At 52.2% G+C, this 283665-nt stretch overlaps 4 protein-coding genes and 1 pseudogene across 7 annotated transcripts in view; 4 read left to right on the forward strand and 1 right to left on the reverse strand.

Moving 5' to 3' along the window:
* The first annotated feature begins 37612 nt into the window (after positions 1-37612).
* AGPAT4 (1-acylglycerol-3-phosphate O-acyltransferase 4) lies at positions 37613-54615 on the forward strand. Its single transcript, XM_056126438.1, has 8 exons — positions 37613-37905; positions 48460-48629; positions 49110-49271; positions 49640-49793; positions 50961-51063; positions 51993-52068; positions 53608-53806; positions 54505-54615. Exons 1-8 carry the CDS (start codon positions 37728-37730, stop codon positions 54594-54596), a joined length of 1134 nt encoding a protein of 377 aa, XP_055982413.1. The 5' UTR covers positions 37613-37727; the 3' UTR covers positions 54597-54615.
* Positions 54616-58192: 3577 nt separating this feature from the next.
* On the reverse strand, positions 58193-126452 carry MAP3K4 (mitogen-activated protein kinase kinase kinase 4). Of its 2 annotated transcripts, XM_056126435.1 has the most exons (27): positions 126289-126452; positions 103941-104131; positions 92976-94291; positions 86414-86656; positions 84139-84285; positions 83306-83463; positions 81454-81570; positions 79284-79383; positions 79116-79199; positions 77534-77779; positions 76508-76657; positions 75749-75910; positions 74981-75114; positions 74140-74218; positions 73561-73627; positions 70179-70275; positions 69508-69636; positions 67125-67225; positions 65971-66051; positions 64663-64854; positions 64085-64155; positions 63471-63587; positions 62278-62437; positions 60884-61006; positions 60320-60426; positions 58832-59011; positions 58193-58609 (listed from the first exon to the last, which is right to left on the reverse strand). In XM_056126435.1, the coding sequence occupies exons 1-27, from the start codon at positions 126432-126434 to the stop codon at positions 58589-58591; spliced, it is 4719 nt and encodes a 1572-aa protein (XP_055982410.1). In that variant the 5' UTR covers positions 126435-126452; the 3' UTR covers positions 58193-58588. The 2 variants fall into 2 exon arrangements, with proteins under 2 accessions (XP_055982410.1, XP_055982411.1); XM_056126436.1 differs by lacking the exon at positions 69508-69636.
* On the forward strand, positions 115490-115586 carry LOC130034831 (uncharacterized; annotated as a pseudogene).
* A 56052-nt stretch (positions 126453-182504) lies between the features above and the next one.
* On the forward strand, positions 182505-226122 carry LOC130034557 (plasminogen-like). 2 transcript variants are annotated; one of them, XM_056126169.1, is made up of 14 exons: positions 182515-182648; positions 188812-188947; positions 194477-194583; positions 201138-201252; positions 202130-202269; positions 204467-204553; positions 205915-206017; positions 207752-207891; positions 208226-208282; positions 211681-211795; positions 212048-212187; positions 220087-220172; positions 223611-223715; positions 226004-226122. In XM_056126169.1, exons 1-14 carry the CDS (start codon positions 182600-182602, stop codon positions 226013-226015), a joined length of 1392 nt encoding a protein of 463 aa, XP_055982144.1. In that variant the 5' UTR covers positions 182515-182599; the 3' UTR covers positions 226016-226122. The 2 variants fall into 2 exon arrangements, with proteins under 2 accessions (XP_055982145.1, XP_055982144.1); XM_056126170.1 differs by lacking the exons at positions 202130-202269; positions 204467-204553; positions 205915-206017; ... (5 more) ...; positions 223611-223715; positions 226004-226122 and having other exon boundaries at positions 182505-182648; positions 201138-201256.
* Positions 226123-230966: 4844 nt separating this feature from the next.
* LOC130034556 (plasminogen-like) overlaps positions 230967-283665 on the forward strand; it is a 53243-nt gene continuing 544 nt past the window's right edge. Inside the window, exons 1-19 of one of the 2 annotated variants that reach the window (XM_056126167.1) lie at positions 230968-231096; positions 235525-235660; positions 237038-237144; positions 242193-242307; positions 247408-247547; positions 249300-249420; positions 251078-251196; positions 252335-252497; positions 253484-253629; positions 258281-258440; positions 270375-270556; positions 272147-272295; positions 273092-273185; positions 275536-275659; positions 276783-276857; positions 277354-277494; positions 279104-279210; positions 282967-283112; positions 283655-283665. The exon at positions 283655-283665 is cut by the window's right edge and continues 544 nt beyond it. In XM_056126167.1, coding sequence (XP_055982142.1) covers positions 231048-231096; positions 235525-235660; positions 237038-237144; positions 242193-242307; positions 247408-247547; positions 249300-249420; positions 251078-251196; positions 252335-252497; positions 253484-253629; positions 258281-258440; positions 270375-270556; positions 272147-272295; positions 273092-273185; positions 275536-275659; positions 276783-276857; positions 277354-277494; positions 279104-279210; positions 282967-283112; positions 283655-283665 — 2285 coding nt within the window. In that variant the 5' untranslated portion in view covers positions 230968-231047. Of the gene's footprint in view, positions 231097-235524; positions 235661-237037; positions 237145-242192; positions 242308-247407; positions 247548-249299; positions 249421-251077; positions 251197-252334; positions 252498-253483; positions 253630-258280; positions 258441-270374; positions 270557-272146; positions 272296-273091; positions 273186-275535; positions 275660-276782; positions 276858-277353; positions 277495-279103; positions 279211-282966; positions 283113-283654 lie in introns of both variants that reach the window. The other variant, XM_056126168.1, reaches the window with a different exon arrangement.

Below are 283665 nucleotides of genomic sequence, written 5' to 3' on the forward strand. Positions count from 1 at the left end.
TTCCCCTCCTCCTCCTTCCCCTCCTCCTCCTCCTCCTCCTCCTCCTCCTCCTCCTCCTCCTCCTCCTCCTCCTTCCCTGGGAGCCACCCGGGGGGCCTAGAGCTCTGCAGACAGAACCCGATCGTGGGGCACAGGGCTCTGAGCTGACACCCAGCTTGGGGACATGAGGAACAGGCTGAGTCCTTGCTGCTGAGAGGCTGATGGGCAGCGAGTCACCCTGAGCCCCAACCCACCAGATTAGGAACTGCTTGGGCGCCAGCTGCTGAGCTGTGCGTCACAGCCGTGGGGCCCAGGCAGTGTCTCCTCCCACTTTGATGCAGTTAAATGGTTTCGCGTCCACGGTTTTCTCGTTTATTTTGTTTGAGTCACACCAGCCGTGCTCAGGGCTGCCTCCTGCTCAGGGACCAAGATCGAAGGGAGTGAACGTAGGTGTCCAGCCTGGGGCGCTCACAGCTCCATCTTTCTGCACCCTCCCCCCCACACCCACACACACCCACACACCCACCACCACAGACACACACACACACACACAGAGTTTTGTTTTTTTGGTTCCTGGGCCACACTCGGTGCTCGGGGGCTCTTCCCAGCTCAGCATCACTCCTGGACGGGGTGGAGCCAGGCCTCCTGCATGCAGTCTGGCTCCGGCCTGACACTCCGGCCGGCGCCCTTTGGATGACGCCCTGGGCCAGCAGCATAGCTCCTGTGACCTTGGCTGATTCGATGCACGGCACCAAAACTCAGGGCCAGAGAAGCACGCTGCCCAGGAACTCCTGGCGGAGATCGACGCCACTGGTTTGGAAAGCCCCGTGGTGGATGTTTGTGAAAAGAAGAGGCGTCGAGAGTTTTAGGCCAAGAGATGACAGGATTATCATTGTGGTTTTTGCTTGTTGATTGATTGATTGGTTGATGGCTTTTTTTGGGTCCTAGCCCGTGACACTCAGGGGTTACTTCTGGTTCTGCACTCAGGAATCACTCCTGGAGCTCGGGGGCCATAGGGGATGCCGGGAACAAACTAGGGTCGGGCGTGTGCAAGGCAAACGCCCTCCCTGCTGGACTATTCCTCCGGCCCTATCACTGTGTTCTGGAAGTAAATACTGGGGGCCAGAGAGGTGGGACAGGGGTCATGGCACTTGCTTTGCACATGGCTGGCCCCTTGCCTGGCACAGAGTGCTCCGAGAGGCACCTGAGTGAGCCCTGAGCTCTGTCGCCTGCGGCCCCAGGACAAACCAAAGCAGAAGATGTAAATGCTGGCCCTGGCAAGACACAGCACTGGCGGGGGCTGATCTGACCCCACTCGAAGGGGGGAGGGGCCGCCCTGACAGCATGTGGACAGGGGACAGCACTCCTCCACGGCAGGCAGGCAGGCGGTCTTCTGCCCTGGAGCGCGTCCAGATGACAGCCTCTGCCTCCCCCGTCTGAGCTGTCCTAGCTGTTGGCGCTCCCCCTCCCCCACCCCACCCACCCCTGCCCTCATGCTATGAGATGCTCCCCTCCCTCCCTCCCCTCTGACACACACACACACACACACACACACACACACACACACACACACACACACTCTCTCTCCTGCCTTCTCTGTTTCCAGCCAAGAAACGGGCCAGCTGGGCTGGGACGGGCTGGCTGCTTTTTAATACTGGAAGCCCTGCCGGCCCTCCCCACGTCAGATGGATGGAGCGCTGCTCGCACAGATGAAGCAACACCCTGCCAGCACCACTTGGCGTAGACAGTCAGATTGGGCTTTGTTTTTGTGACGTGAGGAGCTGTCCCTAACAGTGCGCAGGGCTCATCCCCGTCATGTTGGGGGGGGGGAACACGTGGTGCCAGGACCCCCGGGGTCCTACATGCAATGTCCACGTCTCTTTCCCTGCTCCCTCAGTCACATTGTAAAAAACATTAAAGGACTCAGGGCTGGGGAGAACAGTGGGCAGCGCGCTTGCCTCGCACACGGCCAAGCTGGATTGGATCCACGGCACCCCATAAGGCCCCCAAGCACTGCTGCGTGTGGCCCCCAGACAAAACATAGGTAGACAGATGAATATGGATTCTGGAGGTCCCACAGTTGGTCAGTTGGTCACTTTCTACTTCCAGGGGAAAAACGTCTTTGAGGACTGGAGCAATAGCACAGTGGGTAGGGCGTCTGCCTTACATGCGGCCGACCCGGGTTCGATTCCCAGCAACCCATATGGTCCCCTGAGCACCGCCAGGAGTAATTCCTGAGTGCAGAGCCAGGAGTTAACTCCTGTGCATCGCCAGGTGTGACCCAAAAAGAAAAAAAAATAGTCTTTAAAATCTGAGCTTTGGAGAGCAGCAGCTGGACTCTTGCTGCCCCATGTCCAGCTGTTCTAGGATGTTCTCTTTCCCTGCGTGCTGGGGCGCCCGTGTGAGTGACCCCCCGTTGCCTGCCATGTCCTGGTGGCCAGTTCCCCATGGCCCTGTGCTGCCCTCCAGCTCCTTGTGGCCTTGGATGGGTGGCATTCCCAGCGACGGGCTCAGACCCCAGCAGGTCTCTCTTGGGGTATCTGCCCGGCGTAGGGTCCCGCCGAGGTTTCCATCTGCACCATCTGAGAAAGGACAACCGGATCCAGGTCCAGTGGGACAGCAGGACCTGGGGGTGCGCCCGCCAGCTGGACACGGCCAAACCCCAGCAGCCCTGGTCCTGCCAGACGGGACCCAGGACGCTCAGGTCACCGGACGGCAGAGGACCGAGCAGTGGCCAGCCCCTCCCTCGTGGGGGCTCAAGGTCACACAGCAGGCGGACAAGGACACACGGCAGATCCGTGCCAGCCTCGCAGCGGAGAGCGCCAATGGGTCTCAGCACACGCGGCCCCTCTCGGCTCAGGCTGTCTCTCGGGGGGGTGGGGATGCCGTCCATGCTGTCCGAGGGGCCAGGCCGGTTACCCGCCCGCCCAGCCTCCAGCCCACACTGCCCGCTTCCCTGCCATGTCGCCAGCTAGTCTTCACCCCAAAGACTCCTCGCTCCGTCGGGACTGCGCCCGCGGTTCTCCCAGCAGAGACCTCCACCATCCCCTGGGAAGGAAGCTCTGTCCTGGGGGTGGCCCCCGTGACCGCTCCCGGCCCTCCTCCTCCCTGCAGCCCACTCTGATTTTTCTCCGTGCACTAGCCAGAATGACTCTCAACTGGGTTCCCCCATGACCCTCCCAGCTCCCCAACCTCACCCGTAGCCTGAGGTCCTTCCCCAGCCTGCAAAGCCCCCAGACTGCAGGGTCCCCTGGGACACTGCCCGTCACTCTCCCAGCAAACCCGCACGCTCCCACTCACATCCCCACACGGTCCTCTCCTTTCCTTCCCGATGTCTGTCCCCGATGTGTGTCCTCGGGGCTCACTCCTGCCGCTCCCCTCTTGGCCCAAACCTTGTCTCAGCTTATCCCCAGCCCGACCAATCGCCCACCCTGGCACTCTGGAACTTTCCTCAGGGCTCCTCACATTTCCGTCCAGACCCAGCGCTTCTGCAGTCACAGGCAGCATCGTTACAGCCGAAACAGCGCACGTCACCAAATGTTGACTCTACTTGGTTACCAGGTAAACGTTGCAGGTGCATAGCTCAGCGACCGGCACGCCTGGTTGGTCTGGGTGCAGACGGCACCGGCATTCCGTGGCTCGTCTGGAGATTCCTGAGCGTTTCTGGCCCCGGGAATCCCACTCGTGTCTGAAGAATGACAAGCACCGGGCGCAGGAGCTGCCTTGGGCGAGGTGTAAATATTTGCGGGGTGAGTGAGAGAGAAGGATTCACAGGATTTGGGCCTCGGAGGTGGCAGGATACTGAGGCCAGGACAGCTGGGCCTTCACTGGCCGCTTGCAGGGCAACAAGAGGAAACTGTTGCAGAAGGGAGCTCTCTGGACCCCTGTCTCTGGGCCTGTCTCTGGGCCCGTCTCTGGGCCCCTGTCTCTAGGCTCTGTCTCTGGCCCTGTCTCTGGGCCTATCTCTGGGTCTCTGTCTCTGGGCCTGTCTCTGGGCCCGTCTCTGGGCCCCTGTCTCTAGGCTCTGTCTCTGGCCCTGTCTTTGGGCCTACCTCTGGCTCTCTGTCTCTGGGCCTGTCTCTGGGCCCCCATCTCTGGGGCGGCCGGGCCCGTCTGGGAACTGAGTGAGAGAACGAGGTGACAGGCCTCTCCGACGCCCTGGTCCCACTGACTGTGTGAGCACATCAGGCGTTTTATTTTAGGGGCTTAGGGGCAACCCCCTGTGGTGCTCGGGGCTTACTCCTGGCCTTGTGCTCAGGTATCACTCTTGTTGGGACTCGGGGCTGGGGCCCTATGGGGGCCGGGAAGCAAACCCAGTCAGTTTGCCAGGGAAGGTGAGCAGCTCCTTCCTTGCACAGCCGCTCTGGCCCGGTGTCAACTGGTTCAGACACGGGAGTTAAGCCAGGCGGCTCTTCAGGGGATTACGCTAGGCCACTTCAGGAAGTTGTAGCTATTTTCATTCTTTGGGACTGAGTGACTGATTCCTGTAGCCAGGACCTAAGAAAGCAACAGAACCAGCAAGATTTCCTGAGGAAGGCAGGAAACTCCCTCAATGCGTGCGTGCGTGTGTGTGTGTGTGTGTGTGTGTGTGTGTGTGTGTGTGTGTGCGCGTGCGCAGTGCCAGGGATGGACCCCAGGCCTCGTACATTCAAGGCATGCTCTCCACCCCTGAGTTCCCCAGCCTGATCGGGGTGGTTTTGCTTCAATGGCTGTCGGAGTTGGGCAGGAGTTTTGTGCTGAGAAGGTTCTGCCCTGCCAGTCCTCGGCTGTGTCTACCATCAGAACACGGAACAGCCTGGGAACAAGAGCGGAGCCCTTCAACCAGTGAGCCAGACGGCTGAAGACCCGGCCTGCATTGGAGCTCAGGTGTTCCGGGCAAGATGGGCCAGCCTGTCTTCAGTGGGCTGCTAATACGTAGAAGAGACTGCAAAGATACTTGTCTGCTGTTGCTCTACAGAATCCAAGTCATTGGCGCGTCTGAAGATGAAGGAAGGCGTCACTCCAGGTTCATATGAATAAAACGAAGACTGACGACAGCCAGCGGAAGATGCTCTATGCTGCGTAGATGCGTGTCTGCTGCTACGGCTACTCTGCACGGCAGAGGCCCGGGCCGTTCCGTTCCCAAGTGCCCAGAACAAAGCGACATTTACTCAAAAGTTTCCCACTGGTCCGGGAGAGCCTGAAATCTGTTGTTTTGGAGAGAGCTGGAGAGTCTTCTTTTGGATGGCAGATGGCGATTTTTTTTTTCTGTTGAGCTTTCTTATCAAAACAACTGTGCCACTGAAGAGAGATCACACATTATAAGTGAGAATATCAGCAACCCCCCCCCCCCCCCACACACACACACACACTGGGCCCACCCAGTGGTGAATACCCAAACCAAAGGCCAGTATTCCCAAAGGCCATTTTAGGTGTCTCCCCCTGCCCCTCCCCCCAACACACACACACACACACACACACACACACACACACACACACACACACACAGTCTCCCTGGATCTCGGCGCTAACCCCTGGGGAGCTGGACCTTGGCCTCGTGCACACGGTTTCCCCGGGTTTGGATATTAACAGCAGTCATGAGTCGGTTATCTCTAGCGTGAGCTTCTTTGGGTCAGAATGATGCGCGCTAGAGACAGCTCAAGGCGTGGCGAGCATGCCTGCACAGTGGAGCCCTGGGCTTGATCCTTCCACTGTAGTCCCCCAAGCACCATAGAGGAGGGTGTGAGTGACCCCCAGCATCTCCCAAGCACTGCTGGGGTAAAACTTCCCCACCAACTAAAGACCTCTAAGGGGGGCATTGGTGGACGGAACTGACACTGGTGAAGAAACTGCTTTGAAACATCCTATGCCTGAAACCCAATCATGAATAATTTTGCTATTCATCTTGACTTTGAAAAGAATAATAAAAGACCTTCAAATTATATATATATTTTGCTTTTTGGATCACACCCAGCAACGCTCAGGGGTTACTGCTGGCTCTGCACTCAGGAATTACTCCTGACAGTGCTTGGGGGACCATATGGGATGCTGGGAATCGAACCCGGGTTGGATGCGTGCAAGGCAAACACCCTCCCCGCTGTGCTATTGCTCCAGCCCCTCAAATTATATTTTTGATGCTTTGTTGGTATATATGCTGCGGTGGGGGATGGGGGTGGGCTGGTCAACCCAACTGTGCTCAGGACTTAGTCCTGGTTCTGTGTTTAGGAATCACTCCTGGCGGTACATAGGGGACCACATGCGGTGCCGAGGGTCAAACCCGGGTCAGCTGCGTGCAAGGCCAGCACCTTACCCACTGAACTCTCCCCCTCCAGCCCTGTATTTTGTTCGTTGGTCTGGTTTGAGGCCATTCCGAGCTGTGTTCAGGGGTGACTCCTGGCTCTGTGCTGGCAATGCGTGAGGGACCATAAACGGTGCTGGGACTCGAACCCAGGTCAGCCGTGAGTAAGGCAAGAGCCCCTCCTTCTCCAGCCCTGTTTTTGATACTTTCTCATGCTGTTGCGTTCAGTCGAGCTCCCATTTCTCTGACTGATCAGGGAGGGCGGGGAGGGGCCCAGGCCTGCCACACTGTCTCTGCTGAAGCATGGATAAAGCAGGCCACTCACAAGTGTCTGCAAAGCCTCCCGACCCTGCCCGGGCACCTGTGCTGGGCGTGTGCCCACGCTGGGCGGCTGGTGCAGTGGCCTTTCTATCTGCAGCTTCACCGGCTCCCTCCCTCTCTCCGTCGACAGACAGATTTTCTGGTCGCCCCACATTCTTGCCGGAAGCTGGTATGTAGCATCCGTCTGTATCAGCCCATGGGATCAGAGTGAACGCATGATGTTGATCTGCTTTTTCTGTTTTATTGGGCCACACCCGGCGGTGCTCAGGGCTTACTCCTGATTCTATGCTCAGGGGTCACTCCTGGAGGAGTTGAGGACCACATGGGGTACCGGGGGTTGAACCCAGGGCAACTGCGTGCTAGGAAAGCGCCCTAGCCACTGTGCTATCCGTCCTGCTCCACGGCCGTCTTTGTAAACGCACACGGGTGGTTCGGACACCACCTGTTCCCACCGTCCTCGGAGGAGAGATGAGCCCACCCTGGACAAGGAGCTCCCCATCAGTCCCGGCTGTCACGGGTTTCCCCAGCTGGCCTCTGGCACGCGCAGTGCGCATGGCCTCGAGTTGGTGCTTGATCCGTTTGTTGATGGAAACTCTCCCGAGCACAGCCACGAAGACACTTCCCCACTGTCTCCGGGAGGCCTGGGACGGTCTTTTATTTCTATTTGTTTGGCGGTTGCAGGGCGCCTTGCCTGAGAGTGTCCTGGCGGCCAGCTCATGCCAGCCAGCGCTCACCGCTGCGTCTCACACACGGACATGTACAGGCCGTTGGGAGACGAGTCCAAGTGCTCCTGTACCCCCGCCATTGTCATAAATCAAGAGCCTAGAAGCACATGGGTTCGCTTCTGGACCCTTCCGTCTTGCCTCTGGCTCAGTCAGTGTCCCCCACTCTCCATTCCCAAGGACCTGATCTGGGATTCTCTGTGTTGTCGGCTGTGTGCGACGTGTTCGAGCATGCTGCTGAGTTGGTGTCGCCGGGTCAGAAGTGCAGCTCCACTGTGTGTGGTTACCTCGCTCTTTCCCTCCATTTATTGCACAAAGTGCTTTGTTGTTACAGGGTCAAGGCTTTTTGTTTGTTTTGGAAATATTTTTATTTCTTACATTTTATTTTTCAGGGGCTGGAGCAATAGCACAGCGGTAGGGAATTTGCCTTGCATGCAGCCAGCCCGGCCGACCCGGGTTCGATTCCTCCGCCCCTCTCGAAGAGCCTGGCAAGCTACCGAGAGTATCTCGCCCGCTCGGCAAAGCCTGGCAAGGTCCCCGTGACGTATTCGATATGCCAAACACAGTAACAAGAATTCTCACAATGGAGACGTTACTGGGCCCACTCGAGAAAATCGATGAACAACGGGAGGACAGTGCTACAGTGCTACATTTTCTTTTTCAGGGGCTGGAGCAATAGCACAGCAAGTAGGGCGTTTGCCTTGCACGCAGCTGACCTGAGTTCGATTCCCAGCCTCCCATAAGGTCCCTGAGCACCATCAGGAGTGATTCCAGAGCAGGAATGAACCATGCGCATCACCAGGTGTGGCCCCCAAACTAAACACAGACACAAACAAGATACGCTAATGGTGGTTTGTGCACACACCCCAACCCACGCTTCTACCAGTGCCGGCGGCCCCTCCCAGCCGCCACACCCCCCCGGATTCCTACTGCTTTTGCTTTGGGGGCCACATCTCGTGGTGCTGGAGGGAAGGTGGGTCTCCCCCACGCAAGCTCAACTCTTGCTCTCTCTGCCCCTCTTCTGGAATTTTCCTGATGCAACTCTCACAAACAGCGAGAGTTTCACTTCTTCCCTCCCAATTCTTACACCTTCGGCTTCTTTTCGATAAACAGCTCCTCCCAGCCCCGTGTTGGGTGCTTCTGTTCGGTTGAGTTTGCTTCCCCTCCAACTCCCATGGCTTCGGACATTTACGGGTAAAAAGCGCGCAGACCTTGTCAGCCCCTGGGAAGGGATGGACGGAGTGAGTGGTGGAGCCAGGAAGGGAAGAATCCAGACATTTCTTCCCATCTCAGCTTTATTTCCGCGCCCTGTGCTTCCGCCATCCCCTGCCCTCTGCTCTGGGACGGGACAGTGGCGGGGCCGGCTCACCCCAGGAACAGGGTCACCCCAGGCTTGGAGGGCATCAACCGTCCAGGCCAGGGACCCCAGCCCGGGTGTGTTTCTCCTGAGACCCACGCTGTGGGTTGCCACACACAAAGCAGGAAGAGGGTTAATTTTTCCAACGAAACAAGGACCAGGAGATCACTTGTCAGGGACTTTTGCTTGGCCCGGGGAAGAACTCAAAACACAGTGTTAAATCCAGCGGGAAAACCCAGGGAAAGAGAAAGCAGGGTGGAGGCAGCCGAGGTCGCGGAAGGACGAGCCAGGCTCTCTCAAGGGGCTGCGGCAGGGCCCACGGAGAGCCTCACACATAGCCCGCAGCGAGGTGAGGGGAGCACAGACAGCGCTTTGGGGGCAGAGGGAGAGCACGAGGAAGGTGCTCGCCTGGGGCTGGCCCTGGCTCAATCCCCAGCACCCCTGAGGATCCCTGGAGCCCCGCCAGGAGTGATGCCTGAGCACAGAGCCAGGAGCAAGCCCTGAGCACCACCAGGAGTGACCCCGCCCCCCCCCAGCTCCGCCCCAAAGCCAAAAGACTTGAGCGCTTGGGCAGCGCACAGGGACTCTTAAGGCTGCAGCCGGCCAACCCCCCTGGGAGGGCTGACACAGGCCGCCAGTCAGCGCTGAGAAGCAAATGGGGGTGCAGAACCACAGGACCACGGGAATCCCCCCGGGAGGCCTGGGCCGTGCAGACGGAGGCAAAGACTGACTCTAGGCCTGGCCCAGGTCCTACCTCTGTTGCTTTCCTGACCTCGGGGGCGGGACTTACCCTCCCTGAGCTCTGATATCCCTTTAATCCCTCCGGGGGAGGGGGAGGGGGAACAGTCTGTCTGAGGGACCAGGGGCACCAACCAGCAGGACACGAGCCTTGATGCTCCGTGCAGCACCCCCGGGGCCACTGGGTGCAGGCAACATTTCCTGCTGGGGCCCCTCAGCCCCCAACCCCGGAAAGGAGGGTCTGTCTGACGCAGGAGCCGCAGCCGGGTGAGAGGAAACAGCTGAGATGAGTGGCCAGCCGGGGGACAGAGGGGACGTGGGCGCCAGCAGAGGGCCTGGAAGCGGGAAGAGACAGTCCTGCCCCGCCATCTGCCTCGGGGCGACGCTCCATCTGCCACGGCTGACACAGCTACGAAAACGCCAGTGTAGACGCCAGGCCTGGGCGCGTCGTTGCTGGGTTTACTATGACTTCTGAGGTGGATTCGTAACACAGGGGAGCCCTGAGGGTAGGACTGGAGAGAGAAAATGGCCAAGTTCTCCGTAAGAGGGCAGGGTTCACCCACGCACGGTGAGAGGGGGTCCCCTCAGCCCGGCCAGAGGAGGGTCCGACTCCACAATTAAGATCCCATCTGGGGAAAACATCCCATTAGATGACTGTGCCAGATATGGAGTGCTCAGGGCTTGCTCCTGGCGGTGCTCAGGGCTGCTTCCAGCAGTGCTCAGGGCTTGCTCCTGGCAGTGCTCCCGGCTGCTCCTGGCAGTGCTTGGGGCTTGCTCCCGGCCGTGCTGGGCTGTCTGGGCCTCATCCAGGAGAAGCATCTTCTCCAGTTCTCTGAGCTGACTCAGCTCTACTTTTGCTTTCAAAGGAGTTAGGTCGGGCGGGGTGCTGGTGGGCAGGGGGCTGAGCCCAAGGGCCGGAGCACAGGAAGGCCTGGGCCCATCTCTGGCATGGCACACTGGCCAAACACTGGCAGGGGTGACCCTGAGCACCATCAGGAGAGACCCCAAGTACCACCAGGACTGACCCTGAGCATCAAGCCAGGCGTAACCCTAGAGCACTGCCAGGAGAGCCACTGTGATGCCACTGGCGGGGAGGGGCTGTTCATATCTGTATTTGGAGACAGAAGGAACAGGATGTTTTGAGGGAAGACATGGAAGAGGGGCAGGGCAGAATCCAAGCTATGTCAGGCCCAGCAAAACAGGAAAGCAAACAGTCCAAGACCGGTCCAGGATCCGGGGCCTTGGCAGAGCTGGGCCGTGGCCAGAGGCGATGCCCAAAGATGTCTGCAGAGAACCCGCGGGGAACAGGGCCGGGGTTTGGGGAGAGAGCTAATGGGAGACGTAGGTCTGGAGTCACCCATATTTCAACCAAAGGGGTGCAGAGAAGGGAGTGATCATTCCTGGGGAGTTGCAGTTCACACATTCTATCTATAAACATCACCACAGTTTACATGCGAGGGGCTGAGAAGGCCGAGCTCCCAGATTGCATTAAGTCAGAGCTAAATTAATGGGAAAGCATCTCCCTTCCTCCCTCCCACCCTCCTCCCTCCTTCCCTATCCCCTCTTCCTCCCTTCCTCCCTCCCTTCCTCCCTTCCTTCCTCCCTCCCTCCCTCCCTTCCTTCCTTCCTTCCTTCCTTCCCTCCTTCCCTCCTTCCCTCCCTCCCTGCCTCCCTCCCTCCTTTTTTCCTTCCTTCCTTCCTTCCTTCCTTCCTCCCTCCCTCCCTCCCTTCCTCCCTTCCTTTGCTCCCTCTCTCCCTCTTCCCTCTCTCCCTCCTCCCTCTCTCCCTCCCTCCCTTCCTCCCTCCCTCTCTCCCTCCTCCCTCCCTTCCTCCCTCCCCCCTCCTTCCCTCCCTCTCTCCCTCCTCCCTTTCTCCCTCCCTCCCTCCCTCTCTCCCTCCTCCCTCCCTCCCTTCCTCTCTTCCTTCCTCCCTTCCTTCCTTTTTCCTCTCTCCCTCCCTTCCTTCCTGTCTTCCTTTTCCTTTCTTCCTCTCTCTCCCTTCTTCCCTCCCTTCCTCCCTCCCTTCCTCCCTTCCTCCCTCCCTCTCACCCTCCCTCCCTCGCTCCCTCCTCCCTCCCTCCCTTCCTCTCTTCCTTCCTCCCTTCCTTCCTTTTTCCTCCCTCCCTCCCTTCCTTCCTGTCTTCCTTTTCCTTTCTTCCTTGCTCTCTCTCTCTCTCCCTTCTTCCCTCCCTTCCTTCTTTCCTTCCTTCCCTTTTCTTTCTTTTTAGGTTTTTGGCCCCATCTGGCAGTGCTCAGGGCTGACTCCTGGCAGTGCTCGGGGGGGCCTGGGGGAACCTTGCACGGTGCCGTGGTGCCAGGGATCAAACCTGGGCCAGCCGCGTCCTTTCTCGGGGCCCAGAGTTTCTTACAAGGAGCGCGTGTCAGGGTGGGGTGGAGGGGGAGTTCATGGCGCCCAGCAGAGGGGAGAACCTTGCTCTCTTTGCTTGGCGAAGCTCAACAGCTCCTTCCGCAAAGGCTGCCGGGTAGACGCAGAGACGAGTAAGGCAGGCCCCGCGCCCCGGGATCCTTTTATTTGTCTTTATTTATTTATTTTTAATAGCACCGTGATTTTCTGAGTTGTTCATAATGCAGTTTCAGGCATTCAGTGTTCCAGCATGAGTCCCACCCCAGGTCCCCAGTTTCCCGCCCCCACTGCAGCTGCCCCCGTGGGGGCACAAAGTCACTTCCTATTGTTTGTTCCATCCCAAAGGCAAATGGAATTATGGAAACTTAGATGAATGAGCTGGGCTGGAGCGACAGGGTAGGGCGTGTGCCTTGCACGCAGCCAAAGGGGCCGACCCTAGTTCGATTCCTCCGCCCCTCTCGGAGAGCCTGGCAAGCTACCGAGAGTATCTCGCCCACATGGCAGAGCCTGGCAAGCTCCCTGTGGCGTATTCGAGATGCCAAACACAGTAACAACAAAGTCTCCAATGGAGACGTTACTGGGCCCGCTCGAGCAAATCGATGAACAACGGGGGGACAGTGCTACAGTGGACAGTGCTACAGATGAATGAGAGTCCATGTGTGATGGTTGTTATGTCTCAGGGTGATGCCACTGGTTATGGGGCTGTTGGTGCTAGCATGGTCGTCACGAGGCTCCTTTAGCCTCTCTTCTGTGTGACTCTCCAGCAGGTATGCTGTGACCCTCCTAGGCTGGCAGGACTAACACTTGGGAGGTGTCGTGAGGCCGCGCTACCCGGGAGCTATAGAGGTGGGGGCTTGGGGGCTAGGCAGTTTGAGGAGGTTCTGTTGTACTGGGGCTTCTGGTTGGAGGGCGGTGGGTGTTGTGCCCCTGGGCTTGAGCCCTTGGGCTGGAGGGGTGGAGAGGGAGTCCGGTGTGCCCCTGGGCTGTGCCTTCAGGCCAGAGGGGCCAGGTGTGTCCCTGGGCTGGTGCCTTTGTCCAGGAGGGCCTGGGTGCGTCCTTGGGCTGAGCTCCTGGGCCGGAGGGCCCACGGTGCCTTTTGTCTTTGCAAATCAGTCCTGTTGCTTGGTATTTTGATTTTTTCTTTTTTCTTTATTTTTAAACTGGTGAGGAAAGGAAAAGAGGCCCACGCTTTGGGCCACTTGCTGCTGTTCCAGGTTGTATAACTGAGAACAAGAGAATGGGCCTTCCTTCCCCAAGAGCAGAGCACGGACTAACACAGGTTCTCGGCGGCACACACCAGCCTCTCACGTGCTGGGCCTGGGCTCCGTGGGCCAGAGGAGCTCCAGGTGCGGCCACTAGCAAACCTGCCTCCTCCTCCCTGAGGTGCTGTTGGCTAGTAGCTTAAATGGTCGCTAATTACAGCATGTCAACAACCATTCACAAGAAGCCTTTCTTTCCTCACTGAGAAAGCTGTTTTTCTGGCTTCAAAAGTAATTCATGCTAAAAAAATAGGTTAAATAAATAAAAAAATCATAAAATAAAAAACTCAAAGAAAAGAGTAACTAATGCTTCTTTTGGTACTGAACAATCTCACAATACACTAAATACAGCTCTCGGGGGCCACCTGGGTAAAAGCAGCACTGGTTGGTAAGAACGCCAGTGTGAAGTCTTCCTAGTTGTTTCCTTGTCTTTCTAAATCAGATCATGCCGCGGGGAACTCTCAGTTTGCTGCCCGCTAGGTGGGTGATTTTGGCCCGCGTCTGCCCTCTGCTGCAGTGGCCTGCACCTCTGTCCTGTGGTCAGTCTGGCTGCAGGAGTGGGAATCTGGGTTTTTCCGGGGCCTGTCTGCCCGCTGTGGCCAGACACACTGGCAGAAGATTACACAACGCTGGGTATTGTGAACACCTTTGAAAGGCCTAAAACAAAATGTCAAGCCCGCACGCCTAGCAGGAGAAAAGAGACTCCGCCGCTACGTGTGGTGGGGACTGAGGTCTGGTCCAGGCTGGTGAAGGCGGAAGCAGACCGCTAAGCGGGTCACACTAAGTGGGCCCTTCCTCTGGGCTCCCTGCAGCGGCTATGTTCACGTCACTGCTGGAAACAGCAGCAAACAACGGCATCCAGTACCGACATACACGACACACCTTAAGGCTCAGTTAGAGTTGGAACTCTCAAACACGTAATTACCCGTTCCACCTATCGAACTGGGTCCGCTGTTCATACTCCCCCCTTTATTTCCACTAAGCCACCAGGATTATTTGTCGGGAGGGTGGAAAGGGACTCAGGAGTGCTCAAGGGAGCGTGTCTCGCGCTCGGGTGCCAAGGCTTGAACCCGTTGCCCCAGCCCACGAGCCGCCTCCTGGCCCCACACAATTTAGGGGGTTCTTTTTTTGGCGGGGGGTTGGGTCATACCTGGCTTTATGCAGGGCTTACTCTTAGTTCTATACTCAGGGGTCACTCCTGGTGGGGCTCAGGGGATCTTATGTGGTCCTGGAGGTCCAACTGGGGTCTGCCACAGGCAAGAGAAGCACCTTACTAACTCTCTCTCTCTCTCTCTCTCTCTCTCTCTCTCTCTCTCTCTCTCTCTCCCTGCTACACATTTCTTACTTCAGTAGAATGTGAGGCCATGAAATCACCAATCTCTTTGTTTAAGGACTTAAGGGAAATTGCTAATAGTGTTTTTAAAAAAATTATTAATTTGGGGCCACTCCTGTCGATGCTCAGGACTTACTCCTAGCTCTGTGCTCAGGGATCACTTCTGGCAGGGCTCAGGGAACCGTATTTGCTGCCAAGATCGAACTCAGGTCAGCCATAGGCAAGGGAAGCAACCTCTCCAGTGTACTATGGCTCCAGCCCCAGTTAATTGTATTTATAGATCTACAGATGCCCATATTCAAGTTAATAATACGAGGCAAATTATGCCAGCACCATTTGTCGAAGAGCCTTTCCTTGTTCCACTTCACATTCCTTGCTCCCTTATCAAAGATAAGTTGTTCATACATTTGGGGTTGTGTGTAGGGATATTCCACCCTGTTCCATTAGTCCATGACCCTGCTTTTGTTCCAGTACCATGCTATTTTAATTATTACCGCTTTGTAGTAGAGTTTGAGGTTGGGGAGGGTAATGCCATTCATCTGGGGGATATAAAGTAACAATATAGGAGACTAACACCCAAGAACAGCCAAGATAAGTACCAGGAGGTTGACTCCATGGCTTGGAGGCCAGCCACACATGCTAGGGAGAAAGGCAGCTCAGATAGAGAAGGGAGCACCAAGTAAAGGGTGCTGGAGGATCCTCCCAGAATGAAGATGCATGCTGAAAGTAGACTATAGACCGAACATGATTGCCACTCAATGCCTCTTTTGCAAACCACAGCACCCAAAAGGAGAGAGAAAACAAAAGGGAATGCCCTGCCACAGGGGCGGGGTGGGATGAGGGGGATGGGAGGTTGGGAGGGATACTGAGTGTTGGAGTACACGGAGCTTAGGTTTATCAGATTGTACCCATCACAGTGCTCCCGAGTCACTCCCATTACTTTGTCTGTCTGTAACCTCTTCTATGGGCTGGAGCGATAGCACAGCGGGTAGGGCGTCTGCCTTGCACGCAGACAACACGGCCGACCCGAGTTCGATTCCTCCGCCCCTCTCGGAGAGCCCGGCAAGCTACCAAGAGTATTCGATATGCCAAACACAGTAACAACCTCTTCTATGCTCTCTTCCCCAACCAATTTGTAAGGTCTCATCCTTCTTAGACACTGAAGCTGTACTGTAAGTTAATATTGTCTTTCTCCTCTCCTTATGTCTTTTGAGCAGTTTACTTTAATGTGGGCTGGAGCGATAGCACAGCGGGTAGGGTGTTCGCCTTACAAGCAGCCAACATGGCTGACCCGAGTTCGATTCCTCCGCCCCTCTCGGAGAGCCCGGCAAGCTACCGAGAGTATTCGATATGCCAGACACAGTAACAACAAAGTCTCCAATGGAGACGTTACTGGGCCCGCTCGAGCAAATCGACGATCAATGGGAGGGCCTTTACCTTTACCTTTACTTTAATGCAATGTCCTTTTGTATAGATACAGGAAGACAATTAATTAATATACTCCGTAACTTAGGAATTGATTGGCTTTGAATGTTATTCACTCCTGGGCATCTGCCTTCTCAACTTAAGCCTCAGTTGCCCTCACTTCCTAGCACCCCAAGGGCAGGGTCCCGACGTGGGACTGGATGGAACCAGGGCAAGCCGGTAAGTTATGTGCTACCCTGGCATCGCGATGGGCCAGGCCAAGGTGCCACGATTCTTAACTATAAGTTAAGAGTTTGATCATAGGCAAATGATGTCATGATCCAAAAGTAACGACGAGACTAGGGCCCTGCTGCTAGGAATAGGAAAGATATCTGGCCTGAGCACTGCAGTCTGAGATCGAGATGGCCCTAGGAGAGCAATTCTATAAGCTCAAAGTATTTCTTACTGTGTCCATACGAAATGATTAATATTATGTATACTTATATGTTGTTTGGACAAGGAGAGGAGAAACACGTCCTAGAAGCAGTTTTCTGTGTGTCCTGACTAGCTTGGATGAGACTGCTTTTTGGAGATGTAGATTCCAAGCTCTAGCAGACTGGTCTTTGTTGTGCTAATCTAAGTGCTTGTAGCTTGTGAAAAGGTGAGGCCAGGATTACTGGCCTGCGGATGTAAGGAAACAATATATGTTTGCCGCCTCAGTGTTCTTTCTGTAACTCCTTTTGATGACATCATTGTATTGCGCCCTTTAGAGGTACTATGATCTATATAAGGGAGATTTCAGGGCTCTCTGGGGGGACACGTGCATCAGAGAACCTGGGAAGATGGGGCTGAGAACAGAAGCTGAGAGAACAAAGGCGCACGTGCTCGAGGATTCCTGAGGCCTCCATGACATATATCTCTTCCATGTAATAAACGGCTACTAAGACCAACTAGCTTGGCCTCGTTTCCTTCCTTCACCTGACCATCGCCATTGACCTCCCTGGAGTGGGGAAACGGCCAGACCGCCGGCCTTTTTATTTTTTGTGTGTTTACACAACTGAGAGCATTGGAGGTGGAGAATGGGCACTGGTGGAGGGATGGGTACTCAATCATTGTATAACTGAAACCCAAGCACAAAAACTTGTAAGTCTACAACTGTACCTCGTGGTGTTTCACTAAATAAAAATTAAAAAAAAAACAATGGACAAATAAAAAAAAAATGACTAAACCCCCCCAAAAAATAATACAAGGCAAAGGGAAATAAAGGAAACATTTTGTCACTAACAATACATTAGGAGATCGGATTATTTGAAATATTGTGAATCACTCAACTACCTATCATGGCAACTAACAGCAGAAATCGCTAAATCAGAATGCCTAAAATCAGGAGTCTCTGAAGGGCTTAGGATTTAATCCAGTGTTGTATTTCTCTTTGAAATTGTCTGCAATTGTCTTTTCCCCAGCTATGTGTCTGAGGTAACTGAGCGCAGGAGAAATATCACCCAAGCAGACAGAGTTACTGCAATTACCATTATCACCTAGTAAAGACGCCCAAGCACTGAGACTGGGGTGATACTTGCAGTGTTAACAATTCAGTTTTGGGTAGGAGAGAGTGGGGGGGGGGGGGGGTAGAAGCACTTGCCTTGCACGCGGTTAGCGCCTGGGAGCTATCAGGTGTGATCAGAAGGGTTTGTTTTGAATTTTTTTTTTTTTTGCTTTTTGGGTCACACCCAGCAATGCACAGGGGTTACTCCTGGCTCATGCACTCAGGAATTACTCCTGGCGGCGCTTGGGGGACCATATGGGATGCTGGGAATCGAACTCAGGTCGGCCGCGTGAAAGGCAAACGCCCTCCCCGCTGTGCTATTGCTCCAGCCCCTTGGATTTGTTTTTTTAAATTTCAATCACTGTCACTAAAATCTTTGTTTTTGCAACAAATGTAGCACAAATGTGCACATCCGAAATAAACCCTCATCCAAAATTTAAATAACAAGCCTGGATTCGCTCCCCAGCACACACAGCTCAGCTCAGGAGCACCCTCAGAAGCGGCCCCTTCCCCAAGCACGGAGCCTGGGATGCCCCTGGGTGCAGCCAGGGTAACCTCCAAACCAAAAAGCAACTCGCCCTCAAGGCCCCTAAATCAAATAGGAGAAGCAGTTGGCCTCTACTTGAGAAGTGCTTTTAAACACCTACACAAAACAAAACAAAACAAACCAACAGCAAAGAATTCAAGAAACAAATGGGTTTCAAGCAATTTGAGAGCAATTGAGAGCATACGAGTGAACACTTAACATTATATTGGGGGCGGAGGATAGTACAGTCGGCAGGCGCTTGCCCTTCCTGCGGCCTTCCCAAGGTCAATCCTGGCACCCCATTTGCTCCCCAGAGCCCTGCCAGGATTGATCCTTGAGCTTAGAGCCAAGAGTAAGCCCTGAGCACCGTTGGGTGTGGCCGAAACAATAACAAATGAAATTTAAAAATTTGTATTGCCTCCGCCCCTCTCGGAGTGCCCGGCAAGCTACCGAGAGTATCTCGCCCCCACGGCAAGGCCTGGCAAGCCACCTGTGACATATTCGAGATGCCAAACACAGTAACAAGCCACGCGATGTTGCTGGGCCCGTCACCGGAGCAAATCGATGAACAATGGGAGGACAGTGACAGTATTGGCAGCAAGGAACTCGGCATGAATTTTTTTTTTTCAGAAGTGTTTCTGGGGGCTGGAGCGATAGCACAGCAGGTAGGGTGTTTGCCTTGCGCACAGCCCACTGGGGTCTGATTCCTCCATCCCTCTCGTCCCTCTTGGAGAGTCCGGCAAGCTACCGAAAGTATCCCGCCCACATGGCAGAGCCTGGCAAGCTCCCCGTGGCTATTCAACATGCCAAAAACAGTAACAAGTCTCATAATGGAGACGTTACTGCTGCCTGCTCGAGCAAATGGATCAACAGGGAAGACCATACTACAGTGCTACAAAGTATTTCTCCCTGGCCAGATTTACTTTCTCTGGAATATCAAGTATCAAGATGAGTCACGTGGTGGAAGGGGGTGGAGGCACCTTCGGTTCTGTATGTTTTAGGACCTTTGTCATCATTCCATCCTGCTTTCTCCTCCTCTCTCTCATCAGAGACCACCAAAAGATGACCCACGCTGCAGCCACCCAGAACAGACCCATCTGGACGAAGAACCCAGCCCCACTAACAAACCCATCCAGACGGGACCCTCCAGGCCTCAGGTTTTAGGGCAGTTCCCCATGATTGTTTTCTGTGCTTTCGTAGTTCCTAATTGAGTCTGTTGTTGTTCGTTTGCTTTTGGGTCACACCTGGCGATGCTCAGGGGTTACTACTGGCTGTGCTCAGGGATCACTCCTGACCAGCTCAGGGGACCATGTGGGATGCCAGAGATAAAACCCGGGTCAGCCGAGTACAGGTAAGTGCCCTTCCCGCGGTGCTATCGCTCAGGCTTCCCTGATAGTCTTCAGCGTGTTCTAGACATTTGTGAACTTTTTCCTTTTCCTGACTGACACGGGCTAGAGCAATAGCACAGCGGCAGGGCGTTTGCCTTGCCCGCAGCCGGCCTGGCCGAGCCGGGTTCGATTCCCCCGCCCTTCTCAGAGAGCCCGGTAAACTACCGAGAGTATCTTGACCTCACGGCAGAGCCTGGCAAGTTACCCGTGTTGTATTCGATACTTTTGGCATAGTAACAACAAAAGTCTCCAATGGAGACGTTACTGGGCCTGTTCCAGCAAATGGATGAACAATGGGAGGACAGTGACTGGAATGGGGGCACACTGGGGAAACGCTCCCCAAGGTTCTGATACCGGCTCTAGATGGATCCTTTGATTTTTCTTTTGTTGTCAAAGTTTGTTTTGGCGATTTGAGGGGCTCAGGAGATCATATGCGGTGCCGGGGATCGAATCTGGGTCGCTTGTGTGCAAGGCTGCATGCGCCCTACCTGCTGTACCACTTTTTTTGTTGTTGTTGTTGCGGGGGGGCACACCCGGAGGTGCTCAGGGGTTACTCCTGGCTCTGGGCTCAAAAGTTATTCCTGGTGATGCTCAGAGGATAAGGTGTCAAGGATCGAACCCTGGTGGGCCACGTGCAAGGCAAATACCATATCCGCGGTCCTATCTCCCCCTCCCTTAGCATCTTTTTTGGGGGGGTGGGCAGGTAGAGACTACGCACTCCGGGACTGTCAGCTGAACCCCTCCTGGAGGGCGGGCCCGCGCTGGGGAACGCGCCCTGGTCGCGCGCGCGCGGGGGTCGGGCCGGGAGGGCGGGGCAGCCGCCCCGGAGCTGCCTGGGCGGTCACCCGGGTCCCTCGCCCTCGGCTGCCGGGCGTCCCCAGCACGGTCCGCGCGGAAACGTGTCGCGGTGGCCCGGCAGGGCGTGCGCGCGGCGATTCTGCAAGCGCGAACGGCAGGGACGGGCCGGCGACGCGCGCGCAGGGGTGGCGGGGCGCGGGGCGCAACAGGGCTGCGGGAGCGGGGAGCGGGACTCGGAGCTTTAAAGGAAGTGACATGGGGTGGGGAGAGACGTCAGCTGAGGACCACTTTTTTTTTCCCCCACAGGGTCCACCCCATGGGTGGAGCCTGCCGTTTCCTGGCCCCGTTGGCTGCCCGGCCGGCGCCTATAAACTCGTGGCGCCCAGCGCCCGCGCGGCCTGACCCGGAGCGTGCGGCCCCAGCGTTGGTGAGAGCGGGCTCGGCCCCGCGCCCCGGGTCGGGTGGGGGTCGCGGCAGCCCTGGGCCGGGTGGGCTAGGGTGGGGGTCGCAGGCAGCCCCGGGGCCAGGTGGGCTGGGATGGGGGTCGCGGCAGCCCTGGGCCGGGTGGGCTGGGATGGGAGCGCGGGCAGCCCTGGGCCGGGTCGTTTGGGGTGGGGATCGCGGGCAGCCCTGGGGCCGGGTGGGCTGGGATTGGGGTCGCGGCAGCCCTGGGCCCGGGTGGGCTGTGGTGGGGGGTCGCGGGCAGCCTACGGGCCGGGTGGGCTGGGGTGGGGGTCGCGGGCAGCCCTGGGACCGGGTGCGCTGGGTGGGGGGGTCGCGGCAGCCCTGGGCCCGGGTGGGCTGGCGTGGGGGGCGCGGGCAGCCCCGGGGCCCGGGTGGGCTGGCAATGGGGGCGCGGGCACCCCAGCCTGAGCCCGGGTGGGCCGGGGTCGAGGGGCGCCCCCCTGCCCGCGCGCGCACACGCGCCTTTGTGTCCCCGGGTGGGCTGCCCCGGCCGGGCGGTGCCCGCGAGCCCCGCGCCCCTTTCCCGCCGGGGCGTGTTCCGTGCGGTGGCTGCCGGGCCCGCCGCCGTCTTTTGTGTCCCGCCGCCTGTCCTTCGGGCTCTCGCGTTTCTATGGCAACCGCTGTGGACGCCCCCCCCCCTCCACGGCCCCCCGGCGCCGCCCGCGTGTCCGGGGTGCGGGTGCCCCGGGTGGCGGGGCGCGGGGCGGCCGCGCCGGGGGCTCCCCCTCCTCGCGGGCGGTTTGGTTTTTCCCTCTAGCCCGAGGGCTGGGGGAGGGGAGTTGTCAAGGCAACCGGCGGGTCCTCACCCAGGATTTACAGCCCGCCCCTGCCCCGCGCCCCTCCCCCAGCCGGCGCGCCCTGCCCCGCAGCCCCGGGGTGGGGTCTGGCGGTGAGGACCCCTCTGCCGACCTCCCCCATCGCGGGGTGCTAGCGGGGATGCGACGGGGGTGGGCCCGAGGGCCCCGGGGTCAAGTCGGGAGGGGGTGTGGGACCCCGCACCCAGGTCGGGGTGTGTCTGGGTGCCGAAGGTGGGGCGTCCTGGGAGCTGGAAACCGCCTTCAACAAGTAGCAGAGAGGAGGGGCCGGCCTCGCGCTCACCCAGCCCCCAGCCGCCTGCTCACTTTCCAGAACCTTCCAGAGCAGCCCTCCTGCCGCGGGAGCCTGGGCAGCCGGGGTGGGGGCGGGGGGACGTGGGCCGGGGCCGCGGTGGGAGATGCGTGTGCGCGGGCGGGCGTGGGTGGCCGCGGGGGCCTGTGACGGTGCTTGGAGCAGTGGAGATGTGCGAGTCTGCCTGTGGGTGTGGCCGCAAGCGTGGGGGGCGACCGTGTGTGCCTGTGTGACTGGGTGCGTGACTGGAAGGGTGTGTGTGAGTGCAGGTGTGTGTGTGAGTGCAGTGTCTGAGTATGGGGGCGCGGGGTATGTGTTGGGGTGCTGTGAGCCGGCAAGTCAGGAGCTCTGTTAGAGCCCCCGGAAGGCTGGAGCGTGTTGCCGGGAGGGAGGGCTGCCTGGGTTTGGGGGAGGGGCGTCTAAACCAGTCTGGGGCCCAGGCGGCCGCCCTGCCCCCCAAGGCCAGGCTGAGATCCCCCGCTGCCCTGGGAGTGAGACTTAGCCTCGCACGCACCCTCTTTGGGTGCAGAAGTGACTCCCAAGCGGCCAGGGGTCTGCTGGGGAAGGGGGTGGGGGGTCCTTCACCAAGTGCTGTGTGTTTCCCTGGGTTTTCCAGAAAGCGCTGCAGAGACTTGGGGAGGCGGAGAGGCACGAAAAGAACAAGCTCCAGTCAGAAGAACAGGAAGGGCATTGGGGCAAGGGCAGAGGTTCAGAAGTGTTCTTCTTGCTTTTGGGGAATCGGGCATCCTGGTGGTGCTAGAACCCGGGCTCCAGCCCTTGGCGCTATCTCGGGGCAGAATGCGGCTTGTTGGAAACCACACAATCGTGCACACATACATGCTGGATTTTGATTGGGGGTGGTGGCGGTGGTTGGGAGTTTGGCCCTTCCCTGGTGATGTTCAGGGGTCGTTTCTGGCAGTCTCCGAAGACCGGCCATGTGGGGTGCTGGGATCAAACACCACTGCTTGCCTTGCCGCTGGCTGACCCAGGTTTCATCCCTGGCACCACTAGGGTCCCCCGAGCACCACCAGGGGTGATCCTGAGTGCAGAGCCAGTAAGCTCAGAGCACTGGGTGTGGCCCCAAAACAAATATGCAAACAACACGAAACAGTCAGCTTCCGACCTGCTGGGACTCTGGCCCCAGGGCCTGGATTGGGGGGGGGGGGGGGGCTGGAAGCTCACAAAAAAGACACTCATTAGTGCTCAGCGACTCTTTCCAACCTGAAAGTGACCGCTTGAGTCTGCCGAGCAGATGGACAGTGTAAGCCCAAGTTTGTGACATTGGACACGGAAGGGCTCAAGGGATGGACACGTAGCAAACTCCTTTGTAAATGCAGACACCCCCACCCCCCGGCCCCCAACCAAACAACCACCACACACACAGCCTCACCTATATTCAGACCCTGAGCAGAGATTCAAAATGTCATTAGCCCCTTCCCCAGGGAGGGCTGAGCTGACGGGGTCAGCCAACGGGCGGCGACTCTCGCGCGTCCAGAGTGATTTCAGTCTGACTGGGCGCTGTGGGGTTTGCAGAGAAAGGAGAAGTGGCAGGGTGCACCGTCAAACCCAGAGCCCAGCAGGTGGGGGTGTGGGGGACAGCCTGTAGAGAGGGGGGTTCCCCCCCGCCAGTCAGGGAGCGTGGGAGCCAGGCTGGGCGTGAGGAGGCCATGGAGCTGTGGGGAGTTTGGGGGTGTGGGGGATGGGCAGGACGTGGTGGCTCCTGGCCACTGGCCAGGCTGGTGGCATGCTGCCCCCCAGCGGGAAGCAGGGCAGCCTCCAGGCCTCACCTGGCCACGCCTCGAGGTGCCCAGGCGTTAAGGTGTGGGCTGCCCACGGCCACCTCTGGCTCTTCAGTCTGTTTGCTGCCATCCGCGCTTCTCTGTCAGAGAGTTTGGACGCTCTCAGTGATTCTAGCATGAGCAGTTCGTGACGCCCCAAGATTCAGAGGAACCAGGGCTGGAGCGATAGTTAGAGCGGAGAGGGCGTTTGCCTGACACACGGCCCTCCCGGGTTCAGTCTCCAACACCCCGATGGTCCCCCGAGCCCACCAGGAGTGGTCCCTGGGTGCAGAGGCAGGAGCAACCCCTGAGCACAAAACAACAACAACAAAGAAAGATGTCGGAGAGCCGGGAGCCCCCTGGGCTGGATGGAGTCCCGCTTAGCTTCCACCCCAGAGTCCGGTGCCTCGGGTTGAGCTGCCTTTGTGCAGCCCAGGATCCTTTGGGGAAGCAAGCGTGGGCTCTCCAGTCAGATGCGGGTGGTTCTCCCACACCGGTGAAGCAGGGAGTTTCTATCCTGAATTCCTGTTTGGCCACACCTGGCAGTGCTCAGGGCTTACTCCGAGATCTCTGCTCAGGGATCCCTTCTGGTGATATTCGGGGAAATGCATGGGGTGCCAGAGATGGAACTGGGGTGGCTGCCTTCAAAGCGAGTACCCTCATCCCAGTGCCCTCATCCCTCGGACCCTCTGACTTCCTTTGGCTGTGTTCATTGTATCTCTCTGTGGTGCCTGGGAACCGTGCCCGATACAATGTAAACAGTTTTCAAATATTCCACTGGCTTGGAGGATGCTCCTGTGTCCGCCTGGCGTCTAATGGCCGCAGGGGAGGAACTGGCTTTATTGTTCCGGCAGTTAAAGCTACAGGGTCACGGGAACTCGTTTTTTCCATCCCTGCGTGTGGGGTACACTGTGACTGCCCACTGCGTTCTCCCGAGAGTGCCCAAGTCTCGCTGTCCTGGCGTCATTTCCAAACAGGAAGAAATGTCGTAAAGGAAGGGCTCAGGCGGCTTCTGGCGCTTGCCTTGCAGGAGGATGACCCGGGTTTGATTCCCAGCACTGCCTGCAGTGACCCCTGACTGAGCAGAGACTCAGGAGTTAAGTCCTGCCAGGTGTGTCCCTGAAACAGAACTTGTTCTGGGTTTGAGGGCTGCGCCAGGGGTGCCCAGAAGCTGTCTGTGCCCCGTGCTCACTCCCAGCAGTGCTCAGTGGTATCCACAGTGCTGGGTCTCAAGTCCATCTCGCAGGCAAGGCCTGTGCCCAGCCCCGAGCCCTCTTGGGCCCCCAGCAGAGACCAGCCCATGCGCCTGACACTCCTCCACCTGGCCCAGGTTTCTCCCAGCACGGCGGGTCTCGCTCGGCTGCAGCTGGCATTAAATGCTGCCAGTCGGGGCTGGGGGGGGTGGTCATAACACAGTGGGGGGGACGTTTGCCTTGCAAGAGGCAGACCTGGGTTTGATCCCCGGCATCCCATAGGGTCCTCTAAGCACCGCCAGGAGTAACTCCTGAGTGCAGAGCCAGGAGGAAACCCTGAGCATTACTGGGTGTGACCCCCCCAAAAAATGCTGCTGGTCATTCGTCCAGGTGACAGCGCCCTGGGAGGCCAGTGGGGCCAGCCTGGGGGCGTTGAGGACTCTGCATCCCAGCTTTCTCCCCCAGAGGTGCTGAGGGGAACTGAGGGCCCGCCCTGCTCTGGAGTCTCCAGGCTGCACCAGTGCTCTTGGGGTGATGCTTGGGGCTGGCAGTGCAGGACAGATGCCTCAATCCTGGTATGTCTCTCTGGCCCCGACAGCCTCTCACAGCAAGCATCCTCCATGCCGGTCTCCCAGAGATTTCGCTTTGAGACCATCCCCCAGCCGTGTTCAGCTTATATCCCTGGCTCTGTGCTGAGTGACCACTCCTGGCTCTTTGGGGGGCCAGGGGTCGAACCTGGGTCTGCCGTGTGCAAGGCAAGGCCTTAACCCCTGTGCTGTTGCTTTGCCTTAACCCTGTCCTGTTTTTCTGGACTCAGACTTTATTCTTACCTGTTTGGCTTTGTCTTCATAGCAGGCAGGTGGAATCTATGGGCACTTCCCATCTTACAGAGAGGGTGGAGGCCGGAGGCATTCACTCCCCTGGGACCACTACATGGTACCCCCCCTATTGCCCCCCAGGCCCGGCCTGAAGCCCTTGTCCTCCCCTGGCCCGCCCCTTACCCGCCAGTGTCCCTGAGCCCACATGTGCCCGGGGACAGCAGGGCAGTGAGTCAGGCTGTGAGTCAGTGTCATTACTCCCAGCTTCCTGCTGGACCCTGGGGAAGCAGCCCGGGTGATGGGGTTACCTGGGATTAGGACCTATCACATCTGGGCAGTGGGCACCCCGGCTCATGCCACCTCTTGGGCCCCCTGTGCAGGCCTTGGGGCAAGACATGCATTTCTGCGAGCAAACGTCGGGCCAGGAAGGGACCCCCCAAGTTCAGAGTGGGCGTGTCCCTGGGACATGGTAGGGGCCCAGTAGGTGCCCAGAGGGCAGGTGCTTCCTGCACACCGGCCTATCAGCTCCCTGCTGGCTTGGTGGGGTCTGACCGGCTGCCCCCCAACTCCACAGGCCCCACCCTTCTTCCTGAGGCACCCCTGGCAGGTGCCCGTACCGCGGGTCCTGTCCCATTTCCTGCCGTCCTCCTGAACCCCCTGCCCGCAGCAAGGTCCATCAGCGTCTGCTCATCCCCTGCTCCTGCTCTCTCTGTCTCCAGGGGGCCAGAGAGGCCCCAGGGATGCTGTCACCCTCTGTCCCTCTGCCTTCTCCCTCCGCCCAGCCAGGGCCTGAGAGATGAGGTGAGTCTGCCATCTGGCTTCTCTCAGATTCTAGACTCCAGGGGCCGGAGAGATGGTACAGTGGGCACTGCGCTTAGTTTGCATGCTGCTCACCTGGGTTTGATTCCCACACCCCCTAGGGTCTCCTGAGCCCGGCCAGGAGGGATCCCTGAGTGCAGAGCCAGGAGTCAGCCCTGAGCACTGCTGGGTGTGGCTAAAAAGCAAAGTCCAGAAGTTTCTGTGGCATCACTTCCAAGCACTACCCCTGCTTCCTCGCCAGCCAGCACCATGTTTGGGGGAGGGCAGAGGAGACCTGAGAGAACCCTCGTTCCATCACTGGGGTGGAGGTCCCACTTGCCCTGGGTCTTCCTTTGGGGTGAAAGGGCTTGACCAGGGGGACCAGAGAACAGGATTTAGGGCGATGTGCAAGGCTGACGTGGCCTTAGTAAGAGACACTGTCCTGTGACTGCTGTTGCTCTCCTGGGGAGTATGTGCATGTCTGTGTGTGCAAGTGTCTGTGCACATGTGTCTGCATGCATGTGTGTCTGCACATGAATGTGTGTATCTGCATGCATTTGTGTGCACGGATATCTGCAGGTGTGTCTATATGTGCACTTGTATGTCTGCTCATGTGTGCGTCTGCATGTCTGTGCATGTGTGCACATATCTGCGTGCATTTGTCTGGGTGTATTGTGTCCGTGTGTGTGTGTGTGTGTGTGTGTGTGTGTGTGTCTGCACATGTACATCATCGCACTTTGATTACTTTTCTGATTCAGGATGTGAAGAAAATTATATTTTACGTTCTCCACCAAGGAACTAGAAATTGTTTTTCTATCAATTTATACTTTTGTAACTTTTGGGCCACCCCCAGCAGCACTCAGATCACTCCTGGTGTGGTCAGGGCCCGTCTATGGTGCTGGGATTGAACACGGGTCAGCTGCGTGCAAGGCAAGTGCCCCCCCCTCTGGGCCAGCTCTCTGACAGTGTGTTCAGAAAATAGAACTTTCTTGTTTGTCTGTTGGCTTGCTTGCTTGTAGCCACACACCTGGCAGTGCTCAGGGGTCACTCCTGGGGGACTTGGGGAGCCAAATGTGGTTCTGGGAACTGACTGGGGTTGGCTCTGAGCAAGGCAGGTGCCTTGACAGCTCTCCTATCTTTTAGGCCCCCAAAGGTAACTTAAAAAAAAGTCCATTTGAATTAGACATTTTCAGATATTTAGAAAAGTGACCAGCCCGGTTTGCAAGAAATTTTGTTTTCAAGTGGGGACGGGTTGAAGGCTGGAAGGCTGGAATTCCTGCCGCTTTGAATCTTCCCAGTTACGCCAGCAAGAGATTTCACCCTTGAAGGAGCGGAATGAGCTTAAAGTTTTCATCCGGGAGTGATTCTCAGCCTTTGCCACCTTACGAGGGGAATCTGGAAAGTATCAGACTGGTGTCAAGAAAGAATCCCTGTAGCCAAGAGATCGTGCGGAGGGTAAGGAACTTGCCTTGCCTGTAACTACAGTGGCCTGACTCCGGGGCAACCCCCCACACCAGGTATGGCCCCCCGAGCAGTGCCAGGCGGTGTCAAGAGCCGCATGTATGAAAAGGGCACGTTGGCATTAAGAGAGATGCTGGTGGTTGCGCTGGAATGTTGTGTGTGAAACTGTCACTGAAAGTATTGGAAATCTTGGTACCTGAACTTAAACTTTTTTTTTTTAATGAGTATAAATTAAAAAAGTAATCTTAAGAATAAAGGTCTTGGGCCAGAGAGATGATAGTACTGCATGTAGGGTGTTTTCCTTGTCTGTGGCTGACCTGGGTTCGATCCCCAGCATCCCAGAGCGTCCCCCAAGCCTGCCCTGAGTAATTCCTGAGTGCAGAGCCAGGAGTAAGCCCTGAGCATCGCTGGGGGTAGCCTCAAAATAAAATGAAATAGGCCCTGTGTCCTAAAGGGGGAGGCGCGTGAGTCCTGGATCCGTGTGTGGCATGCAGGGCTTGGGAGCTATGGAAGTAACCCTGGAGGGATCCACCTGGAGGGACCCAGGCTGGGTTGCGGGAGCAGGTTTTATGCCTGTTTCATGTGACAGCGTCATGGGTAGCCTCCTCGGGCATGTAACGGTCCTGACTGCGGAGCCCAGGGCACACCAAATGGGCTGGCTTTCACTCCCGGGACATGGGCGCCCCTTTCCTTCCTCCAGCCCTTGCCTCTTTCCTGTTCTTTTTATTGGGGTGCGGGGGGTTCACTCCTACGAGGCTCCTGGCTTACTCCTGCCTCTGCACTCGGTGCTCGGGGGACCATACGGCATCCTCATGCACGGCCAGTGCCCACCCGCTGTAGCAGTGCTCCGGTCCCAATTTCTCAATCTATTTGAAGAACTTTGATTTGACTCCTAGCACTCAAAGATAGAATTTCTCCTATTTTTCACAAAATCTCCCTTTTCCATGTGTCCGCCTATTTTCTGAAGTTGCTCTTCTCTCCAAATCATTTAGAGCAGAGCTTTCCGCTGAGTTTTAGCCCATAGAGTTGGTCCAAGATGGCTCAAATCTGCTCTTGGATTTTCTGTGGCCCTAAGTCACACAGGCTTTCTCTCGGTTCATCCTTCCATGCTCCAGACTCATTTTTCCGCCTCCAGAATTTTTCCTTTCCTGGGAATTCTAGCACTGTAGCACTATCCTCCCGTAGTTCATCAGTTTGCTCGAGTGGACTCAGTAACGTCTCCATTGTGAGACTTGTTACTGTGTTTGGTGTATCGAATATGTCACGGGTAGCTTGCCCGGCTTTGTCGTGTGTGAGATACTCTCAGTAGCTTGCTGGGCTTTCTGCCTGCAGAGGATAGAAAGTATTGGAAATCATGGTACCTGAACTAAACTTAAACTGGGAGTTCTCTCAGTGAAATAACTCAGTCTTGGAGCGTTTGGTGTGTGGCTTTGTCATTGCTCCAGTTTTCCCTCCGTTGCTCCATTTCCTGAGGTCTGCACGTGCAAGAGCGGGTTCAACAGGCTCCTCTTAAGTTCAGTTTAAGTCCTGCTGAGCTGTGCCTCGCTGGGGGCTGGCTGGACCCCGTTTGTGGTGATTCACCTGACGGATGGCTTTGGGGGTGCTTTTCAGTATTCACCTGCTTGTACACAGATGGGCTTTGATGCCAGGTCCAAAGACGACTAGAAATAAGTCCCATCTCTCTTGTTCCTCCATCCCTAATTGCAGGATGTCCTTTGGGGTGCAGGAGGAGATGGGGTGCGCCCACCTTTCTCTGGCCAGAAGGTTCCACGAGAAAAGCAAACCATGCTTTTGAATTCAGCGGTAACTATTCCTCTAAGGAACCTTTTTTTTGAGGAAGGTGTTAGATCTGGGCACACTTGACAGTGCTCAGGACTTAACTCCTGTCTCTGCTCAGGGCTCATTCCTGGAAATGCTCAGGAGGCCGTAAATGTGATGCTGAGCCGTCTGCAGCAGGGCCAATTTCTTGAGCCCACGCCCAGCACTTGGCTCTTGTCTCCTGGGCTGGCTCCGCTCCTTGTTTCCCAGTTCTTGACTGTCGTAGCTCGTCTGGGTTTTCTGCAGGGCCTCACTCGCAGGCCTGCGTGTCCCACTGGGCGCTGCCCGGGGCCCTGACTCCACTTCCCCACTGTGCTCTTCCTGGCCCTTCTAAACGCTTTTGCTTCCTCTTGATTATTTATTTAGAACAAGGTTTAACAAAGTTGCTGGGGCTTCCTTGAAATATTTTGGGGCGATTCTCTCTGCTTATTTGGAATTACTCATCACCGTTCCTGATTCATCTTCAGTCTGTCTGCTCTTTGCTGCGGAGGGAGCCGCCACTTCCTCAGGCGAAGAGAAGCTCGGGTTTACACTGGGAAGGAATTCTGCGAGGTTTGCAATTCACCACATGGACCTTTGATTTACTAGCAGTGTTAATCATGTTAACAGTCATCGTGTTAGTAATAGCTTAGAACAGTGAATTGGTCTCGGTTGGAACGAGGATCCTCCGTCTGCTTGGCCAGAACTTGGCTCATGGCTATTTGCGGGTCATTTCTCTGTCCTCCAGGTCCTGCCTCCCCTTACATGACCCCAGAACCTGGCCCATGCACATCCCTTGGTCCAGTCCCCCCTGTGTGTTCCTGCGTTCGGGTGCCCTCCAGCCCCTTGGGTGCAGCCTACCCTGGGCTCTTTGCCTCTGCTTCTGGGCCAGACCAGTTGGAGACCCCAGGCTTGAGTCCTTTTGTGCCTCTGGGCGTTGGGAGTTGTTGCCTCAGGCCTTTTCTCTGTGCCTCCTGCACGGGGCCCACAGGGCTGCCCCTGGCCACTTAGGGGCAGAGATGGAAGGGGCAGGGCAGGCCTGGCCTGGGCACCACTTGTTTAGCTGGGTGTGGCCCCAAATAAAAAAAGCACCAGATGAAGAACAGAAACACACAGATGGGAAGAATTGGTCCCTGGGATTGGGAATGTTCGGGAACATCTGAAGGACTCATGCAGGTCGATATGCAGAAATCAGCGAGTGACGATCAAGTAGGAAAGAGACAAAGGAAAATCAGTTGAAGGAGTGTTACAACGCTTCCCCCTAAGTGCAGACTCAGATGCCGAGAAGCAGTTCTTCTCCCTGGGTGGCTGGTGGGGTTTTGTTCTAAAATGAGAACTGGACTGTTGACAGACACTGGCTCAGGGGTGTTTGTTTTATTATTGGTAAGAACAGAAACAGCCGCGAGCCCTCCGGGAAATGATTCGGCAGGATTCACCAGGTTTCTTAAAATGTTTGTTCCTTGAACTTAAACAGCTTACCTCTCAATTTATTCTATAGAAGTAACCCAGAATTCAAGGAGGAAATAGCATTTTTCCCTGACTTGTTAATTATTGCACTCTTTTTTTTTTCTTTTTTTTGCTTTTTGGGTCACACCCAGCGATGCACAGGGGTTACTCCTGGCTCTGCACTCAGGAATTACCCCTGGCAGTGCTCAGGAGACTATATGGGATGCTGGGAATTGAACCCGGGTGGGCCGCATGCAAGGCATACGCCCTACCTGCTGTGCTGTTGTTCCAGTCCCTAATTATTGCACTCTTAAATTTTTTTTTTTAAATTGAATCACAGTGAGATACACAGTTACAAAGTTGTTCATGATTGGGTTTCAGTCAGGTAATATTCCAACACCCATCCCTTCACCAGTGTACATTTCCCACTGGGGACGGTTGGTGGTAGGAAATGATTGTACTCTTTTCTGTTGAAAAAAAAAATCCACAGGCCAATGAGGCAGTGAGATGTGTTTGGCAGAGCTGCTGGGCTGTCTCGCTGTGACAGGCAGTTCAAATGGTCTCATTAAAAGTTAAGGAAAGGGCACGCACCATTGATTTTCTGCGAGATCTCAACTGTTTACCAACAAAAATACCCTTTCTCATGGCCTTATTTTGCAAAGGGAAAGGGAAAGAGGCTGCATCCGTACAAAGACAGAAGGAAATGAAATGTCAGCTGCTATTGTAGGTGCGAACGTTTCTACAGAATTTCACAGCGTTTTTATAACGACTGGGGTATTACTGTGAAAGTGGAGGAAATTGCTGTTAAACAAAACCCACGACGGGCTAAGCGGCTTGGCCCGTGAGGACTTGGGGAGGCTCAGCTCGGCACTCTGGTCCTGAGTCCCACGAGAGCCGCTTCCCCAACACCTGAGCCCGACGGGGTTGGCGCCTTCCTCTCCTGTGCTACTGGCCTGTGGCTTCTGCATTCTCTGCCTTGGTGGGGGCAGGGAGGGACCTGCCTCAGGGCCGCTGCAAGGGGACAGAGATTGTTGGGGTCCCCAGCCCTGCGCTTACGGTGAAAGGGAGAAGCGAGGGTGTCTCCGTGCCAGTGATCATGTTTGTATCTTGTTTTTGACATGTTAGAGTGATTACAGAGATTCTCTTTGGCCATCTCGAGATGACATTTGGACCAAGGGTTTCTTGAGAATCTCTAGAAGGGCTGAAGCGATAGCACAGCGGTAGGGTGTTTGCCTTGCGCGCAGCCAGCCCAGCCAAGCCGGGTTCGATTCCTCCGGCCCTCTCGGAGAGCCCGGCAAGCTACCAAGAGTATCTCACCCGCATGGCAGAGCCTGGCAAGCTACCCATGACGTATTGGATATGCCAAACACGGTAATAACAAGTCTCACGATGGAGACGGTTACTGGGCCCGCTCGAGCAAATTGATGAACAACGGGAGGACAGTGCAACAGTGCAGTGCTCTAGGAAGGGCGGAGGGCATGCTTTCCTGGAAAGACTGCTGTACTTTGTTGGGTGTGCCCCAGCCAGGGAGAGCTTGGCGTTGCGGGGGGGGGGGGGGGTTCTGACAGGCCCCCATTTCCTCAGTCTAAGGCGTTGGTAGCAGGGAAGCTATCGAAGCGGCCGGAAGGGGAGTGCAGGGGGTCGGCCAGTTGCCCAGTATGTGACCATTTTGTCTGACCCTAATTGATCCCCGATGTTACATATGATCTCCCTGAGCACTGCCAGGGTTCGCTCCAGAGCACAGAGCCAGCAATGGCCCCCAGGCACCTCCAGTTGCGACCCTAATTCCCCCTGCCACTCCGGAAAATAAAGTGATTGCTATAAGCACAGCCCAGTGAGTTTGGAGTTTAACGGAGACCCCCTTGGAGGACAGAGTGCTGATGAATGAGTGATGTGCTCGTGGGTTAGCAGATGCTTGCATGGGCCAGGCCACCCCCTGCCATGCTAGAGAGCGCCCCCCCAAGCCCCGCTTTCCGCCAGCAGCCTCAGTTCCCTCGGGACCCCGGCCATGTTTCACTGCTGCTGTTTTTAGGGAAGCGTTTCTAGGAACTGCCAGCGGCAGCTTGGCGTGTCTGAGCACTCTGCCTCCGCCGCTCAGATCCATCTGGGAGCGCGGGCTTCAGGGGGGTGCTCAGGGGCTGCCTTCGGGCTCCATCAATGATTCATGCCCAGGCCTTTGGGGGCCGCACTCTCTGCCCCCGCCTCTTCCCGTCCATTACGCCGACACAGCCCGGGAAATGGGCCGCGCGCACTCCGGCCCGCTCTATGGAAATCCAAGAAATGCAAGATTTTAAATCGAGCCTTATTGATCTCCCGTCCTGGTGCTATCCTTAGCAGGAGAGCAGGATTGATGGGGGCGGGGTCTCCGGGCAGTCAAGGGCACGCCGGCGGCAGAGGGACGGGGCCGAGGGGCTGGGGTGTCGCTCCCACACTGAGTGCTCTCCAAGATCCTCACAGGGGAGAGGACTAGGGGGCCCCCCAAGGCTTCCCTCAGGGAGGACTCGGGGCTCCCCCAAGCAGTCATGGGTTGTTCCTGGCAGGGCTTGCAGACCACCGTGGTGCCCGGGACACAGCCCTACCTGCTGTCCTGGTTCCAGGCCCTGGCTCATGTCCTGGCTAGCACTTCTGTGGGATGTGGGTGACCCTGATACTCCCCTGTACCTCGATAGTTCGCAGCTCCTGGAGGTTTCCAGGCCTGATCCTGCAGCTGCAGCAGAGCCCAAGGACACCGGTTTGCTCTCGGAGTGAGTGTAGCCGCCCTCTCGGTGGGGTCCTTGACTAACTCGAGCCTGGGCCAGCTCCTGGGCCCTTTGCTCCTGGGGGTTAGAAGCTTCCAGAGACTCGACATGGTTTTCAGATCTGTCTTCTTGGTGTAGCCTGTGGTGCTCACACACTGGGAACCTTGACTCGCAGGAACCTGGTCAGAGCGCATTTGGCTGGCCGCATTGGGGTTTGCCGTGGGGGGCCTTGGGCCCGGAGGAGGGTCCCGGGTAGGAGGGCCGGCCCACCTGTGGGATGGGGCAGACGGCCATTGAGCCTCGGCTGCTTTTCTCTCCACAGTGCAGCAATCAGAGCCCGGGCGTGGGCCAGCTGTGCATTTGCTGCTTCACTGGGTGTCTTACCTGCCTCTGAGCCTCAGTTTCTTCGTCTGTGAAATGGAGCCAACAGTCCCTTCCACAGGGTGCTTTTGGGGTGGCTCTGGAGCTGGTATAGGCTCGCCTTTGTAGTTGAATCTTGCCCCTCCTGGATGTGTTCAGGAGTGGGGTATGTGGGGGGGCGGATCTCCTGGGTAGGAGGGCACCACACTCATTCATTCCAGCACATCTTTGTCTCCGCGACAGCTGGTCACAGGGCAGCCCCCTGGTCGGTTCCCAGGGGTTGCAGGAAAGGTCTCCTTCAATTTGGTGTTTTCAGAATCCCCAGAACGCCCTCAGACATGAAGAAAGCCGTGGCTTCATTTCCTCCAGGTGCAGCTTTTCAACGTGGCGCCCTAAAGTAGGCCTTGGGCGGGGACAGAGAGATGCTAATGAGAGCCGAGGGAAGGCAGTTGGGGATTTGGGTTGCCATAATGGACATCGCGTACCACACAGGGATATTGGACCAAGGACAGCCCCGTCACATTGTGAAATGGGCCCATTTGATGTAGGTCGCTGCCAAACCACTAACCCATGATGATTTTCTAATTGGGCGATATTCTAGTTAGACACGGTCCCAGACGCCTTTTTATCCAGCCCAGAGCACATTCCCTCCATTTCCTTCGGGGCTGGGGCCGGTGTCAAGGCCAGGAACGCAGACGGGAGGCGTGTTTGCTCGGGGACCCTCTTGGAGAACTTGGCACAGTTGAGGGCACCTAGTGTGGGCCCCCAGGAGCGGACATTACGCCGGAAGCCTGGGATGGCGTCTGGAACCTTTCCTTGTTGGAGTGTTCTCAGACCTCAAGGCCAAGAGCATCCATCCCGGAGTCCCGTTCACCAGCTCACCCCTCCAGAGTGTGCTGGGTGCTCCTGCTCCCCTGCAATGCTCCTGGCGTTTTCCTCTCCCGGACTGTTGTTGGTGCGTGATCCTGGAGTGTGCCCCGGGTCAGTTTCTTGCCGAGCGTGAAGACTCTCGGGCTCCAGTGAACTGCGTGCATGTGTCCATGTAGTACATGCATGTGCATATATGTTAGGGCAGCTATATGCATGCACAAAGCCTGCACCTGAGCATGTGAAAGGAACTCTTTCAGCAAGACTGCCAGCCTCTCTCTGTGCGTGGGCGTTTCCGTTTCCTGTGTATGTGTTTACTGGTATATTCTGTCATTTACTTAAACAGTACTAGGGAAATTGCTCCGTTTGGCTGCAGACTAGTGCAGTGAGACCTTGTCCACACATTGGGGTGCGTGTCCCCCCGGGCCCCTGGAGTTTTCCCTCCTGTCAGAAATGAAGGCCCTGGCTCTGCTGTGGGGTCAGGAATATGCAGCGGGGAGGGCGGCGGCCTTGCAGGCGGCAGACCCAGGCTCAGTCCCCGACATCCCATGTGGTCTCCTAAGCATGGCCAGGGGTAGTTCCTGATGTAGAGCCAGGAGTGACCCCTACGCATTTCTGGGTGTGGTCCCCCAAATATGCAGAGAATATTCACAGAATGACCTGTCTTTTGAGTAGTGGCTGATTTTCCAGACTGGATGGATGGAATTGCCTGGTTCTGGCCTCCCATTACATGGCCTTGTTGGGGCTGAGCTCCGAGTGCCCCGACCTCCGCTCTCCTGAGGGGCTGGCACTGGCATCTGTGGGCCCTGAGGGGCCCTCGAGACCCCAAAACACAGCTGGAGGGGCCCAGGAAGCAGCATGTGATGTGTGTGTGAGGGGTTTGTTGGGGTATCTGTGAGTTGGTTTGCCTGTGAGCTGGGGTGTGTGTTGGGGTGTGTGTTGGGTGTCTGTTGGGGTATTTGTGAGTTGGGTGTTTGTGTTTGGGTGTCTGAGTTAGTTTTTTTTGTTGTTAGGGTGTCTGTGTTGGTGTGTTTATTGGTGTGTGTGAGTTGGTGTCTGTCGATGTGTCTTGTTGGGGTGTCTGGGGTATCTATGTTGGGGTGTCTGCTGGGGTAGTGTCTGTTGGGGTGGGTGCCTGTGAGTTGGGGTGTCTTGGTGCCTGTTGGAGTGTGTTGGGGTGCATCTGGCGTGTCCTGGTAGTGTCTGCACTGGGGTGTCTGAGTTGGGGTGTCTCTTGGGGTGTCTGTTGGTAGTTCCCTCGGCTTCCTAGCTGGGTTCTTTGGTTCCCTTTGTCTTGGAATGAAGCTCAAGTCTTCTGCCTCCACTAGATCATTCTGTGTCTTAAAGTTTTCTTTCAAATATATCGATATGCTCGAGCGGGCCCAGTAACGTCTCCATCATGAGACTTTGTTGTTACTGTGTTTGGCATATCGAATACGTCACAGGGAGCTTGCCAGGCTCTGCCGTGCGGGCGAGATACTCTCGGTAGCTTGCCGGGCTCTCCGAGAGGGGCGGAGGAATCGAACTCGGGTTGGCCATGTTGGCCGCTTGCAAGGCAGACGCCCTACCTGCTGTGCTATCGCTCCAGCCTTCAAATATATATATATAAATTTAAATTTCAGGTTCTGTGGGTTACGGCACGGTTAATGGTAGGGGTCCATGCATGATGCTGCATTCTCTGCACCACACCTTCCACCCCCCCTCCACCGGAATGACCAGTGTCACAGTGTCCCCTCCCATTCCCACCCCTCCTCTGTGGGAAGCTGCATAGTACTTCAGATTCAGGCTCAGCTTCTGCTGCATTTGGGGAGTTGTTAGGCCCCCTGTTTTGTTTCTTTGTATCCTACTTTGAGAAATGGGGGTGGGGAGGGGGAGGGAGGGAGGGAGAGAGGGAGATAGAACAGAGAGAGAGAGGGAGAGAGCGGGTCTGCCTCTCCCTCCAAGAACTGTGACCCTGCCAGTCTCGGGCGGGCCCTGGGGAGTGGGGTGCTGCCGTGGAGAAGTGGGGTCCCATGGGGAAAGAGGAACAGTGAACTGAGGGACCCACAGCCACAGCAGCTCCCCGGGGATGCCTCTCATTTCCCAGGAGGAGCAGGCCCCAGAGCCCCCCAGGAATTGAGGAATAGAGGAATAGAGGGGAGTGGGAGCAGAAGGCCCTGGCTTCACTCTGCACCCGTGGGGCGTGAGGCTGGGTGTTCCCCGCGACTGATGTCCCCCCCCAATAATTGCCTCAGAGTCCTGAATCCTGTGAACATTTTCTGTTTCATTTATTTATTTTCTTAATGAGAGTCTGTGGAAGAACCAAAGGTGAGCTGGGGCAGGCTCTTCCAGAAGGCGGTACTGCATTTTCTTGACTTCCTTATTTTTGGCTTTTTGGGGTCACCCCCGGCGGTGCTCAGGGCTCACCGACTCCTGGCGGTGCTGGGGGGACCCCGTGGGTGCCGGGGGTCGAGCCCCGCTCCTTGCTGTGCCTTCCCCTTCGCTCTGGCTCCCAGTCTCGGTTCTTTATTTCTGGGAGTAGAAAGCAGTTCCCGGGGGCGAGTCTCGCGGACGCACAGTGTGTCGGGAGCAGCCCCGCGGCCCCCCAGTGCTCAGTCCGGGTGCTCAGTCCGTGCGCTCAGCCCTGCGCGCCGTGGGCGCCGGTCCCGGGGGGCGTGGCCGCGGCGTGGACACTCTTGGACACTCTGGCCCCGCCGGGCCCATCCAGCCGCGCCTGCTCACGGCCGTGTCGCTCTGTTCCAGGTGTTGCCGGTTCCCCGCTGCACACGCGCCGCGGCCCGCCGGGCTCCGGTCCGGTCCGATCCGCTGGACACGCGCCTCCGCCGGACCCGCCCCGCGGCCGGCGGCTGGACACGCGCCCGGCCGGCTGTTGGGCCGCGCGTGCGCCATGGACCTCGTCGCGCTGCTCAAGTCCCAGTTCCTGTGCCACCTGGTCTTCTGTTACGTCTTCATCGTGTCGGGGCTCATCATCAACGCGCTGCAGTTCCTCACCCTCCCGCTCTGGCCGCTGGACAAGCAGCTCTTCCGCAAGATCAACTGTCGCCTGTCCTACTGCATCTCCAGCCGTAAGCGACCGGCCGCTGGCCCCTGCCCAGGCGAACGGGGCGGGCCCGCAGCTGGCTGGGTGCGAGCACCCTCGGGGGCGGACTGGGCCCAGGTGTCCACGTCTGCCCTAACTAAGGCCCGGTCCCTGCACGTAGAGAGATGCTAGCTAGCATTTGCCTGTAGGTAGTATGCGAACACGGCAGGTACTGGCATTCATCTGCAAATTGTATAGGGACACAGTGTATAGTGTCCATCATACACCGCAAGACCCGGATCCCTGCACGTGTAACAGATGCTAGCATTTATCTGTGATTATATAGGATCAATGTATACATCCGCCTTAAGGCCCGGATCCCTGCACATATAATGGATGCTAGCATTTATCTGTGAATATATAGGAACAAAATGGATGGTGTCTTACATCCGCCGTAAGATCTGGATCCCTGCACGTATAATAGATGCTAGCCTTTATTTGTAAATATATAGGAACAAATTATAGTGTCTTACATCTACCATAAGACCCGATCCCTGCACATATAATAAGTGCTAGCATTTATCTGTAAATATGTAGGAACACAATATATAGTGTCTTACATCCCTCCATAAGACCTCGATCCCTTCTTATATAATAGATCCTAGCATTTATCTGTAAGTACTATATGAACACAATAAGGTAAAAGGTAAAGGCCCTCCCGTTGATCGTCGATTTGCTCGAGCGGGCCCAGTAACGTCTCCATTGGAGACTTTGTTGTTACTGTGTCTGGCATATCCAATACTCTCGGTAGCTTGCCGGGCTCTCCGAGAGGGGCGGAGGAATCGAACTCGGGTCGGCCATGTTGGCCGCTTGTAAGGCGAACGCCCTACCGCTGTGATATCGCTCCGCAGATATATGAGCATTTATCTGTAAATATATAAACAGAATATGTCTTTTTTTTAATTAGTGAAACCATGAGGTACAGTTGTAGACTTACACATTTTTGTGCTTGGATTTCAACTGTACAATGATCAAATACCCATCCCTCCACCGGTGCCCATCCTCCACCACCACGGATCCCAGTATCCCTCCCACCCCCATCCCCCCCATCCCTCCCTGCCTCTGTGGCAGGGCATTCCCTTTTGTTCTCTCTCTCCTTTTGGGTGTTGTGGTCTGCAAAAGAGGCATTGAGTGGCAATCATGTTTGGTCTATAGTCTACTCTCAGCAAGCATCTCCCATCCTGGCAGGATCCTCCAAACACCCTTTATTTGGTGCTCCCTTCTCTATCTGAGCTGCCCTTTCCCTTAGAATGCCCGGCTGGCCTTTAAGCCATAGAGTAATTCTCCTGGTACTGATCTCGGCTATTCTTGGGTAATAATCTCCTATTTTGTTACTTTATGTCCCCCAGATGAATGCAATCCTTCTATGTCTGTCCCTCTCTTTCTGACTCATTTCGCTTAGCATGATACTTTCCATGTAGTACCACTTGTATGTAAATTTCATGACTTCATCTTTTCATACAGCTACATAGTACTCCATTGTGTAGATGTGTCAAAATTTCTTTAACCAGTCATTTGTTCTTGGGCACTCAGGTTTTTTCCAGACAGAATATATGTCTTATATCCGCCATAAGACCCAGATCCCTGCATATATAATAACATTTATCTGTAAATAGCATATGAACACAATATATTGGCATTTATCTGTAAATAGTCTATAAACAATATATACTGTCTTACATATACCTTAAGACCAGGATGCCTGCATATATAATAGCATTTTTCTGTAAATAGCATATGAACACTATATATACTAGCATTTATCTGTAAATGGTATATGAACATTATATACGTTTATGTAAAACACTGTAATCACCCCAGACAGAAGTTCCTGCCCTCTTACCCTATCAGAAATAGCACCAGACTTGCCTGCCAGTTCTGAGTTGATAAAATAAATCATGATCAAGGATTTTCCTTTCCATTTTTTTCTCTCACAAGTCAGTTTTTTAAAGTTTAAAACATAAATGGAATAATCTGTAATAATTTGTAATAATCTACTCAGATAACTAGCATGGTTATCCGAGGTCTTATGGAGGATATAAGAGATTATGTATTGCATTTCTATGTATTTACAGATAAATTCTAGCATCTATTGTACATGCAGGGACCTGGGTCTTATGGTGGATGTAAGACACTATATATGTCTATATATATATATATATCTTTCACATCCACTATAAGATCCAGATCCATGCCTATATAACAGATACTAGCCTTTATCATAAACAGTATATGGAACATGGAATATAGATCCCAGCATAATAAGTCGAGGTTCTTGGTATATATTTAAAAGTAATAGCAGGTAGTATAGATAATATATGTAGTATAGAATATATGTGTTAGATGCCGGCTTATGAGGTCCACATCTATACTAGGGTGAATCTATAAATAGCACAGGAAATGTATCAGACTCAGCCACTTAGCTCAGATCCTTGCATATCTAAGATGTAAGAGCCAGAATTTGAAGATCTAGATAAACAGTCACATACAGCATATGGTTATTAGGAACCAGCATGTCAGGCCTAGATCCTAGCCTGTCCATGTGTGAATAGCATGTACCCGTAGCACAGTATAATCAGCATGGAGATGGGTATATGTAACAGACATGTGCTCTTTCTGTAAGGAAACGTACATTCCTGTGTCCACCCCATGTGTGGTGATGAATGTGTGTGCAGTGAGTCTGTGTAGACACAATATAGACACTTCTATATGTTCTGGGAGCAAAATAACAATGTACCCTTCTGCTGCTGTCCTTCCTTTTTTTTTTTTTGGCTTTTTGGGTCACACCTGGCGATGCACAGGGGTTACTCCTGGTTCTGCACTCAGGAATTATTCCTGGTGGTGCTCGGGGGACCATATGGGATGCTGGAAATTGAACTTGGGTCGGCCACGTGCAAGGCAAACGCCCTCCCCGCTGTGCTATCACTCCAGCCCCTGTCCTTCCTTCTTTAACTTCCTATCTTGGGACATTGAAGGATTAAGTGCAGTTTGAGAATTCATGCAGAGGTTTCTAGCCGGAGGCCTGTGACCTGCAGGTCAGAGAGATCACCTCTCTGGCCCAATGATGGCAGCCAGAATCAGAAAATGGGCTCATTTCAGCCCGTGGTTTTTTTGGGCTCATTTGTCTAGAGGTGTGTGGATGGATCATGCTAGACTATTTCAGACAGCATCCACTGGGCTGGCCCATGTTTTAGAAAGTAAAGGTGAGGAGGTAAGAGCATGTTGGGGCTGCCCGCAGATGCGTTTGCTCGGAGCTCTCCGCAGAGGGAGTACTGTGCAGTTATGGGTGTGAGTGAGGGTGTGTTTCCCGCGAGCTCGCCCAAATGAGGCCATTAAAACCGTGATCCCAGCTACCTTCCGCCCTGCCCAAGCTCTCAAATTGTTCATGCATGGTCTTTCTTAAACCTTTTAGATGGAGTGACCCGATCTGAATTGGAACCAAAATAGTACTCGCTGCATACAGTTATCCGAGTAGATTATTACAGATTCGCCATTTATGTTTTAAACTTCAAAATACTGATTTGTGAGAGAAAAAACATGGAAAGGAAAATCCTTGTTCATGATTTATCAACTCGAAACTGGCAGGCAAGACTGGTGCTATTTCTGATAGGGTATGAGGGCAGGAACTTCTGTCTGGGCTGATTAGAGTGTTTTACATAAATGTGAAGCTAGGATGACTGTTAGAATCCCAAAGAAAGTATGTGGTTGTGTTTATGCAAAGTGGGCCAGGCACCTGTCTGTCCAACCATGGTAATGTGCGCGTTTGATCCAGCAATGGCTTCTAGGTTGGGTTTTTGTTTTTGTTTTTGGCTGATGTTTGGTCACACCTGGCGATGCTCAGGGGTTACTTCTAGCTCTGCACTCAGGTTACTCCTGACAGTGCTCAGGGGACCATATGGGATGCCGGAGATTGATCTGGGGAAGCTGCTTGTGAGGCAAACGCCTTCCCTGCTGTCCTATTGCTCTGGCCCCAGGCTTCTAGTTTTTTTTTTTTTTGTTTTTTGCTTTTTGGGCCACAGCTGGCGATGCACAGGGGTTACTCCTGGCTCATGCACTCAGGAATTACTCCTGGCGGTGCTCAGGAACCATATGGGATGCTGGGAATCAAACCCAGGTAGGCCACGTGCAAGGCAGCACCCTACCCACTGTGCTATCACTCCAGCCCCCCGGCTTCTAGATTTTAACCAAAGAGAGCAGAGTGGGACAGAGGCAGGAGGAACCCCAGCCTGGAGCTGCTCGTGTAGGGTGCGGATGGTCCAGGGAGGAAACTGGTTATCTGAGAGTTTCCCTAGAGCCTTTTACATGCCAGCAGTAGGTCTGATGAAAACGGGAAGGAACCTGACTTTTAGGGCAGCAGCCTCTGTCCTTAGGGGGTGGCCTGTGCTTAGAAGGGTCCCGACCCTGCCAGTTTGCACACCATGCATGTTTGCCCTTTCCTGCCTGGCACCCGGATTCCAGCAAGTGCTGAGGAACCGGCTTCTCGTGCGCTGCCCTGCCAGGGAAGCCTGAGAGCCTGCTTGGGGGTGCAGAGACTAGAAGTGAGGCCAGGCCCCCCGCTTTCCCTGAGGTTGTCTCCCCGCCTCTCTCTCCTGACCCTCCATGTCCGTGGCAGGTAAATTCCGTGTGCGGGCGTGGTACCCTGCTGTTCGAACATCTCTTTGTGACGCCTGGGTGTAACCCCTTCCTCTCTGGGACTCAGCCTCCTGTGCTGTGATGACATTCGCCCATGGCGTGGGGGTCCTTCCTGTGTGGGACGCCTGTCTGCACCTGAGAACGGTCTCTTCTCACTCTGGCGCTTGCTCTCCGGCCTGGAAAGGAGCGATTGGACAGATCGAATACTTTGTGTCCACAGACTGGCCAAGTTGCTGCTCTTCCTTGCTCTAGGGATCGTGAGTAGACGCAGAGGCAGCGGAACGAGAGTCTGGCAATGCCCCCAGAGGCCAGCGTGCAGGCCCGAGTGGAGATTGGCACGGGGCCAGAGTGCAGGGCCGAGCGGAGATTGGCACGGGGGAGGTTCTCCTGATGCAGGAGACGAGGTTGCTTGTATTCCCGCTGCCATTTAGTTTTATCTCTCGCTCTCCAAGTCTTTGCCACGCTTTGGCCACCACTGGAGTGATGCGTCTAAGCCGGGCTGTGCGTCCTGCAGGCGGAGAATCCAGTCAGGGCTTGGGGTCCTCTGCCGGCTTAGGTCCGTGACGCCTGGGGCAGCTGTGTCTGGCTCTAGGCCCGGAGTCCTTCCTGTCCCCAGGATGAGGGGCTGGGCAGCACCCTCAGAGGCCCTTGGGCTCAGGCCAGTGCGCGCCCCGCAGGGCAGGGCCACCTCCCAGCGCCCAGAGGAGCAGTTAGTTTATTTAGAGCAAGCGCTTGCTTCCGAGACCTTTCCGCACGGAGCCTGTTACAGAATTAGCCCTCAGTGCCGACACCTTCCTGTTTATTTAGGGAAAAGAGAAGCCTCGGGACTGTGTGCAGCCCTGCGCGGTGTCACGGCTTGTCGAGGGCGCCTGGCCACTGGACGGGGCGAGGTCTTCAGTGGCCTCGTCACAGAGCACGAGAGAGGCCACTCAGTGAGGCGATGCATGCTGCAGTTGTTTGCTCTGTGTGGGGGCTAGCTGGCCGTCTCGGGGGTTCCTCCCGGCTTCGAGGGCAGTATGGGCCACTGGGGGGCCGAACGCGGGTCCGCTGTCAGCCAGGCGAGTGCCCTCCCGCCGTGCCCTTCTCCGCCCCTGGCTTTGTGTTTTGAGCGTTGACTGCTGCCACCTGCGACGCGTAACTCTTCTTCCTGTTGCAAGGTTGGCAGATGTTGGTTTTGGTCTCGTGGGAGTGTCTTTCCCTCTTCAGAAACGTTCCGTTGGATGGAGTCCCGTTGACTCGTTTTGACCTTCTGGCTTTCCTTTCTCTTGCCCGTGAGTGTCCAGATAGATTCCGAACCCCGAGTTCTTGGAACTTACCCCTGGCCTTTCGGTCTGAGCATGCCAAGCCTCGAGCCCGGGGACCCAGATCCACAGTCAGTGGAGGCTCTTGGGGGTGTGGCACCAGCCAGCCCCCCACCCCGCCTCTTCCCCCTGCACGAGTTTGTTGGGATGCCCTTCCCCCGTTGCCCAGACCTGGATTGAAGTCAGAAGCTGCCCCCTGACTTCCGCTCGGCAGAGTGGCACTTTGGGGTACAGAGGGGACAGCGCAGGGGACGGTGGCTCGGACGCTGCCCCACTGACATACGTGGCTTATAAATAAATGAATGCCCGGCCTGGCACCGTGGGTTTGGCCAGCATTACGTTTCACCTGTGACTTAGGTTACGGCGTCTGAGCCGGGTTAGAAGTTGGACATGGGTGTCTGGTGACTTCTGAACCCATTCTGTGTGGTGTTTGATGGGTGGGCCAGCGTTGCCGTGGGAAAGAACCCCTGGGGGGTGGGTGTTAGTAGCGTGGCGCCCGCCCTACTCCTGCAGAGTCCTCCCTGCGGCTTCCTGCTGTGCTCCCCCAACCCCATTTCTGGTTCCAATGCTCGCCAGTGCACACAGTCATAGTTACTGGTTTTGTTTTGGCACCACACCTGGCAGTACTAGAGCTTACTCCGGGTTTTGTGCTCAGGGGTCGCTCCTGGTGGTGCTTGGGGAATCCAATACAGTTCCAAGGGATCGAATCCGACTTGGCCACGTCTAGGCAAATGCCTGGACTCCTTTGCAGGGTCCCGGCCCTGTAGGCGGGTCAGGCCTTGTGTGAGGGGGCCGTGCCGCGTGCCCGGTGTGAACGGGGTCGTGCCCGCGTGCCCTGTGTGAGGGGCCTTTGCAGGCCAAACAGCCCGGCTGTGGTGCCGTTGGAAGGTGCAGCCTATGCCCGAGGGCGACTCAGATGTGGCTGGTGGCTCTGTGGTGGCCCAGTGGAGCCTCTCTTGATGGGGCGACCACCTTTAGAGTTTGGTTTGGGTCTATGTCCGCCCGGTGGTGCTGCAGGCCTCTCTGGCCATGTGCTGGGAAGAAGGAGGTGAGGAAGGACAGTGCAGTAGCGGGGTGTCACCCCCGGGCCTCCCCACATGCAGGGCTTGGCTTCTTCGTCCTGACCCGCCCGCAGTTAGGGATTTTAGGGTGAAATGCCCAGAAGCCTCCATGAGGCGGGACCCCTCCAACTGGGCTGCACCGGAGCCCGGTGTTGGTGGCACTTGGCTGAGACGAGGGGATGCACACGGCCCCCTGCAGGCAGGTGAGCTGCCCCGAGCGGGACCCTCCCCGGGGGCTGAGGCCCATAGGGCCTAGGACTTCCCCTCCCACCTCCCTCGCCCGCACCCCCAGGGAATCCTCCTTTCTGGAGAATTCTTGGTCTAATTAGTCAGCAGCTAGTCAGCAGTGCAGTTATTTCCTACTTGGCTCTTTTCCTGGTGCAGGAGGGTCCCTTTCCGCCAGGGTTTTACTGCCTTTCCAGCCCTGCAAGCCTTTTTTCTTGGAGTTATTATTGCTTAAGTGAATTTGGATTTGACCTCTGGGGAGGGGAATTGTTACGGGCTTTATGGATCTTGCCTGAAATTCTGTGAGTTGGGGGCGGGGGAACAACCACCCACAGCTTGAATCTACAGATGCCGTTTCGTGTGTGTGTGTGTGTGTGTGTGTGTGTTTGTGTGTGTGTGTGTACAGGCATATGTGTTGCTGCAGTTTGAGAGGGCAGGAGACTGGGCAGGACAGGCGTGTGCACAAGTGTGAGTGCAGGAGTATAGGTGTGTATATGCAGGAGTGTGTGCAGAAGTGTGTTCAGGACTGCGTGTACAGGCATGTGTGTGCAGGACTGCATGTACAGGCATTTGTGTTCTGAACTGCATGTACAGGCATGTGTGTGTCAGGAGTGTGTACAGGCGTGTTTGTGCAGGAGTAAGTGTGTACAGGTGTGTGTGTGTGTGTGTGTGTGTTGGTTAAAGTGTACTGGGCTTCCCAGTGGGGTCAGGGAGATTGTCAAGAACCTCTGGGGGGTGCGTCCCCTCCCCACAGAGCATCTGAACTTGAGGCACTGGCTTTTTTTATTTTTGATTTTTGGTCACACCTGGCGGTGCTCTGGTCAGGGGATGCTGCAGTGTGAGGATGGGACCTGAGGCTTCGTTCCAGCCCTCCTGGAACTGCCCCTTTTCGTACTGCTGTTGTCTTTGTTCCTTTGGAGGGGAGGGCGCTGGGCCCCACCAAAGTCCTCAGGGCTGTGCTCAGGGCTTACTCCTGCCTTTGTGCTCAGGGATCACTTCTGGCATCCCTCGGGGACTATCTGGGATGCCAGGGATGTAACTGGGGTGAGCTGCGTGCAGGACGAGCCTTGCTCCCACCAGAGGAAAGTCGTCTCCCGGTGCCTTCGCATGTCCGTTACGCTGGTGCCGACGCTTCCGTCCCCCTGCCCTGTCTGGTCCCACTCTTGGCTGCCTCTTGAGTCACCTCTGCATCCCACACGCTGCGGCTGACCTTTGCACCTGCAAATATTTGCATGGACAGTCGTTGAAAGATGGCGCCAAAGATTGTGTGCTCCTGGTTGTGTTTGCCCAGCTGTGCTGCTGAGACCAGGTGCCGGGGAGACAGTTGGAACCCAACAAAGGGGGCGCATTAGTGCGCAGTCCAGGGCCCCTTTAAAGCACTTGAGCCCCTGGGGCCTGTGCAGACTCTGATCGATAGCCCGCTGCTCTCTGCAGAAGAGGCAGCAGCTCAGCCCAGGTCCTGCAGCACCTGCAGACCTAGACTCACACGGACACCGATTGGCTACTGCCGAGCGCGGCTCTCTAGGAACCGGCCTCCGGGGCCTTTTTCGGGGACGCCAGAGGCCTCTCTCTCGCCTGGTCCCCTGCTGGGACTCTTGGGCGCTCTCTCATTCTCCCTCCGTTCCTACCTCCCTGCACCCCTGCTGCTTTTGTCATTTTTGGTCACTGCCTCTCTTTCCATTCCCAAATCTGAAACAGGAGAGTGTTTTTTTTGGGGGGGGGTGCAGGGGGGAGTTTGGGTCCCACCTGGCGATGCTCAGGGGTTCCTCCTGGCTCTGCACTCAGGAATTATTCCTGGCGGTACTCAGGTCACCCTATGGGATGCCGGGGATCGAACCCAGGTCAACCGCGTGCGAGGCAAACAAACGCCCTACCCGCTGTGCTACTGCTCCAGACCCAGAAGAGAGTTTTTCATTAAATGAAACTTACCTAGAAGGATGTCAGGAGGGCTGGGTAGGAGGAAAGGAATCATGTTCAAGAGGGACCGAGAGCCAGCCAGGTTAATGGAGCCCCTGAGCCCCCAGACTGTTTGCGGCGTCTGGGCGGTGTTTGATGCCCGCCCATGCCCTCTAGATTTGCAGGACACGTCTCTTCTCTCTCTGTTTTCACGGCCACCTGCGGATTGGCAGGCAGCTTTAATTAGCTTTTGGAGATGGAGGAGCAGTGCCCCTCATCACGAGCTAACGAGCTAAAGGCCTGGGTGCCATTGGGAGAGAAGCCTCCGGGTGTGGGCGAGGGGAGGGAGGGAGGAGGCTTGGCCAAAGGCGGTGGGCGGCTGAGACACGGCTGGGATCCCGGGTGTTCTGGGCCCAGCCGAGGGGGAAGTACTTGGGGCTCGCTGGGTCACCCGCAGGTCCTGCTGTGGTCATAGGCAGGTGAAGACCTTGGAAGGGGGCATGGCGTGACCTTGGCCCACCCTGCGGTGGAGAAGCTGAGAGGCGCGGAGTTCTGGGCCCCCTCTTCCCATGGCTCCTGTCCCTGTCCCCTGGGACCCCAGAGAGCCGAGCCCCCACTCCCGGAGCTGGAGGTTCCTGGTCAACGGAGGGAGGGCAGGCTGGGTGGGCGGCTGGGCAGGCAGCCGGGCGGCATGGCTAGCGGCTCGGGGTCCTGCAGAGCCCTTCACTGGCCCGGCCGCCTTCGTGGGTGCAGAGCCACAGGGCAGGGCGTGGGCCCCGACTGGGTTTGGGTCCCCTTGGGCACAGGCAGGCTTCGGGCAGGGGTGTCCGGCCCTGCAGACCCTCCCACCAGCCGCTGCAGGCCTCAGGGGGCAGTGAGAGTGCTCGCTCCTCAGTGCTCCCGGGCTGGTGGGCTCATGGGCCGCGAGAGGTGACCGGGCACCTGAGGGCCAGGCAGGGCAGAGGGTGCCCTCCCCCGCTCCCGCTCCCCCTCTCTGCCCCTCCTCTCACCTCGCCCCACTTCTCACCCCGCCCTCTCTCGCCCCGTCCCTCTTTTCGCCTCTCCCTCCTCGCCCCGCCCCTCCTCTGACACCTGCCCACCCGTCTCTTCATCCCGTCTGTCCACCTGTCCCTCTGCCCCGTGCCCTGCGGGGCTCCCCGCCAGTGCTCTTACTTGCCTTTGGGAGGGGAAGTTGGGTCTTCAGTGTCCTGTGCTGGCGTGTTCTGAGCGCCCACCTTCGTCACCGCCCAGGCCCCAGGGTGGGCGCGCACGCTGCCTCCCCCTGCCTCCCTGAGCCCGGTGAACTTCCCCTGCACTGCGGCCTGTGGGGGCCCCCCCGTTCCCCTCTCCCTCCCCCTGCTGGTTCCCCACCCCTGGGCCCCTGTGTGGGGCCAGGGCAGTGACCGGCCGACACTGTCCCCACAGAGCTGGTGATGCTGCTTGAGTGGTGGTCGGGCACCCAGTGCGTCATCCACGCCGACCCCCGGGACTTCCCCCACTTCGGCAAGGAGAGCGTCATCGTGGTCCTCAACCACAAGTTCGAGATCGACTTCCTGTGCGGCTGGGCGCTGTCGGAGCACTTCGGGCTGCTGGGGGTGCGTGCGGTCCCCTCCCGCCCCCTCGGAGGGTGGCTCCTGGGGGTCTGGGGTGCAGCAGGCAGAGCCGTGTGGCACCACGGAGCTTGGGGCCCCGAAGCCAGGGTCCAGCTCGACATCCCGGCCGGGAACCCCGCTGGGCCTCACCCACGGCCACGCCACCCCACGGCAGGGCCCAGAGACAGGCCCCGCACCGGACCGGGGTGACGGCCCAGCCAGAGCCTGCGTGGGAAACGGGTGGGTGTCGGCAGGCCCAGCCCAAGTTCCCAGGGCGGCATCGAGTGAGACTGAGACCAGCTCAGTCAGCCTCACACTCGCTAGCTCATCTCCGTCTCATACTCACACTCCATCTCACTCACTCCCTCCCCCTCCCTCTCCTTCCCACGCTCACTCTCTCCCGCTCTGCCTCCAGCACGTCTGCCTGCCGTGAGCGTGGGCGCCTCCTTTCCCCGTGACAGGCGGCCCGTCCCTGTGTTTCAGAGCGCCAAGGTGCTGGCCAAGAAGGAGCTGGCCTACGTGCCCATCATCGGCTGGATGTGGTACTTCACCGAGATGGTCTTCTGCAACCGCAAGTGGGAGCAGGACCGCAGCGCCGTGGCCCAGAGCCTGCTGTGCCTGCGCGACTACCCCGAGACCTTCTTCGTACGTGGCCCCGGACCCCTGTCCCCGGGACCCCCGACTGCCCACATCCCTGCCCACGCCCCTGTCCCCTGGACCCTTGACTGCCCACACCAGTGTCCCCGGGACCCTCGACTGCCCACGTGCCCTGTCCCTGGGAGCCCCCACCTGACCCTGTCCCTGGGACCTCCTGCCCCAGGACCCTTTTCCCTGCTCCCCCCGGACCCCCACTCACGCACTGGCCCCGCCTGCTGTGTCCTTGAGCTGAGCCCTATGGGAAGCCCAGAACCCGGTCACCGGGGGTGGGTGGGGGGCGGTCTCCCCACCTCACACCCGGGGCTCGGGTCCTTGCCGCGGGGTCGGGGTGCGCGGTGACCGGCTTGTCCCCCCAGTTCCTGATCCACTGCGAGGGGACCCGCTTCACGGAGAAGAAGCACCAGGTCAGCATGCAAGTGGCCCGCGCCAAGGGGCTGCCCAGCCTCAAGCACCACCTGCTGCCCCGCACCAAGGGCTTCGCCATGGCCGTGAGGAGCCTGAGAAATGTAGGTGAGGAGACGCGCGGGCCGACCCGGACCCGACCTGGACCCGACCCGACCTGACCCGGACCCTCCCCCCGGGTGGCCTTCTCCACCCTGCCCTCGCATCCGTGCACACGCTTCCTTGTACGGCCCCACGCCTAGCGCTGCCCTCTGCTGCTCAGCGCCGGTACTGCAAGGCCATAGGACGTGTGATCCCGGGCTCAGCTGTCCGGCTTGTGATGTTGTGGTGTTTGGCCTTTAATGCCCACCTGGCAGCACACTCTGCCCCCGACAGAGCCCACCAGGTGCTGCCCCCTACCTAATACTGTGCCGTCACACTGCCCCTCCCCTCAGCTTTCCTCCCCCAGCCCATTCCACAGTGAACAGGCCTGTCCCGGGCCCCTCACCAGGGCTGCCTGAACCTGCTGTCCCCTGGGGCCCCATCCTCGTCCTCTCTCCTTGAGCCTGGAGACACTCGGGGGTGTCCTCCAGCGGCCCCCGCCCCAGGCTCTGTGGGACCCTTCCCCCACCCTGGAGCGGCCGCATTCAGGTGCCTGTTGGGAGGTCGGGAAGGGTCTGGCCGAGTGGTGCTGTGGGCACCCCATTATAACCCCCCCCCCCAGCTGTCTTTGGGTGCGGAAACGCCTGGAAACGCTCCTGGGGGTGCCTAGTAGCAGGGCGGGGAAGTGGCTGGGCAGGGGGAGGGTCTGACCCAGGACAGGGCAGGGGTGAGGTGTGGAGGGGGAGGGCTGGCCCTGGCTGTTCACCCTGTAAGGGTGGGGTGTGGAGGAGGTCTGCTGTGTTCTCAGTGGTGCTGCATGTCCCTCTGCACCTGTGTAGCTGCCCTGGGCAGAGCTGTACCGGGCACTGCTTCTGGCCCCATCTCCTGCCCCCGTGACAGTTCGGGACCAGGCCCCGGGCAGCTGCCCCAAGTGTCCTGTCCATGTCCTGAGCTCTTCTCAGGCAGCGCCGGGGCCGGACAGCAGCTCTCGCCTCCTCAGCCTGCTGTTGCCCGGCTGGCTGGGCGGGGCGGGGGTGGGCGGGTGCAGGGGGGGCGCGTCCCTCAGCTCCCACGGGGAGGAGGCAGCAGCAGGGCTGTGCATGGGGAGAAGCGAGGGTGCCGAGAGCCGGCCAGGGCGGCGCCGGCCGTGGACGCACCCGCTATATGCTGCTCTGTGTCTGTTTATCTTTGTAGTTTCAGCTGTATATGACTGTACACTCAATTTCAGAGATAACGAAAACCCAACGCTCCTGGGAGTTCTCAACGGGAAGAAATACCATGCGGACATGTATGTCAGGTACGGCCTCTGCCCGCGGCCTCCTGCCTGCCTCTGGGTCCGGCCCGGCTTCTGGTCATGTCAGGGCAGGAGAGGCCACTTCCGTCCACCGGGGGTCCCGAACCCCCTTCCAGGCAGCCCCATTCCCATCCCCCTCCCCACATTCCCCTGCACGCCCCCTTCCCGCACCCCCTTCCCAGACCCACTTTCCCTTCCCGTCTTCCGCGGTCCCTTTCCTCATGCCCGAGCTCCCTTTAAGTGTTGAGGTCTTCCCTGCAAGTCTGAGCAAATGCAGGAATTCGGGGGCAGCCCAGGGGTGGTGGGGGTGCCTGTGTGCCCCCTTTCTGGTCTCTGTTGGGCATGGCTATGCCCTGTTCCCACTCTGCCTCAGTGCACGGTGCCAAGGAAGTTTCTAGAAGCCTTTGATCCCAGCACAGAAAGTGAGCTGGCCTCCGGCCATGGGACATAGTGGGGGGGGGGGTGGGGGGGGGGGACATGTACTCAGAGGCACCCGGGGGGACAAGCCACTCAGGGTGCACCACGGCCCCAAGTGATGCTGAAATTGTGCTCCGTGCTGGGCTGGTGGGTGCCCCTGGGAAGGGATGAGTGTGGTTCTCCTCAGGGCACCCGGGGCTGGTGGAAATCAGGGTGCTAGACACAGAAGTGTCCACGGATAGGTGGGCGTAAGTGAGCACCCGGGATCACAGGCCTGAGAAGGGGGCGGGGTCTGGGGCACCCTCCGCACAGGCTGGGCCCTGGGCCCACAGATCCCCAGACACCCCACCTGGGAGCAGGTGTCCTGAGCCTGTGGGAGGGCCCTCTTTCTTGTCCAAGTCCCACTGCTTGCCCCATGGCCTCTGCACATGGACCTGCCTCGGGGAAACTGAGGCAGCTCTGGGTGGGAGGGAGGCAGGGGTCCCGCCCGCCCACTCGTGGCCTCTGCCCCGCAGGCGGATCCCCCTAGAGGAAGTCCCGGAAGCCGAGGACGCGTGTTCGGCCTGGGTGCACAAGCTGTACCAGGAGAAGGTCAGTGCCGGCAGAAGTGGGGGCGGACCATGCGGACACTTTCCTGACCCCCTCAGAATGGGCCCCGCCTGCCCAGGGTCTCTGGCTGCTGTGGGCGGGTGGGCCACGCACGCTCACCCAGAGCCTGTCTGGCGGGGGCTGGAGTCCCACCCGAGGGCCCAGCCCGGGGGCACCCTCGCCTCAGTCCACTTGGATTCCCCTGGATCGAGGGCCCAGCTGTGGAGCAGGATGGCCACGCCTGCCCGCAGGGTCCACGCAGCTGCTCAGCAGAACTGTGCTCTCTCCCTCCCCGGCCTGTGCATGGGTCATGTGCTCTGGCGCCAGCCGCATGGCTTTGTTCGTCCGGCTCCTTCCAGTACTCGGTGATGCGTAAGCTTACACGAGTACATGCACAGGCTCCGGCAGTACTCAGGGCATTCAGTGTAGTACTCGTGCTCAGAAAAACGAGCTAGGGCTCACACTCATGGCTCATGGCACGCTCATGCTTGTGCAGCACTCATGTTGAGTATCTCATTCATGCTCACGGTCATGCTTGTCCTGACGTGCTGTGCTCATACTCTGCAGTACTCATATTAATATATGACACTCGTCCTAACTGCCGTGCTCATACTCTGCATTACTCCTGTTCATACTCTGATGCTACTGTGCTCATACCTGGCTCCCGCTCGCACTTGGCTGATACTTGCACTAATACGCACGCCCACACCCATGCTGTGTCCACACTGTGCTTGCACTCACACTGAGCCCTTGGGTACACTGGTCACGCTGTGATGTCACTGAAGGCCCGGGATGCCCAGCCGAGAGCATGGCTGCCCTGCGCCCACCGCCAGTCCCAGCCGGTCCCCGGGCGGGCAGGTCTCCGCACTTCCATTTCTGGACTGACCAGGGAAAGACTCCGGCGAGCAGGTCTGCACCGTGAGCCCCAGAAAGCTTGCGCCTCTTCCCTGGCTGGGGCGAAGGGATCACGGTGGGCGAGCAGGTCTTTCTGCAGCCGCAGCTGGCCAAGCCTCAGGGCCCGCGCTGAGTGTCCAGGCCCCTAAGCCAAGAAGGCTTCTGAAAACAAGTGCAAACGCGCCTGTCCGGGTGGTGGGGCCTGGCCTGTGTCCTGATGGGGGACCGGATCTCAGCCCTTCCACCGTCACGTGAGGCTTAGGATTTCAGCATGGGAATGGGAGCACCGAGACTGAGCGGTCTGAGACAAAGTGGAGATCATCGGGGGCAGGCACTGTCGGCCGCGCTTGGGGTGTGTGCATGTGTGAATGGTTGTGTGCCTGTGTATGTAGATGGCTGTGCCTGTGTGTGTGCATGCACATGTCGGCTGTGTCTGTGTGTTCATGTGCCTGTGTGTGCACATGTGAACTGTCGTGTGCATGTGTGTATATGGATGGAAGACTCTGTGTGTGTGTGTGTGTGTGTGTGTGTGTGTGTGTGTGTGTGTGCACTCATGAGGAGCCCGAGATGGTGGCGTGCACCTGATGGGGCCTGACTGGGTCGTGGCGGGGATGGATGGCCGGAGGCTCAGGACAGCTGTGTCTCCAGGACGCCTTCCAGGAGGAGTACTCGCGGACGGGCACGTTCCCCGGGACGCCGCTGGTCACCGCCCGCCGGCCCTGGGCGCTCCTCAACTGGCTCTTCTGGGCCTGCCTGCTGCTCTACCCCTTCCTCCGCTTCCTGCTCAGCCTGGCCCGCAGCGGCTCCTCCCTGACGCTGGCCAGCTGCATCCTCGTCCTCTTCGCGGGTACGTGCAGCCCGGGCGCAGCCTGTGGGAGGGCCCTGAGTGCCCCTGGCCGGACGTCAGAGGCGCCCCTGAGGCCCCGACAGCAGCCGGCCTGTGGGTCCCCGGGACGGGAGTTGGGGGCTGGACGGTCACTAACGCCGAGCCCGCTGCCCAGCCGACCTGTTTTGTGCTCAGGGACAGTTGTGTTTCCTGCAGGCAGATGAGGTCTTAAGGGTCTGCGTGCATGAAGGACCCCTCTGGGTCCCTCTGGAGTGTCCCTGGCCCCCAGGCCTGGGCCTGTGCTCTGCATGCTGGACCCAGGCCCCGGCCTGGGGATTCCTGTGGGGTACTGGGGCGGCCCTGCCCAGCACGCCCCGGGATAGGATCCCCATGAGTGTCCCCCCGAGCGGCCTCAGCCCAGGAGCCTGCCCACCTCCAGTGGTCAGTGCCCTGGTCAGTTAAGACAGGACACTGTTCTGGGCAGACCATCTGGGGACTGAACCACTCACACCCTCAGTGGCGAGAACACGTCTGGAAAGCACGTCCCGTGGGGGGTGCCTGGGAGCAGCCCTGGCCAGGGCCCGCAGGAGGGGGTGGGTGGGGGTGGGCCGACAGAGGCTCTGCAGGCCCCCCCAGCACCCAGCTCAGGATAGCAGGAGCCCCAGGGACACCAGCCTCGCTCCGGCCGTGCCGCGCCCTAACCTGCCCTGTCCCCGCAGCGTCCGTGGGCGTGCGATGGATGATCAGCGTGACGGAGATAGACAAGGGCTCGGCCTATGGCAACATGGATAGCAAGAGGCACAGCGACTGAGGCGGATGCAGCCGGTGCCTCTTCCCCGAGCGCGTGGGGCTCCCCTCCTGCTCTGTGGCGTGTGCCAGTGTGGGGGCCCCGCAGGGGAGGCCAGACAGGCCCGGGCGGGGGGGGCCCGAGGGTGCGCCTGGGCCCTGCGCGTCCGCCCCGGGGAGGGAGCAGCGGGGGGGCGGGGGGTACGTGCTCTCCGCCCTCCATGCCGAGTCCTGGTCACCCCGTGCCCAGATGGAACGATGGTGCTTTGGAAAGACTAGATCCCACCTCCAGCCCCTGTGCCTGTGTCTGACTCTGCGTCCTGCCTTCCGCTCGGCTGGGGGGAGCACGCCACGGGGGCAGGGGTCCCTGCACACGCCCACAGAGGCCACATTCCTGCCCGTGTGGGACCCCCCACTGCTTACAACCCCTGGACAGTGGCTGCAGGGACGGGGACAGGGAGAGGCCCGGCGCACGTTTGGGGGGTACTGGGCATGGCAGGGAACCTGACAGGGCAGTCGTGGTCCACTTCCGGCTAGCCTCTGCTTCATTTTCCCCGCAGGAGATGGACTCACAGACCCCCAGGTGGTGCTGGGGTACAGGGGGGCTGGCTAGCGCAGTGGGTTGGTCTTGCCTTGCATGTGGCTGACCTAGGTTTGATCCCCAGCACCACATATGCCCCCTGAGCACTGTATGTGTGTGTGCGCCCCCCTCCCCCGATACAAACAGGCTCTAGAGGCCCTGAGAAACTCAAAGGGCCGAGCACAGACTGTATGGGAACCCCAGGATTGCTCCCCGGTACCTCCGGAGAGACCCGAGCACCACCAGGAGTGGCCTAGAATCCAAGAGAAAAGGGCCACTGGGGCCAGCACCCTCAGGGCGAGCAGGCCTGGGCCATCCTTGGGCCAGGGCCGAGTGTGACAGGCCGAGGTGCTGCTGGTGACCGCCGGCTGGCAGCTCACATGCCCCTGGGGCTGAGGCAGGGGTGTGGGGCACGGGGAGGTGAGGGGACAGGCGGCCCCTACCAGCCTGGGCCCAGCATGTGGCAGCTGGACACCCACACAGTGTCCCAAAGGCAGGATGGCATTGCCTGCTCACCCCTTCCTGTGCCTGCCCCTACCCCCACCCCCCCGGGGGCTCAGGCAGGCAACAGGTGCTGGCATTTGGGACCCGCGGCTGCTCGCTGGAGTTGGTGTCGCTGGACCACAGTGTCCCTTCACACACATCCTGCAAGCTGTCCGGGACAGCGGCCCCCCTGCCCCCAGCTTAGTGGCCAAGAGGGGTGGGCCCTGGCTCTGCTCTGGGATCACTCTTCATCCTGGTGGGGGGGGGGGTTATCTGGGGCCCAAGGATCCAAAGAGCCCAACCTGCTGCACTGTCTTTGACCCCGCTGAAGCTGGAGCGGATTCTTTGAACTGGTCAATAACGTGCAGAGAAGCACAACCACTAAGCCCGCGGGTCCAGGTCCGGCTCGCGAGGGTCTGGGGAGCAGCGCTCAGCGATGTGTCTGGATGGGGCTGGAGGCCCGGGGCTGGCGGAAGGGATACGAGCGCAGAGGCCCTGGCAGTGCCGTTGGTAACGGTTGCCCGGGCACAGGCACTCTGCGTTTCTGGTGGCAGCAGAGCCTCGGGGAACGAACATGTACACATGTACATGGCCCAGCAGTACAGATACACATCCGGGGACCCAGAGCCACCCGTGGGCCGGGGAGGCGCTCCTGCTGGCTGAGGGTCAGGGCAGCCGCCAGAACCCCAGCAGTTTGTTTTGCAATAGAAACTGGCAAATCAATCCATCCATTCGCAGGGAGCTAGACATGACCCATAACAGCCAAAACAATCTAGGAAGAATGGCGCTGGGGCGGAGGGACGGCTGGGGAAGGCCCTGACCCCAGCACTATAGCAGTGATCCCTGAGCGCAGAGGCAGGAATGAGCCCCGAGCACCCTGAGTGCAGCCTGACCCCTGCAGAAGCCTGTGCTCAGCGCGCGGTCCAGGCCGAGGGGGCGGCCAGCGAACAGTCCTTGTGCGGGCGGGCACGTTGGGGCCCCTCTCTGATGACAACAGGAAGGGACATAAGACAGGCCTACACGAAAGCTTGCACACCAGAACTGGAAGGGGCAGGTATGAGCCCTCTTTGCTTAGGTCGGGCGGTCATTCTTAGAAAGAGCACCGAGTGCGTACAACAGAGAATGGCCAACAGGGCCTGGGAGAGCCCGGGAGGGAAGTACTCGGATGCGGTGGCCGGGTTTGATCCCTGACACTCCACAAGGCCCACTTCTGCAGAGCGGGGTGTGGTTCCAGAGACCAAGGAGCCTGACTCCTCACAGTGGAGCCGGACTTCGAGCCCCAAGGATGTCATTAATGCAGGGAAAGTGGGCGGGGAGTGGCAGTGCCCAGGCCGAGCAAGCCTATCTGACCACTGCCCGGGGAGGCCCAGAGACAAACTGGAAAGCAGTGTGGAAGGCCAAGTCCCGGGCGGGGAGGGCCGCGTGTGGCGATCACGCCCAGACACGGGACCACGCCTCAGGCTTGGTCACCAACAGCGACCCCCAGTCAAAAGGGCAAAGGGCGAAGGGGAGCTCTGGAGAGCTGACGGCCGGGGGCATGAGGCTCTGTACCCAACCACAGCACCTCAGAAAAGGAAAAAGGAAAAGCAGAGGAGCACCCACACCAGCGCCCACACAGGGGTCGGCCTCCCTGGGGATGGGCGGGGCGGGAGCCTCAGGATGGAGCTGGAGGAGCCCAGAAGTGGCCCAAACCCGGAAAAGTGAGCCTGGAACCAGATGCTCCCTGCGCATGCAGGGAGGGTGGGGATGTGGGAGTCAGGCAGCACGGGTGGCTCCCTGAGGCAGGCAGGGTGAGTGTGGCGCCCGGAGAAGCGGGCAGGGGTCCCGTGGCTGTACAGCTGCTCCCCTCTCTGGCACCCGCCAGAACGAGCCAGTCGGCAGGTGAGGGATTCTGTTGTGAACGGAAGGGCTGCCAGTATGCACGCCACAGGGGCGAAGCCCTGAGCCAGGCTGTGGGAGGGGCCTGTGAGACAGTCTGGACAGCCCAGAGAGGCCCAGGCAGGGAGTGGTGGAGCAGCTATCTGCGGCGGGGTCTCGCATGGGCCCAGGAGAATGTGCTAGGATGTTCTATGGGAAAGGCTGCTCCCCTGTGAATGACACCTCGATGGCAAGGCAAGGCCCGGCGGGCAGGCGGGCAGGCGGGCGGGCGGGCGGGAGGGAGGGAGAAGGGACCCTGTGACCCGAGACGACTGTTCACTTCAGTTCCTGGGCCAGACACAACTCAAGGAAGCCCTGAGGCCTGGCACTGAGGACACACCCAGGGCGGCCTCCCGGGCCCAGCATGGCCTCCCAAGGACCCTGTGCCCAGCAGCCTCCTGGGAGCCTCGGGCCAAGAACAGGTTTCTCGGAGGAGCAGTGGGAGGCAGCTGCCAGCTCTAGCCATCCCCGGCTGGAGAAGGCCCCACGGCAGGCAGGGTTTGTGGTGATGTGGGATGCGCCGCATGCCCTCGGCAGGATCCCCTGGCAGCAAGCGCCCTGCTGGCCATGCGGGGCCCCTGGAGGCTGCAGGAGCCTGGTTCCTGACCATACGGAGCGCCGAGAACCACGGGGCACGGGGCTTCCTAAAATAAACCATTTATTGAAAAAAGAACTTTCTTTAAATTTCATTCATCGGCCTTTTGCATAACAAACCTGCGGCTCACGCCGCCAACACAGCGGGACGGGCAGGGCCCACAGTCAGTGCAGGACGGACAGACGGACAGATGGACGGACAGACAGGGCTGGTGGCCCACGGCCCCGCCCCCAGCCTGTCTGCCAGGCAGCGCCCGAGCGCTGGTCCCTGTACAGTAGTAATGGCACTTAACACGCAGCTTCCTGATCTCGGGCGCCCGGCCACGGCCATCAGAGAGAGCAGCAGGAGTGAGGGCGTTGCCGCCATGTCCGGGAAGGTCGCCGGCAGACCCTCGGGCCACCTCGAGGGGAAGGGCGCTGCAGGACTTGAGCGCGAGTCACGGTCACTCTTCATCCGTGCAGACCTGTGAGGCAGCGGGAGGGTGCGGAGCTGAGACGGGGGCACAGGGCTGGGCGGGGGTGCTGGAGAGTTATCCCCGAGGGGATGCCATGCCCCGGGGCACTCCCTCGCCTGGCCCCTCCGTGTCCCACCCCCATGCCCCTACTCCCCCTGAGCAGCCCCGCAGACCCTGAGGCTGCCGGGCCCAGCCCACCCGCTCCATCTCCGGGGGACGCGCAGGTCGCACCTTGATGAAGGAGTGGTCGAGCAGCTGGCTGGCCGTCCAGCGCATGCGCGGCTCGCTCTCCAGGCAGTGCGAGAGGAAGTCCTTGCCTTCCGGGCTCAGCCGCTCTGGGATGGGGGGCTTGTGCCCCATGCCCACCTTGTACATGATCTGGAAGTTGTGCTCATACTCGTGCCAAGGCCGCTGAGAAGGGGTGAGAAACGCGTTTCAGCAGTGGCCGGCTATGGTCCTCGGCTCCCATCGGGCTGCTGACTGTCCCTGACAGAGCTAACGGGAACCCTCCCTCCGCTGGTCTGGCCAGCGTAGGACATGGCGCCTAGACTCTACAGAGCCGGGCAGCGGGCCCGTCTGCCCACCTGTCGGTGCTCTGGAGTGGGCACTGTCAAGAGGCCGACATAATGCAAACAGTATATACAAACACCACAAAGCTGCAGAGCCCAACGTCCTGTAGGACACTAGAGGCAGAAGCACCAAAGCTCATGAGTTCCAGGCAGAGGATCCAAACGTCCCCGGGTCACTGCCCCTTTTCAGAAAGGCATCCCCTGGAAATCTGCCTTCTTTACAGGGCAGGCAGAAGGTGCTTGCCCCACCCCGGGGTGGTTTCAGTCTGGCCCAGGCAGGTGAAGACTGGCTCTGACCCCGGGTCAATGACACTGGGGTGGCATCCTAATGTACCTGCAACTGTCTGGCATCTGCCAACCATGGTCGTGTGAGAACTTGTCTGCCCCAGTTGGGTGTCACGGGCTCTCCCTAGCTGCTGCTAAGAGAAAACACTGAGCTAATATTTACCTAACGCTTGAGCTGCGTGATCAACTACAGAGTGATTTCATTTCCTGAAGGTTTTTCTAACTGTCCTGCTTTGGAAACGTGACCCCACGCCTAACGCGTCTGTCCACTGACACATTTTCATTAGCTGCTGCTTCGTGATGGAAACTTCCGGTGTTCTCAGACACTAGCACACAGCAGGACAGTTTGGGCCTTGCGCGCCCTCGTCTCCTCTCCCACACCTTGCCCTGGGCCCCGGCAGCTGGACACGCTTGTTGTTCTCTGTTTACAGCCAACCGCTTCTTTCCTCCCTGTGCCTGGGCTCCGGCCCAGGGCCTCACACATGCAAGGGAAGCTGCCTCCCGGCCCCTCATGTCCCCGGTGGTGCGGGTCACCGATGTGTTGTCCACTCGGCTGCTACAGGACCTTCCACTGTTTCCAAGTACGGGCACCTCTGGGCGCCGCTGACCCCAGCTTCTACGAGGAAGCTCAGTGGGGACTCGCGCCCCCCTGCCACAGGAGCCTGTCCCCACGGGCCGGCCTGAGCCTGCCGCCCTCTCACTGCTAGGACCGCCGCAGTCTGGAACAAAAATTCTGTTTTGTTTTGGGGCCACCTGGCAATGCTCCAGGTCGCTGCCCGGCTGTAACCTGATCTAGGCCTTTGACAGATGTGATTTTGGGGTCTCCCTCTGCATAGAGTGATTGCACCAGGGGGTCTCTGCTTACCTTGCCAGTCACCATCTCGATGACGACACAGCCGAGGCTCCAGATGTCGGCGGCCCGCCCGTGGCCTTCCCCCTTGGCTCGGGTGATGACCTCTGGGGCCATGTACGCTGGAAGAGGCAGAGGCAGAGGAAGGGTTAATGGCCGGAAGCTCATCGCCCAAGGGGAGCACTGTTGCCGAGTCACCCCGAGAGGGACTTCCAACAGAAGCAGGTAAAGCCCGTTCCCTCCCGAGTGAACGTTTCAGGGACTGTATTCTCTCTGGCAAGAGCTGCTGAGTGCGCAGCTCTCTGGTGGGCTCTTCCCGCTGAGCCGACAAGGCTTCGTCAGCGAGGACGTGAGCCTCCATGGCACCGTCTGGGAGTAACCGACTCGTTACTGCTCCACTGAACGGGGCACTTCAGGAGAACACCACATGAAGAGAAAGACAGTCACTGGCGACAGCGGGGACAGGGTCTCCTCCCTCCTCTCACCACACGAGAATCTGAGGCTCCCAGGACCTGTGTGCGTGGTCCTGGCCCCATCCAGGCTAGGCCAGGCCAGGCCAGGCCGGGCCAGTCTGCCCACCTGCGGTCCCCAGCGTGCTGTTCACTTCTCCGGGCATGGTCTGTGCGTTGTTCTTGAGCTTGACAGAGCACCCGAAGTCGCCCAGCTTGATGAGCCCAGCGGAGGTGAGGAAGATGTTGGCGCCTGGAAGGAAGCCGGCTGTGAGCTGCCAAGACCTCACGCGCCCGAGGCCCAGCCACCAGCCCCAGGAGGCCAGGCACGGACGCTTCTCTGACTGAAAGGGGCCAGGCCCGGGCGCTTCACTGACATGGTGTCAGAGCGTTACTCACACACGCCAATACGGAGCCGCGAAATCCTAACAGCAGTGCAGAGAGCACTAACCCCAAACCGAGCTGAGCAACGTGCCTGGTTTCCACACTGGGAACCCTCACTGGGCGGTCAGGCTCCAGTTCTACCCCCGGTACCGCCTAGCGCTGGTCCCTGAGTGCTGCCAGGATGAGCCCCTGAGCACTGCCAGTCAGACCCCAAAGCCCTGTCCCCCGCCAAAGAAGGCCACAGACACTCCATTAAGACATCAAAGAGCTCGTGTCCCAAGTGGGCCCCGAGATGGAGCCAGGGTGGGGAGCACCATGCGGGCCCTGGGAACCGCGGGGGATGGCTCCCACCGAGAGAATGGGGATCACACACAAAGCCTCGACACCCATGGTGACCCTGAGCGAGGGGCAGGTGCGGCACACTCCCAGGTGGACAGTCTCCGCCAGGCCAGCACAGTGCTTCGCTCCGATGGTGATGAAAGGAGCGTGCTGCCCGCTGCCTGACAGGCCCCCACGGCCCTCCCAGGCACCACCTGCCTCACAGCCTGAACGCGACAGAAGCAAAGTCACTATGAAGGCCAGGGGGACAGGACAGTGGTGGCGATGCTGGCCTGGCGTGCGGCTGACCTGAGGCCCCGCGGGTCCCGAGCCCTGCTAGCGGTCCCCGAGCTAGCAGTCAGCCCTGAGCACGGCTGGGTGTGCCTCCAACCAAGAACAGGCAACATGAGAGGACTCCATGTGACCCCAGCAGAGGGCCCAGGGTCAGAGGGCACTGGTGGGCGGGACTCCACAGTGAGTGCTCACGCTGAGTCTGGGACTGAGCTGGGAGAGACCCCGGGAGGTGGCGGGCAGAGCCCTGGGCAGTACGCTCTGGCGATGTCCAGCCGGCCTCATACCATGACAGAACAGAGTTCCCTAAACGGCCGCTCCCCTGGCCCCGAAACACACAGGGTGGGCACAGGGGTGTTGGGCAGTGCCCAGTGGGCAGCGGCCCTGGTGTGCCCAGCAAGTACCCGCAGAGCCACGTGGGAAAGCCGGGCAGGGTGCACGCTGGGGCGGAGCCGGCCGTGAGGCACAGCCAGGGGTCCCGTGCCTCCCGCTGCTCGGGAGGGGCAGAGCCAGCCGTGCGAGGCCACTCGCCTTTGATGTCGCGGTGGACGATGCCGTGCTCGTGGAGGACGTTGATGGCGACGGTGATCTGCTTCGAGTACAGGCGGATGACGTGCTCCTGCAGCCCCAGGCGCGACACTTCCTCCAAGGTACCCTCATCGCAGTACTCCATGAAGATGTACATCTCCTCCTGCGGGACACAGGCACCAGGCTCGTGTGCTGGCTCCGGCCCGCAGCGCCCCTGGGGACAGGAGCACCACCACCACACCACAGGGGACACTTTCCACCACCCGTCAGGTCTGCACTGCGTGACCCGCGAGAGCAGCAGATTTCACGATTGGCATCTTGGTGTGGGCTGGGTCATCCCTTCCGAGAGTGAATTTGTGTGTTGTGTGTGTGTGTGTGTGTGCGCGCGCGCGCGTGTCCAGGATCCAACTTGCCCTGGGAGTTCACACACCATCTCCCCTTCGCCTTGGGGGTTTCTTCCCTAGACAGGAAGATGAAGGTGCAGCTTCAACTTCTCTTCCACAATGTCCCATGGGCATGCGTGGACAGGGGCGATGAGCTCTGCACCCAGGATACCCAGGGTCTATCCCGAGCACAGCCCACCAAGCACCACTGAGTGACCCCGGGGCACAGAGCCCAAGCTCTGCCAGGTGCGCCCCCCAAACTGAGTAAAAGCCATGAAAGGAAAACCTAACCCTTAATAGTGCAGCCAAGCGGAGCAGCAAAAGTCTGGCATTAAAAAAGGCTGGGGACCGTTCAGACGGGTGCGTGGGTGGGTGGGTGACATCTGTGCCACAAACTTAACACTAACAAGCTGAAACAAGTGAACAAATTCAACGTAGGAATGCTAGACAAAGGAAATGGATACAGTTCGGGGCCCCGAGAGTGACTGCAGCAGGGAGGGTGTTTGCCTTGCACCTGGCCAACACAGGTTCAATCCCTGGCATCTCCTACGGACCTCGAGCACTGCTAGGAATTATTCCTGAGTGCAGAGCAAGGAGTCACCTCTGAGCACCGCTGGGTGTGACCCAAAGAGCCAAACTAGCAAGGGCATACAGTTCATTACAAATGAGAGCACGACGTGCAGCCTAGACATGCACTGTGGCCAGCAGGACAGAGCTCCCCTGGGGGGGGGGGGGGTTGGTGCCAGAGATCGCCGAGCCTCGCTCGGGCCACAGTGTGGGCCAACACAGGCGCGCGGTGGGGGAGGGGCTCACCCTGTGAAGCTCCACCCCGAAGTACCGAACCAGGTTGGGATGCTTGATGCCCTCAAAGATCTTCAGCTCGTCAGCCGTCTCCTTGATGGTCTTGTGGTCGTTGGGCTGAAAGCGGATCTGCAGGAGGACGGGGCGGTCAGCTGCCACTGTGCAGAACAGCCCTCCCACCACGCGTGCCCTGGAGCCTTGGGATGCCGGGCGAGGCTCCCACCAGGCGCCTGCAGGAGAGGAGTCGCACCCCATGCCACTGGGCCTCTCCTCAGCCGCCACCATTGGTCAGCCACGAGGGCCTGGGACGCGGCTCGCTGCACATGCGTGTCCAGCCCCCGCCCCCCACCCTGAGAACCACATCGTGGCTAGTTCCCCCAGCTCCCACGAGCGGCTCTACTGACCACAGTCCCTGAGGCCCTCGGGCCAGCCAGTGTCCCTGCCCTCGGGGCTGGAAGCCAAGCTCCTGTTGCTCCTTCCCCCGCTCCCCACCCCTCTCCAACAAGTCATTTCCCTGCAACCACCCAAGCCCCCAAAGCAGCAAAGTTCAGAGTGGGCGGAGACGACGGCAGCTTGCCGGGCCAAGCAGAACCTCGTGAATGCTCGCTACCAAACTGCCCACGCACCTCCTTCATGGCCATCAGCTCGCCGGTGTCCACGCTGATGCAGGTGTAGACCTTCCCGTACTGGCCTTCCCCTGCGACAGGACCACAAGGCTCGCGTCAGCCGGGAGGCTGGTGCAGGCCCGACTCTGGGCCCACCCCGAGGCCTGGAGTTCTTGGAGGGATGGGCGCAGGGCAGCGAGGCCCACGAATGCTGTGGGGTATCTGACTGGACAATCAGGGGGGACCGTGTCCAGCTCTCTGCCCCATCAGCCGCTGAGGAAACCCGAGGCCCCCAGGGGCTCTGAAGTCCTCGCCTGCCACCTGCCCCTGCCAGCCACTGGGGAGGAGTCGAGAGATGGACAGATGGGGCGCAGCCTCCCGCTCCTGCTACAAGCCACCTCACCCAGACAAGAACCCAGGAACGTTCTGGAAGAACACCCTAACCAAGAGGGGAGACGGAGGCAGGAACCCCCACAGCGGGCACCGTCTCAACGTCCCTTCCAACAACCAGGGCCCGAGGAACGAAGGCGGGTCCCCCTGCCGGGACCCCCACACAGGCGGTGTTGGGTTCGAGCTGCGTGCCCGTGCCAGCGCCTCACCAATCTTGTTCCCTCTCTGCCACTTGAAGGCCACCTTCCTCAGGCCCACGTGCATCACGTTGTCGTAGGACTTGGGCGTGTCGCAGACCTGGCCGATGATGTTCTTCCTCCTCATCTCGCGACACCGCTTCTCCTCAAACAGCCGCACCGACTTCTGGATGGCCTCGATGGGGCCCTGCTTTGAGGCGGACTCTGCGGGAAGGACCCGGATGCCACGGAGCCAAGTCAGCTTCCGGCGAATGAGGGTTCACGGGGGACCCGCGGGGCCGCAGCCAGCGGTGCTCAGGGCTTCCTCCTGGCCGTCTCTGAGGTCCCCTGGTGGGGCTTGGGTGACCCTTGGTGGTGCCGGGAATCGAGCCCAGGTTGGCATGTGCACGGCTGGCACCTGTCTGCTACCCTCCCTCCGGGCAACCCGGCCAAGGATAACGGAAACAGGGGAAGGCTGGCTCGCACCCTCTAAGCTGCCATCACCCAACCAACCCTCCTATCACCCCCTCCTGCCACCCCCACACCCCCCTAACCTGCCCATCACCCCCTGCCCCTAACCCGCCCGTCACTCCCTTAACTCTCCCATCACCCCCTAACCCCAGGCCCACCACGGCGCCCTCAGCCACATGCACCCCCTCTCCCTCCTAGACCCGCCTGGGTCTCGTGGTCCCTGGCTAGCCTGTGCCCGCAGCCGTGGTGCTCCCTCAGCCCTGGAGGCTCTGCCTGTCCCTCACACCCTCAGGTCTGCCAGCCCACTGCCCCATCCTGGCCCTGGGCCCCCACTCTGGCTCGCGCCCTCTCTCTCTCTCCAAGCAGCTCACGGCCTGACTTTCCGGACGCCCTTCAACAGCCAACAGCCGCTCGGGCTCAGGCCTCAGCGTGGGGCAGCATGGGGAGACAGGCCCACGGGTACCGGCTCTGTCACCTGGCGAGGCCTCGCGCATGCTGGGGAGGCCCGCGGGGTCTGCTCTGAGAAGTGCTGACCCCACTCTCAGTCCCTCTGGCTTCTCTGCTACACGCCGATAGCCAAGGGCAGTCCCAGGCGACAGCAGCTGCAGCAGACACTGACTGGGGTGTGGAAGGAAGTGCACTGAGGACATCGACGCCCACAGAAGGGCCAGAGTGACAGGATGGCGGAGAGCGCGCCTGCCTTACACGAGGCCAACCCAGGTTCAATCCCCGGCATCCCAAAGGGTCCCAAGTACTGCCAGGAGTCAGCCTCAAGCACCACCAGGCCCCACCGGGTGAAACCCATGGGAACAGGCAGAGGCAGTGCCTGCTCACGTGCGGCCACGCACAGGGACATGCGCCCCCTCTTACCCTTGGTCTGGCTGATGAGGGTCCGGAGCTCCCAGCTTCTCCGAGTCGGCGCTCCGGAGTCACCCTTTGGATACGCGGGCTCTGCGGGGGGCAGTTTGCACATGAGAACTCCGGGAGCAAAGACACTCATGCACCCGAGGGCCATAGCCACACCACCTGCCAGAACTGGACACACCAGAATTGGGCCCAGCTCCCAGATGTTCATCTCCACAAACCTTCTACCAGGATTGGACATCAGACTCAACAGCAGCCGGCCCAGCCAGCAGTGCTGACCACGCTCCACGCCCGCCCCCTGCAGCCTGCGTCCCCTCCAGGGGTCGTGCTCCCAGGGCACAGCCCCCTCGATGCTTCCGGGGCCCACAGGCATGCCATCAGGAGGGGGTTCAATGCTCAGGCCCAGCAATGTGATGCGGTTTGGGGGTCCGCCAACATCACGCACAGCAGGGAGTAAGCAACCACAGAGTCTCGGGGACCCTCTGAGCTTCTTCCAAGTTTGGTTTCCAAAGCGAGCACCATGACTGGGCGTGACAACAGCCCAACGGCGGAGGCCCTGCTGGCCAGTGCCAGGTCCCAGCCCACACCCACAGTGGCCACACGCAGGTCACAAGGAATGACCAGGAGAGGTCGGGTGCTGGTGACTGGCCCCAAGAGGGGCGTCGGCGCCGGCCTGCACAAGCTGAGGCTAGCCCCATGGCCCTGTGTGCGGGATCCCAGGAGGAAGGGTGCCCAGCAGAGAAGGTGGGACCCAGTCCTGGACCGTGGTCTGGGCTCTCTGGCCAGAGGGCAAAAGCTCAGAAAGAAGTTTCAACGTAAAGCCTACCTGGAAACACATGTGAGCACTGGAGAGTACGGGCAGGGACTCTGTATGAGGCCAACCGGGTTCGAGCACTAGGTACAGTCCCCGAGCCCACAGGAGTTACCGAGCACAGAGCTCACCCGCACAACCAAGCGTGGGCCCAAAGCCGACGGAAAACACTGAGACCATGGTCCACGGCTCCTGGCGCCACAAGGGACACCGACCCGGGAAGGCAGGAGAGCCGGGGCAGAGCGAGCACCCACGCGGCTCCAACAGGCCCCAGACTGAGCACTGCTGTGGGGACCCACCCGAGAGCAAAGCACACACAGTGGGACCGGGCCAGGACGGATAAGCTCACCGTCTCGCTCCTCGGTGGGGCTAGAGTGGCGGCTCAGGGACCGGAAGTGCAGCTCGGCGGCGACGGACGCCAGACGGTCATTCTCGGGGACGCTGGAACCCCTGTGGGGAGAGTGGGAAAGGGTGAGCGGTTGGGGGGGCCAGGCCGTGCGGGCCGCCCACCCCACTTTAATGCCTGGGCACTGCAAGGAGCGACCCCGAGCACTGCAGAAATGAAACAAGACAGTCTCAGTGTATGGGGCTGGCAGGACAGACCGAGGCTCCCCAGAGCAGTTTCAGCTCGGGGCAGGGTGGTCTGCGGGACCCACACCCCGGAGACCCCCGGGTGTCGGGGTACAGGCCCACACTGAGGCCGGCCATGCAGCCCCGTACGTCAGCACGGGGCCAGGCTACAGGGCCGTGGAGCTGGTCACTCACCGCCGATTCTGAAGGGGGGGGGCTGAGATTTCAGGGGCACAAACAGTTTCCCAAGCAGAGGCCAAGCGAGGCTGCAGAAGAGCAGAAGTCTCCAGAAAGACGGAGCTCAGGAGCCGCGCTTCCAGAGGAAAGGAAAGTGCCCAGCCCGCAGGAGGAGCCCAGAGGCCACGTCGGGTCACCACTGCCCCTGCAACTCTGCAGCCCACAAGGAGTGCCTCAGGCAGGCAGCTGTGCTGCCCTGAGTCACCACATGTGACAGCCCGTGGGCCACCAGAGGCGGGGACTGATCGCCATAACGCTGGCACAGCACCTGACACATGGGGTGGTTTCCTGCTGCCCCTTGCTGGGGCCACTCCCCTAGACTTAGGGAAGAGCATGGCCCAATGAGGACCCCCAGGCCGGGCCCAGACAGGACTCTGCAGCTCTGCCCTTGCCCCCAGGGCCTTCTGCGTGTGCGCTGTGGGGGGAGGGCCAGGGTCACACTTCTGTGCACGCATCCTGGCTGCATGACTCGGCTATGGCCAGGCCGCGAGACAGGGTGAGTCAACTGCACCCAGTGTGCTGCAGACTTGGGGGCTGCCGGTGGCCCCGAGGCCTACCAGGGGCGGGCACCGAGGCTTGGGAGGGGGGGGTCAGTGGGCAGGGACTGAGCCGCCCGGGCACACGCTCACTCCAGATGCACTGGGCAGATGCCTCCTGGTCCCTCCTTCCATCTGCACAAGCCAAGAGCTCAGGAGGGCGAAACCCTATACGCTCCAGGTATGCTCCAGGCAGACCCCACCTGGGCCTGAATGGCTGGTCCAGCTCGGATGCCTTCAGGCCTCACCCCTGCGTCCCCAGTCCTGCCCCCTCACCTCTGCCCCGTCCCCCACCCGCCATTCCCCACCCGTCTCTCAGCTCTGCCCTCCCACACCCCTACCCCACATTACTGCACCCCTCACCCCTGCGCCCCACACCTCTCACCTCTGCCCCTTCACCCCTGCACCCCACACCTCTGCCCCAACCCCGCACCTCTACTTCATCCCCCCGTGCACTCTCACCATGCCTGGACCTCCACCCCTGCCCCGCGCTCAAAGGGTGTCCCGCCCGAGGGGACACAAAGGCACACAAGCTCCTGTGGGCCATCAGCTACTCTAGCTGGGACAGTGAAGCTGGAAACGGGCGCGGGCGGATGCTGGGACCAACACATCCCACTGGCTGCTCACGCTCTGACCGTCAGGGAGACACAACGGCCAGGAAGGAGACAGGTTCGGGCCGCTCAGGAGCACAGTCTGGGCCGAGTTCTGAGACCACCGTCAGTCACCCCAAGGGGCTATCAGAGACCACTGTTTCCCATAAGGACTGTCAGAGGCCACCGCCCCTCACAGGGACTGTCCGAGGCCACCGTCCCCCACTGGGACTGTCGGGCTCAGACTGTCACCCTCAGCTGTGTGACCGCTGTGCTCCCAGGAGCTGAGCACGAGCAGGGCAGAGTCTGGCCCTGAGAGCTCTGACTGAGGAGCCGAGAAGCGTTGACACAGCGCGGGCACACAGGTGGGCCCCGCTCAGGGCAGGGCTAGGCAGGGAGTGTCCGCGGGACCATCTGCTCGGCCTCCAGGGAGGACGTCTGCGAACACCTGAGGGACCCACGGACCCTGACACCAGATGTACAGACAACAGTTCTCGGACTGAGGCTGGCCATCTAGTCAGTGTCCCCGCCCCCAGAGCAGTGATGACAGCAGCTCCTGGACCTGCAGCTTTGGGGTTGGGCCAGGTGAGGGGATGGGCCCAGTCCGGTACCCGTGCCCCACAGTGCGGCAGACATGTCGGCCATAACTCCCCAGCCATCCCTGGACAGGGCCACCACGCCCGTCCCCAGGGCCCTGCAGCCTGGAAAGGGGCCATCACACCTGTCCTGGGGGACCTGCAGCCTGACAGGGGCCGTCACGCCCGTCCCCGGGGCCCTGCCGCCGGGACAGCGCGACTACCTGGAGTCATGGGCACTGCTGGTGGTTTTGGGCGCTGCAGAGTCGCTGCCGGCGGGGCCAGGGCGCCCGGCGGCGGTGGCGGCAGCGGGGCCGCCGTGGCTCCGCGCGTCCGAAGGCACGCTCCGAGTGCTGCGACAAGAAGAGAAGCTTCAGGGCATGGAGGGCCGGGGCCGGGCTCTCCCGGCCGAGTCATGGGCAGCGGGGAGCCCAGGGTGGGGACGCTCTTGGCACGGAACACAAACTGCCGGAGACTCGGTGTGAGCGGGAGGAACTGCATGCAGACTCGCACATCCCAGCATACCAGGGGCTTTCCTAGCAAATGCCGTTCAGAAGCGGCCCGCGGAGGGCTGAGGCCGGCAGGCCCCGACCTTCCGGCCACGCCAACTCTGAGGTACACACAGAAGCCAACAGCAGCGATCGCTCCAGTCTCCACTCTCCAGTGGCCTGTACCGTTCATGGCACGGCATGGCACCCCCCCCACCCCCCGTGTTGGCCCTGGGTCCCTCCTCAGAGGCAGGAAAAGGAATGACCCCAGAAAGGCAAGCAAGCCCACAGCAGCCAGAGGACACGCACGCCGAGACAGCCCGGGGAGAACAGGAGTCTGTCCCCAGGCCCAGGACGATGCGCGGGGGTGCAGGCATGTGCGGGCGCAGTGCCCGGGCACCGAGTACCTGAATCCCTCTGGAGTCGGGATGACGAGGTGTGGGTTGGGCGGGTCGCTGTGGCAGCGGGGCACCTTCACGGGGCGGGGGCTGTTCCGGTGGATGGCTGCCACGAGAAGTGAGAGAGAGTGTCAGAGGGCGCCGAGGCCGGCGGCCCGAGGACCCGGGGCGCTCAGCGCAGCGCAGCTGTCCCCCGTGAAAAACGTGTGTGACGCGCCAGGGCCAAACACGTGTCCCATCTGTAAGCCCAGAACCAGGCCCGCCCCACAGACGGAAGGGCCACGGCAGTGACCGTTGGAGAAAGAAACGCTCCAGGCCACCTGCCTGCTCGGGGGCTCTGGGCAGCAAGGACACGTGACAGGACGGCTGCCCTGCAGGAAAGAAGCCGTTAATTCCTGTCAACCAGGAATTAACCAGAAAGTGCGGCTTTTGTTCGGTTCAGAAGACATCTTCTTCTAACTATTGCACTTGGAGCTAAGCAGGAATAAAATTTTACTATTTATTCATTTTTGTTTTGTTCTGGGACCACACCTGGCGGTGCTCAGCGATTATGCCTAGCTCTGCACTCTGGAATCGCCCCTGGAGGTGCTATATGGGATGCTGGGGATTGAACCCTGGCTGGCCGCATGGGTGAAATTTTCACTGAGTGGCGATGGCCCTCCTTAGACCCTCCGAATGTCATTTTCTCTTTGTATGTGAACAATCTAGTCAGCTTTACCCTAAACAGGTTTTCCTTAAGTGAAAATACTTCCTTCTGGCACAGGACAGACAGAAAGAACAGACAGGGAGGGAGGGAGAGCGGAAGGGAACATCCAACACAAGAAGCAGCAAGCTTGTATTTGGGGGGAAATGTTGAAGTGTGTCCCTGGCCCATGACCTCAGTTACCACAGTATTAAACTGCAGAGGTCCAAGAGCAACCAAGGGAAACAGAAAAATAAAACCAGAAAAAATGAGTTGGTGAAAATGTCGACTGCCTTAATTTCCACAAAGATTCTGGAAATCAAAGAGGCAAAGTAACTGCAGGGGTCAGAGCAGCTCGAGAGGCCTCAAGGTCGATCCCAGCTGTGTCCCGGGCCCTGCACTGTTGGGACTCGGCAACCACGCCGGGCCACTGGGCAGAGCCAGGCCAAGAAGGGCCCGGCCACCAAGCAGTGCTTGGGAGACCCCACCTCAGAAAGTCTTACTACTACTGGGCCCAGGGGGAAAGGACGCAGGCGGCACGGTTCCCAGCACAGCCAAGAGTTCCCCGCCATGAAGATCAGGGGCACTGTGTTTCGACAGATGCAAGAAACCAACACCAAAGAGCACACGCGCCGAGCTGCCGGGAGCCCAAGACACCTGGAAGAACCGCTGCTGGCCAACACAACAAGACAGGTTGTCACAGCAGAATCAAGCACAGAAAGCGTGTCTGGAGGGCCCCGACAGACGGAGCAAAGCTGTGCCTGGAAGCCTGGAGGGAAGTCCAGGCCCTGTCAGGGCAGAGCAGCACATCTGCGCCCCGTGACCCAGAAAGACACCCTGCCATGCCGAGGGGACCCAGGGAATGCAGGCAAGGGGCTCTGGGGAGGGTCACAAGGGAGGGGGTGCCGTGACTGTGTGAACAGAGTCGGGGCAGCAAGAGCCCAGGGGAGGGGACAGCAGAGGCAGCAGCCGCCCTGGTGGTGAGCAAAGGCCAGCAGGACCTGGAGAGGGGAGGGCACTCGAAGGTGGCACACTGAGCCTGCGTGGGCCCTGCGGCTATGGGGGACACGGATTACCCCAGCCTGCGGGCCTTGTCCCCACGGAAACACTTCCACCGATGTTTCCAACAAAATGGTTCCCAAAGTGACAAAAAGGTTTAAAGAAGTGATTTTCCCTGAGTGACCAATCTATGTCCTTAGAAAACGACTTCAGACAGCCAGAAAGACAAAGTCCCTACGATAATGGCCTTCAGCAAACTTGGATTATAAAGATATCACATTTTATGTGGCATCCTCAAACTGCTTTGCCAGCGTCTGGCAATCATCTCTTTGCCTAACAGCACTGGGAGAAAAGCCAACTACACGTGAACGTGACAGGTGACGGAGGGCAAACCTGGTCTCCGAGCTGCTGTGGGTCACCAAGGACCCTGCAATGAAGAACCAAGTCTGATGCTGTGGTCGTTGACACCTGACTTTCTTTCCTGTAACTAAAACTTCTTCAGATAGTGAAGCTTTCATTTTAGGGGATTTAGTTCATTGGGCTGGAGCGACAGCACAGCAGTAGGGCGTTTGCCTTGTGCGCAGCCGGCCCGGCCGAGCCGGGTTCAGTTCCTCCGCCCCTCTCGGAGAGCCCGGCCAGCTACCGAGAGTATCTCGCCCACATGGCAGAGCCTGGCAAGCTCCCCGTGACGTATTCGATATGCCAAAGACAGTAACAAGTCTCACAATGTACTGGGCCCGCTCAAGCAAATTAATGAACAATGGGAGGACAGTGCCACAGTGCTACAGTGCTAGTCCATTGGGAAAAAGCTTTGCTGTTATTACCCTCAGAAGAATAGGGTAACAGCCAGCCTTTCCCTGATAGACTTTGCCTGAACAGCTTCTCCCTGTGATGCTGAGCCTGGACTCCTGGGAACAGGCTGGCAGCCACAGACCCCGGCCTTGGGGTAGGGGTGAGAACGCAACGGGAGAGACCAAGGATGAAGCTGGCGCTCAGGCCTCACAGGTGGGGCGCCAGGTTCAATCCCAGCTATGCACGGCTCCCAAAGCACCCCTGGAAGCAACCCCAAGGGGCCAGGGGAAGCCCCTGACGGCTCCAGGTCAGACCCACAAACCCCAAACTGAGAAGAGGGGAATGAAGTTGAAGAGCCGTGATTTACAGCTGACCAGAGACCAAATCAACCCCAGCAACAGTGACCAAAGAAACGAGTTTTGGCTTTTGGGCCATACCAGGGATGCTCGAGGTTACTCCTGGCTCTGTGCTTAGGGGTCACTCCTGGCAGTGCCTAGGGGACCAGCTGGGATGCTGGGGATCGAACCCAGCTGGCCATAACCTAGTAAGAACCCTACCCGCTGTACTATTGCTCTGGCCCAATGATAACAAAACTGTAATAATAATGAAAAAAAAAAAAGTGCTGCTTATTTTTCAGTGACAGAGATCAGAAAGGTGTGCAGGGAATGGGGAGGTGGGGGCTTCCGAACCCCGCCACCCTCCCACCCAATGCCACCCTCTCCCGGTTGCTCCTTCCTAGCGAAGGCTCAAGGCCAGGAACGGCACGAGACGCGGCCCAAGCAGCTCGGCTCCTTCCGCACGGGAGACCGCCGCGTGCCCTCTGCACACACCTCACTCTCCAGGGCCCACCAGCCGCTCCCCAGCGGCATTTCAAAGGACAGCGACACGACCAGGCGCTCGCCTTACCAAAGTACAAACCTGTGACAGGGCTGTGTGGCTTTCCTATGACGTGACCGATGCACTCATTCATCAAAGCTTGTAAACTCTAGGGAGGAGCCAGAGAAAACGGAGAAGAGGGGAGATGGAGTTTACACGGTCTCAAATGCAAATGGCTTCCAAGTTTAAAACGAGCGTCACTCAAAGTATGAGACTCCTAAGCAGAAGCCAATAGCACTACTTCTCCTTAGGGGAGCGATGCCACCGTCTCCACTGTCTGGAGGTTAAGGTCACCGCGCTCCCCTTTGGGAGTCTCTCTGGGCTGGTGGAATTTACTGGAGTGACAGTGAGACTTGGCAAACGCGCTGAAGTGGAACAGCCAGGCGTGAAGCAGTCATCCAACAGTTGTCAGCTTCACGGCCACCGTACCCTGCTCGGACGGAAAGAGCAGAGTGCTGCCATCTGCTCTCCGAGGGCTTCCCTGGCGCAGGATTAGAATAACGTGCCACGTAAACTGACACCAAGAAACCAAATCCTGTCTCACCAGCAAGCGGGAGCAATCTGCTTATTACTGAATGAAAAGAAAACGAACAACCACCAAGACCGCCAGCAAGTCCGTACCAAGAAGTCGTCCTCGGGCAGAGCAGAAATGAAGGCGGGCTCGATGGCCTGCAGGAAGTCGAAGCCTTGCGTTGCCCACCTGTGACGGGAGAAAGTGCAATGGTCACGACCCCGAGGCAGAGCAGCTGCGGTTTCTGTCAGCACAGTGCTGGGAAATCTGGCTGGGAAATTACCCCCTGGGAAAAGCACACGTGGAGAGCCTGCTCACAGCATGTGCTGCTGTGGGGGAGCCTGTAAACCCGACCCAGGGGTAAAGGTGTCCATTTACTGAGGACAGAAAGACCATCAGGAAGATCTGCCAGGGAGAAAAAAATTTAAAGTCTTCCAAGAGTTACAGTCTTTTCCTTTCTTTTCTTTTTTTTGCTTTTTGGGTCACACCCGGCGATGCACAGGGGTTACTCCTGGCTCCGCACTCAGGAATCACTCCTGGCAGTGTTCAGGGGACCATATGGGATGCTGGGAATCGAACCCGGGTTGGCTGCTTGCAAGGCAAACGCCCTACCCGCTGTGCTATCACTCCAGCCCCACCTTTCCTTAGTTTTTGGACCATACCCGGAAGTGCTCAGGGCTCACCCCTATGCCCCTAGATGACTCCCAGCAGGTCTGGGTTGGAAGCCGGGTCAGCGGCATTCGAGGGAGGTGCCCTCTCTACTTACTGCACTCTGGCCCAAGTAATGAGAGTTTTCTGTGCGAGTAATTTCATTTAAAAATATAAAAATTATCTGATCACCAAGGATTTCAAAATGCACCATTCTGTCATCTGTGCAGAAGTTCCATGTGAAACACAAGTAGTGGCCTTTCTGGGCCCAAGGGGAAAGAACCACTGGGGCGGGGTTATTACCTGGGCCGGGTGCCTCTCCCGCTCTCACATTTGGTTAGCACGTAATTCATCCACTTCCGGGCAAAGCTGATATACTTGTCTCCGATCTTCTGTCGGAACTCTCCAGACATCAAACGAACCACTTCCTTATGGTACTGCGGGGAAGGGTTTATTAATGTTAAGGAGACGCATGCATCTGAACACTACAATGCCACATCAAGTCATTTTCCTGTGCCACCAACAGGGACCAGAGACAGAAGCTGAGCCACAGATACCCATGGAAAACTGCTCTGCTGCTGAAAAAGACGAGATCATGGTGCCTTGAACAAAAACAGAGGCTCCTGAGGTACCTATGTGTATTGTGAAGCCAGACAGTCTCATGCCTGAGCGGAGCGCTAGAGTTTAAGCAGACCACCCGTCAGGTTCAGGGGGAGCGTGTACATGTGTATACATGTGTGCCTGCGTGCATGTATGTGTGTTTGTGGTTGCGTGTGTGCAGGTGTACGTGTGTGTGTGTTTACTCGGCCAAAAGGTCTTTATGGTGGGGGAGACTGTTGACAATGAACACACACGAAAGCATGAAGCCAAACCGTGACATTCCATAATATTGTTCGCCAAGGGCGAGAATGTCATTTTTCTGAAAATAAAACCAATCTCTCCTTTTCCTGCAGTGCCCGGGTGAACCCTGCCTGTGCGTGTGGCCGTGCCAGTGAGCAGGGCGCCCTGGAGTGCGTCAGTGAGCTGAGGTGGCCGCAGCACCCGGCGCTGGGCCCCCAATCCTGTACCAACCTCAAACCCGAAGTTGTAGCCCTGGATCATGGCCTCGCGGTGGTACTGCTGCAGCGTGGCCGACTCCGCCTCATCCCCCTCAGCGTCAAACTCGGCCGTGAACATGTGGTCCACGCAGTCGATGGCGGCACTGATGCGCGCACACAGCTCCAGCGCGTCGTTCTGCAAAGGCCACGGAGCCATCGGCACCCGAGAGCCCGGCACTCAGTCCCAGCAGGTTGGAGCCCGTCCCCAGGGAATGCCCCGAGGGGCTCACGAGCCGATGCCTGAGCCAAAGAAAACCTGGCAGGGAATTTCCAGTCCCCAAGTATCTCCAGGCCACCTCCATGGCAGAACACAGTGGACCCAAGCGGAGGTGCTGGCGGGTCCCAGGCACAGAGCCTGGTGCCTCTGCAGCTAATGGAGCGAATGAAGCTCCTTGTTAACGGTGCACGGCCTGGGGGCAGCTCCTTGGCACTGTGCTCAGCTCTGCTCTCTGGGATCAGCCCTGCTGGGCTCAGGGAAATGGGGTCCTGTGTAGGCCCCGCACCATCCCCCGGGCCCCCAGGAGACTTCCCTAAACACCGGCACTTGCTAACCCAGAGAGAAACTCATCCGGGAACCAGCTGTCCCTCCCCTGCTGCACTCCCGAGCCACGTCCCTGCTCCACGTCCACCCTTTCTGCGGGGTGGTCTAGAGACCTGGGGACACTGGGCATGTGAGCTGAGTGGGCGTCAGACAGGGAGGGCACGGGAGAGGCTGGGGGGCTGCCAGCCCTACCTTCAGCTGCTGCAGGCCCTTGGCGATGACCGGCTGGCTGGACGTCTGCTCCTGGCGCAGGGGCAGGAGGCCCTCGCTTGCCTGCTGGAAGGCCTTTCTCTGTATGTTGAGGTGGGCAGACTGCAGGACCACCAGCAGCAGGTGCTCCACCTGGGGCGGGGGCGGGGACACGGGCACGTGGCTCAGCATGGGCCCCACTCCTGTTGCCCCCAGCAGACGGCAGAGTGGAAGTGCCCAGCACGAGTGTGCCTGAGGCGACAACACCCCCGCAGGACAGGAGACCAAGGCGTGGCTCACACCGGAACAAGGCTGACCGCCACAGGGCCACTCTCAGAAAGGACAGGGGTCAGCAGAGGCCAAGGAGAGGCCAGGGCCAGGAAACCGCAAGAGCCTCCGAGCACAGTCCCAGCTGGCCCCAAGCAACAGGGTCCGAGCAGCCCCGCACCCTGGGCTCTGGCACTGAGCCCCAGAGCACTGCTTAAGAGGGCTCCACTCGAGCCACATATCGCCGGTCACTAGGACCACAGACTCGGGTGCCGGAGGGGGGAAGCACAAGCACGAACTACATGCAGGGCCGTCTGCTGGGGCGGCTCCTCTGCTGGAGACCAGGCGCACTCCAGCGGGACCTGGGGCGGCAAGCGCCAGGCTGCCAGCGCACGCTCGGGAGGCAGGAAGGCCGGGCGTGAGGGCCACACACACTCACAAGGACGCGCCTCCCAGCCTTAAAGAGAAAGTTCTAGAACCAACTAGGGACTTCCGATGGCAGGTGGGTGATGGCAAAAGCAAGCTCACAGCAAGGGGAGCAGAGCCTGGAGCACCGCTCCTGCAGGCCCCAGCTCCGCAATGGGACCGAAGACGGTGTCCGTGGCCCCAGCACTGCGCACCACACTCCCGGTGCTTCCTGTGGCCGAGTGCTCAAGGCTGGAAACCAGGCATCAGCCTGTTGGGAAGACCCCACCCCCAAAAGCCAGGAAACGAAGGGAAAACTGAGCCGCGGGGAAAGCGCCACCGGGGGCCGCGACACACCTGCATGCTCCTCAGCGTGTCCACAGTCTCCACCTGGGGCACGACTTTGACAGGCGGCGCCTCCCAGGTGGCCCAGCTGTCGTGGTCACTGTGCTTGGTCAGCAGCAAGTAGGCCAGGTCCAGGTCGTCCGAGTCCTTTTTGCAGTCCTTGCCCGCCGCGGCGTTCAGCAGCTGCAGGATGAGGCTCTTCTCCGCGCACACGCGCGGCACGAAGGCGTGCAGGCCCTCCAGGCCGACGACCTGCACCTGGAGGGGCATGGCCTGAGCCCGCGGAAACCTGGGGCGCCGTCCCCTGGGGAGGCCTGGGAGGGACACTGGCCTCACCCCTCACCCACAGCAAGCGTGCTCAGAGCCAGCTGCACCCACGCCGGCAGCAGGCACCCTAGAGCCACTGGGCCTGGGGCAGCGCGGTCACCAGGAGTCACCAAGAGGGGGCCCGGACACCGGAGAGGCCCCCGTGTCGTGGGAACACACATGTGTGCATCTCCCAGACCGGGGCTGAGGTGACACCGCACACCAACATTTCTACCCGCCCACAACGAGGGTACACGGTGACTTTGAAAGCGGCCCTAGGGACAGAGGGACCTCTGCACAGCAGGGGGACGCTGGCCTTGCTTGTGACCAAGCCGGGCTCAATCCTGAGGACCCCACGTGGTCCCCAGAGCACCCACGAGCAAGGCCTGACTGAGCATGACTGAGTGTGGTCCTAAAACCCAACCCCTTCCCCTACCCCCAAAACCCAACAAGTAGCTCCAGTGCCTCGGGGGAGGGGGTTCAGCACGCAGAGTCGCTTACACGCAGCCCATCCGGCGCCCGTCACTCAGGATAAAGCCAGAGGGGGCAGCCCCTGCGCGCTGCTGGGTATAGCCCCAAAGACAAAAAAAATTTAATAAATAAAAGCAAAGAGGACAAGAAAAATCAGGGCTGTCTTGGGAACTGAGGGGCAGCGCGGTCACCAGGAGTCACCCCAGTACAGCTGTCACCCCAAGTCAGCGTGCTTCACCCGGGCCTTAGGCATGTCTGGGTCCTCTAACAGGACAGTAAAGGCTGGCCAGGAGCCACAGCATGGCCGAGAGGGCACTTGCTTGTATACGGCTGACCCTGGTTCTATCCCCGGCATCACACATGGTCCCCAAGCCCACCAGGAGTGACCCCTGAGTACAGCTGGTGTGGGCCAAATCAAAATCAAAAAGACCGGAGAGTAAACGTGACTGGGGTGCAGAGTTAGAGGGGAGAACACTTATCTGGCATGTGGCTGACTCAGGTTCAATCCCGGCACACCATATGATCCCGAGTCATACCAGGAGTGATCTCAGTACAGAGCCAGGAGTAAGCTCAGGGCACCACCAAGCATGGCACAATCCGTAATACCCCCTCACCCCCCCGCCCCTTGCAAAGAGTAAACGTGACCATTTTTATCTGCATCCTTAAAGCAGAGAGGGGGAGAAACTATTTCAGCAGGGAAGTACAGGCTGGCCTTGGAACTGCTCGACGTATGAGCTGTAAGGCTGCCTGAGCTGTGGAAAACGGCTCCTCTGGCTTAGAGGAAAGCAGAAGGCTGGGGCCAGTCTAATGTGCTCACCTTGACGTACTGCTTTGACTTCAGAAAATCCAGAAGGCCCTGAACTGGCGCTGAAAGGACAAACTCGGCCGCGATCTCCAGGTCCTGGATCACGGTGCAAGGAAACGGAAGGTTAGCGTGCACAGAGGCTGACTGAGACACAACACCCGAGGCGGAGCGTGAACGCACCTTTCTCAGCATCTTGGCAAAGCCCAGCGCTTTGGAGGCTCGCTCCCGGGCTTCGTGGAAGAGCTCCTTCAGCGCGCGGCTGGTTTCGATGACAGACCTCCTGCGGGCAGAGAGGGAGGCTTAGAGACAGGGCAAGGCGGGCCCCGCAGGACACGCAGTGGGAGCACGGGGCCACTTCAAAGTCCACAGGGAAGCCCGACGGTCACACAGATGGGAGCAGTCAATCGTCAGCAATGTGCAAAGAAAGAAGCCAGCTGCCCAGAGTTTTCTAGAAGGAACTTGCTTTCTGTGAATACGAAGAGCAGAGATAGTAACTTTCAGGTAACAGAAAACTCAATTTTCTACAGCATTCATCCTGATAATGGAGGTCGACACAAGCTCCGGAGCCCCCGTGTATGACCTTACGGAGGAGAACACTCGTGATGGTCCAGCCTCCCACTTTATGTCTAATTTCCCGGAGAGGCGGGCCACGCCGCTGCAACTCCCAGGGACCCAGGTCTTCGAGCTGAAAACTGGGGTGTCCTCGTGTGCCCTGTGGAAGCCCCACCAGCCGCAGCCACAGCCCGGAGCTGCTTCCTTCAATCTCTGCAGAGACACCAAGCCGACACAACTCCCAGTACACAGATCCGGGAGCTCCTGGGGCGCGTGACCACACAGGCGGCCATGCCTCCAAGTTCCACAATCCCAGCAGGAGCACAGCAACGGGAAACTAAGCTTGGGAAGGAAACCAATAACCCAGAAGGCTCAACTAGCAACGAACAGCTCAGGAAACCCTCAGGGACTCTCCTTTGCAAACCCATAGTGTTGTAACAATTTTCACAAATTTTCTTTCACTGCACCACTTTTTGATAATTTTGTGCGAGCAGGCAGGCTTGAGGGGTGAGAAACTGGGGACAATGGTGGAGGGAGGTTACAGCGGTGATGGGGTTGGGGTTAGAACACGAAATACCTGGAACAACTGTTATGAACAACTTTGTATGCCAGTCTTTAAATAACACTTAAAAATGAAACAGAGGAAGATCGAGAGCAGCAGGTGAACGTCAGGTGCTGGCTCCCCCACCCCCAAATACTGTTGTAAGTCAGTTCTCTGGGGTGAACCCACCAGGCACTGGGCTCTCTGGAGCCAGGAGGAGCTGACCAGTCCAGGACCACCCCGGACTCCCTCAGCTTCCTGCAGGCACCGCTCTTTGTTCCATGACACCAATGCGACTCCCTCTCTTAGCATGCCTAGGAGGGAGAGACCGTGGCCCCTCTTCCTGGCCTGCCATAAAGGCATCCTGGCTTCTCAGAGGCCCCGTGGGTATTCGGTCAGCTCCAGATGGTGTGAGCAGCCCTGCCGCTTTGGAGCATCCGTTCCCCCATCCTCACTACTCTCCGTGGAGAGCCACGGCAGAGTCTGTGCCACACCAGAGCGAGGCCAAAGGTTCCCTCCAGCCAGCACTGGGACGAGCACGCCTCGCCTCCACAGACTCACTCATAATGAGCAAAACTGAGAAACGGGGACTAGGCAGCCGGGGCAGGGCCAGCATCAGCGGATGGAAGGAGGCCTGCTGGGAGGAGGGCGACTTATGCAGACAGGTGCGGGTTGGAGCGTGTCTACTCTGGGTCCTTCCCCGGGATCCCATATGGTCCCCCAAGCACAGAGCCAGGAGTAACCCCTGAGCGCCTCTACGTGTGGCCCAAAAACCAAAAATAAAACGAAAGACAAGTATGTGAGCGATAGCAGGGCTAGAGCGATAACACAGCGGGTAGGGCGTTTGCCTTACACGCGGTCGACCCAGCCGACCCAGGTTCAATTCCTCCGCCCCTCTGAGAGCCCAGCAAGTTACCGAGAGTATCGGCAAGTTACCGAGAGTATCTCGCCCGCACAGTAAAGCCTGGCAAGCTCCCCGTGACATATTTGATATGCCAAACACAGTAACAACAAGTCTCACGATGGAGACGTTCCTGGGCCCACTCGATTTGAGCGAATCGATGAACAACGGGAGTTGACAGTGCTACAGTGCAGTGCTGTGACACTACTTACTAAGCTAGGAAAACTCCAACTCCCCTTTCGAGAACGCTTCCCTGAAGCCCCAACTCGCAGCTCCAACGAAAGACAAGGCAGACGGGTCTGGGGCCCACTGGGACCCACCCTTAATGCCTCCCCAGGAGAAACTGCAGCGCCCACCTGATCTCATCAGCAGCGCTGCTGTCATCGGCACTGGTCCAGAACTCGGCGCAGCTCTCCCGCAGGCCCGACTCCAGGAAGCTCCCCGTGGACTTGAGCAGCATCCCTGCGATGTCGCTAGGGGAAGAGATAGGACACGCACACGTCAGAGGAGGCGCGCTCCTTGCGAGTCCAGGTCCTGAGCAGAAGCTGACCGGGCCGGCTGCTGGGCCGTCTGGAAACCGACAGCGGGGCAAGCACACGGCCACGACAGAAGATGGCGACGAAGGGGACGGGCAGGAATCGTGCATCACCACCCTCTGTGCGCCGAGCTTGCACATAAGCCTTCCAGTCTGAAGCTTCGTGAACGTTCCTCAGAGTCAAAATGGTACGAACGCCCTGTGAGCACTGCTCTGACGAGAAGCTTCTCAGGCGAAGCAAGCAGAATAAAGCACTGAACTCCTTAAGTGCCACCGGCTTAGAATTCTCCCCTTCGGGCAACCATCTCACACTCAGTAAGCCTAAGATACTGTCAAGTGACACTTCCTGTGGAACACACACTCCGAATCCTGGGGCTGGGAGGTGAACCCAAGCGTATTCAGTGGGACCCGGACAGCAAGAATCCCACAGCAGCGGATCGACCCCTGGGCCTTAAGGAAGGAAGGAGAGTCTGGTCCAAGAGCCCAGGCACCAGGGAGTATCTCGGCGGAGCTGCCCTGGAAAGCAGAGTGGCTGGAGGCAGCGGAGGAGGCAGGACGGAGAGGTGGAGCCTGACTCTGACCCCAGGCATGATGGCAAGCGCTGGGGAGGGCGGAGGGTCTGCGAAGCGCCAGGTCAGGCCAGCGTGTCTTCGGAAGGCGACAGAGGGGGCTGAGCACGGGGTGGGAAAGGAGACGGAGCGGCAGGAGGCGTCACTCACCAAACAGGAGCGAGCAGCAGAGAAGACGCAGGGGAAAGCCAGAGGCCGAGGAGGGGGAGCTACAGGATTTCAGCTACGGTGGGAGCTGCGGAGAGAGAGGAGCTAGGGAGGGGGCTAGGGAGGATTCACAGCCCGAACAGGGGTCATGGACAGGGAGGCCACGCCAGCGGGGCGGCATTGAGGAGGAGGAGGAGGAGGAAGGCAGGGGCTTGAGCGGAGGAGAAGTGGCCCCGCAGGCCGAGAGGAGGGTGAGCGCCGCTCAGGTCCCGAGAGCCAGCGAGGTCTGCGCCCTGCAGACTGGCCCCGAGACCACCCCCCAGGCCTCTCGGGCAGGCGGTACGAGCGGTGCTGAGTGCCAGGCAGAGCCAGGACGGAGCAGGCCGAGCCCAGGCTGGGTGTGGCGGGAAGTGAGGGTGAGAGCACCCCAGGCTGGACGTGCGGGGAGGCAGGAGCGCACAGGCTGGAGACAGACATGACACTCGCAGCACACAAGCAGAGCCGAGTACAGACAGGGCAGTAGATGTGCTTTGTGGGAGGCTCAGCAGGGAGTGGCCAGAGGGGCTGGGGGGCTAAGGACAGCAGTGTAAGGAGCCACAGCAAGTCCACTGTCCAAGCAGGACAAACACGCGGGAAGGGTGCTCTGCGGAGGGGCAGATCTGGGGGACGCGGAGAGACAAGCACCCCGGATAGCAGTGGTCAAGGACCCACACGCCCCCCTTCGGGTCACCCCTGCTTCATGGAAGCCTCCTCCATGGGCAGACCCAGGCCACCCTCACGGCGTCGGGGCGCCCCTGCCCCAGCTGGCTGCCTCTTCTCCCCTGCGTGTGGGACTTCCCAGACGCCGCCCATCGCCCCCGAGGCTCACTCAGGGCAAGGACACACATCGGTGGGGGACGCAGGCTGGCCGGGGTGCGGGGGTGAGTGGGGGTGACGCGGGGGTGACGCGGGGCCTACCAGAACAGCTTCCCCGCCTGCGCCTCTCCTCCCCGGATGTAATGGGTGATTTCTTTGGTGAAATTCCACTCTTCTTCTAAGAGGTTCTTTAAGCTATGTGATGCTTGAGGTAATTGCTGTAGCATTTGGATCCAGCTTCTCATGTAGTCGAAATACACCTGCAAACATGGACAGAGGGATGCTGAGAACACGAGCCCGCAACAGACCCTTGAGACCTCTCTCCCCGGCAGGGGGGGAAACGGGGACTGCTGGGGGCCCGGACGCCGCGACCCCAGAGACACAACCAGCAACTCCGCTGCCTGCCAGTCCACCAGGAAAGCATGAAGCGGCGGGAGGAGAATCGCGTCTCGGGACCCAGGAGGCCGTGGTGCAGACTCACAACCTGACAGCACCGTCCCTCTGGGGAGAGCTGAGGAGGAAGCCTCCGAGCACTCGAGGATGTTTCTGTGAGGAGTGCAGGCTGAGAGGAGGCTACAGCCCGGGAGAGAAACTCAGGGGCTGCAGCCAGCGGCGGTCCCCAGGGAAGAGTGTGGGGGAGCTGCGGACACGCCACACCCTCCGCCAGCTGTGAGTAGCTTCAAGGTGCCCTTCCCCGGGCACCCACACCCTAAGGCCTCACGGGACCTTGGCATATCACTACCCAGTCTGACCGGGCGCAGTGTGACTCAGCGGTGCCCAGGTTTTCCCCTGAGCAGGAGCCTGGGGGGACATGGCGGGGTCTCCCCGGAAGGGCCCTGGTGCCACTGATGGTGACTGACAGCATGTCTAGCTCCAGGTCCAGCCTTCTGGCTCTCCGTGGACAGGGGGCGGGGCCCACTCTGCCCGGGGCCTACCATGAGCATCTTGTGCAGGTCCTCCTGGAAGGCGTCGATGTTGCAGCCGGCCTCGTCGCGGGCGAGCAGCACGCCGTGCAGCATGAACTGGTAGTACTGCTTCATCAGCAGGCCGCCCTTCAGCACCTCCTTGCACTCGCGCACCAGCTGCACACAAAGCCCGGGTCAGCCGCGGTCCCACCCGCGGCCCCACCCCCTGCCACTGCCCGGGCCCCTCTGGGCTCTGGCATCCCTCGGGAAGCAGAGCCAGACCCGGCCACCGGCTGCCCACGCTGAGAGACCGAGCCACAGAGGCGAGGACTGAGCTGGCAACAGTCACTCTCCTGCCAATGACGGTGAATTCTGCAGGAGCAAGAGTGCTCCTTTCCTGCTTGCTGACACCATGAGACGGGCACCGGGGAGGACCTTCAGCCAGAAACCCAATAAAGACCCGAACACACAGAGAGACAGCATGCTGGCCTTGTGGCCACGTCGCCTGGCTCCCACTGCACTGTGACCTCTGGCTTTTATCATCCCTAACACGGACAAGCCTCCAAATAAACCAGCCAGAGCTAACGTGATGAGGTCAGAGGAAGTCTAGGACAGCAGGAACAGAGAGCCACGAGTGAGTTCCGAGGGCAGCGACAGGAAGAAAGGGGGCAGGAGGAAAACCGCTCTCACGGCTGAGTGCTGGGCCCAGTGCCACAGGCCCCAGGCCCGCACACGGTCGCCGGGTGCTGGGCAGAGTAGCAGCAGGGGCTCTCCGAGGCTGAGGCTCTGTGACTCACTCATTTCCGTTATGTTTTCTACCCCGGGAATGATCAGGGATGCGGACGAGACTTGTGTCCACATCTAATCCCCACGGGCAGCAAATGAAGAGTGACGTGCCCGGGTGGGACACCACTGCAGCCAGCCACGCTCTGTCCTCTGACAGGAGGAGGGACGCTGCCTGCTGGCGCTGCTCTACTTCTCTTCATTTGCATGTAGAGGAAACGCGTACGTTCAAGGGAGAAAAACGGAGGGAAACACGCCAAAATGCTTTAGTGGCTATCTATACTCTGCCTAGCAGAACAACAGGGCGATTTTCATTCTTTCTGCCTCGTTTTCAAGACTTTCCCAATCTCCTACAGAAGCACATTCAGTTTTATGGACATAAGTTTCCCTACTAAAGTGTTTCAAAATTAAATTATTTGTGACGAGAGCAATAGCTAGAGTTAAAATCTATTAAAAAGTGTTCTGTTCAAATTATAGAGGCATCTATTTCTGTTAAAGTCACTTGGGTGCTAATAACTAAATCTTCAAATGAATTTAAGCCAAAATTTCTACTTTATTTTTTCTTTAGTTATCCTACATTAATCTCAATATTGAAATTTCTTTTCCAAAATCTTTTACCCTGCAGCAATGTTGATTGTCACAATGATCACTGGCTAAGTAAACTCCACCTTGTTTTATTCCTGAGCTATTTGTTCTATGGGGAAGAGAAGCAAGAACTCATTTTACCAAAAAGCTTCCTACCCACGGACAGTCCCTAGGAGGAACGGGGTAACTGCAGCCCCGAGGGGCGTCAGCCTTCCACAGCAGCTGCACCTGAGCCCACAGAAGGGGCCCCTTGCCCGCCCCCACCCCACATTCAGAGCCCGCCTAAGTCCTTCCATCCCCCATCCTTTTATGCTGGGCACGCAGTCCCCAGGGCACAGAGCAACTCTTCTCTTCCTTTCTGAAACATTTCTTTTAGGACAGTGAGCGCAATTATTAATAATCCGGGGCTCTCATTCTGCCAGCAATAACTGCCTCCAGCTACCGCTGTTATACCAGGGACGGCAAATCCCCAAGGAAGCCCGGCCACGGTTAAGAGTAAGAAAAGAAGCAGCTGCCACAAGGTTTAAACCAAGCACTGTCTAAGGCAAGCAAAATCTCTCCCCGCGGAGGACTCTGAAGCATTTACCTATTGGTCCATAGCTTAAGCAGAACAGAAAGGAAATCTGTGGGACTTAGCTAACTCTCAGAATCATATTTCAGATGTCCAGTCTGCTATTCCTACGATACAGGGTCCTATCATCAAATACTCCCCGTCCTTTTAACAACGAGGAAGTGGCTGGCACAAAGGCTGAGCCATACCCTGATCGCCGAGGCCAGCGTGTGAAGGGCACTTTCAATTAGCCCAGCTTAGCAACATTAGAGCACTCATTTTCACCTTCAGCCAAACATTAGGAACTGGACTCCGCAGGGTGACAATTCTAAGCCTGCAGAGTGACACGGTAATTGCGACGTGTTCAGAACGGTCTCGGACACGCACCTGCTTGATGCTCAGAAGAGAAGGCTCGCCAGCAGGCCTCTGCTCCAGCCTCAGCTTCAGACACTCATGGATGACGTTGAGCAGGACGCGGCAGAGGACCAGGAAGGCCGGCTCGAAGGAGGGCAGGTCCATGGCCTGGAGCTCGTCCCAAGACACGGCGCTGCACGTCTGCTCTGAGGGGGGCGGCGTCCTGGAGAGCTGCACGTAATCGGAGCCCCACATGGGATCCGGAAACTCCGGGAACTGAAACGGAAGTCAACAGGCATGAGAGGAGTGCAGGAGGGGCCCGAGGTCATGGTCAGGCGGGTGGGCTCACTCCAAGGTGCCGAGAGTCTCCTGGCCTGCGGATCTAGGGGACAACTCATCTTTACAACAGGGCAGCACTTTCCACGTGCACTCACAAAGTTCTAGAAGCACCAGAAAATCACAACAAGGGCTAAAAACAACTACACTAAAAAAGTGTACAAATGATGATGCAGTGCATCTTTGTCATTCATAAAATGATCAGAATCCTGATTTCTACAGCATCACTCACAGGTTTGCCTAATTACGGGAGTCAGAGAGGGGCAGGGACACAGCACTGTGAGCAGGGCCCTTGCCTGGGCTTGATCCCTGGTCCAACACATGGTCGCCCAAGCACCGTAAGGAGTGATCCCTGAGCAGAGTAAGAACTGAGCACGGCCAGGTGTGCCAGGTGGAAAGGCACGGAGGGAGGGCGGAGGGAAAGAGAGGGGGAGGGGTGGGAGAGGGAAGGAAAGCAGAAAGGCCTGTCTTAGCTCACAGAATCCGGCAGCCGGCAGCGCAAAGCTTCTGTCCTCCGTGGACACAGACAAAGGAGGTCACTGGCCTGCTGACCACACCCGAGCATCCGTCCCTGGGTCTCCCCGGGCCTCACGCTGCTGGGCCTGCCGGGAGCGCCCAGTGTTCCCCACCTTCTGCACCCCGAACAGACCGTGCAGACCCGAAAGCCGCCACTTTCCATCCATTCTGGCACCATCAGTGACCACCAGGTCCTTCCAATCTGTCCTCCTGGTCACTGCCCGGCTCTCTGTCACCCTGCGCTGTGTCCTGCTCCACCACCACGACTGGGGCATTCGAACAGACACGTAGAAGAGTCTAAAAATGCTGAGCTGACAATGGAGGACTTGTCAAAGGACGGAGTTAAAAGCCCTGGGCAAAACGATGATTTTCTTTCCTTTGGCATTAAGACAAGTTTATTTAAAGTTCTATGAAACTTGGCAGACTCTATGAGACAATTTTAAAGAATTCATTTTTGCATGACAGTTCCAGTCTGCTGAACCCATCAGTCGCAGACTCTCTGGAAAGGAACAGGCTTTATTTCTCCACCAGGGAGACACTGCCACCAGGGAGGCCCCCGGACTGACCTACTGAAGAAACAATCCTACCAGTGGCACCTGGTGTTCCCAGAGGAAAAGGCACTTGGCAAGCTACTGAGCAGTGAGAAGGAACAGTCGCTTCAACTGAGGAGACCAAGGCAGAGTATCAGGACAGCTGACAGCGCGCAGACACAGGAAAGACCAAGAACCAGGAAAACCGTGTAAGAACGCATTACCGGGCTGGGGAGAACGAAAGGAATCAGCCAAGCCTTCTGAAAGGAGTCGGAGAGAGGCCGTGCAAGTGCCCAGCGCGCCTGAGCCCAGTGTGTACAGACAAGGGCAGTGAAGGAAAGAAGCCGAGGGGGGAGGAGAAGGGGAGGAACGGGTGAACAGGCACCAGGGCTTCACTACACCGGCATACGGGAGAGCGGGACCACCACGTCCAAAGCAGACGCCACGACACTGAAAACACGCAAGCTAAGCAGCAACCACTGGGATCTTCTAAGGTGGCTGTGAAGGTGACGGGCGGCGATGGGGCGGGGGCTGGGGCGGGGAGGAATCTGAGGACAGGGACAAAAGAGGCCGACGCTGGTGGTGGGATCGGTCTCGAAATACTACTCAACTATCAAAAACTTCACAGATCTGTAATCAAATACAATGTATAAAAATGAATAAAAGGCAGCACAATAAAGTCAAGGGTGTCCGAGTGGAATTAATAAGAAACCAATCAGAAATTGGCTGTAGGAATTACTGCTCCAACACAGAGAACGTGAACGATTATTCTGAGTGGACAGTGAGAGGCCAGGAATCAGGTGTAAGGTCAAACCTAAGAACAGAGGTGCCGGCAACAGTGGAGAGAGAGGAGTGACCCCCCCCCCCCATCCAGCTCTCAGCACTGCAGCTGGGGATGCTCGAGAGGGGACAGCTAGGGCGAGAGGGGACAGCCAGGGCAAAGCCCCCAGCAACTCCAGTGCAGGAGCCCCAGGGGAGGATGGGAAGCTGTGCCGGGCACCATTCTCACAGGTGCCATCAGCTCAGCCGAAGGCTGCCCAGACCTACAAATCACTGTATCACTGTCATCCTGTTGCTCATCGATTGCCTCGAGCAGGCCCCAGTAACATCTCCTTCGACCTAGCCCTGAGATTTTAGAAAGTGCCACATTCGAGGCTCTTTCAGGGTCAGGAGAATGAGACCCATCATCGTTACTGGGTTTTGGCATATTGAATACGCCACGGGGAGTTTGCCAGACTCTGCCGAGCGGGCAGGATGCTTTCGGTAGCCTGCCAGGTTCTCCAGAGTAAGGACTAGATAATAGGATGTCACACGGCCGTGAATGCGACTGCTCGCTTCCCGGAGCTGGGTTTTAGTCTCTGGGTCTTGGCCGTTGATGGGATTACACAGCAGAGAAAGACTGGATGTTATGTGAACCTGGGGCGGGGGCATGGGGTCAAACCCGGAGTCACTGCAGACACCGGGTGAAGTCAGAATGTGGGGACATTAATCAGAAATCAAAGGAATCACTCAGAGCCCGGGTCATTTTTGTGTGACCTAGCAAATTCACTCAATTAAGGCTCTCGTGGAGGAAAGTCACGGGCAAAAATGAAAACGGTCCAGGAATTTTCGAGAAGAATGGGAGGCAGACTGGTAGGACTGAAAGCCTATTAATAACCCCCGCAACCAATCAGACGTGTTGAGGGCAGAGCGACAGCGGGGAGAAGATTCCAGGCGTGCTAAAGCCTCCACGGCGGCAGCGCACGTCAGGGCGATCCCTGTAAAACCGCCTTCGGGTCAGCGACGGGTGATGGGGCGTCAGAGCCGGCACGCACCCAGGGGCCGGGCGGGACACCGGCGCGGGGCGGGGGGGACCCCACGTGCCGTGGCCCCGGGAGAACTTGGCCAGAACCTTCCACGGCCGAGGGCCAATCCACGGAGCGGACGGCGTTCGGCTCGGCACAGCCCAGGGCGGTTCGGTCCGGCTCGGTTCGGCTCGGCGCGGCTCAGTTTGGCTCGGCCCAGCCCGGCCCCGCTCAGCTCGGTTCTGCTCGGCTCGGCCGGGCCTGGCCTGCCCGGCTGGCCCGGCACCGCCCAGAATCCACACACGGCCCGGCCCACCGGTTCGTGGGGTCTCCCGGGGGTCTCCAGGGAGCGCGCGCGCGCCTGCGGCTGGTTTCGCGGGAAACCTCCTCACCTGCGCGGGAAGTCACCGCACCCCGAGCGCCCTCAGGGAGGCCCGCGACCGGTAAGGTTCCCCCCACCACGTTCTTGGTCACACCCCCTGCACCCAGGCAGCCAATCGACGTGGCCCCTGGACCCAAACAACCAATCAACGTGATGTCTGAGCCCACTCGCCCTAGCCTCTGGACCCAAACAGCCAATCAACACCATCTCTGGACCCAACTGACATGGGCTCCGTATCCAAACAGCCAATCAACGTGATCGCTGGACCCAAACAGCCAATCAACGTGATCGCTGGACCCAAACAGCCAATCAACGTGGCGTCTGGACCCAAACAGCCAATCAACGTGATCTCTGGACCCAAGGAGCCGCCCAACAAGATCTCTGGAACCTGTTCTTGCGGCTCCTTCCCCAGGGGAAGCAGGTGTTCAGGCCCAGCCACGGTCTTAGCTCACCCCGCGCTGCGCACAAGCCAACATCAAGTTTCACTACAATTGAAAGTAAAGCAAGAGGGACAGGCGTTACATTCAAATATGACTGGGGGGCTGGAGGGAGAGAATCCGAGGAAGAGAACCTTGCCGTGCATGCAGCCAGCCCCCCCTGGCTCTGGCACCACGCAGGGTCCCCAGGGCAGCGCCGAGCTTCCCTCCTGAGCACAGAGTCAGGAGTGGCTCCTGAGCACCACTGGGTATGGCTCCAAAGCCAGAAAGTAAAGAAAGAATGAAATATGATTTTTTTTAATTTTACAATTCTCTCCTGAAAATATGTGTCTCCTAAGGTAAAGCCAAACAGAAAGGAGTATCAAGTAAGCACAAATCCTTCATGAGCATTTACCACTTTGTTCTCTGGGTAAAACCCAGAAAACGCCGCGAAGAACGTCACAATACGCAAATTCTGAAACCCATGCAGAGCACCTGGGAGCCCCTGAACGGCAAGGTGCCTGTGGTGAGTGAAATGACTCCAAGGCTCCTGCACATAGAGAGGTTCCAGAGGAAGAGGAACGTTGGGACGGGAGAGTGTGGACACAGAAAAGAGGTGAACCTGCCAGGACCTTTCAGTCTGTGCCCACTAGGGGTCCTTGTTGGAACTGTATCTTGCCAGCAGGGAATCTGCGACCAGCCAAATCACTCACCCTCTGATTTAAGGGACAAATCCTTGGCACGTTCTAGCGCTACGCTACTGTTTTTGACAGCTTCATTATAAGACGTCATATAAACTAGACACTGATCGACAAAAAGGAACCTCACTTGCTCTGGAAAATCGTGTAATAAAAAGTAATTTATAGAATAAATTAAGAAAAAATAATGTACAAACTCACTTTTAAGAATGTTTTTGTTTCTGGGCCACATCCAGTGATGCTCAGCAATTCACTCCTAGCAGGGCTCAGAGGACATTATGAGATGCTGGGGATCGAACCCAAGTGAGCAGCATTTGAAAAAGTCTTACTCCCGGTACTATCTCTCTGGCCTCCACTTTTAAGATTTCTAATCAAACTATACTGCTACAAATTTTGATTAAATTCACAAACATTTTGCTTCCTATTACATGCAAATCTTATCTTTTCTAGTGGTTAGGGCTGGAGCAATAGCACAGCGGGTAGGACATTTGCCTTGCAAGCGGCCAACATGGCCGACCCGAGTTCGATTCCTCCCCCCTCTCGGAGAGCCCCGCAAGCTACCGAGAGTATCTCGCCCACACAGCAGAGCCTGGCAAGCTCCCCGTGATGTATTCGATATGCCAAACACAGTAACAACAAAGTCTCACGATGGAGACATTACTGGGCCCGCTCGAGCAAATCGATGAACAACGGTAGGACAGTGACACAGTGACAGGATCTGGCTATCAGATTTTTTAAAATATATATATATATCTTATAATTGCAAACTCAGGGCTTCCTCAGATGGTTTCCCCTCATAAAGAATGGTCTTCCAGGGGCCAGAGAGATATAGGGGTTTGCCTTGCATGCAGCAAACCCAGATTCACTCTCCAGCACCCTATATGGTCCTCCGAACAGGAGTGATTCCTGAGTGAAGAGCCAGGAGAAAGCTCAGATCACCGTTGGGTGTGGTCTGAAAACAAAAACAAAAAGAACTACCATCTGTCTGAAGACCTCTGACTTCAAAGCACATCAAACTGTACAATTAGCTGAAAACGAAATAATAAAAATTCAAACTTCATAGATATTATACTAGAATTTATTGGAACTCAGCAGACATGAGCACAAGAGATCTCAAAAATCTAAATGCTTTTGTTTTTAGCCAGATAAACACAGACTCCCGAAAAGAGGCAAACCACGCTCTTCCCCCAGGCCGGAGAGCGATCACAGGATCAATCCCGGTTTAGCCCCCTTACCCCCTAGAGTTAGAAATGAACCCTGAGCACAGAGCCAGGAGTAAACCCTAAGCACCTCCACGTGTCGCCCAAAAACACACTCACAAAGAACAACGCCCAACAACATGCACTTCTCGGTCCCGGCTCCGTGAGAGAAGGGGCTCCGGACCCCAGGCTGTGCTCTTGCCCCTCACTAAAACCTTCACACGCCGTGTGCGTGTGGGGAGAAGTCACTGCACACGCCCTTTGGTGGTCCTCACTTTATAACTCACATCTCTTTCAACTACAGAAATCAAAACTAGGCACAGCACTGTCAAGGAGGTGAGCGGGCGAGGAGCCAGAGGGACCCCGGGCCCCTTTCAGAGCACTCGAGCAGAGGGCCCCACACGATGGTGCAGCTGGCAGACCCGGGTACCATCCCCGCATCCCACACCAGGAGTGGCTGCTAAGGGCTGCTAAGGGCAGGGCCAGGGGTCAGCCCTGCGCACCACGCTGACTGGCTCCTGACCAGGGTTTCCTCTGCGGTTACCAGGGCCGGGGTCCGAGGTGAGGCCTGCTCCAGTCCCACGGCCCACGCTTCATCCCCTGAGCCTCAGACACTCCCCCCTCCTGGCAATGCCTTCAAACACATCGAGACCACCCGGATCCCTGAATGAGACACAGCACAGACACGGTCACCCCGTCGGGAACGGAGGCGCCGGGCAGCCCAGGGGACCTACCTCCAGGGCGCGGTCGCTGCTGAGCAGGGCCATGCGTGCCCGCTGCAAGGAGCCGTCCATGAGCTTGTGGAGGCGCAGGATGAGCTTCCGCAGGCCCATCTGCTTCAGTGCTTTGTCCACAAAGGGCCGATAGATCGAAGTCAGGCAGTGCCGGCTAAAGCCCGCGTCCACGCCGCCGTCGGGGGCGCCCCAGCCAACAGGCTCCTCCTCGAAGTCCAACCTCGGCGGCCTCCTGGCCGCGCCGTCCGAGAGCGCCCTGGGGTCCGGGAACTGGTCCTCTTCGCTCTCCTCCGTGCTGCTGTCCAGCTCCTTCAAGTCTCTGTCGGGGTCGTCGCCCTCCTCGTCGTCGTCCTCGTCGTCGGGCTCGTTGCCCTTGGAGGAGCGAGGAGACGGGATCTCAAACACTGGCCAGCCAATGTCTGACAAGTTCTTGATGCCCAGAACCGTGCCCATGATCCGCAGCTTCTGATTCAAGTCCTTGGTGATGTTCAGCCACAAGCAGAGCGCCTGCACCCTGTCCTGGAAGTCCTTGGCCGCGTACTTCTCGTAGTCCTTCTGGAGCGCCTGCAGGGACGGGTAAAGTGCTTCTATGTACTCCAGCAGCTCCATGATGCGCTTCACCTGCTCGAACGACACCCGCTGGCGCTGCAGGTGCTCGTGGTACGTGGAGCCGCCCGCACCCTTCACGCCGGCCCCGGGGGGCCCGTTCAGCCCGGCGCCGTTGCGCGCGAAGGCGAAGGCCCCGTAGTTGACTTTGAAAGTCAGGATCTCGTTGATGATGTCCGGGATGGCCTGCCGGGCCGTGTAGAGGAAGAGGTCCTGGTCGTTGATGGTGCGCCCCGCGTGCCAGGCCTGCAGTTCCAGCCAGATGAGCTCGTTGGAGCGGTTGAACCAGAAGGCGGACGTGTTCTCCTGGCCCCGCTGCTCCCTGTCCTTCTTCTTGGAGACTGAGGTAAGCTTGAGCAGGAGCCGCAGCGTCTCGAAGAACTTCAGGCGATCGGCGGGGCAGTCGGTGCGGGAGGTCTGGCGGGCCGTCCTGGGGATGGGCATGGGCACCGACACGGGCAGCTTGGCGTGGCTGCAGCCCAGGCTGAGGTAAGGCTTATTGAGGTCCACGTCCGGGATGGGCTTTTTGGGGAGGGCCCCCGCCACGGAGTCCAGCATGAAGGAGCACTGCACGTGCTTCTTGTGATCCCGCTCAGTGGTCCTGAGCGCGGCCCGGATCTTCTTCTCCTGCTTGGAGGTGTGCTCCTCGGCGCCGTCCGCCGGCCTGCCGGCGTCTCGGGGCGGGGGCTGGCTCGGGGCGCTCATCTTTTCTGTCGAAAGAGGAGAGAAGCAGACGATTACTCTGAAAGAAACAGCAGACCAACATACGCACTTTTCCGTGCTGTCACTAGCAGGGGGGAAACCACACCAGAGGCTGAAAGGCGAAAGGCTTAAGATACAAAGGCAACGTGCAGATTTCAGCTCCCGCCCCTTTCTTTCTCCTGCCGCTGCCCGCACTTGCTCCTCTGCTACGGCCCGTTTCCGAGCTCAAGGAGGGGTTTGCTAGTTGCAGCATCACCTCCCCACAAGGGACTGTCCACAGCTGCAGAAAGGAGAAACAGAGGCACAGACCTGACCCGCGTGCAACCAGGCCCTGCCCAGGGGGGCACCAAGAGCGCAAACTTGGGGCCCAGCACATGAGCACGCTCCTCCCATCTGTGAAGTGGAGGAGACTCGCCTTAGAATCATTCTCAGGAAAAGAAAACAAAGACAGACAGATGAGGAGCAAATGGGTAACTTGGGGCCGGAGCGACAGTCCAGAGGGGAGCGTGCCTGCCTTCTGCACGGCAGACCCAGCTGCAACCCCCGCCACCCCGTGCGGTCCCTCAGGCTGTCAGGAGAGACCCGAGTGCAGAACCAAGAACAAGACCTGAGCACAACTGGGCGAGGGCCTAATCATTTATCTACTTATCTATTTTAAGAAAATCTGTTTCAAAACACTTGACCTCCTAGCCTGCATTCGATCCCTGGTCACCTATGGTTCCCACACTCTTGCCACGAGTGATCCCTAAACACAGAGCAAGGAGTAAGCCCCGAGAACGGCCAGGTGTGGCGCCCAAACAAATAGCTGTGTGTGTGTGTGTGTGTGTGTGTGTGTGTGTGTGTGTTAATAGAACTACTTTACCGCCAAATCAACTAAAATTAATTTTAGAATAAAACACAGTTTTTAAGACTTATTTTCCTGACCGTACCACGACATATTTTGTTTGCTTTCCAGTTCAGTGAAAAAGATTTTTTGTCTGCAAGTATTTCTGCTACACCTTAATGTAAATCTCTTATTACTGATTTTTTGGATCAGCAGAACTCTTAATGCTGATGATTTTGTTTTCTGAGGTGCCAGAAGCTGAACCCGGGTCTCACCATACCCCGGAGCCACGCTTTTAACTGGTTTTAATCTTCTCCTAAATACCTTCAAAACTTTCACAGAATCACCCACTTAAGAAATGACGTCATGCTTGTATTGTTTCTAGCTACAACTGCTTATGGACTCCCATTCATAAAAAATTTATATTCAGGCCAGCCCTTGGCTGTTTTGTTTAACCGGAGTTCTTTCGATCTTACTAACTTACCACATAGACACCATTTGTTGCTATTCAACAAATCAAAGAATTTTGCAAAGCTCCACTGTCTCTTACTTCTCAAGCTATCAATTCATAGCAGACTACTCTGTTACTATGAAACAAAACACAACATACAAACTCCAGCACTAGGTCAGCCTGGGAGCTAAAAAGGAAGCTCTTTTCTTGCTTGCTTTTGCTGGGTCTCTGGTTTGCAGCTACTAGTTTCAGGCGCAGTTTCACAGCCTCGGCGATGCACAGGCCACACCACACCCACAAGAACCCCACGGTTGCCCAGCTCAGACCCCTCTGCGCTGGGCCGCCCCACACTCCGGCCCCACCCCGCTCACCTCAGGGCTGAGTGTTCGTTCTGTGGTGGGTTTGTGGTTGTGTTTTCAGTTCATTTGCTTGTTTCCTTTATTGTCCACATACAAACCCTTTCAGTACTTGGGGCTGGAGTAAAAGTGCAGCGGGTAGGGCGCCTTCCTTGCATGCGGTTGACCCGGGTTCAATCCCTGGCACCTTATATGGTCGTCTGAGCCCTGCCAGAAGTAACCCCTGAGCACAGAGCCAGGAGTCAGCCCCGAATACCACTGGGCATGTCCAAACCTCTACAGTCCCCCCAAAAAACATCTTTTCCGTATTTGCCTTTGTACTGACATACTCTCCTTGGTGCAGTTGCCTCAGATGCTTATACTACTGTGACAAAATGGACTAAATATTTAGAGAACTCACACAACTCAACTCAGAAAAGATGTTCGTCCTCATTTATTGTGTGGGAAACACACCTGGAGCTGCAGAGAACAGCCTGACTTGCAGGCCGAAAGCCACCAGCAGGTCCAGGTGGGAATCAAGCCCCCTGCGTGCACTCTTGGGGGACTCACCCGAGCAGTCCCCCAAGGCCTAATCACAGACAGATCACTCACAGCATCAAAAAGATGGAGCTGGAGCGACAGGAAAGTGAGTAGGGTGCTTGCTTTGCACGCAGCCGACCCAGGTTCCATCCCTAGCACCTCATATGCTCCCCTGAGCACTGCCAGGAGTGACCGACCCCTGAGTACAGAGCCAGGAGTAAGCCCCAAGCATGGATGGGTGTGGCCCAAAAACAAAACAAAAAGATGCCACGTGACCCCTCGGTATGGATCTGAAGAACCCTAACAATCTAAAGAAAAGCACCCTGATTCTATTTCTTTATGTAGACAGAGTCAAATTTTAGCAAGCCTAATCCTCAAGTTTTGTAGACTGCATACAAATCTTGTTTGAGCACACACCACAGTTTATCGCATAATCCTTGGAGATGTGTTTTCATACAGCGAAAGTTTAATACATGGACTCACAGCGAAATGTCAAGAAAAGCAAATTACAAACACATCAAGATGGGACAGAGAAGGATTTGCGGGATGGGCAGGAGGGATGTTCGGACCCCACAAGCAGGTGCTCAGGGATCAAACTGGGGCTGGCCACAGGCAAGGCAAATACCTTAAACCCTGCGTCCTAGACCAGAGAAGAAGATCGGGATTTATTTTGTTCCTCAAAACAAACAACAAATTGGCTTTGCAACTGTTTACAAAATAGGAACTGATGTATGTTAGTATAAAAATGATGTAAGCTAAAATACTTAAACTCAGTTTAGCTACTATTTGAAAAAAAAAAAAAAACCAATCCATCTGCTCTATACTGTCAGTAGCTACAGTTTTCAAACAAGACGTTTGTGATAAAGCACACAAACAGGGGCGCTCACTATCAGGCAGGAAACAGGCTGGAATGTCCTCAGGAACCGTCAGGGGAAGAGATGCTGAGAAGAGATGCTGAGAAGCTGGGTACCAGGGAGAAGTGCCGATGCTTGGAGGAACTCCCCCGAGCTCATCAGAGTTCACTGCTACCCACTATAACTTAAGGAGCCTTTCAATAATACTCGAAAAGCCCATCATCAGTACACAAGCTTGTTGCTTATTTAATTTTCTATTAAATTTTCTACTGCAGTTTAAAAAATTTGGTTAAAGTAAGTAAAGGCCCTCCCGTTGATCATCGATTTGCTCGAGCGGGCCCAGTAACGTCTCCATTGGAGACTTTGTTGTTACTGTGTCTGGCATATCGAATACTCTCGGTAGCTTGCCGGGCTCTCCGAGAGGGGCCGAGGAATCGAACTCGGGTCAGCCATGTTGGCCGCGTGTAAGGCGAACGCCCTACCGCTGTGCTATCGCTCCAGCAAATCCTAAAAAGAATAGATTCAAACCATATAGACCATTTTATGTGAGAAGTTCTAATTATGGCTGTACGGAACTAGTTCAGAATCACTGCAGTCTAAGCAGTGCCCCCCAACTTCCGCCAAGGCTGTGAATGCAGCAGTGATCGCGTGGCGGAGTTGAAGCGAAGCAGCTACTAATCACTTATGCCAGAGGAGAAAAACAGGACAGGGAAAGGAAAAAAGTCAGGGAGCTGAAAGCAAGCGAATGACAAGCCCCAGGACTTCCCTGAACAGCGAGTCCACTGGGCCAACAGCCGGGCTGTCATCAGCCACACCTAAAATGGCTCCGTGGAATCTGCATAAAGCGTCTTTTTTCAAGGCTTACAAGTGCTGGGCTCTCTGGAAAACAGTATGGACGATTCTCAAAAAATTAGAAATTGAGCTCCCATTTGACCCAGCAATACCACTCCTGGGAATATATCCCAGAGAGGCAAAAATGTATAGTCGAAGTGACATCTGCACTTGTTTGTTCATTGCAGCACTCTTTACAATAGCCAGAAACTGGAAGAAACCTGAGTGCCCAAGAACAGATGACTGGTTAAAGAAACTTTGGTACATCTACACAATGGAGTACTATGTAGCTCTTAGAAAAGATGAAGTCATGAAATTTACATACAAGTGGTACAATATGGAAAGTATCATGCTAAGCGAAATGAGTCAGAAAGAGAGGGATAGACATAGAAAGATTGCATTCATCTGGGAGATATAAAGTAACAAAGTATGAGATTAATACCCAAGAATAGCTGAGATCAGCACCAGGAGGATTACTCCATAACTTAGAGGCCAGCCGGGTATCCTAGAGGAAAGGGCAGTTCAGATAGAGAAGGGAGCACCAAATAAAGGATGTTTGGAGGATCCTCCCAGGAGGGGAGATGCATGTCGAAAGTAGACTATGGACTGAACATGTTTGCCACTCAATGCCTCTTTTGCAGACCACAACACCCAAAAGGAGAGAGAGAACACAGGGGATTGCCCTGCCACAGAGACAGGGGGGATGGGGGGGTGGGGGTGGGAGGGATATTATCCATGGTGGTGGAAAATGGGCACTGGTGGAGGGATGGGTATCTGATCATTGTATAATTGAAACCAAAACACAAAAAATTGTAAATCTACAACTTTAAAAAAAAAAAAATACAATAAAGGGGAAAAAAAAAAAAAACAAGTGCTGGGCTCTCCCTGACACAACGTTGGACTCAGACCCCTCTCCACGGGCCTGCATCAGGCCAAGGCCTGCCGTTCCCTCTCGCCTTGAGGAAGGGGACGGAGCAATGAGGGTCCAGAGCAGGGCTCAGCCGTCCCGCACTCGCTAAGCCCGGGAGCAGTTCTGAGCGGGCCCACACTCCTGCTTCCAGGTTCCCGGGCTCCAGCAACTGTCCCCGCACACTCGGAGTGCCCCCTGAAATGCAAGTTCCTGGGTGCACCCCGGCTCTGATTCCAGCCGGCAGAGTGGCCAGCCCTGGTGGAGGGATGGACACTGCTTTAGTCCCTGCTCATCTTTACAGCCACAACCTGGCTGTTGTCGCCACAGTACGTGATGACTGGCCCAGAGCAGGTGGCCAGGTGATGGCCAAGGTCAGGGTAGAAGCCTAGCCACCGTCAGCCCACCATGAGACGGATGGATGGGGCAGCAAGACCGGTTCAGGAGAGGGGAAGAGGCTAAGAGCTGAGACAGCCGGCAGAGGGCTGACGTGCAAAGGCTCTCCGGAAGGACCAGGCCAAGCGCTGACCCCGGGCCCTGCAGAATGGACTCTGCTGAGACAGGGAAGCCAGTTTCGGCCAGAGAAGGGAAGGGCGGGCAAAGGGGGCCCTGCAGAGTGTGGCTAGCCCAGGGCGTCTGTCCGCGTTCTGTATTTATGAGATATGCCGATATAGACGGAATGAGACTCTCCACTTCAAGTGGCTCAGTTTCACAGTAATATTTATTATATTCTTCCGCACCAAAGGACTTGCTAATCCTGCTACTGTTAGCAAAAAATATATATTTGCACGTGCAAACAACACACACCCTTGAGATATTAATGGTAAGAAGATGGAAGTACATTCACGTATAAGTAGGCTGATTTTTTAATTCAGATAGAGAAACTATCTTGAAGTTATTTGTCCTCTATAATCTGGCAAAAGTATTGTTGAAAATATAACTGCATAGGGGCAGGCTTGGGGGATATTGGGGAAAATTGGAAATAATGGTGGTGGGAACTGGTGCTGGAATACTGAATCAACTTTTTTTTTTTAATTTATTTTTTTATTTTTATTTTTTGCTTTTTGGGTCACACCCGGCAATGCACAGGGGTTACTCTTGGCTCTGCACTCAGGAATTACCCCTGGTGGTGCTCAGGGGACCATATGGGATGCTGGGAATCGAACTTGAGTCGGCCACGTGTAAGGCAAACGCCCTACCCGCTGTGCTATTGCTCCAGCCCAATACTGAATAAACTTTATTAAAATTAAAAAATTAATGAAAAAATGTAGCTGCTATGGATTATAATGCAGACTCTTAAAAAAAAGTGCTCTGGCTTCAAAGTCTTAATCCATTTTTCGTCTTATTTTGGGGGGTAGGGGTGTCACACCCAGCAGTGCTCAGTGCTCCTGGCTCTGCACTCAGAGGAAGCTCAGGACACCAAACCTGTACTATCGCTCCTGTCCCTCAAAGTCTTAATTCTTGTGTAATCAGCATCAACTCTGAAACAGCTGGATGTTCTTCCTTCTGTTCTGTCAGAAGAAGAGCACTAGCTGTCTTTCTCACAAGCCAATCCAAGAATGGTCACACGTAAGCAAATATTGCCTAACACTTGTCAAGATCCCAAGTGCTAAGATTCGTTAGTGCTGGAATAACCTTCCAGGCCCAGATAGCTTCTGCTCAGGGCACAGCAGCAAACGGATACTTCAGTCCCTTCTGGGTCAATGTAAATGCATACACACACACACACACACACACACACACACACGTGCACACTTGCATGCACAGACCCTGCACGTAGGCTTATCACACACGTGCACATATGGATACACCCCCACAAAGGCACACACAAACACATGCACACCCCTACATGCACACACATACACAGAGGCACGTGAGAAGCCTGGAGAAGCCTTGTCCAATCAGCCGCTCCCCAGCACCAGCAGTTGTGGGCTTTCTCAGCCTGGGCAGGGATAATCGATAGGGTCCCTGCCAACCAGCAAAGACCAGTCTTCATCTTGCAGGGAAGGTCCCACTGTGCACTCAGCAGGGAGTCTGCTCACCCCAGGAAGTGTGAGTCTGCCGCCGAGAGTACCTGCATGAAGTAGTTCCAGCAGCAGCTACTCACCCTAAGAGGAGAATCTCAACACTCATCCAAGTTTGAAGCCAACCTCAGTCAGAGAGCTGATTCAGGAGCTTCCCTGGCCTTCGGCTGAGCCTGGTGTCGGACAGCTGACAGTTTGCAGGCAAACAGGAACTAAGCATCCTCACCGAGGTGCTGTCAGCTCATCACAGCTCTGAAAAGCTGAAGTCAACATTCTGGAAACCAAGATGCCTTTAACACTCTAAGGGAAACCCAGCCAGGAACATGCGGAAAGGGGCTCCGTGCACTCTGCAGCCCCCCCAACTGGCCATTTGTCCTTGCCCATCCACTCTTGACAGCTCTGCAGAGGCTGAGGCCCCGGCCCTCACTTGCTCCTGCAGCCCTGTCCAGACCGCTCTGCCCTTGCCAGCCGCCCTCACAGCGCTGGGCAATCCCATGTGGCAGCCTTGTCCTGCTTCCTGGGGACGGAAACCACCAACATGGAGCTAGTGACAGTGCTGCCGTGCCCACTCCCGCAGGAGCGCGCGCGCGCGCGTGTGTGTGTGTGTGCATGTGTGTGTGCACTCCCTATGAGCTGTGTGCGTGCGCGTACCATGCACGTGTAAGCACACTCCTCACAGGAGCTGCGTATGTGTGTGTGTGTGTGTGTGTGTTTCTGTCTGTGGTGTCCACTCCCCACAGGAGCTGCAAGTGCACGCGTGCACTTTTCATGGGAGCTGTGTGTGTGTGTGTGTGTGTCCTCACTCCCCACTGGAGCTGCTTGGGTGTGTGCATCCACTCCCAGAATGGGGTGCCGAGCTGAGCACCACTGACCAGAAGACGAAGGGGTGCTGGCTCAGGAATGTAACCCACCTCAACTTGGTTACTGAGAAAGTCCTAAATGGCTAACGTGAAAATCTGAGGGTGATCGGTTAGGGATGTCTGCATCCTCAAACTGGTTATTGATCAAGTGATGAAAGTGGGGTGCTGGAGCAGAGATGTAATAATAAGCTCAACTGGTATTAACCAATTACCCCCGCCCCCAGGACCTGGGCCTGTGGGACACCCCGCCCTGCGCCCTCTGCTCTCTGTGCTCACCCCCTCTGGCATGTGAGTATAAGAAGTAAGTGGCGGCTTGGCCCAGGGTCCCCAGGAGCAGGGCAGAGCTGCTCTCCACATGAGTCCGGCACATCACTAGCCTGCCAGGCTTCACCACGTTGCTCTCAAATCTCTGCTTCTCAATCTATAACACGGGACTAAACTCTAGAGAACTGGTCCAAAATAATGGGGCCAAGAAGTGAATCAGACTGGCACCTCCCAGTAATTGCACGCCAGTACAACTATTTAATAATGTGTACATCGTTAGACGCACATATGATAACACAGTTACCATTATACAACGAATACAACGGCACTGATTCTGGGAGTGCCACAACAAAGCCGTGCACTAACAATACAACCAGCCAGTACTGATTCAGGAAACGGCACAGCAGATGCCTGACCGATACCCAGCACTGGTCCAGGAGGTGCCACCACAACTTGACTGTGACCTGTCCAACTAATCAACACAATTCCGCAGGCCAGACTGGGCAGACACTGCTTCAGTGGGTTTCAGAAATGAGCTACGCCCGTTCCTGGAAGATTCTGAGAAACAGGTCAGGATTGGTGCTGGGGGTCACGAACGAAACTGAACAAGACGAGTTTCCAAGTACAGGCCATGCGCCAACTGCACGTAATGTTTAAGAAAGGAGAAATCTTACTTCCTAAGACACCGCCCAGGATTTCTCCCAAGCTACAGCTTCTCGCGGGTTTGTAAACACAACCCAAACCTTGCCCTGCCCTGCTCCCTTCCCGAGGAAGAGGAACGACAAGAACTGCTCCGTGCAGTGAAGTCCCTACGCTGAACTCCACACAGTGAACTTCATACACTGCGTGATGGACAGTGAACCTTGTGCAGTGGGCCTCCCACACTGAACTGCACACAGAGCACTGGGCACAGAGCACTAGGCACACTGCCTCAAGTCCAGCAAGCTTCACACACTGAAGTCTGCACAGCACAGCTGGTATAATGCACCGTGCAGAGGACTCTGCACACACATTCATAACAGCAAACTCCGCATCATGAACTTTGGGTCGTGAAGAAGCCAGCGCAGCGTCAAGACCGCCAGTGCGGGAGAAGGGGGGACAAGGGGAGCCTGCCCCACAGCCCAGGGACCAGGGTGCAAGAAGAGAAATGGAATGAGCTGGGAGGGGGACGGGCGATGGGGGGCGGGGGGGAGGGCGTGTCTTGGCTGAGATCAAGAATGGAAACCCGTGTCCCGGACGGGAACAGGAGGATGCGCCCCAGGAAAGTCTGGGACGGTCTCGAGCAGCTGCTCGGCGAGACGGAGAGGGAATCTGCATCCACAGTCCCGGCTCTGGGGTCTGACGTCCACGCATCATGCAGAGGCCAGGGCAGCAGGTGGGCAGGACACGGCTCGTCTGCGTCAGAGGCCAGGGGCAGAGCAGAGCTGGGCCTGGGAGAGGGATACAGGCCAGCCCACCTCGGTATGGAAGGACAGAGCGCCGCCGAGGACAGAGCTACACACTCAGGATGAACCGTGGCCAGCGGCCTGGGGCTGTCTGGAAGAGATTCCAGAGACTTCCATCTAAGAGACTCAAAGCATCCAAAGGAAAATGCCCACGGGACGAGCACAGATGTCCACGCTCGGCCTCCTCCCCACGCTCAGCGTGGACGTCCCGGTCACTGCACACGAGCGTTTCTTCCGCTCCCCGGCCAGCAGCACCCCAGCGGGCGGCGACGTGTCCCAAGCACCCGCCCACCCTGCGCGTAAGCCCGGCCACACGCACTCACCTTTCAGACTGGCCCGGCTGGCCGGCCGGCTGCTGTTGTTCCTCTGGTGTTTGGCCGACAGGCGCTTCATCTGCCGCGGGGTGCTGGGCGGCGAGGTGCCGTACAGGCTCTCGGCGGTGGCTTCCTCTGAAAAGTCCTCGGTGTCAGACTCCGAGTTCCCGCCGGCCCCATCTCCCAGGGGGCCCTCCTGCCTGGGGGAGACAGAAGCAGAGTGGGGTGAGAAGCGCCCTCAGCCCCCTGGAAGCTCGCCCTGGCCCGCAGCCAGGAGCATCTACGGCCGGGCTTCCTCCTGGCCACTGGCCACTTTCTCTCGCACAAGGCACGCTAGGGCCCCCCCTCCCCACCCCCTTGCAACAGACACAATGTTTCAAAGGAAAAATTTGGGGGTTCTGGGAGAAAAGAGCAAAAAGTCCCCAGAAGCTACAAATCAGGCGGAACTAAGTACAGGCTTGTGTGCCAGCCCCGGCCAGCCTAATTGCAAAGCGGGCACTCAGGGCTGTGCCCGGGGCGCCGGTGCTGTCCCTGTCCTGGGAGCGCAGAGCAGGCCAGAAGCAGAGTGTGACAGCAAAGTCCAGCGAGCACAGGGTGACAGGGGGTGGGGCAGGCGGGGGCCAGACTGCCTGTGGTGTCTGCTCAGGGTCCCACTGTCTGGAAGGAGAAGCTTTCATTTCTCTCAGCCTTCCTCGCGTGTTCTCGGAAAAATCTTTTGCCAATGTCCAATGCCCACCGTCCAATGCCCACTGTTTCTCCAACACTGTCAGTATTTTGATCAAGTTTCTTCTGTCAAGCCAACAATAAAATAGAACAAGAACATAGACCATCCCCAGAGGCAAATAAGAAGGGACCAATTCATTCAGGATTTTCTCTGCCATAGCCCCCAGCAATTCTGACCGTACTGCAAACTGTACCCCAAATGCTGGGAGGCCTCTTCCCGGCACCCCCCTCCCCACCAGAGAAAATCCAAAGCCATCGCAAGGGAGCAGGAGAAAGAAAAATCACAATGCCTGCACCGTGATCACCAGCCTGGGTAGACAAAGTGATTTAAAACAAGTTTTCTTTCAAAAAATAAAAACACCGCAGAATGATGGGAAACTGCAGAGTGATGAGAATCTGCAGACCCTCTGCCAGACCAAGACCGACCTCTTGCGGACAGGACACTGCAGGGGAGGCAGATGCACAAGAGTCACTGGACCTGCCCCGCCCGCCGGCAGCCACGCACCACTCGGTCCATCTCACGCGACCTGCCCGAACCTGCAGCTCACGGATCCCAGACCCGGGGTGCCCTGCACCCACCGCCCTTCCCCAGAAGCCGGGTCCTCCTCAACATCCACACATGCAGGTCTGAGGTGAGCTCGGCTGGGCACAGAAACCTGCCAGCAGGGTTTCCATCTCCGAGACTCTCCCGTGCCTGGGGGCCCTGGGGCAGCTGTTTCTCCCAGACAGCGGCATCTCGTCAGTGCTCGGTCACCGTTCCACGTCCCAGACACGAGAGAATAGCCGCCACTGCATGCAGTGTGCCACGAACCCGCAGGACGGCCAGGGCACAGGTCAGACAGGAAGGGAGTCGGGTGGGGCACACAGGGAGAACGACCCCCCGGGGGATGCCACTCTGTCTCACAGGCGAGGTGGGCGCAGCCTGCACACCTTCAGGATACGCAGGCACCAATTTAGCAGTCAACATGAGAAAGGGCAGCAGGAGGCAGTGAATGATGACGCCACCCATAAGGCGTGTGTGCGTGCGTGCATGTGTGTGTGTGTGTGTGTATGAAAGGATATGTGGATGTGTGAGTGAATGAGTAAAATGCAAAGTGAAGATGGAAGAGGGAGTGTGAAGCAGCAGAAAATGTCCCGACTTCTGTGGACCCAAAAATCCACAGGCCAGACCCCCACCAGGGGAGCCCCCTGGAAAGATGCCCACGACAGGGCAGACTAAGGGGCCAGGAGCACAGAAGTGGAAAGGTCAACTCCGACGGAGAAGCCACTTAGAGGGGGGAAAAGGGGCTCGTGCTGACTCGCTGGGGCCACACTGCCTGTCTGGCTGCCTGTCTGCCTGTCTGTCTGTCTGTCTGTCCGTGGGGCTGGGAGCAGAGCCCCTCAGAGAAGCTACACCAGCTGCAGGGCCTGTTCCCAGGCCGAGCCTGTTACGAAACAGGGGGCCTCGCTGAGTGTTTGTGTCCTCACACGAACACAATAAACACGGCTGATTCAAACCATTTCCAAATGATGCAATTATCTAACCGCAAACATAAAGAATCCCAGGAAGTGAAAAGGCCCCAGCTAATAACGCTGAATTACAAGAAGTGAAAGCACAACACACTTCAGCCCTCCTAACGCGTCAAGCTTCCCAGGAAACAGGGTCGGAAAAACGCCGTGTGGAAACGCCAGGACTAAGCAGAGCGTCTCGTCAAAATGAACTCTACAACAGCCATTAGACAAAGGGGAGGCTGCACATTTAAAACGTTCCTAGGAGGTAACTGGCTCAGGCGGGATGGGTTTCCCAGTTCTTGGAAATGTGGCTGGCCTATACCCCTCAAGTAAATTAGCAACCTAATTAGGAGTTCGGGCAAAGTCCAACGTTGTTTAAAGGAATTTAAAAGTTTCTAGCATCCACTAAATAAAATTCACAATGGCTGACACACTATCAAAAAAAAAAAAAATCACAAGGAAACAGTCAACCAGGGCAGAAAATCGATAGAAACAAGAAACGCCTTAAGTGAAACCTAGAGAAAAGTACAGTTGGCTAAGTCCGCAGAATGGGACAGGCCGCCCTTTCCAACGCAGGACGGGGCGAGACCAGCGAGCCAAGTATCAGCAGGAGAAGGGACACACAACCAGCGCCGAGGGCAGGGGACAGAAGGCCCTCTGTGAGGAGCAGGCCGTCAGAGTGACAGTGCGTGTGTAGGCATGGGGGCCACCAGGGAGGCGGGGGCACCCCAAAGATCTCTGAGGAAGTAAGGCTATAAGCTTTCAACATTTAAAAAAGGTCAGAGGCTCACAGACCCAAAGACTCAGCAAAAAAAACACCCAATTTGGGATTATGTGTATCATAATCACACTGCAAAAATTAAAAAAAAAAAAAACAAATAAAAAACAGCGAAGAGGAAAAGTTTAAAAGCTGCCAGAGAAAAACAACTTTGGAACCTCCTTTTAGAAGCAACACATAATGGGGTAAAAGGGAAAATTAAGTAAAAGGGTTTTTTTTTCCCCTTTAAAAATAAGCATTTACAGACATAAATCTAGGAAAATAAATACTAGTGGTAAGTTCAAAAGCTCTCCATCATTTCAATTAACTAACCAAAAGTACCCACCAACGTCATTCTGTATTAGCTCATGCAGAAGAGCTAATGTGGTCAGCTGACTGGTTCAAAGGGTTTCCATGGACACAACTATTCTGGGTAAGGAAAGTAGTGGGCCAGCGACAGTTGCCCCGAATCTTGTTTGTTTCACTTATGTTCAGAAACACACAAAGGTAGCGTTAAACTTCTGACAGCCCACATACAACTGTGTTTCCCTCTTATCACCACAAGCTGCAAGACTTCGATTCACTTTCCACCAACTTGAGGCTAACGAACTCTGCCATGACCCGTAGGTAAATCACAGGTAGCCTGAAACAAACAGCTCGAGGAAAAGATGGACTCGGAATGATGAGTTCTCAAGCACCTGTGCTTTGCAACAACCCGGAAAAAGGTGACTTTCATACAAAGTTCTTTAGCAAAGTCCTTAGAACTTGTCACCCAGCAAGGAGAGATCCCGCTGAGAGATTCTCTCCACCACCTTCCCACCAACCTATCCTTCCTTCCGGGGGCTGGGAAATGAAGCCGGGCAAAGGGAAGGAGGGCAGGGAGGCAGGGGGCAGATTTCCCAGCTTCCTTTTCACAGACTTGCAGAGTTCGCCTGGTCCACAGAGAAATCAAAGGGAACTGAGCAAACTGAGGTGGCCTGAGTTCCTAAGGTAAGAGCCAATTAACTAACACATTGGTTGATCTACATTATCAGTGCACAGTGAGCAGTTACTCGCTGGCCTCCGGGGGCCACTGACCCCTCTCGCACCGACCCTAGATACTGCCTCCAAGCGGGCCTCGCCCACTCTAGGGTTGGATTTCTCAGGAGTAGCCCAGGCTTTAGCTAAAAGTCCAGTTTTAAAAGTAGATTCCCAAAATAGAAATCTTCTAAGGAAATGAACAAGAAATGATTCCCCCAATTAGGGTCAAGGGCAGGGCCCTCATCTGATCTCTCCCTCCACCCTCCCCTGAGTTCCAGAGCCCGTACAGAATGAGTGTCCAGCATCTTCGAGCAAACGCGGTGACCTGGAGAACTCAGACCGCACCGACGTCTACGCTCATCATCACGCACAAGTAACACAGGACTGAGGTGAAGAACGGGATGTCCAAAGGGAATGAGAACTGGAGATCTAAGTGACGGTAGCCCCGGGCACCACAGTGATGCCTGCAGAACAGCATGTAAGAAGAAGGTTTGAGAATCCAGGCGGCCGAAATCCCCCCATCCCCAAGCCGCTGGTAAAAACAGAGTTAAGTGGCAGTGTCTGCAGACACGTCCGCTAATTTATTAGGAACTTTCTCGCCAATATCAGAGCTGATTTTTTTCCCCCGCAAATTAGAGTTGTTGTTTTTCGCATAGTTGAGCTTAGCCACGACAGCATGAAGTGCGCTGCCATAAAGAACAGGAACCGGCAAGATTCAGGCAACAGCTCCCAATAGATGCTCAAATGAGCACGTACTGGGAGGGTGCAAAGGCTCTAGGCCAAGTAGCCTCAGCACTTGGGGGAGCAGGAAACTCACAGGCCCGCCCAGGGGGAGCGACTCCCCAGAACCAATGCTTGGGAAACAGTAAGAAAATGAGAACAAGTTACCCGGTGACAAAGGAAACAAATTATTTTGAATCTTTATTTTTGAAAGGGCTGGAGCGATAGCACAGTGGGTAGGGCGTTTGCCTTGCACGCTGCCCACCTGGCCGAGCCGGTTCAATTTCTCCGCTCCTCTCGGAGACCCCAGCAAGCTACCGAGAGCATCTCGCCCGCACTGCAAAGCCTGGGAAGCTACCCGTGACGTATTCAATATGCCAAACACAGTAACAACAAGTCTGATGAACAATGAGAGGACAGTGCTACGGTGCTATTTAAAAAAAAAAAAACATACGCACTACTCGGTATTTTCCCATTTTAACTGCAAAATAAATTTTATATTTCATACAAATTTAAATTTATATATTAAATTTAATATTTTAAGCATGCTTTCCTTTGACAACATTAAATTTTTGAGGTTTACGTTTTGAATCAGTGTTACTTCTTCAGAAAATACTTTTGAAATAACACACAACCTAGGGTTTTTCAGTAAAAATATAAATATGAAAACAGCACTGGGTAGGTCCTGACCTACTACTGGTCATAAACATCATTAGTCCCGAATAACCAGCAATAATTATTGGGGCCTCTTGACTATCACAGTGAAAAAAAAACAGAGCAAGGAAACGTTACTTTGCTCTGTGTCGGTTTTTTCCCCCAATTAGGCTGACCCCCGCCCAGTTCATTTCAGAAGTAGCCTTCTCCCTCCTGGCTGTACACAGGCTGTGTGATGTATGAAATGTCAGAGCTAGTTTAAACATAATCTCCTCCCCAAACCAGGGGCACCCACTCTGACCAGAGGATTCTCCCCCACACCCTCCTCCCCAGATCAGGAGCACCCACTCTGACCAGTGGCTTCTCACTAAGCTGCCTCCCCCCAAATCAGGAGCACCCCGTCACTGCCCTGCGAGATGTCCGTGGGTGTGGGCTTCCTCGGGCCGAACCTCAGCAGGGCCATTCGTGTGCTCCAGGGCAGTGAGCCTGCGAGGGGTGACCAGCTAGCTGCCCAGGAGAGCAACGGCAGGCCGCCGGAAGGGAGCAAGGCCCAGCTCCAAGCGCCAACTGACAGCCAGCACCGACCCACGAGCCCGTGAAAGGCTATTTTGGACCGTCCAGCTGTCCCAGGGCCCAGGCCAACACAGAAGCAGACAAACCACTCACCACCGTCCTCTGTCCTCGGCCTTAAGCGCAGTGCGCCCGGCGTTATGGTATCCCTGAATCCCTGACCTCCAGCCCGTCACTCTGAGGCAGGCCCTGCCCTTTCGAGTGGACACTGGCAGGAGACACGAGTCCAGCCCAGCATATGGCCACCCAGGCGGATAGCACTGGACAACGTGAAGACATGTGGGATGCGATTTTTTCTTGGACTTCCCTGATTTTTCTCCCCAAACTTGAAACAGTCACTCCTCTGCCTAGCCTGGCCACTGTTTTCATCACGTGCTCTGCCTTGAGACTTTCCAAATTCACCTACAAAAAGAAACTCCCACCTGCATCCGCGTCCCACGCAGCGGCGGAGCAGTTACCTCAACCCCACAGTCGGTCGCAACTGAAGCCTTCAGGGCATCTCTGCAGGCCTACGGACGAACGAGCTGGCAAAGGGCACGGAGTTGCGTCACTGCCCAGAGAAGGATCTCGGGTACCCATTTCTGGGGACAGGAGCGGGGCAGGTTTGAGGCCCCCTCCGGCAGTGCTCGGGGGGTTCCTCCTGACTCTACACTCAGGAATCACTTCTGAGGGTGCTCGGGGGACCATATGGGATGCCGGGGACCGAACCCGACTCATGCAAGGCGAGAGCGCCCTCCCTGCCGCGCCATCTCTCCAGCCCTCGGGACCCTCTACGCGGTGAGCTGCCCGCAGCTGCGAGCATCCAGGAGGATCTGAGCGACCACTGGCTTTTCTAGTAATACTCCTTATTCGAAACAAAAACAATTATGAACTTTAAAAAGTTATTTTCAGTTCTATCCCTGGTGCCACATACAGTCACCTGATCCCTAGGTGCGGAGCCAGGAATAAGCCCCGAGCACAGCCGAGTGTGGCCCCAAAACAAAAACAAAAACCAAAAAAGGCCTAAAAACCATTTTCAGATGAGGTGAAGCCGTTACAGAAACAGCTACAAGGGCTGGCGGGCACACTTCACCTGGGGGCCCCGAGCTCTGTCCTGAGTGACCCAGGGGCGCCGCTGGGTGTCCTTCCCTCCCAGGAAAGAAAACAAGTTCTTATAAAATCTTAACCACGCCCGAGAAACTTCACATTAGGGGCCAAGGGACAGTGGGTAGTGCCCTTGCCTGGCACACAGCTCACCTGGCTCCAATCCCCAAGCATAGCCAGGTGTGGCCCAAAGACCAAAGAGATGACTTCGTTTTACTCTCCTTCACTTTTGGTCCACCAGAAGACCACCCGAGCCGCATCCCAGCCCCGTGCTCTCCCACCCGTCCCGGGGCGAGGTGCTCGTACGGAGGGCTGTGCCGAACCTCCTTCTGGGAGGCTCCAGGCCATGCGGGGAGTGTCAGAGGGAGGCATGGAACGAGCCGCCAGCCCAGCACCGGGGCACGAGCAGCTCAAGACCAAGAAAAGAGCAACCCAGAGCGAGGCGCGTCAGTGGGCATCAGGCAGAGGCTTGACCGGCCAGAACTTGGGCCCCGGGCAGGCCCACGCAGAGGAAAATCCGTCGAAGTGGGGGAGAAACAAACAACAGGGGGTCTTCTTATAGAAGGTCAAGGGCACAAAAGAGCACTGGACAGCTGAAAGGAAAAACAAGGAAAACGAGCAACAGGTTCAAGGCGGCAGAAATGAATCAAGACCATTTTCCAAATTCCCTTCCTTTGGGAAAAGCGCTTTGTCCCATGTCACTTCCCCAACAAGTCGATCTGAGAAGTGCCGCTGTCGCACCATACACACATACACACACACACACACACACACACACACACACGCACACAGAGGACACCCGGCGGGCGGCTTCAGGGACAGATGGCAGAGGGGTCTGGGGCAGGGGCCGGGGGCCAGCTACTCAGGGCCGCAGCCTCCAGATCTCTGCCAGATGAGGAGCTCTGGAGACTTGTCACACAGCAGGGAAGAAGGACAAGTGCAAAGGCACCCCAGCTGGGGCAGACGGCGAAAACCTCCGACAAACAACCACACTGCTGCCTGGTGGCCACTGTCCACGGGCACTGTGGGAGCGAGCACTGTTCACGGCCACTGTTCATGGGCACTGTGGGAGTGGGCACTGCCCAGGCAGCCACTGTCCAACCAGCCACATTAGAGGATGATGACCATGGCTGGACTTCCCAAGTCCCAGGGCGCCCCCTCCCCCCAAGAGTCCATGGCCCTAACCAGCTGGCCCCTGGCGCCCTCTGGTGCCCCCCATACTCCCAGGACTGAACCAGCCAAGAGCCTATACATCGCAGCCTCGGTGGCGAGGCAGCCTGAAGGAGACCGCACACGAGCACTTTTTCACGATTCCACGCCCTAGTCGGCTCCGATAAAGCACTGCGGGCCTGCAGAAAGAAGGTGCTAGAGACTGCTAGGGAAACCGCCGTCTGGACTCAGAAACGAAGATGGTGCTCAGGGAACCGCACGGTCCAGGGTCAGAGCCCCACAGCCGCTTCCTGGGCCAGCAGCACCCAGTGGCCGCAGCCGTGCTGTTCCTCCCCCCCCCCCCCCCCCCCCACTCCAGCCCAGCGCCTTGCTTCCTCTCGACTCCCAGTGAACTGGCAGGGGCAGTGCCAGAGACCGCCACACCGTGTGCCCCGGTCACTCCCAGGCAGGAAGTCAGCACATGCCCGGGGCTCGAAGGCCCCGACACACCTGCCCACACTGCAGCAGCCCTAGTGCACGGTGGCCGATGGTGACCAAGAGCGACGGGCAGCGGCTACTGAGTGTGGCCTGGACAGAGAGGCCTTAACTGCATCACTCCCTCCCAGGGACAGGGATGAATGGAGACCTTACTGGTGCCCGCTCGAGCAAATTGATGAGTAATGGGATATCAAGTGATCAAGTGATCCCTCCCAGGTGACAGGTAAAACTCAGAGCTGCTTCTCTGGCCTGAGAGAGTTTTCTTTTCAGGAGGGGGCAAAAGGGGAGTCTGGGGTTGGGGTCAGGGTGTATTCCTGGCTCCATGCTCAGGTGTCACTGCTGGGGAATCACGGGTTACCAGAGACTGAACTGGCATCAGCCACGTCCCAAGCCAAGTACCTGAACCCCTGCACTCTCTCCGGCCCAGGAAATTTTTCTTTTTAATTACTTTGAGAAGCTGGATAGAGAGAACAAGGGTTGAGGTGCTTGCCTCACATGTGGCCGGCCCTGGCTTGAGCCCCTCACCCCTACCCCACCCCTCAACACACACACATGCACACAAACACACCACACACACACACACACACACACACACACAGCCCATGGGAGCAGCCCTGGAGCAGAGAGCAGGCATAGCACCCAAGCCTTGCTCAGCATGTCCTAAACGCCTGTCCCCTCGCCAAGTTACTTTGGTTCAGATTTCCGCTTGGGCCAGAGACATACAGTGGGGAAGGCACTTAGATGTCCTGCACACGGCCAACCCTGCTTCAATTCCTGGCGCCACTGGCAAGGTCCCCAGAGCTCCGCCAGGAGTGATCCCTGAGCACTGCCGGATGTGGCCCCCAAACAAGCCAAGGGCACCCTTACTTGGATGCTCTTCTCTTAAATAGACTGCATCCCTGCAGTGAGACCTGGGGGTCTCTCCACAACCCACATCTCAGGAAGCCCCCTTTGCCCGCAGCCATCTGCTCTGGGCATGGCCTGCACCCCGTCCCAAGGCCCGAAGAATCACATCTCGCACGCCAGCACAGCCCAGCTTCCAGCCAGGGGCCCAGCCTCAGGACGCCCGCTCACCTGGTAGACGAGCTTCCCGTCTACCTGCCCGGGCCTCACCTGTGACACAGCATGGGGGAAAGGTGGGTCTCATTCATGACCCCATGCTCCCAGCTCTCACAACAGGTAGCAAGGAAGGCACCAGTTCGGATCTGCTGGGAGCTGCAGCTTCACTTCTGGCCCTGGCCTCGCCTGGGTGGGCCCAAGTGCTGCTGACCCATGCAGACAAGCACCAGGGCTAGAGCACTCTCACCTCTGCTGGGGAGAGGGCAGACACGCCCGTTAGTCTTTCCTGTGTATTTTTCTATTTTGAGCTCAAATCAATCACAGATTTCATGCCCACCGGATAGTACATCACTATACTGGCAAATTTTTAATTTGTGTTTTCGCTTGATCCGCGGCAAGAATCTGGAAACAAAAGTCTATGCTCTCTGCCTCAATGTCCCCGGTCAGGCTCCACCCGGCCAGGCTCTAGCTCCGTCTGGCCTAGCAGAACCCTACTTCTGGACAGAAACACAAAGGCACAGTATTAGATCCTCTCCAGAGCGAAGTCCCTCGGCCTGAACACAGAACTCCTGACCTGGCACGGTTCCGAAACGCCCAGAAACTAAGAAAAACCGAATCTCCTAACACTTCCAGCACGAGGGGAAAAGGAGAGTCAGAGACAACCGAAGAATGTCGACTGAAGTGGGACTGGACGGAGCAACCATTTGTCTACCAAGGGGTCCCCTGGTTCCCGGCCCTGCCATGTAGGCAGATGGGCCCCGGGGAGCCGAGACGTGCACCCACATTCAGATAAACCTTCGGCGAATGAGATGAGAGGGTCGAAGCGATAATAAATCAGGTTGGGTGTTTGCCTTGCATGTGGCAGACGTAGGGCCATCCCGGCACCCTGAGCTCCACCAGGTGTGGGCCCCCCAAAACGAGATTAGTATGAGTCTAGCATTTCTGGTTTAACAACAACAACAACAACAACAAAATCAGCTCTCTCTTGTCATTTAAAGTCAACTATGACCCAGGGATGAGAGTTTTACTCTTTTTGTGTTTCTTCATTTCTTTGTGTATCTTCCTGTGCTCACATAGGCTCACTAGGACTAAGAGAGAGCTGTCACTCTTCTATTTTACTTTAAGCTTATGAAAAATATGAACTCCCATGTAACCAAGTCATTATTCTGACAGACTTTATTTCAGTGGCAATTATCAGTTTAAATTTTCAAGATCTTTAGATTGACTGATTTGTAAAGTAAGTAAAGGCCCTCCCGTTGATCGTCGATTTGCTCGAGCCCAGTAACGTCTCCATTGGAGACTTTGTTGTTACTGTGTCTGGCATATCGAATACTCTCGGTAGCTTGCCGGGCTCTCCCGAGAGGGGCGGAGGAATCGAACTCGGGTCGGCCATGTTGGCCGCTTGTAAGGCGAACGCCCTACCCGCTGTGCTATCGCTCCAGCCCTAAATGCATATCTGTTTAGACATTCTTCCACTATTCCTAAAAGTATAGGAACAATGAATACTAAACAACTGTTAAGTTCACAGATTTTGTTCATTATTTTATATGCTACAGAGTCTACATGAATATGTATGAATATGTAAAAATGTAGATACACACATATATGAGTCTATTAATGAACTATTTCATTCTGGATATGAAAAACTACAAACAGCTCATAAAAAGGGAGTTTTAGGGCCAGACACAGTACAAAGGGCACGGTGCTTGCCTTGCCCTTGGCCAAGCTAGGTTCAATGCCCCACATCCCATGGGGATCCCTGAGCAGAGCCGGGTGTGACTCAAACCACCTTCCCCCTCCCCCGCCCACCCCAATAAAACAATAAATGTCTACAGTGCTCCTTTCTGTTCATATACCAAAAAATCAGAAGGATACAGAGAAGATTAGCATGGCCCCTGCAGAAGCAGATTCATGCAGAGTTCCTATTTTTATACGGAATACTCGATAAGAGAATGGAGTAAAGGGGGATGCCCAGAGCACCCTTGACCCCAGTGTTGAGAAGAAAAGGAAGCAATAAACCAAGGGGGGAAGAAAAGAATGGTACCGCCATATATCCAAACACAGACTCAGTAACACAGAAAAGAGATCTATCTAAGCTGCAACCACGTAGACTTTTATCTTTGTGACCTGCCTGTCAAAGGCATGGGGCAGGGATTGGGACGAGAGGGCGATCTGGGAACACTGGTGGAAGGAACTTGAACACGGGTGGTGGGACTGGAGTTTACTATATGCCTAAAACTCAATTCTCAACAACTCTGTAAATCACAGTTCTTTAATTTAAAACAATTTTTTGAATGTCTATAAAATCTTATTGACTGTGGTGAAAGCTAGCTCAGGTTCGGTGGGGAAGGGGCTGTTTGAGGGTCACACCCAGCGGCGACTGCCAGCGAGGTGCCCAGTGGTGCTTGGCGGGCCACGCAGGGCCTGGACGGAAGCCAAGACCCCCACACGTAAAGCACCGTCCTCCGGGGGAGATCCTCAGTAAGGCTTGTAGCATAAAACACACAAGATGGCACAAACAGAGTCTCGTTTTCTCTGTCACGATGCCAAATGCTGCTTCTTCCATTCTGGGTCTGCTCTCAGGAGATCATAAACTTATTCTAGGGTGAAACTTTCTAGCAATATGCCTAAACTTCTGCATCCCACCAGAATCAAGCCCGGTGGCGAGATTCTTCACATCTCTTAACAGTCCAAAGATATTCCTTCATACCTTCCCCCCAACCTCCGATTTCTTTTTTGAGCTGTAGTTTAGGTCACCTGGCTGGTCACACCCTCCACTGATTCCAAGCTGAGACCCTGGGGACAGTGGGTCTCAACGGAGAGCCACACCCCTAACCTGGAGGGGATGGGTCCAGAGATCCTCAGGGAAGCCCCAGATATGCAGAACGCCTGCCCCCCCTCCACACCTGATTCCTGAAGAGACAGCCTAACCACCTGGGGGTAGTCTTCATCTAGTAAATGGGTCTATACCAGGACGTAGCTGAAGATATTTTTTCTCCAAAAGATGAACTTTTCTATTCTAGACACGGTATTGTAGATTAAAGACACAGTATCCACTCTTTCTCGACAGCTGAGTTAAGCCTAGGCTCATAAATACTTTCCTCACACTTCTGGACTGACTTCTATCTCGCTTGGCTCGTCACAGAAACCGGCGACTTCCTTCGGGCGGAGCACTGGCTGGAGAGGGGCGGGATGAAGGCAGCGGGGCTCTGGGGCTTCCGTCTCAGCAGGGAGTTGGGGCCGCAGAGAGGAGCCGAGTCGGCGCCCAGGGAAGGGACCGTGCCAGGTGCTTTTGGGGCCGGGCTGCAGGCAGCGTGTCGAAACGACTCTGAGACCATAGCAGGGCTGAGTCAGGCAGGCGACTCCTCAGACGGAGCCAAGTCCCCAGCTGAAAGGAGACGCGGGCGTGCAGGCGCTCAAGCCTCATCTCGGGGTCCTGAGGAACTTCTCCCCTTTCCTCTGACACCCCTCCACTCCCAACCGTTCCGCGGCAGAGACTCAACCTACGTTCGCTCCCCGCTGGGTTTTCATAGCGGAAACTTTCCAACGGGAAACGTGTTTCAACATTTCCAGGTCTTGAACGCAGGAATCCCTCTAAAGGAAGCCAAGAGAATACTGAGAGCTTCCACGGAGATCGCTAGGGAGCTATGAACACAGAGGCGCCAGGAGAAAACCGTGAGTGACATGACGGATCTGCACAGCGTGGAACAACGCAGAGGGCAGGACACCATCTGTCGCTAATGTCACAGCACGGGAGGAGTTCGGAAACGTCACTTATAGAAAGAAAAGTACAAGTGAATCTTAAAATGCAGAAAGCTTAGAACATAAAGGCGGCCTAATGTCAGAACTATTTTGGGGTAGGTATGCCTCTCTTTTTCAGGTTTCCCCACAATAAAGCCTGGCTTCCGGAAGCAGAGACAGCCGCAGAGAGCTGTACCCATCAAAGGAACTGCATCCTCTTTGCTAAGGAGGCAGTTGGGTGCGTCTAGAAAAGATCATTCAAATGCAACTTGCAACATTTTAAACGATGAAATAGTCCTCATCTAAGTTATGAAGAATTAACAAGAGGAGTAAGCACCAAAAAAACATACAAAGAGAATGAGCGTGCTGTGTCGACAGCAGGTCATTCAATCACGGGTCTGGGCCAGCTACGTCCGTGACTGACCATCCGTCAGCAGCTGGGCTGAGTTCTGAGCACGGGTGGGCAGTATGAAAATAAATCACAGCTGAAGCAGCAGAGGAAACCTGGGACAGCCAGGTCCCCGAACCCTTTTCTCACTTGGAGGATGGCTGCAGACGGAGGAAAAACAGGGGCTTTCACGCTCATGCAGACGATAGCCCCTTCAGAACAGACCAGCCTCAAGGGCACCGGGTGACTTTCGAGGAAAGCGGTAACCTCGCACCCTCGCAACCTGGAGAGAAGAAAATGCAGTAACGACAGCTAATGCTACTAAGCACCTCGCACGAAAGGTCCCCTGCCGTTCATCTGAGTGACAGACGTGACTATGGGTTCACTCTTCCGCACGAGAAAAACGAGTCTGGGGGAGACCCAAAGCCCAAACGTATGAGGAAAGGCCTGGCTCGGACCGAAGCCGGGCTCCCGCGAGCGCTGGCGGCTCTCAGCTCCAGCAGCACAGGACTAGCTACAGGCTGACCGTCGGCCGCAGGTCACCCCACGGCAGCCGTGTCACGGCCCAACTCCACGAGGCTCACAGACTCCTCAAAGGCAACCCGTGGCTGCCACGGCACAACAGACCCGCCTAGGCCGGGGAGAGAGGGGGGGGAGGGAGAGGGGAGAGGGAGGGGGAGGAGGAGGGGGAGGGGGAGGAGGAGGAGGAGGGGGAGGGGGAGGAGGAGGAGGAGGAGGAGGAGGGCGGGAAGGGGCACAGAGATGGTGATCTGGGGAGAAGGGATGGGGCGGGGCCAGGTGAGGACACCTTTTCCCGAAAACTCAGCACGCACCCACGGGCGCTACAAACATCAAGTTCCCCGCCCCATCCCCGTTTATTCCCCTGCAGACCATGATTCGGGAAAATGGTGTGCAGTTCAGCATTTCCGAGGAAAGTGAACTGTCTGAAAAGCCAGGAAGAGCAAACACACACTCTCAATACCAAGTCTTACACCCGTCTCTCTGATCCTTGATTGCATTTTTGGTTTGTTTGGGTTTTGGGTTTTGGTTATGGGTCACCCCCGGCGGGCATATGGGATAGTGGGATCAAACCCGGGTTGACCGTGTGCAAGGCCAGTGCCCTCCCCACCGGACTGCTGCTCCAGCCCTTGATTCTTGGGTTTTAAGGATGAGCAACCAAGAGAACAGTGAAAGGTAAAGATTAACGCACGCTTGTTCCTGTTATCAAGAACTCAGGCTGTTTTCAGGAACTACGCAGGCCCTAACCTTGCTCCGCTCCGAGTGCCTTCAGGTTGTGCCCCAGTGTCCTGGCCGTGCGGGGTGCAGGTGGGCAGGCCAGGGGCCGTGCGCCGCCTAAGAAGCTGGAAGAATGGCCGTTTAGTGCAGTGTCCCACAGGACCCAGGATACCCCAGGGGGAAAGCTGCATCAATGAGGCGCCAAAGCTAAGGGGTCCACCGGCAGGAGGAAGCCGGAAGGGCCTGGTGGGAAAGGCTGGGGAACAGAGGCCAGGTGGGTCAGCGGCCCTGCCCACTCTCCAGGGACGGGGTCAGAGCATGCCCACCATCCTCTCCCATGGCCAAGAGCGTGAGGGCCACAGCCCGTGCGCAGTTACATGAACTCCGAGGGCCACCCTCGGGGCCAGGGCTCCAGAGCTCTCAAAGCACAGCACACACTCCGCAGGGGCTGTGGGGTGGGAGGGCCAGGCCCAGGAGTGGACAGAGACCACCCGACAGGAGAGACTGAGCGTGAAGCTGCAGGAGAAGAACTGTTCCTTGGTTTTAATTTGCAGGCCAACACCGGCATGCTCAGGGGCTACTCCTGGCCCAGTGCTCAGGGGCACCTAGGGGAACCCGGTCTGGCCACATGAGAACCTGCTGCACGACTGTTCTGGCCCCTCCTGAGAAAAACCGTCCTGTGAGTTTGGGGGAGATCTCAAGCCTCTGTAAGGGCCACTGAATCTCGAGAATCCCTGTCCCCTGGCTGCCGAGGGGCTGGCCTCGGCTCAGGCTGGTGGTGGGACTGAGCTGCGAGGGGACTTGCGGGGGGTAGCGTGGGGAGGGACACAACAAGAGACCATCAGGACAAGAAGCCAAGAATGAGGATGAGTGCCCGGCCTGGGCAGGCCAGCTGGGTGCCAAACTCCCTTCCAGCAGGACCACAAGACCCCCAGCACCCCGTGCACACGGCAGCACCCAGCTCCGGACCTGAGCCAGAGGCAGACACACACCCAAACGCGGGACACAAAACAAACTCCCGCGGGAAAGCGCCTGTGTTCTGAAGAAAGGATCTAGGGTTTGTAACAGCACAGTGAAAACAACCTCGAATTTTCCTCCAGTGCGTCTGGCTCAGAGACGAAAGCTGGCCAGTTCCGGGAGCTGTGTCCCTGAAGGAGCAGCGTCCTCTGGGAACCCGACTTGGTTCTGTGGGTCCTGCCGCTAAATGGGGTCCCGGGAACCCCGGCTTGGACTGCGCCCGCTACTCCATGGAAAGCATCAAACCTGGCAGACCCAGACACCCAGTATCTAACCCCTTCCACACGCAGTTCTCTCTGCTGAAACGAAACCCACTCTGAAGGAACACCTCCCAGTCCTCCGGACGGTTTCCTGCTACCTGACAAACACCTGGCGTCCGCGGAACTCACTGACAATGGATGGAACAGCTCTGCGGAGCCAGCTCATCAGCTCATAAAAACGACAGAGAAATTTTAAAAAAGAAAATCCACGTGGATTTGTAATTTGATGAAAACTGTCCTTCTAAATTTCTAAATATTTTACTCCTCTTGCTATAAACACTGGTCTCTTCAGACAACGTGCAATCTTACCCACTTTAGTCCTAGTAAGAACCGTAAAGGGGCAGGACTATGGATGTGCTGGGTAAGAATCGGGGATCTGGGCTGGAGCGACAGCACAGCGGGGAGGGCGTTTGCCTTTCACGCGCCAACCCGGGTTCAATCCCCAGCATCCCATACGGCTCCCCCAGCACTGCCAGGGGTAATTTTTTGAGTGCAGAGCCAGGAGTAATTCCTGAGCATCACTAGGTGTGACCCAAAAGGCAAAGAAAAAAAGAATCGGGGATCGAGGGCTAGCCTTCATCATGAAATGAAAACATGTGACATACTCACTACAAAAATTTTTAGGGAAAAATTAATGTATATCCTATCAGGGCGGGGGGGGGGGGGCATACCCTGTGAGTCTCAAGAATCACTCCTGGCGGGCCGGGGACTGAACCTGGGTTGGCCGCGTCCAGGGCCAGTGCTCACCTACAGCCCTCTCCCTCCAGCCCACCAGGGTTTTCTCACACCCTGGCCGAATCTGGGGGGGGCAAGATCCAGGGTGTCACACACACACACACACACACACACACACACACACACACACGTGCCGGGAGGCAGCACCCGTTGTGCTCAGCAGCACCTGAACGCAGAGAGGCCGGGGGACGGCGGGGAGACAGGCTGGGCCTCCCACTACACAGATGCTCTCCAGAGCCAGGCCTGGACCCTCCCCGTGGCCACCCCAGGGCCCTCGAAGGGTTTTTGTTGTTCTTTTGGTGTTTTGGTGTTCGGGCCACACCTCGCGCTCAGGGACCACTGCTGGCGGGCTCGGGGATCATATGTGGTGATGGGGATCAAAACCACCGCACTTTACAGGCTATACTGTCACCCCGAAGCCCATCGACTCATTTTTAAGGGACACTGTTGAGCACTAGTGAGGATTTCAAGAAGGCTGACTGAAACGATGAGAGTCAAGTCATTTGCTCTCTGCAACCACACAGGGTTCCCCAAGCCCCACCAGGAGTGATCCCTGAGCACAGAGCCAGGAGTAAGTCCTGGAACTTTCAGATATAGTCAAAAATTTTTTTTTAAAATTCTGGGAGATTGGAGCAAACCACAGGATAGCAGGCAGGATGCTGGCCTTGCACACCGACGACCAGGTTGGATCCCCAGCAACACACACGGTCCCCCAAGTCTGCTAGGAGTGATCCCTGAGCAGAGAGCCAGAAGTAAACCCTGAGCACTGCCAATTGTGGGCCCCAATCAGACAAATGATAAATAAAAGCGCGTACTGATTCATAGATCAAATCAGGAGAAAACCGAGGGTGAACTAGAAGGGAAAATGGCCTGAGAGCTCTTCTGTCCTCTTTGTTTTTATTCTGGGAATTCCAGCCGCTGTCTTTGGCCAAACCTCACATCCATGAAACCATGGGATAGTTCCACGCACAAATCACCCACGAAGCCACGGGCATTTCCACACACAAACCACCCATGAAGCTGCGGACATTTCCACGCACAAAGCACCCATGAAGCCATGGGCATTTTCACATGCTTCCAGGAAACCACAGCTTGGGGGAACTCACTGTGGACCAGTCCAGCTGCTAGGAAGAGGTCACTGCCTCACTGCCGGCCTGAAACGCCACAGGCCCCGGGTCCGCGTTTGGGCCAGGCACGTGTCCAAGGGAAGCAGTCCCCTCCCCTGGCCCCCGACCCATGCAGAGAGGGCAAGAGGAGCAGGGGGCTGGGGCCCAGGAGGCGGGAAAGGGCAGACGCGCTCGGGAAGCCACGAGCAGGGGCACGGGCCCAGGCCACAGTCCTCCCTGGGAAACGAGGCATTTCAGAGATGTACAAGGCGAATGAGACGAACGGCAGTGAGGCACTTTTAAACGTGATTTTATGACTTAGATCTAGAAAAACTGCCACCATCATGATCATTTTTTAATAAAATCCTCACGATTCAAGAGGCCTTTTGCAGAGTTCTTGCCGCTGTCCTCTCCGCCACACCCTTTCCAGAACTGAGCCAGCAGATTCTTCCTGTCGGGGGACAGGGGGGCAATGGCGGGAAGGGGAGGCCGGAGAGGGCAAGGAAGGGCGGGGGGGCCTGAGCCCCCATTAATAAAAAGCGCCCCCTCAGGCTGCTCAGGACGCAGGCGCCAGGGTGACAGCAGGGAGAGCAGGTTGGCTGTGAGCTCCTGGGAGGAAGATGGGAAACTGGCTGCCCAGGACCAAGCCACGCGTGCCAACGAGTACCACGGGCCAAACTGGACGAGCGCAGGGCCAGAGCCAAGAAGCCTCCACGCAGGACAGGCCTTTCCTCGGGGAGGCAGGCCTGCAGCCATGCAGACCCTTGCGGCCACGCAGACCCCTGCAGCCACGCAGACCCCTGCAGCCACACAGACCCCCGCGGCCATGCAGACCCCTGCAGCCATGCAGACCCTTGCGGCCACGCAGACCCCCGCGGCCATGCAGACCCCTGCAGCCATGCAGACCCCCGCGGCCACGCAGACCCTCTCAGCCATGCAGACCCTGAAACCACACAGACCCCGAGTCACACAGGCCCCAGCAGCCACCCAGACCCTGGCAAACGCAGACCCCTGAAACCATGCAGACAGGGACAAACACAGGCCCCGCGGGCCCCGGCATATCGGGCCCCTCAGTGGGCCAGTCACACTAACAGGACAATCACGCAGGTGCCTCCGCCGGCTGGTTCCAGGCTTATCAATCAATCTCACCACCTCTGCTCTACCGGGAAGCGCATCCTGACAGGTGAGGCCGTGAGGAACCAGAGCAGGGGTCACCCCGCCCCCTCCCGGTCCCCTCTGCCCAGGGGAAGCACAGCTCCCCACGTCCTCTGAAAGAAACTCCTCCCCAAGGCCAACCCTCGGCAGCACCCAAGCGCCTTTCGGAGGGAAGAGCTGGCGCTCCGAGCCCGCGCTAAGCGCCGAGGAATGAGGAACGCGGCCGTGGGCCCAGGAAGCAGCTCTCTGGGAACAAGACGGACGGGACTCGGCAAGGACACGCCTGCGAAGGAAGCAGCAGCACCTTCCAACAACACAACAATTAAGGGCAAGCAGAGCGCTCCGTGACAGATGGAGCTGTCCCCGTCGGAACACGGCGGCGCGTCCGTCCTCAGTGGGGCCCTTTGTTACTGCCGCTCTCGGTCACCAGGCTCTGCCTAAGGCCACCGGCAGTGGCCCCAGGCCACGCCCCTCAGAGCCTGTGCATTTCACGGGGGCATCGAAGAGAGCCAGCACACCCAAACCTGCACAGGACACAGACACTCCGGGGGGGGAGGGAGGCAGGACAGCTGAGCATTCCACCTTTTCCAGTGAAAAAAACACCAAAATCGCAGAGAAAGCCACTGGTCCAAACAACAACCACCACCACCACCACCAAGAAACAGGAATGTTTAAGTTCCAGTAGCAAGCACCTGACCAGGTGAGAACAATGAGGCTATTTTTAACACGCACACACTCCAGGGAAGGCCCTGGCAGTCTTACTGTACAAGCCCTGCTTGAACGCAGAGTCCAGAAATCGCCGGAGTCCGTGGTCCCCAAGGCGCACGCCGATCTCCCCGGTCGTCCCAGGATCCGCCTCCGACTGACCCAGAAGCTCAGAGGTGTCCTCCGGCCCAGCCCGGCCTGTTCCCTGCAGATCACGCACCCCGGGCAGCTGACAGCGTGGACTGACAGCGGCCGCTCACCTGTTTGGTGTCCCTGGGCCCTTGCGCAACCCTGCGTCAGCAGGCACCCAGCAGATGTGGAGGCTGCACCTGCGACGTGTGCGGGCCTGCATCCCACCCCGGCCTCAGCACAACAGCCCGACGGCGAGGGCGCAGGCGTGCCCTCCCCTACCCCTCTCTACCGCTCTCTGGGCGGGGACAGGCGTGGCCCCTCGCCCACTGTCAACGTGCGCCCCGTTCTCAAACGGTTAGAAGCAGATGAACAACTGAAGCACCCCTCAAGGCTCCAGGGCGAAAGGGCACGGTTGTCTGTCAGGAGTCGGCTGGCACTGAAGAGGAGGCAGCGGGGAGGATGGAACGGACGAAACAACCGCCTGGCCAAGGAAGATGCTTCGCGGATCCGCAGCCGTGAGATTAACTGTGATGTTGCTAAGAAAAATACTGTGGAGATCTTCTAGTTCCGTACACTGCTGTTCACTTAGACGAAGCCCATTATCCTGGCCTATTTTTACGAGAACGGGGACGCAGAGGAACCAGCTGGGAGCCTAGGGCTTCCTTTCGCACTGGGGAAAGTGGCTTGTCTGCAAGATTTTCACTTCTCTCTGCCCCTCCTACCTTTACCTCAGGCCACTCACATCCTTAAGCCTAGGCACAGAAAAACCGACTTTGCAGCAACGCCCCCCGTGTAAGGGAATTACAGTCCTGTCTGGCAGTGAAGGGTCAGGGATGAGCAGCGGGCCTGGGTTCACTACTAACCGTGAAACCATGGAAAGACACTGCACCCCTGTTGTGCCTCGGTTTCCCCAGTTTCCCTAGAGGAAAATAAAACCCACCTCAAAAAATCCATGCAAATATTGAGTCAACATAAGCAAAGGAAATGGCACGTGTAAAGCGCTTATTAAATTCGCTCTGTTACTGTTCGCTTTGCGGGAGTGTGTGTGTATGGGGGGGGGCATTATAGGGTGCTACATTCTGCAGGCTCAGGACTCACTCCTGGTTTTGTGCTCATGGATCACTCCTGGTAATGCTCCAGGGATCTTAAGGGTTGAGGATGAAATCCAGGCTGGCTACATGCAGAGTCAGCCCCCCCTTGCCTGCACCATCTCTCCAGTCCACTTTCTATTGTTCTTCAAGAGAAAACTTAAGAGTCTCGAACTATCCCACTCAGGAGTGCACATTTTGCACGCAGGAGACTCTGGTCTAAATGTCTGAAGACCTAATGCAGTCACAAATTTATTTCATAAGCTTCTGGGCAAAACGTCCCAGAGGTTGTTGGCTTATCCAGAAGGAACAGAGGGAACGCTCACAGGATTCTGTTCAAACCGTCCTTTAGGGCAGGAAACGGAAGGAGGACGCTTCGCAGCCCGATTCCTGGAACCAGGGAGAGAGACCCAAGGTGCAAGAAGGGCCCCCGCAGTGAAAGCATTTGCACGCCAGGGGAGCAGGGGGCAGCAGTTCGCAACTTGGCTGGAAGAGTTCCGAGGCCACTGGAATTGGACAAACGGGGAGGCTTAGGAGCAGAGAGAAACCCCCTCGCTGTCTGCAAAACCCCCCATGCAAAATAATAATAATAATAAACAGTTAAGGCATGAAAGTCACAGAAAGGGTCCGGGTACCAAAGTTCCACCCCTGCACTGCAAATCTGGTGGTGGCCAAGTCGGGGGCCACCCGTTGCTCGCCCTGGGCATGCACGTGCGGACGCCCCCCGCGCGAGCCGCTTGCAGAGGGGGTCGGGGCATTGGCGCGGGGGGGGGGGGGGCGCCCGGGCCGTGCGCGTGCACCGGGCTGCAGCGGGCGCGGGGCTCGGGCGGGAGCCGTGCCTGCAGGAGAGGGGGCGCGGGACCCCCGCACACACGCACACGCACACACGCGCGCGCACACACGCACACGCGTGCACGGTCCGGCTGGGCCCGGGCGGGGGGGGCTCGGGCTGCACGCGGGGCCGGCGAGGCGGGGCGCGACCCCCCGCCCGGGCGTGCACGCCGCGCGCTGCAGCCCGCGAGGCCCCGCGGCGCCCGACCCCCGACCCCCGGCCCGCGGCCCGCGCTCACCTCGCCCCCCGGCAGCGCTCGGGCTCGGGCTCGGGCTCCGGCGGCGGCGGCGGCGGCGGCGGCTCCTCCATGGCGGCGGCGGCGGCGGCGGCGCGGGGGTCGGCCACGGCGGGCGGGGGCACCGGCTCGGCGGCCGCTTCTCTCATCCGTGCCCGGCGGCCCGCATGGCCGCGGCGGGGCCCCCCGGAGACCCCCGAGTGCGGGAGGGAGCGGGCTCCGCCTCCGCCTCTAGCCCGCCGCAGGGGCCGCGAGCGCCGCGGCCATCTTGGAACGGCGGCCGGCCGCGCCGGGCTACGGCGGCCGGCGAGGGACCGGCCGCGGCGGGCGCGGCGGGTGCGGCGGGCGGGGCGGGGCCTGAGCTGCTGCTGCGAGCGCGGGGTGCGCTCCTGAAGCCCCTCGGAGGCTGTTTGCCTGCAACCCACTCGCGATCCCCCACCTGGGCAGGGGAAAAATCACGCCAAAGAGCGGGGAGCGCAGGAAGCGGCTCCAGGCTCTCGGAGCTGCGTGGTCTGCGCTTCCTCAGTCGTTTATTTTGAGAATTTGGGTAGAGATCGAGCAAACCTGGCGCCCTGGGATGGCAATGAAAGGGGACGGGAAGAGAGAAAAGGCTGGTCTTTTTATTTATTATTTTATTTTATTTTGCTTTTTGGTTCACACCCAGTGATGCACAGAGGTTACTCCTGGCTCATGCACTCAGGAATTGCTCCTGGCCGTGCTCGGGGGACCATACGGGACGCTGGGAAAGGCTGGTCTTTTTAAATAAGTCACCTTTCATAGAAACCATCAAATGAAAAAAGGAGCAGGGATGAGTGTCGGCCGGGGAACTGGACTCTGTGCAGGACAGGGAAGCCCAGCGCGGGGAAAGCCCCGGCTGCCAGCACGCAGTGGGGAACTCCCCTGCTGGAGACCATTGCAGCCAAGTCCAGGGAAGACGGAGAGAGCCTTGAAGCTAGGTTATCCGCCTGCGGGAGATAGGAGATGGAGGTTGCAGGTTGCAAAAGTTCCCCTGGGGCGAAGTCCGGTCTTAATCAGAAAATAGCATTGTTTTAGGACATTCCCAGGCCAGTGATTTTTTAAAATCTCATTTATTTGAGCCCGGGTATGTAAAATACAGCTCTGGAGTTAATGTTAAGAAAGCAGCTAGAAGGGCTGGGCGATAACACAGCGGGTAGGGTGTTTGCTCTGCAGGAATAACCCCTGTGCATTGGCGGGTGTGACCCAAAAAGCCAAAAAAAAAAAAAAAAAAAAAAAAAAAAAAAAGAAAGAAAGGAGCTAGAAAGACTGGAGGGATAGCACAGCAGGTAGGGCCTTTGCCTTGCATGCAGCTGGCCAGGTTCTATTCTCAGCATCCCGTATGGCCCCCCTGAGCACCGCCAGGAGTAACCCCTGTGCATCGCCGGGTGTGACCCAAAAAGTGGGGGAAAAAAAGGAGCTAGAAAATTTTAAATAACGATTTTTTATTTATGTCCTGAAAGTAGGTAGCTAACACTCAGTACTATATAGACACTTGTCACTTAAGAACTGCTTTAATCCATATTTTTGTTTTAATCATGCATTCTGTATTTGTTTCTGAGATTCTTTTGTGTGTCTCTGGATCATGGCAATTAAGGACCCCCAATAGCATTTGTGGGCGTCGTGACCCTCAGGGTCCCATAGGGACCGGGAAATGTGAGGGACCGGGCCATCCACTATCTCTTGAGGCCTGATGTTTGCAGTCACAGATCCTGCATACCTGGGCTTCTCATTGGGTTGTGGAAGTTGGTGGCCGCTGGGATTCCTAGTGGGGGGCAGGTGGAGGGACGTCTGCTCCCCATCTCCTCGCCCCCTCCCCCCCCCCCAGTGAAATCTGCTTGGCGCAAAGTCCGGAGGCATCTCTGCAGCAAGCTGCTCTTGTGTGTCTCCAAGAAAAGGAATTCCTAATGAATTTAAATTCTCTTTCGAAACAGTTATTTCAAACAATTCACTTTGTTCTCTCTAACTCACCTGTAAGGATTTTACTAGTTAAATGATTTAGTTCACAAATGATTCCTGAGTGGAGCCCCTCAGCAAGCCTTGGTTTTCCTGTGGGTAAGTCTGTGATTTTAAAATGTAGATTTAGGTGGTGGGAAGGGGGGCCATTTTTGGTTTTTGTTTTTACTGTTGCTTTAATTTCTACTTAAGGACACTGCCTTTTTTAGGAAAAAAAAAAAACCAGCATGGACTTAATCACGTAAGGTGCCAGGCTAAGAACTCAGGTAAACCAGCCCTAAGTATTCCATGGGTGTGTCTGTTCCCGTAATCTGTTCACTTTGTCTGATGCGTCCAGCTGTTGTATTCCTTGGGTGGAATTCAGCACTCTGGATTACAACATCTGATTTTTTTCCCTCTCCCCTAGACCAGTCTGCAACCTGTTTGTCTGTGTTCTCCGCCCGCAGAGCTCGGCACCCAGCACCAGGCCAGAACTGGCCAGGGCCAGGTTCAGTCCTCCTTGTGCCTCTGGAAACAGAATTCGTCCAATTCTGCCTCCCCTCTGGACTCCGTCCCCTTCTCTCCATCCGCACAAGCTCAGGCCAATGTACTCAGGTGCCAGGTCATGACACCGAGCACTAGGCCAGGAGTCACTGCCGAGCACCCTCAGGTGTGACAACCCCCCCCCCCCCCCCCAATAAATAAATGAAACAGTTCTGGTGTAACATTCCTCCCTTCTCGGTGGGTGAGCTGCTTCACAGAATATTTCCCATTTGGGCATCTCTCGATTTTTGTTATTTTCTCCACCCAAATACAAACTGTGTCTCCATGTGAAGGGGCTGAAATGAGCCGCCATCTCCTCTGCAGAAGAATAAAAGGTGCTCTCTCACTCACTTTAAAGGGTAAGGAGTGAAGACATTGCAGAGAAACCAAAGGAATGAAACAAGGGGGAAAGGGAAGTGGTATGGGACCTCTGAAGAGGGCACCTGCAGGAACCCAGGTGGAGCGTGTCCCAGGCAGTGGGCTCTGAAGTCAGGGAACTGCATTCTCTGTTCCTACTGCATCTCTCTCCGCCTCTTCAGGACCTGCTCACGTCAGAGACAGGAAGCTTTGAGCCCGGGTTCCTCAAACTTTTCCCACCACGGCCCTGAGTCTACCGGGTCTCAGGCTGTGCTCCCCATCTATGCATTTTCCACCTGTGGCCCCCTGGCATATCCCGGGTGCCCTCAGGGTCCAGCTGAGAAAAGCTTCTTCAAACAATGAAATCAAGGGCGCTCACCGCTCTTACTTACATGCAGTTTCCCTCAGAATCCTCTGCAGAAGTTGCCTTCCATTGCAGTTTTGCATGCCCAGGTGTGAGTCTTAGAGGAAACTATGCAGGATTGCTTCCAGAAGATTCTCAGAGCCCTCCAAGTTCACAAGTGGACACTCCTGGGCCAGGGAAACCAGGCACGCAGAACCAGCATCCACAGCAGCCTTTTCCAGTGCTTGGGGCGCCCCTGCCTACTTGTCAAGGGCTTTTTGGGCCCTGTGTCCAGTTAGGCATTCCCCTGAAGGCCCGACAAGGTGAGCAAACACTTCCTTCCGCTCCACCTCCCCGTCTGTTAGTCACATGTACATTTCTTCCGCTGTCTCCTCGGCTCTTCACGCCGCCCACACAGACCACTTACTCTGGAGAATGAAGACCATGCATGATGCCCCAGATGGAGCATAAACAGAGGGTCAAAAAGAAAAAAAAAAATAACAGGCATCTTGTGTAAGGGGACAATGTAATATTAACTGATAATATGGAAAACTTTATTTTCTCATTACTGTGTTTTGTTTGCGGCCACAGCCAGTGGTGCTCAGGGCTTACTCCAGCTCCACGCTCAGGGAGCACTCCTGGCAGTGCTCAAGGGGCACCAGGGATCAAACCTGGGTTGGCCACATACAAGGCCTGTTCTCTGCCCACTGTGCATTCTCTCCAGTCCTGCATGGAAAACCTTTAGCCACAAAAGAGACACGTGTGAGAAAGAACAGAAATGTGGTGCGTTCTCACACTGAGAAGGGAGAATCTTAGTGGTTGTTCTGGCCATCTGAAGAGACACACACCAGCTGGGGGAAAGCTCCCATGGACTCAGCAGGAAGGAAGAAAGTCAGGATCACGGTAAATATCAAGAGGGAAAAGGCCCGGGGTTTTACTGATCCACGACTCAACCTCTCAAGCACATTCTGAACTGACAGGCTCATCATCAGAGGTTAAAAAATAAGTTTCTTGAGGCTGGAGTGATAGCACAGAGGGTAGGGCGTTTGCCTTGCACGCGGCCCGACCCGGGTTCAATCCCCAGCATCCCATATGGTCCCTGAGCACAGCCAGGAGTAGTTCCTGAGTGCATGAACCAGGAGTAACCCCTGAGCATCACCGGGTATGACCCAAAAAGCAAAAAAAAAAGTTTCAGAAATTCAAAGGTGCGTTATCTGCAGTTTCCATCTCTGGGCAGATTGACTAGAGAAGAAAACCCGACTTGGAGACTTCCCACGAAGGCCCCAACCGAACTTTCTCAGGGCCAAGTTCCCGCCTCATCACTCAGCAGCGTGTGCACACTGACCAACTCCTCAGTTTCAGAGGCAGACCTCGTCCTATTTTGGCTTTCTTATTCTTAGAAAACTGTAATAACATCAAACTTGCCTCTCTAGGACACCAACCCAACTGTTTGCCTAGGTCTGCAGAAAAATAAATATTGGACATTGGACAGCTCTTTTGGGCTTCTCTCCCAAAATGGCAACAACAATAATAAAAATCTTTTAAAAATTTTTTTCAACTCACCCAGTTCTCTTATCCTACTCCCTCTGGGCTGAACATAAACTCCCTTTAAAGGTTTTTCAGATCATGGTTTACTTGATGGTTAAGATCTGACTAGAGAGGCTTTGATTGAACTGATGAGAGCAATGGATAACCTCAGCCCAGAACTTATTCAGACAGGACACTTAGAAAAGAAAATGAATGGTTCATTTCCCTATTTCACGATCATGATCACGATCATCCTGTTGTTTGTCAATTGACTCAAGCAAGCACCAGTAACGTCTCCTTCGTCCTAGCCCTGAGATTATAAAAAGTGCCACATTCGAGGCTCTTTCAGGGTTAGGAGAATGAGACCCATTTCCCTATTTAAACCAAGGATGTGATGTGTTCGCTCCAAGATCCTTCAGTGTAAAATGAAGGGGAATCGCCACTGGATTTAGGCCAGCCCCTCTCAAGTGTGTGTGTGTGTGTGTGTGTGTGTGTGTGTGTGTGTGTGGCGGGGATGGGGGAGGAGGAAGAGGGAATATGGCCCAGTTTATTTCAAGGGAGTCACGGGTGATCAATTACTTAATTGGGTGGGAGCCAGGGTGGGCTACTACGGGAAGGAAACCAGGCCAGAAGGGACACTGGTGGAGAAAGGTTGACGGATGTGGGTTTGGGCCTTCCCTTTTCAAAGTCTGAAGCATCCATGACCCATGTGTGGCCTCTGCGAGCCAGAGCTGCAGCCAGCCTGTCCGGGCAGACGCAGTCTTGTGCTCACGGGCAGGGCCTGGGTGCTGCCTGGGGCCAGCACGGGGCTGGATAAAGCTGCACAGATAACAGGCCACTGGGGAAACGCCCAATGCCCGGGGCAGACACGAACTGCAGGTACTTGGTCCCTGAGTGTGCAATGAGGCTCAACTCTCAACAGAGCAAGAGGAGGGCTTCACCAGGGGGCTTGGGGGCGAAGGGGACCCCCTGAGAAGGGGCCTGAGCAGAGGGTTGAAGTCCTCCCTGGTGGTGCCACGGCAGAGGGTGGGTGCCCCGGTGGTCCTGAGAGAAGAGACATGGTGAGAGACAGCAGAAGATGGAGAAGGGAGGGCAGCTGACTGCAGAGGCAGGGGGACACCCGTGGGCACCCGGAGTGGGGCTAGAAGAGGCCCTGTTCTGTTAGGAGCCCCGCGGGCGTCAGCTACACGACCTGGGACCCCCGTGCCTCTGGCCCAGGTCGCTTAGAAGATTAGGCAGTGGGGAGTCCTGTGAGTGGATGCTGCTCAGAGCCCAGAGCCCAAGGGTGCCTGCTGCGGAGATGCTGGCAGGGTCCCGGGCACGGCTTGGGGGGCACCAAGAAGCTGGCGAGCCGCTGAGTGGGCTGGAGACAGCTCCTGGCCAGTAGGTTACCGAGGGCTGGGCACTTTCCTGGAGCGCACGCATTCCATTGAGAAATAGGACGTGTGCCCACAGTGTGCATACATGCATGTGCACATATGTACATACGGGTGTGTGCACATGTGTGCATGCACATGTGTGTGGGGGGTACATATAGATGCATATACATGTGCGCATGCATGTGTGTGTGCGTGTGAAAGACACACACATCGAAGTCACTGCATTGGCGTGTCCACCCTCTGCCATCCTTCTGGGCACAGTCTGAGTGCCACCTCCCCAGTGACAAAGTCCTGGACTCCTGCAGGAGGCCTGGCCGCTCAGCTACCCAGGCACCCAGCCTCCTGACCGTTTCTGCCTTGGGTGCTGACCTGAGCCCCCGAATGGCACCCTGGGACACCGTATGGGGCCAGCACTGACGCTTCCTTTGCACTGGCCTCTGGAAGACTGGAGCCCAGCGGCCATTGATCTTCACGCTGGCCGGGGAGGGATGAAGCATGGCTCAGCCACCAGGTACGGTCAGACACACACCCGGGCCACCTTGGTGTGGCAGCAAGGAGCTGGGCAGGAAGTTGAGTCCATGGCAGGGTCTGGGGCAGGCAGGGGCTGGCGGCTCCGGGCGCAAAGGCCAGTCATGTCTGGCCATGAAGGCCTACCACGGCGTTTGTGTGGGTCCAGAGCACATCCTGACAAACAGACACATGGAACCAATGAAAAGCCCCTCGAAGACCAACCCCCAGGCCCCAGACTCTTCAGGGAGGGTGACAATACCAACAGGGGCAGCAGGGATTTTTCGGAAATCCTTATTCTCCATCAAACATTTCAGCGACTCTTGACGGTGAGAAGGCGGGTCTCCAGCCGTCTGCGTGGGCTTCTGCTTTGGCCTCTGATGTGATTGGTCTGTCCTGGGGCCAGCGTGCTCTTCTTGCCCTACTATGCAGAGCACAGTCACGCGTATGACTCAGAGCCAGTCACAGTTCCAAATGTGCTGGTGAACACTGTCCCCTGGAAATGGAGCCCCGAACACCAATGTTTCTAGAAGCTACTAGAAGCCCATCATGGGCCGGAGAGATGAGCCATAGGGCTGGAGCATGTGCCTGGCACCCTGTGCCCAAGCTCAATGTTTCAGTGGCAAACGCTTCCACGCCACGCTGGCTCACTGAGATGTTTGCATTGGAATAAAATGTGATGGTAGATGAGTGTGAAGAATTCCTGTTTGGTTTTGGGGGTGTGGATGGTTGGGTCCTTTGGGCTGGAGGTGTTCTGGGAACATTCTGGGACTTCCCCCCGCCCCCCCCCCCCACCAGCCTCTCAGCAGTAAGGAGTAAGCCATGAGCTTACTCTGTGTATGAAGATTGAGAGGGGGGAGAGGAAAGAGAGCAGAGAGAGATAGGAAAGAGAGAGGGAGAGGAGAGAGAGAGAGAGGAGAGAGAGAGAGGAAAGAGAGGATAGGGAGAGAGAGAAGAGAGACAGAGAGAGTGATAGGAAGAAAGAAGAGAGAGGGAGAGAAAGGGATAGAGAAAGAGAGAGAGAGAGAGAGAGAGAGAGAGAGAGAGAGAGAGAGAGAGAGAGAACCAGTGCTGGAGGGCCAAGCGTCCCTCAATCCCCCATCCACAGTTGATGGGAATATCAGCTTGCCAGCCTCTATGGAAGACCAAATGTTAAGAGCTGGGACACCCACATCCCTCAAACCCCACACCCGCCGCCATGTAACCCATCTACCAGCCCAGCTTTACAGACTCATGATTGACTCCCAGAAGATATCAACTAGCTACAGAAATTCTTGGATACACTGGTGGCCTGCTGAGAACTCCGGTGCCAAGTCGCCACCCACCAAAGCCCCTGCAGCCACACTCACCCCAGCAGCAGCCACTGTGCCGCCGGCAGGCCCCACCAGGCCAGGAGTGCTCTGCAGAGACGCGGAACTGCCCAAAATTTCAGAAACACTGACTTTTTTTTTTTTTTTGGCTGAGAACTCTGGGGCCTTCCTGGAGTGAGAGTGGGCGACCTACTCCCATCCCACATACTTTGGGAGGGCCCAGAAGCCACACCCACACCCCAAACCTACTGCCAGTAAGATTAGATTTGCTCAGCTAAATATTCTCGGTTTTTTGAAGCACGCAGCTGCATCTAGAAGGCTCAACTAGCAACAGCGGCTCAGTAAACCCTCAGACAGAAACTTAATGTGCCCATCATGAGATACAACAGTTTTTACAAATTGTATTTCACTGAAGTACAATTTATATATATAAATATATTATATATGTATCACTGTCACTGTCATTGTCCTCCCGTTGTTTATCAATTTGTTTGAGCGGGCACCAGTAATGTCTCCATTGTGAGACTTGTTGTTACTGTTTTGGGCATATCAAATACGTAACGGGTAGCTTGCCAGGCTCTGCTGTGCGGGCGGGATACTCTCGATAGCTTGCTGGGCTCTCCGAGAGGGACGGAGGAATTGAACCCGAGTCGGCCACATGCAAGGCAAATGCCCTACCCGCTGTGCTATCGCTCCAGCCCATATATATATATATACACACACACATATATATTATATATATATATAATTTTATTAGACATTTAGTGGTAACAAGCAAAATAAAATAAATTATTTTGGGCCTTCCAAGGGGGCAGGCTTGAGGGGTGGGTGGGAGAATGGGGACAGCGATGGAGGGATGGGGCTGGAATATCAGACGCCTGTGACAAATGCAACATGTCACAGGCTTTGAAAACCACGTTGTTTAAATAAAGTGGAAACATTTTTTAAAAAATTGAAAATTGGATTTTCGTATGAGCCAGTATTTCTGCTCCTTAAAACCTGCCCTCAAATATTAATTCACAGATAACATTGCATCACTATTTGCAATAGCCAAGATCTGGGTTTTTGTGTTTTTTTTTTTTTTGTTTGGGGGCCACACCCAGCACTGTCTAGGGCTTACTCCTAGCCGGGCACTCAGGGGTCACTCCTTGGGGGACCTTATGGGCTGCTTGGGATTGAACCAGGGTCAGCTGCGGGCAAGGGCAAGCACCCTCCCTGCTATACTCTCTCCCTGCCCGGAGTAGTTAAGACCTGGGAGTGCCTGAGAACAGATGATTGTGAGGACACAGTGCCTAGAACACAGTGGGCTATCCTCAGCTCTAAGATGATGGGTAAGGACACAGTGCCTAGAACACAGTGGGCTAGCCTCAGCTCTAAGATGACTGTGAGCACACGGTGTCTAGAAACACAGTGAGCTATCCTCAGCTCTAAGATGGCTGTGAGGACTCAGTGCCTAGAACACAGTGGGCTATGCTCAGTTCTAAGATGATGGGTAAGGACACAATGCCTAGATCACAGCAGGCTATCCTCAGCTCTAAGATGACTGTGAGCACACAGTGCCCAGAACACAGTGGGCTACCCTCAGCTCTAAGATGGGCTCTCCAGCTTCCTGAAACTCGGACGGAGTGGAAGGGTCAATCAGGGTGAGCACAGTGAGTGAAAGGGAGAACAAACCCTGCATGATCTCTCCCAGGTGCAGTGTAAGGGCCTGAGTCGGGGCGTGGACACTGACAGCACTAACAGACCCTGCAAACCTCCCTGCAGAACTTTGACAGGGGCTGTCTAGGGCCAGCAGCAGAGGCGGGCGGGCATTCCGGTGCCCGGAGTGGGAGAGCAACATTGCATACCTGAGATGGTACTATGAGCAGGATTGTAAATCACGGTGCCAAAAATTTTTTTTAAAAAAGAAACTGTTTTGGGGGAAGAGAAAGAAAAAAAAGCTGCTGTCTTCATTTCCAGTGAAAATCTCTACTTCCAGGCTTGGGAGCCATGGCACCATTGGTGGCATTGACACACTCCCAAACCAGACAGGTTGCCAAGGGGTCGGCCTCTGAAGGACTCCCAGAGAGACCCTGCCCCTCTCCCTGGCCGCCTGACCCCCGTTTTCTTCTCCAACCGTGGCGTCTTTTAGCTTCACCCAGAGAGCCGCACTGAAATGCCATGCCTGTGGCATGCACCCCACTGGTGATGAGACCTGCTCTGTGCCCTCGCCGGGATCCCTGTTGAAGTCTCCCACCCTCTAACTTTGCCTCCTTTCCGTGGAAGAATTATGCCAACCCTGATACCCCTTGCTCATGCCACCTGGTTTATAAATCATTCATCCCCGGGAGTCCCTTCCGGGTCATTGCTCAGTTTCCCTTGCCCCCAGCCATGAAGCCTCTGGCTGACAGATGGGATTTGCTTTCTAGTCCTTCTTATGCTTTGCGCTTGGAGCTGGAGACAGCTGATGGCTTTGCTTTGGGGTTCAATGTTCAGAATGACCTTCCTTGGGCTGGGGCAATGGCTCCAAGGCCGGAGTGCATGTCATGCACGAGGGTGACTCGGTTCAATCCCTGGCACCACATGGTCCCCCAAGCACTGCCGGAAGCATCCCCAAGCACTGCTTCAGGAGTAACCACAAGCACTGTTGGGCATGGCTCCCAAAACCTCAAGACAACAACAAAAACCTTTCCTCCTAAATTCCACCATTTCTCTCCTGTTCGATAGCACAGCGGGTAGGGTGTTTGCCTTGCAGGTGGCTGGCCCAGCCAACCCGGGCTCAGTTACTCCGCCCTTCTCAGAGAGTCTGGCAAGCTACCAAAAGTATCTCCCTGCACGGCAAAGCCTGGCAAGCTCCCTGTGACGTATTCCATATGCCAAACACAGTAACAACAAATCTCACAATGGAGATGTTACTGGTGCCCGCTCGAGCAAATCGATGAACAATGGGAGGACAGTGCTCCAGACAGTGCTCTCCTGTTCTGAGCGGGCTGTGGAGGACGGGGGTAACAGATTAGATGCATTTATTCTCTTCTCCCCTTTTTCTTTGTGTAAAGACCATTTATTCCGGGGGAAAATGTGTTATCTCAGGTTTCAGCCAGACTACCCTAACATTGAAATAAAATGAATAGAAAAAGTACTTGGATTCAAAATAAGATTTAGGACGTTGCTTCCAATTCAGCAAGCATGTTCGAAACTTGGGAATGCATGTCACCAGCGGAAAAGCAAGGACACTCAGGTTACTGTGACACAGCTGGGCGGGTGGGGTCAGGGATGAGCGGAGGTGAGGCTGGAGACCCAATCAGAGTCTCCTCCCCTAAACCCCCATCTCCCCCAGCCTCCAGCCCCCACAGAGACAGTGACCGTGGAGCCCCAAATCTTTCTTGTGCCCATTGCGGCTGAGATTCTGGAGGAGTGAGGGGTCTGGGCAGGGGCCGGCGGGACTGTGTCCACTCTTCACCTCCGCCGGGCTGAGAGAGGGGCTGAGGCAGGGAGAGCCAGGCAGATGGGTCTGTCTCCTGGCGACTAAGGTTGACCGTCAGAAGTGTGCCAGGCCTGTGCATTCTTGAGTGGTGATGGAGATAAAGAAACGAGGAATGTGCCGAGCACAGGAGCGCGAGCATTCGATAATGGCAAAAATTATAGCAGCATCCTATCACTCCCTGCTCATGGGACTTGCTGCACTTTCTTTGAATTTGTGGGTGGAGATCAGGAATGTGGTTCAGTGGTCAGGTTCACACGTGCAAGTGTGCGGAGGCTCCGGGCTGGAGCCCCTCCACCGTTAAAAAAAAAAAGTGGATGAACGCATTACCCATTTGGTCATCACGTACATTATTATTATTATTATTATTATTATTTTATTAGTGAGACACCATGAGGTGCAGTTGTAGACTTACAAATTTTTGTGCTTGGGTTTTGATTATACAATGATCGAGTACCCATCCCTCCACCAGTGCCCACTTTCCACCACCACGGATCCCAGTATCCCTCACACCCCCCATCCCCCCCATCCCACCCTGCCTCTGTGGCAGGGCATTCCCTTTTGTTCTCTCTCTCTTATTGGGTGTTGTGGTTTGCAAAAGAGGCATTGAGTGGCAATCATGTTCGGTCCATAGTCTACTCTTCGTGCGCATCTCCCATCCTGGGAGGATCCTCCTAACACCCATTATTTGGTGCTCCCTTCTCTATCTGAGCTGCCTTTTCCCCTAGCATGTGTGGCTGGCCTTCAAGCCATGGAGCAAAATGCCTGGTACTAGTCTCGGCCACACCTGGGTGTTAGTCTCCCATTATGTTACTTTATGTTCCCCAGATGAATGCAATCTTTCTGTGCATCACAGACTACTTTTATAAATAATATTAAATATATAATTTTGTTCATATATAACATTATTTTCTTATTACTATCCTATCAATCATCATGTGTAATAATATATTGAGATATTAAAATTCATATGTTGATGTTATAAGATATTGTCGTTGTATCATAAAAGAGACATGTATTTAAAATATGATGTCACTGTCACTGTCACTGTCCTCCCCTTCATTGTTCATTGATTTGCTCGAGCGGGCCCAAGTGGGTCCCACTTAGAATAGTGAGTAACAAATGTTCAGTGTTGCGGATCAGGGAGATAGAACAGGGGTTTAAGCAGTTACCTTGCACACAGCTGGCCCTGGTTCAATTCTTTTCTTTTTTTTTTTTAAAGGGAACACACACCCATTTATTTTTCTTTTTTTCTTTTTTTGTAGGAGTGCTGCTATTTATTCAGCCACTGATTAGCTGATTGAATTGTGCATGAACTCCACCTTACTTTTTTTTTTTCTTTTTCCATTTTTTATAATTTTATTTATTGAATCACCGTGAGAGCAGTTATAAAACTTTTGGGTCTAAGTCTCAGTCATACAATGAAACACCCGTACCTTCACCAGTGCCCATTCTCCACCACCAACAACCCCAGTATACCCCCACCCCACACCCTCCCCCTGCCTGTGGGGCAGATGATTTCTACATTACTCTCTCTCTACTTTGATCACATTCACTATTTCGACACCAGACCCACCATTATTTAAGATTTTACCCCAACACTCAGATCTGCTGAAAAGGCAACAATAGACAATTTGTGTTCTATTGCTGGTTATGAATAACATATGATGTCGTGTGGCTGCAGTAGGGTCATGTGGTTTTGTTTATTTGTTTTTTTTTTTTTTTTGCTTTTTGAGTCACACCTGGCGATGCACAGGGGTTACTCCTGGCTCTGCACTCAGGAGTTACTCCTGGCGGTGCTCAGGGGACCATATGGGATGCTGGGAATCGAACTCAGGTCGGCCATATGCAAGGCAAACGCCTTACCCGCTGTGCTATCTCTCCAGCCCCAGGGTCATGTGGTTTTGAAGTTCTGAAATTTTAACACTTAAATCTGGAGGGATTTCTGCCCAAACCCACTGGGTTTAGAGATCTGCTCCTGAGTCTCTGGGATCATGGTCATTGAGCAGCTTGATGAAGAGCCAGAGAGGCCGTTTGTGGGCGATGACTTGGGGTCTTGTTAGGGTGGGGAGGACAGGCCCAGCTCCACCTCCCCCCCCCCATCATCCCGTGAGACCCAACAAGTTTCGTCACTGCGGGCCCAAGCCTGAGTGTCCAATGGCCTCTGGAGGATGACAGCCACCAAGTCGCCAAGAGGGAGCAGGGGGAGGGACAGCACCCATTCCCCCCTGGGGTGGCCCGGTGACAGTAACCTACTGCGGGGTCCGGATACATTTCTGACAAAAGCCGCTGGGTTTCGAGATTTGTTTCTGAGTCTCTGGGATCAAGGCCGTTGAGCAGCTTGATGAGGAGCCAGAGAGGCCGTTTGTGGGTGATGACTTGGGGTCTCGTTAGGGTGGGGAGGACAGGCCTGGCTCCACCTCCCCCCCCATCCCGTGAGACCCAACAAGTTTCGTCACTGAGGGCCCAAGCCTGACTGTCCAATAGCCTCTGGAGGATGACAGCCACCAAGTCGCCAAGAGGGAGCAGGTGGAGGGACAACACCCTTTCCTCCCTGGGGTGGCCCGGCGACAGTAACGTACTGTGGAGTCCGGATGCATTTCTGCCAAATGCCACTGGGTTTTGAGACTTGTTTCTGAGTCTCTGGGATCATGGCTGTTAAGCAGCTTGATCAGGAGCCAGAGAGGCCATTCGTGGGCGATGACTTGGGGTCTCGTTGCGGTGGGGAGGACAAGCCCGGCTCCACCCTCATCCCATGAGGCCCTGTGTGTCTCGTCACTGGGGGCCCAAATGTGACTATCCAGTGGCCTCAGTGGCCCTGGGCTGCCAGGGGGAATAGGCCAAGGCACGAAACCTATTCCCACCTGGAGTGGCCCAGTGCCAGTAACCTACTGTAGGGACCGGACACGGTCTGCCAAAAGCCATTGGGTTTCGAGATTTGTTTCTGAATCTCTGGGATCATGGCCATTAAGCAGTTCTATCGGGAACCAGAGAGACCATGCCTCCAATTATATAGCTGAGCCGGAGGTGGTTTGTGGGTGTGTTTCCCACATACCTAACTTTTGGCCGTTTACTTTCTTGGTAAACTTTGCCCCAAGTTTTTGGGGTCTGGCCAAAGGCACAGCAGCAATTTTGGGTATCTGGAAGTCTGAAGGCGCCATGAGGCTGCTGATGCACTCGCCTCACAGGTACAGATTGACCAGCTGGCGGCACCATACCCCCTCACACCCATTTATTTATTTACTTATTTGCTTTTGCTATTTTTCTGGGGGGGGTCACACCCAGTGATGCTCAAGGGTTGCTGGCTCTGCACTCAGGAATTATTCCTGGCGGTGCTCAGGGGACCATATGGGATGCCGGGGATCGAACCCGGGTCGGCCACATGCAAGGTAAACACCCTACCCACTGTGCTATTGCTCCGGCTCCCCTGATTCAATTCTTGACACCACATATGAGCGCCCTTAACACCAGCAGGAGTAAACCCTGAGGGCCTGGCATAGCTCCCAAGCACAAAGCGAAACAAAAATTCAGTGTTTTCCAACAGAAACACAAGCCACAAATATGAGTTAGGTATAAAAATCTTTAATTTTCTAATAAAAGTCCAAAGCAGTAGGTAGAAATAATTTTAACAAGCTATTTTATTGGCTATTTATTACTTATTACTTAATGATATGTTTTATTTAATACAAAGAACCAAAATGCCATCAGTGCAACATTGAAGCAACATAGAACTTCATTGAGATGTTTCACTTTTTAAGTGCTCCTGAGAAATGCCGTGTGTTCTCACAAGCCTCAGTGCCCAGAGTCACATTTCAGCTGCATTTCAGAGACTGTAGCAGACTCACGTGGTTGCTTGTTACCAGCTGGGCAGCAAAGTTCCCTTGGCTAATTATAACAAATACCCACAATTCTGCAAATCCTTTTGTTTCTTTTTATTGTCCTGGTTGCTAGGAAACAGAAAGCTAGGTTCGGGATTCAATGATAGAGAATTTCTCAGCCCAAGATCCTTTGAAATGTATTTTTCGGGGGGAGATAGTTGGGGGGATGCACACTGGTTACACTCAGGGCTTACCCTGGCTCCGCACTCAGGGATCACTCCTGGAGGTGCTCAGGGGACCATGTGTGGTGCCTGGTTCAGCCCCCGTGAGACCAGAACCCTAAACACTATGCTCTCTCTCCAGCTCAAAGTGCATCCTCCTTCCTTCTAGATGGAATTGCATGTCCTTTTATTATTAGTATTATATTATTTTGCTTTTTGGGTCACACCTGGCGATGCTCAGGGGTTACTCCTGGCTCTGCATTCAGGAATTACTCCTGGCGGTGCTCAGGGGACCATATGGGATGCTGGGATTCGAACCTGGGTTGGCCAGGTGCAAGGCAAATGCCCTACCCACTGTGCTATCTCTCCCCAGCCCCTGCATGTCCTTTTAGAGAATTAGCTTCCTACTAGAAGCCAACAGAATGATTCTGCCCTTGACAAGAACAACAGAAATAGCATGCTGCCAGCTGGGTCAGGCACACAGTGCCATGGGGTTGATGTGCCACCCACAGTGGCAAGACAGTGACTGAGCAGAACCAAGGTGGGTGCCAAGGTCACCCAGCCAGACCGTGGCCATCACCACTCCATGCCCAAACTGCACCTCCATCCGCCTGTCCATCCTAGGAGAAGCTTGCAGGAGGAGGATGGAGGCTAAGGACGGCCTGTGTCCCTGGTGGAAGAAAGCCAGGCACCTGGGCTGAGGGTGGCCCTCCCCAACGGGAGAGCTGGCCCCCACCTCCACTGGCAGACCACACGTTTCTGGACACCCAACGGAGTGAGTTTCCTGACCAGGCGTCTTGGCTGCCAGGAGCAGAGGCCGATGCCCGTTCCTCTGGGGATGTGCGTCAGGGCACCAGAGAAATGGACGTGGGAGTGATGGGAAGGCACCAGCGCATGAGGCTTTGCCTCTCCTTACTCCATCCCGGACTCTCGAGGATGCTTCCTCTGTGATCACAACCTGCCCCCTCATGCCATCCTCCTGCGGCCACACTCATGGATTCACATCCCAACAGCGATTGCAGTTTCCAGCCCAGCTCATTCTGGCACCCACACTGAGATGGGTTCCCTGAACCTCCAGTCAGATGAAGAACTCTGGGTCATGCCAACGCTCCAGGGGGCTGGGAGACCAGGGGTGGGTATGGGTTGGTGACGCCCTAGAGGACCACTGAAGGCTCACCTCCCCAGGGGCAATCAGCAAAATCTGAATGGATGAAAAGTGTGCAGGCACTCAGTGCTTTCAGCTCGACGCAGTGCGTGGGTCTGTCGGAGCTTGCGGCTGCGTGTCCCTTACAGGGCAGAGACCTCCCAAGTGGTGCTTAGGGCGTCCTGGGACCCGCTGCCACAACACTCAGCCACCCAGGCTGGCGGCTCAGGGCGAGGGTCCGAGATAAAGTGCTGCAAGATCCTTGTCATGCTGGGGATTGGCAGGGTCACCCTGGAGGTGCTCCAGAGACCCCTACGGCTGCACCCGGTGATTCTCAGGGGACCAGCTAGGGTCAGCTACTGAGAAGCACGTGCCTCCCCTGTCCCGTCTCTCTGCAGCCCAGAGAGTGTCTGGATGCCACTTTCACCTGTTAGAACTGAGGCCAGAGCATGACCTGTAAGAGGAATCCCTCATTTAACACCGGTGGCAAACAAGGCTCACCCCACAAATGTATCCTGTGGGCTTGGTTTTGGTTTGGGGGCACATGCGGCAGTGCCCAGGGCTGACTCCTGGCTCTGCACTCAGGGATAACTCCAGGCAGGCTCAGGGACCCCTGTGGGGTGCCAGGGATGGAATCTGGGTTGGCCATGAGCCAGGCAAGTGCCCGCCGTGCAGGCCCAGGTAGTGCGTGATGTTGGAGGCTCAGTGCCAGGTTTCATAGGTGGCAGAGCTAGGCTCGGAGGCCCTGCGTGCAAGACTCCACAGTCCCGGCTGGTGACAGTGAAGCACACAGATAAGAGTTAACGATTAACCTCATTCATCTCGCTGCTAACAGATGACAAGCCCAGAGCTCTTCCTCTGCAGACCTCGGCATCCGGTTGGACCTTACCCGTTTTAATACAAACGGGCAATGATTCAGGGGTGACTTGGCTGCACTAGAAAATCAGTAATAAACCACTGAGTTATAACAAGCGAGTACTTACGACTTGGGGAGGGACCAAGCCCTGCAAAGATGTTGTCTTAATTTGTCATGGAAACAGCCTCGCGAGCATCAGTGCGATGCAGTCTGGTAACTTGCTGAGCTGTTTTCTAACTCCTCTTCCTTGGGTCCTTCTAGTTGAGCTTAAGGAAATACACGCATGGGCACTTGCTTCAAAAGGGCTCTCCCAGCTCACATCTACATGGAAATATTTGCAGATATAAGTTTCACGAACCCTCTCAATAAGACACTGTGTCAGGCTCTGCCTGAAAGGAACTGTTTTCAGATTCAGACCTAATCCTTTGTGATTTAGAACAAACCGATGTTAAAATATAGCACGGTGCCCGAGTCGGTCTTCTGCTACAAAGTGAAAAAAGAGCGTCTAATAAAAAAGTACAGATACGGGGACAATAAAAGAATAGACACATATAAGGATGTGTAACAGTACAAAGGCACAGGAAGGCATAACAAGGAGGCCGGTTCAGAAGCACAGGTAGCAGATCCTAATACACAGGAATGTGTGACAAGAATTTACATGCCGAAGAACGTGCACCTTGAGGTGGGGCTGGATGAGGAAACACTGCGGTTGATCAAGTTTTTTCCATTCACCTGGGCGACCAGGACCAGAGACCCCCATGCCCGGGGTGCAGGCTTGGTGAGGGAGGCCCAGGGTCTGTCCACAGAACCGCACATAGTCCCCCGATCTCCACCAGCACTCATGCCTGAGCACCTAGCTGGGACTAGCCTGGACACTCGTGGGTGCGGCCCCAAAGCAAACCAACAAAATTCCAAAACCACATACACACACACACACACACACACACACCAAAAAAAAAGCCTGCCAGATCAAGATAGAGATACATAGAGATACATTGCTTTTGTCCAAATGCCTTTGTGCAATTTAAAAAAAGAAAAAAGGAAGAGTAGAGATAGAATGATCTTTCCCATAGATACCAAAGTTGAAGCCTAAGAACAGACAATGCTTTTTTGTTTTTGTTTTTGGGCTACACCCGGCGATGCTCAGAGGTTACTCCTGGCTCTGTGCTCAGGAATTACTCCTAGTGGTGCTTGGGGGACCCTATGGGATGCTGAGTATGAGCTACTGAGGCATGCAAGGCCAACGCCCTGCCCAGTACTATAGCACTGGCCCATTCTTTTTTTTTTTTTTCTGGTCACACCCGGCTTATTCCTGCTCTGTGTCAGGGATCACTCCTAGCAGGGCTCGGGGGACCTTGTGGGGTGCCAGGGATTGAACCCAGGTTAGCTGTGTGCAAGGCAGATGCCTTATCCGCTGTGCTCAGGCAACACTTCAGTACTCTTAGCAGCATGAAAATCTCCCCAACTCTCCTCCTTCCCCGGAGACTTCCAGCGGTCACCGCCGAGATGGCCCGTGTGCCGGGAGCAGGGACAGCAGTCACACGGCGGGGATGTGAGCTGTGGCCAAAGGCACAGACGCTGCTGCTAGGAAGCAGTGTGAGTTCTTAAAGTGTGACCCCCATAGGACGCCGCCAGGATGACTACGCTACTCCTGGCGGCCACATCTGGCCAGGTGGCCACCCTGGCCATGAATAGGACAGAAGCAAACGTCCCCCCACCACAAGCTGGGCACGTGTGTGTGTTCTGTGTGCTGTGTACATCCCTGGGCACTGCTGGCCACCGGCACGGCACTGACAACTGACCTCCCACAGTGCCCCTCAGCTTGGCCCGTCCCGTCTGAGAGCTGTGTCCTGCAGGGCATCGGGGCCAGGCCTAGCCCAGCACGGAGCTGCCCACAGCCAGCTTCTCTGCCCCCGGGTCCGAGCTCGGCCCACTGGTATCTCTCCGGGGTGCAGAGGGCACCGTCTGGGGTGGCTGGCATTTCCGCGTGAGGCCACTAAGGCGAGAAGAGGCTCAGCCCGGACCGAAAATGAGGCGGCAGCTGCCTTCGGGTACAGCTGCAGAAACGAGAGTCTGGCCGCGCCAGGCCTGGGGGCCTGTGCAACCCCTTCGGGTCCTCGGGAAGGGCTGGAACAAGGGACTGCAGGGACACGGGTGGCTCAGAACCGGGTTGCAGATGACTCTGCCGTGGACCCCTGGGGCAGTCTGGGCACGGCCAAAGAAACACCCCCCTAAATTAGGTAGGAGACATAGATGGGGCGGGGGGATGAATCATCCCTTCCTTCTGTTTTATCTTTTGAAAATCATTGTCACCACCTGGAGAGCGTCCGTCCCAATGATCCAATCAGTTACTCGTATCCATTTTGGGGGTTGCAGGAGAGCTCCCAGGCAGTGCTCAGGGACCCCGGGCCAGAGCTGGCAGTTTGTGACTAATTGGGCCAAAGGTTCAACGGCTGTGGCGCTGCTCAGACCCTGCAGTGCTGGGGTGACCTAGCCCCCCACCCCCCGCCTTGCTCAGGGACCCCAGGACTTGCCCCCCCGTGGTGTTCCAGGCACCTCATGTGCTGGAGATGGTCCTAGGACATGCCCCTTAAGTCTGTGATTGCTCTGGTTCCAGATACAAACTTTTACTCTAAAAAACGTTTAAAACTTTACATATATATATATATATGGGGCTGGAGCGGAAGTACAGTGGGTAGGGTGTTTGCCTTGCACGCAGCTGACCCAGGTTCGATTCCCAGCATCCCATATGGTCCCCCGAGTACCGCCAGAAGTAATTCCTGAGTGCATGAGCCAGGACTGACCCTGTGCAATGCCGGGTGTGACCCAAAAAACAAAAATAAAATAAAATCAATATATATAGAAGGCGGGGACAGGGGTTGACTGTGACAGAAGGGGTCGGACCTGTAAGGTGAGGGCTTGAGGCAGATCCTGGGGGCCTGGAGGCCCTGCTGTTTGAGATTTGCAGCACAGATGGCAGGAACGGGGGCTCTGGGCTCAGGGCCCCAGGGAGGGGAGGAAGGGCAGCCACAGACCACCTCCCATGCCACAGCCCCCAGCCACAGCTGGTCAGCGGCCACAGACCCTCTGCTCTCAGTTCCCCACTCGTGACTGTCCTGCTCCTTCACTGTCTCTGCTCTCTGGTCCCTTGCACGCTGGGTCAAAGTAGGGCTGGAAATCCGGTCAAGCTAACCGGTTACAAAGCGACCCGGGCTGTCTGGATAAGGACCAATCAGATGGCCTCTGTCTCAACCAACCAGCCGTTTGGATAAGCAATCGCACGCTGTATGTGAGTTGCTCTGCCCCATTTCCACTGGTAACTGTGGCAGAGCGGGTGATCCAAAGTGAGTCGGGTGTGTGGGGCCCGGGGGGGTGCCAACCACGTGTCAGCGCCACAGCCGGGGGAACAGAAGTGGGAGGAGAACGAGCAAAGCATTCACTGGCAGGAAACACTCCCAGCATCAGAGGAGACTAAAGCTGCTGGTTCTCTCGACTCTTTTTCATCTGAATCACTTGGTCACTTGACATCCCGTTACTCATCGATTTGCTCGAGTGGGCGCCAATAACGTCTCCATTTGTCCCTGTTGCGTGCTAGTGCAGCTCAATGGCATCTGCTTGTTCTAGGAACATGAAGAGCCTCAAACCGATCATTCAGGGTCTTGACAAAGAAGTCTGACCATCTCGTAGGTGGGCGGCCACGCGATCTTTTGACGTTCCCTGGAATTCAGTGAGTAATGGCTCTGGTCCAGCGGTCGTCTCCAAATCGCATTACGTGTCCAGCCCATCTGATTTTCGACGCCTTGGCAAATGAGACAGCATCTCTGATTCTTGACCGTCGACGGCGCGGTCAGAACTCCGGATTCTTTCTCTCATTTGAGTGAAGCGTGATACTCCAAGCATAGCTCTTTCGATTCCTCTTGGGGAGACCCAAATAGCGTTCTCATCCTGTTTTCGTAGGGCCCAGGTCTCTGAGGCGTATGTTAATGCAGGAAGAACATGAATCATATGCTTCTATTGAGGTCTTTTATTTTATTTTATTTATTTTTTAATAGTGAAACAACACCATGAGGTACAGTTGTAGACTTACAAACTTTCGTGCTTGGGTTTCAGTTATACAATGATCAAGTACCCATCCCTCCACCAGTGCCCATTCTCCACCACCAATGATCCCAGCAGCCCTCCCACCCCCCACCCCATCCCTCCCACCCCACCCCGCCTCTGTGGCAGGATATTCCCTTTTGCTCACTCTTCTATTGAAGTCTTCATTAATTTAAAATTAAAAAAATGAAATATTTGGGGCTGGAACGATAGCACAGCGGGTAGGGCGTTTGCCTTGCACGCAGCCGACCAAGGTTCGATTCCCAGCATCCCATATGGTCCCCCGAGCACTGCCAGGAGTAATTCCTGAGTGTATGAACCAGGAGTAACTCCTGTGCATCTCCGGGTGTGACCCAAAAAGCAAAAAAAGCAAAAAAAAATTTTAAAACGAATTAAAAATACTCTTATTTGTACAGCAACATTCAACTACGTATTTAACTGCACACTCCAGCCACCCCATGTCCTTCTCCGCCTGCCCCTTGTCTCAGGGTCCCCCTTCACCCTGCCCCCCACCTCACTTGGGCCTTCTAATTCTAACACAGCCCCCTGCTACGCTTGTTGTCTGTCGGGGTACACGTGAACCAGCATATACTGAAGAGGGGATTCAGCTGCATCAACTCATTGACATGTTGAGTGCATCCCGACACTTGGCTTTTCTGGAAATTTCTCTATGTGTAGACTTATAAAGTGTGAGATGACCCCCGACCTGAGCAAACGTAAAACTGAGGAGAATTAAGGGTAGCAGACCCCTTGGAAAAGACTGTGAGGGCTGCTAAGGCCAGCACCCCCTTCTCCGCTCTGTGTGGGATCAAGGCTTAGGGCACCGTGTCCCGGCCAGGACTCAGGTCAAAATAAGCGTCTGCTGCCCTTATTTCTAACCACGCTCAGGTGCAGGCACTGACACCTGTTTCTGAGGGAGACCCAGGGCTGACGTGGTGGCGGTTTTCTCAAAGTAGCTGCGAAGTAAGTGAAGCATTCGGGACACGTCTGTGAAAGTGTTCGGCCCCTCCAGTGTGTGGACGGCAGGTCGGGCCCAGAGAAGTCGCCTCCTGCAGAACCGTGCCAGAATCCAGAGCTTGGAGCTGGGAAATGGTGATCTGAGGGGCGTTCCAGGCAGTATGATTCCAACCTGTGAACCTGAGAGCAAACAGAGGAGTCTGTTTTGTTTGTTTGTTTTTGTTTTTTTCGGGTCACACCCAGTGATGTACAGGGGTTACTCCTGGCTCTGCACTCAGGAGTTACTCTTGTCAGTGCTCGGGGGACCATATGGGATGCTGGGAATCGAACCTGGGTTAGCTGTGTGCAAGGCAAACGCCCTACCCGCTGTGCTATCGCTCCAGCCCCAGGAGTCTGGGTTTGTCTAGCGCAGCAGGCTGGAGCACCGAGCGGGACAGAACGGGCCGTCAGGGGGGTGTGGCACAGGATCCTTCCTCTCTCGGGTCACTGGGAGCTCCTGGGGGTCCGAAAGCTGTCGGGATGCTGGGACACGGTCCGTATTTGGGTCAAGCGTCTGACATCCTCCTGCCCTGCTTCCAACCCCTCCCCACGGCAATCTCCACCCATGCCCCAGGAACAGAACCCACACGCCTTCCTGGGGTCTAACCCGGCACCCTGGAAATGGGAGAATTCACGGGGAAAACGGAGAAGGTTACGGCTGCCTCCCGGTCGAGTTCCAGCCTGACGTGGGGAGATGGCGCCACTGGGGCGGGAAACAGAGCCCTTATTCTTCCACGCTGCCGCTCGGCCCTAACCTTTGGTATTTCAGAGCAGGCTGGAAATGAGTTCATTGCAGGGGCCCCTCACACGGCACCCAACAAGGACATGTCTGGGAACTCCGGTTTGAAAGACCATCCGGCCAGCCCAGAGCACTGCTGGAGCGCGCGATGTGCTTGTCGTGCGTCAACATGAGGGAGAGACCTGAGTCTGACGCCCCTTCCCAGCGGAGCTCGGGGGTGTGTAGGGTGCTGGTGGGGGAGGTGGGACTGAGCACACGGCTGGGATGGTCGCAGGGTCAAAGCACAGCCTTGCTCCCGGTCTCTGTCCTTCTTTGGCCACAGATGCTTGGGGACTGGGCTCAGACACGGTGAAGGGTGAGCAGGGTTGGACTACCTACCACACGCGCGACCGTAAGAACATGGAATCACTGGCTACCACATGTATCAACGAGCTGCCACATGCATGGCCATCACGTGCAACGATCACATGTAATGACCTACAACATCCCTGTCCACCATGTGCAATGAACAAATATGACGCATAACAGCTAGTCGCTGTGTGGCTACCACATGGAAGGCCCAGGAGTGACTGTCCTGTGTAATGGCCTGCACCTATCCCCGTGTGATGACTAGCTGTCATGAGTGTGGCTGTCCCATGTAATGAGCAGTTGTCACACACATGACTGTCCCATGTAATGGCTAGCTGCCACATGTCTGACTGCTCCACGTAACGAATGCAGTCACATGTTGCATGTAACTGTCATATTAATACCACGACTGCATGTCCTTTGGGGCTCCTCCCTGCTGGGGGCTTGTCCCGGGTGGTGCTGGGGGGACCATGGGCCTACCTGCATTTAGGACGGGGTTGGCGGGGACACGCCAGGAAGGCACTGGGAGGGACCATGGGACTGGGGGCAGGTGAGAGTCATGCTTTTTGGGGGGGCTCTGTCTGTCTGTCACACAGCGTTGGTTGTGGTCTCCACACTGAGACTGGGCACGGGGCTCTGGGGCCGAGAGCCCCCAAACTGTTTGAACTGTGTGAACAGTTATGACAGGGTTCCTCATTCTACAAATGCTCAGTGACAACCGGATTTGAGCCATAGGAGAGAAATCCCACCCAAGTGAGTAAATTTAGCTATTTCTGAGGGAAAGGACAGTTTGGGGTTTTGCCTTAACCTACCTATTAATATATAAAAGTTTGAACAGTTAACACGTAGAAACTGTTGGGTTATAAACTAAACATAGGCAAGTATCTTGGTTTTAAATAGTATTTCACCCCTAAATTTAAAAGAGACAGAAACTATTAATAAATATGAACATATAAACTACCTCCCGACAAACATTGGGGTTCATCATTGACATCACCGTGTCCCTCAGCCGCGACCTCCTGTCTTTCTGTAAAACTTCCCAGTTCTACCTGCAACCGTTGTCCACACTCTTGATCAATACCACAGGCTACTTCTGTTTTTTTTTTTAATTATAACACCGTGATTTACCAAGTTGTTCATATCCAGTTGTTCCAGGCATTCAATGTTCCCACACCAATCCCACCACCGGTGTGCCCTCCCCTCCACCAGGGTCCCTGGTTTCCCACCCACCACCCAGCCTGCCCCCGGCAGGCACAAACACATTTACTTTATACTATTACAATGCGACAGCACAGCGGTAGGGTGTTTGCCTTAGGCGTGGCCGGCCCAGGTTCGATTCCTCCGCCCCTCTTGGAGAGCCCGGCAAGCTACCGAGAGTATCTCACCCGCACGGCAGAGCCTGGCAAGCTCCCCGTGGCGTATCCGATATGCCAAACAGTAACAACAAGTCTCACAACGGAGACATTACTGGGCCCGCTTGAGCAAATCGATGAGCAACGGGAGGACAGTGACAGTGCTACCGTACTACTACAATGCAAAGGAAGTGGAATGATCAAACCTAGATCTGTGCGAGTCAATCGGTGGTAACTGTTGTATCTCACCGTGGTGTTACTGCAGTTGGCATCTGGGGTTGTGCCGTGTGGTCGCTGTGGGCTGAGCCTGCTGTGTTGCTCAGGATCAGGCTCATGATCCTGGTGGCTTTTGTGTGACTTTCCCATCAAGTTGCTGTGATTCCTATTGGGCTGACAGTCCCGTGGAATGTGGAGGTGTCCAGATCTGGGGTACTTTGGTGGCGTGGCAGTTTGAACGGTCAGGTGTGTGGCTGGGCTGTTGCTAAGTTGGAGGGTGTTGCGTGTGGCCGGGGGCCGCTGGGGTCAGGCAGAGAGAGGGCTCGGCCGGCCCTGTGAGGAGGCCCTGGAGTCTCTGCCTGGACCGTCTCCCTGGAAAGTTTCAACGGTGCCCTTTCCTTTGGCCTTTTCTCTGCTGCAAGGTGGCCTCAGTGCTGCTTTCTGTTCTGTCTCAGCTGCCGACCTCTCGCACCGAATCCTGGCACCGTCTGCTTGCTCCACTCCCCTCGGCACCTCCTGCATGCCCCTCCAGGAACGGAGTATTCCTCTCCCCCAAACTGTCTCTTGATCACTTGATCACTTGACTTCCCGTTAATCGTCAATTTGCTCGAGCGGGCGCCGGTAACGTCTCCATTTGTCCCTGTCGCGTGCTAGTGTAGCCCAAAGGCGTCTGTTTGCTCTAGGAACACGAAGTGCCTCAAACCGATCATTCATGGTCTTGATGAAGAAGTCTGACCATCTGGCAGGTGGGCGCCCACGCGGTCCACATCCCGTGGAATCCAGTCGGTAACAGTCTAGTCCAGCGGTTGTCTCTAAATCTCGTTACGTGACCAGCCCATCTGATTTTTGATGCCTTGGCAAACGAGACAGCGTCCTGATTCCTGATCATCGAAGGAGGTCGAAACTCCGGATTCTTTCTCTCATTTAAGTGAAACGTGATACTCCAACCATAGCTCTTCGATTCCTCTTTGGGAGACCCAAAGCGAATAGCGTTCTCATCCTGTTTGCGTAGGGCCCAGGTCTCTGAGGTGTATGTTAATGCAGGAAGAAACTGTCTCACTCTCGGCAAAAATCACAGTTCCGTGAAGACCCAACCAGCCTAGCCCTTTGCTTTATCTCAGGCCTTCTCACCCACATCCTCCCCCAGGCTCATGGAGAACCACCCTGGCCTCAGGCTTTTAGTCGTAGCACTTTCCTGCCACAGGGCCTTTGCACTAGCAGATCGAGACTTCCCCCATGCTCTAAATATCTGCCAGGCCAGCCTCCATCTTTGCCCAGAGGTCACCTGCTCGACCTTTTCTGCTGTCCACCTGCCGAAAAGCAGCCCCTTAAGACCCGATGACCTTTTATCTACTTCACCATTCTATGCAACTTGAATATGAAGGGAGCTGGAGCTGGCCTGTCAGTTTTACGCCATCATCGGTCATCTTGTTGCCTCCCCTGAGGTGCTCCTTGGGGACAGGGATGCAGCTGCATGCCCGGTGGCCAGCGCCCGATGCCCTGTGAAATGCCAGTTGCACACACTCATGAAGGTTCGCGTGGTGAAAAACACAGACTTAGTGGGAGTTCGGGACACAGCGTGGCCTTGTGTGGAGTCGGTGCAAGGGGCCTATGTGCTCCCAGGGCTCAACCACAGGCAGACACACAGACTTGAGAGCACTGGGTGCAGGAGCCTGAGGAACGGAGCAGGTGCTGCTCTGTCCTGGGCCCACGGGGAACCGGGTCTCTGCCGGTTCCTGCTCTCGGGAGCTGCGGCTGGCACAGCGCAGGGCCACATGGCTGCATCTCTAGGGGCTGCAGGGAAACAGCCGGTTTGCTCCTGAAGTCGCTGGCACAGCTCCGAAGAATGAGGGAAAGCGGTGAGGGTACACACGCCAAGCGGCAGCCGCGGAGGCCGGGAGCTTGGTGCTCGCTTCTCCTATCCTGGCGGCCACTGCACTCACGAGCTTGCAGACTTCCAGTCTGTCTGTTGGGGGGCCACACCGGCGGTACTGCTCGGGGCTGAGTCCTGGCTCTGCACTTGGGGATCACTCCTGGCGGGGCTCAGGAGGCCCTTAGGGGCGCCCAGGATTGAACTTGGAATGGCTGTATGCAAAGAAAGTGTCCGAGCCGCCATGCCATATAGTTTGCTCTGCCAGAACCAGCCGTGGCCAAATGCTCTTTCCCCTCCCTCCTGGCCCTCCTAGTCCTCACTGCTCTGCATGCCAGAAGGGATGCCCTCGGGAGCCACTCACAAGCACTCATACATATATAGTACTTATGATACACAGGCTGGAGCCATAGCACAGCAGGTAGGGCGTTTGCCTTGCACGAGGCCGACCTGGTCGGCCCAGGTTCGATTCCTCCGCCCTTCTCGGAGAGTCCGGTAAGCTACCGAGAGCATCTCGCCCACATGGCAAAGCCTGGCAAGCTCTCCGTGACATATATCATAAAGATATGCCAAACACAGCAACAACAAGTCTCACAATGGAGATGTTACTGGTGCCCGCTTGAGCAACTCGATGAACAACGGGAGATCAGGGCTACAGTGACAGTGCATTGATAACATCCATCCATCCCTGTACAGAAGGTAGTGGCTAGGAGAGCCACGGCCACGGCCGTGGCCCAACGGGGCACCAGGACAAGGGAGCCCACAGAGCCATGTGCAGGGGCCACTCAGGAAGTGGGGTTCCTGCCACCACTGTTTCCTTCTTGGGGTCACACCCGGTGATGCTCAGGGCATCCTCCTGGCCCTGCACTCAGGAATCACTCATGGCGGGGCCCGGCTTCCCAGCCCTGCTGCCTGTCGGGCGTCTAGCTGGGTGGGGGTGGGGGGGCGTGGAAAGGGCCCTGGGAGCCCCCGCAGCAGGCCATTGGGCATGTGGCCTTGGGGACCCAGGATGCTCAGAGGTGGAGCAATAGCACCACTGCTTGCCTGATGGCACCTTGGACGGAAGCCGGCCCTGGGCCCTGGGAGACACTGCAGGCTGTGAGTGTCTCTGACAGTTGACAGTCGAGGAGTTGGCCCCCGGCTTCCCTCCAAGGTGCCCCCACGCCCACCCTCTTCTTTGGCAGCTGTTTGGTGCTTGTGGGGAAGGGGCTGCCCCGACCTGGGTCACAGCACCGGGACTGGCCCCACGCCAGCTCTGGGGACTCAGGAGGTGCCGCACAGCTATCAAGGTTGGTGCCGCCTTGCAGCCTGTGTTTTGCTTTTTGTTTGGTTGGTTTTTTGTTTTTTGTTTTTTTTGCTTTTTGGGTCACACCCGATGATGCACAGGGGTGACTCCTGGTTCATGCACTCAGGAATCACTCCTCGCGGCGCTCAGGGAACCATGTGGGATGCTGGGAGTCGAACCCGGGTTGGCCGCGTGCAAGGCAAATGCCCTACCTGCCGTGCTATCACTCCAGCCCCTTGTTTGTTTGTTTGTTTTGTTTTGTTTTGTTTGCTTTTTGGGTGATACCCAGCGATGCACAGGGGTTACTTCTGGCTCATGCACTCAGGAATTGCTCCTGGCAGTGCTCGGGGGCACTTTCCAGCCTGTGGGTGGAGCGTTGTCCCAGCGTTCTGCCTGCCAGGACTTGACCTACCACCTCTGTGGGGACGTCACCGTTCCCACACTGCGGTCCCAGGCGGCCCCCTAGAAGACGCTTGGGGTTCCCCCTGCTCCTTATAGCCCACTTCTGTGTGGAGCCTGCCTTAGAGGGGACGGGCTGGGGGTGTAAATGGATGCACCCCAACATCGTTGCCTCACAGTCCTGCAGTGGGACCCCTGGTGCCCCTCCCCCACCCCCCTCAGCACCAGGGCCACAGTGAGGACCGTGTCGGGCCAGGCGGATTCTTCTCACTGTCCCGAGACCCTGAGTCAGGGCCTGGGGCAGCATCTGAGATAAGCATCCACTGGAAGGGGCTAATGACTCGCTGGCCCTGACCCTGTGGACACGTGGATACGGGCAGGTCGCTATGCCCACCTCCTGACGCTCAGGGAGGGGAGGCAGCGTGGGATGGATGGAGGGTCTCAGGGCCAGCGAGAGGGTGAGACCCGCAGGCCCTCCGTGGCAAATGTCCAGCCACGCACCACGGGTCCCTGAGTGCCAGAGGCGACCCCTTGGAGAGACAGGGCTGTCGGGAGAGTGCCAGGCATGAGGCCGATGCGGGTTCAATCCCCAGCACCCCAGGAGTGACCTAGTGCAGAGCTAGGGGAAGCCCTGAGCCCCCGGTATGGCCCCCATCCCCAGGACTGCCCCCTGCTATCTTATGTTTGGTTTTGATTGTTTTTGCTTTTTTCTTGGGGGGGGGGTCACACCTGGCGATGCACAGGGACACTCAGGAATTACCCCTGGCGCTGCTCAGGGGACCCTAATGGGATGCTGGGACTCGAACCCGGGTTGGCCGCGTGCAAGGCAAACACCCTACCCACTGTGCTATGGCTCCAGCCCCAAGGTTTTGATTGTTTGGAGGCTCTCTCGGCAGTGCTCAGGGCAGCCTCCTGGTCCTGTGCTCAGGGGGCAATCCTGGTGGGGCTCAGGGGAAGTGAACATGGGTACGTAGCATGGACGGTGGGTGCCTTAGTGCTGGTGCACAGGGCCTGTTCCTGGCTGTGTTCAGGAGGGTACCTTGGCCATGCTTAGGGGCCGTATAATGGTCACGGGGATGGGAAACAGGTTTGTAGCTGCTTCAGCTATAGGCAAGGCAAGTGCCCTAACCCTGCCCCCCCAGCCCCAGCTGAGTAAAGGGTCTGTCCTTACTGCATTCCACCTCCAAGGCCTCTCAAAAAGCCGTCCATGCAGCGCTCAGTGTTCTGTGCTCCATGGCCAAGTTTCATATTTTGTTTGCAAGAAAAGTACCAACAACTCCCCCTTCAAATTGCCTTTGTGATCCCAAAGCCCTGGCTGCAGAAAGCGAACATTTGCCCTGCACACGGCCGGCCAAATGCTGCACCATGCACGCAGGATTTTTCTCGCCCTCGGGAATGTTATTCATAGCCTGGTAGGCAGGCAGACAGCACAGCCCGGCCTGTTCTAGACCCGCTGGCCTCGCGTTCTGCCCAGAGCCATTGCTTCCTGCCTTCCTCTCCCCTGAAGTCAACAGAGTATCTTGTCAAGTTGTGATAAATTGTTACCCGAATGGCAACTGAGTCAGCTAACAGTAACCACTCTCAGCTTCTCTAAGCACATCCTTCATGGGACAGACTGAATCTACTCTTTGTGCTTCTGTGACCTTGGGGGGCTGTGTGTGTGTGTGTGTGTGTGTGTGTGTGTGTGTGTGTGTGTGTGCAGGGCCTTGGCAGACCAGCTGGACTGTTCCCAAGAAGCCTGGGACACGGCAACCTTTTTCTTAATGAAACATTGCTCTTAGATAAATGAAATAGTACAGTTTGCTACAGGGCTCACCTAAAAATAGGTCCTGGTGGGAAGGTCTGCAGGAGTGAGGGTGGGTGTCGGCTCGCTGGGCCCAGACTGTCTGTGCTGTGTGATGACTGAGAAACGCCTGCTGGGAAACACAAAGTTGGACTCTCGAGAAAGAGGTTGAGCAGAGGCTTCGGCAACGTTCCTGAGCGCAGACAAAACTCGGGATGCTCAAATGCTTTCAAGAAACTGCACACGGGCTATAACAGTTTTTTTTTTTCCATAAGTGCAAAACTTTCGAAGGTGAACTCGACGAAAAGGAATCTGACTTTTAGAGAGCGAAGCATCTAAAAATGCTTTGCAAAAGCTAAATCTGCGCTTTAATTGCCACTTGGCCTGGTGCATGGTGGGATCTAACTTTAGATTTCCCTGTTGCTTTGTCTCTACCTGACAGAGGCTTTACTCTGGGGGAAGGATGGTCCCCTCTCAGTTAGGCTTCGAAAGTAGCAATATCTGGGCCTGGGAGAGACAGCCTGGTGGGTATTTTTCAATATACTTTGAATTTTAATGAAGGTATCGGTTGCGATTTTCATTAGGATTATTGAATTCCAGATGGAATTTTGGGTTTTTTTTGGGTGTCGGGCTCAGGGCTGACACCTGGCTCTGTGTTCGGGGCTCATTCCTGACAGAGCTCGGGGTGTTGGCGTCTGAAGTGAGGGGGACCCCACAGAAGGCGGGCAATGGGAGCCCTGCGCTGTCTGTCTGGCTTCCCACAAGAGCAATTAGACGGGACTTTGTTAGTGCTTTTCTGTCAAGCAAAAATATATAAATGGCCAAGGGGCACAGAATGATTGCCACTGTGGGCAGGACTCTGTGAGGGGTGACTGTCTCGGGCTGACTCGGCAGGCTAACGGGTCTGGTTGGTCCCACTGTGTGCCAACCTTGTCCTGGACTTAGGGCAGCCCTTAAGGCCACCATCAAAGGTCACTGCATTGTGCCCTGGGCTACTCGAGCCAGAGACACCACCAGCGGCAAATGCCAATTTATCCCTTATGTCTGTCCTGGTTGTCCCTCCCTTAATCCGTCCCTTAGAAGGAATAACTGTTCGCCCCAGGCTAACATCTTAACATGTCTCGATGTCAGGAACTGTCACTGTCACTGTCACTGTCCTCCCGTAGTTCATTGATTTGCTCAAACGGGCCCAGTAACGTCTCCATTGTGAGACTTGTTGTTACTGTGTTTGGCATATTGGATATGTCACGGGGAGCTTGCCAGGCTTAGCTGTGTGGGCGAGATACTCTCAGTAGCTTGCCAGGCTCTCCGAGAGGGGATGTCAGGAACAGATGAACTAAATTCATCTTTGGGTGGTTTCAGCACCAAGTTTCTTGCCTTTTCTTTCCTTTTTTTTTGACAAGGTTAAAAAAAAGTGACAAAAGGTGAAATGATTCCAAAGATGTGAATGAGAAAGAGCCCTTTCACCCCGCCATCTACATAGCAGAAATACTGACAAGTAGCGTCTGTTTTCATTAGTTTGGTTCGGGTCTGGGGCCACCCGGGCTGTGCTCAGGGCTCACTCCAGGAGGGATGGGGACCATCTGGGGAGCTGGGGGTCAAATCCCGGTGTGTGAGGCGCGACTCTTCGGCCCTGGGGAACTCTTTCCATCTTGCCCTGGACGGTGGCACAGCGGCGCTGCCACGGGCTGGGTCGGCCGTGTGGGTTTGCATGCAGGAGATGCACACAGGCACAGCTCCTGAAACCCTTTCGCACGGGAAGTGTCCGCGTGAGAACTCTGATGGTCACAGACAACTTTGCTAGTCGCTCCAGGGTGCGGACAACGTGGAGCCTCAGAGCGGGGATGGTTGGCGCCCTCCTAGCAGGGCTGCCCACAGGGCCTGTCCCTCCCCGAACCCTCCCCCTCCCCCCAGAATGAACAACCTGCTCTCACCCGCAGCTGTACCACGGAGCACACAGGGCCCTTGGCTCTCTTCTTGTCAACTTTCAATTTTATTTTTTATTATTTAAAAATTTTAAGAAAGAACAAAAATTTTAAATAATAAAATTCGACAGTGTCGAATGGAGACATTACTGGCACCAGTTTGAGCAAATCGACAAACAGTGGGATGACAAGTGATTACAAGTGACAAAATTTTTTAAAATTAGTATTTTTTTTCTTTTTTGGGTCATACCTGGTGATGCACAGGGGTTATTCCTGACTTTGCACTCAGGAATTACTCCTGGTGGTGCTTGGGGGACTATATGGGATGCTCAGAGTCAAACCCGGGTTGGCCGCGTGCAAGGCAAACACCCTCCCCACTTTTCTATCGCTCCAGCCCCTAAAACTAGTATTTTTAAATTATCACTGTGGGTTTGGGATTTTATCGGCCTCTCCTTCCTCATCCTTCTCAACGCTGCCATACTGGTGACGCCTTCAGGGTCAGGGGAATGAGACCCATCGTAATTACTGGTTTTGGCATATCGAATACACAACGGATAGCTTGCGAGGCTCTCCGAGAGGGATAGAGGCTTTGGGGGCGGCCTCTAATCACCCTTTTAGGTGTTCCCAAAGGACGCAACAGGGACAAATGGATACGTTACTGGCGCCCGCTCGGGCAAATCAACGATTAACGGGAAGTCAAGTGATCAAGTGGGTTTGGGAGCCACGCCTGGCAGTGCCCAGGGGCTTCCTCTGGCTCTGCTCAGGAGTCAGTCCTAGCAGTGCAGGGACCCTATAGGCTGTGGGGATTGAACCCAGGTCAGCTGTGAGCAAGGAAAACGCCCTCTCCCCTCCCCTCTGGACTATCCCTCCAGCCCCTTACTTGAAGTTTTAATGCTGTGGGCTCGGGCCACACCCAGCTGTGCTCGGGATCACTCCTGGGACATCAGGAATCCAAACAGGGCCAGACGGCAAGACTCACACCTTCCCTGCTGCACTCTCTCTCCAGCCCCCGTCGTCTTGTTGTTTCTGGTTTGTTTGGGGGCCTTGGCCCTTGGCACTCGGGGTCTCCTCCTGGCTCTGTGCTCAGGGGTCACTCCTGATCATCCGGGATCCACCCAGGGCAAGCACCCCAACCCGTGTACAGGCTCTCCAGGTCTCGTTGGTTGCATTTTAAATACTATTTATGGCCCAGATCTCCCTTTGAGAAACGCAGGGAAAAGAAAACTGTATCGAAGCAGAGACGGTGAAAGGGGGTTCTCCAAGGGGTGGGGGGCTGTGAGGGTCGCCGGGGCTCTATTCCTAACACTTAATACAATGTTTAAAGAGCGATGGTTAAGAAGGAGCGATGTGCTCATGGATCACTCCTGGCAGGGCTTGCGGACCATTTGGGGTGCAGGGGATCAAACCAGGGTCGCTGTGTGCCAGGACCCTCTACCCGCAGTACTGTTGCTCCAAGAGGTTCTCGCTGGTGGGTTGGGAGAGCTCCACTGAGTGTGCCTGTCGCCTGAAGGGTGGTTTGGCCACCAACATGCGCACGTGCCCAGCTGAAGCAGAACCGTCAGAAGTTGGGCTGGTTTCTGATTACCAAGCCGGTCAGGTTTCCGTAGTTTTCCCAAGTGGGCAATACTGCCCCCTGGTGGGCAGGGCTGAGACATAGCCCCGGGAGCAGCCCCAGGTGAATTTGGGGGAACTTTCTGTTCGTTCCTTTAAAGATGGTAAATGTGTGGTCCTTTCTTTTCTATTTTTTCCCCCCAAAAGGGAGCTGCAGGCTTACTAAGTTTGGGAAACTCTGTTTTTTTTTCTTTTTGGGCCACACCCAGCAATGCACAGGGGTTCCTCCTGGCTCTGCACTCAGGAATTACTCCTGCTGGTGCTCAGGGAACCATATGGGATGCTGGGAATTGAAGCCCAGTTGGCTGCGTGCAAGGCAAACACCCTACCCGCTGTGCTATCCCTCCAGCTCCCAGGGAACCTCTTTCTTAAGAGTTTTAATTTTACTCTACTGCTTTATATTGACGCTTCAGCTTCAGAATAGCGGAGAATAAACGGCAGCCTGGCCAAGGTCGAACGGGGCCTCCTTTATTCCTTCCAGAACCAAAGGAAGCGAGATTTAAAGGGACAACCAGCAGCAGTTGACCCCCGCCCCCTGCCAGGAAGTGGACAGGTGATAACTCAGCGACTCAGGGACAGACAGGCCTCTGTGTGGTCCCACCCAACAGGAAACAGCTGTTTCGGACCCGAGTTAAAGATGATCTGAACCACCCTCCCCCAACCTGGCCTGGGACCCACATGCACACCACTTCCTCCCTTCCACGTCGTCCATGTATGGAAAGATTTGTTTGGGTTCAGCAGGGAACCGACTGCACCATGGCCCCTCCGGGACTCCCCTCTGCCATCCGATTCAGGAAGCACAACAGGGACCTGCCGGAGCCAGTGTGAAACCAGCTCAGCCTGAGGCAGGGGACACTGGGGGCCTGGTGGCTTCTCTGGTCACACCCAGGCCACACCCTCCTGCATTAAAAAATGGGGAGGGGGTCCAACGAAGCAAGGTGAGGGCTGCCTGACCCGGCCACCCCCAAATTCAAGGGTGGGTTCTGACACCTCCAGTTATTAGGAAAGTGACTCCCCGACCCCCACGGCTTGCCAAAGTGCCACCTGATGATGGTGGTCCAGGGTCTGGGCCAGTGGGGACCCCCAGGCTCTCCATCCCTGGCGGGGCAACAGGTCACGACCACCTTTTGATCTTGCGCTTCATTCCCGCAGAGGGGACAAGTGCCCCCGCAGCCGGATCACGGGCAGCCACTACCCGGGCACCCCCAGTTTCCCAGCGTCCCTTTGGCCCCTGCGTCCTGGGGCTGGGCCACGTGCCCGCTCAGTGCCCAGCTCGGCTTTGCTTCTCTCCCTCCAGCCCCAGGCCACCTCACACTCACCTTTCCGGAATCTGCAGCCAGAAGACGGCAGAACCCACTCTGCTGGCTGGAGTTACTGGAGAGCAGAGCAGGTGGCACGTTTGCAAGCCCCCAGGTGCGGCGCAGAGCCGGCGCCACCTGCCAGCACAGGTCGGTCGATGAGCACCGCGCGGGAGGGCTCGGGCGCCACCTGCTGGCGAACATTCGCCATTGCACGCAGCGTTTACACTGCGAGTGGCAGAAGGACTCGGGCGCCACCTGCTGGTGCATGTTCGTCAGTGCGCTCAGCGCTTACACTGGGAGCTGTGGAAGGATTCGGGCGCCACCTGGTGGCGCAGGTCTGTCAGTGCGCGCAGCCTTTACACTGGGAGAGGTGGGAGGGTTCGGGCGCCACCTGCCAGCGCAGGTCGGTCAATGAGCGCAGCGTTTACACTGGGAGTGGCAGAAGGGTTTGGGCGCCACCTGCTGGCATACATTCGTCATTGCGCACAGCGCTTACCTTGGGATCGTGGTGGGGTCGGGCGCCACCTGGTGGCGCAGGTCTTTCAGTGCGCACAGCCTTTACACTGGGAGAGGTGGGAGGGCTCGGGCGCCACCTGCTGGCGAACATTCGCCATTGCACGCAGCGTTTACTCTGCGAGTGGCAGAAGGACTCGGGCGCCACCTGCTGGTGCATGTTCGTCAGTGCGCTCAGCGCTTACATTGGGAGCTGTGGAAGGATTCGGGCGCCACCTGGTGGCGCAGGTCTGTCAGTGCGCACAGCCTTTACACTGGGAGAGGTGGGAGGGTTCGGGCGCCACCTGCTGGAGTACATTCGCCAGTGCGTGCTGCGCTTACACTGGGAGCAGTGGGTGGGTTTGGGCACCATCTGCTGGTGCAGGTCTGTCAGTGCATGCAGCCTTTACACTGGGAGCAGCGGAAAGGTTTGGGCACCACCTGGTGGCGCAGGTCTGTCAGTGCGCACAGCCTTTACACTGGGAGAGGTGGGAAGGTTCGGGCGCCACCTGCTGGAGTACATTCGCCAGTGCGTGCTGCGCTTACACTGGGAGCAGTGGGTGGGTTTGGGCACCATCTGCTGGTGCAGGTCTGTCAGTGCATGCGGCCTTTACACTGGGAGCAGCGGAAAGGTTTGGGCACCACCTGGTGGCGCAGGTCTGTCAGTGCATGCGGCCTTTACACTGGGAAAGGTAGGGGAGCTCGGGCGCCACCTTCTGGTGCAAGTCGGGCAACACCTGTTGTGGAATGGGCCTGGAAATCTCCCGAGGCAGGCCGGCCACTTTGGGGAGAGATACTTCCTGGGTCAAAGTTAAGTCTCAAAGACATCAGAGAGGTTGCCTGGAGGTTTGGGAAACTGGGTCAGGGGCCTGGGTGTTAAGCGCGGCTGCAAACTCTGAGCTCCTGCAGAGGCCAAGTTTCCAAAGGAGCCTAACCCAGTTCCCATGATCTTTCTTGCAGGGGCCTCTTTCTCTCCGAAGAGCAAGCCTCTGCCAACCTGGGCTCACCACATGCCCCGCTCCCCCACCCCGACCCCCTTAGGGGATGAAAATGGTGCATGTGCATGTTTGCTTCACAGAAAGCTGCTGCCCACAGGCCTTTCTGGGTCTGCAGCAGCAAGGAGAGACACTAAGAGAAGCAGCCGGCCCCACAGTCATTGCCTTGGGGTCGGTTCACTCAGGGCAGCGTGGGGGAGCACAGCCCGAGAGAATCTGCAGCCTGTCTCTGCCTGGAGTTTACCCTTGACTGGGCCATGTTTTTTCCGGAATCAAAAAGCAAACCCATGGGGCTGGAGTGATAGCACAGCAGGTAGGGTGTTTGCCTTGCATGTGGCCAACCTGGGTTTGATTCCCAGCATCCCATATGGTCCCTCAAGCACCTCCAGGAGTGGTTCCTGAGTGCATAAACCAGGAGTAAGCCCTGAGCATCGCCGGGTGTGACCCAAAAAGCCAAAAAAAAAGAGAGAGCAAACCCGAGGCCCATTGGACAATTAAGGTGCACGTTTAGAAGAGATAGTGAGAAGTCTACCCCCTTCCCACGCCCACCCTCTGACCCTGCAGCTCACTCTGGACCTGGAATCGGTTTTGGAACTTCCTGTTACCAGGCCCTGGGTGGCCTCTGGGGTTCCATGAAGATCTCCGAGCTCTGTGAGTGCAGGTGATGTTAAATAAATGCTTACACTGGGCACTGGTGGGGTGACTCTGGTTGGGACTCCCAGAAACTGGGGTTCTCCCTGGAGGCAGAGGCTGTGGGCTCGACCTGGCCTTCTGTGGTTGTTCTGTCTGGCCGGGGACCCAGGCCACTCTCTGAACCAGTCAGAGTGATGGAGGGCAGCTGGCTGTAGGGAGAGGCACAGTGCAGGTGTCTGGGCCCAGCCCTGCTCCGGGCCTGCTACTGCTCCTTCTCCTGCAGGTAAAGGGGAACACATGGGCAAGAAGCTTCGAGACCCAGACACTCATCCTGGCTTGGTCCCTCTCTGCCCCCCACCCCCAACCCCACGGGGAGTTCATAAATTGCTTGTTGTTTGGGGACCACACCCAGTGGTGCTCAGGGGCTTCTGGCTTTGTGCTCTGGAATCAGACGCATGGGATGCCAAGGGTGGAACCCGGGCAAGTGCCTCTCTGCTGTGCTCTCCTTTCCGTGCTCAGGGGGCCAGGAGCCACGGGCGGATTCTCCTTGGTGCTCAGCCCAGGAGCCGTCCCTGCCACAGCCCAGGCGCCTGGGTGCGTTCCTGCCTCTGTACAGCCGTTGGCTTCACTTTGGGCAAGCTGAGCTTCAATTTCCCAAGCCAGGCTAGGGCCACTAAGGCACAGGAGGAACCTGCCTGCCTGCGATCCAGTGGGGTTGGTGCTGGCCGGCGGGCAAGGCTGGGCCTGGGCAGGGATTGTCAGGTGACACTCACATGGGATTGCACACGGCCCCTCCTGGCCTTTCCCCCACTCTTTTGCTAACCCAGATGCTAGGGAGCCACCACGGGCCATGTTACAGCATCCTCTGTAGGCAGCATCTGCAGGATCCCTGCAGAACTGATCTGATTGGCTGTTTTGCATAGCCAATCAGATTGCCTGCTTTTTCTCTTCCTCATTTACATCCCGTGTAACCAATCAGACAACAGCATCTGCTCAGCACTTGGGACCAGACAACAGAACCCTGCAGGTCATTGATGCTGAAGGCAGAGGGCTGTCCACCCGCCCCTCACCCCAGGGAAGCAGCAGACCCCAGAGCTGGAGGCAGGGGGCTGCTTGTCCCCGCCCCCAGAAGCTGCTGCAGGAAAGACCGCCAAGGCTGCCTTGAGCATTTGGGATTAAAAAAGGACTGTGCTACGGGCGATGCCAACAGTCTGAGTGTCGTTCTTACACACTGCGCAAGGACCCCGAGCAGTCTGGGTCTGGAGGAGTCTTGTCTCTCCTGAGGCCGTGCTGAGAGGCCCTGCATCCCTGGGCCTAATGTGGTGGCCGTTGACCTTCCAGGTCACATCTCCAGCCCCAGGCCATATCTGTGCATGAAGCCGAGTCCCTCCTAATGTCCAGCTGACTTTCACGCGAGACCTACAAAACTGTGGATTTCCGTGTCTTCACACACCCTTTCGTTATGTCTTTGGGCCAAACTTAGAAATTCCTCAACACTGAAATGTGAATGTGCTCTCTTGGCTTTGTTCCTCTGGAACAGCCTGATTCTCTCTTTCTCTCCCAACACATTTCTCTAAACATTTCTCTAAATTATCTAAATAAAGTTTTCAAATTAAAAAAAAAATAGAAATTCCTCAACAGCTTACAGGACCAGGAACACCCTCTGAGAATGTGTTTCTGCTTCTCAGGGGACTGAATCTGGGCATTGGTCTGTGATGGTCCAGTATTCAGTCTCAAAGCCTCGCTCCCTCAAGCCATGAATCTATCCTGAAGGCCATGGTCCTGTGAGGCCACTCTGGGGACACAGGGACACTCCCTTGATCCATGGAGACTAGAGCACAGGTTTTACACTCAAGAAACATCACCCCAAAGTTCTGCCCGTGCCCTCCACCAGGGACTCATCTGCCCACCCAAACAGTTCAACTTTTTTTTAAAGGAGTACTGCTATTTATTCAGCTACTGATTAGCTGATTGAATTGGGCATGAACTTCACGTTAAATTTTTAAAAATTTTATTTATTTTTTCTTTTTATATTTATTTATTGAATCACTGTGGGAAAAGTTACTAAGCTTTCAGGTTTAAATCTCGGTCATACAATGATCAAAGACCTTTTCCTTCACCAGTACTCATTTTTCACCACCAAGAACCCCAGTATACCCCCCCTCTTACCCCTCCAAATGCCTGTGAGGCAGATGATTTCTACTTAACTCTTCTCTACATTGATTACATTCACTGTATCAACAAAAGATGTAACGTTATTGTTTAGAATTTCCCCCCAAACAATCAGAATTGCTGAAAAGGCATTGTGAAATATTTTGTTTTCTATAGCTGGTTATGAGAAACATATAATGTCACACGGCCACGATTTTGGATTTCTGCAAAGATAATTATGAGATTGGTTTCTGTGTGTCTGGTGTTATGGCCATGCAGGAGAGCCACTCCGGGGGGGGGGGGGCGGTAACTCATGACCTCGGTAGGGCATGAAGAATGAGCCGGTACTGCCCCCTTCCCATAAGACTGCAGTTGCCCTGTCACTACCAGCTCATACCTGGCTTTCCTATAAGCTCTGAGGTGGAGGCCACCTTGCTGCCAGGGGGGAAACACCCTTTCCCTCCCGGGGAGACATGGCGCCATCGTTTAATGCATGGTCCATTCACTTTTCTGCCACAAGCTTCTGGGCTCTGGATTAAGTCCTTTTGCCTCTGGAGCCATAGCTGTGCCAGAGAGCCGCTCGTGGGGGGCAACTTGTGACCTCAGTAGGGCATGAAGGACGAGCTGGTACTGTCCTCCCTTCACATGAGACTGCAGTTGCCCCGTCACCGCCAGCTCATACCTGGCTTTCCAATAAGCTCTGAGCCGGTGGCTACCTTGTATGCAGTCCAGATGCATTTCTGCCAAAAGCTGCTGGGTTTCGAGATTTGTTTCTGAGTCTCTGGGATCATGGCCATTAAGCAGCTTGATCAGGAGCCAGAGAGGCTGTTTGTAGGTGGCGACTCGGGGTCTCGTTGGGATGGGGAGAAAGAGTCGGCTCCACCCCCATGTGGTGAGGCCCCGTGTCTCATCACTGCAGGCCCAAACCTGACTGTCCAGTGGCCTCTGGAGGATGGTGGTCAGCAGGCCGCCAGGGGGAACAGGCCAAGGCACAAAACCTATTCCCACCTGGAGTGGCCCAGCGCCAGTAACCTACTGCAGGAACAGGACGCATTTCTGCCAAAAGCCCTTTGGGTTCCGAGATTCATTTCTGAGTCTCTGTGATCATGGCCATTAAGCAGTTCGATCAGGAACCAGGGAGGCCTTGCCTCCAGTTATATAGCTGAGCCGAAGGTGGTTTGTGGGTGTGTCTCCCACATACCTAACTTTTGGCTGTTCACTTTCTTGGTAAACTTTGCCCCAAGTTTTTGGGGTCTGGCCAAAGGCACAGCAGCAATTTTGGGGTATCTGAAAGTCTGACGGTGCCATCAGGCTGCTGATGCACTCGCCTCACAGGTACAGATTGACCTGCTGGCGGCACCAGACCCCCAGTTCACCCTTTCTTAGAACAGCCTGTTAAGTGGCCAAGCATAAACTCAAGAGGGATCATTCTGGAAGAAAAACCTCATGGTCAGTGGCCATAGCTCTGCTGGTTTGTTCTGAGGCCATGGCAAGGCCAGGGGGAGGAGGGAAGATGCATTAAATAAGTCAATAGAAAACATTACGCAGAGATGCCGTGGCTAGTTTGGGGACATCCATCTTTACCATGCTAAGTAAGCCGACAGCAGCAGGGGTCAGCATTTGAAGCAAAGGGTCTCCAGCCTTGACCTTGGCCCTAGCAAGGACATGGTCTCTTTAGGTTTGGCCTCTGCAAGAACAATGTTGGCCTTTTCAGAAAAGGTGATTTTGCCAGCATATTTGCCAAGGGAGCACAAAGTTCGGGTCTGTTCCCATTGGGAAGAGAATGGCTTTGTTGTTGTTCTTCAGTGACGCCAAAGGTGACTTGGAAAAGTAAAGGGTTTTGTTTGTTAAGAGCTTCCTGCTTTTCTGGTCTGGCTTTTAGCTCTGCCCCATCGGGTTCTTTGGACACTTGACTTTGAGCCAAGCCACGGGGAAGGTCTCTGATGGCGAAGATCCAGGATTCTCTCAGGTTCCAACTAGGATAGCTTCCCCTCCCACTCCCTGGCTGAAGCCTTGGGTGCGTGTGGCGTGTCTGCTGATATCTGGTCACTACAGAGAAAGGGTCCAAGGGAGTATGGACACTTGGCTCTGAATTTTGGCGTCAGCCCAGGCCCGTCAGGAAAGCAGGGACATTCTGGATGGGCCAGACCCTTCGACTCACAGATCTGCTCTCACTGAGGGGAGGAAAGTGACTTAGCGGTTCATTGGGCTGGGTCCGGTGACTGCGTTCTCCTGAGTGGAAGTACCCGTTAGAGAGCCAGCGATCTGGGCAGCTTTTGCTCAGAGCATCGCCTTCTAGCATGGTTGTGTTTGGAACCCAGAACCTTTTCCTAGAGGCCTGGACCCAGCTGCACCCGAGTTGGAGAGCTCAGCACTGCCCCTGCCTTTGGCCCTGCATAGTTCAGTCACACAGAGATTGTCAGCTGGCCAGGAAGCCCAAGGTCTGTTCAGCTGAACCCCCAGGAGGCAACCCCAAGACCAGCCCAGAATAGCAGCATTCAGGCCTGGAAAGGGAACAGATCCGAGGATGAGATCTCCCCTGGCAGCAAGTTTTGATCAGACTGACCAAACAGCCACATATCGATGTAGGCAGGATAGGGAAGTCCCCTCCCAAGGCAACAGCAAAAGCCAACCTTGCAGAAAACAGGAAAAAACAGGAACTAAGGCCTGATAAGACCCTCACCTGTCTATAGCAACAGAGCCAACGAAGCTCCTGCAGAAACAAAAGGCTAGAAAAGGAATTTCAAAGAAGACCATCATCACTCCCAATGCCCCCCCCCCCAAACCTCCTTAGCAATGGACTTTGACCTAGGTAGGCAGGTTAGAGAAACCCTATAGAGGCCACCTTGAACCAAGGAAGGGTGCACATTTGCTGCCCAGGCCCATGTGCTGCTTGCACCCATGTGGCCAAACACATGTGGTGCCTGAGCACATGTGTCGCCTGCATCTCCCCTCTCGAGATGTGGGCTTTCATGCCTAATGCTGGGATGTGTGTAGTGGCCCTCTTCACCCTTGGAGAAGCCTGCGTTCTCTCTTGAGCGCATTACTCTCTCTCTCTCTCTCTCTCTCTCTCTTCCCCCTCCTTCCCTTCAAAAACCCTCCAAATAAAACCTATTTCACTTCACTGCTTGTCTACTCTTGAAATCCTTTTTTTTTTTTTTTTGTGAGGCAAGACAAGAACCCAGTAACCCTGGGTCCTGGATGGCAGAAGCAGGTGGGGAGAAAGTGACCATCTCTCTCTTCTCCCCTAAGCCACCCGTGGGGCTGACCGACATCAGCATCAACTTTGGTGGTTTCCTAAGGGCTTCACAGTTGAGAAAGGGGGAGAGATAACTCAGACTTGGGTTCAGATTGCAGGGGTCGCAGATATCTGGACAGGCACATGAAAACAGGAAGTTTTGCGTCTGCTCCACAGCCCTGAGCTTGGCACCCAGTGCTCATTAGGTTTTAAGCCAGGACAGACAAGCAACAGCTCACGGCCCACGTGAGTTCAATGTCGCAGGAGCAAATACAGTGGAGATTAGTCAAAAGGTGACCCATCACCTGGAAAGTGCTCAGTCAGAACCTAGCTGGGGAAAGCCTTCCTATTTGGGGGACACTCACCCCAGAAAACCTGCCCTTGTCAGGAACAGGGACTGTTCCCTTGCGTGAGAGTTCAGTACTGGCACCGTGCCCAGTGCCAGTGAACTCAGGCGAGGGACAGTTTTCCTCTGGGTCACTCACCTGGACTGAAGGTCAGGACACAGCAAACGCCTTGCCCAAGGGACTGTGGATCCTTATCCCTTCTGTGTAGCATCTGATTCTAGGGACGCGGGGGGTGGAGGGAGATTATGCACCCTCTCCTTGGTGTCGGTATGTATTGAGGTCATGCTTTGATGGAGAGGTCGCTGCCATCCAAGTGTTTCTTCCTCTTCCGATGGGGAACATTTCTAAGGTGGTTCCAGCAATAGACCTTAGTGAAAATCTGGGCCAAGTTGAACCCACAATATTTTTTTTTTGCTTTCCTTGCTTTACGTTTTTTCCTCTTAAAAAAAAAAATGAATCACCATGAGGCACATGGCTGCAAGGTTGTTCAGTCCATGAATGGGTTTCAGTCACACAATATTTCAACATCAATTCCTTCACCATTTTCCCACCGCCAATGTCCCCAATTTCTCTCCTGCTACCTCGTCCCTGCAACCTGCCCTGTGGGGCAGATATTCTCTCTCTCTCTCTCTCTCTCTCTCTCTCTCTCTCTCTCTCTCTCTCTCTCCTCTTTCTCTCTCCCCTCCCCCCTCCCCTTCTGGGCATTACGGTTTGCAATACAGGTACTGAAAGGTTTTCATATATAACCCTTTTCCTCCTTCCAGCACTCAGTTCTTGTTCAGGGTGATCATTTCTTACTCTAATTGTCAGAGTGGTCCTTTCTCTATCCTAAGTGCTCTTCCCTGACACCCTGTCCCCCACACTTGTGGCAAGCTTCCAGCTGTGGCCCAGTCCTCCTCGCCCTTGCTTCTCCTATTCTTGGGTATCAGTCTCATACTATGTTGTTTTATTCCCACAAATGAGTGTAATCATTCTATGTCTGCCCCTCTCCTCCTGACTCGTTTCTCCTTTTGATTCAGCATGATACTTTCCACGTCCATCCATTTATAAGTGAATTTCATGATTTTTTCCTCGTGGCTGTGTAGTGTTTCATTGTGTAGATGTACCACAGTTTCTTTTTCCAGTCGTCTGTTCTTGGGCACCCAGGTTGTTTCTAGATTCTGGCTTTTGTGAGTAGTGCTGCCATGAACAGAGAAGTGCAGGTGGCATTTCTGCTGTGTGTTTTTGGGCCTGCAGTGTCTATTCCCAGAAGTGGTATTGTTGGGTCAGATGAAAGCTCAATTTCTAGTTTTTTGAGGAATGTCGAAATTGTTTTCCAAAAAGACTGGACAGGCTAACATTCCCACAAGCAGTGAATGAAGGTCCTTTTCCCCCACTTTCATGCCAACACTGGTAGGTTTTCACCTTTTTGATGTGTGCCAGTCTCTGGGGTGAGATTGTACCTCATTGTTGTTTTAGCGATAGCACAGCGGGTAGGGCGTTTGCCTTACAAGCGGCCAACATGGCGACCCGAGTTCGATTCCTCCGCCCCTCTCGGAGAGCCCGGCAAGCTACCGAGAGGATCTCGCCCACATGGCAGAGCCTGGCAAGCTCCCCATGACGTATTCGATATGCCAGACACAGTAACAACAAAGTCTCCAATGGAGACGTTACTGGGCCCGCTCAAGCAAATCGACGATCAACGGGAGGGCCTTTACCTCCCTGAGATCTGAGATTAGTTATGTAGAGAAGTTTTTCATGTGTCTTTTAGCTCTAAGTATTTCTTTTTTTTTTTTTTTTTGGAGGAAGCTTCTGTTCACTTCTTCTCCTCATTTATTTTTTTGTTTGATGGGGTTGGATTTTTTTCCTGAAAAGTTCTACCAGTGCCTTATATATCATCTTTGATATTAACACCTTATCAGGTGGGTATTGGGTGAATAATTTTCCCCAATTCTTTGGGCTGTATTTCTATCTTGGTCACTGTATCTTTTGAGGTGCAGAAGTTTCTTACTTGAATATAGTCCCATTTGTTTATCTTTGCTTCCACTTGCTCAGTCAGTGGTATTTCATCTTTGAAGGTGCCTTTAGCTCCAATGTCATGGAGGGTTATGCCTGTTTTTCTATATGACCTTTATGTTCATATTTTTGCATGTAGCTGCTCCAGTTTTCCCAACTCCACCTGTGAAGAGGCTTTCCTTCATCCACTTCATATTTCTTGCTTCTTTGTCAAAGATTAAGTGATCATATATTTGAGGGTGTGTGCCAGAATATTCAACTCTATTCCATTAATCTGTGGGTATGTCTCTATTACAATACCATGCTGTTTTAATTACTACTGCTCTGTAGTACAGTTTGAAGTTTGGAAAGGTGATGCCTCCATCATCTTTTCCCCAAGGATTGCTTTAGCTATTTATGGGGGTTTATTGTTCCATATGAACTTCAGGTCTTCCTTCGTTGTGGCAGCCTAGGTCAGCCTTGAGATTTTGTCGGCCTCTCCTTTCTCATCCTTCTCAGTGCTGCCATGTTGGTGAAGCCTTCAGGGTCAGGTGAATGAGACCAGTTGTAGTTACTGGTTTTGGCATATCGAATACACAACAGATAGCTTGCCAGGCTCTTCCGTGCGGGCGGAATACTCTCGGTAGCTTGCCAGTCTTTCCGAGAGGGATAGAGGCTTTTGGGGCGACCTCTAATCACCCTTGTAGGTGTTACCATATTTGAACCCTATCAAATACGGTATGACAATTCCGGAAGATGGGTATTTAGTGTCTTATGATGTGTCCGGAAAGCGTCCTGGAGTGTGGTGACGGCTGGGTAGTGGAAGTAGTGTCGATTGCAGATTCACTACCAGGATCTCACCATTCTACAAAGAAGTGATCGTTGATGTCAAGAGAGGGGTGCGGCAGTGTGATACCATTTCACCAAAACTCTTCAGTGCCACCCTCGAGAACATCATGTGATGACTGGAATGGGAAGGAATGGGAGTGAAGATAGATGGTCGGCAACTACACCACCTCCGCTTTGCTGATGACATTGTTTTAATAACACCAAACATCAGCCAAGCAGCACAAATGACTTTGACCGTGAGTGTGGAAAGGTAGGACTACAGCTGAATCTTACGAAGAGAATGTTTATGAGAAACAGCCTCGTTCCTGACACCCCATTCACTCTCAACGGAATGACCATCTCCGAATGCAACAGCTATGTGTACCTAGGTAGAGAAGTCAACATGACAAATGACCTGGCACCCGAGCTGCGCAGGAGGAAGAGAGCGGCTTGGAACGCCTTCAAGAACGTCGAAGAAATAGCTAAGAGGACGAAGAACCTCCGGCTCCGGGCACATCTCTTTGATTCCACTGTTCTTCCTGCATTAACATATGCCTCAGAGACCTGGGCCCTACGCAAACAAGGTGAGAACGCTATTCAGGTCTCCCAAAGAAGAATAGAAAGAGCTATGCTTGGAATATCACGTTTCACTCAAATGAGAGAAAGAATCTGGAGTTCTGACATCCGTCGACGATCAAGGATCAGGGACGCTGTCTCATTTGCCAAGGTGTCGAAAATCAGATGGGCTGGTCACGTAATGAGATTTAAAGACGACTGCTGGACTAGAGCTGTTACCGACTGGATTCCACGGGATATCAAAAGACCGCGTGGCCGCCCATCTACCAGATGGTCAGACTTCTTCGTCAAGATCATGAACGATCGGTTTGAGGCCCTTCATGTTCCCGGAGCGAACAGATGCCATTGGGCTACACTAGCACGCAACAGGGACAAATGGAGACGTTACTGGCGCCCGCTCGAGCTAATCGACGACTACGGGAAGTTAAGTGATTAAGTGATGAACTTCAGGAATGTTCATTTCTTTGAAAAGTGTCATGGTCATCCTTATAGGGACTGCATTGAATCTGTATAATGCTTTGGGGAGTATTGTCATTTTGACATGATGCCTCCTGATCCATGAGCAGGGGATGTGTCTCCATTTCCTAGTGTCCTCTTTTATTTCTTGAAGTAGCATTTTCTAGTATTATTTGTATTGACCCTTTAGTTAAGTTGATTCTGAGGTATTTTATTTGCTAAGGCACAGTTGTGAATGGATTGTGTGTATGTGTTTTTAATATCTCTTTCTTCACTTTCATTATTTGTATATAAGTAAGCCATGAAATTTTGGATATTGGTTTTGTAACCTACCAGTTTACTATAAAAATTATTGCTTCTAGGAGCTTTTTTGGTAGAGTTTTTAGGATTTTCTAAGTATAGTATCATATCATTGGCAAATAGCAAAATCTTGGCTTCTTCCTTTGCTCTCCAGATGCCCTTGATAACTTTTTCTTGCCTAACTGCTATGGCAGATATATACAGCGCTATATTGAATAGAAGTGGTGAGAGTAAGCAACCTTGTTTTGTGCCTTATCTTAAAAGGGAAGGCTTTTAGTTTTTCCCCATTGAGAATAATACCTACTGTGGGCTTGTGGTAGATGGTCTTGTCTATATTGAGGAAAGTTCCTCCTTCATCTCCCATTTTGTTGAGAGTTTTATTTTTTTAAATCATGAATGGTGCTGATCTTGTCAAATGCTTTCTCTACATCTGTTGATATGATCATATGTTTTAAATTTTTCTCTTTTTTAACATAAAAACATCTCTTTTATTGATATGGTTTATTACATTGATTGACTTGTGAATGTTAAACCATCCTTGCCAACCCCAGGATGAATCCTACTTAGTCATGGTATCTGATCTTTTTGATGAATTGTTCAATTTCATTTGCTAGACTTTTGTTGGGGATCTTTATATCTGTGTTCATCAGGGATATTGGCTGTAATTCTTTTTTTGGTAGAATCTTTGTTGCCTTTTGATATCAGGGTGATATTTGCCGCATAGAAACTATGGAGGTGTTTCTGTTTCATTAATTTCTGGAAAGGCTTGAAAAGAATTGGTAATTGGTCCTCTTTAAAGGTTTGAAAGAATTCACTGGCGAATCCATCTGCGTCTAGGTTTTTATTTGATTATCATTTCAATTTCCTTGATAGTCTGTTCTGGTATTCTAAATCTTCTTGGTTCAGCCTTGGGAGGTTATAGGAATCCAGGAATTTATCCATTTCTTCTAGGTTCTCTGGTTTCATAGCAAAATATTCTCAAGGTAACCTCTGATGATCCTTTTAATTTCTGTGGTTTCTGTTGTGATGTCTCCCCTTTCATTATTGATATGATTTATTAGGTTAAGGTTAACCCACAATTTCTGAGTGAGGAAGACCCCAAACATTTCTGCACCAAGGTCTGACCACAGCACAATCTGGGAGGTCAGGAGATGTGACCAACACAAGGAACCCTGAATCATACTTCTATCAAGGAGCTGGATCATTTTTTTCAGAAACACAAGCAAAGATGTAGAAATGTCCCATGTGCATCTGTGAGAAAAGTCTGAACCTTGCCAAAGTTGTAAGGTGAACCCAGCTTTATTTTCAAGTGCCATGTGATGGGACTCAGGGGCAATCTCTAGGAGCTGTCCTGTTCCTGAAACACCTCCAGCCCCACCTTGCCCTTCTTTGTCCCTCTACACACAGCAGACCTGGGGCCAGGTCTGTGTTCCTGACAGCTGGTACCTAAGAGGCACAGGGAATATCTGCAACACATGCTCTTTTCTCCTGGAGGGATACAGACCAGACAAAGTCACGCCTGGATAGGTTTTTAGATGACTGATACATGCATCACCCATTTCAAAAGCTCAAACAGGCATCAGAGCTGGCCTAGAGAGGCATATTACTTGTGTCAGGTCAGTCCTTACCATCAAATGAAAAGTATCAAGTCTAACACAGGTCAAGTGGATCTGTTGGAAAATCTGATCTTGTTTTGTTTTCAGAGGATGTTTCCGTTGTGGAACAGGCCATGCCTAAGTCTCAGTATGCAAGATCACCTGCTGCTGCAGTGAACGTGATCCCCGTCTACTCAACACAGTGAGCAGAACTCAGAGCCCTGACAGGCTCTGGAGCTGAGTGAGCGCAAGCCAATTAATAGCTACACAGACTCTGAGTGAGTTTTCTTGGTACCCCATGGCCCCCACTGCTGTGTGGAAGGAAAATGGGTTTCTGACTGCCAAGGATAGTCCCAGAGTCCCATTAAATATGTCTCTAAGATACTGAGACTACTCAAAGCCATACACTTGTCTACAAGGCTGCCTTTCTCTTTGCAGAGGTCACCAATGAGACAACAATAAGGGCCTTAGGAAACTAGAAGGATTTCTTCTATATTTTGGAAGACTTTGAGGAGAAAGGTAGTAAATCCACTTTGAAGATTTGGTAGAACTTAATAGTGAACCATACAGACTGGGACTGGGATCTTATGTTGGGAAAAATTTTCAGTTATTGTGTTAATTTTCTTACTCATGGTTAGTCTGTTCAGGTTTCCTGCTTCCTCCTGATTCAATCTTTGGAGGTTGTATGGAAGACTTAACTTATTTCTTTCAGGTTTTTTAAGTTCAGAGGCATTAAATTCTTCATTGTAATCCCTTAGGTCACGGTCACGGTCCTCCTGTTGTTCATCAACTTGCTCAAGCGGGCCCAGTAACATCTCCATCATGAGACTTGTTGTTACTGTGTTTGGCATATTGAATACATCACGGGTAGCTTGCCAGGCTCTGCCCTGCAGGTGAGATACTCTCGGTAACTTGCTGGGCTCTCCGAGAGGGCCAGAGGAATCGAACTTGGGTTGGCCATGTTGACCGCTTGTAAGGCAAACGTCCTACCGCTGGGCTATCGCTCCAGCCCAACCTCTTAGGGTATTTTGTAATTCTGAGGTGCCTGTGCTAGTTTCTCCTCTTTAATCACTGATCTGGCTTATTTGTGTTTTCTCTCTCCTTTTACTCATGAATGTAGCTAAGAGTTAATCATGTTGTTTGTTTATTCAATAAACAACACTTGGTTTAATTTACTCCTTGTATTATTTTTTGATTTCTTTATCAATGATTAATGCTGTAATTTTTTGTTATTTTATTCCTTTAAAGGATTTGGGATTCAAGTTGTTATTTCCCTCCCTACTTTCTCAAGCTCTGAGATTAGTTTATTGATTTAAGTATTTTCTTTTTTTCTTGATGGTAGCTTGTACTGTCTTTAGCATGAAAGCTTGTGTTTTTTTTTTTTTAGCATAAATGCTATTTGATATCATACAAGTATGTCCATCCCTATTTTTTTCAGTCTATTAAAAACCTGTCTGGTTGTTTTCCCACCTTTGACTCTAAGCCTGTGTTTTTCGTGAAAGTTTTAGTGTGTATCTTGATAGCAGTGGAAAGTTGAATTGTGTTTTCTGAGTGCCATAGTCACTCTGTGTCTTGTGATAGGAGAGTTCTATCTGTTGAAATTTAGAGAAAATATTGATTTGAAGGCATCTGTGATCATTTGTTTCTTTGGGAGTCTTTTTTTGCATTCAACTTAAAAAAAGTTGAATTTTTGCATTCAACTTTAAAAAAAAAAAGGATCCTTCAGTAGCCCTTGAAGGACTGGCCTACATGCAGCAATTGTCTTCTCTGTATTTGCCTGAGAATGTTCATCCCACCTGAGTGGGATGAGCAGAGTAGAGGGTCCTGGAGAGCAGGAGTTCTCTCATCTTCCATCAACATTCATTTTGGTTTACTCATTCAGTGGTTCCCTCGCTCATCAGGAGGGTTGTTGCCCTAAAGCTGTGCTCAGGGGGTAGAAATTTCTGATGTTCTTGAGAACTTTCCTGGGCTTCTGGCCCATCTGTTGATGTGACTGAATTCCTTCATTAAAATAATTATTCTAGGGACTGGAGAGATAGCACAGCGGGTAGGGCATTTGCCTTGCATGCGGCCATGCCGGGTTCAATTCCCTGCATCCCATATGGTCCCCTGAGCACCGCCCAGAGTAATTCCTGAGTGCAGAGCCAGGAGTAACCCCTGTGCATTGCCAGGTGTGACCCAAAAAGCAAAAAAAAAATATAATAATTATTCTAGGGGCCAGAGTGATAGGATAGCATGTGGCCAACTCAGGTTCGATTGTCAGCATCCCATATGGTCTCTGGAGCACTTCCAGGAGTAATTCCTGAGTACAGAGCTGGGAGTAACCCCTGAGCATTGCGGGTATGACCTAAAAAAGAAAAAAAATTATAGTTGCTTCTTAGGAACTAAGGGTAGACCTCTGAGCTCCAGATGCTCAGACCAGCAACCTCATGCTCCCACTAACAATATCTAGCTGGTGCCTAAGATTCTACTGATTTCTAAGAGCCATATATACCCCTGAAGACTTCTTGGATGCTTTCAAGGTTGAACTGGGGCCTGGCTCTGGTCTGTGTGCCCTTGGGTGACACATGGAAGTGGTGGCACCTGAGACCAAGTAGCTGCCAGGTTGGTCCTGGGACAGGGTTCAAGGTGGTTGGAGTCTGTCAGCACCAGCTGGCCCGAGAAAGATGACAAACTTCTTTCTTCACTGCGTTTGGAAGAGACAAGACATATAGAAAGCATTATATGTCACTCATTTGTGGAGTATAAAACAACATAACATGAGGCTGACACCTAAGGATAGTCAATACATGGGACAGGAAGATTGGTCCATAGCTGGAAGCCTGCCTCATGAGCAAAGGGGAGAAGGCAGCTGGACTAGAGAAGGGATCACTAAGAAAAAGATGGCTGGAGGAATCAGTCGGGATGGGAGATGTGTGCTGAAAGTAGATAAAGGAACAAACATGATAACCTCTCAGGGTCTGTATTGTAAACCATAATGTCCAAAAGTAGAGAGAGACAGATAGAGAAGGGAATACCAAATAAAGGGTGTTGAGAGGATCCTCCCAGGATTGGAGAAGCATGCTGAGGGTGGACTATAGACCAAACATGATTGTCACCCATTGCCTCTTTTGCAAACCACAACACTCAATAAGAGAGAGAGAACAAAAGGGAATGCCCTGCCACAGAGGCAGGGTGGGATGGGGGGTAATGGAGGGTGGGAGGGATACAGGGACCCGTGGTGGTGGGAAATGGGCATTGGTGGAGGAATGGGTATTTGATCATTGTATAATTGAAACCCAAGCACAAAAATTTGTAAGTCTACAACTGTAAAAAAAAAAGTAGAGAAGATATTGTGGAAAATAATGGAGGCAGGGGGAGGGTGGGAAAGGGGGGGTGTACCGGGGATATTGGTGGTGGGGAATGTGCACTGGTGGAGGGAGAGGTGTTTGATCATTGTGTGATTCTAACCCAAACATGAAAGTTTGTAACTATCTCTTGGTGATTCAATAACATTAAAAAAAGAAAGCATTAAAATATTTTATTTTAATTAATTCTGGGGGGGAATTGCACTGGTGGAGGGATGAGTGTTTGATCATTGTGTGATTGTAACCCAGACATGAAAGCTTGTAACTATCTCACGGTGATTCAATACAATTTAAAAAACGAAAGCATTTGCACCCCTTTATGATGAAAACCCTGGCCAAAATGGGTATAGAGGGGACTTTCCTCAACATAGTTAAAGCCATCTATCACAAGCCTACAGCAAGCATCATCCTCAATGGGGAAAAACTGAGAGCCTTCCCTCTAAGATCAGGGACGAGACAAGGATGCCCACTATCTCCACTACTGTTCAATATAGTACTGGAAATACTTGCAATGGCGATTAGGCAAGAAAAAGATATTAAGGGCATTTAGGTAGGAAAGGAAGAAATCAAGTTCTCACTATTCGCAGATGATATGATACTATACTTAGAGAACCCAATAACCTCCACCAAAAAACTCCTAGAAACAATAGACTTGTATAGTAAAGTTTCAGGCTATAAAATCAATACCCAAAAGTCTATGGCTTTCCTATATGCAAACGGTGAGAGAGAAGAAAGCTACATGAAAAAAACAATCCCGTTCACAATTGTGCCCCAGAAAATCAAGTACCTAGGAATCAGCTTAACTAAGGAAGTAAAGGACCTGTACAAAGAAAACTACAAAATGCTACTTCAGGAAATAAAAGAGGACATGAGGAAATGGAACGATATCTCCTGCTCATGGGTCGGGAGACTTCATTCATTCATTCATACATCATCCTGTTATTCATCGATTGCCTCGAGCAGGCCCCAGTAACGTCTCTTTCATCCTAGCCCTGAGATTATATTCAAGGCTCTTTAGGAGAATGAGACCCATCATTGTTACTGGTATTTGGCATATTTGGTAAGCCATGGGGAGTTTGCCAGACTCTGCCCTGTGGGCAGGCTACATTTGATAGCCTGCAAGTTTGTCCAAAGTAGGAATGAGATAATAAGATGCCATAAAAAGATGTCCTGATAAGATGTCCGGGGGCTGGATTTTATAGTCTCTGAGTCTTGGCCATTGATGGGATTACACGGCGCCAGGGGGCCAGGTGGTGGGTGTGACCCCCGCCTACTGGAACTTGGAGGATCTGGGTGGAGGATGCTCGACTCCAATTTGAGTAGGCTTGGAGATCTCGGCCTCGGAACCCGCGTGGCTTTGTCCCTCTGCCAATACCTTAATGTGTGTGGAGAGTGGTCTCAGCATGGTGATGGCTGGTCCTGGAGGTCTTCGGCTGCTGGAGCCGTGGTCGGGGAGGGGAGGAAAGCTCAACCTGCTCCCCTCCAAGGGACCCCGGCGAGGAACAGCCAGGCGCAGGGGCAGGAGACTGCACTGGTCTCGTCCGGGGGCTGGACTTTATAGTCTCTGAGTCTTGGCTGTTGATGGGATTACACGGCGCCAGGGGGCCAGGTGGTGGGTGTGACCCCCGCCTACTGGAACTTGGAGGATCTGGGTGGAGGATGCTCGACTCCAATTCGAGTAGGCTTGGAGATCTCGGCCTCGGAACCCGTGTGGCTTAATATTGTCAAAATGGCAATACTACCGAAAGCATTGTATAAATTCAATGCAATCCCTATAAGGATACCCATGACATTCTTCAAAGAAATGGAGCAAACACTCCTGAAATTTATATGGAACAATAAGCCCCCACGAATAGCTAAAGCAATTCTTGGGAAAAAGAAAATGGGAGGAATCAACCTCCCTAACTTCAAACTGTACTACAAAGCAGTAATAATTAAAACAGCATGGTACTGGAACAAAGGCAGAACTGCAGACCAATGGAACAGGGTTGAATACACTGACATCTCCCCTCAAGCATATGATCATCTAATCTTTGATAAAGGTGCAAGTAATGTGAAGTGGAGTAAGGAAAGCCTCTTTAACAAATTGTGCTGGCATCACTGGACGGCTACATGCAAAAAAAATGGGCTCAGAACTCTGCCTAACACCATGTACAAAAGATCAAAATGGATTAAAGACCTCAACATCAGACCAGAAACCGTAAGGTACATTGAAGACAAAGTTGGCAAAACCCTCCATGACATTGAAGCTAATGGTATCTTCAAAGATGCCATGCCACTGGCTAAGCAAGTGAAAACAGAGATAGATAAATGGGACTATATTAAACTAAGAAGCTTCTGCACCTCAAAAGAAACAGTGACCAAAATACAAAGACAGTTTACGGAATGGGAAAGGATATTCGCCGAATACACATCTGACAAGGGGTTGATATCCAGGATATACAAAATACTGGTTGAACTCCACAAAAAGAAAGCATCCAACCCCATCAAAAAATGGGGCAAGGAAATGAACAGAAACTTTCTCAAAGGAGAAATCCAAATGGCAAAAAAGCACATGAGAAAATGCTCTACATCATTAATCATCAGAGAGATGCAGATCAAAACCACAATGAGATACCATCTCACACCTCAGAGACTGGCCCACATCCAAAAGAACAAAAGCAACCGATGCTGGCGCGGATGTGGCGAGAAAGGGACACTCCTTCACTGTTGGTGGGAATGTCGACTGGTTCAGCCCTTCTGGAAAACAGTATGGACGATTCTCAAAAAATTAGAAATTGAGCTCCCATTTGACCCAGGAATTCCACTCCTGGGAATATATCCCAGAGAGGCAAAAATGTATAGTCGAAATGACATCTGCACTTGTTTGTTCATTGCAGCACTCTTTACAATAGCCAGAAACTGGAAGAAACCTGAGTGCCCAAGAACAGATGACTGGTTAAAGAAACTTTGGTACATCCACACAATGGAGTACTATGTAGCTGTTAGAAAAGATGAAGTCATGAAATTTATATACAAGTAGTACAACATGGAAAATATCATGCTAAGCGAAATGAGTCAGAAAGAGAGGGATAGACATAGAAAGACTGCATTCATCTGGGAAATATAAAGTAACAAAATATGAAATTAATACCCAAGAATAGCTGAGATCAGCACCAGGAGGATTACTCCATAGCTTAGAGGCCAGCCGGGCATTCTAGGGTGTTTGGAGGATCCTCCCAGGAGGAGAGATGCATGTTGAAAGTAGACTAGGGACTGAACATGTTTGCCACTCAAAACCTCTTTTGCAGACCACAGCACCCAAAAGGAGAGAGAGAACACAGGGGATTGCCCTGCCACAGAGGCGGGGGGGGGGGGGATGAGGGGATGGGGGGATGGGGGTGGGGGGATGGGGGTGGGGGGATATTATCCATGGTGGTGGAAAATGGGCACTGGTGGAGGGATGGGTATTTGATCATTGTGTAATCGAAACCCAAACACAATAAGTTGTAAATCTACAAAAAAAAATCAAATAAACTTTTGAGATCCTCTAAAAAAAAGAAGCATTTAAATATTTTAATTAATTCTGGGGGGGGGGGCGGGAATTAGTTAGGTCATACCAGTGTTGCTCAGGGTTTACTCTGACTCCCATTTAGCAGAGATTGTGTAAGCTGAAAGGTGTTTGGTCCACAGTGCAATTGTGGTGGTTTCTTTATCTTCAGGGGATAAAGCGGATGAGAGGGAGAGAAGGAAGTCCGAGAGAGTGGGAGGTGAGACGGGCCTGGCAGAGGTGCTGGAGGACAGCACGTAGCCCGGGGTGGCCTTGGGCGGGGACTGCCCGCCACTACCCGGCCTTTCCTGGCATCCCTGCTGAGAAAGCTCTCCAGGTTTTGTAAGTGCGGGTACAGGTAACGTTTGATCTCTTCCAGCACGAAGGCCCGGGCTGCAGGACAATTATTAACCACAGACGACTGTGCTGTTGGTGGGTGTCTCCTCGGCCCGGGGAGTCCTGGCCATTTGGGGACCGAGCCCTCAGCTTTCTGCACCCGACTGGCCAGGCCCACCATGGAGCCCCAGGACGTGGTCTTCCTGTTGCTCTTGTTTCTGAGACCAGGTAAGAGCCCAAGCCGGTTTCTGACCTTACTCAGTGCTGCTCCTGAAACCTGCTTGGCCACTTGGGGGGCGGCTATGTGACTTCTTTCCTTCATTCATGGGAGTCCCGGTGCCAAATCCAAACTACAGGGATTCTTCAAGAAACAGGCTTTGCTACCTGTGAGAATGGACAGGAATGGCAGGAAAATGATAGGGCTGCGCTGGGGCCATGGTGACAGCCCCCATCCCCCACCCCCCAGCCCTCCCACATCCTGGGCTCATGCAAAGGCTCACTTCACACTCACTGGTCTGCTCTGGTGTTTGTTGGTCTCTGCAAGCTGGTCCTGATGGACTCACAGAGTCATTCACCTTTGTGAATTCATTCCTTGGATGCCGTAGGAGGGATGTGCATATTCTGTACACAGTATGCAGTGTGTCCTTTTATCAACTGCATAAGGAATTCCGGTTAGGACTCGCACCTCCATCTTAGAGACTAGGAAATCCAAACTTTGCAAAATCATGTTCTCGTCCCATTGGCCACAATCCCAAATCCAGGAAGTGAAAAACCTGAATAGGCTTCCAAAGAAGGAATCTAACTTTTCCTCCCTTGTTCTCTTTAACCCTCTTGAAAATATTTTAAGCATTTGCTTGTGATTCTTTGGTGGGGAGACCTTTATTGAGATGCAACTCACGTAGTCTATAGCAGAGTCACAAAAATCACACCACTCAGCAGTATTCTGTCTTCTGATCTGCATGTCCATTGTCATGATACCTTCAGATCTATTGTCCCCAAAGAAACTCCATGCCCTTGTCTGTCACATTCAGCTCCCTTACCCTAGCTCTGCCCAACCCTTGGATAATTCATCTACTCTGTGTCTGTGGGAGATCATAGTGTCAGGTATGGGCTCTTCAGATACATAGACACTCAATATGCAACTTAGAATTTTCCAGAAAGAAAGTTGGAAAGTTGTACGTTGGAGTCAAATTGAGGTGAATTTAGTTGAGCCATCCAAGTAAACACTAAGGAAAACACAAAAGGAAGATTGTAGTTTCTAAAGAGACTTTAGCGGAAGGGCTGGTCACAGGGCGGAGTCCTGCTCGGTTTGGCCCAAGGAAGCGGGAAGAGGCGCAGGGATCTCTCCCAAATGTTTGAACACACTTCTCAGGGCAGGATTAGCATCTGATTTCACCTGCCAGGAGAGAGCCAGCAGGCAGTCTTGGGTGAGCTCTGAGCAAGAGGAAGGCATTAACTCTCTCCGTGCCAGTATTTCATCTTCCAAACATGCTACAGAATGCAGAAGGAAGATGCCAGTTCAGCTGGGCTCAGGGAGAGGGGAGACAGTCCGCAGCTTCCAGCCCACTAAGTCTTTCCTTTGGCACACAACTGGGTGGCCCACTAAGTCTTTCCTTAGGCACAAAACAGGGTGGACACACACATGCACACAACCAGACAACAAAACTCATTGACGGCAAACATCTGGATGCTTGACCAAGAACTCAAACACACGTTTCTTCTAAGATTTCTGTGTTGAGGTGTCATCCCAGGAATCTCTATGAGATTTTCTGCTTCCAATTTAATCATCAATGGAAATGGTGTTTGTGCTAGTGTTCAAGGAGCACTCGGACAGTTGAGTTTGTGTCTGTGGACACGGTCTGCAGGGTCTGTTGAGTTTGGAGTCCACAGAATTGGCGCAGCACAGTTTCTGGAAATGGAAGTTTAGTCTAGAGACCAGGCCGATGGAGACTTGGGCCTGGAACTCCATGTCTTTTCCTCCAGAGTCTTTGGGCACGTTCTCAGGTGCCTTTTGATCTGTAAGTTCAAAGTGCATCAGATCACGTCCTGTTCAGGAGCCACCCCAAAGTTTGGGTTCTCTGACAGACACAAGGACAGGAAGTGTGTGTTAGGGAGAGCTGGCATCTTACTCTGCTGGTGCCAATGACCTGGGCAGGATCCAATTCTACTGAGGAGGAGCCACAGACCCTGCTGGGCCAGGTTCTTGTTCTCAGTCTCCAACCATGGTCTGGACCATCCCGTCTTTCAATAATTCCAACCCGGCACATTCCCTCTGTACTCAGCTCCAGCCACAGCCGCTTTAGGAAATGCCTATCTTCTCTGGCTGCTCCTAATTCCTGACCTAGAACTTTCTACATACTCCCTCCAGCATCCTCTCCTCCCCCACACTCTGCGAGTGGTCAAGGTCTCCATGTTGCCTAACCCATTTAGGCAAACTTTGGGTGCATTTTCTTAACCTCTTAGGTCTCCTGCCCTGTGACAGTCAATCGTGGCCCATCTCAAAGCAGAGCTGCCAACACTGGTCAGGGGTTCCTGGGCAGGAAACACTCCTGGTGGCCCCCGGCAGGGCCAGGTGAGACTTCCAGTCGCACTGCAGTTGTGAGGCACAGATCACCCTCACCCCGATGCTTGGCCTCAGGTTGCATCTAACTAAAACCCAGGGCCAGTGTTCGCCTATTTCTGCTTTTCTCCACCGGACCAGATTGTGTCTCAGGGAGGTCATCACCCCACAAACCTTCCTTCTCTCTCCTGATTCCCATCATGTGTCTTGGGGATGAGCCCAGTGGGACGCACCCCAGCATTTGGGAGAGATTTAGTGCAGGTCTGACCTGTGTCCAGGTGGGACCCTTTGGGTGTGTTTATCCCATCTGAAAAGGTGACAGTGTCACCCGCATGGATGAGATGGTTGGAAACCAGCTAAAATTCTCTGTCTGCCCAGAGAAGGACAGCCCACATCCATGGGGGTAAACTTTCACTTTTGGCAAACTTGTTTCTATGACAAGGTGATTAGAGCAAGCATATCCAGTGTCCTTATTTTAGGTCTTATGCCTGTCTGTGAAGTAATGTAGAAGTTGTAAGTCAGTCTGGTGCTGCACAGTACAGTAGGTGAGGCCTTGCACTGAGCTAACCCAGGATAAATCCCCAGCACCACCTGTGGTGCCTTGAGTACTGACAGAAATGGTACCGGAGCACCACAGGTGTGGCACAACGACCAGGGGGAAAAAAGTCTTAGAGAACTCTGTGTGCATCCATCAGTCTTTGGGTCACAGCAGGCTGTGCTCAGGGTTTACTCCTGGTCCTGTGCTTGGTGGTCACTCCTGCTGGGCTCTGGGAACCACGGGGTTCCACATGCAAGGCAAACACCCTACCCGCTGTACCATCACTCTGGCCCCTCACCCATCAGTCTTGAGGACCTTTCCTTTCTGTTACTGCAATTGTTTCCAAACATGTTTTTATATCAAACCCTCATCCTACTGGTAACCAAGCAGTGACAAAAAAATTAAGAAAAATTCATTGAGCTATCATGAGTTATAGTTATTAATGATTGAGTTTCAGGCATACAATGTTCCAACACCAATCCCTTTACCAGAGCCCTCTTCCCTCCACCAATACCCTCGATTTTGCTTTCACCCTCTGCCCAACCCCGCCTTCATGGCAGACACATTTCCTGCCCCACCTTTTTCTTTTAGGTTCTGTGGTTTACAAAACTGTTACTGATGGGGTATCATGTAAGCATGTTAGTGTTCCTTTCCTTCTCCTATCCTGCCCAGAGGCACGATTCCTATGAAGGGCCAATTCTCATGTTCTTAGTTTTGTTTTTCCTTGTTTTTATTTATTTATTTATTTATTTATTTATTTTTATAATTTTATTTATTGAATCACCATGAGGGCAGTTACAAAGCTTTCGGGTCTAAGTCTCGGTCATACAAAGAAACACCCGTACCTTCACCAGTGCCCATTCTCCACCCCTAACAACCCCAGTATACCCCCATCCCACACCCTCCCCCTACCTGTGGGGCAGATGATTTCCACATTACTCTCTTTCTACTTTGATCACATTCAATATTTTGACACCAGACCCACCATTATTTTTTGAGATTTTACCCCAACACTCAGATCTGCTGAAAAGGCAACAGGAGACAATTTGTTTTCTATTGCTGGTTATAAATAACATATGGTATCACGTGGCTGCATTAGTGGCCATGCGATTTTGAAATTCAGAAATTTTAACACTTAAATCTGGAGGGATTTCTGCCAAAACCTGCTGGGTTCTGAGATTTGCTCCTGAGTTTCTGGGATCATGTCCGTTAAGCAGCTTGATCAGGAGCCAGAAAGGCCATTCGTGGGTGATGACTTGGGGTCTTGTTGGGGTGGGGAGGACAGGACTGGCTCCACCCCATCCCGTGAGGTCCAACAAATTTCATCACTGTGAACCCAAACCTGACTATCCAGTGGCCTCTGGAGGATGGCGGCCACTGGGCCGCCAGGAGGAACAGGTTAAGGCACGAAACCTATTCCCACCTGGGTTGGTCCAGCACTGGTAACTTACTGCAGGAACCGGATGCATTTCTGCCAAAAGAAACTGGGTTTCGAGATTTGTTTCTGAGTCTCTGGGATCATGGCCATTAAGCAGTTCAATCAGGAACCAGAGAGGCCATTTGTCTAATTATATAGCTGAGCCAGAGGTGGTTTGTGGGTGTGTCTCCCACATACCTAACTTTTGGCCGTTTACTTTCTTGGTAAACTTTGCCCCAAGTTTTTGGGTTCTGGCCAAAGGCACGGTAGCAATTTTGGGGTATCTGGAAGTCTGAAGGTGCCATCAGGCTGCTGATGCACTCGCCTCACAGGTACAGATTGACCTGCTGGCGGCACCATACCCTCTCATTTTCTTAGTTTTATCCCTTGGGGCAGCTGTTATTCCCCTACTATATTTCTTTACATCCTGCATGCAAGACAGATCATTCTGTGTCTGTTTCTCTCTCACTGACTGTCTTCACTCAGACAATACTTCCAGATTCAACCACACAGCAGGAATTGCATGGCTCCATCTTTACTTAGGGCTGAGCATCTTTATTTAGGGCTGAGTAGTATTCCGTTATATAGATGTACCACATTTTCTTTATCCACTCATTCGTTCTCAGGCACTTGGGGTGTTTCCAGATTTTGGCTATTATGAATAGGGCTGCAATGAACATAGGATTGCAAATGGCTTTTCTGCATTGGTTTGCTTGGCATTTTTTTTTTTTTGGTCTTTGGAGGATCTGGGTGGAGGATGCTCGTCCCAAATCCGAATTCCAGTAGGTGGGGGTCACACCCACCAACTGGCCCCCTGGCGCCATGTAATCCCATCAATGACCAAGACTCAGAGACTATAAAAACCAGCTCCCGGAAGAACAGTTCAGTCTCCTGACCCCGTGCCTGACTGTCCTCGCTGCTGGGGCCCCTTGGAGAGGAGCGGGTTGAGATTTCCTCCCCGCCCCGACCAGGGTTCCAGCAGCCAATGACCTCCAGGACCAGCCACCACCATGCTGAGACCACTCTTCGCACACATGAAGGTACTGGCAGAGGGACAAAGTCACGCGGGTTCCGGGGCCGAGATCTCCAAGCCTACTCGGATTTGGGCCGAGCATCCTCCACCCAGATCCTCCAAATTCCAGCGGCCGCATGACACCCTATTATGACATCTTATTATCTCATTTCTACTTTGGACAAACTGGCAGGCTACCGAATGTAGCCTGCCCACACGGCAGAGTCTGGCAAACTCCCTGTGTTGTACCCAATATGCCAAATACCAGTAACAATGATGGGTCTCGTTCTCCTAAAGAACCTTGAATATAATCTCAGGGCTAGGATGAAGGAGACATTACTGGGGCCTGCTCGAGGCAATCAACGATTAACAGGATGATTTGTGATTTGTGTTTGTGATTTTTTGGTCTTTGGGATATATTCCAAGAAGTGGAATTGTCGGGTCATATGGAAGCATGTTCTAGTTTTTTGAGATTTTTCCATATTGTTTTTCAAAAGGGTTGAATCAGTTGACATCCAACTGTAAATTAAGGTCCATTTCTCCCCACACCCATGCCAACATTGATAGTTTAGTTCTTTTTGATGTAAGCCAGTCTCTGTGGGGTGAGATGATATCTCCTGGTTGTTTTGCCTTGCATCTCCCTGAATATAAGTGATGCAGAGTATTTTTTCCATATGCCTTTTGACCATCTGTATGTCTTCTTTGGAGGAGTTTCTGTTCATCGCATCTTCCCAGTTTCTGATGGTTTTGGATATTTTTTCTGGATATCAATCAATCTATCAATCAATCCCATAATAGACAATCAGTGATCTTTTGCCATTGAGTGGGTTTTCCCAGTTGTGCCTTGTCTGTCTTCATTTTCAGGTCTTGGAACGTCCCTTGAGGACTATGTGAGCACCCAGGGGACCTTGCTATTCAGTTTCAAGGAGCAGCAGCTGGAGGCCAAAAGCATTGAGGACTGTGCTTCCGGGTGTGAGAAGGAAACGGGATTCATCTGCAGGTACTGAACTGTCCCAAGCTGCCCTGGTGATGGTTTGCTGTCAGAGACAAGTGAGTCGGTATCAAGGGATTTGTTCCTGGGTCTACTGACAGAAGTAGGATTTCAGGGCCAGAGAACGTACACTGACCGAACACAGGCTTTGCATGTGGCAGGCTGTTTGTTCCCTGGCGATGCATGGACCCCCATGCACTGGGTCAGGGTCCCCCAAATAAAAATAAATGAAAAATAGGATTTTGTAAGAAAGAGGAATTGTATGGTGTTGGAGTTTTTAGCTTGTACTTGTTCCTGCATCTGAAAGTCTTCTAACGATTTCTCATTACTGTTTATTAGTGTTCCTTGTTAGAAAAGTACCCTCAAAGAACTGATTTGTTTTCATGCCTGACACCCACAGAGGCTGCTCTGCATTCTCGTTTGTATATCACCAGGGAATATTTACAGGGGTCGTGGGAATGAAAGACTGGAAGGAGCAATGCCACCTGGATGCAGAGACCCAGGGTGGGAGCTGGAACCATAGTGGGTACCGGGAAGAAGCCTTGCAGGAGTGTGTGTCTGCCTGGTTGTGTCTGCTGCAGCCACAGACTCTGGTTGTGATGGAAAAGAAGTTTTTTTTTTTCTTTTCGGGTCACACCCGGCTATACTTCTGGCTCATGCATTTAGGAATTACTCCTAGCGGTGTCCCGGGAACCATATGGGATGCTGGGAATCGAACCTGGGTCAGCCACATGCAAGGCAAATTCCCTACTCACTGTGCTATCGCTCCAGCCCTGGAAAAGGACATTTTTAACTAGACAGCCAGGGCAGTGTACTGGCACATGGTATTGTCAGCACATCCTTAACAATAATGGGAGAAAAGAGGAATTTTCAGGGGTGGAGCCTGTGTGAAGACTTGGGTGAAGTGGAGGCTTGAGCTGGAGTTCTCAGGGCTGTGATCTCTAGATGGATTCACTGAGGTGGGAGGGGCACAGATAGGACACTGAGTGGACCTGGTGGCTACAGCAGAGGGTCGGTGCATGAGGAGGGTGTAAGGTGGGTAAGAATGGCCTAGAAGACCAGCACCCTCTGTGCAGGTAGGGAGGTGTGAGGAGGGCGTTGTAGAGGTGTCAGGGGACATGCCTCAGGGACCTCCTGCATGGGTAGGTTGTTTTGGGGAGTGGTCTCTAGAGGCTGTGTCCAGGGAGTGTGGCCCAAGTGACACCATCTTGAGATTGCTTTGTTGTAACCAAATCTACTGTCTTCCACACTGAAGCCAATACTAGGAAACTCATTGAGTTTTAAAAAAGTTTATTTTTCCCCATTGAGAATAACGACTGCTGTGGGCTTGTTATAGATGGCTTTGACTACATTGAGGAATGTTCCTTTAACTCCCACTTTGTTGAGAGTATTTATCATAAATGGGTCCTAGATCTTGTCAAATGCTTTCTCTGCATCTATTGATATGATTGTATGGTTTCATTAAAAAATTTTTTTTGTTATGGTGTGTTACATTGGGCTGGAGCAATAGCACAGAGGGTAGGGCATTTACCTTGCACGTAGCCAACCCGGCTGACCCAGGTTCGATTCCTCCACCCATCTTGGAGAGCCCGGCAAGCTACCGAGAGTATCTCACCCACACAGCAAAGCCTGGCAAGCTACCCATGACATATTTGATATGCCAAATACAGTAACAAGTGTCACAATGGAGATGTTACTGGGCCCGCTTGAGCAAATCAATGAACAACGGGAGTACAGTGACAGTGACAGTATTATGTTTGATTGACTTGCAAATGTTAAACCATCCTTGCATTCCTGTGATACATTCTACTTGGTCCTGGTGTATGGTCTCTTTGAGGACTTGTCGGATTCTGCACTGTATCACTATAGCACTGTCGTTCTGTTGTTCATTGATTTGCTAGAGCTGGCACCAGTAACGTCTCCTTTGTGAGACTTGTTGTTACTGTTTTTGGCATATTGAATACACCATAGGGAGCTTGCCAGGATCTGCCATGTGGGCTGGATACTCTCAGTAGCTTGCCAGGCTCTCCAAGAGAGATGGAGGAATCAAACCTGGGTTGGCTACGTGCAAGGCAAACGCCCTACCCTCTGTGCTATCGCTCCAGCCCTATTGATATTTGCTAGAATCTATTATACAATATGACTATTCTAGCAAACAGTCGGGTTCTATTTGCTAGAATTTTGTTGAGGGTCTTTTCATCTGTGTTCATCAGGGATTGTTGGATAACACTGGCTTATCCTTGGTACTCCCAAAGAAAGCTTAGGTATATTCAGTTACTCCCACAACAGTGCCTCTGAGGCATACCCAATTTCATCAGGCACCAATAATCCTATATTGCTTTTCTTTTTCCCTTATGTCACTTGCATGGTTTAGCAATCTCCTTTTTGTATAGACACAGGGATGCTGTGCTTTTGTAACATGGGAGTTAATTGACTTCAAATAATATTTACTCCTGGACATTCATCATCTTTGCTTGACTTAAGCCTCAGTTGCCTTTGCTTCCTAACACCCCCAAAAGGAGGGTCCCAGCGAGGGACAAGGATGGACCCAGGGAAAGCTGTAAGCTACCCTGGCATGGGAAAGGGACAAGCTAAGTGCCATAAAAAGCATAATAAGTTAAGAGTATGGTCATGACAGCTCTCTGGAAAGAAAGATGGCGGCCGCACGGGAGCCTTGTGGAAAGCAGGTTTGAGCCGGGCTCGGGGGAGCGGCGGGGACCTCATGGGAAGGGGGGCTTTGTGGGCCGTCCCCCACGCCCCACCGAGGTCGCCAGCTGCCCCCCACGAGCGGCTCTCCGGCACGGCCACGACTCCAGGGCACAGAAACCAATCTCTTTTTTTTTTCTTTTTTTTCCCCCTTTATTTTATTTTATTTTTTTTAAAGTTGTAGATTTACAATTTTTTGTGCTTTGGTTTCAATTATACAATGATCAGATACCCATCCCTCCACCAGTGCCCATTTTCCACCACCATGGATAATATCCCTCCCACCCCCATCCCCCCATCCCCCCGTCTCTGTGGCAGGGCAATCCCCTGTGTTCTCTCTCTCCTTTTGGGTGTTGTGGTCTGCAAAAGAGGCATTGAGTGGCAAACATGTTCAGTCCATAGTCTACTTTCGACATGCATCTCCCCTCCTGGGAGGATCCTCCAAACATCCTTTATTTGGTGCTCCCTTCTCTATCTGAATAGCCCTTTCCTCTAGGATACCCGGCTGGCCTCTAAGTTATGGAGTAATCCTCCTGGTGCTGATCTCAGCTATTCTTGGGTATTAATCTCATACTTTGAGAAACCAATCTCTTAACTAGCTAACTTTTAATAGAAATTCTTCCAGGGTCAATAAGTAAAATAGCAGAAATTCAAAACCGCGCGGCTGCTATTGCGGCCGCGCAACATCATTTTATTCTTAAACCAAGTTGTAGAAAGCAAATCATTTCACAACGCTGTTTCAGCATGTCTGATTGTGGGGGGTCGTCGTAAACTCTAAACAATAATTGTGCATCTTCTATCGAAATAATCTATCTAGTCAAAGTAGATAGAGTATTAACTAGAACTCATCTGCCTCACAAGAATTGGGAGGGGTGGGAGGTGGGGGTCTATTGGGGTTCGGGGTTAAAAATGATTATTGGTAAAGGGAAATGTGTTCGGTATCTACATGACTGAGACCTAAACCCGAAAGCTCTGTAACTTTTCCCACAGTGATTCAATAAATAAATAAATTATATAAAAAAAAGAGTATGGTCATGACAAACTCTGTCACGACCCAAAAAGAAATAACTGAATAAGGACATGCTGGAGTTAGGAAAAACTAACCTAGCCTGAGGACTATAGTCTGGGATATATAGTGAGATGTCCCCAGGAAGAACCAAACTTTAAGTTTAATTTATCTCTTACTATGTTTATACAAATTGGCTAGAAATATTAGTAAGAAGTAAACTTACTATGTTTGCTTAAATGAATTACTAGCTGAGGAAAGGAGAAAGCAATACACCCTAGATGGAACCCAGCCCTTGAGCAAATCTCCTAGTAATCTGGAGTGATGAACCCTCATTTGAGACTTTGTCCTTGAATTAATCTCCAGGAACTTCTCCTGAAGGAGTGGCTTTACCTCTGTTTGTTGTTATGGCAATGTTAAACCCCACCTATGTGGACCCCCACCCTTCATGATTTCTGTCTAACTATGCTGTAAAGGGAAAGAGGGGATGAGGATGAGGAAACTATGATGACTAGGACTACGACCAAAACTACAACAAGGATTGTGCTGTAAGGGGAGAGATTAGACCATGCTGGGGAGGAGAGAAAAATAAACTGACTACCAACAAGCCTGGGGCCCTGTTTCTCTGTTTCCATTACCCGGTCTTTTGTCTCTACATCGTCGTGGATTGGCCAGGGGAATGGTTCTCAGCCACCGAACACTTGAGTCCTGCATGCTGCATGCCCATATTTTCCTGGAAACTCACAAAGGATATTGGCTTGTAATTCAGAGAGAGAGAGAGAGAGAGAGAGAGAGAGAGAGACAGAGAGAGATATGCAGGTGGGGGGCAGGAAGGAAACTGGGGACATTGGTGGTGAGAATGTGCACTGGTAAAGGAATGGGTTTTGGAACATTATATAATGGAAACCAAATTATGAACAACCTTGCAACTGTATATCTCACAGTGATTCAATAAAAATCCGTGGTGGTGGGAAATGGGCACTGGTGGAGGGATGGGTATTTGATCATTGTATAATTGAAACCCAAGCACAAAATTTGTAAATCTGTAAATTTGTAAATACGACTGTACCTCATGGTGTCTCACTAATTTCATTTTCATTTCATCATCCTGTTATTCGTCGATTGCCTCGAGCAGGCCCCAGTAATGTCTCTTTCATCCTAGCCCTGAGATTATATTCAAGGCTCTTTAGGAGAATGAGACCCATTATTGTTACTGGTATTTGGCATATTTGGTATGCCACGGGGAGTTTGCCAGACTCTGCCCTGTGGGCAGGCTACATTCGATAGCCTGCAAGTTTATCCAAAGTAGGAATGAGATAATAAGATGTCATAAAAAGATGTCCTGATAAGATGTCCGGGAGCTGGATTTTATAGTCTCTGAGTCTTGGCCGTTGATGGGATTACACGGCGCCAGGGGGCCAGGTGGTGGGTGTGACCCCCGCCTACTGGAATTTGGAGGATCTGGGTGGAGGATGCTCGACTCCAATCCGAGTAGGCTTGGAGATCTCGGCCCCGGAACCCGCGTGGATTTGTCCCTCTGCCAGTACCTTCATGTGTGCGGTAAATCTACGACTGTACCTCATGGTGTCTCACTAATAAAAAAAATTTAAAAAATTAAAAAATAAAAGCAGAGTCATTGAAAAAGAGAATATGGAAAGAGGAAGTGTCTGGTTGCAGTGAAGAGGAGCAGCAAGGTGGGGGCACCATTTCCAGAAGCTTCTTGATTCTTCCCAGCTTTGAGCTCCTCCACCCCTCAGAGACAGCACCCTGGGTTCACTCTGCTGCCCTTGATACAGGAATGCGCCCACGTCCGGTTCTCTCCGCAGGTCCTTCCATTTCCACAGCAAGGAGCAACAGTGCGTGATCATGGCTGAGAACAGCAGGACGGCACCCGTGACCCGCATGACAGACGTGATTCTCTTTGAAAAGAAAGGTGTGTCCATTTGCTCGTCCCCCAGATCCCTCTTCCTACTCTCTCTCCCTTCCTGTCTGTCCATGATCAGTCCTGGTGGAGACACTCAGCACAGAATGCCCAGTCAGAACAAGACATGGCCACTGGCCTTTTAGATAGGTTTTTGTTTGTTTGTTTGTTTGTTTTTGTTTTGGGTCTACGTTTGGCTGTGCTCAGGTCTTACTCCTGACTCTGCACTTGGGGATTATTCCTTGGACATTATGTTTTGCGGGGGGTCACATTCAAGGCAAATACTTTCCTCACTGTACTATGTCTTGGAAGCCCCTTTTAGGAGGCTTAAAAACAATGAAAATAAGGGGTTGGATTGACCTAAGCATTTCTAGCTCTATGACCTTGAAAGAAGATAATCAGGTCTCTATTTTAAGACTGATGGAATAGTCTCAAGGCTCCTTATGATCTTGGCTTCTTCATCTTGCCTTACAGTGTGATCTAGGTTTGGGCCTGATAGTTGGGGCTGGTGGCTCTTGAAACCTTAGAGACATTTAGATGAGACAAAGATCGTGATTTGTTTCTTAAATTTTCCACTTTATGAGCACCTTGAAATGACCTGGTATGAATGGGAGCAACAGGAGGTGTGCAGGCACAGAATGAGCGGGGAGTACAGTCCTTAGGTGGGGAGGGGTTGGGGAAGGTGGGTGGTGGGGGCAGAAAGGCGGCAATGCCCATGGCTGTTCAGCCCCGATCCTCTGACTTGGTCCTAATCCCTCAAGCATGTGTTTGCAGAGGAAGTAGGGCTCTCCCCTTGGGTAGCCATTTCCTTTCATTCCTGACCAGCACTTTGGCTCAGGGCAGATCGGAGCACAGCCTGTCCTTCCTTTCTAAGAGATCCCGAGGGATCTGGTATGCAGGCCCTGGGCCAGGCCAGGTTCCTTCTCAGTAGCAGATTCATCCTGATAACAACAATCTCTCCAAATCACTTCCTGCTCACTTTCTGTCAGGGGAGCAGGAGCAAGGGCAGAGGTGTGATCTCTGTGTCTTCTAGAATCATCCACCAAGGTAACCCAATTACTGCATGTAGTTGGTGGCAGTGTAGGACTGAACTTATACAAACTCCCAGGCATGGACTTACTCACCTGAAAGTGGTCGCAGCTTCAATATATTTTTTTTATCTATCTTTTGCCACAACGATCACGACCATCCTGTTGTTCGTCGATTGCCTCGAGCAGGCCCCAGTAAGGTCTCCTTTGTCCTAGCCCTGAGATTTTTAAAAAAATGCCATATTCAAGGCTCTTTCAGGGTTAGGAGAATGAGACACATCATTGTTACTGGTATTTGGCATATTGGGTATGCTACGGGGAGTTTGTCAGACTCTGCCATGTGGGCAGGTTACATTCGGTAGCCTGCCAGGTTGTCTATTCTTTTAAAAAGCTGAAATTCTCTTTGGTGGCACCAGTTGGTGTTGGAACCAGAGTTCTGTCCAGCATCACCCCCTCAAGACCTGTGGGATCTCAGCCTGGCCTAGAGAGTCCATGACACTCTGCATGGCTGAGACCTGTGAGTCTGTCACACGGGACTGAGAGTCTGGAACTATCAAGAAAAACACGTCAGTAAAAGAAAATTTGTGGAAATTGTTTTGGGGTCATTAAGTCCTTGTCTGAGGGTTTACTAAGCTGGCTATGGCTAGTTGATCCTTATGAGTTATTATTTTTGTTTACTGATCTTAGTTGGCTTCTATGTTACTTTTCCATTTAATTTTCTGTGCTTTTACTGGGCTGTCAAGATTGTGGAACTTGGAGGTGTCCAAGCTCCATCCCAGGGGCATTTATTATCTTTTTTTAAAAACCAAACCAAACCAAACCAAACCAAAACAAGATTGGCAAACCGTTAGCTAGCACCAGAGGAAAATGAGTAAGAAAGTAAAAAAAAGCATATCAAAGATGAAAGGAGAGAAATACAATAGACTTCAGAAATATAAAAGAACAGAAGAGGTTGCCACGAATGATTTGATGCCATTAAGCTAAAGAACCGAGAAGAAATGGTTATAATCATATAACCCTTCAAGATTAAATCAGGAGGGAAGACCAATCATAAGTAAGCAATATGAAAGAATAATACAGTATCTCCCCAAGAAGAAAAGAATTGATTTGTATAAGTTCACTAGTGAGTTCTGACAAACTTTTAAAGAAGACTTACTACCTAAACACCCCAGACTCTTCCAAAATACAAAAAAAAACCCCAAACAGGAATCCTTCCTAATAGCTTCTATAAAGTCAACATTACTCTAATACATAAATCAGACAGAGAGCTATTACTAAAACAGAAAATTGCAGAACAATATTTCTGATGAACATCAATGCAAAGATCCTCAATAAACTATTTTTTGAATTGAAAATATGCCTAAAGAATCAGATACCATGACCAACTGGGATTCCTCCCTGAATACAAGAATGTTCAAAGTATGCAAATCAATTAATGTAATTACCATGCAACAAAATAAAAGATAAAAGTAATATAATATTAATCAATGTAGAGAAAGTTTTTGACAAGATTCAATATCCATTCATGATAAAAATCTTCAACAAAATAGGGATAGAAGGAAATAACCTCAACATTGTAATGAACATTTGCAAAACATACAGTCAGTCTCATACTCAATGGCAAAAATCTGAAATCTTCCTTTCTGAGATTAGATACAAGACAAGGATGTCCAGTTTCTTCACTATTTTTCTTTTAATTTTTATTTATTGATTTATTTATTTTATTAGTGAAACACCATGAGGTACAGTTGTAGACTTACATATTTTTATGTTTGGGTTTCAGTTATACAATTATCAAGTACCCATCCCTCCACCAGTGCCCATTCTCCACCACCAATGAACCCAGTAACCCTCCCACCCTGCCCCATTCTCCCCCACCCCGTCCCACCTCTATGTCAGGGCATTCCTTTTTGCTCTCTCTTTCCTTTAGGGTGTTGTCTTCACTATTTTTCAACATATATGAAAGTCATTGCCACATAAATCAAGCAAGAAAAAGAAATAGAAGGAATCCAAATTTGAAAAAAGGAATTCAAACTATCACTAGTTGCAGAAGGCATGATAATAGACATGGAACACTCTAAAGACTCCCTTTTCAGTCAATATAGAAAAATAGCAGGCTACAAGATATGTTTCATTTCATACACAAAAGTATGTTTCATTTCATACACAAACAATAAACGAAGTGAAGGGAATAAAAAAGATGATACCACTTAAAGCAGGATCCCCAGACATAAAATACCGAGGAATCTGCACAAAGAATGTGAAACACTAGTTTATTGAAAACCATGCATCCCTATTGAAAGAAGCAGAAAAGGACACTAGGAAATAAAAAATATTCCACGTTAATGGCTGGGAAGAATTCACGTGGTTAAAATGGCCATCCTACCAAAAGCATCATACAGATTCAATGCAATTCGCACAAGAATTTCAATGACAATCATAAGGGACTTCAAAAAACCCTATTGAAATTTGTATGGAACCATACAAATCTCTGAATAGTCTTAGGAATTCTGAGAAAAAGAAGATGGGCCATATTGCTTTCCATAACTTTATAATGTGGAGCTAAAGTGATCAAAGTTGTGTGGCACTGGGGGCCTAAGAGATAGTATAGTAGGTAAGGTGCTTGTCTTGCATGCAGCCGACCCAGATTCGATCCCCAGCATCTCATATGGTTCCCTGAGCACCACCAGGAGTGATTCTTGAGTGAAGAACCAGGAGTAACCCCTGAGTACCGCTGTGTGGATCCCCCACCCCACCCCAATTGTGTGGCCCTTGAGTAGAGGTTCCTCTCAGACCAATGGAGCAGAAGAGAGAGACCAGAGAGAAACCATCATATTTATGGGCAGTGAATCTATGGTAAAATGGCTGAGTGCATGAAGTGTAGCAAGGAAAATGGTTCTGGGAAAGCTGGACAGCCACATGCTTATTATTTTTGTAACGAAACTGGGTCTACATTCACACAATTCACAAAATTTCATACAACCCAAATGAAAGAACTCGACGTCACACCAGAATCCAGAATATACATTTGGAAGATGTGAGAAGAATTCTGTAGGCTATGAATCTCAGATATATCTCCAACAGTAGGATCCCACTAGAAATGATAACAAATACAAAAACAACTAAATGGGACCACATCAGATGAAAAAGTGTTTGCGTGTCAAAGAAACTCAGGTGAAAATAAGAAGACTCCATACTTAATAAGGGAAATATTTGAACACAGAATAACAGATAAAGGGCTAATATGCAGGATCTACAAAACAATCACAAAGTTTAACAATCACAAAAAAAGTCCAATAATCCCATCAAAAATGGGAAGTGGAGAAGAGTAAGCATTTTGCAAAGAAGATATACAATGGCCAGTAGGCATATAAAACAGTGTTTGTCATCGCTTATTGTCAGAAAAATGCAAATCAAATCAATAATTAGATTTCATTTCACACCAGTGAGAACGGCATAAAGCTAAGAGAATGCAACCAGTGCTGGCTGGAGGGTGATGAAAAGGAATCTCCACTCACTACTGGCAGCAATGTCACCTGGTTCAGTCTCTATGAAAAAAAAAAGTATATCTATTCCTCAAAAAAAAGTGTGAATAGATCTTCCACATGACCTGGTAATTCCATGTCTTGGAATCTATACCCCAAATACAAAAGGATTAACTTGAAAAGATATATACACACCTATGTCATTGCAGTACTTAATACTGCAAACTGTGGACTGGATAAAGAAACTGTGGAATATATACAAAATGGAATGCTATGAAACCATACAAAGATAAAATTTTGCTGTTTATTACAATGCGGACAGAAATGGTGGGAATAATTCTAGGCAAAGTAAGTCCTATGGAAATAGCAGATGACCTTATTGATCTGTGGAATACAGAGAGCCCAAACAGGGGAATGTACAGTATCAAACCATGACAACCCCTTGTTTTTTTGTTGTTGTTGTTGTTGTTTTTTGCGGGGGGAGGGGCACACCCAGCAATGCTCAGGGGTTACTCCTGGTTCTACACACAGGAACTTCTCCTGGCGGGACTGGGGGACCTTATAGGATACCAGGGATTGAAGCAGGGTCAGCCAAGTTCAAGGCAAAAGGCCTCCCCACTATTGCTCTGGCCCCCAACAAACCCTTGACTTTTAGAGTCTAATCATAGCTGAATGTTCAGGAGAGGAGGAGGAGCTGTGAATGGGAAATAAAAGCCTGACCAGGTGCAACATCAGAGCACTGATGAAGGATATTGATCACTTTGGCATGGGTGGGGTACTGTAACCTTGCATTGCAGTACTGTGCACATTACTGTTATTGTGATCAAGTTACCCAAACAACAATAAAAATCAGTTATCAGAAATCATAAAATTTGGCTATAAATGGATGGATATGGAGAGTATCAGGCTGAGTGAAATGAGTCAGAAGGAGAAGGACAGATATTTGTAGTTCATTTGTGGTACATAAGAAAAATAGTATGAGACTAATATCCAAGGCCAAGAAAAACATGGGCCAGGAGGACTGGTCAGTGACTGGAATCTACTACAAGTGTGTGGGGTAGAGGGTAGGTAAGACAGAGAAGAAACCAGTATGACAATAATAGTTAGAAATGATCATGCTGGATGAGAACTGAGTATTGAAAATAGGTAAAGGGATATACGTGATAAACTTTCAGTATTTGTATTGCAAACCATAATGCCCAAAAGGAATGAGAGAGAGAGAGAGAGAGAGAGAGAGAGAGGAGAGAGAGGGGAAGGAGAGAAAAAGAGAGAGAGAAAAAAGAGAAAGAGGGAGGGAGAGAGAGAAAGAGGCGGAGAGAGAGAAGTCCCTGCCTTGAGGTAGGCTGTGTGTGTGGGGGGGGGCGGGGGTAGGGGAGGAGCTGGGTTGGGGGAGGAGGGAGGGAAACTGGGAACATTGGTGCTGGGAAATGTATACACTAGTGGAGGAATGGGTGTTGGAACACTGTATTACTGAAACTCAATCATGAGCAGCTTTTAAATGGGCTATCTCATGGGGGGAGTGGGGGTGGGAGGGATACTGGGATCTGTGGTGGTGGAAAATGGGCACTGGTGGAGGGATGGGTGTTTGATCATTGTATAATTGAAATCCAAGCACACAAATTTGTAAGCCTACAACTGTACCTCATGGTGTTTCACTAATAAAAATTTAAAAAAAAGAATTTTTGTTAAAAACAGTGAATGCGCGTGTGGTTCTTTGATGGAAGAAGCCAGTCTTGGTGTCCCTGTCCACCCTGGATTTAGTGTGGTCAAGGCTCCGGGCTTCCTCCCGCCGTTTCTCCTGACAGACCCTCTCAGGGGTGGGAGCGAGGCGGCAGAGATGGCTGAATGGCACGAGCATATACTTGCATTGTGGGAGCCTGGGCTTGGGCCCACAGAGCAGGGTGCCCGAGCACCACTGAGAGAGACCCCAGACCTCAGAGCAGGAATAGCTGCTAAGCACTGTTGGGTGTGGCCATCAAAATTGAAAATATTTTAATTTAAAAAAAAAGTACTGAAGAACATAACCAGGCCAGTGTGTTTCCCCCCCACCCAGTGTATCTTTCAGACTGCATGACCGGGAATGGAAGGACCTACAGGGGGACCAAGTCCACGACAAAGTCTGGTGTGACCTGCCAGAACTGGGGTGACAGCTCCCCCCACAGACCCAAGTAAGACTCCTCCTGCAACTCTGAGCTGTCCTGAGAACTGTGGCCCTGTGTACCAAACAGCAAACAGGGACACGCGGCATGCGGGGAACTTTCCTAGGGACAGTGAGAAGGGCTCCCCTATTCCTGGCACAAAAAACGGGCCCGAGTATACACATTTTTCCTTAACATGACACCCCCTAGTTCCCTCATGTTGTCAGAAAGGCAAGGTCTCACCTTGCCTTAAAGCTGACTTGTATTCCGTTATGTTACAGACCTCAGTTTCTTCATCCACTCATTTGTTATTTGGCACATGGGCTGTTTCCAGATCCCAACGACTGTCATTAGTGCTGCAATGATCAATGAGTAGGATGGATCTTTGCAAATTGAAGTTTTGTGTCTGGAAATAGATGCAGGGAGTGGAATTGCTAGTGGGTCTCATTTCTTCTCTACACACAACTCATCTCCAGAACCCATGATACGCTGACCTCCCACTCTACTCCAAGAGCACATCATTGAATCAGGCACATTTAACTTTACATGTCTAAGATGCAACCTGAGGTCAAACCTAGACAAGATTCCTTTGGCTTTGATTCCTTTTTGACTGACTTCCTGCCAGGGAGTTTAGTAGGACCTCATGAGCACTGGAGCAGAAAGGTTTCCGTGAAACCTTTTTCACAGACAAGACAAAAACCCCTGGGGTTTTGCAGAAAGATGTCAGATGCTAGAAGGTGCTGGAACAATTCAGAAATGCCTAGGCTTGGATCATGACATTCTGCTTGAAGCCCAGGTCTACTGGGAGATGTCCTTCCACCGCAGATGGGGGCATGGGGTGGTGGTGGTGGTCCTATTCTGTTGTGGAGAACATAGAGTCGAAGCAGCTCTCTTCCACCCTCCACAGCTATTCTCCTGACAAATATCCTTCTGCGGGCCTGGAGGAGAATTACTGCAGGAATCCAGACAACGATGATGAGGGACCCTGGTGTTACACTCTGGACCCGGATGTCAGATTTGAGTACTGCGACATTCCCCGGTGTGGAGGTCAGGAGCGGCTCTAGGAAGCCTTCCCCTCTCTGCCCTACATCCCCAAACCATTGCTGTAGAGTGATTTTCCAGGAAGCAGTTTTTCATAAAATGATTTTAATACAATATATTCCAGAGTTGAAAAACTTACTTCTGTAAATGAGAAGCATTTTATGTTGGATTGAAGTTTTTTTGTTTGTTTGGTTTTTTGTTTGGTTGGTTTTGTTTTTTGGATCACACCCACCGATGCTCAGGGTTCACTCCTGGCTCTGCACTCAGGAATTACTTTTGGCGGTGCTTGGGGGACCATATTGGATGCCGGGCTTTAGAACTCAGGAAGGCCACATGCAAGGCAAATGCCCTACCTACTGTACTATTGCTCCAGCCCTGATTGAAGGGTTTTATTTTCCTTATTTACATAGGTCAAAATCATATAGCAATCACATATTGCTCTTACTGATTTATTTTCTGAACATTCTATTTTGCATTTCTTAAAGTTTTGTTGGAGCAAGTAATATAGGTGCAGGCTGGATTGGGAGGGGAAATGGGGACATTTGTGGAGGGAAGGTCACACAAGTGATGTTGGAACACAAATTGCCTGAAACAACTCTAAACCAAACAATTTTGTAAATCATGGTGCTTTTAATAAAAATAAAATTAAAAAAAAACAAAACAAAAAGACTTACATAGGGCTGTTGCTCGTAGTAGCACCAAGTTAGACAAGCTTAAATCATGCATGTCTTTCTTCAGAAGGACGATACAAGTGCAGAGACACACAAGTGCAGAGACTGAGTTTTGACTTGGATTGCTTTTCTTCAGTTATCACTGAGATATGTGAAATTGCCCGACACCGTCTATCTCTGTCTGTGTGTTAATCTAGTCCACCTCATCATCCTCCAACTGCAAGTCCCCTTGCTTCGTTATCAGTTTTGTCACCTAAGAAAAGGTTGGCCATTGAATATTTTCTGTTCCCTTGTTTTGTTTCTTATGCCACATCCATGAGGGGGATCATCTGTTCTTGTTGATTTTGATGATTTGATGATTAACATAGTATACCTGAGTTGCAGCAAACTACAAGACTTTATTTTATTTTAAAATTTTCTTTTTTATTTAATGTTCCCAACCAGTGCCCAGGAGGTATGGAGACTCCACTTCAGTTTTTTTTTTCACATATAATGTACAAAATTATTGTTAATGCATTCCCAATATCTCTCAGTGACCATTCTCTTCTGCACCTACTTCCATAGATTCGTCACATTATATCAAAAACATGGATAAATACCTTGCTGACAAGGAATGTAAGAAGCAGTAACATCTAATGAATAGGCATTCTAAAAATTATTCATTAAAAGTGCATTTTTTTGGGTTTTCATTTTTTTAAAAATTTTTATTAGTGAAACACCATGAGGTACAGTTGTAGACTTACAAATTTTTGTTCAATCATTGTATAACTGAAACCCAAGCACAAAAATTTGTTAGTCCACTTGTGTTTTATGGCCAACTGGGTCATTAGTTCAAAGGAAGGGCCTGGGTCTGTGATGCTGTTCAGGCCGGTAGTATTGGGCACCTGGGCCACCCCAGTGATGCTGGGGGCATTCAGGGCCAGGGGCAAGAGATGGTCCTCACAGCTGCGTTCGCTCAGTGGGACTTCACAGAGTGTCCATCCCAATTCCCTCCTGTGCCTCCAGGGTGGTGTCTCCAGGTTTGATTGAAAGGCGCCCTTGCCCTGAGCTTGCCCTTCCCTTGGCTTATTGACCTGGAGGCACCTTCCAGGAAGTCTCCAGCATCACACTGGCAAGGACAAGCAACCACCCTTCCCCCGATCCACCTCCTGCTTAGGAGAGACTGAGTGATCTGGGCTAAGAGTCTCACCCCATTTTCTAGCAACCTCCCCATTTCATAGTTTCCAGTGACTCCTGCTCCTGCCATCGGGGGCCTGGGGAGACCAGATGTCTCCTTATCTCTTTCCTGCTATTACTTCAGCCAGAACTTAACTTCTGTAGCATTAATTGGTGTCAGAACCAGACTCACTATCCAACAGCCTTCCCAGAGGCCTGGGTGGGATTCCCAGGTGTAGTCCAGGATGGTCCATAACACGATGCCTACCCTGTGCCCACAATTCAGTGACAGAGGGTTGAGGGGTCCTGAAGTCTGTGCTCCTCCCCTCGACTGTGCCTGCACAATGACCTCTCTGCCCTTCTGCCACACCCTGCAGACTCAGACCTCCTGTCCTCCCGAGCTCACTCTTCACCCATGTGCAAGAAAGCTGATGGCAAATGCAGTTCCAGAAGGACCGAGAAAGGTAATCTGAAGCGCAAAGTAAGATCCGTAGCACTGCATGCATTCCAGAAGCTTCCCACGATGAAAGGTGGGATTGCATATTCTTACCATTGCCATCCATAATAAGGAAGAGAACAGAAAAAGGCCTAGTTGACGGATGTAGAATTGGGATAGCAATGTTCCCAAGAAGCCCTGCTGCAGAGTAGTTCTGCAAGAATTTGAAATGGAAATAAATGCACACAGCAGAAATCTAGATTAGAAACAGTTATTCTGCCCTTCCTCAGACATTTTCTCAAACATACCCATAGAATTGCCCTTAAAAGCATATCAAATATTTTGAGAAAAAAAAATCTGCCTGGGACTGATTTCTCAACCTACTCCTTCTGTGTCCACTTCAGTGATACCAGGGGCAGTAGTAGAGACAGAGCGGGCAGGGAGGAGGGAAAGACAAGGAAAAAGAGGAGGTGATTGTCTTCAAGATCACCTCCCCTGTCCCCCTGGGGCTGCTTCTTGGTCATTCATCCACAATTCGTCCCTGGGAGTTCTGGGGAACACACCTGAGCTGGGTACCCCTCTCTCCATTCTGCTGGTTAATCTCCAGGAAGCAATTTCGGTTGACAGAGGCAGTAGTATTTCTTATTCTCAATTAACATGAGTAACGCATAACATTTTCAGACACCGAAATGCTCGATGCCTGTGTTTGCTCATCCTCCCAGCCTTAAGCCAGGGGACAGTGGACAATCATTAGTGAAATCAAGACCAGTGACACCTCCCTCTGGTCACCCTCGCCCTCTAGACTCGCAGGTTGACTCTGTGCGCTGTTCACGCTGAGCTTCCCTCCGTGGCATCGGGGAGGGAGACCCACCCCTAGAAGCACGCTGAGTCCATCTCTTTTATTCTGCCATTGCGATCGGGGGTCTCTGTATTCAGAATCTGGGTTAGTGGCTGCCTTCTGCCTCAGCAGCCCCTGACTCCACTAGTGTGTGATCCCCAGAGGGACAGGCCCTGCCTCCTCCTTCCCTGCCTCCTCCCACTCCCAGCACCACGGGGAATCAGTGGGGGCTGCTTGTGTAGTCTTTGGACTAGGGGAGCTGGTGCCTGCCCATGCCCCCACCCCCTATTCCCTCAGGGTGGTCAGCACCAGGATTCCTCATGCTGCTGCTTCTTAAGAAGGAACAGATTGGGTCCGGGAGGCTCAAAGGGCCAAGTAGGAGCTAGCATGTGGGAGACCTGGGTTTGATCTCCAGAACTATGGGGCCCCAGAGCCCTTCAAGGGGTGAGTCGCGAGCACCCCTGAATCCTGTGGTACCCCAAACCAAAGACAGGTTTTTAATAAAGGTAAGGAATGTAATTGGGGGATGAACCCCCTTTTGTATATTTCAGAGTGCAAGACTGGGAATGGAAGTACCTACAGGGGGACTGTGTCCACGACGAAGTCTGGGCTGACCTGTCAGAACTGGAGTGACAGCTCTCCGCACAGACCCAAGTAAGACCCCACCCCCATCCCTCCCCCATCATGCAGCTCTGAGCCTTGATCCTGAGAGCCACCGTGCTGCTGAGCCGAGCAACAAAGGACACACAGCTCCCAGAGGCCCCTCCCACGGGCAGTGAGTGGGGCACCCTAGTCTGGCACAGAAGTAGGGTCAGTGGCTTTGGGTCTCGAGCCTCCACTTTTCTTAGAGACCTAGAATGGAGGCGGCAGCTTCACAGAGAACAAGATGACCTTGAACCCTAGGCAGAGTCTGAGATAGACCCTGAGGAGCATATTCAGGACCCTGAGTCTCAGGCCAACAGACGCCGGTGGAAGGCTCACCTCCCTTTGGAGAAGCAAAGAGTGAGCAAAGGATTGTCGCCTTGCAGTGACTCTTCCCAGCTCCCTGAGCGAGTTTGGGCACGAGGCCTATCATGACCCTCAGCAGGGGTGAGGGTCTCTCTCCGCACCCCATGCAGCAAAGAGCCTTGTCTCCCCTAGGAGATGAGAGGGCTAGTGTCCCACACACAGTGGGGTCAGGACGGAAGCCAAGGCTGCGGGCAGAAGGTCAGTGTTCCCAGAGAAGCTGGCAAGGGCAGAGGTGGGACTTTGACCCAGAACCAAAAACTGCCTCCTGACACTCCGAGTCTCAGGGATCTACTTTCCTATTAGAAAGTAGATTTTAAAAATTTAGGTGCTTTAAATTAGAGTACTCGTTATAAAAGAGTGGACATGTTGATATTTTAGGGGAACAGTATAATTCTCATTTTAACCTCAATTCTGTATCAGAGTCTGAGGGTTTGAGTTATTGGGGTTTGGATTATTGTTCTAAAGGTTTGGGCAGATTTCAATCCTTTGCTTTGATTCTTTATACCCCCATAGGAGAAGGGCCTTAGTCCTCCTTCCTCTGACTTATTTCATTTTACAGAGCACCTCTAGTCCCTCACTGTTGTAATAACAGGCAGGATTTCACCTATTCTTCAAGCTCAGTGAGGTTCAGTGTGTATCGAGATCGCAACTTCTTTATCCAACCACCTCATGCTGGACACTCAGGCTGCTTCCAAATCCTGGTGCTCCAAATATCATTATTTTGCGCCTTATTTTTCTAAGTTGGTGCTTCAGGTCTGGAAGAGGTTCCAAGGAGTGCAATTGCTAGTGGGTGGGCTTTTTCATTGCTACACAGCCAGTCGTATCTAGAACCAACAATAATTCAATCCCGGCCCCCTATATTTAGAAAGCACTGCAGTGGAATCAGGCAGATGTAGAATCAAGTGCTTGAGATGTGACATAGGCCACTGACACCAGCAATGCACCTCTGTTATGAAACCACGAGGCCACATTCAGGGGTGAGCCAGCAGCATCACTGCTACGTGCTGGTGTCATTGGGTTCCAATCAAGCTCAGGCAAGAGTTCTTTTGATTTGCGTAGCTGAGCCTCTGCCTCTGGCTCTTAACACGTGGGTGAGCACCTATTGTAGGGATTTTATCTGGAGAACATGAATGCTAGAGCAGAAAGATTTGAGTGAATGTCCTGTATGTGGCTCACACAGTTATGCTGGGAAACTGGATGGTAGGACTTGGCCGGGGTGTTGTAATGGGGTCCCAGACACCAGGAATCAGCAGACGCTGGAGGCCAGCGGTTCTCCTGTGCGTGTGAAGCCCTCAGACTCCTTTGGATGCCCTTACACCAGAGATGGGGGCTCCTATTCTCTCCCGTGTAGAACTAAGAGTTCCCCTTCTACTCTCACAGATATTCACCCAGAAATTATCCTTCTGCTGGTCTGGAGGAGAATTACTGCAGGAATCCAGACAACGACGACGAGGGACCCTGGTGTTACACTCTGGACCCGGATGTCAGATTTGACTACTGCGACATTCCCCAGTGTGAAGGTCAGGAGCAGCTCTAGAAAGCCTCCCATTTTTGTCTGGCACCCTTAAAACTATTGGCTGTAAATCAGTTTGTCCAAAGCATGCAGTAGAGTTATTTGATATACAGCATTGCTGTGAAGTAAAGTGATATATCATCTAGCAATTTGCAATATAGTGACTTGGTGGAAAATAATTTACCATGAAAGGACTTGCTGGATAGAGATTTTCTATAAAGTGGTTTTCTGTAAGGCTTTGTTAGTTATTAGTTCCTGGTTTCTAAGCGCTTGGTCACAGGATCTGAGCAATTCCTGTGATCCTGCATGAAAAAAAATTTCTCTTGTGTTCCTTGTCTCAGTGCTCCCGACTGAACAAATATTTGTACAACATCTAGCACCCAGCGTGGGGCCCAAAGGTAAGGACCGGTATGCTTTGTATATAATGTACTTGAGCGATAGCACAGCGGGTAGGGCGTTCGCCTTACAAGCGGCCAACATGGCCGACCCGAGTTCGATTCCTCCGCCCCTCTCGGAGAGCCCGGCAAGCTACTGAGAGTATTCGATATGCCAAACACAGTAACAACAAAGTCTCCAATGGAGACGTTACTGGGCCCGCTCGAGCAAATCGATGATCAACGGGAGGGCTTTTACCTTTTACCTTAATTTACTTCCAGTTTCATCCAAAATGCAGCAAACTGCAAGACATCATCCTTGCTGCCTCGCATTCCATTGTGCATATGCACCACAGTTTCGTGGTCCATTCATCTGTCACTGGACCTTTGTTTCCAGGTTGCAGCTATGTTACTAAGCACTGCAGTAGACAGAGGTGTGCAGAAGCCTTCAGGAATTAATGTTTCTGCTGAAACAGCTTTTAAAAATCCACATGTACTATTTTAATGCCCCAGACAGTCTAATATTGTACTCTAATACTCAATACCTTTTTGTTTTGTTTTTATTTTTTGGTGACACTCAACTGTGCTCAGAGCTTACTCCTAGCTATACTCAACAATCACTTTTGTAGATGTCAGGGATGAAACCTGGCTTGGCCGTGTGCAAAACAAGTGCCCTACCTGCTGTACGACTTCTCCAGCGCTCAGTTCTTAGCTACATCACTAAGTACTGTAATGAACACAGGTGTGCAGATATTTTCCTGAATGAATGCTTTTACTGAACCAGCATTTAAAGTCCTCGCTTATTATTTTAATGGCCCAGACAACTTCATAGCCTACTTTTGTTGTTGGTGGTGGTTTCTTTGTTTTGAGGCCATACCAGAAGTCCTCAGAACTTGATCCTGACTCTGCTCAGGGATCAGTCCTGCTGGGCTTGGGGGACCATATGGTATGTCTTAGATAGAGCCCAGGTTGGATGCATGCATGGCGAGTGCCTATTCACTGCACCATCGCTCTGGCCCCATAATAGTCTACTTTTAAAGTCAGTGCTGAAAAACTAACATGTCCTATTGAAAACATTTAAGTCCATGTTTTCTGCTACATTATAGGCACACAGGAGAGAGGGTCAGCAATGCGGGTGTTGGACACCAGTGTGGATCTTCTGTGCAGTTGCCGCTGAGCTCACCCAATACTTCATCAGCGTCAACTGTGGGGACCCTTTATTGTGGCCAGTCTTATGAGATTATTTGTCCCGATCAGTGACAGGAAAGAATTTGTTTTGGGGGGTGGGACTTCAAAGTGGAACTCAGTGGGCCCCGGGCTTCCCCTGACAATTCTTAGCTCTTGAGGGGAGTGATCTGGCTCTAGGACTGGAGGATATGCAGCTTTGGGCCCTGTGATGCCCATGGCCCATGTGGTGCTCCAGACGGAATCAACTTTCTATCGTCTCTCCATTTCCCAGGGTCCCATTTTGGCCCCGTTGCTGGTTGGGCACCTGCTATACAAAGGCTAGCAGGCGCCAGAAAAGCTCCAAGAAAGGCTTGGTCTGTGCACTAGTGTGGTCCCGGGGCTGCCCCAGCCTGTGGCCCAGGACACTGCCGCAAAGCTTGGTCAGGACTGACCCTGAGGAGTGCACGGACACTGCAAGCTTGTGCTTTTCACGGCTTAAAAGAGTGACTGGGACAAGGAGCCACCCGATCGCTCCCCTGAAGAGCTAAGAGTTGTCAGGGGGAGCCCAGGGCCCACTGAGTTCTCTTTGGAGTCCCACCCTCCAAAACAAATTCTTTCCTGTCACTGATCGGGACAAATAATCTCACAAGACTGCCACAATAAAGGGTCCCCACAGTTGACGCTGATGAAGTATTGGGTGAGCTCAGCGGCAACTGCACAGAAGATCCACACTGGTGTCCAACACCCACATTGCTGACCCTCTCTCCTGTGTGCCTATAATGTAGCAGAAAACATGGACTTAAACTTTTTCAATAGGACATGTTAGTTTTTCAGCACTGACTTTAAAAGTAGACTATTAAGGGGCCAGAGCGATGGTGCAGTGAATAGGGCACTTGCCGTGCCTGCAGCCAACCTGGGTCTGCATCCCTCAGTCTGCCTGGGGTTTGTAAACTACTTCCCCTGCACCCCACCCCCTGCCCCAGCCAGGTGTCTGCTGATGGGACTGAAGTGCTCCCTCTTCTGGTGACTTTGTGCTTCCCTTTACTTCATGACCTGTTGTCTGTCATCTCCAGGGCTGGCAGCCCACCTGCCATTCCTTCAGAATTGCTGCAGGGGTCTGAGGTGCAGTCCCCAGGCTGGCCCTGGAGTCCGTCTTCTTGAATGGGCTAACCCTGATACCAGTAATCTCCCCAAATTGTAGGTGCTGAAGCTTCCCATGCCTCCTTCTGGGAGAGGCTGGGGAGGGTTGAGTCTCCTCTCTGCCTGTTCTGTGCCCTCGTCTTGCTAGCCCCATGCTGCACACAGCAGCTTGGCAGCGACGCACGTCCTGGCTGGGGCTGGGGCTGGTGCCCCCAGAGCTACCTCTCTTTAGCACTTTCTATGTTTTCCCTTTTTGTTTTTGTCTGGGGTCTATCCCTGGTGGTGCTCAGGGCTTAATCCTGCCTCTGACTGAGGACTCATTCGTGATGGATCTATACGGGTGTGGGGATCGAGCCCAGGTCGGCTGCTTATGGCACAGGAGCCTTTCCCTTATCCCATGGCTTTGGTGTCTCTTTCTGACAAGATCTGAAGCAGGAGGTGGATGCTGCGGTAGGGCCAGGTCTGCTATCCAGCATCCCTTCTGGAGGGATGTGTTGGATTTCCAGGTGGGATCTGGAGGAGACTCTGGGTCTGTGTCTGAGCTCATGACCTAATCACAGAGGAATGTGAGGTATAGAAGTTAGTGTTAGACTTTTAATGCTTCTGCAAAGCACCCTTCTATCCACACCTGACAGACTCGGCTCTCCCGTTTCATCTTTCTCTCCTGATGCTCGTGTGAAATTTCTCATAAAAGAACAGAGTGAGGGTAAAGGGCAGGGCAGCAGGGAGACAGTGCAGTGGGTGAAGCACAGCCTCAGATGCAAGCTGCTGTCCCATCAGCCTCAGAGTACCAGTTGAAGCAAACACTGAGCAAAGATTTGGGAAAGTGCCCCAAGCACTGCTGGGCTGTGTCCTCTCAAAACCAAACAAACAGCAAAAAATTGAAGTTAGAAAGAAAGAATGGGGGCCAGAAGCATAGTACAGGGGTTAAGACAGTTCGCTTGCATTCGGATGACCTGGGCTCATTCCCTAGCACTGCCCGGTATTCCTAGAATACCCCGAGGCCTGCCGGAAGTGATCCCTGATCACAGAACTAGGAATATGCTCTGAGCAGCCCCAAACATGGCCTCCAGACCAAAAAATAAACACGTAACCGGGAAATGAACCCCCTTCAGCAGATCTCTCAGGATGCATGACTGGGAACGGAAGGATGTACAGGGGGACCATGTCCATGACAAAGTCTGGCCTGACCTGTCAGAAGTGGGGTGACCGCTTCCCGCACAGACCCAGGTAAGACCCCCCCCCTCCTGCAGCTCTGAGCCCCCCATCCCTACAGCCACCATCCTGCTGGGCCGGGCAGCAAAGGGCACATGGCTCCCAGGGATTCCTTCCGGGGGCAGTGAGGAGGGCACCCTAGTCCTGGCATAGGAGCAGAGTCAGACTTTCCTGGGAGCTCCAGAATGAAGGCTGAAGCATCATGGGGACCGAGATGACCTGTCTGGACAACGTAGAGGTGAAACACCTGTCTTCCACCCCCCACAGATATTCTCCTGACAAATATCCTTCTGAGGGCCTGGAGGAGAATTACTGCAGGAATCCAGACAACGATGATGAGGGACCCTGGTGTTACACTCTGGACCCGGATGTCAGATTTGACTACTGCGACATTCCCCAGTGTGAAGGTCAGGAGCAGCTCTGGAAACCTCCCTACGCCCCACCCCCACCTCCCGAGTTCAAGCCTGGCATCTCTGAAGCAATTTGCCTAAGTGATTTGCTGTGAAGCATTTGTTGAAATGTGATTTGTTGTCTCCCAATTTGCTGCCTAGTGACTTGCCAAAAAGCAATTTGCCGGAAAGTGATTTCCCACTGAGCTCTCGTTAGTGACCAGTGAGTGTCACTTGAACACACCTGGACAAACTTGGTCAAATCTAAGTACTTCCTGGAAAGGACCAGATGAGTGCAGCGATCCACTATTGATCTGGATTATTTTGTTTTGATATCACCTTCACATACCAGTAGAACCATAATTTCAGATATAAAATCCAGATGTAAGTCTAGAAAATCTCCACATTCGGAGGTCCTTAAAACTCTTACACTGTATTAAGAAGATATGCAATTTTGAGTCTGCAATGGAGACATAGATCAGTGAGATTAACCATATACTTCCAATAACATAGACTGTGTGATGTGATTGAAGCTTAGCAATGAAGCAGCTTTGCCTGTCTATCTGTCTGTCTCTATTTCATAGTTTAAATAACATTCAGTAACTTTAAGTAACATAATGGAGTTAGTGTTCATGGTTTTTCATGAAATTATTGCACTGCACAGTAATGTACCCAAATGATATACCATTTTAGTTGGCTATTTCTAGTCCACCCTAGAAAGAGGTAAGTACCCTTCCCTCCTTCTCCCATTTGGTACTCTGAATTTTGCAATCCAATGCCAATATTTGTCAGTTTTTGGTTTGTTTGGGGGCCACACCCCGTGATGCACAGGGCTTATTGTTGGCCCTGCACTCAGGGATCACTCCTGGTGGGACTCAGGGAACTATATTGGGTGTTGGGGATTGAACCCAGGGTGGCCACGTGCAAGGCAAATACCCAAGCTGCTGTACTATCACTCTGATCCTGATTTGTAATTTTTCTATGATGACTATTGGCTTGTTTTGTTTATTTCTCTGTGTGTGTCACACATGAGTAAAATTATCTGGCATTTGTCCTTCTTTTTTGACTGATTTTGCCTAACTAGATACTATCAAAGTACCATTTACGGGGCAAGATTTTATCTTTCCTTATTGTTGCATAGTAGAGTCCATTGAGTCTATATGCTAGAAGTTCGTCATTCATCTGTGCATCACTGGACACTGGAGTTGTTTCCAATTCCAGCGATGGCACTAAGAACTCCAGTGAACATAGATGCAGAAGTCTTTTTGCATTAATGTTTGCTGAACCCCATTTAAATTCACATTTTGTTATTTTAATGATCCAGTCCATGTAATAGGGTAACTTAAGAGTTAATGCTAAAAAATTTAAATGCCTATAGAAAATATTTTATTGATTTGCTCTTTTCTGTGACACATTGCTTGGTGCAAAAGAACAGGGTGAGGAGAATTTGTGCAGTGTGGGTGCTCTGTGATGCAGGAATGCTCAGATCACCCATTCTTTATCTGTGTCAACTCTGGAATCCTTTCTTTATAGTCAATCCCCTGAAGACATTTGGTCTCTTAGGTGACAAAAAAGCATCATTTCTATTTTGGGAGAGCATCTCAAGTGGTGCTCAGGTGTATAAGAGTCTCTCCTGGAAATTCTCAGCCAAGGGCTGGTTAGTGTTATGGCTGGGGTACATGGTCTATTCACACCTCTAGGGTGCCCAGTGAGCACCAACAGCACCCAGTGACACTTGGGGCACCCTTTGTTGCTGGGAGTGGGGCCATTATTTCTATTATTTCACCCATCCTCAAGTCTCTTGTGCCTTGGATTTCTGCAAACATTGGAGCAGCAATTCCCATGGCCTCAGAGAGCGAGGAGAAGAGGCTAACAGACATGAGAAACGTGTCTGGTCCGAGGCTCACTCTGTGCATGAGCACGATCCTGGAGTTGCCCTGACCCACGGCCTGGCAGGGGGCAATGTTGCAGAACAGCCAGGCCCAGAGAAGTCCACTTAGAACTCTCTGTGGGAGCCTACTCTGATCCTGCCATGTCCAGCTGCGGCAGTGAAATCAGACTGTCTGGGGGACAGTCGGAGTAACACCCAGGAAGGATAGTTCCTGGGGCCCACGCCTGTGCTGGGAACGGTGGGAAGTGGGTTAGAAAGGTGGCAGATGCTTGTGGCCCATCAGCAGGCCTATGGTCTGGCCTGGGCTACCCCTGCCAGTAGGTGGGACTGAATGTGGCCCCCGTTCCTGCCCCCGAGCTCTGCCCAACACTTTACAAGAGGCATCCTTGTCCAGAGCTTGCTGGAAAAACCCAGACTCGCCTTGACTTCCCTCCCTCCCTCCCTCCCTTCCTTCCTTCCTTCCTTCCTTCCTTCCTTCCTTCCTTCCTTCCTCCCTCCCTCCCACCCTTCCTTCCTTCCTTCCTTCCTTCCTTCCTTCCTTCCTTCCTCCCACCCTTCCTTCCTCCCTCCCTCCCTTCCTTCCTTCCTTCCTTCCTTCCTTCCTTCCTTCCTTCCTTCCTTCCTTCCTCCCACCCTTCCTCCCTCCCTCCCTCCTTCCCGCCCTCCTTCCTCCTTCCTTCCTTCCTCCCTCCATCTCACCCTTCCTTCCTGACTCCCTCCCTATCTCCCTTTCTTCCTCCCTTCCTCCCTGCCTCCCTGCCTTCCTCCCCCTTCCTTCCTTCCTTCCTTCCTTCCTTCCTTCCTTCCTTCCTCCCACCCTTCCTTACTTCCTCCCTCCCTCCCACCCTTCCTTCCTTCCTTCCTTCCTCCCACCCTTCCTTCCTCCCTCCCTCCCTTCCTTCCTTCCTTCCTTCCTTCCTTCCTTCCTTCCTTCCTTTATTCCTCCCACCCTTCCTTCCTTCCTCCCTCCCTCCCTTCCTTCCTTCCTCCCTCCCTCCCTTCCTTCCTTCCTTCCTTCCTTCCTTCCTTCCTTCCTTTCTTCCTCCCACCCTTCCTTCCTTCCTCCCTCCCTCCCACCCTTCCTTCCTCCCTCCCTCCCTTCCTTCCTTCCTTCCTTCCTCCCTCCCTCCCTCCCTCCCTTCCTTCCTTCCTTCCTTCCTTCCTTCCTTCCTTCCTTCCTTCCACCCTTCCTTCCTCCCTCCCTCCCTCCCTTCCTTCCTTCCTTCCTTCCTTCCTCCCTCCCACCCTTCCTTCCTTCCTTCCTTCCTCCCACCCTTCCTCCCTCCCTCCCTCCTTCCTGCCCTCCTTCCTCCTTCCTTCCTTCCTCCCTCCATCTCACCCTTCCTTCCTGACTCCCTCCCTATCTCCCTTTCTTCCTCCCTTCCTCCCTGCCTCCCTGCCTTCCTCCCCCTTCCTTCCTTCCTTCCTTCCTTCCTCCCTCCAACCCTTCCTTCCTTCCTTCCTTCCTTCCTTCCTTCCTTCCTTCCTTCCTTCCTTCCTCCCACCCTCCCTCCCTCCCTCCCTTCCTCCCTCCCTCCCGCCCTCCTTCCTCCTTCCTTCCTTCCTTCCTTCCTTCCTTCCTTCCTTCCTTCCTTCCTTCCTTCCTCCCTGCCTCCCTGCCTTCCTCCCCCTCCCTCCCTCCCTCTCACCCTTCCTTCCTTCCTTCCTTCCTTCCTTCCTTCCTTCCTTCCTACCTCCCTCCCTCCCTCCCTCTCACCCTTCCTTCCTTCCTACCTCCCTCCCTCCCTCCCTCTCACCCTTCCTTCCTTCCTTCCTTCCTTCCTCCCTCCCTCCCTCCCTCCCTCCCTCCCTCCCTTCCTTCCTTCCTCCTTCCTCCCTCCCTCCCTCCCTCCTTCCCTCCCTCCCTCCCTTCCTCCCTCCCTCCCTCCCTCCCTCCCTCCCTCCCTCCCTCCCTCCCTTCCTTCCTTCCTCCTTCCTTCCTTCCTCCCTCCCTCCCTCCCTCCCTCCCTTCCTTCCTTCCTTCCTTCCTTCCTTCCTTCCTTCCTTCCTCCCTCCACCTCACCCTTCCTTCCTGACTCCCTCCCTATCTCCCTTTCTTCCTCCCTTCCTCCCTTCCTCCCTGCCTCCCTGCCTTCCTCCTCCTTCCTTCCTTCCTTCCCTCCCTCCCTCCTTCCTTCCTTCCTTCCTTCCTTCCTTCCTCCCTCCCTCCCTCCCTCCCTTCCTTCCTTCTTTCCTTCCTCCTTCCTTCCTTCCTTCCTTCCTTCCTTCCTCCCTCCCTCCCTCCCTCCCTTCCCTCCCTCCCTCCCTCCCTCCCTCCCTCCCTTCCTTCCTTCCTTCCTTCCATTCTTCCATTCTGCTTTTCTTCCTCCCTTCCTTCCTTCTTTCCTTAGAGAGTACGAGGTATCTGGGGTGTATAGCAATATTCTGTACTTTGTAACAGCCTTAGTGTTTTGGCTGGAGTACATGGTCTGTTCACCATATTCCAGCAATCTCCTGGGAGCTGAGGCAATGGCGGGGAGGGTTTGAGTCCACCTGTTCCACAGTCCTCCCTCCACCAAAGTGGCCCAATAGTGTATACAGAAGGTGTTGATCAGAACTAAACTCCACAATGATACCTAGGCAGAAGCTTCATCTCCTGATAGTGGGCTCAGAGATGGACCCTCTTGATCTCTTTCCTGCTGCTTTTTTGAGCAGGAGAGGATTGGGTGGGATTAATAGTGCTGGACCCAGAACCAATACCCAACAATCCTCTGAGAGGGCTGGGTGGGATCCCAGACTCTAAGTCTGTCCTGTGTCTACAGACTTAGTCACAGAGGGTAGTGGCCTCCAGAAATCTGTGCAAGAATCCCCTCCCCCCTTAAAAATGTCGTCACTGTGAAATTACAGTAACTCATGCTTGAGTTTCAGGCATAAAATATTTCAACAACGCTCCCTTCACCAGTGTCCAATTCCCTCCACTCTACTTCCCTTCACCCCACCCCCAACCGACATTGCCTCCCACCTACCAGTCTGCTTCTATGAAATGTGCTTTTCCTTTTTTCTTTTTATAAGGTCTTGCACGGTGGTTTACAGTACTGTTGTTAGTGGGGCTTTATACTAACACTTAACTACTTTATAGCATCGCCTCCTCCTCCTGGTTGAATACTTCCCTCCGTCAAGCTGTTGCCTCTCCCTGTCTTACCCCAAAACTCTCTCAAACGACTTGTTTCCTGCTGAAGGCCAGTTCTAATGATCTTTGTCTCCACTGCCTCTGGGTATTTGTTGTTCCACCATTATGTTTCTTGATATCCTTCACACTAGAGAGAAAATTTTGTCGTTCTCTCTCCTTCTGACTAAGAGCAAGATACTTACTCTCCCAGTCCCTCCATGTAGCCGTGCGTTGCATGACTTTATCTTTCCTTATGGCCAAATAATATTCTGTTGTGCATATGCACCATAGTTTCTTTATCCAGTCATCTGCTCTTGGACACTTGGATTCTCTCCAGATTTTGTCTTTTGTGGATGGAGTTGCAAGGAACATAAGGTGGCAAATGTCTTTTCTCCATTTGGTTTTTGGGCTCTTGGGGTATATTACAAAAAAGTGGAGTTCCTGGGTTGTATGGAAACTCAATTCCTAGATTTCTTAGGAATGTCCATATTGTTTTCCAGAAGGGCTGGACTAATCGGCATTCCCACCAGCATTGAATGAGAGTCCCTTTCTCCCCGCATCCAAGCCAGCACTGGTTGTTCTTTTTGATGAGTGCCAGTCTCTATGGGGTGAGATGATATCTCATTGTTGTTTTGATTAGCATCTCCCTGACGATCAGTGATGTAGAGCATTTTTTTAAATTTATTTATTGAGTCACTGTGGGAAAGGTTACAAAGCTTTCAGGTTTAGGTCTCAGTCATGCAAATATCAAACACATTTCCCTTTACCAATACTTATTTTTTACCATGAAGAACCCCAATAAAACCACACCCCCCCACCCCTCCCAGTCCCTGTGAGGTAGATGAATTCTAGTTAACACTCTATCTGCTTTGATTAGATTCATTGTTTCAATAAAAGATTCACCACTATTATTTAGAGTTTACCCCCCTCCCCCCCCAAATCAGACATGCTGAAAAAGCATTGTGAAGTGATTTGCTTTCTACAGCTGGGTTCAAGAATTAAATGTTGGTTTTGGATTTCTGCTATTTTACCTATTGACCCTGGAAGTATTTCTACTGAAAGTCGGATAGTTAAGAAATTGGTTTCTGTGTTCTGGAGTCGTGGCCGTGCTGGAGAGCCGCTCGTGGGGGACAACTGGTGGCCTCAGTTGGGTCTTGAAGGGCGGACCGAAACGCCCCCCTTCCCATGAGGTTTTAGTCGCCCCCACACCCCTGACTCATACCTGCCGTCCACAAGGCTCCCATGCGGCCGCCATCTTTCTTTCCAGAGAGGAGAGGGCGAATGGAGCAAGACCCTTTCCCCTCCGGAAGACTTGATGGCCTGGATTAACGCATAGTCCATTCACTTTTCTGCTCCAAGCTGCCGGGTTCTGCATTAAGTCCTTGTGCTTCTGGGGCTGTGGTTGTGCTGGAAAGCCGCTCGCGGGGGGAGGGGGGGGGCAACTGGTGACCTCAGTAGGGCGTGAAGGACGGACCGGAACGTCCCCCTTCCCATGAGGTTTTAGTCGCCCCCACACCCCTGGCTCATACCTGCTGTCCGCAAGGCTCCCATGTGGCCGCCATCTTTCTTTCCAGAGGGAGGAGGGCGGAAGGGAGCAACACCCTTTCTCCTCCGGCAGACTTGATGGCCTGGATTAACGCATAGTCCGTTCACTTCTCTGCTCCAAGCTGCTGGGTTCTGCATTAAGTCCTTGTGCTTCTGGGGCTGTGGCCATGCTGGAGAGCCGCTCGCGGGGGGAACTGGTGACCTCGGTAGGGCATGAAGGACGGACTGGAACGCCCCCTTCCCATGAGGTTTTAGTCGCCCCCATACCCCCGGCTCATACCTGCTGTCCGCAAAGCTCCCATGTGGCCGCCATCTTTCTTTCCAGAGAGGAGAGGGCGAATGGGACAACACCCTTTCCCCTCTGGGCAGACATGATGGCCTGGATTATCGCATAGTCCATTCACTTTTCTGCTCCAAGCTGCTGGGTTCTGCATTAAGTCCTTGTGCTTCTGGGGCTGTGGCCGTGCTGGGGAGCCGCTAGTGGGGGGCAACTGGTGACCTCGGTAGGGCATGAAGGATGGACTGGAACGCCCCCTTCCCATGAGGTTTTAGTCGCCCCCACACCCCCAGCTCATACCTGCTGTCCACAAGGCTCCCATGCGGCTGCCATCTTTCTTTCCAGAGAAGAGAGGGCGAATGGGGCAACACCCTTTCCCCTCCGGGCAGACATAATGGCCTGGATTAACGCATAGTCCGTTCACTTTTCTGCTCCAAGCTGCTGGGTTCTGCATTAAGTCCTTGTGTTTCTGGGGCTGTGGCCATGCTCCAAACTTAACTCTGATTTTCAGGGAGAAAGGTTGGGTGGTTTACTTCCCATCGATCACTTTGTATATAGAGAGATGTCGCGCGGCCGCATATGCGGCCGCGCGGTTTTGAGAAAACGTCCTAGTTCCCGCATACTCGAGCTGTGCTTGTAGAGGCTTCTGGTCACCGGGGTTCCATCTGGGGGAGGCGGGATGCGGTACCTACCGCATCTGGGACTTGCCGGTGATCTCGGCTCTTTTTGGAACCTGTTTTTTTTTTTTCCTCCGGGATCTGTGGTTCCCGCCCTCCATGTGGTCCTTCTCTTAGGCTGTATCTAGAGCATTTTTTAATGTATCTTTTGGCCATCTGTATTTCTTTTTTGAAGAAGTTTCTGTTCATCTCTTTTCCCCATTTTTTGAGGCGGGAGGTTGGAGGTCTTTCCTTGTCAAGTTCTACCAGTGTCTTATATAGCTTTGATATTAAGCCCTTATCAGCTTATTATTGGGTGAATAATCTCTCCCCTTCCCTGGGGGCTGTCTTTGTATCCTGTCACTGGTTCCTTGGAGGTGTGAGTCCCCTTCTGTGCCTGTGCAGCGCCTCTCTCTCTGCCTCTCTCCATACTCTACAGACGCAGACCTCCTGACCCCCCCACCTCTTCGGATGACCACGTGCAGTGAAGCTGATGGAGAATGCATTGTCAAAAAGGACAAAAAAGGTAACCTGATGAGCAACACCTGCAGAATCACACATATTCCACGAGCTTGCAGGAAGAAAGGGGACAAGAAACCTACCTTTTGGGAAAAAACCATTAAAAAATAATTAAAAAGTAAAGCAGAAAAAGGTCAATTTTCAATGAATGTAGAAGTTGTGAGAGCTGTGCTCCTCAGGGCAGATCTGTAAGAATCTGAAATAGAAATAAATTATACAGGCAGCAATCTAATTCACATTATCTGACCCCCCCACCCCAGCCCTTGAAGCATTGCAAATATTTTATAAGAGTCTGCCAGGGAGCTGATTTCTCAGCTTGCTTCCTTCCTGTGTCCCCTTCAGTGATACGAGGGACAGTAGGGGAAATGGAGGGGATGGAGAGAAGCGAGAGACGAGGAGCAGGGACAAAGCAGGGGGGTGGTGAGTGAGAATTCTCACGGCCGCCTCCTCTCTCCAAGGATTGCTTCTTGGAAACTCACCCACAATCCATCCCTGTGAGTTTCGGGGGAGGAACTCCCAGTGGGTCCTTCCCACACCTCAGCTCTTCTGGTTAATCCCCAGGAAGCAATTTCAGTGACTGAGGCAGGAGTGGTTCTTGTTCCAATTTTGCCTTTAAAATTTAATAAAAAAATAGCAATTTGGGGCTGGAGAAATAGCACAGCGGGTAGGGCATTTGCCTTGCACACGGCCAACCCAGGTTCGATTCCCAGCATCCCATATGGTCCCCCGGGCACCGCCAGGAGTAATTCCTGAGTGCAGAGCCAGGAGTATCCCCAGAGCATCACTGGATGTGACCCAAAAAGCAAAACAAACAAACAAAAAAACAAAAAACAAACAAACCCCCCCCCAGTAATTTAAGAAATTCTGTATAAGTAATTTATACATGGCCGACCCGAGTTCGATTCCTGACCCCACCCTCAGAGAGCCCGGCAAGCTACTGAGAGTATCTCACCTGCACAGCAGAGCCTGGCAAGCTACCCGTGATGTATTCGATATGCCAGACACAGTAACAACAAAGTCTCCAATGGAGACGTTACTGGGCCTGCTCGAGCAAATCGATGAACAACAGGAGGACAGTGACATACCAGTATAAGTCACAATCACAATCACAAATCATCCTATTAGTCGTCGATTGCCTCGAGCAGGCCCCAGTAATGTCTCCTTCATCCTAGCCCTGAGATTACATTCAAGGCTCTTTAGGAGAATGAGACCCATCATTGTTACTGGTATTTGGCATATTGGGTATGCCACAGGGAGTTTGCCAGACTCTGCCGTGTGGGCAGGCTACATTCAATAGCCTGTCAATTTGTCCAAAGTAGGAATGAGATAATAAGATGTCATAATAAAATGTCGTGCGGCCGCAAATGCGGCCGCGTGGTTCCAAGATCTGGTTTTTTATAGTCTCTGAGTCTTGGCCGCTGATGGGATTACACGGCGCCAGGGGGCCAGTTGGTGGGTGTGACCCCCGCCTACTGGAATTTGGAGGATCTGGGTGGAGGATGCTCAACCCAAATCCGAGATCTCGGCCCCAGAACCCGCGTGACTTTGTCCCTCTGCCAGTACCTTCATGTGTGCGGAGAGTGGTCTCAGCATGGTGGTGGCTGGTCCTGGAGGTCTTTGGCTGCCGGAGCCCTGGTCGGGGTGGGGAGGAAAGCTCAACTCGCTCCCCTCCAAGGGGTCCCGGCGAGCGAGGACAGTCAGGCGCGGGGGCAGAAGACTGCACTCTTCTCTTCCAAGATCTGTTTTTTTATAGTCTCTGAGTCTTGGCCACTGATGGGATTACACGGGCTGGAGCAATAGCACAGCGGTAGGGCGTTTTCCTTGCAGGCAGCCATCATGGCCGACCCAAGTTCGATTCCTCTGCCCCTCTCGGAGAGCCCGGCAAGCTACCGAGAGTATCTTGCCCGCACGGCAGAGCCTGGCAAGCTCCCCGTGAAGTATTCGATATGCCAAACACAGTAACAACAAAGTCTCCAATGGAGACGTTACTGGGCCTGCTCGAGCAAATCGATGAACAACGGGAGGGCCTTTACCAGTATAAGTAATTTTAAAAATTCAGTCAACATGAGTAATGCACAGTATTTTCAAATACTGAAATCTCAGATGTCTGTTTTTGGTCATCTTTTCATCCTTAAGCTAGGGACAAAAGTAAATCACAAGTGAAGTCAGGAGCCCCTGCCCTGCCCCCTCTCTCCTCCGGTCATCCCAGTCCATGCTCTTTCTATTTTGCCATTGTGAATTAGGGTCTCGATTTCAGAATCTCTGTAGGTGACTGCCTTCTTCCTGAGCAGCCCCTGACTCCACTGGCATGTAAGCTCTGTGAGGGGTTCCTGGCTCCTTGGAAAAGCCTGTGTCCCCCAATTCTGCAGCCCCAGGCTCAAATCAGCAAGGCAGAGCTCTGAAGTCGGGGCTTGTGCCCATCCTTCCTGGTTCTCGAACAAGGAGAGGCCCATGCCTCTTCTTTGATGAAGAGGCCAGTGCCGGCATCCGTGTCCCTGCCTGCCCTTCCTACCTTCCTGCCTGAGCAATTTTACTACTCAGGGTTTCCTCGCTCTGCTTCTCTGGAAGAATCAGGATTCGTTGAGGGTGTGTGGGGACAGAGCGGGAAGAGAGTTTAAAGATAAGTATGAGCTTGCATGTGTGAAGCCTGGGTTAGCTCCTTAGAACCACTGGTCTTAGAGCACCAGTAGGAGTGAGCCCCAAACCCTAATGGGTGTGACCCAACCAAACAATAACCAAATTTAAAATAAATAAAAAAGAAAGAATTTAAGCAATTTGTCTTTTGCCCCCGCGCCTGGGTGTCCCTCGCCGGGACCCCTTGGAGGGGAGCGGGTCGAGCTTTCCTCCCCGCCCCGACCGGGGCTCCGGCAGCCAAAGACCTCCAGGACCAGCCACCACCATGCTGAGACCACTCTCCGCACACATGAAGGTACTGGCAGAGGGACAAAGCCACGCGGGTTCCGGGGCCGAGACCTCCAAGCCTACTCGAGTTGGAGTCGAGCATCTTCCACCCAGATCCTCCAAATTCCAGTAGGCGGGGGTCACACCCACCACCTGGCCCCCTGGCACCGTGTAATCCCATCAGCGGCCAAGACTCAGAGACTATAAAGTCCAGATCCCGGAACCGCGCGGCAGCATTCGCGGCCGCGCGACATCTTATCAAAACTTTTCTTTATGACATCTTATTATCTCATTCCTACTTTGGACAAACTTGCAGGCTATCGAATGTAGCCTGCCCACAGGGCAGAGTCTGGCAAACTCCCCGTGGCGTACCAAATATGCCAAATACCAGTAACAATGATGGGTCTCATTCTCCTAAAGAGCCGTGAATATAATCTCAGGGCTAGGATGAAAGAGACGTTACTGGGGCCTGCTCGAGGCAATCGACGATTAACAGGATGATGAAATGAAAAAAAAAATTAAGCAATTTGTACTCTATTTCCCAGGGTGCATGACTGGGAACGGAAGTACTTACAGGGGGACCATGACCACGACGAAGTCTGGGCTGACCTGTCAGAAGTGGGCCGACAACTTCCCACACAGACCCAGGTAAGACGCCCCCGTCGTGCAGCTCTGAGCCCCCATCCCGACAGCCACCGTGCTGCTGAGCCAAGTAGCAAAGGGCACACGGCTCCCAGGGCGCCCTCCCACGAGCAGTGAGGAGGGCACCCTAGTCTGACACAGAAGCAGGGTCAGTGGCTTGGGTCCCAAGCCTCCACTTTTCTGGGAGACCTAGAGATGGAGGCTGCGGCCTCACAGAGAACAAGACGACCTTGAACCTTAGGCAGAGCCTGAGACAGACCCCAAAGAGCATGTTCAGGACCCCGAGTCTCAGGCAACAGACCCCGCTGGAGGACGCTTACCTGCTCCCTGGTGTCTACTGGGGTTTGGTGTCTCCCAGTGGGGATGAGGGTCTCTCACCCATGGCAAAGCCAGTGTGCCCCCGCAGAGAGGACAAGATGAAGGCCACAGGCATAAGGTCAAGGTTTCTGAGCAGACAACAAGGGCAGAGAGTGAAACTTCAGACCCAGAGCAGGAAGGACAAGAGCCAGAAGCAGAACCAGCCTCTTTAGACTCCAAGTTTGGGGCTTTGGATTTATTTTCTCCCTGAATTTCATGTCTTTGTTTAATTGAGGCACTCGGTTACTAGACTGCAGATATTTACATTACATTTTAGGGGTTCATTACCTGTCGTTAGCCTCAATTCTGTGATCAGAATTTAGGGTTTGGTTTCAGCCCTCATCATCTGTTTCAAGGCTGTTTCTTTATCCTCATGGGAGAGAGGTCCTGGGCTCTTCTCTTTCTCCTGCTGACTTTCTTCACTTAGCCCGAAGCTCTTTAATTCCCTCATCTTTGTACTAAAGAGCAACATTTCATCTTTTCTCAAAGCTGAGTAGGACTCCGGGGTGTATATAGATCACAACTGCTGGCATTCCTGCTGAACTGGCCCTGCGGCCTCCACCAGGCTCACAGAGAACCAGACAAACACAGGAGACAAACAAAACATTCATGAACTGTTCGAGCTTTAGAGCTTCCTGGGCAGCCATCAATGGCCTCCCAGGCCATTTATTCAAGACAATATCTGCATCCATCCCCCCCTCCTCCTAGGCCCCCAACATGCTAGCCATCATTGGCAGACATTAATCACAGGTAAACGAAGAGCAGAGACTGGGGAACTTTACATAGCTATCAGCAGGCACCCTTCAAATATAATGTCCTGACCATTTCCTATTTTGTTTTTGCCCAGGAAAAAATGTCCCCACACCTGTAGCACTGTCCTCCCGTTGTTCATCCATTTGCTCGAGCAGACACCAGTACCGTCTCCATTGTGAGACATGTTACTGTTTTTGGCATATCGAATACACCACGGGGAGCTTGCCAGGCTCTGCCATGTGGGCAGAATACTCTCAGTAGTTTGCTGGGCTCTCTGAAAGGAATGAGGAATCGAACCTGGGTCAGCCAAGTGCAAGGCAAATGCCCTACCCACTGTGCTATCACTCCTGCCCTGTAAAAGACCCAAAACAGTCTTATTCTATGCTTTCCTGGCACATTACTTATTATCGATTTTATTCTTTCTTCTTTATTGTTCTTTCCTGGGTGCGTTTTTGAAAACCCTTTGCATTCTAATACCTAAGCTATCTTACCTATGGGCATATCCCATCTGTTTGTTGTTGTTGTTAGGGGGACCATTCCCATACACAATTTCTTCACCCACTCATGTGACCCTGGGTAGTTAGGCTGTTTCTAGATTCTGGATAAATAGCGCTGCAATGTATTTTGTGTGTGTGTGTGTGTGAATTTAAGAATAGATTCCAAGGAGTGCATTTACCAGTGTTTCTAATTTCTTCTCTCTAGACAGAAATTTAACTCTAGAACTTACACTAAGCTAGCCCCTGGCCCCTGTATCTGGAGAGTACTGAGTCCGAATCGGGCACATCCAGCTTTAAAGGCTTGAGATACTACTTGGAGTTCAAGCTCAGGCAAGATTCTTTTTGATTTGCATCTCTGAGACTCTGTCTCCTGCTCTGTAACTCAGTGATGAGAACTTTGTGCTAGGGGCTTCAGTCAGGCTACACAAGTGCAGGTATAGAAAGTGTCAGAGAATGGAGGCTATGTGGTTCCTACAGACTGGGCAAGAGGAACTGCTGGAATTTTTTGCAGAAAGTACCTGAATCTAGCAGGTGTTGGAATGGACTGGGAATCTTCAGACTTTGCAGTCCAGTTTCCCTGCATGAAACCCATCAGTCTGTTGTGAGATGTCCTTCCACCACAGATGGGGGAATTCCATCCTATTTCTGAGAACATATAACTAAGCAGCTCTCTTCCACCCCCCACAGATATTCTCCTGACAAATATCCTTCCAAGGGCCTGGAGGAGAATTACTGCAGGAATCCAGACGACGACGACGAGGGACCCTGGTGCTACACTCTGGACCCAGATATCAGATTTGACTACTGCGACATTCCCCAGTGTGAAGGTCAGGAATGACACTAGAAAGTTTCCCTTTCTCTGCACTGCATCCCAAAGCCATTTGCCTTCAAGCATTTTTCCATCAAGAGGTTCCTAATCCAGGAGTTTCCACTGACTGTTGTGAGTTACCACTGAGAGTCCTAGTGTATAGTTTCAAGTCATGTACGCATCTTGGAAAAGATGGAACATGAGCATGAATTATTATTTTCCTGGATTAGTTTTATGCCAACATAACTGCAAGAAGAATAGCTAGAAAGTGAGCTATAAAATCCAGAGAGGACTGTGTAAAATCTCTAAATGTTTTGTTCCTCTAGCTCTTACATGCTAAAAAGCAGATTTGCAATTTGGGGACCAATAGAACCATAAAACTAGCATCATTCAAATTATTGGTGTTCGTGTAATACTGTAGACTTCATTGGAAGTAAGCAGTGAATGGGTATTGTTTCAGTTTAGGTTGTGAATAGGTATTTACTCATTATTTCAGTTGATATGTTTTCTATTGTACTAATCGTAATGGTTCTGCTATACTTACTACAGCTCATCATTGTCCTTGTGTTACTTCCAGTTGATATTTCTTTTTTGCTCAACTTTCCTCCATTGATTAGTTTTCTGAGCCTTCTAATCTAAGGTTAAATATTCATCATCATTCCATATTGTCGCTTTCTTCTTTGGCTTCTCTACATCAGATGAGCACAGTTAACCAGTATTTGTCCTTCTCCTCCTAAATTTGCTTAAGATGATACTCTCTAGTTTCATCCAAGTGCAGTGAACTGCAAGATTTTATCTTTTCTCACAGCTGCATAATACTCCATTGCATATATGTCCCATAGCTTCTTTGTCTATTCATCTGTTGTTGGACATTTGGGTTGTTTCCATGTTGGCTATTGTACTAAGAGTTGCAGTAAACATTGGTATATGTGTATCTTTTGAATTCATGTTTTTGTTGGTCTACATCTAAATACACAATTATTTTAATGGCCCAGTCAACTCAACAGTGTGCTTTAAAACTCTATTTCAGTGTTTGGGACCAGAGTGATAGTAGAGTGGTTTAAGTATTTGTTTGCAGGTGGCAGATCCAGGTTTAATCTCTGGCACTACATAAGATCCCTTGAGCCTCTCCAGGAGTGATTCTTGAGCTCAGAGTCAGGAGTAAAGCCTGAGAACCAGCAGGTGTGGCCCCCAAACCAAGAAAGAAAGAAAGGAAGAAAGAAAGAAAGAAAGAAAGGAAGAAAGAAAGAAGAGAAAGAAAGAAAAGAAAGAAGGATGGTAGGAAGAAAGAAAGAAGGAAAGAAAGAAAGACAGAAAGAGAGAAAGAAAGAAAGACAAAAACCTTGCGATAAAAATTAAAACGTTGCATAGGATATTTTTCTTTATTTCATATTTTCTGCCATATTTGCTCATACACAGGGGGATGGCAGGAGGGGGTGTGTGTTCGCCAATCAGGGTTCTTGTGCTTGGGTGGAAGCTCAGGTCACCAGTACTTCGTGAATACCCCCCAGGGAACCTTTCTCTGTCCAGTCTGAGGAGGCCATGCCTCCCCTTAATTGGCATCCGAATGACTGAATTCTCTCAAGAGCCTCCCAGGCAGTGCTTAGAAGACCTGGATGCCTCCTGGCAATTATCAGCCAACCAGACTGGCTATTCCCTGGGAGTGTCTGAGGCTGAGCTCTTGCTTGTGCCTTGTGGTGCCCGGGCTTACACGGACCACCCTCCCATTGCTCGGTGGCCTCTGGGGCTGACCAGGAGATGATCTAGGGACCATGTGATTCTAGGGAGGGAATAGGTTGCTCTGCTCTCTCCCTGCCCCATGCACCCTATTCCAGGTAGGAATGGGAGCAGCAGCCTCCTTGGTCCTAGGTGCCCTGCAAGGCCTAGAGTGCCCTGCAAGGCCTAAAGGTTTGCTGTGTGCATAAGCACACTTCCTGGGGCAGTTCTAACCGTGACCCAGGACGGGGAGACCCAGGGAAACTTGCTGAAACTCTGACTGCATGGGTGTGCTCAGAGTTTAGATGGGGCGATTTGCACCTGAAATGACACTAAGTGGGGACAGCCAGAGCTATTGGTAGGGCAGGAAGTTACTGGAAGAACAGTCCCTGGGGCTAGAGGCAGTGGGAAGTGGGTGTGGAAAGGTGACAGTTCCTATGACAGTCAGACTGCCAGTCTCTTGGGTATTTGTGCCACCCCCCATACTTTCTTGAGCACAAATTCATTGACCATCAGAGACATTTGAAGCAGATGATCTGCCCAGGGATGATTTTCCAGCTTGCTCCCTCTCAAAGTCCCCTTCCTTGGCACCAGGACCACCAGGAAAGTGGGCGTAGGGCTGGGGAGAGGAGCTAGGACAAAGCAGGCAGGATGTGAGTGAGTGACTTTCCTTATAGTCCCCCCTTCATTGCTTCTTGGGAATTCTCCTGGGATACTTCCTGGGGAGTTATGGGGGACGCACACCCAGTGGAACATCCCTCTCCACTCTGCTACTGAACTTCTAGGAAAGTGTTTTATGACCAGGAGGAGGGAGAGGTGGTGTTTCTTGTTCTTACCTCACCTCTAAGAGTCAATCAGTGTCACTGTGTACCATAGTTTCAAATGCTGAAATTTTGTTTTGTTTTGTTTTCTGGTCATACCCGGCGATGTTCAGGGGTTACTCCTGGCTCTGCACTCAGAAATCACTCCTGGCGCTGTTTGGGGAACCACAGGGATGCTGGGAATCGAACCCGGGTCAGCCGTGTGCAAGGCAAACACCCTACCCACTGTACTATCGCTCCAACCCTTGCTGAATATTTTGAAGCCTGAGTTTGCACATTATTCTAGCCTGAAGTCTGGGATGAAATCAAGATAAAATCTGTGGTTATTTATTCTTTTACTTTTTTATCGGGCTTCTAAAGTGGCTCAAGGAGGCAACGAGGCCATTCCCAGTGACTCTTGTTCAACTCGCTGGAGGTATGATTCTGGGACCGGAAAAGGAGGTGCTTCTCAGGCCCGGCCATGCTGGGGTTACTTGGGGCCACTTCAGGTGACTGGAAGCCTCTGGGGTACAGCAGACAATTCTTGGGGGCCTCCAGGCCACAGCTGGTGAACCATACAGGTGGTTCTGGAGATGAAACTCAGGTGAAGTGCTCACGTGCCCCTAGCCCCTCTGCCACTGCCCTGATCCCAAGACAGGCTCCTTAAACGTCATTTTACCTCGCAGATCTCATGAGGATGAGAAGAGACTCAACTGTGAATATATTTGGGGGTGAGATCAGTGTTGTCTATAGCACAACTTATAACAATGGAGAATGGGTCCATTGGGCATCGCGGCATATTGTCAAGAATGAACTAGCTCCCGGTTTATCTGCACACGGAAGGATTCACACTTTCTGAGTTCTGGAAAAAGTCTTTGTGACAGGCAACGATATGTGTCTGTTGGGCTTTCTCGAAGGCACTTTCCCTAACAGCAATGCTGAAAGCCCATGCTTCTGTGGCATTTAGGGGCTCCATGGAATCTTTCTTGCCCTGCATCCAGGGAGGAATCATGGGGAGTCCAGGAGGGGACCTCATGTCCTTCACTGATTGCTATTTTGTTGACTGGACATTGGTTTTTCTTTTTTTTAAAAAAATATTTATTTATTTTTTAATAGTGAGGCACCATGAGGTACAGTTGTAGACTTACACATTTTTGTGCTTGGGTTTCGATTATACAATGATCAAACACCTATCCCTCCACCAGTGCGCATTTCCCACCACAACGAATCCCAGCATCCCCTCCCCCCCCCAGCCCCTATCCCACCCTGTCTCTGTGGCAGGGCATTTCCCTCTCTCTCCTTTTGAGTGCCATGGTCGGCAAAAGAGGCATTGAGTGGCAATCATGCTTGGTCGACAGTCTACCCTCAGCATGCTCTCCCATCATGGGCGGATCCTCCCAACACCCTTTATTTGGTGTTCTCTTCTCTTTCTGTGCTCCCCCTTCCCCTAACATGTGTGGTGGTCCTCCGGGTCATTGAGTAAAATTCCTGGTACTAATCTCTGCCATACTTGGGTGTTAGTTTCCTATTTTGTTACTTTATGTTCCCCAGATGAATGCAATCTTTCTATGTCTATCCCTTTCTTTCTAAGTCATTTCGCTTAACATTGGTTTTTCTTAACGGAGTGTTCTTAGAGGATTTCCTGTCTCTGTATATGGATAAGGACCGTGGTGGAGAGTGATGAGTCATTGTTCATATGTCCAGTATCTACCACCTGATTTCCACTTCTCTTTAAAGCAAACTTGTCGCCGCAGTGCCTGAGGATTATAAACAATTCCAGGACCCCTGGCATGGTAACTTCATCCTCGCCCTGATATTCTGGCTGTAGCCATGGGTGAAATGCCTTAGCATCTTTGCACTTCCTGCTTTGCACAAGAGTCATTGCCGGCTTGACAAAAGCGGAGCTGCGTGTTCTGGAACTCAGAAATCTCTGCTTTCTGAGCAGCAGGGTGGGGGTGGTTTAGAACGTTGAATGACACTGTGCACTGTTTAGCAAAGGGGCCTGTGCATGGAATGTTTCTCCACCCATGGTACTATTGTGGTGAATTCTCTTCCCCAAAATCAAGGGGATGAGAGGAAGAGAAGGAAGCCTGAGAGAGTGGGAGGTGAGACACGGGCCTGGCAGAGGCGCTGGAGGACAGCACGTAGCCCCGGGGCGGCCCTGGGCGGGGACTGCCCGCCACTGCCCGGCCTTTCCTGGCATCCCTGGTGAGAAAGCTCTCCAGGTTTTGTAAGTGCGGGTACAGGTAACGTTTGATCTCTCCCAGCACAGAGGTCCGGGCTGCCGGACAATTAATCATTAACCACAACCAACTGTGCTGTTGGTGGGTGTCTCCTCGGCCCGGGGAGTCCTGGCCATTTGAGGACCGGGCCCTCAGCTGTCTGCACCCGGCTGACCAGGCCCACCATGGAGCCCCAGGACGTGGTCTTCCTGCTGCTCTTGTTTCTGAGACCAGGTAAGAGCCCAAGCCGGTTTCTGACCTTACTCAGCGCTGCTCCTGAAACCTGCTTGGCCACTTGGGGGGCGGCTGTGCAGCTTCCTTTATTCATTCATGGGAGTCCCAGTGCTAAATCCAAACTCCAGGGATTCTTCAAGAAACAGGCTTTGCTTCCTGTGAGAACGAACAGGAATGGCAGGAAAATGATAGGGGACTTCTCAGTAAGAGCTGGAGCACCTGTGATGGTTATTTTAATGGAGAAAATAGCCTGTGTTGTCAGGAAACTGGGCAATGCTTGGTCTCTTGGTCCAGTTCTTTGGCTGATCAACATCGTATTCTGTTTGGAGTTTGAGTCTCTTCACTGCCAGATTTCAGCAGTGTCTCTCTCTGAGTTGCTTCTCTTCTTCCGCGTCTCAGTCTGCTGGTCCCTAATAGACACCCAAAGTCATTCTCAAAGATTCCTTGGGTACCATAGAGGGATGTTCACATTTTGTACACAATATGATGTGTGTCCTTTCCTCAACTGCATATGGAACTGCTGGGGTAAGACATGCACTTCCATCTTTTAGATTAGAAAATCCAAACTTTGGAAAACTATAATCTTGGCCCATTAGCACCCCAAATCCAGGATGTAAAGAATCAGAATTGGGTTCCCAAGAAGGAATCTAAAGTTTCCTCCCTTGTTCTCTTTGCCCTCTTGAAAATATTCTAAGCACATGTTTGTGGTTCTTTGGTAGCACTGCACTGTAACACTGTCCTCCCTTTGTTCATCAATTTGCTTCAGCGGGCCCAGTAACTCTCCATCGTGAGACTTGTTGTTACTGTGTTTGGCATATCGAATATGTCTCGCGTAGCTTGCCAGGCTTTGCCATGCTGGTGAGATACTCTCAGTAGCCTGCCGAGCTCTCCTAGGGGGGCGGAGGAATAGAACTCGGCTGGGCCGCACCGGCCAGCTGCACACAAGGCAAACACCCTACCGCTGTGCTATCGCTCCAGCCCCTCAACTAGGTATTAGATATTAAAATAACAACAACAACAACAACAACAAAACCTTTTTCCCCCTTCATCCTAAATCAAGGAAATCCAGGGTCCATTCTATACTAAGCAGCACTTTACAACCCAACCGAGAACATTTTAAGTTCTCAATGGCCTGTGTGGCCCGTATTTACCTAGCTCTCTCCCCTCACAGCCCCCATTTTTGGGGTTTGGAGGGAGGCAGTTGGCTTTGGGTCACACTCAGCGGGCTCAGGGTGTCTGGGATCTAGCCGGGGGTTGGCTGCAAGGAAAAAGCAAAGCCAAGCGCCTTGCCCGAGGTACTCTTTTCCCATCTGCAACTTAAAAAAAAAATCAATCAACCAATCAGATCTTTACTAGTAGGTGATTATACAACACCTCCCCAAATCTTAAAAGTGAGTCCGGTTGGTGGGAGGTGGGTGGGGAACAGAACCAAGCTTGGAAGCGACACTACCCTGATGGAAGCTGTCGGGTCCCCTCTATCAGCTGCGCCTTCTCCAGAGCCTAGTTCCAAAGCCCAAGCCCTGGGCGCCAGGGGCAAGTTTGGCACCGCGGGGCGTGGCTCCATCCTTACAGGGAGGTCCCCTAACGGGTGCCAAGACAGAGGGCGAGTGATGGGCTGGTGATTGGCACACGGTCACCCTGATGCTAGCGGTGGGAAGGCAACCCCCCCCCAAAGTTCCTCTCTCCTGGCGGTAAGGATAAGAAAAGTCACCGAGGGACAGGGTCGGGGGACCCCTTCGGGAGCACGAACGCGGGTGCGCCGGGATGAGGCCATGACCCTCTGGGGCGAGCGGGCCCGGGTGTCCTTCTCCAGCCCACCCGTCTCTTTCCTTCCGGAGGAAAGAGGCAAAAGCCGCTTCTCTCCGTAGAACAGGAAAAAGCTCACAGGCGGGATGGTCCCCACCTCCCCCCACCCCTGGGTGCCTGGACTCACCCCTCTGCAGGGAGCGGCTGAGGATGCGACCCATCTGGAGGCCGCGTGCCGCCCTGGAAGATATAACTCACATAATCTATACTACACTCACCAAAATCACACCATCTAGCAGTATTCTGTCTTCTGAGAGGATTGTTGTAATACCATTCAGATTCATTGCCCCCCCCCCCCCAAAGAATTTATTGCTTTCCAAGAGACAGAATTATCATGATACCTTCAGATTTATTGCCCCCAAGAAAACGCCATGCTCTTGTATGAAGCCCCCCACCCCCCCAGCTCGGGCCAACCCTTGGACAATTGATCTGCTCTGTGTTTTTCCATAGCCACTGGGAGATCATAGAAACATGATCATAACATCAGGTTTGTGGTTCTTCAGATACACAGACACTCAATATGCAACTTCCAGGAAAAAACTGGAAAAGTTGTACTTTAGAGTCAAACTGATGTGAATTTAGTTGAGCCATCCAAGTAAATACTAAGGAAAACACAGAAGGAAGATTGTAGTTTCCAAAGAGATTTTAGCGGAAGGGCTGGGCACAGGGCGGAATCTCACTGGGTTTGGCCCAAGGAAGCGGGAAGAGGCGCAGGGATCTCTCCCAAATGCTTGAACACACTTCTCAGGGCAGGATTAGCATCTGATTTCACCTGCCAGGAGAGAGCCAGGAAGCATTCTTGGGTGAGCTCTGAGCAAGAGGAAGGCATTAACTCTCTCCGTGCCAGTATTTCATCTTCCCAACATGCTACAGGATGCAGAAAGAAGATGCTACTTCAGCTGTGCTCAGGGAGAGGGAAGACAGTCCGCAGCTTCCAGCCCACTAAGTCTTTCCTTCGGCACACAACCAGGTGGACACACACAAGCACACAACCAGCCAGCAAAACTTATTGACAGCAAACATCTGGATGCTTCACTAAGAACTCAAACACACGTTTCTTCTAAGATTTCTGTGTTGAGGTGTCATTCCAGGAATCTCTACGAGACTTTCTGCTTCCAACTCAATCGTTAATGGAAATGGTGTTTGTGCTAGTGTTCAAGGAGCACTCGGACAGTTGAGTTTGCGTCTGTGGACACGGTCTGTAGGGTCTGTTGAGTTTGGAATCCCGTCCACAGAATCGGCGCAGCACAGTTTCTGGAAATGGGAGCTTAGTCCAGAGACCAGGTCGATGGAGACTTGGGCCTGGGACTCCATGTCTTTTCCTCCAGAGTCTTTGGGCACATTCTCAGGTGCCTTTTGATCTGTAAGTTCAAAGTGCATCAGATCATGACCTGTTCAGGAACCACCCCAAAGTTTGGGTTCTCTGACAGATTCGAGGACAGGAAGTGTGGGTTAGGGAGGGCTGGCATCTTACTCTGCTGGTGCCAAGGGCCCGGGCAGGATCTGATTTTGTTAAAGAGGAGCCACAGACTCTGCTGGGCCAGGTCCTTGTTCTCAGTCTCCAACCGTGGTCTGGACCTTCTCCTCTTTGAACAATTCTGTCCCTGCATAGTCCCTCTGTATTCAGCTCCTGTCACAGCTGCTTCAGGAGATGCCCATCTTCTCTGGCTGCTCCTAATTCCTTACCTAGGACTTTCTACACGCTCCCTCCAGCATCCTCCCCTCCCCCACGCTCTGCGAGTGGTCAAAGTCTCCTTGTTGCCTAACCCATTTAGGCAAACTTTGGGTGGATTTTCTTAACCTCTTGGGCTTCCTGCCCTGTGACAATCAATAGTGGCCCATCTCAAAGGGTGGAACTGCCAACTCTGGTCAGAGGTCTCTAGATAGGAAACACTCCTGGTGGTCCCCGGCAGGGGCCAGAGGAGGCTCAGAGTGGTACCTCGGTTGTGAGGCACAGATCACCCTCACCCTGATCTTGGCCTCAGGTTACATCTGACTAGAACCCAGGGCTAATGTTCGCCTCTTTCTGCTTTTCTCCACTGGGCCAGATCATGCCTTGGGGATGTTGTCACCCCACAAACCTTCCTTCTCTCTCCTGATTCCCTTCAGGTGTCTTGGTGCTGAACTCAGTGGGATGTGCCCCAGCATTTAGGGAAGGTTCAGTGCAGGTTTGACCTGTGTCCAGGGAGGACCCTCTGGGTGTGTTTGTCCTATTTGAAAAGGTGACAATGTCACCCTCATGGATGAGATTGTTGGAAACCAGCTAAAATTCCCTATGTTTCTGAGGGCGGACAATGCCTATCATGACAAGCTCATTCCCTCTAACAACAAAGCAATTCGACCCAACTGATCGCAATTGTCTTATTTGCAGCCTCCTGCCCATCAGTGGAGTAACTTAGACTCTGTAGCTCACTCCCTGTTCATCCCTCAATCCAGATGACCTTCTATTATAGTCTGCTCTATTAATACACCTGTTTTCCTAGCATCACATTTTATTCCAAGCCTCTCATTCTACTGCCAACCAGGAGTAACTTTTGCTGGTTTCCAAGCCCATAGTAGTCTAATGATACATTCTCCTTAACAGCGGACAGATTTTCCCAATTGATCTGTCTTTGTTTTCAGGTCTTGGAGCTTCCCTTGAGGACTATGCAAGCACTCAGGGGGCCTTGCTGTTCAGTGTCATGAAGCAGCAACTGGTGGCCAGAAGCATTGAGGACTGTGCTTCCAGGTGTGAGGAGGAAACGAGATTCACGTGCAGGTACTGGACTGTTCCGAGCTGCCCTGGTGATGGTTTGCTCTGTGACACGAGTGTATCAATGGCAGTAGATTTATTCCTGGGCTAATGACAGAAGTAGGATTTCAGGGCCAGAGGAATGTGCACTGACCGAGTGTGTGCTTTGCATGTGGAAAGACCGGGGTTGATTCTTGCTATGACATGTTCCCCAAACACTGTTAGGTAGGAGTCCCAGTCATCTCCTGAGCATCATCTGGTATGGCCCCCCCAAAATAAACAAAGTCCTAGGATTTCAGAGGGGGTTGTTTGGTTTTGGAACCCATGCTTGTTTCTGGATCTGAAAGTCTAACAATTTCTCATTCGCGTATCTTCTAATAATTTCTCATTAGCATTCCTCTTAGGGGAGTACCCCCAAAGAAATGATTTTTCCTTCTTACCTAACACTCGCAGATACTGTTCTGCATTCTCTCAGTAAATATTTACAGGGGAACATGGGACTGAAAGACTCACAGGAGCAAAACTGTCTGGATTCAGGGTGGAAGCTGGTGCCTTGGTGGGTACCAGGAAGAAGCCGTGCAGGGGTGCGCACCTGCTTGGCTGTGTCTGCTGCAGCACAGACACTGGATGATGGAAAAGGATTCTTTGAGCCAGACAGCCAGAGCAGAGTATTGGCACATAGCATTGTCAGCACATCCTTCTTGGCAATAATGGGAGGAAAGAGGGATTTGCAGGGGCGGACCCTTGGGCAGAGTGAGGGCTGAGATGGAGTTCTCAGGGCTGTTGTGAGTTCTCGACGGACTCACTGAGGTGGGAGACCCCTAGGAGACGAGGAGCACAGATAGGAGCCTGCAAGAGGGACACAGAATTGATCCCATTGGCTAAAGCACAGGGTCCTGCATGAGGAGGACTGGAAGGGACCCTGAATGGGGAGGGAGGTGTGAAGGGGAGGTGGCCTGTTGAGGCCATGTCAAAGGATACAGAAGCTGGGTCAAGGGACATGATTCAGGGAACTTCCTGGTGGCAGGGTGTTGTGGGGACAAGGGGATGGGGGTTGGGGGGAAGCGTCTGTAAAGGCCATATCAAGGGGACATGTCCCTAGCGGGGAAGTCAGGCGCCACCTTTAGATAGATTTATTATAACCAAAGCTGCTGTCTTCCAAATCAAAGTCAATATTCTGGCACCACGTTGAAGAAAACGGAGTGAAACAATCGAGAAAAGAGAAGGTGGAGGGAGGAAGGGATCTGGGTACAGCGAGGAGCAACAGCAGGTGGGGGGCACCATTTCTGGAAGCTTCTTGATTCTTCCCAGCTTTGAGCTCCTCCACTCCTCAGAGACAGTGCCCTGGGTTCACTCTGCTGCCCTTGACCGCAGGAAGGCACCCGCATTCGGTTCTCTCCGCAGGTCCTTCCAGTTCCACAGCAAGGAGCAGCAGTGCGTGATCATGGCTGAGAACAGCAGGACAGCGCCCGTGACCCGCATGACAGATGTGATTCTCTTTGAAAAGAAAGGTATGTCCGTGTGCTCATCCCCCAGACCCCTCTTCCTCCTCTCTCTCCCTTAGCCCTGATGGGGCTGTGTGGTCTCTAGCATTGAAAGCAGAGTCAGGACCAGACCTTACCACTGTGTGTAGGTCAGTCAGAGGGTGTGTGTGTGGGGGGGTCACCAACTCTTTTCGATGGCCTTTACTTAAATGAAAATACAGGAGTTAATTTTACTTAAATTTTTTAAAAAATGTGCTACTATTACTTTTAGTTTGGGCCATACCCGGTGGTGCTCAGGACTTACTCCTGGCTTTGCACTCAGGGGTCATCCCTGGTGGGTCTCTAAGGGTCGATATAGAATGTGGGGGTTGAACTCAGGTCCGTCATGTGTAAGGCAAGCATCCTTACTCCCCTTGTACAATCTCTCCAGTCCCAAAGATATATATATATAGAAAAAACACTTCTAGTTCCACAACTCTGAAAGAAAATACTCAAATTTAAACTTTATTTTTAGGGGGAGGGATAGGCCTTAAGGTTCCTTTTGATCTTATGATTGAACCTTAAGTTTTCTTTTGATCTTATCCTTATTCTGCAGACAGACCAGGGCCTCGAGCCCATGAGCTAGAACCAACTGGTGCCTGAATGCTCAGTGCCATTTGGAAAAAGCCTGCGATTTTATTCTCAAATTTCCCACTTTGAAGAATCCTAGTCTATGTCTCCTATGAAATCTGAAATGTTAGTCTTCAAAAATTTTTCAGTTAATTTTCCAGAGTTTTCTTGTAAGGTCTGCCCTGCCTTTTCTACTGCTGAGGAGAAGAAATATCTGAATACCTGGAAATTTGCCTGGCTTTTTTCCCCCAGTGTCTGCATGACTATTTTAATGGCATATCACAGCTTTAAAGATACCTGCTTTTCTCTATTGTTATATGGCACTTGCAAGAACAACTTAGCTGGACTGCAGAGAAAGTACAGGAGTTAAGACATTTGACTTGCATGCAACTTTCTGGCTTGATATCAGGCTCTAAATGTGGTTCTCTGTGCTGCCCGAGGAGTGATCCCTGAGCATAGCAGAATGTGGCCTGAAAAACCAAATGCTAAACTGAACAATTGCAACAACAAAAACAACAAAAAGATTTTCAAATATTTTCAGTCAGAGCTGTCAACAATAAGAAATTATTCATCCACTCTTGACAATAATGTGACATTTTTCTTTAGCTGCTCCACAAAACTCTAGAGTTTTCAAAGAATTTGTTAGTCTAGGGTTCTTTCTACCAAATGAATCAAGGTTCATCTTATCTCTCTTCCTGCTGAAGGTCTTTCTTACCTCTCTTTCTCTTTGCCTCTTGAGATTAAAGTGCAGACGAAATCTAAGGCCTGTGTTGATTATTTGTTTTTATACACAGTGACTGAAGGCTGAGATATATTGGATTACTAAACACCCACCAGATGGGAAAAGAGTCAGTGGGATTCTCCCTAAAAATGCTAATATTTAAATATGACATTTGTAAATCGTTAACCAGAAGGAAGATGGGGGTGTCCGGTTGGCTTGGTCTGAATTGTTGAAAAGTCGCTTGTTTTCAAGGCGATGGAAAGGAGCAAAGGTTAGACAAACTCGGGAGGGTACATCCAAACAAGAGAGGGGAAGAGGCACATGGCAGTCATTTCCAGTATCCCAGTGGAATATTGATCCTCACCTGATCTGCCTGCGAGGGTTTTCCACGTCTACTGCCCACCGCCCTTCACGGCCATTCCCCACTCTCAGGTCTAAACCACCATCTTCGCTGACTGGGTCACTGCCCGGCCAGATTGGTCCTTTCCTTTGAGCACCTGAGAGAAGAACTGAGAAAGTACAAGTACTGAGAAAACGCTGTGTGGCCAGCACCTTTGCATATCGTCCCTTGGAACCCTTTTAAGCATCCCTTCTTTCAAGCATCTTCCCTTCTCCTGAATCTCCAAAGTATCTTGGGGCTACACCAATTAAAAGAAATTAATTTGGGGGCCACACTCAGTGGTGCTCAGGCCTACTCCCAGCTCTGTGCTTGGGGTCACTCCCATCAGTTTCCAAGGGACCACGTGGTACTGAGGATCACAGCCAGGACTCTCCCATGCAAAGCCAGCATGCAGCCCTTTAAGGCGTCTCTCTGCCCCTTGACGCTCACTTTGGAGAAAAGCAATAGGCCTACTGTAATGATCTATCCTGGAGAAATTTGCAATTGTTACAGTGTTGGCTGGAAAGTGTAGTTTGCTACTGGTTGTTAGAAGTACTTTTCCCAAATAATCAATGAATTAAAAAAAAACTTGGCTAAAAGTAGTGAATCATAAAAGACAAGTTGATAAACCTTGAATGTGTTAACTCTGTCATTGCATACCCAAGCTGACAGGGGCACTGTGAGTGAGTAAGTGAATAAGGGCCTTTTTCTCTGACCTGGGGCCAGTGATGGGAGCTTCTGTCTCTCTTCCTGAATAGCATCAGCTCAGAACCTGGTCTTGGTTGCCCATTTCCTTCTGTTCGATTAGATGATGGTCTAGAGACACCCGATAATCCTTCTGACTATAAAATACCTTTCTCATTTTATTATTCTCCTCAGCTTCATAGAGGCCCCATGTGTCCGCCCTGCCCTCACTGGGGTTTTGCAAACAATTAATCTATTTGTGCATTTGTGGCGTGGGGGATGGAACCCATTTTCTCCTTGTGCAGTTCCTGGGCTCCTCCAGATCCACGTCTCCTGCCCTTGTAAACAGTGCCCTTAAAAACAACCAAATTTGTCAAAATAGAAAGTACAATTTTTTCCCCCACACATTCACATTTTTAAAACTCTAAAGTTTGGGATCATCTCTTAAATAAGCTTTATAAGGTATTTGATCCCACAACCAGCTGGATCTTCATAATGCATCACCCACGCCGAGGGCAGGGATGTGTGTGGGCAGTGGCTGCTACCCTCGTGGGCCCAGGTGAGTACTGGAAGTGCATCCTGGGTTAACCCAGGGTCAGTGGTCCAAGGCTGGTCAAGAGCAGCTTGGTGCACCCAAGGGGGACTGTACAGCTTCTTTCTCAGCTCCGTGAGCCCCATCTCATGTCGGTATCCTGGGAATGTCCAAAGCAGAGCCACGTGGTCTGTTGGCCTGTAAAGAGCCTGCAGAACCCACCCTAGTTCCCACATGCTCAACACTCTGCAGTCCAGCTAATTTGACTTTGTTTTATTAAGCTAAAAATGTTCATTACTGGGGCTGGAGAGATAGGGCAGCAGATAGGGCACTTGCCTTACATGTGGTCAACTCGTCTTCAGTCCCCGGCACCCTATATGGTCCCCTGAGCCCCACCATGAGTGATCCCTGAGCACAGAGCCAGGAGCAAGCTCTGAGCACCACTGGGTGGGGCCCCTAAACAGAACCAAATGTCCATTCCTGCTAATCTGCCTTCTATTGAGAGGCTGTTCATTCACCAGACGGTGTGTGCCAGACACTAACTTTTCAGAGTGTGTGCTACTGGCCGCACCTCCTCGCCCGTCCTCAGCACTGCTGTCGGGTTGGCTCTTCCGGCTTTGTGTCTTCCTGCAGAGCTTCCCTGGCCTGGCAGGTGGAGAGACTCTGTCCATGCTCTTTCTTCCCTCTGCTGCATATGTAATCTGTGTGTGTGTGTGTGTGTGTGTGTGTGGTGGGGGTGTGTATGGCGGGTGTGTGGTGTGTGTGTATGTGTGTGGTATGGCGAGTGTGTACATGTGATGTGTATGTGTGTGTATGTGTGTGGGGTATGTATGCATGTGTGTATGTAGTGTGTATGTGTGGGTATGTGTTTGAGTGACGGGTGTGTGGTATGTGTCAGGTATATGTGTGTGCACATGTATGTAAGTGTGGTGTGTGGCAGGTGTGTATATGTGGTGTGTGTGAGTGGCTGGTGTGTGTGGTGGATATGTGGTGTATATGTGTGTATGTGTGTAGTGTATGTGTGTGTATGTGGTGTGTGTGGTGTGTGTGTGAGTGGCTGGTGTGTGTGGGTTATATGTGGTGTGTATGTGTTGTATATGTATGTTTGTGTATGTGTATATGTGTGTATGTGGTGTGTGTGTGAGTGGCTGGTGTAGTGCAGTGTGTATGTGGTGTGTATGTGTGTGTGGTATGTATGTGTGTATGTGTATGTGTGTGTATGTGTATGTGTGTGTATGTGGTGTGTGTGGTGTGTGTGAGTGGTATGTGTATGTGTATGTGTGTGGTGTATATGTGATGTGTATGTGTCTATGTGTATGTGTGTGTATGTGGTGTGTGTGGTGTGTGTGAGTGGCTGGTGTATGTGCGGTGTGTATGTGGTGTGTATGTGTGTATGTGTGTGTGGTATGTATGTGGTATGTATGTGTGTATGTGTGTGTATGTGGTGTGTGTGGTGTGTGTGTGAGTGGCTGGTGTGTGTAGTGTGTGTGAGTGGCTGGTGTATGTGTGATGTGTATGTGGTGGTATGTGTGTGTGGTATGTATGTGTATGTGTATGTGTATGTGGTGTGTATGTGTGTATGTGTGTGTTGTGTATGTGTGTATGTGTACATGTGTGTGGTGTGTATGTGGTGTGTTTGTGTGTATGTGTATGTGTGTGGTGTGTATGTGGTATGTGTGATGTGTGTGTGTGAGTGGCTGGTGTGTGTGTAGGGGGCCACACCCAGTGTGTGTGTAGATCCCGGCTCCTTCCTTCCTGTTTCCCCCAGTTCTGCGGCCCCAGGCTCGGATGAGCAAGGCAGTGCTCTGAAGAGGGGCCACGTGCCCGTCCTGCCTGGCTCTAAAACAAGGGTCTTCGACGGAGAAGCCGGTGCCCGCCCCCGTGTCCCTGCCCTTCTCCCTCCCTGCAGCACCACTCAGGACTTCCTCATGCTGCTTCTCCCAGAGAACACGGGATGCTGGTGGCTCAAAGACTGGGCCCAGGCTTTGATGTTGGGAAGTCCAGTTTGACCTCTGTCACCGCAAGATCCCCTGAGGACCACCAGGAGCAACCCCCAAGCACCGCGCTAAGAGTAGCTCCCCAGCCCTGTGGGTGCCCTGCAAATCTACAAGAAAATAATGTACGTGACCAGGTTGTTTCTCTCCTCTCAGTGTATCTTTCAGAGTGCAAGACCGGGAACGGAAAGACCTACAGGGGCACCATGTCCAAGACGAGGTCGGGTGTGACCTGTCAGAAGTGGAGTGTCAGCTCCCCGCACATACCCAAGTAAGAATCCCCTCCTGCAGCACTGAGGTCCTGTGACCCCTTTTGCCCCCCAAACAGCAAAGAGGTCATGTAGAATCCAGGGAGCCTCCCTTCCTCGGGGCAGTGAGACACGCTCCCCTAGTTCTGGCACAAACTCTGAGTGTGGTGACTCCGTGTTGAGGCCTGAGGTCACACGTTTCTGAAAGCTCTAGACCAGCAGCTGCTTCTGATCATCGTTCCCTTTCCCGTTTTGATTCTTCATATCACACGTAGGAGTGGTGTATAAAGGCACTTGTCCCCTCCTGGGCACTTCTCTCTCTCTGACTTATTTCTCTTATCATGACACCTTCTCATTTTTCCTTATATCAAAAGCCCAGTTTTCCCCTTTTTCTCAAAGTGCACTACTGTTTACTATGTCACTGTGTCTATAAGATCATGATTTCTAATCCTGCCATTGGGTTATTGGACTATTTCCAGGTCCTGGTTGCTGTAAGTAGTGATGCCATGACCATAGTTGTTCCTGTGTCTTTTCTTTTCAAAAGAGAGATTTTCAAATCATTTTTATCAAGGTACTGGGATTTACAGTACTGTTAATCATACTTTTTATGCATTCATTGCTCCAATATGCATCACCAGAATGTCTGCATCACCTATGTTCCAAGGAACTGTTCCAAACACGTCCCTCATGCCAGTTCAGTTACGTAGATAAAATCTTCAGTTCAGATGACTTTCACCGGGGGGCTGGAGAGATAGCACAGCGGGTAGGATGTTTGCTTTGCCGACCCAGGTCCAATTCCCAGCATTCCATATGGTCCCCTGAGCACTGCCAGGAGTAACTCCTGAGTGCAGAGCCAGGAGTAACCCCTGTGCATCACCAGGTGTGACCTGAAAAGCAAAAACAACAACAACAACAAAACAGATGACTTTCACCACTTGTATTGACCTTTTAAAAATTATTTTATTTTTATAAAGTTGTTACATTAATTTATTACATTCACTATTTCAACACCAATCCCAACACCATTATACCTTCTGACCACTATATTTTGAATTTTTCTACCCCACCCCAAAGCCTCCCACACAAAACAAGACCTAAATAATTTATTTTGTATAGCTTGTTATGAATAATCTGCTGCTCAAAATGATCCAAAAAATTTTCCTTGAAGAAAAGTGTGTGAAGATTGTTGTATCTCACCCCAGAATCATTAAGCCCTTGTATAAGAGATCACTTTAACATGATGTTAAAGATTGAGCCCTGTGCACTAATATATATATATATACATATAATGTATATATGTGTGTATGTACATATGCATGTATACATATATACACACACATATATATATTTTATAAAATGTGGTGTGCTACTCTTGGTACATCAGCAGAAAAAGTATGAGATGTTGCTCCAGGAATTGTAAACTTTTAAATATAGCTGGAGTTAATTTTTTAACTGGATGGTGACTTTGGGGTCTGGAGGCAACTCTATGATGTGTTGCTCTCTTTCTCTTCTGAGATTTATTTGTGAGTCTCTGGATCATGGCCATTAATGAGCTTATATGGCAACCAGAGACGGTTCATGGGTATGACTGCCAGGCTCCCGGAAGAACAGGGATATGTGGGGAGCTCGCCCATTCCTGATTCCATATGAGCCTGGAGATTTCAGTTACAAAATCCACATACCTGAGTTTTTCCAACAGATTCACTCATGGATCAGGCTCTTCTAAGCCTGTGGAAATAGCTGTGAGCATGGTGGTGATTGGGTTCTGGAGGGTTTTAGCTGCTGGGGCTCTGTTGGGACAGTTGGAGGGACTCACTTGCCCCCTTCTGGGGTGCTCTTGAAGAGACAATCTGGTGCAGGATCTGGAGGCATTTATGTGGCAGTGTCTGTTTTGACTTTTTTAATCCTATCTGTTGGACAGATGCACCTACACACATATATAGATGAATAGAGCTAATCTCCTGAAATTTCACAAAATCGTAAGGTCACTGTCACGGTCCTCCTGTTGTTCATCAATTTGCTCGAGCGGGGCCCAGTAATGTCTCCATCGTGAGACTTGTTGTTACTGTGTTTGGCATATTGAATACGTCACGGGTAGCTTGCCAGGCTTTGCTGTGCGGGCCAGATACTCTCGGTAGCTTGCCGAGCTCTCCAAGAGGGGTGGAGGAATCGAACTCGGCTCTCTGGGCCGGCTGCACGTGAGGCAAATGCCCTACTGCCGTGCTGTTGCTCCAGCCCACAAAATTAGAAATCAGTGATAATTTGATAAAGTCAGTTTTCAAAAACAATACTTGTTAGAGGTGCATACATCAAAAATTAACATTAGAAATAATCCTGAGCTTGTACATTTACGTGAAATAAGTAAACTTTACGTGAAATTTATGTGAAATAAGTAAATCTACCCAATAATCTTTTTAATTTGGTGGATTTTGTGTTTTATTTTGCTTGTTTTTTGTTTGGGGGCCACATCTACTATGTTAAGCACTTATTCTTTTTTTTTTTTTTTACTTTCATTTATTTATTTATTTTATAGTATTAAAACATTTTTTTTCCAGGTCAGGCCCAGCCCTGATCTGGAAATAGATTTCATGTGTTTTGTTTGAATTTTAGTTTTAAAATGTATTTTTAAACTTTGAAAAAATTGCATTGCCATGAGATATACAGTTACAGAGTTGGAAATGATCTCTCTGAACACGAACTTAGTGCTGAAAGGAGGTAAAGTGATATGCATGATAGCTTTTCTTTTTCTTTTCTTTTCTTTTTTTTTTTATTAGTGAAACACCATGAGGTACAGTTGTAGATTTACAATTTTTTGTGCTTGGGTTTCGATTATACAATGATCAGATACCCATCCCTCCACCTGTGCCCATTTTCCACCACCATGGATAATATCCCCCCACCCTCACCCCCCCATCTCCCCCTGCCTCTGTGGCAGGGCAATCCCCTGTGTTCTCTCTCTCCTTTTGGGTGTTGTGGTCTGCAAAAGAGGCATTGAGTGGCAAACATGTTCAGTCCATAGTCTACTTTCGACATGCATCTCCCCTCCTGGGAGGATCCTCCAAACACCCTTTATTTGGTGCTCCCTTCTCTATCTGAACTGCCCTTTCCTCTAGGATACCCGGCTGGCCTCTAAGTTATGGAGTAATCCTCCTGGTGCTGATCTCAGCTATTCTTGGGTATTAATCTCATATTCTGTTACTTTATATCCCCCAGATGAATGCAATCTTTCTATGTCTATCCCTCTCTTTCTGACTCATTTCGCTTAGCATGATACTTTCCATGTTGTACCACTTGTATGTAAATTTCATGACTTCATCTTTTCTAACAGCTACATAGTACTCCATTGTGTAGATGTACCATAGTTTCTTTAACCAGTCATCTGTTCTTGGGCATTCAGGTTTCTTCCAGTTTCTGGCTATTGTAAAGAGTGCTGCAATGAACAAACAAGTGCAGATGTCACTTCAACTATACATTTTTGCCTCTCTGGGATATATTCCCAGGAGTGGTATTGCTGGGTCAAATGGGAGCTCAATTTCTAATTTTTTGAGAATCGTCCAAGCACTTATTCTTGACTCTAGTGCTGCTCAGGGATCATTCCTGGTGGGCCTCAAGGAACTATATGACACTAGAGATCAACAAGGCAGGTGACTCAAACTGATGTTTTGTGTCTGGGAATAGACTCCAAGGAGTGCAGATGGTTAGTGGATTTAATTTCTTCTCTCTGCATAGCAACTCATCCCTAGAATCAATGATAAGCTAACTTCCCACCTTGCCTCCTATATCCTAAGAGCACTGCATTGGAATCAGGAATGTTCAGCTCTAATTGTCACTGTCACTGTCCTCCCGTTATTCATCAATTTGCTCGAGCGGCCACCAATAATGTCTCACAACAAATTGTGAGACTTGTTGTTACTGTGTTTGGCATACTGAATATGTCACGGGTAGCTTGCCAGGCTTTACCGTGTGGGCAAGATACTCTGGGTAGCTTGCCGGGCTCTCCGAGAGGGGCGGAAGAATCGAACTCAGGTCAGTCATGTTGGCTGTGTGTAAGGCAAACGCCCTACCTGCTGTGCTATCACTCCAACCCACAGCTCTAGTGAATCCATTAAAATTTTTTGATCAATTGAGCCTCTGTGATTTATGGTTAATGATGGTTTCCAACACCTCAAAAATCTTCAATGTAGCCACCTCCCTCTTCCAAGGTCCCCCAAACCTCTCCTTTTCAATACCCTTGCCCCACACAAACTCAGTTGTGTGGATCAGTTCTCTCACTGTGTTGCCTTTGGCCATTGGTTGCTCCTGTATCGATCCCTTTTTTTTTCTCTCTGACTTCACTCAATTTTATTCTCTTGTTTCATCCATGTTGTTGCAAATTGCACACTTTTGTTCTTTCTTAGAGCTGCATAATATTCCACTGTGTATATATACCATAGCTTATTGATCTATTCATCTGTAGTGGGGCATTTGGGTTGTTTCCGTATGTTGGCTATGGATATAGGGGTATGTGTGTACGTGTGTTTGTGTCGTTCAAATTAATGGTTTTGTGATTTGAGAATAGATGCTAAGAACTAGTATTGTTTGGTCATGTGGAACTTTTGGTCCTATTTTTGGAAAAATTTCCATATTACTTTCCATAGAGGCTGAATCAGGTGGCATTCCCAAGAAGAGTGAATGAGGGATCCTTTTTCACCACAAGCCTACCAACACTGGCTGTTGACAGATTTTTTAATACGAGTGATTTTTTATTACACATTCAGTTTTAAATACTAGAGATGTGATATAATGTCACTCAATCAAGATTCCTTTTGATTTGCATTTCTGAACCAACCTCAGTTTCCTGCTCTGTAACATGGGAGGAAATTCTTGTGAGGAGTTTTGGTAAGACTAAATGAGAAAGATTTGGTGGATGTCAGCTAAGTGATCCACACAGACAAGACAGTAGGCAGCAAAAAGAACCTGACACCAACAGGTGTTGGAAAATGTCAGGAATCTGTAGGCTTATAGCCCTGAATACTGCTGCTTGAACATGAACCCTGGTCTGCTGTGAGATGTCCTTCTACTCCAGATGGGGAATCCCATTTCTTCGTGGAGGATATAGAGCACCTCTCTTCCACCCTCCACAGATATTCTCCTGACAATTATCCTTCTGAGGGCCTGGAGGAGAATTACTGCAGGAATCCAGACAACGACGATGAGGGACCCTGGTGTTACACTACGGACCCAGATGTCAGATTTGACTACTGCAACATTCCCCAATGTGAAGGTCAGTAGTGGCTCTAGAAAGTACAGTCCCGGCCCTGTATCCCCAAAGAAATTTATAGTAAAAAATTTTGCTGGAAAATGATGTTTCATAAAGTGAGCGCCAGAAAGTGATTTCCTGTGAGGGTGTTGGTTATTTTGGAAGAGACCAACCAAATGCAAAGTTCATTATGGACCTGGATAATTTTTACTCAAACATCTGCAAAGTGTAGGACTAGAAAGTGAGATGTAAAATCCAGAGAGGGACAGAGATAGTAGGGACAGAGATAGTAGAGGGATTCAGGAATTTGCCCTGTAGCAGCTAACTTGGTTAGATTCAAGATACAGCATATGGTCCCTTGAGAACCCCCAGGAATAATCCCTAAGTACCACTGGGTAAGTACCAACTTCTTCCATGGTACCAACTTTCCTCTCCAAATAAAAAACCCAGAAAGGACTATATAAAACCTCCAAAATATTTGTATTTAAAGCTCTTACATAGTGCAAGGCAGATTTGCAATTTTAGGGCTCCAATAAAACCAGAAAACCAATACAATTAAAATGAACAATATTTATTTAATAGCATAGACTTCATGGTTTCCTTTAAGCTAAGCAATGAGAATTTTTAATCTGCAATTCATTATTTTAATGGTCCAGACAGCCCAATAGTATTCCTTAAAAGTCAATGCTAAAATGTAAAACGTACAATAGAGAAAACCATTTCTTTACTTCATAAATCCTGCTACATTTATTGGTGCAAGGGAGGGATGATGTGTTGTACTCTAATGTGGGGGCTCTGTGCACGTGTGATAGCTCAGCTCACAAATGATTCATCAATTTTTGTCATGGAGACAGCATTTTAGTGTCCAGTCTTACGTGACCTTTGATACCTTAAGTGGTGTGAAAGCACCTTTTTTTTTTTTTTGGTATCCAGTCTACCTCTGAGTTCCTTATTACCCCATACAAATTAAAGTCATATATCATTGTGGTACCATGCTAATTTAGCAATGCCAAATCAAAAGTTCAGCCTGTAAATAATTTCAGAAAGGGAACCAGGGATGGGACTCAAGTGGTTGAGCATCTGCCTAAATGCATGAGACTCTGAGTCTGGTCCTCAGTGCTGAATATCCCCAGAACAACCCACCACAGCCCTGGTGGCTCCTGAGCACCACTAGACATGACCCCTATAAAGATTCCTTAGAAAAGGAAAAACCAGGAAGCCATGCCTCTCAAAAGTATCAGAAAGGAAGCACTGTCACTTTGAAGGCTGTTATTCTCCACTGACGTTATGAACATAAACCCTGATGCCAACACCAAAGTCCTAGAGGGCTCAGCTCACTTGCAGTCATTCATATGAGTAGACTCTGCCATAGAAAATTCGAAAGACATTAATGAAATAAATTAAATTCCTAGTGGTGATTTTATAGACTCTGGGGCTATGTTCACCCTCTTCCCGAACCTCCCCTCCCTGACTTCTCAGGGCACAAACATGCATTTGAGCACATGTTCAAAATAGATTTTAATATGACTAAGGCAGTTGAGGGGGATATTGACCAAAATATGCCAAAGATATTGTTTGAAATGGAGAATGGAATTTTATGTTGTATTAGAGATGGAAGTTTTTATTATCAACATTATGGTCAAGTAATTTTGGGAAAGAACATGTGAACAAGTAGCAAATAGGCTTTGAGACAATGCCAGTGGGACTTCAGCTTTCATTTTTTGTTGCTCCATCCAGTTCACTTACTTCCTCACTTTTCTTCTTTATTCTTCACAGAGGAATGTATGTTCTGCAGTGGAGAAAATTATGTGGGCAAAATTTCCAAGACCAAGTCTGGAATCGAGTGTCAGCACTGGGACTCCCAGAGCCCACACAGTCATGGATACATCCCTTCCAAGTAAGTCACCCTGACATAACTACGACATAGCTATGGCATAGCTATGACTCTTATAAAACAGGAATAAGTGACCTTATTCTAATAGTGATTCTTTGACTAAGGTATTCTGGGTTTTCTATTTTGCATTAGTTATTCTAGAAAACACCTTTCACCATAGCTGCTGCTTTCTATGATGACAGCAGGATTACGTCCGAGCTTATAAGAAATAATATGTTATTTACATAAATAAATAAGATCTTATAAGAAATAACAATAAGTCACAGATTTCAGCAGAAAATATACCCATTAAATGTATTCTGGTGGAGGGATGGGTATTGGGACACTGTATGATGAAACCTAATCATGAACAGCTTTGTAAGGGTCTATCTCACACTGATTCAATAAATATATATACATATATATTAGAAAAAAGAAAATATACCCACTAAATTTCTATACCTCCCACTTCAAACAGCTATATTGAACCCAACTATTGCCATTTTCCTTCAAAAGGAAACTTTTGGAGCACAGAAATTGGGCAAATTACTTTCAGAAGACAAGAAAGCAAAGGGCTCTTTTCCCCCTTCTTTTTAATTTATTGATGTTCTGTGATTTACAATACTGCTAACGATGGTTTCTAATGCACATAATTCCAACACCAAGACCATCACCACCACTGCCCTCCCCCAAGTATTCCAAGGCCCCATCTTTTTAACCCCCTCCCCCAGCTCAGTTACGTGGAATAGTTCTCTTGCTGTGTTGCCTCTGGATCTTTACTATTTACTGTGGATCTTTAAGTCCCACCTATGAGAGATGTCATTCTGTGAGAAGGCAAGGGTTTTTTTTGTTTTGTTTTAATTTTTATTAGTGAAACACCATGAGGTACAGTTGTAGACTTTCAGATTTTTGTGCTTGGGTTTTAGTTATACAATGATCGAGTACCCATCCCTCCACCAGTGCCCATTCTCCACCACCACTGATCCCAGTATCCCTCCCACCCCCCATGCCCCCATCCCACCCTGCCTCCGTGGCAGGGCATTCCCCCTTGTTCTCTCTCTCCTTTTGGGTGCTGTGGTTTTTAAAGAGATCCTCTGTGGATTTCTCTGTGCATCCAAGCATTTACAGCGGGATGTGAAATAAGCCGGAGGCTACTAGGCACTGTTTGTGACTTCCTGTGCTAGCCTCTGGGCTTCTGAGGCAGGGAAGTGGAGGGGTGGGGGCTGGGGGGACTGGTCCATACTGTTCAGTCATGTGCTCATAGGAGCACAGTTTGTCCAGCCCAGTTTCCACAAGAGAAGAGGCTGCTGAGACCAGAACCTGGTAGACCAGATGGACCATTTCCTTCATCTCTGAAGGTGCCAACTTCTGTTTGTACTCTAGAGTGGTCTCTAATCTAGAGTGTGTACTTTGTGTTTAGAATTGCTATTATCTGCAACTGAGTAACGAGTTTCTTTGCATAGGTTTTCCAGCCGTCCCAAATGAGAAAGTAACTAATCCTGTTCAGTGAGTTTTGCAGATTGAGTATGTAAACTTTCTCTTGAGGCGACATCCTTGCTTCATCCAGTCTTCTTGTAAGGTCCCTGTCTAACGTCCAGCTGGTCCTTCAGGCTTACTCACTTGAAACGTTTTCTTTTCCTAAATGTGTAGACTCCATGTTGTTGCTTTCTTGTCCATCCAGATTTCCAAACAAGAACTTGGAGAAGAATTACTGTCGTAACCCTGATGGGGAGCCCCGTCCCTGGTGCTTCACCAATGACACCAGAAAACGCTGGGACTTCTGTGACATCCCACGCTGCCGTAAGTGGGGCTCATGCATGGTTCTCAAGGGTCCTGATCTCCTTTGTTCTCAGAGTGCAGAAACAAACAACATCAGGGTCTGCGTGCTGAGCCTCAGGCTTACCTTCTACACCTGTGGATGTGATTGCTCTTAATTTTATTGCTCTTTCTCATGTGGGTTTTTTGTTTGTTGGTGTCTCTTTTTCTTTCTGTTTTTCCTGTGGGGACTTTTGCCTTACTTTTCTGCATGGCACTGAAGGTAGGCTCAAGGGAGTCTCTCTGATGTCACACTTCTTCCTACTGTAAAAGGGAAATAAAACCTCTGCTCTGGGGTAGGTGGATTTTGATACCAACGAGAGTTCCTTCCTAAGAGTTGTTTGTAAGCCCAAAGGTGTCTGGGAACCTAGCATTTCAGAATGTCCAGGGAGCTAGTGGGAGAGGAGAGGAAATAGCACAGTTAGGAGGAAGTACTTGGAGGAAAACTTTGGACAATTTTTCCTTCTCCAAGAACTTGAAGCAGTAACTAATGATTTTGACAAAGCCAGTGATCACAAATTTGAATGGACTCTGCAGGCCCTGGGTTGGCTTCCTGCTTTGTGGTCCATTGACAGTAATACTTGGGGACACGAGTCTCCCTCTTATACAATACTGGTCTCTTTTCCTCATATGTTTTATTTCCTTTGAACATTTTTCTTCCTACATGCTCCTGCTTTTCCTTAGAAACATTTTTGGCCCTGTTTCCATAATCTCTCTTTTGCTTCTTGTTTGGTGTTATGGAACATTGGAGGCCATTCAATTGTTTTCACCCTTGAGTTATTTATTTTTTACAAAGGAAGCTAAATCAATGGTGTATGTAAGGATTTTTAACCTTACCAGTTACATCAATTAAGAAAAAGGAAAAAACATTGTAAGAGGTGTCTACTCCAAGGATCTATCCAAGTAGGCAAAGCGTATTTGGGGGAGTTCCTCATGAAATGATCTGGTGGACAGACATTCTAGTAACTCAACCTCTTCTGAATATGAGAAGCAGTTTTCATGTGCCCAGTTGACACAGAAAGAAGAGAGGCAGAAGCAACTGCACATATCTCCTGAGATCACCCTACTGGGCATCTTTTATTCAAGAATAAATATTCGGTTTCACTTATTTCTCCCCTTCAAGTCACACCTCCTCCACCTTCTGGCCCCACGTATCAGTGCCTGAAGGGAAGGGGTGAAAGCTACCGTGGGAAGGTGGCCGTCACCGTATCTGGGTATCCCTGCCAGCGCTGGAGTGAACAGACCCCTCACAAGCACGACAGGACCCCAGAAAACTTTCCCTGCAGGTGAGTGTTTTCTACTCTCAGTCACATCTACCATGGGAGAATGGGAAATCCTGGAGGTTGCCTTTGGTCAATCTCTCTAGGAGCCCAGGATGACGGTTTGCGGGAATGAAGATGAGTCAAGCCTTAGGAAGGGAAGAGAAACTCGGTCTCTACCTTTCTCTCTCAGGGGACGCTCCTCTCAGCAGAGGGTCCAGCACCTCCAGGCGTTGGGTAGCACTGTAGCACTGTTCTCCCATTGTTCATCAATTTTCTCGAGTGGGCACCAGCAACGTCTCCATTGTGAGACTTGTTACTGTTTTTGGCATATCGAATACGCCACCGGGAGCTTGCCAGGCTCTGCCGTATGGGCGGGATACTCTGGGTTGCTTGCCGGCCTCTCCAAGAGGGATGGAGGAATTGAACCCGGTTTGGCCGCATGCAAGGAAAACACCCAACCCACTTTTGCTATCGCTCCAGGCATTGGGTAAAAATGTAAATTCTTGTGCCTGACCTTCTCAGTCTAAGTTTCTGGGAGTGGGTCCCAGCTCTGTTTTGATAAGCCTTCTACTAAATGCAAACTAAAGTTCAGGGGCACCTAACTTTTAGGATTGGAACCTTTCCCTGGAAGGGTCGTACACACTTTGAGGCCAGAAGACACAATATCCACTGTGTTTCCAACAAAATCCCCAGCATAAGATCCATTTTCCTGACCATTCAACAGTCAAGAAACAAATTTGAGACATTTATCCATGAAGAAGCTTCTATGTCATAAATCTGTGAAACTTGTTGTAGTCGTACTCTGCTACATTTGCACTTGTGAGTCAGTACAAAGGTTGGCTATATATCCAAGCTGACACCATGGTTAATACAAATGCAGCAGCATGTCCATATCGTGATCAAATAGATAAACAATACTGGGTGTTAACATAAAAACAAATGAACACAAGCCATGCTTACACAGTTAGCCTTATTTTGGAAAGTCATACTTACCATTGCTTCTTTTTCAGAGATTTGGTTGAAAATTACTGTCGTAACCCAGATGGAGAGGCGGCCCCATGGTGCTACACAACCAACAGCTCGGTGAGGTCGGAATTCTGTAAGATTCCATCCTGTGGGTCCTCAATATCTTCCACAGAACAAGAGGACACCCCAGGTGAGAAGAGGAATGAGAGCTCCTGGGGGACCAGACACTGTCCTTTTTTTTTTTTAAATTTTTATTAGTGAAACACCATGAAGTACAGTTGAAGATTTACAAAGTTTTGTGCTTGGGTTTTGATTATACAATGATCAAATACCCATCCCTCCACCAGTGCCCATTTTCCACCAGCACTGATCCCAGTATCCCTCCCACCCCCATCTCCCACATCCCACCCTGCCTCTGTGGCAGGGCATTCCCCCTTGTTCTCTCTCTCCTTTTGGGTGTTGTGGTCTGCAAAAGAGGCATTGAGTGGCAATCATGTTCGGTCCATAGTCTACTTTCAACATGCATCTCCCATCCTGGGAGGATCCTCCAAGCACCCTTTATTAGGTGTTCCCTTCTCTCTCTGAGCTTCCCTTTCCCCTAGAATGCCCGGCTGGCCTCTAAGCCATGGAGTAATCCTCCTGGTACTGATCTCAGCTATTCTTGGGTATTAATCTCCTATTTTGTTACTGTATGTCCCCCAGATGAATGCAATCTTTTTATGTCTATCCCTCTCTTTCTGACTCATTTCACTTAGCATGATACTTTCCATGTAGTACCACTTGTATGTAAATTTCATAACTTCATCTTTTCTAACAGCTACGTAGTACTCCATTGTGTAGATGTACCATAGTTTCTTTAACCAGTCATCTGTTCTTGGGCACTCAGGTTTTTTCCAGATTCTGGCTATTGTAAAGAGTGCTGCAATGAACAAACAAGTGCAGATGTCACTTCGACTATATTTTTTGCCTCTCTGGGATATATTCCCAGAAGTGGTATTGCTGGGTCAAATGGGACCTCAATTTCTAATTTTTTGAGGATCGTCCATACTGTTTTCCAAAAGGGCTGAACCAGTCGGCATTCCCACCAGCAGTGAAGGAGTGTCCCTTTCTCGCCACATCCATGCCAGCATCGACACTGTTCTTATTTTTGTCCTCTATGTCTGACCCTTTGCAGCAGGTTTTTCTATCCATAAAGTCTGTTCTGTCCCAATATCTGCTCACTGACTTTATTTCCTTGAAGTGAATGGACATTAGTTTTATGGATCGGAGTGTGGTCACCTTAAAGCACATTGCTGGGAGGAATCTGCTGTGGTCTGTGGATTGTCCCTGGAAGGTTCTTTAGGTCTCTCCTGGTTTCTACAATTTAACTCTTCTGAATCCAACCTGGTTTTCTAACACCTGTTCTGTCAGTTCCTGAGATGGGGAGCGATGGAGCCAGTGTGATCTGTGGGTTCTTTTTGGTTTGTGTTGGCTTTATATTTTGGGTCATTTTGTTAGATGAAGGCACAGTTAGGACTGTTTTATCATCTGGAAGGAAAATCTTTCTTCCTCCTGTCTTCTGGCTCCTTACCTCTGGAAGTGTCTGTTCCTTGTTCTGATGCCAACCTTTATAGACAGGAAAACAACACTTGCACCTCTATTCTCACTAGTGTTTGCAAGTTCTTGGGGTTTTCTCAGTCTTTAGTTGTGCTATCTGGCCCATTTATGTTTAGTAAAATTGTTAATGTATTTAAGTTATTAGTTTTTGTTATTTGCCTATTTGATTTTTTTCTGCCTTCGTTTCATTTATTGAGAGCTTTCGGCTCCCATTTGCTGACCTTTTCTTTGTTTATTAGTTAAACCAGTTTTATTGTGCTCCTCCCCTCCCCCCCATATTTACATTATTTTTCTCTGTTTTGAGGGGATGCCAAGAAGTTCTCAAGGGAACTTAGCAACCATTCCAGTACAACTCAGCCGGCTGGGCTGGCAGTTGAGTGGTAGGCCTGAGAATGTACTTATGCCATGTGGTAGCAGAGACCACCAGGGCCACCCCTGGTGCTCTGACCACTTCGCGACCATGCCTGGAAGTGCTCAGGGAACTCCAGGTTTATATTCAGCAATGCCCAAGAGACTAGGTGGTACTGGGGATTGAACCCAGTTCAGGAACATGTGAAACATGCATGCTAATCTTTATACTATCTTTATAGCTCCCACTTCTATCTCTAAGCAAACTTTCTGTTTCAAATAACATTATTTCACTTGCTAGTAGATACACAGGACAGATAGATTGCTCCATAGCTGTAAGCCTGCCTCATGAGAAAAGGGGAGAAGGCAGCTGGAATAGAGTAGGGATCACTAAGATGATGATGACTGAAGAAATCTGTCAGGATGGGAGATGCGTGCAGAAAGCAGATAAAGGACCAAACATGATAACCTCTCAGTGTCTGTATTGCAAACCATAATGCCCAAAAGTAGAGAGAGATTATGGGGAATAAAGCCTGCCATGGAGGCAGGGGGAGGGTGGGAAAGGGGGTATACTGGGGATATTAGTAGTGGTGAATGTGCACTCATGGAGGGATGGGTGTTTGATCATTGTGTGATTGTAACCCAAACATGAAAGCTTGTAACTATCTCACGGTGATTCAATACAATTTTTTTTTGAAAATTAGATAAAAACATTATTTCACTTGCTATGCAGTGTAAGAAATTTAGGACAGCAAAATCCTTATCCAAAATGCTGTACTAGAGCCAGAGCAATATCACAGTGGGAATGGCATTTGCCTTGCACACAGCTGACCTGGGTTCAATCCCTGGCATCCAATGTGGTCCGCTGAGCACCGCCAGGAGAATTCTGAGTGCAAAAGTAACCCCTGAGCATCACTGAATGTAGTCTAGAAAGCAAAATAAAAAAGAAATCCAACAAAACAGATACCCCCCCCCAAATTCAATACTAATATGCTCAAAGAGCTTTTTGGGGGGGGGGGAATATGAACAATGATTCTGAGGGAAACATGTAATGCAAGGAATTGAATCCAACGTTCCTGTTTGGTTTTTGAGTTGTCTCCCCAATCCAGCGCTTTTTTCTTTCATCTTATTTTCTCAAAACATATTTTCATCTTCCTCCTGAACAGTCACATTTTAAGTTCGGTCAGTCACAACCTCGGCATTGCTCTGCACGTACTTCCGTATAAGTACCGCGCATTTTAAGTTATTATAAATAAATCATATTCATATATAAGATATAAGGTAAAGGCCCTCCCGTTGATCGTCGATTTGCTCAAGCGGGCCCAGTAACGTCTCCATTGGAGACTTTGTTGTTACTGTGTCTGGCATATCGAATACTCTCGGTAGCTTGCCGGGCTCTCCGAGAGGGGTGGAGGAATCGAACTCGGGTGGGCCATGTTGGCTGCGTGTAAGGCGAAAGCCCTACCCGCTGTGTGTGTATATATATATATATATATATATATATATATATATATATATATATTTGTCTTTCAAGCCACACTGGCATATTCAGGGGTTACCCCTGATTCTGCACTTAGAAATTAGTCCTGGTGGGCAGGGATGCCGGGGATCAAACCCAAGTCAGCTTCATGAAAGGCAAATGCTCTACTCACCGTAATATCACTCAGGCCCCAGCATTCTTATTTTACGTCTGTATGTTTTTCTGCATACTATCATATCTAGTTCTCCATATTTGTGTGGATTCAAGTTTTCTTCTTATGTCACAATCCTTTTATTTAAAAAAGTGACCATTGACTGTTCCTATAGCAAAGGTCTACTGACGGTGAAGTTCTTCAGATTTTATAGTCTGAAGATATCTTTATTTGGCCTCTACCTAAAAAAAAAAAAATCCCAAGGTTGAAAATGTCACTCAATGGGCTGAGTGCTTTCTGTGCACACAGGAGGAATGTGTTTCACATGTACTGCATAAATTCCCGTTATGTAGCCTACAGAATTAGCCTTAGAGCACTGCCACGTATGCCCCCCAAACAATGCAAAATGAAAAAATAACCCTTAAAAAAATAACTGCGTTGGGTATGGATTCCTAGGAGGATATTTTCTCTTCTTTTCTTCTCCACTTTAAAGATACTAGTTATCTTATTTTTCCAAAGATAACTGATTCTATGTAATTAATAAGGGCTGGAGCGATAGCACAGCGGGTAGGGCGTTCGCCTTACAAGCGGCCAACATGGCCGACCCGAGTTCGATTCCTCCGCCCCTCTCGGAGAGCCCGGCAAGCTACCGAGAGTATTCGATATGCCAAACACAGTAACAACAAAGTCTCCAATGGAGACGTTACTGGGCCCGCTCGAGCAAATTTATAATCAACAATGAATTTTTGTTTCCTTTAGTGCAATTCTTAGCAGTCCTCAAGGGCTACTCCTGGCTTAGTGCTTGGGGATACCCCTAGTGGTGCTTGGGGAACAATGTGGGTATCAAACTAGCAAAGCACATGCTCAGCCCTCTAGGCTGTGTCCATGCCCTCAGAAATAGTGTATTTAAAAATAACTCAACTGGTCTTTGTATCAATTATGAGCATATGCTGAGGATCCTGGATCCAAGGAATTTTGCTTGAAAATTCACAAATGTGTTTGAGAAAGCTTTTGGTGCAAATTAGTTTTTCATAGAATGAAGGCTACACATTTACACAATGAATTATCTCTTCACTTTTGAATAATTTCTGTCCGGGAATCTTACCTTAGTTCTTTCACATTGACTATTCTTTTTCACTCTGGCTCTCACAAATTTTCTTTAGCAGCTTGATTCAGACAGGTTGACATGTGTTCAGTTCTGTATTTTTTAAATTTATTTGGTTTGAATTTCTCAGTTTCTTTTTATGTCTCCTGTGTCAATTTCAGTACCACCTGAGCAAACACCTGTGGTCCAGGAGTGTTACTGGGGCAACGGACAGACCTACCGAGGCACATCTTCCATCACCATCACTGGGAAGAAATGCCAGCCTTGGTCCTCAATGACACCACACCTGCACAAGAAGACCCCAGAGAACTACCCAGATGCGTATGTCTTTGATGTTTGCTCCAAGTGCTTCATAAACCAGCTCTGGTTCCTGGTGACAGGACTATACATTGAAGCTAACTTTTTAGTATAGATTTATCATGGCTCCAGAATTCGAAGCAAAACATCTCAGGCCCTTTGCTTTTGGACCAAAGGTCTAAAAAATAGTAAAAGTTAGAAATTCTCTGTCTTTTGGAAGTTGTTTTGCGGAACTGGAGAGTGGGTAAATACATGGAGATATTGAGGTCACACTCGTGAGAGGTTCAAGAGAACAAATAATCAAAGGCTTATAAACAGGATCACTCCAAAGCACCTGCGAGGTAAAGAGTAAGGAAGGTTTTCAACTATGAAATTGATTATTCAACTTCGAACATGTCAGTCAAATTTGTGTTTGCCACCCAGCAATGATAGTTGCATGAATCTGGCACAGTTGTATGTGCTCGTGCATATACCAGACCTGCCCGTGTGTGCAGGTCCAGTATATAGTGACCTCTGATGCTCTTCAGAGATTTGAGTTTTCAACATGCAAAACAAAAGCAGAGAGACAGCTGAGAACTAGGAAGTACGTAGATCCATGCAGAAAAAGTGAACAGATGAAACAACAATCGACCAGATCTGAGAACATCAGCCAAGGGAAAAACTGTTTTCACATGATAGACAGCACAGGAAATGAATTCAGCCAATGAGACAATTATCCTGGTAATCTTGGCTCCGGAAATCCTCCCTGTACTATAGGGCAAGGGGCTGCAGTCCACAAGATGGTCTGTCCATGGCAGATAGAGACGGGGGTCAGGGATTTCTGTGGCCGATGAGATTGTGTAGGCAGAGTAACAGTGAGGAACTATCTATCAGAACGTTAGAGCTAGGCGAGAGGATTCCTGCAGACTCTGTGTTGATGTCATGCTAAACACACCACGGGAGAGTTTGTCGCATAGTTAGTTGGGCAAAGTGGGGAGAGGGAAAAAAGCAGCTATCAGGAAGAGATCACAGAACTTACACAGAAAGGGGAGGTCGAGGCACGGAAATCAGATTCCTGCTCGCTCAGAGGGAACATGAGGTGAAAAATATTTCAGTGAAAAACATTTCTTATTGGCCCCTTTTACTTTGTGTTTCTCCCAAATTTATAGTCGTGTTCTCTTAGCGATTATAATGTGATGTGTGATCACATCTCTCATGATGAATAATGTAAGTGATTGATCCTGTGTGTCAGAATGATAAGCTGAAATTTCTAATGCAGTGTTTAAAGTACACAGGATGAAGAAACACGCAAGCTCCTCAGTATCCTCCTATTTTGTTTGTTTGTTTGGTCACACCCAGCAATGCTCACTGCTGGTCACACCCAGCCAGGCTTATTCCTTGCTCTACACTCAGCATCCTTTCTGGCAGTGCTCAGGGGACCATACGTGGTGCTGGAATTGAACCTGGTTTGGCCACAGGCAAGGCAAGCACCCTACTCACTGTCTTATTATTCTGGTTTTGTCCTCCTACTTTTGGCAATAGTGGGGGAGGAGTGGGTCACATTTGGTGGTGCTCAGGTCTTACTCCTGGCTTTGTGCTCAGAGGCGACCCCTGGTGGTGCTCAGGAGACCATACTTGGTGCCAGTGATCAAATAGGACTTGGCCCCAGCAAGGCAGCACCTTAACCCTTGTACTCGTCCCCTGGCCCCTCCTCCGATTTTTAAAAGAGCACATAAAGGTTCTGAGATCAAAGTATGGAAAATGATTGAGGTAGAGATAATAGCAAGTACCCAGTAAATGAAAACCCAATGAAACTCAAAGTAAGCAGAAGGAAGAAAATTTTTAAAAAATTATAAAAATCTCATTGTACAAAACAAACAGTTGAATAAATCAATGAAGCTTCTTTGAAAAGATCAATATAACTGATAAAACTCTGACTAAATGGCTTGTGAATCAGAGAATCACAATAATTGATATCAGGAATGAGAGCAGAGACATCACTAAAGAATCTTGCACAACAGATTTCAATTCTTAATTAAATTATTACTACCTTCTTTGAAATCTGTTTATTTATTTATGAAACACCATGAGGTACAATTGTAAACTTACAAACTTTCGTGCTTGGGTTTCAGTCATACAATGATTGAGTACCCATCCCTCCACCAGTGCCCATTCTCCACCACCAATGATCCCAGTAGCCCTCCCACCCCTGCACCCCATCCCCCTTACCCACCCCCACCTCTGTGGCCGGGCGTTCCCTTTTGCTCACTCTTTCCCTTAGGGTATTGTAGTTTGCAGTAGAGGTATTGAGTGGCTATCGTGTTCAGTCTATAGTCTATATTCAGCACGCATCTTGCATCCCGAGTGATTCCTCCAAACACCCTTTACTTGGTGTTCCCTTCTCTATCTGAGCTACCTTTCCCCCCAGCATGTGAGGCCAACTTCCAAGCCCTGGAGCAGGCCTCCTGGTACTTATCTCAATTATTCTTGGGTGTTTGACTCCCATTCTGTTACTTTATATTCCCCAGATGAATGCAATCTTTCTTTCTATGTCTGTCCCTCTCTTTCTGGCTCATTTCATTTAGCATGATACTTTGCATGTAGAACCACTTGTATGTAAATTTCATAACTTCATCTTTTCTAACAGCTGCATAGTATTCCATTGTGTAGATATACCAAAGTTTCTTTAACCAGTCATCTGTTCTTGGGCACTTGGGTTTTTTTTCCAAATTTTGGCCACTGTGAACAGTGCAGCAATGAACATAGAAGTGCAAATGTAATTTTGACTGTACTTTTTTGCCTCTCTGGGATATATTCCCAGGAGTGGTATTGTTGGGTCAAATGGGACCTCAATTTCTAATTTTTTGAGAATTGTCCACACTGTTTTCCAAAAGGTCTGAACCAGTCAGCATTCCCACCAGCAATGAAGGAGGGTCCCTTTCTCTTCACATCCTCGCCAACACCGGTTGCTTTTGTTCTTTTGGATGTTGGCTAGTCTCTGTGGTGTGAGATGATATCTCATTGTTGTTTTGATCTGTATCTCCCTGATGATTAGTTATGTAGATCATTTTCTCATGTACCTTTTTGCCATTATTCTTTGAGAAAATTTCTGTTCATTTCGTCACCCCATTTTTTGATGGGGTTGGATGTTTTCTTCTTGTGGAGTTCAACCAGTGCTTTGTATATCCTTGATATCAACCCCTTGTCGGATGGGTATTGGGTGAATATCCTTTCCCATTCTATAGAGTGTTTTTGTATTTTAGTCATTGTTTCTTTTGAGGTGCAGAAGCTTCTTAGTTTAAGATAGTCCCATTTGTCTATCTCTGTTTTCATTTGCTTGGCCAGTGCCGTGTCATCTTTGAAGATACTGTTAGCTTCAATGTCGTGGAGGGTTTTGCCAGCCTTGTCTTCAATGTACCTTATGGACTCCGGTCTGATGTTGAGGTCTTTAATCCATTTTGATCTTTCTTTTGTACATGGTGTTAGGTAGAGATCTGAGCCCATTTTTTTTTTGCATGTAGCCATCCAGTTTTGCCAGCACAATTTGTTAAAGAGGCTTTCCTTGCTACCCTTCACATTTCTTGCTCCCTTATCAAAAATTAGATGATCATATGTTTGGGGGGTCAGTATATTCAACCATGTTCCATTGGTCTGCGGCTCTGCCTTTGTTCCAGTACCATGCTGTGACTTAATATTTTATTTTATTTTATTTTATTAGTGAAGCACCATGAGGTACAGTTGTAGATTTACAAATCTTTGTGCTTGGGTTTCGATTATACAATGATCAAATACCCATCCCTCCACCAGTGCCCATTTTCCACCACCATGGATAATATCCCCCCCCCCCCTCCCCACCCTGCCTCTGTGGCAGGGCATTCCCTTTTGCTCTCTCTCTCTCCTTTTGGGTGTTGTGGTCTGCAAAAGAGGCATTGAGTGGCAAACATGTTCAGTCCATAGTCTACTTTCAACATGCATTTCCCCTCCTGGGAGGATCCTCCAAACACCCTTTATTTGGTGCTCCCTGCTCTATCTGAACTGCCCTTTCCCCTAGAATACCCGGCTGGCCTCTAAGCTATGGAGTAATCCTCCTGGTGTTGATCTCAGCTATTCTTGGGTATTAATCTCATATTTTGTTGCTTTATATCCCCCAGATGAATGCAATCTTTCTATGTCTATCCCTCTCTTTCTGACTCATTTCGCTTAGCATGATACTTTCCATATTGTACCACTTGTATGTAAATTTCATGACTTCATCTTTTCTAAGAGCTACATAGTACTCCATTGTGTGGATGTACCAAAGTTTCTTTAACCAGTCATCTGTTCTTGGGCACTCAGGTTTCTTCCAGTTTCTGGCTATTGTAAAGAGTGCTGCAATGAACAAACAAGTGCAGATGTCACTTCGACTACACATTTTTGCCTCTCTGGGGTATATTCCCAGGAGTGATATTGCTGGGTCAAATGGGAGCTCAATTTCTAATTTTTTGAGAAACGTCCATACTATTTTTCAAAAGGGCTGAACTAGTTGGCATTCCCACCAACAGTGAAGGAGTGTCCCTTTCTCGCCACATCCACGCCAGCATCGGTTGCTTTTTGTTCTTTTGAATGTGGGCCAGTCTCTGAGGTGTGAGATGGTATCTCATTGTGGTTTTGATCTGCATCTCCCTGATGATTAATGATGTAGAGCATTTTCTCATGTGCTTTTTTGCCATTCGGATTTCTTCTTTGAGAAAGTTTCTGTTCATTTCATTGCCCCATTTTTGGATGGGGTTGGATGTTTTCTTTCTGTGGAGTTCAACCAGTACTTTGTATATCCTTGATGTCAACCCCTTGGCAGATGTGTATTCGGTGAATATCCTTTCCCATTCTGTAGACTGTCTTTGTATTTTGGTCACTGTTTCTTTGGAGGTGCAGAAGCTTCTTTGTTTAAGATAGTTCCATTTATCTATCTCTGTTTTTACTTGCTCGGCCAGTGGCGTGGCATCTTTGAAAATACCATTAGCCTCAATGTCATGGAGGGTTTTGCCAACTTTGTCTTCAATGTACCTTATGGTGTCTGGTCTGATGTTGAGGTCTTTAATCCATTTTGATCTTACTTTTGTACATGGTGTTAGGCAGAGTTCTGAGCCCATTTTTTTGTACGTAGCCGTCCAGTGATGCCAGCACAATTTGTTAAAGAGGCTTTCCTTACTCCACTTCATATTTCTTGCACCTTTATCAAAGATTAGATGATCATATGATTGAGGGGAGATGTCAGTGTATTCAACCCTGTTCCATTGGTCTGCAGTTCTGCCTTTGTTCCAGTACCACGCTGTTTTAATTATTACTGCTTTGTAGTAGAGTTTGAAGTTAGGGAGGTTGATTCCTCCCATTTTTTTCCCCAAGAATTGCTTTAGCTATTTGCGGAGGCTTATTGTTCCATATAAATTTCAGGAGTGTTTGCTCCATTTCTTTGAAGAATGTCATGGGTATCCTTATAGGCATTGCATTGAATTTATACAATGCTTTCGGTAGTATTGCCATTTTGACAATGTTAAGTCTCCCGACCCATGAGCAGGGAATATCTTTCCATTTCCTCATGTCCTCTTTTATTTCCTGAAGTAGCGTTTTGTAGTTTTCTTTGTACAGGTCCTTTACTTCCTTAGTTAAGCTGATTCCTAGGTACTTGATTTTCTGGGGCACAGTTGTGAACGGGATTGTTTTTTTCATGTTGCTTTCTTCTCTCTCACTGTTTGCGTATAGGAAAGCCATGGACTTTTGGGTATTGATTTTATAGCCTGCAACTTTACTATACGAGTCTATTGTTTCGAGGAGTTTTTTGGTGGAGGTTATTGGGTTCTCTAAGTAGAGTATCATATCATCTGTGAATAGTGAGAGCTTGATTTCTTCCTTTCCTACCTGAATGCCCTTAATATCTTTTTCTTGCCTAATCGCTATTGCAAGTACTTCCAGTACTATATTGAACAGCAGTGGAGAGAGTGGGCATCCTTGTCTCGTCCCTGATCTTAGAGGGAAGGCTCTCAGTTTTTCCCCATTGAGGATGATGCTTGCTGTAGGCTTGTGGTAGATGGCTTTAACTATGTTGAGGAAAGTCCCCTCTATACCCATTTTGGCTAGGGTTTTCATCATAAAGGGGTGCTGGATCTTGTCAAATGCTTTCTCTGCATCTATTGATATGATCATATGCTTTTTATTTTTTCTTTTGTTGATATGATGGATTATGTTGATTGATTTCCGAATGTTAAACCATCCTTGCATCCCTGGGATGAATCCTACTTGGTCATGGTGTATGATCTTTTTGATGAGAAGTTGGATTCTATTTGCTAGTAGTTTGTTGAGGATCTTTGCATCTGTGTTCATCAGGGATATCGGCCTGTAATTCTCTTTCTTTGTGGTATCTCTGTCTGCTTTTGGTATCAGTGTGATATTCGCTTCGTAGAAACTATTCGGAAGTGTTTTTGATATTTCAATTTCGTGGAAAAGCTTAAAGAGGATTGGGAGTAAGTCTTCTTTAACGCTTTGGAAGAATTCACTAGTGAATCCATCCGGGCCAGGGCTTTTGTGCTTGGGGAGACTTTTTATTACCATTTCAATTTCCTTAGTGGTGATAGGTCTGTTCAGGTATTCCAGGTCTTCTTGGTTCAGCCTTGGGAGTCTGTAGGAGTCTAGGAATTTATCCATTTCCTTGAGGTTTTGATGTTCCGTGGCATAAAGCTTCTCAAAGTACTCCCTGAGGATCCTTTGAATTTCTGTAGTTTCTGTTGTGATGACCCCCTTTTCATTTCTGATTCGGTTTATTAGGGTTTTCTCTCTCCCCTTCTTTGTGAGTTTTGCTAGAGGCTTATCGATCTTGTTAATTTTCTCAAAGAACCAGCTCTTGGTTTCATTGATCTTTCGGATTGTATTTTGGGTTTCCATCTCGTTAATCTCTGCTCTGAGTTTTATTATTTCCTTCCTCCTGTTTGAGTTGTGCTCCTTTTGTTGGTCCTTCTCCAAGTTCTTAAGCTGTGAGGTTAGTTTATTTATGTGGGCTCGCTCCTCCTTTCTGAGGAATGCTTGTAGAGCTATAAACTTTCCTCTTAACACAGCTTTTGCTGTGTCCCATAAGTTTTGGTAACTCGTGTCCTCATTTTCATTCGTTTCTAGGAATCTTTTGATTTCCTCTTTGATTTCCTGTCTAAGCCACTCATTGTTCAATAGCGTACTGTTTAATTTCCAGGTGTTTGATTTAGTTTTCTGTTTTTGTGTGTGATTTACTTCTACTTTAAGCGCATTGTGGTCTGAGAAGATTGTTGATACAATCTCTATCTTCTTAATTTTATGGAGGTATGTTTTGTTGCTCAGCATGTGGTCTATCTTGGAGAATGTTCCATGTACGCTTGAGAAGAATGTGTATACAGCCTTTTGAGGATGAAGTGTCCTGTATATATCTACTAAGTCTCTTTCTTCCATTGTTTCCCTCAGATGAAGTATGTCCTTGCTAAGCTTGAGTCTGGTTGATCTATCCAGAGGTGACAAAGCGGTGTTGAAGTCTCCCACTAGTATTGTGTCATTATTGATGTCTTTTTCCAAATCTATGAGTAGTTGTTTTAAGTACTTTGCTGGTCTCTCATTAGGTGCATATATATTTATTATTGTAAGTTCTTCCTGTTGTACAGATCCTTTGATCACTAAGAAATGGCCTACACTGTCTCTTATGACCTTCTTCACTCTGAAATCGATGTGGTCTGATATGAAGGTGGCTACCCCAGCTTTTTTATGGAAGCTGTTTGCCTGTAGGATTGTTTTCCAGCCTTTGACTCTGAGTCTGTGTTTGCTTTGACTATTAAGGTGTGTTTTTTGTAGGCAGCAGAATGTTGGGTTCAATTTTCTAATCCATCCTGCCACTCTGTGTCTTTTAATTGGTGCGTTTAGCCCATTGACATCGAGAGAGATTATTGTTATGGGATTTTGTCCCATTGTTCTGTTGAAATTAGGTGTATTTGAGGGGCCTGTCCTGTCTTAAAGTAGCCCATTTAGTTGTACTTGTAACCATTGTCTTGAGTCTATGAAGTTCCTGAGCTGTTGTTTGTCTGTGAAACTGTGTGTTGTTCCTTCTATTATGAATGAGAGTCTCGCTGGGTAAAGTACTTTTGGAGAGGCATTTATTTCATTGAGTTTTTTCACTATGTCCCACCACTGTTTTCGGGCCCTGAGGGTTTCATCAGAAAAATCAGCTGTGAATTTTAAGGATGCTCCTTTGTAAGAGATTTCTTTCTTCGATCTTGCTGCTTTCAGAATTTTGTTTCTGTCTAAAGTTTTGGTCATTTTGATCAGGATGTGTCTTGGGGTATTTTTGTTCGGATTTCTTCTAGCTAATACCCTTCAGGCCCCCTGAATGTGGTCACAAGTTTTCTTCAGCTCTGGAAATGTTGTAGCAATGATGTCTTTGACAGTTTCTTCTTCATCAGGGTTTTCTTCCTGTCCCTCTGGGACTCCAATAATTCTTATGTTACCCCTCTTGGCTTCATCACGATCTTCTCTTGCCATCTGTTCCAGAACTGTGAGTCTCTTTTCCATTTTCTGCTCTTTTCTGGCGAGTCTCTGAACTTCATCTTCGAGCTCACTGATTCTGTTCTCAGCAGCTGTTACTCTGCTTCTGAGGCCTTCCACTGAGGTTTTCAATTCGCCTACCAGGGTTTTCAGGTCCGACATTTCCGATTGCATTTTTCTCATTTCTGCCTTCAAATCCTCTTGTCTTTTATTGGCATTGCTTTCCATTGTTTCTTTTAGTTCCCTAAGCATACTAAGTAGCTCCCTTCTGAATTCCTTGTCAGAGAGGTTGTCTAACACTACAATACTCTTGGTGTCTTCTGGGCTAGCCTCTTCAATAAGAAAGTTTGGTGGGCTTTTGCGTTGCTTTACCATTGTGACCAGTGTGGTTTAGTCCTTCACGTTCACTGTTACTATTCTGGTTGAGTGAGGAGAGAGTTCCCGGATCCGTTCAGCTTTGTTGCCGCGGGATGTGATGTTGCCTCAGTTCCCGTCCCGCGCAGGTCAAGGGAGAAAAACGGCAATTCTAGGGGATCAAGCTAGCTGCGCATTCCCTGGGGGAGTCCCAAGCCGTGGGGGCCGGCTGTACCTGGTTGAATGAGGAGAGACTGCCAGGAGCTGTTCAGTTTTGTTGCCGAACAATGGGCCTCGGTTCCCGCCCAGCATAGATTATACTATTCCCTCTTATAGTGGGAAAGGATTTTGGATAAGGTTTTGTTGATGGTAGGCACCCTTCTACATTTCAGAGTTTGAACTTCTTCTCAGTCAGGCGTTATTCTTTGTTTTATAACCGACATTGAGTGAAATTTTTGGAGGAGGTCCTATTTGGTACTGAGCTTATACAGCTATTTTCAAACAGGTCTTTGTTGGAAATTGAGTACGTGAGTGGGCTGTTGTTGGATTGTAGTAGAAGAGGTGGGAAATTTTTGGTTGGTATTAGGCGGCAAGTTGTGGGATGAGAGTCCTGAGTGCTTGATGTGAGTGATATAACTCCGGCCGTGTTAGCGGCTGCCGGCCAAGGAGAAGGCCACGCCCACTTTTAGAAGGCCACGCCCCTTTCCTGGTGGCCACGCCCCTAGCCTGTCCCAGGCGACTCCCACCCAGGATCCTGGAGGGGAGGGGCCAACGGACTGGTGGGCGGTCCCGCAGAGCTGGACGGGCACTTTCCCCACTGGGCTTCAGGCGGGAATCTGAGGCGCGGCTGGGGGTGCTGTGACTTAATATTTTTTAAAGAAGTTTCTAGCCTGTATCAGACTAATGGTGAAGAATGAATATTTTTTTGTAAGATTGGGAATGAGAAAAATATATCTTCTTACAGCATGTTTTGTCAGGACTACCCTAGCAGTCTAAGCCATTGCATTAAAACAAGAGAAAGAAATAAAGAACCTCAGGTATAAACTGGGAGAAGTGAATCATTTATATTCTCAGAAAACTAGATTAATGAATACAAAGAATCCAATGGACTAATAAGTAAAATTTGCAAGGTCAAAGATAAAAATAGATACCAGGTTGATATTTTAAAAAATCAATTGCTTTACTATACAGCAGTTACGAACAAGCAGGGATAGGAGCATTTAACAATATATGGCCAATATTATAAAATCCAAAATATTTAGTAATGAATGTAACAAAGTTGTACAAGAAACTGCAGAATGATTGCTACAAAATTTGATTGAGAAGGAAAGAAAATGATCTAAATAATTACTGTTTATAAATTAAAGCTATTTATCAATTCTGAGAATTAAATCACCAAAATAATTTTTATGAAGAAGAAAACCATCAGAGGACTTACATCGTTTGATTTAAAAACTTCTCATAAAAATATTACAATCTAAACAATAGTGTGGTGTCTAAAGTATACAGAAATAGGAAAGGGAATATTCTAGAAATATAAATGGTCAATGAAGGTGGTGGCAAAGAAATTAAATTGGGAAAGATTTATTCCAAAATGACTTTGGAATATCTGATTACAATATAGAAAAAAATACATGCTCCCCAAGGATAATACTTGATTTATAATTCCATTCTTAATTTCATTTGAGAAAGCTCTTAGACCTAAGTATAAAAGCTAAATATTAAGCTAAGAAAGCTAAGATAAAGAGGCTGGAAAGGTAGTACAATGAGTAGGGTGCTTGATTTGCAAACATCCAACACAGGTTCAATCCCTAGTACCACATATGGTCCCCTGAGCCCACCAGAAGTAATCCCTGAACCCACAGCAAGGAGTAAGCCAGGTGTGCCCCTGCCCCCAAACAAAAACAAAAAACAAACAACAACAACAACAAAAGACAACAAAAAGACAAGATATAAAGTTAGTAGGAAAAATCAGACAAAAAATATGTTCACAGTGTTGGGAAAGGAACATATTTTTAGAAAGCCTTCTCCTCCCAAAAGTGGATAATGTGGAACTTAATAATAGGAAAACTGCTTACCAAAGTGTGTTAAGGAAACAAGTCAAATCACAGACTGATCAAAGGTGGTCTCCCAGTGGTCAAAGTCCCAATTTTATCAAAGTTCCCAGAGTTCTGTAGGCTACTTTGATTTAAAGGAGGGGATTCCAGCCATGGATGGCCGGGCCTCACACATGCCAAAAGTTGTGAATTATGAGTATGTATTCTCAGCCCCTCCAATGAAGGCTCTTTGTAACACATGCAGTTGTAGAGAGACTTACTGAAACACTTTCTCAAAGCATGGATCTCAGCTTAATCCCAGAACCGTTATCTCTAGCGGCTTTCTTCAACCTCTGGCTTTGACTGGCTGTCTGTCCACAGCCATTAAGAGTTTCAGAATATTGACCTATAGTTCCTGCAGGTACAATGCTGGGTTCACATCATACCTAATATCTTTGTGCTTCAATTTTTATAACCTTCATGTTATTTAGACAAAGATCTAGAGTTATTTGTAGAGGCACAGAAAAACTATGAAGTATTTGCTTCAAAATTCTTCTTGGTTCTTGCTGGGGAGTCTATTTAACAGATTGTGGAGAGAACATTTAAATACAGTTTATTATATTGTCTATATTTTTGGAATTTTTAACTAGAATATTGACTCTTGTTTTATTTTAAATAGAATTTACAGTCTATTTTTAACCTTTACCCAGTGGTTTTGAAGTTGAGAACCATGTGTGTTCATGGCAATAATAAAAGTAATGAGGGGCAGGAGTGATAGTACAGCATGTAGGGCGCTTGCCTTGCACACGACCGACCTGGGTTTGAATCCCAGCATCCCATATGGTCCCCCAAGCACTTCCAGGAGTAATTCCTGAGTGCAGAGCCAGGAGTAACCCCTGTGCATTGCTGGTGTGACCCAAAAAGAGCAAAAAAAAAAAAGTAATAAGAATAAGCATCTTCCATAACTTCAATGGTAATATTTCAAAGTTGCAGAGGGTCTTGGGGTGCCTCTGCAAAAACCTTTCTCCTCTTGTGACCTTTGTCATTGTGAACTCTGTAGGAACTTGATCATGAACTACTGCAGAAATCCAGATGGAGACATACGCCCATGGTGTTACACCACTGACCCGAGAGTTCGGTGGGAGTTCTGCAATTTGAAGAAGTGCTCAGGAACGGAAGCAGGTTCTGCACACATTCCACGTGTTTCCCAAGTGCCAAGTGTTCAAGAAACTTCTGAAGATGGTATGGAGTCTGTGGCCTATGTCTCTCTCCTTGGGCATCAGGCTGACAAGGGATGAAGAGGTTGGGAAGGTAGAAGCTACTTTCTACAGGGAATGGGAGTATGTGTTGGACTGGGGAAGTCAGAGCTGCTGCTGAGGTAATGGGAGTGGGTGTTTTTAATTCACTTGAAAACGCATGGGTAGGCTGGATGAATAAAACTAGAGCATGTGGAGACAGTACAGTGGGTAGGACACTTACATTGCACATGGCCAACCCAAGTTCAGGTTCGACTCCCAGCATCCCGTCCAGTCCCTAGAGCACCACCAAGAATGATTCCCGAGTGCAGAGTCAGGAGTAACCCCTGAGCAGTACCTTGTGTGGCCCCGAAATAATAACAACAAAAAACTTTGAGCGTGAGTAGATGGAGAGGTTGATAGGGTGGCATTGACCTCAATGGATCTTTCTAGAAAAACAGTCCATACCTCCTCCATGGAGGAACAGAAACGATTCATTTGGAATAACTGGAATAGTGGTGGTAGTTGGAGAGTCATGCTCTAAGACGTGGCAAACTGACAATGCAGTGCTGTGGTTCTGGAGGGTTGGTGGTCTGGACTGGGGGGTGTGGTTGTGTGCTTAGCACCCACTGCTGTGCCTGAAGGCAGCAAGTCATGTGCTCTGCCCCATGGCGGGATGAGCCGCTCAGAGGGCAGGATTCTCCCCAAAACCCAGCACGAGAACCCGATCAGCTGTCTGGTCATGCCAACCTTCACTGTCATGAGTAGAAACGCAAACACAGTTTGCTGTCACAGTTCCTCTCACAGGAAGGGGGCTTTGCCCACCCCATTGAGGGAGAGGTGAGCTATGACCCCCTGGGCAGTCGAGAGCTTGTCTCTCCTATCTCTTTTTGGCCAGGCAACGGGGTGTGTGCCCCAGTTGGCTATCACTCTTAAAGAAGACTTGAGATGTTCACCTATGGGTCCCTCAGGGTTAGAACTAACCCTGGATCATGGCTCCACTAGGGTCAACCTGGGGTCCAAACAGGCTTGGGTGCACAGGATGCTCAGCACGCTTGTTTCCATGGCAAAGAATCTAGGTGATCCAAGTGGACTCAGAGTCCCCCATACCTGACAAATATAAGATGCTCTGACAAGGGCCCAGGCAAACCCCCTTTCCCAAGGGTAGAGCTGAGAGTTCCCAAGTTATCTCTTTATTTCCACCTCGGAGGCAGGGCACACAGCACGGCCTCAGTCAAGAGGAGTATGGTCTACAATGTCCTTTTCCTTCTTCACATCTTTTCATGCCCTCAATGACAGTAGGGGGCTCGAGGGGGCTCAAAAATTTTGTTGTAGCGTCTGCTTTATGCAGCTTAATCCAGATGTTGTTGCCACTCATCTTGTCTTATGTTCTGGACACCATCCTCATTTTACTATCTTGCTAAATGTGTGGTTATTTCTGAGCACCTCTGTCTTGTCAGGGGCTTGCTAAGTCAGGTAATGTTTACTCCCAGTGATGATCAGTACTGGGATAGGTGAGAGCCCCCCAATCCTGCTGTATTGATTACTCTTGCCCTGCTGTGTCCTGGAACCTCACTTCCTGTCTTGTTCCCAACAGACTGCATCATTGGAAATGGGAAAAGTTATCGGGGCAAGAAGGCCACCACTGGGAAAGGCACCCCCTGCCAGGCCTGGGATGCCCAGGAGCCTCACTTTCACCGCACTTTCACACCAAAAACAAACCCACGAGCAGATTTGGAAGAAAACGTAAGCCACCTTCCTTGGGACTCGTTATGCCTTTTACTGTCCTATCCTTACCCTACATTCCAGAAGTTCAGCCTGGACTGGTGCCAGGTGTGTGGTGGGGAAGAGAAGACTGAGCTATTATAGGATGAGCACCCTTCCCACCCCCACCCCCCACCCCCCACACACAGTTGGCATCAGAACCAAATCATTCTTCTCAGCCCTTTGGACTTCCCTTGGTGACATTTTGTGCCTTAATCTTTTAGAGATGGTATTTCTAGTTTCTTGTGTTTGTCCTCCTAGATTTAGGGGATCATGACATCTTGGTAGGATTTTTCTGGAAGAAAAAGTCCACAGTTCATTCATATTCTCCACAGTGGGGCTCAAGGATCTCACACCCTCACTGGGTAAGGACATGTCAGGAAGCAGAAGGAGGAAATTGGCCTGTCCTTTGTGACTGTACTCCTGGAGAGCTCGTGGTCCTTGGGAAGAGGCACTTTTAATCAACGGTCTTGCTAATTGGCATCATGGCCTTTAGGCTAGCTGAGTTGAGTCAGGCACAAGAAGTTGTCACCTCCTCCTCCCTCTATTTTAGAGTCTCTAAGCGCTCCCGGACACAAACTAACAGAGGGCATCCACCTCAGTATAATCTCTACCCAACACCCCATGACTTTCCACTTTCCTCCAGGGAGTAATCTCCTAGTTAGGGCAAGGAGACCTGACAAGGGGCTGTGATGGGTTGGAGCAACCCCACCATGTTGCTCCCAGTAAGGAGGAGGACCCTCTTTCTTCTCTTTTCACAAGCCTACTCCTTTTCCAGTACTGCCGGAATCCAGATGGGGATGTCTATGGGCCCTGGTGCTATACGATGGACCCACAGAAGCTTTTTGACTACTGCGACATTCCCCAGTGCGGTGAGTGCTAGGGAGGGGCTTCTCACCTGGCCCCCTCCCACTAGAACCCTGTTGCAGGCGGCCGTGGAGGTGGATGCTCTCTGGGGCAGAGCCTGCTGAGCCTTGCTTCACCATGGGCTCCTGAATCTATCCTGCTGGTGGCCCCTTTGGAGAGGTACTGTCCCTGTGCCCCCACTCCTTGCAGAAAGCAAACACAAAATCCCCATGAACTCCAAAAGGTGGAAGTTTGGGGGTGAACTAAGCACTTTAGAGGGGTGCTGAGATCACCACTCTGCCTTGATGCCCAAGAAGCTGAGTTGCCCAGATAGTAGACTTTCCTTTCAGAGCTGGGAAGCAAAAAAAGGAGACGAGAACTGCAGGAAGCAGACACACCCAGTCATCACTGTGAACCAACCAGTGGCCTTCTTAGAACCCAGGAGGAGGCCACACCTTGACCTTCCCAATGCCTTTCTCTTTCTCTAGTGGCTAACTACCCATTAGCCACCTACCTTAAGAGAGTTCAGTTGGTCGCCTTCCTCGTTTCTCTGAGATTTTTCTAGGGAGCAAGTGTTTGCCTGAGATAAAAGAGAGTTGGCAATTGCTCTGCAACTTTTGGTATAAGAAGTCCTTGGCAGGTCTGGGACATAATGTCAGTCAATGTGATCTGAGTGCTTTCTTACTTTCTGCTGATCTGACTTTGCAAGCAGATCATGGCATGGTTACTCAAATATTAAAATATTCCAAAAATAGAAGGGGCCCAGAGTGATAGTACAGCCGCTAGGGCATTTGTCTTGCACACAGCCAACCTAGTTCAATCCCTGGCACCCCATATGGTCCCCAAGCACTCCAGGAATGAACCCAGAGCACAGAGCCAGGAGCAAGCCCTCAGCACCATTGTGAGAAACCAAAATAATAAAGTGAAAATAATTCTTTTAACGAAAGGATGCCTACCTATCCTTAAACATGATTTTTATATTAATTTATATTAGATTGCATATTTACTTCTTGATTTCTTTGATTCCTCATTTCAGTACTACCAATATACTCAGTAAAAATAATACATAAGTGAAATTTTTAAAAAACACCTTTGTATTTTCTTCTGAATGGTAATGCCAGAGTACCATAGTCTTTGCACCTTTTTGTTAGAATATTGATGCAAATCTTCTGTGAGTAAGGCTCAGAAGTACAAATTCAACTTGGTGTAAAAAAGTAGGATTTTATTACATGACTTGTTTTTTTAGGTGGGAAAATGACTCCTATATATTGATTCTCAGAATTAGGGTCACGATAAATGGAAATTTACTAGAAAAATTCAAGCCCCAGAGAGTTGAGAGAGGATAGTCTCTAGAGGAAATTCCCCTCACAATATTACTACCAATGTTGACTTACTCATACATTTATGAAGATGTAAAGCACTACAGCGAAAGGAGAAGCTTCCTGTGAACACCCTCTGTAGCCCCTGAATGTTCTGGGCATTGGTGGGTGATCCCGAGGGGAAACACTGGCCTTCTCTCCAGGGACATCTCATTGGACGAGAGAAGGTAGGAGGAAGGCAGTGAAGTCACATTAAGATGAGAGCTGTTTCCAGAGCACAGGGTTAGTCCAGAAATGTCCGGAGCTCCGAGAATTTTTCCAGCACTGCTTGAGGATGACATTGCTTCAGTTTCGAATATTTACACATTCAACTAGAGTCACACGAAAAACCTGCTGTTAATGCTGTCCAGTGTCTATGACAACTATAATTTTTTTCATACCTTTAAGTGGTGCAGAGGGTAGTGTCTGCTGCTTGATGATGAGGATGAGGATGATGAGGAGGGGAGGATGACGTAGTGCTCCAGGCAATGACCTGGAATAATTGTGTTTAATTTCTCTCAAACCTTCTCTCCAATGTCTAACTCTACCTATTTATTTCTTTATGTCTTCAACTAAGTAATTTCAAGTTACTTCTATTACTTTGGAAGTAGAGGGCTATTTCATAGTGTCTGTTACCACTTTTGAAACTGCGAAAAAGTATTCCAAAAGATGTTGATGATTTTCATTTTTAGTTTGGGTTTGATGATGTCAAAAATCCAGTGTTTGGGTCTTGAGATTGAGTATTTTTAATAGTTTGGTTTTTTTTAACATGATTGTTGTTTTGGTTTTGGTCCTGAGCTTGGGCTTGGTGTTTAGGAGTCTATGCAGAGTGTGTGTGTGTGTGTGTGTGTGTGTGTGTGTGTGTGTATGTGCATGAGCGTATGCATGTGTTTGTGTGTGAAACTTGTGGTCTCATAATTTCAAGGCTTTCCTCCAAGCCATCCTTAGCTAGCCCCACCCCCAGAACACTAATTTATTGTATGCCAGAATGACTCACTCTCCCCCATTTTGCACATAGCTTCATCCTCTTCACTTGATTGCGGAAAACCCCAGGTGGAGCCGAAGAAATGTCCGGGGAGGGTTGTGGGTGGCTGTGTGGCCAACCCACATTCCTGGCCCTGGCAGGTCAGCCTCAGAACCAGGTAATATCATTTTAAGAAACATGCATTTATACCACTTTATTCCTCAACATAAGCCCTGCTGGATCTGTCAATGACTATGACTATGCTCAACCCACATGGCTTAGAGGACAGGACCTGATTCTGTATTGTCCTAAGGAGGAAGGAAGATTAGAAAGTACATTCTAGGAGATTGGAGAATTAATAAGGGGCTTAGGCATTTGCCTTGTATGTAGCTGACACTGGTCTCATGCAAGACACCACAGAGGATCCCCAGAACACATTCAGGAGTGATCCTTGAACACAGAGCTAGAACAAAGCCCTGAGCACTGCCAGGTGTGACACCAAAACAATACAAAACATTCTAGGGTCTCACCTTTGAAAATATACGAAATTGGAATCTTTCCTTGACTCAGGCTGCTATCATCAAGTTTCATGACATAGGAATTTATACCAAGTACCAGTATTGAGGAAGAAATGCAGCTGCCAGGGCGACATGGTTGTCCTTTGTCCAGTGAGGAGAAAGGATGCTTTTAGAACGTGACACTTTGGGAGAAGTGAGGTGTTCTTGATGTAGTCTTCTGCAGACATGACTTCCTTTCCCTTTGCTTCACACTGGGTACATTAAAGAGTTTCACCAACTCCATCATGTTCCTAAGTGCTATCACATGCTTAAAGAGTCCTGCAAGAGTGAACCACTGAATGGCCCTTTGCCAAGGCTGATTTTCTCCTGCAAAACCAGCAGGTTCCCAGGTGTACCTCCAGGTTCCAGGTTGACTTCCTGAGCAATCACTCACTGGGTTTTTCTGGGTTACATAGTTCTCAAAAAATATGGAGGATCTTGAGAAGTGGGTCAGGGCTGCTCACTTCTGGTGAGGACTAGCAGGTTAAAGATATAAACACAGAGTTTTATTTTGGTACTACTTTACTCTTCCATGGACAGGGCATGTTTGAGCCTCTTCCAGCGATAGTAAAAGAATGCTGTGGATAGAACTTTCTGGAAAATCCCACTGGTGAAGCACAGTTCCTCTATCCAGCTGGTGGATGGAATGCTTGCTTTTCCCTCTGGGAGCATGTGCTTCAAGATGGAGTGAACGCTCCTGACTGTACAATAGTCTGAGTGGAAATACATGCATTTTCCTTCTAGATTCGGAAGGCACTTCTGTGGAGGAACTTTAATAGCCCCCGAGTGGGTGGTGACTGCAGCTCACTGTTTGGAGAGGTATGTACAGGGGACCCTTGACAGGAAATCTTGTCTTAAACACCTCCTTCCTCCCTCTCTTACCTCCCTGCCTTCTCTCCCTCCCTCCCCAGTCAGCTTTCCTTTTCTCCTATGTTTGTGGGACTAAGGATCAGGGGTGGGTTTGAAAAAGCCCAAGGATGAGAGGATGAGAGAGGAGAGGAATGTTTCTAGAAAAGATTTGAAGGTGAAAGACCCAGATCAGGTGAGTTTGTAGCCATTCTCTAAGCAGACACCAGTTTCCTGAGACCCTCTCAAGCTGGGTGTCCATCTTCACATCATCTTCGGTGTTAGATCAACAGGAACCTTGGGGTTCCTTTGGGAACATTCCTTAGGATCACTGGGTAAACCATGAGCTTCGTGCCTTGCTTTACTTGGCAGTCACCGATGGTTGCTAGCCAAGATGTGAGTAGGTACAGTGTTTATGGTCAGAGGAGCTGCTGATGACCTGGTTTCCTAAGGTCACCATCTCTCCTAGATCTACAAGGCCTTCATCGTACATGGTCGTCCTGGGTGCCCACCGAGAAAGTCTTACTGGTGCCGATGTTCAGAAAATAGAAGTGGCTAGGCTGTTCCCGGAGCCCTCACGAGCAGATATTGCCTTGCTGAAGCTAAGCAGGTACTGCCTCATCTCTGACTTTAGCTCTAAGATGAAAGAAAAGATTTGTTTCTATCCAGATTTCATGTTTATGGGGTTTAAAGGTGTGGTGGTGGTGTGTGTATGTATATGTGTGCATGTTTGTCTGTGTGTGTTTGTGTGTGTGTGTAATTAAGGGGCATCATCTTGGATATGAAATGCATTCAGGATTTGGGGATCAACAGTGAACTCAAATGAGAAATCCTGAATTCCGCCCCATATGGCCACAAACCCATCACAGTTGTGGAGAATCTACCTTATTATTTCCTTCGGTGGAAAAAGAATAAGACACAAGGTACATGGTTGTTCTTAAAACTGCATTCCCACCATTCAGCTAATGTCAAGTCATAACCAGAGAATTGCTCAGTGGTTCCAGGTCGATCATTCTCTTCTCAACCAAGTTTGGAAATGATCAAATGATCTTTCCAAGCACTTGAAAAGTCCATACACACTGTTCCCAAAGCACAGCCTTCTTATCTTCTTGGGCTTTATTTTCCATGCGAAAGCAATGCTTTATGAGTCCTGACAAAATGATAAACTCACTACTGGCACTTAAAGGAGCAATATTTGCAATCAGACTCCAATGGAGACAGCTAAACATTCCTGAGCCAGTTCCTGTCATCCTTTCTGAGTCATAACTGGAGGCTCACTTCCTGACATGTTTGGACACTCAAGGAAGGCAAGCCCCTTCTGAGGTTCAGCTAATAAGGGGTGCTGTTCCTCTCTTTTGCCCATGGTCCCCTGAGTTCCTCTGGGGGCTCCAGAAGCAAGACCATGATATTTAGTCAATTTGGGTTCTGGAAGTTTTCTCTGGTAATTAATACATCGAACTTGAAAGCACTCAGACATGCCCCCACACTGCAGGAGTCAGGGGCATTCACGTGCATGAGGGACTCCATGGAGGAAGGTCAGGGTGAGGCTGGGCTGGCGGAGAAGGTGAGCCGGCATCTGGGCTAGCAGCAAGACTGCTTTCTTCCCGGAAGAGAGAAGTCCTCATCTCCAGCCTGTTTCCTCTTGGACATCCCAGAGTGGCCCCCAGCCTCAGTGTGGGGGTGAGCTTCCTGGGGCTCTGAGTAGGGAACAGTGCCTGGAAGGGGAGTGACAATTGGCCTAGACCTGGGGCTGCTTCCCACTCATCTCTCGGGGAGCGCCATGACTGAGTTCTCACCATAGTGGGGTGCCACATTTACAGGAGGACACAGAGCCCCCAGGATGGAGCTGAAGTAGACATTCACTCTCACTAAGGTCTCATGATGGAACTTCAGCTTGATGGTCCACCTGGGGGTCAAAGCCCCTTCAGTGGACACAACCCCATCCCCTTTATCCCGAGGATGGGGCAGCTGTAAGCAGTGATTCTCCCACCCCTGGCTTCTCATCCACGGCCCATGGGTGTGTAGTGAGATGCTCTACTTATTCACACTCTAGGACGCTCTGGGCCAGTGGCAGGAGAAAATGCTGCCTCCTCCATCAGGTTGGTCCTGCAAGCTGGGGAGTCCCAGCTCAGTGGGGTGCTGGGGCTCCGGGGGGCAACACCTCAGGGGCCCCCAGGGTGAGGAGGAGCAGAGTGTAAAACCTGGTGTTTCCTTTCTAGCCCCGCCGTTATCAATGACAAGGTGATCCCAGCTTGTCTGCCGTCCCCAAATTATGTGGTTGCCGACCGGACGCTGTGCTACATCACCGGCTGGGGAGAAACCCAAGGTGAGATCAGTGCTGAGACTCGCATGGTGAATCGGCTCTGACGGAAGGGAACCACAGCATTCGGAGGAGGCCGTGCGTGCTCCTGTGGGTGAATGAGGACCAGCCCCATCTGACTGGGTCTGGGCCCCCGTCCTGCCTCCAGAAAGAGTCCCCAAGGGACATGGACGAGGGCAGGAGAGTATTTCCTTTTTTTTTCTTTTTGGGTCACACCTGCCGATGCACAGGGGTTACTCCTGCCTCTGCACTCAGGAGTTACTCCTGGAGGTGCTCAGGGGACCATATGGGATGCTGGGAATTAAACTCAGGTTGGCCGCGTGCAAGGCAAATGCCCTACCTGCTGTGCTATCTCTCCAGCCCCAGGAGAGTATTTCTTGGCGTCTCTTAGCCCATTAATTAATCCAAGGTCATCCTTAACTCTGGAGGGCCAAGGAGATAGCTGAGAGACAGAGCACTGCTTGGACAGGTGAGACTCTTAGTTCAGTCCCAGCACTGCATGCCTGGAGTGGCCTCTGAGGGCTTTGACACGAGTTCACAAGTCAGGAGTCAGATTATTTTTCATGGCAAGTTAGCTATGCTGAGATCCCCCCAAAAAGGGCAAAACAAGGGCCACCAAAATTATGAGGTGAGGTATGTGTGTGTGTGTGTGTGTGTGTGTGTGTGTGTGTGTGTAGGGGGGCAGGAAGAGACTCCCCCTTCTTAAATGAAGCTAAGTGTGGTTGACAGGGAGGGGTTCGATTCCTCCACCCCTTTGGAGAGCCCGGCAAGCTACCAAGAGTATCTCGCCCTCAAAGCAAAGCCTGGCAAGCTACCCATGACATATTCAATATGCCAAACACAGTAACAACAAGTCTCAAAATGGAGACGTTACTGGGCCCGCTCGAGCAAATTGATGAACAACGGGATGGAGATGTTACTGGGCCCGCTTGAGCAAATCGATGAACAACGGGAGGACAGTGTTTGTTTGTTTGTTTGTTTAATTTTTATTAGTGAAACGCCTTGAGGTACAGTTATAGACTTACAAATTTGAGGAGCCCAGAGTCCCCAAATCCTTCTGACTCTGCCCTTGGTCCCCAGGACAGGGCACGCCACATGTCTGTGCCTGCTGCTGTTTGCAGATCACTTTAGTCTTCTCATAAGCTTCCCTCATGGAAGGGTAAGAAGCATAGCTATGTCTAGATGCTTCCCCACTGGCTTCTTTCTCTGCCTTCCCCACTTCGGTTGAGCAGTAGGCCACCACTTCCTCCTCCACTTCCTCTGGAGTCCATGTCCCCAAGGGAAGGGCCACAGTGAGGAATGCGGGCCCCTGTGCTAGAGCACTTTAAAAGGTGGAAACACCACACGTCCCCCAGTGCTTGGTCATCTTGCTCGCATTTGACCAATGAGGAGCCCTGGGTCCCGCTGTGCTTGCTTGACTTGGGGCCCTGTCCTCTCACTGGCTGCAGGTCTTCAGGAAAGTCTCTCCCTCACTCACCCTGTCCCCCAGTTGGGCAATGGGCACAGGGCATGGGAGTCCAAGTGAGTGTCCAGAGAGCATGGGCCTCATCCGGGCACCTGAACTCTAGAAGTGCCATCCCCACAGTGACCAGCAGAAGGCAGCACGTCCTCACTGGCATATGGTATGCTGGCCACTAGCCATGTATTTGGTGTTAGAGTAGGACACTGCAGGGAAGGTGGATTTTTAAAAAATTTTTTATTTTAATTTTATTACTGGCCGGAGTGATAGCACAGCGGTAGGACGTTTGCCTTGCGTGCAGCCAGCCCAGCCGAGCCGAGTTCGATTCCTCCACCCCACTCCGAGAGCCCGGCAAGCTACCAAGAGTATATTCAATATGCCAAACACAGTAACAACAAGTCTCAAAATGGAGACGCTACTTGGCCCACTTGAGTAAATCGATGAACATTGGGAGGACAGTGTTTGTTTGTTTAATTTTTATTAGTGAAACACCTTGAGGTACAGTTGTAGACTTACAAATTTTTGTGCTTGGGTTTCAGTTATGCAATGATCGAATACCCATCCCTCCACCAGTGCCCATTTTCCACCAGCACTGATCCAGTATCTCTCCCACCCTGCCTCTGTGGCAGGGCATTCCCTTTTGTTCTCTCTCTTCTTTTGGGTGCTGTGGTTCGCAAAAGAGGCATTGAGTGGCAATCATGTTAGGTCTATAGTCTACTCTCAGCATGCATCTCCCATCCTGGGAGGATCCTCCCAACACCGGAAGGTGGATTTTTAGCAACACAATTCAAGAAAACTGCTCCTCCCCACCACTCGGTTCAAGCAAAGCCCCTCCAGACCCCTCAGGGCTTGCTCTGCCTCTGCCCAGCATGTGCCTCCCCAGAGAGCCCCCTGCCATCCCCCAAGGGAGCGAGTGAGGGTTAGGAACTGGCAGGGCTGGAGACCCACAGGCTCATGGCAGCAGTGAACTGGGCCTGGGTGCCCGCCTGGCAAATGAGGACTTTCTCTGGCCAGGTGGCCAATGTCTCTTTCATACAAGCTCCCATGAGTCAAGGAGGTCTTCACAAAGAAGACAAGAGCCTGGAGCACAGCCCAGGTCCGGGCACTCTCCTGCCCTTGGGGTGAGACACACGTGGGAAGGGCTGGCACATCTGTCTTGTAGCATCTTGTAGCATGGGGTGTGACCAGGGAAGAGTTTAGCCTTTTGTGCAGTTAAAGGACAGCAGCTCAATTTGACGCCAGTGTGGGGGAGTGGCTGCTCCCATCCCCAGATCTGTTCTGATTCTCCCTCCTTCCGACACTGTGGTGAAATTCATAGAACATGAACTTGGCTTTTGTGATGGCTTGAACGAGTTGAGTTCCAGGGCTGGCACCCTAGGATGGCTCTACTCAGAACACTTCGCTCACTCGCGCCGGTCGGCAACCCCTCCCTACCAAGTGCCAGAACACTCACGACAGGACCCAGGATGTGGCTGTGAGCACAGAGCACTTGCCTTTCATGATGAGACCCTGGCTAGATCCCTTGGTCCCTAAGTGTTGCTGGGTGTGCCTCTCCCTCCCCTAGCACTGCAGTGATGCAACAAAATGTTAATTACCAGGTGAGGGGTAAGTGACGCCAACTCTGGTTTGAGTCCCAACAGACATAGGATCCCCTGAGCACCGTCAAGCGTCACTCCAAAGCCAGAGATAACCTTGAGCACTCCTGGGTATGGCCCCATACTGCCCCCAAATATTAGTGATAAAGATGGTACGTTTATCAAAAGTCCTTATGATATCGTGTGTATGGAAAAGACTCCAAGATGTTAACTTGTGCAGTGTATTAAAAGAAGCATATAAATAGATGGATAGAAACTGTCAAAATAACAATAGTTGGATTTATTGGACTCTTTTCATATTAAGCACTTCTTTTTCTTTGTAGTTTTAAAAAAATAAGTAAATTCAAAACAAAGCAAAAAAAAAAAAAAACCCAGACAACAAAAGGGAAATGACTGGGATGGAAAGGTATATGCTGGCATCAGGCCTGGGCCACCTCCAATAAAACCAAAACACACACAGTCAAGAAGATAAAGTTCCCCCGCACACCCCAATACCACAAGGACCTCGGGTAACCAAATGCAGGACTGGGGACATGGCATTTCCCGTACTGTTTGAGTGTTCAAGGATCAAGGAGAAGCGAGACTCTTGTAGGATGGATCCTGCTTCATTGGGCCTGGGGGCACACGGGAACTCTCAGTGCTTCTCACTGCTTCTGGAACTCTCCCATGAACAGGTCTGGTCACTGTTGTGTCTGACTCTCCCCACAGGCACCTACGGGGCGGGGTTCCTGAAGGAGGCTCAACTGCCCGTGATCGAGAACAAAGTGTGTAACCGTTACGGGATTCTCAACGGGAGGGTCAAATCTACGGAGCTGTGTGCAGGCAACTTGGCTGGAGGCATCGACAGCTGCCAGGTAAGACGAGACAGTGAGACTGAGCTCATCTGCACTGACCCTGGACATCCTCGGTCCCCGGGGATAAACTTGAGGAGCAAAAGCCAGGCCTAAGACACAGTCCAACAGTTGCTGCAGACCCCAAGGTCTGTGCCCCTTCCACGAACCCACTGAGTGGGACTTTGTCGCTCATTTAGAGAAGGGCAGCGAGGTCCCTCCCTGCCAGGGCTGGGATGTGCTGGTGAGTGGCACCACCGGGAAAGGAAACGGGATAAAGACCAGCCACCCAGGTTCATCAAGGGGTTGGGATTACCCCAAAAGGAACCCCAAACAGGAAGGGGTGGGATCAATATTTGCAGGGGTCCCCCTCCTAGGAAACATGACATCGTGTGGCTTTGTGGACTATCCTCTGCCAAGTGCTGAATCGCAGTTTATGTTCGGAGAGCAGCAAGCAGCCGCTGTGAGCAGAGAGGAGCTGGCCGAGCTGGGGAAGGGACACAGGGGTCAGGCAGCAGGGTGGGCAGGGTGCCGTCCTCATGCCATCCCTTCCCCGCTCTCTCTAGGGTGACAGCGG

The sequence above is a fragment of the Sorex fumeus genome, unplaced genomic scaffold, assembly GCF_029834395.1.
Source record: "Sorex fumeus unplaced genomic scaffold, SorFum_2.1 ptg000061l, whole genome shotgun sequence".
Taxonomy (NCBI): Eukaryota; Metazoa; Chordata; class Mammalia; order Eulipotyphla; family Soricidae; genus Sorex; species Sorex fumeus.

Bases quoted from the DNA above. Each gene is read 5' to 3' on its own strand.
- AGPAT4 (XM_056126438.1), top strand. From the start codon at position 37,728: ATGGACCTCGTCGCGCTGCTCAAGTCCCAGTTCCTGTGCCACCTGGTC. The intron at 37,906-48,459 runs GTAAGCGACCGG...CTGTCCCCACAG, and splicing joins GTCCTACTGCATCTCCAGCC to AGCTGGTGATGCTGCTTGAG. The intron at 48,630-49,109 runs GTGCGTGCGGTC...CCTGTGTTTCAG, and splicing joins AGCACTTCGGGCTGCTGGGG to AGCGCCAAGGTGCTGGCCAA.
- MAP3K4 (XM_056126435.1), bottom strand. From the start codon at position 126,434: ATGAGAGAAGCGGCCGCCGAGCCGGTGCCCCCGCCCGCCGTGGCCGAC. The intron at 67,226-69,507 runs GTAGTCGCGCTG...CTCTCCCCACAG, and splicing joins AGCAGTGCCCATGACTCCAG to GGGTTCCAGCGTCCCCGAGA. The intron at 62,438-63,470 runs GTGAGCCCCTCC...TGTGTCCCGCAG, and splicing joins TCGGGGTGGAGCTTCACAGG to GAGGAGATGTACATCTTCAT.
- LOC130034557 (XM_056126169.1), top strand. From the start codon at position 182,600: ATGGAGCCCCAGGACGTGGTCTTCCTGTTGCTCTTGTTTCTGAGACCA. The intron at 206,018-207,751 runs GTAAGACCCCAC...CTACTCTCACAG, and splicing joins AGCTCTCCGCACAGACCCAA to ATATTCACCCAGAAATTATC. The intron at 211,796-212,047 runs GTAAGACCCCCC...CACCCCCCACAG, and splicing joins CGCTTCCCGCACAGACCCAG to ATATTCTCCTGACAAATATC.